The 215,710-nt window shown below is 39.3% G+C and overlaps 10 protein-coding genes and 1 pseudogene across 20 annotated transcripts; 6 read left to right on the top strand and 5 right to left on the bottom strand.

Annotated features, from left to right (window-relative positions):
* Nucleotides 1-18,436: 18,436 nt before the first annotated feature.
* On the bottom strand, nt 18,437-28,276 carry LOC102225239 (acetylcholine receptor subunit delta). The gene is given in 13 exon segments (XM_005813642.2): nt 18,437-19,021; nt 19,023-19,049; nt 19,366-19,484; nt 19,577-19,787; nt 20,729-20,843; nt 21,789-21,900; nt 22,711-22,911; nt 23,827-23,936; nt 24,003-24,158; nt 24,617-24,726; nt 24,798-24,842; nt 25,952-26,097; nt 28,133-28,276. Coding segments are annotated over 13 exon segments (1,569 nt in total). The 5' UTR covers nt 28,191-28,276; the 3' UTR covers nt 18,437-18,862.
* Nucleotides 28,277-32,578: 4,302 nt separating this feature from the next.
* Nucleotides 32,579-37,588, top strand: LOC111606235 (annotated as a pseudogene).
* Nucleotides 37,589-39,447: 1,859 nt separating this feature from the next.
* On the bottom strand, nt 39,448-57,322 carry LOC111606180 (protein CIP2A homolog). Its single transcript, XM_023326007.1, has 23 exons — nt 56,848-57,322; nt 53,556-53,650; nt 53,232-53,334; nt 52,476-52,623; nt 52,276-52,388; nt 51,606-51,700; nt 51,439-51,535; nt 49,530-49,652; nt 48,635-48,780; nt 48,492-48,567; nt 46,654-46,893; nt 46,046-46,208; nt 45,375-45,522; nt 45,120-45,219; nt 44,929-45,047; nt 44,231-44,408; nt 43,023-43,097; nt 42,811-42,921; nt 42,013-42,209; nt 40,931-41,044; nt 40,758-40,840; nt 40,215-40,354; nt 39,448-39,699 (listed from the first exon to the last, which is right to left on the bottom strand). The coding sequence occupies exons 3-23, from the start codon at nt 53,331-53,333 to the stop codon at nt 39,553-39,555; spliced, it is 2,715 nt and encodes a 904-aa protein (XP_023181775.1). The 5' UTR covers nt 53,334; nt 53,556-53,650; nt 56,848-57,322; the 3' UTR covers nt 39,448-39,552.
* Nucleotides 57,323-58,725: 1,403 nt separating this feature from the next.
* Nucleotides 58,726-69,769, bottom strand: LOC102224455 (SH2 domain-containing protein 1B-like). Of its 4 annotated transcripts, none has more exons than XM_023326699.1 (5): nt 69,696-69,769; nt 67,970-68,187; nt 62,538-62,601; nt 59,273-59,645; nt 58,726-59,188 (listed from the first exon to the last, which is right to left on the bottom strand). In XM_023326699.1, the coding sequence occupies exons 2-5, from the start codon at nt 68,110-68,112 to the stop codon at nt 59,148-59,150; spliced, it is 621 nt and encodes a 206-aa protein (XP_023182467.1). In that variant the 5' UTR covers nt 68,113-68,187; nt 69,696-69,769; the 3' UTR covers nt 58,726-59,147. The 4 variants fall into 4 exon arrangements, with proteins under 4 accessions (XP_023182467.1, XP_023182466.1, XP_023182468.1 ...); XM_023326698.1 differs by lacking the exon at nt 69,696-69,769 and adding an exon at nt 69,338-69,421; XM_023326700.1 differs by lacking the exon at nt 69,696-69,769 and having other exon boundaries at nt 59,273-59,374; nt 59,423-59,645; nt 67,970-68,733.
* Nucleotides 69,420-73,380, top strand: LOC102223430 (erythrocyte band 7 integral membrane protein-like). Its single transcript, XM_005813635.2, has 7 exons — nt 69,420-69,662; nt 69,749-69,861; nt 70,512-70,584; nt 70,778-70,860; nt 71,780-71,983; nt 72,060-72,194; nt 73,045-73,380. Exons 1-7 carry the CDS (start codon nt 69,608-69,610, stop codon nt 73,207-73,209), a joined length of 828 nt encoding a protein of 275 aa, XP_005813692.1. The 5' UTR covers nt 69,420-69,607; the 3' UTR covers nt 73,210-73,380.
* An 86-nt stretch (nt 73,381-73,466) lies between these two features.
* On the top strand, nt 73,467-85,673 carry LOC102224204 (lipase member H-like). Of its 2 annotated transcripts, XM_023326696.1 has the most exons (12): nt 73,467-73,897; nt 73,964-74,131; nt 75,572-75,778; nt 79,436-79,821; nt 80,504-80,612; nt 81,046-81,147; nt 81,718-81,807; nt 81,895-82,062; nt 82,686-82,775; nt 82,884-82,992; nt 83,440-83,613; nt 84,360-85,673. In XM_023326696.1, the coding sequence occupies exons 3-12, from the start codon at nt 75,727-75,729 to the stop codon at nt 84,442-84,444; spliced, it is 1,365 nt and encodes a 454-aa protein (XP_023182464.1). In that variant the 5' UTR covers nt 73,467-73,897; nt 73,964-74,131; nt 75,572-75,726; the 3' UTR covers nt 84,445-85,673. The 2 variants fall into 2 exon arrangements, with proteins under 2 accessions (XP_023182464.1, XP_005813695.1); XM_005813638.2 differs by lacking the exons at nt 73,467-73,897; nt 73,964-74,131 and having other exon boundaries at nt 75,474-75,778.
* An 885-nt stretch (nt 85,674-86,558) lies between these two features.
* On the top strand, nt 86,559-113,169 carry LOC102222989 (MAP7 domain-containing protein 2). Its single transcript, XM_014474368.2, is given in 19 exon segments — nt 86,559-86,614; nt 86,616-86,712; nt 86,715-86,760; nt 88,147-88,221; nt 88,383-88,436; nt 88,610-88,764; nt 93,452-93,593; nt 96,390-96,479; nt 100,536-100,625; nt 101,150-101,262; nt 102,499-102,572; nt 102,641-102,852; nt 103,909-104,047; nt 104,776-104,956; nt 105,882-105,986; nt 106,358-106,421; nt 107,594-107,738; nt 108,651-108,941; nt 112,572-113,169. Coding segments are annotated over 18 exon segments (2,112 nt in total). The 5' UTR covers nt 86,559-86,570; the 3' UTR covers nt 108,937-108,941; nt 112,572-113,169.
* A 4,947-nt stretch (nt 113,170-118,116) lies between these two features.
* bclaf3 (BCLAF1 and THRAP3 family member 3) lies at nt 118,117-132,054 on the top strand. The gene is made up of 10 exons (XM_014474367.2): nt 118,117-118,175; nt 118,617-119,204; nt 119,442-120,107; nt 123,954-124,123; nt 124,412-124,532; nt 125,192-125,270; nt 125,346-125,482; nt 125,547-125,625; nt 125,699-125,798; nt 131,836-132,054. The coding sequence occupies exons 1-10, from the start codon at nt 118,117-118,119 to the stop codon at nt 131,847-131,849; spliced, it is 2,013 nt and encodes a 670-aa protein (XP_014329853.2). The 3' UTR covers nt 131,850-132,054.
* Nucleotides 132,055-132,754: 700 nt separating this feature from the next.
* On the bottom strand, nt 132,755-138,431 carry LOC102222479 (eukaryotic translation initiation factor 1A, X-chromosomal). The gene is made up of 7 exons (XM_005813632.2): nt 138,258-138,431; nt 135,788-135,871; nt 134,410-134,513; nt 134,252-134,302; nt 133,941-134,022; nt 133,586-133,677; nt 132,755-133,426 (listed from the first exon to the last, which is right to left on the bottom strand). The coding sequence occupies exons 1-7, from the start codon at nt 138,271-138,273 to the stop codon at nt 133,421-133,423; spliced, it is 435 nt and encodes a 144-aa protein (XP_005813689.1). The 5' UTR covers nt 138,274-138,431; the 3' UTR covers nt 132,755-133,420.
* A 4,489-nt stretch (nt 138,432-142,920) lies between these two features.
* Nucleotides 142,921-186,235, bottom strand: rps6ka3 (ribosomal protein S6 kinase A3). Of its 4 annotated transcripts, XM_023326195.1 has the most exons (22): nt 185,845-186,235; nt 177,538-177,597; nt 153,796-153,912; nt 153,635-153,716; nt 152,193-152,273; nt 152,030-152,109; nt 150,974-151,080; nt 150,319-150,356; nt 150,099-150,241; nt 149,159-149,229; nt 148,712-148,800; nt 147,569-147,633; nt 147,387-147,489; nt 147,214-147,323; nt 145,769-145,894; nt 145,513-145,602; nt 144,839-144,997; nt 144,190-144,351; nt 143,962-144,038; nt 143,746-143,863; nt 143,521-143,661; nt 142,921-143,281 (listed from the first exon to the last, which is right to left on the bottom strand). In XM_023326195.1, exons 1-22 carry the CDS (start codon nt 185,905-185,907, stop codon nt 143,159-143,161), a joined length of 2,205 nt encoding a protein of 734 aa, XP_023181963.1. In that variant the 5' UTR covers nt 185,908-186,235; the 3' UTR covers nt 142,921-143,158. The 4 variants fall into 4 exon arrangements, with proteins under 4 accessions (XP_023181963.1, XP_023181964.1, XP_023181961.1 ...); XM_023326196.1 differs by lacking the exons at nt 177,538-177,597; nt 185,845-186,235 and adding an exon at nt 168,168-168,253; XM_023326193.1 differs by lacking the exons at nt 177,538-177,597; nt 185,845-186,235 and adding an exon at nt 160,174-160,615.
* Nucleotides 186,236-186,322: 87 nt separating this feature from the next.
* LOC102235714 (NACHT, LRR and PYD domains-containing protein 3-like) lies at nt 186,323-211,935 on the top strand. 4 transcript variants are annotated; one of them, XM_023326191.1, is made up of 10 exons: nt 186,323-186,607; nt 188,239-188,294; nt 189,761-189,907; nt 191,437-191,663; nt 194,701-196,474; nt 201,389-201,571; nt 203,140-203,313; nt 205,448-205,621; nt 210,360-210,509; nt 211,456-211,935. In XM_023326191.1, the coding sequence occupies exons 3-10, from the start codon at nt 189,780-189,782 to the stop codon at nt 211,460-211,462; spliced, it is 2,817 nt and encodes a 938-aa protein (XP_023181959.1). In that variant the 5' UTR covers nt 186,323-186,607; nt 188,239-188,294; nt 189,761-189,779; the 3' UTR covers nt 211,463-211,935. The 4 variants fall into 4 exon arrangements, with proteins under 4 accessions (XP_023181959.1, XP_023181957.1, XP_023181956.1 ...); XM_023326189.1 differs by lacking the exon at nt 205,448-205,621 and having other exon boundaries at nt 186,324-186,607; XM_023326188.1 differs by lacking the exons at nt 186,323-186,607; nt 205,448-205,621 and adding an exon at nt 187,849-188,042.
* Nucleotides 211,936-215,710: the final 3,775 nt, after the last annotated feature.

Here is a 215,710-nt window from a genome sequence, read left to right as displayed (position 1 = left end):
CTTGGAGACGTTGCCAGTTTCGGTTCAGTGGAACGACCAAACTAATTTGGATAATGGGGAACTGAGATGGAGAGACTTTAGGGAAGATTGAAATTTATAATCTAACCGACCTAAAACATTTTATATCTGAATTGGCTTTCCTCGTGTTGCCTTGGAAGGGCTGAATATTTCCAATCTCCTTGAAGATATGTAAACATAACGCTCCTTCCGTCCTCCTGTTATCCATGCAGCTGTGGAGCTGAGCGCTCCCAAGGACATGCCTAGATAACAACATCTTATCTGACTTCTGCTGGGAGGCTGAGCAACGTGGTTTCATGGCCCTGTGATGTCACCGCCTTCACTCAGGCCTTTGCTTTGCCCTTTGTTTTGTCTGAATGTTGCCATGTACCCTAATGTGTCCTTTCCTCTTTTTTATTTTATTTTGTTAGAAACTGTGGAATACTCACTTTTAACCCAGAACAGGAACTAGAACAAACTTGGAATCCATAAAAAAATCTTCCAGAACAGGAACTCTTAGTTTTTATTATTTCTCAGAAATAATGGCGCACTCATTACTTTTACAAATTTAGAGCAATTAGAAAGTCCAGAGAATACTAACTTACTTACACTTATTTAGCAACACAGATCAGGGATTAGAACAAACTTAGAATCCAGAAAAACTACCTTAGCAACTACGTTTTCGACTCCTGTTCTTCCAAACCAGACAGGAATTATAAGTAAGATACTTATACTTATCTACCAACCCTGAACAGGAATATGTAGTTTATCTAGTTTATATAGTTTGGATCAACATTATTAGATGACTTTTAGACTCCTGTTCTTCCAACCCAGAACAGGAATTAGCCCAGATGATACTTAGCAACCCTGAACAGGAGATTCTGGTTTACATACTTTAGGTCAACATTAGATTGTTTTTCTTTTTTTCTTCTTTCCTTTGGTTTCTTATTTTATTTGTATTTCCTTTTAATTCTTGTAAAGCACTTTGTATTGCCTTGTTGCTGAAAATCTGCTCTATAAATAAAATGACCTTTAAAGCTAAAGCTGTGGAGCGTTTAGCATTTCATTAACAAAGTTAGAGTGTTATTCCATGTTTTCTACGTCTCAGATTGTGAAACTTAACCCAGTTTCTTCTCCAGTTGCAGATTTTCTCTACAGACACACAGAGGATGTCAGGATTTAACTTCTCTCTGTTTTTAACGTTTGTTTTTGTGATTTGTTCGACGGTTCAGGTTAAAGCAGGTGAGTTTGGAGGAGGAAGCTGCTTCTGTCCTCTTTTTGAAATGTCATGATGATTTGGACCTTTGTCTGCTAAACTGGTATCTAACAGAACAGGAAATGTAGTTTTCTAAATTTGAATATGTTTTTCTTCTGCATTATAAATATATATAGCGATGCAGTTTCAGTGTGAATTAAATGTTTCTGTTGATCAAGAGGGACTGAAGGTCTGTCGTGTTTCTCTTTAACAACAGCAGCTGCATGACTGAATGAAACAAAAGAACAAAAACTGCTTTCATGGAGCAGCTGGTTTATTGTTGAATTGATCCAGTTCTCTCCCTCCTTTTGGCCTCTTCTTACTTTCATTTTAGACCATAAATGAACCATTTTGTAACCTTGTCCTTAAAACATTAAAAATCATTTTAATTATCTCAGTACTGAGATTTTTTTATGAATAGTAGAGACGATCATAGAAGATTTTTAGTTTTTAGAGCAAAGCGTAGATCCTCAGTTATGCTCACTTTCAAAAGTATAAGGGAAATAAAACAACCAGTTAACCAGTTACTGGTTCTGATGTGAAACCACAGAACCGACTCAACAGCCTTGAGAAAATGAAAACTTCATTTAAAGTCCCATCCAGGATTTGAACCAGAAACTTCTCCCTATTTTTAACGATCTGCTGCATAAATGCTGCTTGTTTTTAGTTTCAACATCACAGCTGTGTTTGAAATTTGAATATCGTTTTGCTTATGCAAATAATCTGTTCCTCCACCAGTCTGCCAGAGGCAGTTTCATTTTATGTTGCACTCAGCAGATTCTTCTCCAGTTAAAGCCACAGCAGACACTGAGAACTGGTTGAACTTCAAATGTTTGCTGTTAAAAATGATCCAGTTTATTTTAATCATCATGGCTTCCAGCTTCCGATAAACCTCCGAAAAACAATCCTCAGAAATGATTTACAACAAAACCAGATTGTCCCTACAGAACCATGGGCCAACTGGAAGCTTTGCATTGTAGAGTATCTGCTCTCAGCTCCTGGTCTGGGCTCCTTTTGCTTGAATTACTGCATTAATGCAGCAGAGCATGGAGGAGACCAGTCCAGGTAGTTTCAATATCTGCCTTCAGGTCTTCATCTTTCATCTTTTTGTCAATTTTCCAGCCAGCTGTTGGTTCCTTTAGCATTGTGAGTCGGTACTGAGTCCAACTGCAAAGTGAAATCAGCAGAAGGAAGCAGGAAGTTCTTCAGAATGTTCTGGTGGATCAATATCTGCTTTGAATGTGAACGTGATAACGGAGCAGAACCTTCAGTCGGAGAGAAAAACTGCTGCAGCTCCGGTTTTTAAATGAAGATGAGAAAGTTCCTGCTACCCTGCTGATCAGGGAACAAAAATAAAAACGAAAGAGAAGTCCGAACCTGTTTCAACTTTCACTGAAATAGAACAGCAGATGAAATTATTTACAAATCATTTAATGCAAAGTTTCACGAAAATGTGATGAAGTCAAAATAAACATTAAATGATAAAAATGATGAACCTTTTTTCATTACATTAGAAACTCTTAATTATTTGTAGAAGTTATTTTGTTTCATTTTTGCTCATCTTGTTTATTTAGCGTTAGCTTGCTGCCCAGTACAAAAACCAAACAAATAAAAAACAAACACAACACGGGTAACTTCTAAAGCTATCGGACAAAATCTAGAAACACAAATCAAGATTACAAAACTGGAAGCCACTGGAAGTCAAAGCTATTAAACACAAACAGCAGGAAGGAGCCTCCATCAGAACCAGAACCGGGCTCAGCATGTTGGACTAACTCTGATTGGGAAGGAATGTTTTCTATGGGAAACAATAACTACCAAAACCATGCTAATGTCGTTAATAAATCCATCAGATGCTTTCTCTCAAAGATAAACAACAAAACAATAAATGCTCAGCCTGGAGCAAAAAGTTTCAGTGAGTATTTCGAAGCAGCATTCTGCTGACAGCGCTGCTCAGGTCCGGTCCTGGAGAGCTTTTAGATGCATCTTCACTCCAACAGACCGGGTTCAGCTCTGAATAGGCCTGCTACCGAGCCATTCACCTGATTCAGGTGTGTTGGAGCAGCGAAGTGCCTGGAAGGTGCAGGATGGCAGAAAATGTCTGATCTGTGCAATAAAAACACTAATGAAGCGTCTGAACCAGTTTTTCTGTAAACCCCCAGAGCGAAAACACACATCAACAAAAATAACAACATATAGATCAACAGGATGTGTCTAAATATCTCTACTGTGGTTTGACATCATGCAGCACAACCATATTTAGAGACTTGCTAAATGGCAAGACTTTGTTTGTATGATCTATTTATTAAAATAAAACCTTTCTGCAAAATACTAGAATAACTGGAGCTCAGCAATCATTTTGTTTAATGCAGAAGATAAATCTCCTCTTCCTTTTAGTATGTTAATAATAATAATAACTTTATTTAGAAAGTGGCTTCAAATGAAGTGCTGAAAAATTACGAGATATAGAAACTAAAATAAAGCAATGCAGTGTAAAACCAGATAAAATACCAAGAAACGCAATAAGACGGTAGGTATGAAAAAGTACATTTGACAAATGTCATTTGTTCAGGCTTTTATTTTATAAAATCCAGCCTAATAAAAGTACAAAATTGAAAAACAGTTGATATTTCTGTGAGATAATCTGAGATATTAATTTTTTCTTTAATATTCCTGCAGAAACTGAGATCTTCTGCATTTTCATGCAGCGCTGCATTTTACCGTGCAGCTTCCAAGGCAGCTCTGATGTGTTCATCCACTGGTTTCAGACAAAAACTGAATCACTTCGTGTCCACTCATACTATAATAATATGGACCAACTTGGTCTCCAGAACCAGAACTTTAAGAACCGAACATCCCTGTTCCAGGATCAGCTGTCCAAAGGAAACGCCTCCCTGCTGCTGACTGGAGTGAAGGTCGAAGATCAGAACATATACCGCTGTTACTGCAGCACCATCAGCGGAAACAAGGAGACATTTCTTCAGCTCATTGTGGACGGTGAGAACAACTGATGTGTTTCCTGTCTCTGTGTCTGTTACTGTGGTCTGCAGCCACATTCTGACCTTTGCACTGTAAAACATTTGAGCTGCATTTAGTTGGGTCTACTATCTTCTTCTCTTTCAGTAAAAGAAATTCAGCGAGTTTTAGATTTTGAACTTAAATATGTAAGATTCATTTTTAAGTTAAACCATCTTCAAATGTTTTACGGTGCATGTTTTACTTCCTGTAACTTCTTGTTGTTTTTGTTTGTAGCTCCTTCTTTCATCACATTCCCTCATATTTGGACCTTTTCTTTAAGACAAGCTGTTATATAATAAATTCTGCATTTGCATTTATTACCTTTCCTTCTGCACGTCTGCATTTGATCCACAAAGTGTCAAAATGTGGCTCTATTTTCCAGAAATATAATGTGAATGAATGTTAACTAATTACAATGTTTCTCTTGCAGCTCCAGTCTCTGACATCAGAATCCATCAGGATGGAAACAGGATCACCTGCAGCTCAGAGGGGATCTACCCTCAACCTGAACTCACCTGGTCCACTGAGCCTCCATCCAACACGACTCTGCAGAACAGAACCACAGTCCATCAGACTGAGGAGAAGCTTTATGACATCAGCAGCTCTCTGACGGTTCCAGACGGTTCTGATCGGATCTACAGCTGCACCATCAGAACCAGGAGGAACCAGAGGAGAGCAATACTGAGACAGAAAAGTAAGTAATTCAATCAAACTGCAACAACAAAATGTAAATAATTTTAAACTAGTAAAAGTGAATAACTAAAGTAATCTAGTTGATATGTTTTCAAAAGAAAGAAAACTTCACACAAAGGATCAGCAGCGCTGAAGAAAAGTGAAAACAACAATAAAACACATTTTAATTTAGAAATGAACATTTCACACGTAGCTCCAGTTTATTCTGGTTCATAGAAAGTCAAAGCTGATTTTAGCAGGAAACTAAAAATGCTGAACCACAGAATTTGATACGCGCCTCTTATCTAATGCTGTGCTGGTGATTTTTGTTGTTTTGATATGTCCGGTCACCGTGGGACGTAAATTTACTGGGATCAGCATTCTTACTGGTTCACCTTTAGATGTTTTCCAGCTGTGTAAATTTCCTTTAATAATCCCTGTTCAAATAGTTTGTAGATGTTCTTATTACTAATCACAGAGCGACAGGAAGCAGCTGCTGCTTCTTTAAGCTCATTGCTGATGTTTTTCATCCTGGTGTTTTGACGCCTCAGCCGTCTGATCCAAACTAAGAAACAGTTAAAACCCTGAACGTTGACGAGGAAGGGATTTAAATCTACAAAAGTAGGATTGGGAGGTTTTTATTAAATAAATGTTATTAGTTTTTATCAACTATAAAACCTCCTGTGATGTAATTCCAGGTGTGATCGTCTCCAGCAGACAGACGTCTCTCTCCTGCTCCTCCTCAAACAGTTCAGTATCAAAGCTTCTCTGGAGGTTTAACCACAGTCAGGTCATCGTGAGCCGCAGCAGTCAGAGCAGAGCCACGGTCACAGAGGAGTGGAAACTTCATGTGAAGAGCGTCTCAGAGTCCGGCGGCCTCAGTCTGCAGGATTTATCTCCACAGCAGGGAGGGATTTACACCTGTGAGCTCAGCAACGAGGAAGAAACCTTGGTAACCAGCACCTTCCTGAAGGTGGAGGACCGAGGTGAAAAAGAAAAGAAATGTTTTACTTTCAAATTAAAGTCAGGAGAATGTAACGTCTCAGTTCATCTGTTTTTACCCAGGAGGAACAAAACGCCATCCAGGCGTTTCCATGGTTGTTGTAGCAGCAGCAGCAGTAATCCTTTGTGTGGTTCTGATCCGCCGCTCCAGGAACCAAAAAGGTCAAAACACTTTTCTTATTGATTCAAAGCTAAACTTTTTTAACCAGCTGTGTATTATGATTTTTATGACACAGATATTTCTCTACCTTACAGGATTACAGCTATATGAGGAGGCTACACGTTAGCATGCTAATTAGCAATGCACCTTCAGCCTCCCAACCTGCATTTTATATCAGTTATTTTAGAAAAACTCTGAAAAAAAAACACAAATAGGCAAAATTTACATGAACAGTTTGGAATCTGCTCAGCTGATTTAATAACTTTATGCTTCACTGACCTCAGCATGCAGGATGCTTGATCCTGAGGGTGAAACTCCACTGTTTAATTCAGCTAATAGTTATAGTGATTATACAGTAATAATGATTACATCATAATATTTCTGAGTAAAACTATCTGTGAGCTCCTCATCCTCCATCCTGGTTTTCATGAACTATTCAGAACATATTTCAGACAAAATGAAACTCCTGCTCCAGAAAACCTTCATCTGCTCACATTTAATCCATGAAGCTCTTAGTTTCCAACAGATTGGAAACCAGCTGGTGAACCGCTGCAGCTAATGCACAGGAGTCAAACTCCAGTCCTGCAACTTTTAGATGAGCCTCTGCTGCACCTGAATAGAATAATGAGGTCATTAAGGCTCTGGAGAACCGATCTACACCAGGAGGAGGTGATGAAGCCGTTTCATTCCAGTGGTTTGTGGCTCATCTAAAAACTGCAGGACAGCGACTGGAGGCCTGGAGTTTGAGGCCCCTGAGCTAATGGATCACTGCGTTACTTCTTCAGGCTAAATCAGTTACTGTTCAAGTTTTTGTCAATATTTATTAATATGAGACTTGTTTTATTGGCTGCCTTATCAATTTTATGAGTATTTTTTATTTTAAAATGTTTTTTTTTTAGCTGCAGATTAGCGTTAGCATGCTGCATTAAACGGATCAGTTTTAAAGAGATGATTGAACTCATTTGTTCAGTTTGGCTTTTAATTGTTTTTTTTATTCTTTTAGCTGATTTATTTATTTTATCATCTGTATTTTGTAGATCTGTAAAGCTCTGATATTTTAAACGTTACTGTATAAATAAAGTTTGCTTACTTTAAAGGAAACCAATCTATTTCAAAAACAAGCATTATGACATAATAAATACTGGTATAGATTATCTGTGTCATGCATTAATATAGTTGCAGTTTTAGTAAATCCTGCAGTACAACCAGCTTTACCTCAACATTTATATGTGATTCAATAAACAATATTATCTTGTATATTTAATTATTGTACTTTTGATCTTCTTATGTGTTTGGAATAAAGAGAAGATGATGATGATGATGATGATGATGATGATGATGATGATGATGATGATGATGATTGCTTTTGCTGGTGTGACTATGCAGAACACTGTGGTGAGTCGGTCAGAACTCCAAAGAACGCAGAGTCGTACTCCAGGTGATTCAACTCGTACTTGCGGTTTATTTAGGTAATTGTGTGGTTCCTGAAATTAAACAACAATACAGCGTCAGTGTCTGAATAAACTGACTGAAGTAGCATCACACATACTGAATAACTGCACATTTCTACATAAATACACGACACAAACAAAATCCACCGTGTATAACTCTTAAGTGTGCACGTGAACAGAGCATGCTATTAATTAAGGGTAAAACTAAAATACTCTGCTAAATAAACAATATTATTAATATGTAACATCACTTACTTGTATTTCCACGCACACACATCGAGGAGTAACAATAAACGGCAAACAGCAAGTTAAAAACAAAATGCGAACATAAACTATTCTCCCTTTCCACTCTACTCTTTTTTCTCTTTCTTCGTCTGCATGCTGCAGCTGCTCTAAGCCCCGCCCCTTAAAGGCTCAGCATGGCAGTTTGTTATTCAGCCTTTTCCACAGCCGCCCCCGTATTCACCTGTGAATAGGAATATCAAGAAAAAGGCTGAATAAAAGGAGGTGATTAATCATCATTAGGCAGGACAGGTGGGCTGACAAGCCTTGCCACGGGTCGAATGTAGGTTCGTCCCTTTACAGTCACTTCAGCAGATCTGATCCGGGTGTCTGGTCCAGGAAAAACCTGAGACTTTACCCACAGGCCAGAGAGCTCGCGGAAGCTGGTTGTCCACGATCATGACCACATCTCCTACTTGTAGATTTGCTGAGTCAGTCTGCCACTGGCGGGCTTGGAGTCCTGGCAGGTAGTACTTCAGAAAGTTCTGCCAGAAATGGTCGGCTAGAATCTGGCTGTGCCTCCATCTTCTCCGCCCAAGAATCTCCGGGCTGTCGTAGATGACTTGCGGCAGCGAAGCATCCCGCCGTCCCATGAGGAGATAGTTAGGGGTCACTGGGTCAGGATCTGCTACTTCAGATGAGATGTAACCTAAGGGTTTTCAGGTAAGCATCCCCTCGATTTCAGTCAGAACGGTGTGCAGCATCTCTTCAGTGACGATTTGGGCTCCAATGGATGATGATGATGATGATGATGATGATGATGATGATGATGATGATGATGATGATGATGATGATGATGATGATGATGAAATAATACAGTTTAACTGTATTTAATTTGTTTTTCCCACTTTTTGAATTAAACTTTATTATCTGCATATTTACTGAACCACAAAATATAACAGTGACATTATATTTAATTTTTACCTAAATAAATATTAAATAAATATTGGCCATAATAATCCAAATGGTTAAAGCTTTTTTTTGTTTTTTGTTTGTTTGTTTGTGTTTTGCTCTATCCTGTTCCAATAAAAAAATTGTAACAACTTTGGTTTGATCTTTTTCTATTTTTTCAACATTGTTCATTTTCTGCATCAGTTGCCCAGACTTTACTGTTCTCTATGTTTCTACAGAGTTTACTAGATCAGATAACTTCTGTTCTTCTGAATAGTTGACAAATAATAAGAACCTTTTATTAAACATATTGATAACCTCAGCCAGGGGCTGATGTATGAGAGGAACAACCTGGGGCCCAGGACTGAGCCCTGAGGCACTAGGGGGTCATTTAGGACATTTTCTTATTAGCAAATAATAAATTAGCATCTTAGAAAAACCCTCTGCAGGGTTTCTGTGTTTCTCTGAGCCGTTTTGTTTTGCTGAAAAGAAGGACAAGAGATCGCAATGAGAGATTTTGGATCTTTATTTTTCTGTATTTGCGTTTTTTCTGATTTCTTAGTTAAATTCTCGGTTTTTAAATCGTTTTTCACTTTTCTGAGAGTCCTTCAAGAATTACAAAGATACTGAATCTGCTGCCATAAAATGTGAGTTTCACTTTCTGAAATGAGAGACAAAAATTTTTTACTTTTTCACCATTTTATTTGTTTTGTCTGTATCTGTATTACTGATTTCTAAACAATAATAGATGGAGGCTGCTGCCCTCTAGTGGACGGATTTCACTATACAATCCATGAATCTTTTCTTTTCATATGGAAAAATATTAAAAACCTAAAACTGAATTTCTTTCTGAAGGTAATTTTAATAATTATATCGTTCATGTTGGGTGAAATAAATGGGATTTTTTTCTCACCGCTGCGTCATTTCAACATTTAAAACAAAAAGATCTAGTCGGTTCCGTTCCGTTATGACCCCCACACCCCTTTTCTCTTTACTTCCGGTTCGGTTTCTCATGAACCGAACCTGGCTAATGAAACGGGGATACAACCGAAACCAGGATGGTGGATTAATCGGAACCGGAGATGAGAATCTTCTGGACTTTTCTGCTGGTTTTCCTGAGATCCGTGGCTGCAGATGTTCAGGGTGAGTTCACATCCAGTGGATCTGTTTGGACCAGAACAGAAACAAACCACGATGAAAACATTCAAATGATCCAGAATCCAGAATATCAGCTGGTCATCCTGAAATAAAACAGAGAGATTTAGGTGAAGAACGCTGAGTCATTTGGACTCAGACTCTTATTGCTGCAGTTTTTCTTCCTTTCTTTCTTTTTGTTTGTTTGTTGTTGTTTTGTACGTGTTTGTTTGTTTTGTTGTGTTTTTGTTGCTATTTCTTGTTGCTAGGGGTAAATACAGAGAAAAGCCCCGAGTTTCGGTCCTGGATTTAATCCTTTAGTCAAACTAACAGTTTCACTGATTCACCAAACAAAGGAACCACTGATCTGATCTGCAGGGTGGGAACTAAACCACTGGAGAACAGCAGCAAGAATTTAGAAGAACGAGAGATTTTGTTACACATTTGTAGATTTTTTATAGATATAATAGAAATGTACCAAACAGGAAATAAAGATGCTGAATTAACTGATTCCATTGAACTCATCATCAGATGAGCTTCATGTTCGTTCCTATAAAGTGAGTCCTGTTGCCTAGCAACCCTGTAGACAGCAGCTCATTCAGGTGTTTGAATAAAGGAAAACAAACATCTTTTACCTTCACTGATTATTATTTAGTCTTTAGTTTAATAAACTCTGGGGGATTTTAACTTATTTTTTATGTCCATCCATCCATTTTCTGTTCACCTTTGTCCCTAATGGGGTCGGGAGGGTTGCTGGTGCCAATCTCCAGCTACGTTCCTGGCGAGAGGTGGGGTCACCCTGGACAGGTCGCCAGTCTATCGCAGGGCAACACAGAGACATACAGGACAAACAACCATTCACACACACACACACACACACACACACACACACACACACACACACACACACACACACACACACACACACACACACACACACACACACACACACACACACACACACACCTAGGGAGAATTTAGAGAGAGAAACCAATTAACCTAACAGTCATGTTTTTGGACTGTGGGAGGAAGCCGGAGTACCCGGAGAGAACCCACCATGCACAGGGAGAACATGGAAACTCCATGCAGAAAGACCCCGGGCCGGGAATCAAACCCAGGACTTTCTTGCTGCAAGGCAACAATGCTACCAACTGCACCACTGTGCAGCTCCTATTTAAATGTAAAATATTAAAATGTTCTCTTTGTGTGTCTAAAAAACTGATTTAAGATTTCCACAGCTATAGAAAACTCTCTCAGTGATTTATTTTGCATGGTGGCGCCCCCAGGCCATGCCGCCCTGGGCAGGAGGCCAACAGGACTGACACCAACATGTGTTTCTGCTTGCCAGAAGTTTCCTGCGTCTTCCTGCGGCGCTGCGTCTTACCCTGCAGCTTCCAGAGCCACGGCGATGATGTCATCCACTGGTTTCACCGCAGCGGAGCAGAACTCAGAGTTCACTCTTATTACGACAACCAGGACCAGCTGGGTCACCAGGACCAGAACTTCAGAGGCAGGACTTCTCTGTTTCAGGATCAGATCTCCAGAGGAAACGCCTCGCTGCTGCTGACAGGGGTCAAAGTTCAGGATGAAGGAATCTACAAGTGCTACACCAGCACCGTCCATCAGAACAGGGAAACCTTCGTGAGCCTTTCAGTAAACGGTACGAACAGAGAAACCAAAGTTCTTCCTTTATTCTGAGAACTTTTAAAATTATTTTTCTGTGTTTTCAGCTCCAGTTTCTACAATCAGAATCTATCAGGATGGAAACAGGATCACCTGCAGCTCAGAGGGGATCTACCCTCAACCTGAACTCACCTGGTCCACTGAGCCTCCATCCAACACGACTCTGCAGAACAGAACCACAGTCCATCAGACTGAGGAGAAGCTTTATGACATCAGCAGCTCTCTGACGGTTCCAGACAATGAGACTGATTGGATCTACAGCTGCACCATCAGAACCAGGAGGAACCAGAGGAGAGCAACGTTCAGGAAACTATGTGAGTAAAATTCACTGCAAAAACACAAAATATTACCAAGTAATTATGAAATATCTAAAAAAAACTAACATGCAAGTAACTTTTCAGCGAAATTTATAGGTTCCTGTTTTAACTCAATAATTTCTTAATGTTGCTAAAAACGTATTAGATCAACTGGAAGATTATTTTAGTTTCTCCAATGTTATCAATCAAGTTTATTGGTGTGAGCAGCCAGATGGTTCAAGGTGTTTATATCATAAAAACACAAATTACAAAGTTTTACAGTCAACAATTGAATAAACATCACATTTAGATGAGTTTTATACTCATCTAATCTGCTGGTCAATGTTTCATTTATTATTAAATATTAAGCAGCTCCAACCAGGTGGATTTTAGTCCTGATTTAAAGGAACTCCATGTTTGTTTGTTCCAGATTGTGTTGCATAGAAGCTGAATGGTAAGTGAAATAATTTGCCAATCAATCAAGTTTATTTTTGTAGCACATTTGAACAAGGAAGTTCAAAATGCTTTAAATCATTAAAACACCAAAATAAAACATCAGTCACTGATTGAGAAACGTTACATTTAGTTGAGTAAAATCTTCTTTAACTTTTCATCAAAATGTAATAATTGTTGACTTTAAACAAGCTCTGATATCCTGTTGAATTGTTAATTGTAATTTAGTTTTGTCTTATTTAAAGTTTGCTAAAATATTTACAGTAGAAACTAAAATACTTGGTAAGATTTAGTGGTTTTTATTTCTGTTTCCTCTGATTTCCAGCTTCTCTTCAGCGTAACTAAAACCGTTTATCTTTAAAGCAGAGACAGAGATTGGAGAGCTCCACTTTCCCACAATGCATCATTGATAAAAACATCAATGCGAGCCTGAAGCCTACGTTTGCTGAGCCAGTCGGGTTTTAGTTCTGCTGTGTGTGTCGGGTCTGAACTGCTGGGCTTTTCTGGCTGCAGCAGCAAAGAAAGAGCATCTAGTTTTTCCTGATTCTGCCTCTGCAAAGCGACGCCGGGGAAACGGCGGCGGGATTTTCTGGATGAGCAGAAAGCGACGGAACCACTGCTGACTTCGCTGAGCCTGCAGCCATGATGGGCTTGGCTGACTGACTGCAGAATATTTGCTGTTCTACGTTCTTTGGACTTTAGATTCATCAGGATGGCATTCTGTACAAAGAATCAATTGAAGCTGTAACAAGAGACATAAATCAATGAGAATTTCACCTGAAGAAGAAGAAGATGGTTGGATAAACATTCCTCTACCTTCTGATTCTGCAGCAGGACCTGAAATTAGATTTCCATACAGTTTCTCTCCAATCAGAGTGAATTTCAGCTGTTCTACTAAGAGGACTGAGCAGAAACATGTAAATCTGCTAGAGGTGGTTCTATAAAATATTTATTCAATGAGGCTGAACATAAATGCACGCCACACTTTTCAGATATTCCCAGTATGTTTTTCCTGTCTGACTCCAGCTGTCAGTGTTTCGGGCGGCGTTTCAACGATCCCCTGCTGGGCTCCAGTCTCTTCCCTCCAGAACTTCTCTCTCACCTGGAGGTTCAACCACAGCCAGGCCGTCGCCACCCTGGCAGCCGGCTCCGCCTTCACAGCTTCAGACGGGTGGAGGAAGCGGGTGGAGGGCGTCTCCGAGTCCGGCAGCCTCACGCTGAGCGGCTTGTCCTCCAGTCAGGACGGAGTTTACAGCTGTGAGCTCAGCGATGAAGAGCAGACGCTCATCACTGACGTCCTGCTGACGACGCGCGAAGGTCAGATCAAATTCTCTCCATAAACCATAAAATTATTCGGTTTTTGAAGATTAAAGTGGAGAAAAACATGAATCAGCTTCATTTTTCTGTTTTTGTTCGAGACGCTCTGACTCAAACTGAATCTGGAGTCCAAACCTTCTGGGACAAAATCACCAACATAATTAAAAATGATCAATCATTTTTAAATTGATCATTTTGTGATTTAATCCTGGAATATTTTCATGAAGCAAATTAGAGAATAATAATTTATTGCAGGTTTTGAAAACTGATGTTTCCTTTATCAGAAGAAAAGTTTCCAACTTTTTTCAGTCGAATGTTTTCTATTTTAGAAAATGTTTTTAAACTCAACAACAAAACTGAACTTTCTTCTAAAACTCTTTCTGTTTTTAGCCAAATGTAACAACTAGGAGCCAAAAATCTGTTGAGTAAAAAATGGCTGAATGTTTGTGGCCTGACTTCAGTGAAATTAAAGTCACAGAAAAAATACTTTGTGTTTTAACAAACATTTTTCATTTAATCCTAAAACATTAAAAATCAGCTTCATCATCATTTGCATCATTCATAGACTGCAGTCAGGGCCACATGAAATTACCCCGAGGGCCACACGTGGCCCCTGAGCCACACTTTGGACACCCCTGTCCTGAACTGTGAAGGAAGAAAACCAATTTAAACATTTTCTATCATTTTCATCTCATTTGTTGTATGAATCATTTTATTTTGACTGCAGTTTCTGACGCACTGATGTCTAAAACAGGTCAGACGTGGAAAACAGACTTTGTGTCTCACACAGATTTACCTGAACAGGTGAAGGTGAGTAAAAAAACGGTGAGGGTTTCTGCTGCTGCTGCAAACACCTCTGGGCTCTACTGCGGTGGAGGAAAGTTCTCTGGAAGGACGAATCATGCCTCTGGGTCTGGTGATCTGATGGAGGAGTCTGGGTTGGATGGGTGTCAAAGTGGAAAGTTAGGTGGAGGGAAGATCTTTTTGGCGCTGTTCTGTAGCAGCTGTTCCACATTTTGAATAAATTCACTCTGAACTCAGCTGAGACGCCATGGAAACGGCTCCTTCCTGTTCCAGACTTGGGCTACGTTCATGTAGCAGGAGGATGCGACAGAAATCCAACCTTTTCGCCGCTTCCATATGTGGAGCTAAATCTGTTAGTTTCAAACCGTCTGCAGTCTGAACCATCATATCACATTTTCTCAGACTTTTACATCGTTAGAGTGAGACATGGGTCATGAATCAGGATGTAAACAATATGTGAAAACTATAATTATGAAATAATGAAGCAGTCAGTGAACGCATCACCACCACTCTTATTTCTGACTCCACCTCCAATCAGACTTCTCTACAGAAGCTGCAGCTAATGCTCTGCTAAAGGCCGTCGCTGTTAGCTGGACTTTCCTCTTATCTGCTTCCTGCTTCTTTGTTTGATCTGTTGATGAATAAACTTTAAAAATGATCCATAAACGTCTCCTTACACAAACAGAGCGCCGCTGTGTGGCTTTGAACTGATCATCACCTGCTGTCTGAACGTGGCCATAAATCAGTTTGTTACCTGATCTGACTGCGGACCTCGCTTGGCCTTCTCATCCAACATCAGTGTCTGACCTCAAGAATGGTTAACTATTCCCATAAGTATCCTCCTAATCCCAGTTTTCCCAGAGGAGTTAGAGTGATGGGAAGAGTTTTAATGATACTGAAGGTTTGTTTTGACTGTTTGTGTTTCAGGAGGTCACAGCAGAGTCGCAGTAATCGTCTTCTGTGTGCTGACAATCATCATATTAGCTGCGCTGCTCATAGCCTCCCTGATGGTCTATAAGAAGGTGAGAAACATTCACAATTCAGCTGCTGGTTGGAGTCGCTGCTTCCTGTTCTGACCCACATGTGTCTGATCCAGAAACAACCAGAATCTGGAGAACGTCCAGAACCTGGAGAACGTCCAGAATCTGGAGAACGCCCAGAATCTGGAGAGCATCCAGAACCTGGAGAACGTCCAGAACCTGGAGAACGCCCAGAATCTGGAGAGCATCCAGAACCTGGAGAACGTCCAGAACCTGGAGAACGCCCAGAATCTGGAGAGCATCCAGAACCTGGAGAACGTCCAGAACCTGGAGAACGTCCAGAATCTGGAGAGCATCCAGAACCTGGAGAACGTCCAGAACCTGGAGAGCATCCAGAACCTCCAGACTGAGATAGAGACGCTGCGACCCGCCTGCAGGTGGGGTGAGGTCAGAGTTCAACCTTCTGGTCTGTTTTAGTCTCACAGTTTCACCAAAAATCTGCAGCTTGCAGCCAATTTGTGGAAAATTTAAAACCCTTAACGAATATTTGATCACACAGAAACGTGTCGGGATATTTCTGCTGCTCTAACCTGAAACATCTTGTTGTGTTTTACTCTGAAAGGCTCACGCCGCAGTTTAAAAGCAAAGTGTCTCCATCTGCAGACTGAACATCACGACCTCCACCAAGAAGAAGCTTCTCTGCAGAACAGCTTCGTTAAACTGAACTAAACCGCCTTAAACAAGAGAGCTGCAACTAAAAAATGAGCAACACAAGAAAACGTTTCCCTGACCCAAAGGTCACCAGGATTTTTATTAAAGCTCATAATTTTGACTAAATTACAATAAGATCCACAAAGTATTTCAGTTATGTAGAAAAGACAAGAACATCCCACTTACAGGATCATCAGTCCGGATTCTGGACCAAATACTAAACCTTCAAATTAACCCTTTCATGCATGGTGGTCACTACAGTGGACAGCTTTCTAAAAGCCATTTTCTTGTGCTTCCTGTGGATTTTTATGTTATAAATACACACAGACCACTGAAGTGGACACTAATGCATCATAAAATATACCATCAACTACTGGCCATCAGCTGCAAATGCAAGAAATTATTTTTGTTAAATACAATATGGCCGACAGACAAAAAAGCATGAGAACCGACCCGGTCCCTCCTTCTACTGTAGACGACTCTTGCAAGGAAAAAAAATATTGTGACATCAGATAACCCCTAAGGAACAATACTACTGATGTATTTTTCAAATAACAACTTTGTATTTGGACAAAATTACAATTGATCACATAAAAATAAAAAAATATAAAAAATTATTTTTACAAAAAAAATGTCCTACCTTTTTTATGCCTTAAGAAAAGAATTTAAAAAAATGGAAAAACAAATTCTGACACAAAAGATCATAATTCATGCATGAAAGGGTTAAATCTGTCAGGTAAAATGTTTGATCAGATTGGAGGACATTTCTGAACCTGCTGGTTCAGTGTGACTTTAGATTTAAAACTTCTGAGTTTTTTGGCAGAAACGTTTTTTCTTCTATCTACAGTGACCTTAGATAAAGGTCACTTTGTGTTTCTCCAGCTTTTCTAAAGGTTTTCTTAGACTTAGACTTAGACTTGTACTGTATTGATCCTTTGGGAAGACTCCCTCAGGAAATTGAATTGCACTAACTCAATGTTACCATGAAACTAAACCTTTGTGGTGTTAAACTATGATGTCACGTAGGAACATTATTAACGATAACGTTTGTATATGAACATTTGTTCAGCCTTAATCTTTTTCTAGATGTGAACAGAAATATGTTCCATGTTCTTCATGAGCTTTTGTAGTTTTACAAAATATATTTTTACTCATTTTGTTTGTTGACGTTTCCTGAGAATAACACCAGCTGCTCAAACGTTGCCAAACCAGAAGTTGTCTGTCGGTTTTAAAGGATTGTATGGCTGTTTGATACATTTCACATTTTGTATAACTTTTTAACATCAAGCTAATATGCCTGTAGATGGAAATGTTCATTAATACTCGTTAAAATGGGACAATAGAGAAGGTCTTTGGTATTTTTTCTTTCTTTTTTTTAGTTCCTTTAGAACAAGATGGCTTCTTTTTTATAATCATTAAACTTCCAAACATCTGGATAAAACAGAATATTGTTTTCATATGTGGAATTAAATACAGCCAGAAAAGTCCGGAATAATTAATCTGATATGACATGGCGTCCACGGCAGATGGCGCTGTTTCCTCCTGATTTATAGTCTTTTCTTTGTAGTAAATAAGAAGCTGAACTCATACGTGAATATATCACTACAGTTATTCTGCATTAAGATGTGGAATTAGACGCTTTAGCCCTTTAACTAACTAACTAACTAACTAACTAACTAACTAACTAACTAACTAACTAATTTAGGCCTGAAACTGTTGGACCTTCAATTCTCATGTTATGTGAAAATGTTTTCTTTTCTCAGCCTTAATATAAAAAAAACCTTAAAAACTTATAATTCTAACTTTTCAATCAGAACAATAAAAGAAAAATCCATTAAAAATGTTTCAATCTGTTTTTATTGATCTACAAAATTATATTACAGGCTCCAATTAACTTTATTATGCATTTAAAAGCAAAAATATCCAGTAGTTTTATTTTTCTGTGGAAGTATTCTGATTATTATTAATAACCAATCAAAGCAATTGAATAAAAATCAGTTTAGAAAATAAAAAACAAGAAAATAAACAATGGCTTCATGTTTTTATTTGGTTTTATTGCTCTTTACAAAATAAAGGATAAATTAGAATATTAGACACTTAAAGCAACAAACATGCAGTAATTTTATTCCCCTGTGGTTTTATTGTGAATGATTATTATTAATAACCATCTGATTCCCTGAACCGTCACATTTATGAATCTGTGTTGAAAGAAATTGAAGAACATCTGAAGTCATATTAAGTATTTTTGGTGATAATTACATTTTTGTTTGTCATTTAATTTTTCATGTCATTTTTAAAGCAAACAGAGAAAATCAGCATCACGTTTTTTGATCAGTTGCCATTTTTTGAAGACTTTTGAAGTTTTTGTTTTTTTATTGAAAACATAAAATAAAGTTCATTTATTAAAGCTGGCAAAATGAAAATTCAGAAAAAATCATACAATTTTATCAGAAGCCATTTTTTGGCAGCCAAAAAAATAATTCTCAATTTTCTAAAGTATTTTTGTAATAAATAATAAAATGACATTTATATTGTTATGTTTGGTGAATGCAGAAGTAAATGATGGCATTCATTAAAAAATAAAACTTGTCTCGCTGTGCAATACTTCTAGGTAATTTAAATCAAACTGATGTTTTGGAGACACAAAGTAAAGAAAACCAGAACCAAAATATTCACTTCAACCTCAGAAAACTCAGACGATTCAAACATGAAGTGGATAAATGAGTAGAACCGGAACCGGGCTGCCGGTTCCGGTTCTACTCCAGCAGGCGCAGGTTGTCCTCGCTGTAGTCGTGCGGGTCTCCCTGGAAGGGCAGGCGGGGGGGGTGGTTACAGATCCCCATGAGGAAGATGATGACGGTGCCGAAGGTCATCACCGGGGTGATGAGGAAGAGGCAGAGCCGGTCCACCGTTCGGGGCGATGCCGCTCCAGTTGTCCTTCTCCTGCGAACACAGAACATCTGGATCTAGACTCTACTGCTGCGGCGGGCATAGATCTATGATCCTAGATCACCTCAGCTCCTGCAGCAGCAGCAGGAGAAAGAAACATAATTAAACTGAAATTAAAAGAAATTAAACTTCTGCTGCAGCTAAACTCATTTTTAGTATTTTTCATAACTTTGAAAATTTTATTTTAATCATTTTTCCAGATAAATGCTAAAACTCTAGTTTACTCAGCTGTTTTGTAACTTCCAGTTGAATAAAGATGTTGGAGTTTTGCTGATTTGGTTTCTGTCTCCTGGTGTTCGTCTCCTCTCACCTCGTTGTAGTCGTTCTTGTCTCTCATGTGTTGGACGATGTAGTTCGCTCCGTCCACCGCCGGCTTCATCTCCCCGTACAGCTGATCCATCGCTCCGTCGCTTTCCACCGGCTTCAACACTGAACACACACAGCCTGTCAGTGCCCCTGCTGACCCACCTCCCGGTTCTGCCTGGTTCTGTTCGGTTCTGTCTGGTTCTGTCTGGTCGTACCTGAGGCCGGCGTGGGCCGTTTGGACAGTCCGTGTCTCTCTGACTGCCTCTCAAACATCAGCTCGCTGCGGGACTTGATGCTGTAATATTCCTCGGCTGCAGCGATGTATCCCACCGAGCTGGATCGCCGTGGCAACGCTCCGTCCCACGCCGGCTCGTCGTCCGCTGGCTGGGCCATGTGGAGGATCCGGGGCAACCGCTCCAGGAAAAACTGGGCAAAAAGTTGATTAATATTCATTTAATGTTAGAATCCAAATGAAGAGACTTTAAAATCCTGCAGTTAGTTTCTAATCACTGGACTTAAAGAACCAGAACCAAACATGGAGACGCATTCAGCTTCTATGCACCATAAATCTGGAACAAACTCCGGTCCAGTTTGTTCATCCTAAACTTTTAGGATGAATTAGTGTTATTATTGTAGCACAAAAATAATCATATATTTTTAAAATATGTAATGAAGCTTAAATAAATGTGCAGGTTGTCATGGTTATGCAGGTCAAACAAGCTGTACACTGCAAAAACACAAAATCATTTTTAGTGAAAATAACTCAGTCTAAAAGTAACTTTTCAGCAAGATATAGAGGTTTGTTTTAAGTCAATAATTCTTTAATAATAATGAAATCCACTAGCAGATTATTTCACTTATGCATCACAAACCTGGAAGAAACTGAAAATCAGCCGAAACACTGATCTCCTTTAAATCAAGGCTGAAAAACTGGTTGAGTTACTTTAGAACCGTAATAAATGAAACATTTATCAACATTTATTGATGATTTTGATGACGACAATCATCAAAATGTAATGTTTGTTTCTGACTCTGATGTTTTTATGACGTTTTATTTTTGTGTTTTTACCAATTAAAGCTGAAACACAAATAAACTGATAGACAACAAGACATTTTATACGTTAAATAATCAACCAGCAGAACTAGGAGTTTAGTTTTTTCATTAAATCAAATGAACTTTATTGATTTAGTTTTTGGTTTCCTGACTTCTTGTCCTCCATTTATTCTCCGACTACTTTTCTCTGGTGAACTTCTCTATTCTGTCCTTTCTTTTTCTCTTTCCTGCATTCAGCTCCAGTTTGTCCGTCAGTGTGTGTGAAATGAGAACCATCAAATCTATTAAATGTTGTGATTTTTCCGCTCTTCACCTTCTTGGTCCATTCAGACATGACGTGTGTGCTGGGCGTCCTGAAGTGCAGGTTGAGAACGACGACACAGTTCAACACGACGATGGTAACGAGAACCATGATGAACATCAAATATCTGAGGAAAAACAGCAAAACTGAGAAAAGTAAAGGCTGAAACACAGAAGAACATCAGTAAACGTATAAAAGCTGCTCCATCAAACGTTCAGCCTTACCAAGTATTTCTGTCTCGTTTCTACTGCAAATATCAGAACAGCTGAAATAAAACAAAACTGACTTACAGTTGACTTTTCAGCAACATATACAAGTTTGTTTTAAGTAAATATTTCCTTAATATTGATAAAAAAAACAAAAGTTATAGTTCCACTGCTAAATTATTTCACTTATAAGATGGAAAATGTTTTGTTATCCATCAACAAGGCAGTTCAAAGAGCTTTACTTCATTAAAAACATTTTTAAAATCCATAAAAACATCATTCAGTCACTAATTAAGAAAGAAATGTTACATATTGATGTAATGTTTGATCAAAACCATCAACACTCATTAAATATGTTGGTTAATGTTTCATTTTTTACGGTTCTAAAGTAACTCAGCCAGTTTTTCAGCCTTGATTTAAAGGAGATCAGTGTTTCGGCTGATTTTCAGTTTCTTCCAGGTTTCTGATGCAGAAGAGAAATAACCTGCTAGTGAATTTCATTATTATTAAAGACTTAATTATTATTATTGACTTGAAACAAACCTCTACATCTTGCTGAAAAGTTACTTTTAAGTTAGTTTCAGTCATTTTTTGCAGTAAAATCTAAACCAAAAATACTTGGTAAAATTTTGTGTTTTTGCAGTGAAATGCAAATTTATTTCTAGGTCCAATTTAATCTTTGTTACAACTTTTATTTAAATGATTTTAAATAAACAAAAACACTTTCAGCTCATCCTGAAAGCTTAGGAAGTCCTGGACTGAAAGTAAGTTAAAAATATGTTTTTAAAAAATTATTTAAGGACAATCAGGAACTCTAAAGTGTTTGTTCTTGTAGGTATTGAAAAATAAAATGACTTTTTTCCTACTTGACTATGAGGGGGACGGACATGGACGTCTCCGGCAGCCGCTGGGAAATCAGCAGCAGGAAGACAGACTGAGCCAGCAGGACGGAGATGGACAGCGTCATCTTCTCCCCACCTGAAGAAAAATCACAAAACTTCATCCTCACCTAAACACCAAAACACTAAACTTCAGATCTGCAGCTCTGAGTTTAACCAGATGGAACCAAAACCGTTTACAAGTTTGACAAGTCCTAACACTTTATCACGAAGGGGTTTAAATGAAGACTAGCATAATCCTGTTAACACATGAAGGAGACGTCATGAATGTTTACAGCTGTTTTCATGGACGGCATTCAGTAAATAATGACATTTTAATGCAAAGTTGTGTTGAAAGTTGCCTTAAAATCCACTAAGTGTCAACTATAATAATATTTTCATGCAAAATGAATTAAAAGTTAAATTAAAATCCATTAAAACTATCGACTTTGCTTTATATGGTAAATAATCTTATTTTAATGCAATGTTAAGTGAAAACTTCCATTTAAAAAGTATCAGTGTTGCTTTATTCAGCAAATAAAGACATTTAATTCAAAACTTACATTAAAATCCATTAATGTGTCAACTTTGTATTAAAAGTATTATTATTTACCAAATAATGCAAAGTTGATGCTTTTAATGCAGGTTTTAAAGCAACTTTGCATTAAAATGTAATTTTTTTATTGACTGAAGCTCCATGACAGTCAACACTTCCTGTTCCTGACAGGAAGTCATGTCCGTCTACGTACAGACCTTCAGAATAAAGTTTAATCTAGCTACTAACAACAGATCTTCTGCAAATCTTCCAGCTTTGCAGAAGAGTCTTTCCTCTGAGTGACCTCTGAGTGACCTCTGAGTGACCTCTGAGTGACCTTCAGAGTTTGTAAAGCAGCTGCGGTTCAGTACTGACTGTCGGCAGGCAGGTAGTAGACCAGCGAGGCCAGGAAGGAGATGAGCACACAGGGGATGATGATGTTGACGATGTAGAAGAGCGGCTTGCGTTTGATGACCAGGTAGAAGGTGATGTCCTGGTGCTTGTTGCTCTCCATGGGAATGTGCTTGTAGCTGTTTCTCTTGGCCGGCCGGTGGATGATCTCCCACTCGCCGTTTTCTGCAGGCACAAACTTTACGTCATCAGCTCCTAATTTACACATTATTCTCAATCTAATCTCCATTTTAATGAATCTAAGGATTTTAATTACATTTTGATCGTTTAAAAGCAAAAATATGACTTTGTTTGCCTTTCTCTGTGACAGAATATTTCTAATTTAACCGATATCAGGTTAAAGAAAAAGCTCTGGATGTAAATGTGAAGATATTTTGGTTTTTGTGTCAGATAAGATTTTCAAATGTTTAGCAGAGAAATTTGTGTTCTAGAATGTGAGTTTCTTCAGAGACAAACTGTTGCATCCTCAGTGCACTAAGGAGCGTTATCACAGATCCTTCCTCTGCCACTCAATATGTTCATGTTTTCATTACCAAGTTTTACCAAAGAGCCAAACCAAGTTTATCCAGAAACTTTTACTGAAAAGTCGACTTTGTAGCAACCAAATCCGCTCTTACTCTTTCTTAAACTTGGCTAAATGTAGCAGATGCTTTGAAACAAAGTCGCCCAGATCCTGTTCTTATAACAGAAAATAAATGTATTCAATAGAGACCAAAACAAACTGAAAACTAGAAACATTTATTTTAATACAACATGCAGAATTAAAGCAGTTGTACGTAATAAATTTATGCCAAAAACCTTTGAAATTTTCTACAAAAAGTGTAGAAAATTTTCTTTTGAAATTTTTTCTGGAAGATTTCTGAGATTAATCACAAAATTTCTGAGTTTTTGGTGGAAATTTTCTTTTCTTCTTTCTGCGAAAGCCTTGAAACACCGTCGTAAAAATCACTTTCAAGTTTTGGATCTACAATAAATATCGGGCCTGATTTGGGTTGGGGGGGTTTGGCCTGCGTTTACGGTTGAGTCTAAAATTTTGACGGTCAGGGCAGAAAGTTTGGGTTGAAAGGATAAAACAGTTGCCTGTGAAGCTGGCCGGGTCGATGATGATCCACTCCACGGTGTGCGTGTGAGTTTCGTTCCCGTCTTTCTTCAGCAGCATCTTGATCTCTTTGGCGTTGTAGGTCAGGGAGCTGCAGAAACACACAGAGCGTTTACCCCTCCCGACCTGCAGGAGGCGCCGTTTCATGGCCACCTACGTGAACTTGAGCGTGCAGTTCTGCCAGTCGAAGGGGAAGTAGTTGACGTTGATGGAGCAGGAGGAGCGGAAGATGGCGGGAGGCAGCCAGTAGCAGAGACCAGACGGATCCACCAGGACGTTGCTGTAGTAGGCAACCTGGAACTGGGCGTCGTTACTAAACACAGGGAACGATGACGTCACGATGACATCACTGCCATCAGATAAACTACTCATACTCCGTCCCACAACACGCACTATTAAAAATATGTACTATTTATTTATTCAACGAGTTTTGGCACTTATGAAACATACAGAACATCTTGACAATAATTAACCTTCAGGGTATAAAATGAAAAATAAAATAAAATTTTACTTGTCTAAACTCAAGTGAACTAGAAACTTGACAAAAATAATGTTCATCTATACTAATATTCTATAGTAAAACTAGTTTGTCAAACAAAATGGCCGCCCTGCTTGTGCTGACGTCACTCTGAGAGTGCGTTGGGGGAAAAAATAACAATTATTATTATTATAATTAATTATTATTAACAATTCAAATTATTAACAATCTTCAAACAACAAAACTTTGTTTAATGGGTTTATTTGACCTGATTTGTATAAATAAAGTTTTACTTGTTTTCCAGGACGATCTCCGGCAGCCACACCATGCTGGGCGGCAGGCGCAGCATCTCGATGCCGTCGAACTCGCTGGCGTTCCACGACAGCCGGTAGTCGGTCCATGTCTGCGTCAGAGAAACGCAGATCAGAGCGGAGGTTTGGTTCAATTAAAAAATAAAAAAACATTCTGACGTACGTGATCGATCCACACGTTGGTCAGCAGCGTCTCGTCTACTTCTTTCTAGAGAGGAAGAGACAAAAACTACATCATATAAGAAACACGGTAGTGGCAGCATCATGCTGCAGCTGTAGGAGGGAGAGAACAGATGCATGCCACACTTTTCAGATAGGGCTGCAACTAATGGTTCCTTTAGTAATTGATTATTTTGATGATTAATTGATTAATCGGATTAAAAAAATCAGCCTGTTTTACACATTTTTTGTTTAAACCGCTTAAACTTTTTTATCCAGTATTAAAAATGCATTAAAAGATTTAAATAAACAAATAATTCAATTTCTTTTTGCAATAACAGAATTCCTTTAGTGCCATTATGTGTCAAACTCAAGGCGCGGGGGCCAAATCTGGCCCTCAGCAGTTTTTTATGTGGCCCTCTAGACTCTCCAGTTTTTCACAAAAAATGAACAGATCTCTGCATTTTTTACACTAATTCATAACTTGGAATTTATTGCAAATTTTCTGGAAAATGGTCAAAACCTTTGGATTTAAGTGACTGCTACCTCCTGCCTGCAGGTGGCAGTGTTTCTTACTTTTACCACCTTCTGCCTCGGCCTTATTGGACATCAGACATGATCGACACGCCGAGTAACAAGAAGTTATATTTATACATCAACACAAACAATGTAAAATTCCTAGCAAATATTTTTGAATCTGTGATTTTAATTGCAAAAAAGAATCAGAAAAACAATCTTTAAATCCTGATATGTGTTTTTAAGAATGTAGCTATTTATTGATAGGTGAACAGTTTGTTAATGGTTTTATCACTTTATCTTCCTGGCCCACAAAGATATTCATGATCTTATTACGGCTGAAAATGAAAATGAGTTTGAATCTGAACCAGGTGAAGATAAATCTGCTGCTTGAGGGATTCTGGGTAAAACCTTACAGATAAAGGCATTTTAATTTAAAAGGCTAATTGTATATATATATATTGTACAGCTTTGGCTTAATTGCTGCCCTGAGGGTGTTATTTTCTCAGCCATTTATAAAGTCTGCATGCTCCAGTAAACGATGAACCAAATCTGAATCAATAACTGGTTCATCAGGATTCATCGACTTTCAGATAAATGTGATTTTTGCCTAAAGAATCCAGGAAGTGGCAGGTTTTCTACCAGAGAGATGAGGTTGGAGAGCGTCAGCGCCAGGTAAACGTCCACCACCTCCTGCTGCTTCTTCACGGGTCGCAGCTCCTTGTTGTATCCTTTCTCCACGAACAGGTGGTTGATCAGACGCTCCTCCTCGTTGCGGCACAAACACTCTGACACAGAAACAGATTCAAGGCGAAAACGTTAGCATCATAAAGCTAACTGTGCAGAAACACTTGAGGGAAACTCTTAAGACTTTATTTCTTTTTAAAAGTTATTCATGAACCTTTGACCTTAATGACCTTCACTAACAGAAAGGAGAAATATTGAAAGAGTTCTGCACTGTGATGCTGCTTGGCGACTAATGATCAACAAATCATCCTAACTAGAGGAGAACTAGCAGCTGTGCTCTGGTTACAGTAAAGATACTTCAACATGTTTTTACTCAAGTAAAAGTCAAAAGTATTTGGTAAAAAGTTTACTGGACCGAGTAACGGGTCGAATTGTTAATCATTTAATATTTAAACATTATAAAAGCTTATAAAACTTTAATAAAACCTGCAGTGTGTTTCTATCTGCTGGACTTTTGGTTAAAACATAAAGGAACCGTTTGGAGCGTCGGTCCGTCACAGCAGGAGGGAAACGGGTCCGGTTTCAGCGGCTGGAGGCCAAAGCTGAGACAGCAGGGATCAATACCAGCAGAACCGACCGGAACCACCAGACCTAACAGAACCAGCCAGGAATGAACAGAACCAACAAAACCAAACAGAACCAACTGGAACCACCGGACCCAACAGAACCAACCAGGAAAGAACAGAACCAACAAAACCAAACCAAACTGACCGGAACCAGTAGAACCATCAGAACCAACCAGGAATGAACAGAACCAACAAAATCAAATGGAACCAGCAGAACTAACAGAACCAACCGGAACCAGCAGAACCAACCAGGAATGAACAGAACCAACAAAATCGAATGGAACCAGCAGGAACTAACAGAACCAGCAGGAACCGACCGGTATCAACAGAACCAAAAATACCAACATTTCCACTGAACTTCATGTTTTGCTCCGTCTGATGATGTAATCTGTACATTTTAAATTATTAATAATCTGATCAGTACTTCAGTACTTCAGTACTTTTTACCAAATACTTTTTTCCTCCTGAGTATTTTCTTGGATGAAACTTTTTTCTTTTTACTTCAGTAAAATATATCAAAGTCGTTTTACTCTTAGTTCAGGGATTTTTTGGATATTCTTTCCTCCTCAGTTACAACAAACATCATCATTTGCTGGTATTTTAGTATTTTATTCTGTTCATTCCTGGTTGGTTCTGATGGTTCCTGCTGGTTCCGGTTGGTTCTGTTTGTTCTGCTGGTTCCGGTTTGTTCTGTTTGTTCTGCTGGTTCCGGTTGGTTCTGTTTGTTCTGCTGGTTCCGGTTTGTTCTGTTTGTTCTGCTGGTTCCGGTTGGTTCTGTTTGTTCTGCTGGTTCCGGTTGGTTCTGTTTGTTCTGCTGGTTCCGGTTGGTTCTGTTTGTTCTGCTGGTTCCGGTTGGTTCTGTTTGTTCTGCTGGTTCCGGTTGGTTCTGTTTGTTCTGCTGGTTCCGGTTGGTTCTGGTTTTGTGATCATTTGCTGGTATTTCAGTTTAGGAACATTTAGTTTTCATCAGTTTTTCTGCTGTTTACGTTTCAGTTTTATTGAAAACATCTGAAAACTAATAGATTTTTTTTTCTATGAAAAAGCAAAAATATTTTGCTTATTTTTGTGGCCAATTTTTTCTGCTAATATCCTATTAAGTTTATAAATAAAAGCTCCTTAAAATGTGAAACTTTTGTTTTCTCTTAGTTTTTTTAACAGAAGATAAATGTTTGGGTGGAAATGTGCAGAACACTGCAAAACACAAAATCTTACTAAGTATTTTTGGTTTAGTTTCTGGTGCAAATTTCTTATTACAGCTGAAATAAAACAAAACTAAATTACAAGTAACTTTTCAGCAACACATAGCTTGTTGTAAGTCAATATTTCCTTAATATTGATTTTAAAAACGTTCTAGTTCCATTGGCAGATTGTTTCTCTTATAACTCGGTAAGATTTTGTGTTTTTCCAGTGAAAAGTTTTCATTTCTTTAGAAGCAACACTGAGCCATTTTGGAACTGAAGCAGAAATAAATCTTTGATAGAAAGCAGATCGCAGCTGGAGATGAACTGACCTGAGGAGAAGAGCGTCAGCAGCAGCAGGGCGACCAGCGCAGCTCGCTGCAGCTCCATGGCGGACCGCCTGACTGGACCAGAACCCGCTCTGCCCGCCGACCTTCACGCAGGAAACTCCGTGAGTGACAAGCAGCAGCTGCAGAAACACAGAGGGCAGAAAATAGAAAAGCGACAACAGGCTGCCGGACCGGCACCGCTTCTCCTTACGGGAAGCAGAACGAGACGAGCCGGAAACACGCAGAACATTCCCAGGATTTATTTATCCTGCAGAACTTGGGTGTTGAAACAAATATGACTGCACTGTGTTTACAACACTGCTGAAATTGATTATATTTACATTTAATCTGATTTATTGCAACAAAACTGGAGTATTGATTCTCTAAAAAGGCAGCTGCTGAAAGAGCAACAGCTGCAGGATCGCTGCCGGCTAGTCTGAAGGAGCTGAATGAAACATTTACCAACATGTTTCACGTTGACGCTCCATAAAATGTCATGTTTGCCAGATTTCTCAATTTGTGTTAAACTGTGTGGTGTCTCTTGTATTTTTGTGTTTTTAGGACATAAATCACGTTGAACTGCCTTGTTGTTGAAATGTGCGACACAAATAAACTGGATCCTCTGTGAGGAAACACAGAGCTGCGTCTGCAAGGCGACTCCAGAACCAGACGGTCCGCAGGCCTTCTCAAACTGAACTGCAGTGCTAAGCTAATTATTTTCCTCTGAGTTATGCACACACACGTTTTCTCATGAGAGGATTACATTTTGTCACGATTCAAAGAAATACATGTTAAAGAATTTGGTCAGAAGTTTGGACTTTGTGTTAAACTGCAGCGTTTTACTTCCAACTCACAGCCGTTACTTCATAACACAGATCTGTTTGTACCGAGATATTTCATTTTCAACCCTCTAACGTCTGGTTTTCCATCGTTGGGGCCATAACAATGCATAAGCACATGGTGCAAGTAGGGGTTGAACGACTACATATTTTTTAAGGTCGACTACATCATGATAAGAGTCGAGTCGATGTCGACTAGTCGCGGTGACGTCATAGTGACGTAAGCGCAAAAACCCTTCACAACTACTTGGAGGCTTTATTAGCTATTTTCACGGCAAATATTTACCCCCCCCCCCCCCCCCCCCCCCCCCCCCCCCCACACACACACACACACACTCTCCCCTTCTCCTGCTTTTACTAAGTCTATTATGGAGATTCTTCGTGAGCAGCGGGGAAAAGTTTGTTGCACAAAGTCGGGTCTGACTTTTTTTTTCTAAACACCGGCTGATGCTGATGATCTCTGGATAGTTACTATAGGAGTCAAATGATCACACTGACTACATGGAGCTTTTGGAACATCACAAGCCAAACCTGTTATGAACGGATCCCGTTTGGTTACAGCTGAATTCAATGAAACCACCTGCTTCTCCTCCGCCCGATGCGCGGCAGGAAGCTCTGCTGACTCAGCAGATTGAACGATTTAAGATATTTTCTAGTCAACGTCAACATGATAAAAGTCGAGTCGATGTCGAGTTGACTAGTCGTTGTGACGTCATAGCAACGCAAGACGCAAAGCTTTGGAGTAACGTACAGGCTTTATTACCCGTTTTCACGGAAAAATACGGCATTTACACAGAACAGCAACAAGTGAAACAACAAAACATCGGGATAGTTTATGATAAATAATAAGTTGCTGGGAAACCAACATTCAAAAGGAAACGCACATCTTTTAGATGGCATGTAAAAACAATAAAAAGAGGTGGCACGGGGGCGGGGGGGTAAATAAAGTTCACTCGCTGTCAATATTCTCTTCGCTAAGAGTTGTTGGGGTTTTTTCTTGGTTGACATGTAGGAAAACAAGGGCATCAACATGAGCCGGATGAAGGCTTGCCCGCTTTCTCGTAATGGTATTCCCAGCGAGAGAGAAAATCCTCTCGCTGGGAGTGCTGGTTGCCGGAACAGCTAAATATTTTTAATATTTAAATATTTTAAATTTTTTCGTGACAAAGACACTCGCGAGCCGGATAAGTGACATCCTTAGCGGGAAGGGGGCGAGTTTTAGACGGCTCGTGTTTTGTAGTGGACTGCAGCTGCAACTCCATCTCCTTTTAAAAACACTGTAAAACCACAAATATGCATCCATCTACATATCATTTAAACTAATGTATTAACTTATTTTTCTTGTGTCTTGTGACGTATACTGTGCTGTCAGATCAGCACAGGCTGTCACCACCGGCAATCACATGACTGCGACTAGTCGACATGAAATGTAAAAACTCGCGAGACGTCCTAGAGTCGACTAGTCGACTAGTCGACTAATTGGTTCAACCCCTAGGTGCAAGTCCATGTTGCATGGACTTGCACCATGTTGCAAGTCCATGTTGGTAAACATTCTTGTCAATCTTCTCATGCTATTGATTACATTGCAGCTTTCTTTAGCATTGATGCTAATTTCTAGCATCAGAACCCTGGGTCCAAACCGACTGGCACACTTTGGCAGACCCCGGTTAAATTTCTTCAGGAATTTTCTAGTTAGTGTTTATTATCTATTTGCTGAAACTGGCTAATAAACCGTTGATTGAGTTCTGCTGATGAAGCGTCTGGACTCACGAACTGAAAGAACCGCAGTCAGACTTTATTGCGGAGCGTCTCTCCAGTTCCCCTTTCATGAGTTCCTCTTTCTCTAAGATAAAATTAATGGTTTAGTCTTCAAAGAAATGATGAGGATGAGAGGAGATGTGTGAAAAACTGAAAAATAGCAGGATATATGGTTATGTCCATATAATCTACATTTGCTAGACCTGCCACAATAAACAATAAATCAATTAATCACGTGATGAATTAAAATTAGATCAATAATTTCCATTTGCATGATTTATTGTTTTTCTCTTTCTACCAAAGTCTGGATGATAAAAGTCTTTGTGCTGTTTTGGTCTCAACTAGTTTCTTTTTTCTGAAGTTGACTCTGTTTCGTTCACAGGTTTCAGGATCCATTTTATTTGTTGTTTCTGTTGTTTTGTTTGTTTATTGAGGATATTTAAAATGTCTTCCAGTTCCAGTGGTAAATGTTGATTAGAATTTAAAGTTTATTGATCTCTGAGAACGTGTTCTTGCATTATTATGTGATTGTTTCTATTATATTCCTTGAAAATGGTCTCAAAACAGCAACATTGTGGTTTATCTCAGCTGTAACGTCTCGTACTGACACAACCATCTGCTGCATGACCTTGAAGATCTTCAAGTTTTTAATCTGCAAACTGTATTGAAGTGTTTGCTGGTCCAATTCTGCAAGCAGCAAATGTCACATGTAAAACATTTTTTAAATGTCCATCTATTATCATGTCTATTGTGACAAAAGTATAAAAAATACATTATTTGTTTTTTTTCTATACAAACTATGTCTAAGAGAAGAAACTTTCATTGATTCATTAAAATCAACCTGATAATTCATGTTTTGTTTTATTAAATCAGAATAAATTTAAAACACACCAGGAAGTCAAGCTCCGACTGAGAAAAACAAGAAGAAGACTTTCTCAGACTTGTGGTCTAGTCAAAGTCTGGCATGTATTGAGTCTACAGGCGGTTCAAAACAGGAAAACCCCAAATGTGGCTGAATAACAATAGTTCTGCAGAGCAAAGTGGGCCAGAACCCCAGCATGGTGCAGTCAGACACTCAGAGCAGGTCTGCAAACACGCAGCTGCAGTTGCTGCTGATCAACCAGCCTGGACCCAGTTAGAACCAGTGAGACGGCCCAGTTAGAACCAGGACCAATAACCAAATTATTAGACAATCTCTGTTCCACAGTCGTGTGTTTGAACTGATTTCCTCCTTAATAACAAAAAGCTTCATGTAATTTAAACACTGCATTTTATCTTCATTGTATCATATTTTTATTAAAGTCCATTTAAACAATTTGATGACCTGAAACGTTTCCATGTGCATGAAGATCATCTCCAGGTCGCCTCCTGTTAAAGACAAACATCTTCTTTAACATGTCAAATTGAAAGCATTCAAGGGCCACATTTATTTCTACAGATTTTTCTATTTTTATCTCTTTTATAATATTCTAAATAGACAATATTTTAATAAAGCAATGAAATCCAATATTTGTAGAGAAGGACAAAATGTAAGCAGTTTCTGTTGTTTAAATAGATCAAATTTTCAAGCATTTCGGGAATTTATTGCTAAACAATGTTCATTAAAGAGAAATGCTTTGTCTCCTACCGAAATGAATAAATATTTTAAGAAGATTTATTTGTGACTAAAAGCTGAGTTGTTGAATTTTGACAAACTGGACATCCCTGAAATAAATGTTCTGCAGAATTATTCCATTATCATATTGTATCCAATGTTTCTGATCTTGTCTGCAGGTTTAGTTCCGCTACACAGAAATGAAGTCACCTGTCGGCCAACATGAGAGCCAAATAAGGAAGCGGAACTCGACCTGAACGGAGCTTCCAGGTTGCAGAGGTGGGAACGTCAGTGGCTTCAGATCTGGGCATCAGAGACATGAAGAAGAAAATCACCATCATTCTGGCGCTTTCTGCGTTATTCACTCTGACGTGCTTCACCGTCTTTTTACTCCACAGCAAAGACGCTTCTTTGGTTTTTCCTTCCTTGCCACAACAGGTGGTGAAAGGAAGCAGGAGCGTTTTTGGAAAGATGATGGATCATATTCGGGTAAAGAAGATCCCAGACGTCTCCCGGAAAACAGCAGCGACCTCGGCTCAACCGGCTCCGCCTCTGGATCCGTGTCCCGACTCGCCTCTGTCTCTGGTGGGTCCGCTTCTGGTTGAGTTTGAAACTATTCGCAGTCTGCAGTGGGTCCGGAACCAGCTGGGGTCGGTGCTGCAGCAGGGAGGCCGGCACAAACCCCCGGACTGCAACCGCACGGCAGAAGGTGAGGCGGCGCCTTTAGACGGGAACGTTCATGGAAATAAATACATGCATTCATAATAAATATATATGCACGATTAAAACATGTTGAAGAAAATGTTTTACCGTTTGAAACCAAACATCTCAGTTTTCCAGGTTTTCGGGACATTTAAAAAAAAATCAGTTCATAGTTAAAGTTTCTAAATTACGTTTGGAACCAAAATTACTTCTGTTAAACTTTCCTGAATATGAAAACGTGGAAAACTGAGATGTTTGAGATAATGAAACATTATCATGTTCATTATCTCATATATATATATATATATATATATATATATATATATATATATATATATATATATATATATATTGGACAATGAAACTGAAACACCTCTCATTTTAGTGTGGGAGGTTTCATGGCTAAATTGGACCAGCCTGGTGGCCAATCTTCATTAATTGTACATTGAACCAATAAGAGCAGAGTGTGAAGGTCCAATTAGCAGGGTAAGAGCCCAGTTTTGCTCAAAATATTGCAACGCACACAACATTATGGGTGACATACCAGAGTTCAAAAGAGGACAAATTGTTGGTGCACGTCTTGCTGGTGCATCTGTGACCAAGACAGCAAGTCTTTGTGATGTATCAAGAGCCACGGTATCCAGGGTAACGTCAGCATACCACCAAGAAGGACGAACCACATCCAACAGGATTAACTGTGGACACAAGAGGAAGCTGTCTGAAAGGGATGTTCGGGTGCTAACCCGGATTGTATCCAAAAAACATAAAACCACGGCTGCCCAAATCACGGCAGAATTAAATGTGCACCTCAACTCTCCTGTTTCCACCAAAACTGTCCGTCGGGAGCTCCACAGGGTCAATATACACGGCCGGGCTGCTATTGCCAAACCTTTGGTCACTCGTGCCAATGCCAAACGTCGGTTTCAATGGTGCAAGGAGCAGAAATCTTGGGCTGTGGACAATGTGAAACATGTATTGTTCTCTGATGAGTCCACCTTTACTGTTTTCCCCACATCCGGGAGAGTTACGGTGTGGAGAAGCCCCAAAGAAGCGTACCACCCAGACTGTTGCATGCCCAGAGTGAAGCATGGGGGTGGATCAGTGATGGTTTGGGCTGCCATATCATGGCATTCCCTTGGCTCCATACTTGTGCTAGATGGGCGCGTCACTGCCAAGGACTACCGAACCATTCTGGAGGACCATGTGCATCCAATGGTTCAAACATTGTATCCTGAAGGAGGTGCCGTGTATCAGGATGACAATGCACCAATACACACAGCAAGACTGGTGAAAGATTGGTTTGATGAACATGAAAGTGAAGTTGAACATCTCCCATGGCCTGCACAGTCACCAGATCTAAATATTATTGAGCCATTTTGGGGTGTTTTGGAGGAGCGAGTCAGGAAACATTTTCCTCCACCAGCATCACGTCGTGACCTGGCCACTATCCTGCAAGAAGAATGGCTTAAAATCCCTCTGACCACTGTGCAGGACTTGTATATGTCATTCCCAAGACGAATTGACGCTGTATTGGCCGCAAAAGGAGGCCCTACACCATACTAATAAGTTATTGTGGTCTAAAACCAGGTGTTTCAGTTTCATTGTCCTATATATACATATATATAAAATTCCCTTCTCACCCACCGCGGGTGGTTCTTATCCTCTGAGCTCGGGTCCTCTACCAGAGGCCTGGGAGATTGAGGGTTCTGCGCAGTATCTTGGCTGTGCCAAGGACTGCACATTTCTGGACTGAGATGTCTGATGTTGTTCCTGGGATCTGTTGTAGCCATTGGTCCAGTTTGGGGGTGACTGCCCCGAGGGCCCCGATGACCACAGGCACCACTGTGGTCTTCACCTTCCAGGCCCTCTCCAGTTCCTCCCTGAGGCCCTGGTATTTCTCTAGTTTCTCGTGCTCCTTTTTCCTGATGTTGCAGTCACTTGGTATTGCTACATCTACCACAACGGCTTTCCTCTGTTGTTTATCCACTACGACAATGTCTGGTTGGTTCGCCATTATCATTTTGTCTGTCTGGATCTGGAAGTCCCACAGGATCTTAGCTCTGGCGTTCTCCGCCACCTTTGGGGGTGTTTCCCACTTTGATCTCGGGGTTTCCAGTCCATATTCTGCACAGATGTTTCTGTACACTATGCCTGCAACTTGGTTATGTCGTTCCATGTTCGCTTTCCCTGCCAGTATCTTGCACCCTGCTGTTATGTGCTGGACTGTCTCAGGGGCCTCCTTGTACAACCTACACCTTGGGTCTTGTCTGGTGTGGTATATCTGGGCCTCTATTGCTCTGGTGTTTAGGGCCTGTTCCTGGGCGGCCAGGATGAGGGCCTCTGTGCTGTCCTTGAGTCCAGCTTTTTCCAGCCATTGGTAGGATTTACTGATATCAGCCACTTGGGTTATTTGCTGGTGGTACATCCCATGTAGGGGCTTGTCCTCCCATGATGGTATCTCTGGCACCTCAACCTCCGTTCCATGTTGTCTGAGATATTCACTGAGCACATTGTCTGTTGAGGCTTTGTCCCTGATGTATTTATGGATCTTAGTTGTTTCGTCCTGGACTGTGGTTCTCACCCTCACTAGTCCTCATATATATATATATATATATATATATATATATATATATATATATATATATATATATATATATATATAATTTAATTTAATGAATCTGCCCTAGCATGCTTGTTGCTAGACTAATCATCAGTATATTTCAGGTTAGTTAACTTGAAGTGAGTTATTGTGGAACAACTAATTTTGTGCTTAATGTATTTTAATATTAATTAAATTATAGAAAATCACAATTTGAAGTGTACTATCACATGCTTTTTTTGGAACCACTAAAGGTATACTTTGTATACCTTTATGGCTTTTTATACCATATAAATGTGCTATATTTATATTTAAGGTTTACTAAAATATACTATTTGAAAATACTACCAAAAGTACACTTTCAGAAAAGTATTGTTTATATATATTTGTAATATATTTTTTAAATGTGCATTTAAAATATAAATTTTTACAAATTCATTCAAAGTGTATTTTTTAAAGTATTATTTTAGTAACATATTTAATTATATTGCCAGGCCTGTTCAGAACTGAATGACTGCTGGTGAGGAAATTCAGACATTTGATCCCAGTCTGTTGGAGTTAGGATGGATCTAAAAGTTGCAGGATGGTAGCTCTGTAGGACCGGACCGGACCGGACCTGAGCACCCTCCAGCCTTGTGTGCATTCGAGACATTATGGACCCTGTTACTGTGTAACAGGGTCCATAATGTCTCACTGGTTCTACCAGTTCAAACTCTCCCTGCGTCCATCTTCTAGGTGGCTGTCATCATCCCGTTCAGAAACCGGTATGAACACCTGACCCACTGGCTCTACTACCTCCATCCGGTCCTGATGCGTCAGCAGCTGGACTACGGTGTGTACGTCATCAACCAGGACGGAGACGGAGCGTTCAACCGGGCCAAGCTGATGAACATCGGATTTGTTGAAGCACTGAAGGAATACGATTACGACTGTTTTGTCTTTTCTGATGTAGACCTGGTACCAATAGATGACAGAAACCTCTACAGATGTTCTGACCATCCCAGACATTTATCTGTGGCTATCGATAAATTTAACTACAGATTATCCTCAGTAACAGCCTTCGGTGGCGTCTCCCTGCTGACAAAAGAGCAGTTCCTTAAAGTCAACGGTTTCTCCAACACTTTCTGGGGCTGGGGTGGCGAAGACGACGACCTGTACAACAGAATCATCGTAAGAGGAATGTCCATAACTCGGCCGGACGCTGGGATTGCAAAATACAAAATGATCAAACATGGAAGAGACTTGCACAATGAGGTGAATCCAGAAAACGCTGTCAAAACACAAAAAACCGCAGAGAATATCGAGACTGATGGACTAAACTCACTCAACTTTACAGTGAAGGAGATTTTGAAGGACGTCTTGTTCACTTTAATCTCTGTGGACGTTCAGGCTCCATGACAGTGACTTAAACACCGGATCTTACTTGAAATGGTGGCAGCTATGGCTTTGTTCCGATAGGTGTGTGTGTTTTCCTGAACGAGGCCTGGGTTCATTATCTTGGAAAATAACAATCAAGATGTGAAAGTGTAAGGTAGCACAAGTTAAATGTATGAACTTTGGTTACCAGAAAGCACAGATACTTTTTACCCAACTGATTTTCTCAGCCAACAACAAGTTGTTTTTCATGCTGGTTACAAACACAATAACATATTTATGCATAAATAAGATACTGATCATGTAGTGTTACATTTTTTGTGGTCAGATTCTGTCTGACTGATAAAGATGTGAGTAGCTCGAGAAGAAAGCTCCACATTTGGTATGTTACGAAACAGAAGTGGTTTTTAATGACGTGTTTTGTAGTTCGAAGCTGTTTTACTATAAAAGGCAAAGAATGTAGGTAGAACAGCAGAACAATGTGAGAATAAGGAGATAATTTAAATGCACAAATAATATGTTGATGTTCTGGCATGTTTTGCTGTTATAGTGTGTTTTTATTCCACCATCCCACAACTTGTGAAAAAATAACAACCTTTTTCAAAAAATGGCTACAGGTTCCAATTTTTTTTTTTCAGTTTCAAAATAATCAGTTTCAAATCTTTTGGGTTTCTTTTTGAGATAACTTTATGGCACAGATTTAGCTCCATATAATGTAGGAATTCCTCCACTGTTGTCATTTTTGATATTTTCCTAAATTGAGAAGATAATTTCAAGCTAAATTCCCTTTCAGTCATGCCACCTCAACAAGAGCACAGAAAACACAACTGCAGTGATTCTTGGCAACATTTTCGCTCCCAACCAGTCAGTAATAGGGGCTGGTTAAAAATCAACTCCTATTTGCTTTAGTGGCAGGGCTCTAATGTTAATGTTTCACTTTCTCCGCTGCTGGCAGACAATAACTCTAAAACAGAGCAGAAATTTCATGTCACAGTTCACAACTTCTTCTGTTCACTGATTGGCTGGTCAAAAATCAGCCAGAGGAATCCAAGTGAAAGGGAGAAATCCCAGAAAAATCCCAGAAATTTCATTCATTCTGGGGAAAAATTCTAACCAAGTTTAGAATAGAATAGAATAGAATAGAAGTACTTTATACATCCCAGCAGGGAAATTACTTCGCAGTTACAGCATAGAGACAAGACACAATAACAACGTCCGGGTGTTGATTCTGGAGTTTGGCTGCGGTAGAGCTGATGACGTCACAGGCCACCGCTGCATCAGCTGATTGGGGAATGTAAACAGCAATCAAAATGGCAGATGTAAACTCCCTCGGTAAATAACACGGCTGCATTCCCACAGCCAGAAGTTCAATGTCCGGGCTACAAATCTGTTCCTTCACGTTAACATGACCAGGATTACACCACCTCTCACTCACATAAAGTGCAACCCGCCGCCCTTCTTCTTCCGACTCTTGGAAAAGTCCCTGTCCTGCTGCACCAAGGAAAATCCAGGGACCTCCACCCTGTAGTCCGGAATAAGCGAGTGTAGCCAGGTTTCCGTGAAGCAGAAGATACTGCACTCCCAGTACTCCTTCTGGGTCCTAACCAGCGCTGTGAGTTCGTCTGTCCTATTTACCAAAGACCTCACGTTCCCCACAATAATCGCTGTTACTGCTGGCCTGCGCCGTCTCTTCTTCTACCTCCGTTTAACTCCAGACCTACAGCCCCGTCGTCTCCTTCATAGCTCCTCTGGGACCACAGGCCCGTCTCTGGGCAGCAGCAGAGGCCCACACAGCGCGAGCAAACAATGCCGCTACTCCGCTCGGCGAGGTTCTCCCCAACTAAGAGTATAAAAAGTAGCAGAAGAACACGGAGAACATCGACAGAACCACATCCAGCCATTGTGGAAAGCTTAACTGATGATCCATGGGTTCTTAAAGCACGGATCCTTAATCGGTTACAGCACATATACACAGATTAACACACACGACGGGAGCTGCATCTGCAGGCAGCCAGCTGCGCCGGCGCCATCTTCCATTTACCTCCTGGATAAAGCAATAAACTGATTAAACTGTTTTTCTTAGAAAGTTGAATTCAATGCTACAAGCTAAACCCAAACCTGACCTGCAGATATAATAAATTATTTAAAGTGTTTCATCTGCAGCTGAAAGCCTCGATGAAAAAAAATGTAATCAGTTTTAGTTAACTTTAGTTATTTTAGTTAATGATATTGAGAGTAAATTAAATACTTGTTACATTTAGTATTACAGATAAAAAATTGGTATTGGCAGAAAACTGTAATCGGTGCACATGTAGAATTAAAGTTTTATTTATACAGAAAGAAAATTTGATGCAAGGGATTTTTTCTTGACACATTAATTTGACTACATTTACATTCAAATATAAACAATAAAAACAAACACATAAAAAGTACAAGTTCAGAAAAAAAGATATTCATTCATGTGTTTTATTGAGTCTAAAAGAGTGAATTAATGTTTCGAATGGAGCTTTGAGTTCATAAGTGTAGCTCCTCTCCCGTCCTGGTGGGGGCGCTGTGGTCAGAGCGACAGGTTGACGTCGCTCTTCAGCTTCCCGCTGCTCAGGCTGTGGATCATGGCGATCATGGCCGAGTGTTTGTTCAGCTCGTCTTCCTTCTGCTTTAACTTGCTCTCCAGCTGGCTCTTCTGCAGCTCCAGAGACGACGCCTGCCAGAGGTCAAAGGTCAGAGGAAGACCGAGCATCATTGAGCTGCAGTTTAGAGTTTTCTATCAGCACCTGCTTTTCCTGCAGAAACCTCACAGCTATTGGCCACCAAGGAGCAGGAGGCCATAAACAAACAAATAATGAATAATAATAGATGGACTATTGGTAATCATTAGCATAGCTTTGGATCAATAACAATCATTTGGCCAATAATAAAATAATAAATTCCTCTAGTACTTAATAAGCTCCAGCAAATGGTCATGGATGAAAGTCTTCAGTCAGAGGACTCTTCAGTCGTTGGAACACTGACTGCTACTGGAGATTCTTCCTTCTATCCACTGATTTGTGTAGAGAAATGAACTTTCTGATGCTTTGCGATTCTGTACAGAAACTCTGGTTTACTGGAGGCGGCCATTTTAGGAAGCCATCTTTAGCAGAGTTGTGGAAATAAACCCAAAACAAAGAAGGGTGCTTGTTTTGTCCGACTGCTAACAGCTAACAGCTGCTAGCCGCTCACCTTGATGCTAACGTCCTTCCTGGCTTGCTCCGTTTTGTTCAGCTCCTTCCTGAGGACGTCCAGCGTCTCCTCCAGGTCTCTCCTCTCCTGGTCCTTCTCCCTCAGCGTCTCCTCTTTGGACTGCAGGTCTGCATGCAGACCTAAAACAAATCAGCAGAAACATTTGAAAACTAATAACTTCAGTGTAAGCCCGTCGTAATAATCAATAAATCTATAATAAATAAAAACGAGCTCAATAACATCCATCTTCATGATTTATCGTTTCTCTCTTTCTATCAAAAACTGGATGATAAAAATCTTCAATCTGCTGTTTTGGTCTCAACTCATAATTCATTTCATTTGTAGTTTCTGTTTTGTTTATTTATTTTAGAAACTTAAAATGTCTTCCGTTGTTAAATGTTCATCAGAATTTAAAGTTCATTGATCTTTGAGAACATGTTCTGGCATTTTCATGCCTTTATTATTATGACATTGTCTCAAAACAACAATATTATCGTCATGGTGACAGGTTTAGTTCAGAGGTCAGATCGCTGCCAAACTGACCTGCAACGTCGCTGTTCTTCTTCTCTACGTCCAGCCGGAGGGATTTGATCTCCGCCTCTCTCTCCTGCAGCTCTGATGTGATTCTGAAACAGACGGAAACCAAACCAAACTTCTACTTTGTTCAAATGCAGAGAATAAAAAGCAGCTGGAAGCTCCAGCTGTCGGCTTCCTACTTGTCCCTGTGCAGCTGCAGAGCTTCGTGGTTCTTCCTCAGCGTGTCGTTCTGTTTGCTCAGAGAAATGTGAGCCGCCTGCAGCTCTTTCAGCAAACGCTCCGTTTCATTAAACCTGCGCAGATAAAAGCATGTCTGATTTCCAACTGCTGGGAAAACAACATTGGTCTTTAACATGGCAAAAGCACTAAATCTTACCAAGTAGTTCAGGTCTAATTACCAGAGCAAATATCTTAGTTCACTTGAAATAAGGCAAAACTGCGGTAACTTACAAGTAACTTTTCAGCAAGATAGTTTGTTTAAAGTCAATAATTACTTTTTATATCAATATAAAAAAGGTTCTAGTTCCATTGGCAGATTATTTCACTTACAAGACATTTTTTACATGTTTAAAGTGAAATAAATTTCCAATGGAATAAGTTTTTTCTCATCAATATCAAGAAATTATTGACTGAAAACAAACTCCTATTTATTGCTGAAAAGTTAGTGATAAGCAGAGGAAAGCAGAGCATCCAAAACGTTTACGCAATTAAAAGTAAAAAGTATCCGTCCAAGAAATGACCAAATTAGAGTAAAAGAGTATTTGGTAAAAAGTCTAACAGATCAAATTATCAATCATTAATATTCAAAAATTACATCATCAGATGGATTAAAATATCAAGCCAAGTGGAAATTTTGGTATTTTAACGAATCAAAATCACAATAATTTATACCAGTGACACAAAAATAACAAAAACAGGCAACAGAACATTTTTCCAAATCAGTTTCTTTAATTAAAAATCTTATGAAACTTTAACACAAACTGCAGGTGTGTGTCTGAATCTGGGGAAGTTTTGGTTATAATATGTTTGTTTTTCATGCACTGGGTAGAAAATCCAGAAATTTTACTCGAGTAGAAATACTTTACAATAAAATTACTCAAATAAAAGCAAAAAGTACAGTGGAGTTATTCAAGTAAATGAAACTAGTTACTAGCCAAAGTTAGTTTAGTCTTAATTCCAGTGCTTTAGTAGAAACCAGGCCACAGCTGCTTGGTGAGGTTTTGTGCCTCAGGATGCATGAGGATGTCATTTTGCCTCTGACCTGTTGAGCAGAGCGTTGTAAGCTCCTTTCAGAGTCTGGTGTTCCTCAGAGTCCCTCTGCAGCCGAGCGTTGTGCTGCAGCAGCTCCTTCATGTCGGCTCTGGACCGCTCCACCTCCAGAACCTGGTTCCCCAGCTCGCCCTGCAGATCCTCCCGCCGACGCTCCGCATCCTTCAGCAGGCAGGCCAGCTTCCGCGCCTGCAGGAGGGAAACCAGCGAGAGACAAACTGCAGATCTGGAGGATTTTACCGACAACCCGTTTATAAAGTTACAGTCAAAATTTAACAGCAATAATTTAGGTTATTTAGTCTGGTGTAGGAGGAGAGTTTATATTTTCACCATGTTATTAATTCATTTATAAATGTGACAGTTTAAAACTTAATATGTATTTAGAAAGATACAGTAAATATTTAGCTCGTTAACTATATATCTGGTTTGTAGCTAAATATTTCTTGAAACTGTAACAAATTACTGGAAAGTTAAACCCCGAGTTAAATAACTCAAGTTATTGCTGTAAATCATTGATGGTGTAACAAACAGAACCAGCTGGAGTTAATATTTTCTTAACCTGATGAGTTTGATGACTCATTCAAACTGTGAAGCATTTATTTACTTTCTTACCTAAAGGTTTCCAGACTCAATATCTCAACTAGATCATCACTTATTGTATTTGTGTGAGAAGCTGAGTTAAAGTTTTACAGATTATTTTGTTATGTGGAGAATCTGAGGAGTTTCCTCTTCACTGAGAATGATTTCGTTTACCTGGATGTTCATCATGAAACAGAATGATTTCGTTTACCTCGGCCTCAGCTTGAGCTCTCTGCAGTCGATACTGAGCGATGAGACGGTCGGCCTGAGACAGAGCCAGAGCTTTGGCCTCCAGAAGGTCCTGCAGGCGGCTCTCCTTCGACTAAAACACAAACAACCAGCAGCTGGACGACGAACTGAACAGGAGATTTAAAAGCAGCTTTTCGTATTTTACCATTAATTCTGATGTTTTGTTAAACTTACAGCAAACCCAGCCAGTTTCTGCTCGTAAACGTCGATGATCTCAGACAGAGGAGAGTCCTTCGTCGGTTCCTGCAGCTACAAAAAAATAAATAAAAAACAGAACAAATAAATTATACACTGCAAAAAACACAAAATCTTACCAAGTATTTTTGGTCTAGTTTCCAGAGCAAAAATCTTAGTATGTTTGAAATAAGATAAAACTAACTTGAAAGTAACTTTTCAGCAAGAAATATCATCTTGTTTTAAGTCAGTAGTTCCTTAATATTGAAGAAGAAGTGCCAGCTCCATTGGCAGATTATCCTAAGTAATTTTCCCATATAATCCACCAATGACAAGAACTTTAGCAATTTTAGGGACATTTGATTTCAAACTACCTGTAACTGAATAGTTACTTATGTTTTTGTTTTGTCTTATTTCAACTGTACTAAGATATTTGCACTAGAAACTAAACTAAAAATACTTGTTATATTTTGTGTTTTTGCAGTGTAGAAAGCTGAAATACTTTTTCTGCTGCCATGTTTTTAACTGAGTGTCTGTTTGTCAGATAATACAGACAATAAGAGATCAGCGCTCTGACAGTAAAACAACCGAGTCTGAAGAAGCTAAATTATCTTCATTAACAAACCTGGATGATAATCAGATTAATATAAAGAAAATATTACGTTTTTAATTCATGAAGTCTTTAAGTTTGGTAGAAAATGCAAATCAGGAACAATGAAAAGTAAACAGAAACAAGTTTTTCCTTTATTTCAGGATTAAAGTGCCTTCATTCATACTCTCAAGTTTTTTTCCAAAGGTGTCAAAAAGGTAGAAAAATCCATAAAATATCGGTAAATATTGGTTATCAGCCATAAGAGGAATATTGATGTTGGATATTGGTCCAAATTTTCATCCATAATTAATTCATTTCATCCCATTTTTAAAAACAAACTGGAAAATTAATGTTTTTGACAGCTAAAGATTTGAGATGTGCCTTGCATTTGCTCTCCCCTTCACTTTGACACCCCTAAATAAAACCGATTCCCTCCAAAGCTGGAAGAGGAACCAGAAAACACCTGCAGAAACAGAAGCAACTCCACAGCCGGACAGAAGTCTGCACTACACTGTTCATAATTTTACTTGTTAAAACATGAAAATCAGGACATTTTTCTCCATTTTGTCACAAAGGTGAAAGGTCGTTGCTGTGGCAACGCCTCCAGAGTTTTTACCTCCATGCCGGTCTGCAGCTTCTCCACCAGACTGCTCACGCTCTTGTTGCCGCCGGAGGCGTCCATCGTGCTGGAGTTCATCCAGGGAGGCGGGACTTCCTGCACAGCGACGCGCTTCGCCGTCAGCTCCGCCTCCCTCTGGCGGTACGCGTTGTTAGCGGCGATGCTTTCCCCCAGGCTGGCAGGACAAACACAGACTCAGTCAGCAGCAGATCCTCCAGGACTCTGACAGGAAGCCAAACGGCAGGGAACATTTTCTGTCATTTCTAAAAAATAAGAACTGATTAAAATCCGATCTGGTAAATAAGAAATCTGAGATTTTACTGTTTATAGCCCGACTGCGTGAAGACATTATTTTCATCATGTTTCTTATTAATGCTGAAATAAGCAATAGATCAATTAATCAAATGATAAATTAAAGTGATTTTTCTCTCTTTCTACCAAAAACTAGATGATAAAACTCTCCAGTCTGGTGTTTTGGTCTCAACTAAACATTTTTTTGAAGGACAACTTTGGTTGGAGAAACTTTATAATTTATTTTATTTATTTATTGTTTCTGTTTTATTTGTGGATATTTAAAAAGTCTTCCAGTACCAGTGTCAAATGTTCATTAGCATTTAAAGATTACTGATCTTTGCAATAACTTCTGAAACAACTGATCGTCCAGTAAAGTTCATTATTGTGACTGGTCTACTCACAGCAGTGCTGGGAAGTCTGGAAGGGGCGTGGCTTCCAGCAGCAGGGCGAGTCCGGTCTGCACGCGCTCCCTGTGGTGTGAGGTCAGAGCCAGAGACACGGGGGTCACCGTCCTCTGGTCCTGCAGGGTTTAATGAGAAACGCTGAAGATTTAAACAGGAAGTGAGGAGGCCTGGCAGGAGTCGTTGTTCACCTGCAGCATCCTGTAGAAGCTCGTCTCCATGTCCTTTACCTGCTGCCTCAGGCGGCTCATCAGCTCCAGAACCTTCAGCAGAGCTTCTGCACACAACTGTCTGGAAGGAAAACCACAACGTCACGATTTCTGCTCCAGAACGGATCGATTTCAATAAAAATATTTACAGCTTTAATTCGCAAACTGATGCAGTGATTAGAAAATAAAATTATTTCATAATAAATATCGCCCTAAAGCGTTTTTATGTTGACTCACCTGAGGTCGCTACCGGAGACAGGAGGCAGGCAGGTCAGGGGACTGTTGCTATGGCAACAGGAGAGGAGAATTTCTACCTGAGAGAGGCAGAGCTGAGCGCTCACCTGAGAGGACACCAGAGACCTGGTGGCGTCCTGGCAGCAGAGGGGTGGAGCAGGTGAAGGAAACAACCCGACTCCTCTCCATTTAGCTCAAGGTTAGTTGGTTTTAGTTAGTTGTTTAATCTTGCTAGCTCAATATATAACTTTTGTTTTGAAACTGCTTGCAAACTAAACAGTTAGCTTGGAGTTGAGTATTTACTTTGCTAAATAGATATTTAGCTTGCTAACTAAATGTTTAATTTAACTTACCAACTCAATATTTAACCTGAAGCCAAATATTTAGCTTACTAATTAATGTTTATTTTGGTAAGTAATTTTTAAGTTGCAGCTAAATATTTTATAAACTAAATATTGAGCTTTCTTAGTAAATATTTAGTTTAAAACTGTGACATTCATAATGTCACAGTTATTGAATGAATAACAAGGTGAAGATGAACCCCATATTTTTTCTGTCATGACTGCTCATCTTTAGACACATTAATTTAAAAAATGCAAAATTTTAAGGCTTTAAATCCCCCAGGTAGCATCACAGCGCTAACAGACACGCATGCAGGCCTGTGGTGAGGATATTGAGCAGCAGGGTGCAGACGTGGGTGATGCGGTGGCAGTGTTTCCTGAGGTGAGCGTCTCCTTTTGCAGGATCAAGGCCCTTCAGCAGCCCCAAGGCGACTGGAAGCAACATTTCCACGAAGTTCAGCGTGGATCCAGACACGCTCTCCGCTCCCAGCGACTCCTGGATGCACAGAAACGGCCATCAGGACAGAAGAGGACGGGTCGACTCAAAGGTCCACACACACACAGACAAAGAAAATCTTTATTGTGCATCAACAACATTCAGATTTCAGGTCATTTACTGAGGAAGACACAGCAGTGGATTAAAGTAAGAGCTTCAGACAAACTGGAGGGGGTTAGTGATGCCTATGCAGAGTTTGTCCTCTAGGGGGCAGAGTACCACTTTAAAAAAGCTGCTGAACGCATTTAATTTTTATCCTGTTTGTCATTAAACTATTCTGGCCTTAGAGTACAACTTATATCCATACATCCTAGTAAATAACTAGTAGTAACTAGTTACATTTACTCAGGTACATTTACTTGAACAACTAATTTTAATCATTTTATTATGACGTATAAATTTTCTATGTTTCCTGAGTGAAATCAGATTAATAAAGTCATGATACCTCCAGCAGCTCGGTCAGCAGCTGTAGCGTCTGCAGTGAGCATTTCTCAGCGCCCTCCACAGGCGAGGTCAGCCACTGCACCAGAGCCAGCCCACACTCGGCTTTCCGGCCCCCGTTCGCCTCGCCCGTCTGTCCGTGGCCAGCGGCTCTGAGTTTGGCGCCGGCCGGCCGGAAGACGACCTTGCAGAGCTGCGAGCGCAGAGCTGCGACGCTGCACATGGACAGGAGGAGCTGCAGCACCTGCAGCGACACACAGGCTGCGTTAAAGGGGCTGCATCATGTTTTCCAGACACATGGAGCCATTTTATAGCACAATCAAGTAAATATTTTAACTTTAGTTATTATGAAAATGTTTTATGTATCAAATATGATCTAAAAGAAATCTGACTTCCTGATTAGCGCCTGAAAATTGGGCCTCTGTCTCTTTAAGAAGCTCCTGCTCTTTTGGAAGCAGTTTTCTGGAACAAACTTCTAGGAAACTGTAAAACTGCTGAAACACTGAGTTCCTTTAAATCCCACCTGGTTAGAGCTGCTTTTGATTCATAACTGGAATACTGACCAATATGCTTGATGATGGTTTTTGACTAAATGTCATATTTCCTGCTTGTTTCATAACTGATTATTAAAAGCAGTTGCTGCCTTGTTGCTGAAATGTTCTATGAAAATGAACCTGACTGCTCACAGCCACACATTCCTGCTTTTTAAAATATTTGACTTGGTTTTAAAGGAAACTAAAAAAATGGGTTTATTGGAATGATCAAAATTGAGAGAAACAATCCCCTCTGCATTCGTTGAATCTACAGATGGAGAAAGTCACAATAAAACAAGATTATACACGATAAAAACCTGAAACATTACATGCATACAGAACATAATGAGTGATGAGCCTCACATCTGGACCACAAAGTTCCTTCCTTCAATTTTCTGCTATAAATCAACCAACTGTTTCTAGGTATTAAGTTCTTGTGGGAAACATTATTCGCTGCTGCATAACGACTCACATTCAACCTGAATCCATCTGGAGAAAAACAAAGTCGTGTTTGATCAGGAAAACTTAACGTAAAGGTTTCACTAATTATTTACATAATCACTTTATGTAAATAATTATCAATGCTTAATATTTATGTGTAAAGGTGGTAAAGTATAAGCAAGTGTTTTAAGATAATATATCTGCACACATATGAATGGTTTTATTGCTTTAGACCGTTTTTAGATGCATGTATCAGTTGTTGTTTTTTACATGAAGCAATTCACCACAAACTGTTTCCTGTTCTGATGATTCATGTCTGATCAAATTAAAGCCACGAGAGCAGAAAAAGTGTCAACTGATGCAAAGGCTGAGATAAGAGGCCTGATGAACAAAGTGTCATTCACAGATCTGCCTGGTCCAGAACGCAGCTGCTGGCGTTCTGACTAAAACCAGGAGGACAGAACCATCAACCCGGTCGGTATTTTATAAACCACTGAACGGATTGAAGATCTGCTGCTGCTGGATCAACCTGCCAGACCTCTCAGGCCCAGAACCAAACACGGAGAAGCAGCATTCAGCTTCTATGACCACGAATCTGGAGCAAACTACCTGAAAACTGCAAAACAGCAGAAACTCCGAGTTCCTTTAAATCAAGGATAAGAACTTGTTTTGAAACATAATAAATGAAACACTAATCAATATTTTCATATGTAACGACGGCGCTCATCAAAATGTAACGCTTCAATAACTGACTGTGTCTTCTATGAATTTGTATTTTTGCATTTTTCTGATAGAAACTGAAATTAATTGTTGTTGAAATGTGCTATACAAATAAACTTTCTGGACTCAGAGTGTCTGTCCGTCTCACCGTGGCTGCCGAGTCGGCGTCTTTCAGGTGCAGCAGCCCCAGAACCTGAGAAACGCAGGCTGAGAAGTGCTGATACCTGGAAGCAGAGAGGCGGGTCAGACAGGGCGGCGGGGAACGTCTGGGCCTGAAGAGATCAACTCCACCTGCTCAGGTAGTCGGCTACTTTGGGGCTCTTCAGCAGGTCGACGAGGAGGTCGACGGAGTACTTCCTGGTCAGCGTGCCGCCGCCGTTCAAGATGATGTTGAACACCAGCTGGAAAGTCTGATGGATGTTCTCCGCCTCAAAAAGCTGCAGACAAAAAACATAACAAGTTCAAGGTGTGGAATAAAATAATTATTTACAGTGTGTTTACTTTTATTAGAAGTTTATTTAATATTAATCTTACAATGTTTAATTAGTTTATTATGTCTCACTCGGTCTTACAGAGTCATTGTTTGTCTTTTTAGCCTTCACAGTTTGCCTCAGTGTGTCAGAAGCTTAGCAACAGGCGATAAGTAAATAGTTGTCATACCTTGAGGAGGGACAAGACCAGACCGACGGCGGAGCGATAATTATTAGACACTGAATATTCTGTCTGAAACCCATTTTTAACTGAAAGTTGCATTTTTCTCTGTGTGTGTATTAATCTGATTAGCTCCTTGGGAATGTTGGTGGCGACACTCTGTCTGCGGGAGAAGGACGGTATACAGTTTATGTAGAGAGGCGATTCCTTTGTCTAGTTAGATCTCTGCAGATGTAAAATAAAGCTGTGTTTTGTTCTTTCTCTTTAACAAGGTTTGGACTTTGTTAATTTTTCTCGCTCCACAACAACCAGAAGCTTTTTATGATGCAGACAAGAAACAGAAACAGGAAGCTGAACTAATAAAAATAAGACAGTGGGACAATTTCCACGCATTCAGATAGAACAACATTTAACCAGAAACGACTTTCAGCTGCATCATTTATCATAAACCAAACAGTAAAGGATCCAAAAATACCTTAAAATGAGTAAAACTGGATTTTATTTACCTTAGAAAATCAGAAGGATTTCTGCTCACCTTCTCGCCAACCTTCTCGTTGAGAGTCAGGCTGGCCAGGATGGACAGCGTGAAGATCACCACCGTCAGGCTGTTGTGAGCCAGGAAGTTGATCAGAGTTCGGTACAGCTGCCTCACGTTCTCCTTTACAGTAAAAATAAGTTTTAAAAATACACATTTTACCCACATGAGGAAACCAAACGTCTAAAAACAACAGCGAGGCCAGTTCTTCTTCCAGATTTACACATAAATATAAAACTAACTGCAGCTAAATCATCAACGATCTTCTCAAAATGTGTCTTAAATTCCATGAAAAACGTTTTTTTAGCATAAATAAAACATTTAACATCTTGTTGTGAGCTTGGAGTCTGTAGGAGAGCAGAAAGTTTGAATCTGGTCTCCCATCTATATATCTTCATTAGAGGCACTGATCTACTTTTTCCACCTCCGGTACCGACACCGATATCTGAGGTTTAGTATCAGCCGATAAATTGACTTAAAATGTTTCTTTTTTAAACACAGACATATATGTACTGAATTACACATTTATTTAATGATTTAAATAAATGTTCTGTACTGCAGCAGTACAGAACATTTAGAAACACCAATAGCTTCACAAGTTCGGTCAAATATGCAAAAACAACTTTAATTTGTTCAATCAGAGCAATTAGGAATAAAACAGCCAATTTAAAATAAATAATAAAGAAACAAACTGACAAAAACAACAGGTTGATCACGTTGGTCAAACATGTAAGAATAAACTTCAACAAACTTTTCTAATGCTTCAGAAAGTGAAACCAGGAATAAAAAATATAATGTAAAATAAATAATAAAGCATGACGTCACTCAGGGCATAGAATTAGACTGAATAGATCTGCCCTGATGGATCAGAAATATTGTCACCAAATTGTTTTCAGGGCCAATGCAGAAATTAATATCGGATCAATAATCTTTATCGTCTGTTTGGGTCAAATGAGTCGATCAGTTCAGTTTTCTGTTTCCTGTTAAGTCTTATGAACTATTACATCACATCGCATTTATTTGGCATTTCACTAAAGAAATATTCTATTAATCACATTTTTATATAAAATTATTAATTAATCTGTTAATCCAAAAAATAATCCCTACATTCAATCCAGCAGAAATGCCTGAGATTTTCTCACATGTTGGTGTTACAAGGATTTTTTTTAGCTGCTTTGCAACAAACATTCACTAAAGAAATGCTGTTATTGCATTTTAGCCAATAAAATGTTTATTTCCTTATTTGCATTTTAATGTATGTGTTGGTCTGTCACAATAAGCAATAAATCGATTAATCTGTCCAGGTCAATAATTTTCATTTGCACAATGTGTTATTTTTCTCTTTCTACCAAAAACTGGATGATAAAAGTTTTCAGTCTGGTGTTTTGGTCTCAACTCAACATTTTTTAAAGGATAATTTTGTTTAATTCATTTTATTTGTTGTATCTGTTTTGTTTAATTATTTTGGATATTTAAAATGTCTTCCAGTTCCAGTGAGAAATGTTTGTCAGAATGTAAAGTTTATTAATCTTATTATGTCATTATTGCCATTATATCAGTTGAAAATGGTCTAAGAACAACAATATTATCGTTTATCACAATAACTTCTGGGGCAATTTATTGTCCAGAAAAATTTGTTATTGTGAAATTTGTGTGAATTTAAGTGGTTAAATGAAAACATATTATTTTTTTTATCATGGGAGTGTTCAAAGGCCAGAACTACTGCTGAATGACTCAAAGTTCACCAGAATCATGTTGATCAAATATTCTGTGGTCTAAAACAACACAAGAGGAACTTTCAAGAAGCAGAAATGATTGTTTTAATCTGTCGTGTGAAGCTCTAAGCCAGCTGTTCTCACAGTTTTGTAATATTTTTAATCCAGAAACATGAGCGGCGCTGAAAGCTCACCATGGACTTGATGTGGCTCTGCACTAACGGGTTGTCCCGGCACAGGTTGGCCAGCAGGCCGAGGCACGGCATGACCACGTCCTCCTCCTGCGACTGGCTGAGGGGAACCGTGATGACGAGATTAGAAGATTGTTGTTCACGTTTCATCGTCAGATTACGGCTCTTACATGTTGGTCAGGAGAAAACCGATGAGCTCGCGGATGTAGTTTGAGAACTGGAAGGTGCGAGTGTTGTACGTCAGTTTCTGCAGCACCTGGAGACACTGAAAAACAAAATTGAAACCATTAAAATCACAACATATGGAGAGAGTTAGTGCCTGAGACAGCAGAACGTCTGACTCTACGTTAAACAAACACAATAAATAAAATTAGAACTCGATGCATTTGAACTTAACAGGTTTGGAATATTCCAGCTTATTTTGGTGAACCGTTTAGGTCAGAGGTCCCCAAAGTGCGGCCCGGCCAACGCGTCCCTTTGCCTCTCAGATGGTTTCTTTACAGCTCTGCAGATCTACTGCAGTTTGACTGCAGAGCAGAGCTCAACGTGTTGACATGCTAATTTAAACAAGTTAAAATGGTAAAAGGTAAGAAATGGCCACTTTAACACGGAGCTTCTACAGAGCTGACTGTGAGACCCTCTTGATTTGCAAAACAAGAATAAACTCTGTTTACGCTAAACCTGCTTTATGATGAAATCTAAAGGTGTAAAAACCAAAATATGAGTCAAAATAAAAACAAAATCAGGTTATTTTCTCATTAATATGTTAATACTTTAAGAAGTGTTGAATTTTAAATGTTATTTTAAAAGTTTCTCCATGTTGCTGCTGTTTGTCTCTACCTGCAGCACCAGAGGATCTCCAGGGGTGTTGCCATGGTGATGGATGACAGCAGCCAGCGTGCTGGTCAGGTTGTAGCTGCTGTGGAGAACTTCCCGACTGGCGTCATCGCTCCCTGAGAGAGGAGAATAAAACGCAGCGATGCAGAAAGAGAGCAGGAATCAGACCCGAACAGACCCAACCCGGCTGTGGCAGAACTCACCCAGCTGGGCCAGCAGGGAGATGATGGCACTGGTCAGGGCCGGACTGGTGCTCGGGTTTCCTGCCAGCTCCACCAGCCCACTCACACACTCTGTGGGTAAAAACTGACCCGAGGACAGCAGGCCGTCACATTTCAGGCTGGAAAGCTCCTGAAACAAAAACAGCAGCTCAGAAATCACAACCAAAGGTTTTCATCCTCCTGCCAGGTCTCATTTCACCAACATGGTGCCAGCGATTAGAAGCAAGTTAAGATTTTTGTAGCAACACAAACAGAGTCCTGGTTTGAAACTGATCTGATCTGTGCAGGGAGCTGAAGATCAGGTCCATTTGAAAACCTGGAGCTCATCACTAAATAGAAAAGGAAACAAACAAAAAGCTACTCAGTAGTTATATAAAATAAGCTAATGCACTGACAAACATTGAAACTTTATGTTGATCCTGCATAAATTCAGCAGGACAGAATTATTAACAACTACAATAACCTTTAAACAAACAGCTGTAACTGGTTCATCTGTCACAGGTGTCCTAGGTGACACCATCAGTGGCTGGCAGCTCTGCTAATCCACCTCCTTTGCTTTTGCTGCTCCTCTTTAAATCTACTTTAACATGCTGTGACCATGAGCAGAACACTTCCAGAACTATGAAGCTATAAAACGTATTTGTTTTCTCTCTCTACCTTGACAAGAGACGTGTGTGTGAGAGTGTGTGTAGGTATCTGACTCAGAGAAAGTCCAAAACAATCCCCGTTAGCTCTCACCTCCACCTGTTTCTGCAGCTGCGCAGTGTGCTGAACGGTCCTGCTGTCTCTGTACTGCTGGATGGTCACCAGCAGAGACTTTAAACATGTCGCTATGTCCATCCTGTAGGAGGAAAAACCGCCAGTTTAAACGATTTAACAACCAAAATTCTACTACTCGTTTCAACGAGCGTCCATCTTTGATCCTTCAAGCTGCTAACAACAGTCTGTGGATTACCCTACATTTTCACAACATAAGACGAAACGAGGAGTGTAGTTAAATAATAGCTATATTTAATGTGTTTACGTGTCACAGTAAATCTTTGTGTGTTTGTTTCTGAGTACCTGGGTTGTCAGTTTTTATCTGTCTTCGGGAAACACCAGCAGCCTCCCCGGCAGTAACGTCCTCCCGCTTCTGCTTCGAACTGGGAAGGAACGAACTATGTAGGGAACAAAGGGGGAGACCGAGCTCACTCATTTTCACTTAAAAGTCTAATTTTACTTCTATTTGCTATCAAAGTCAATTATATTCAAACAATATTATATTCCACTGAAATCTGAATTATTATAATGACTAAAAACAGTTTTGTCCTTTAAACTAAAGCCGTTTTTTTTTGGCAGAGCCCCCCCTCTCTTTTCTGTCGTTCAGTAGGAAGGAAGTACGTAATACGCGGAAGTGCAGCAGCTTCTGACGTTAAAATGACTTAATAAAGTTTGAATGAAGCATAAAACAAAACAAAATTAAGCAAAAATCAAATGATTAAAAATGTAATTTATTTACAAATTAAAATGAATAAAATGACCGGAAAAAGTACAAGTAATTCAATTATATTACGGTAAGTAGTACAAAAAGTAACATTTTATTTTGTACACTCGTTGTTTTGACAGGCCTGGGAAACATCTCTCGCTTTAGTGTTAATTTTTCATATATCTCATTTTGGAGTCCACTTGTATCATACAGCAAAAGAGTGGCTCTACTTCAACAAATCTTTACATAAGTAAAAGTAAAAGTTGCCATCCAAGAAATTATTCATATAAGAATTAAAAAGTATTTGGTAAAAAGATTACATAGGTACAGAGCTGATCAAAATATCTGATCATTGAGACAATGAGATAAACTAAAATATAACACTGCGTGTAAATTCTTGTATTTTAAAGACTAAAATGAAGACATTTATTTTAGAACAGGGTAAAGTAATTCCAGTGCCAATATGTAATGTTTACTGTATATTTTTGATCTCGAAATGATCTAAAGGGCTGGAGCAGATCGAAAATGACATCAGAACAACAAATCTTTTGTACGAACAGGAGGTCTGAAGCGTCGGTGTGTCTCTGTGTCTGGTGTACTTTTGGTTGAAACATGTTTATTCTTCATTCAGAGAAGTTACTTGCATATAATCACAAATTGTACTTTATTTTTAAGCAACACTTCATAATAATATAACCCAAGTAAAAGTAAAAATCATGGTGTAGTGAAACTTCTCCTAATAGATTTGTTTTCCCAAAAAGTTACTCAATGTAACTATAAGTTACTCCCAACTTCTGTTTATTTCTCATTATCTGCCTCATATTTTGAGGAGAATCTATGTAAGGAAGAATAAAACTTTAAAATTTTAATGAAATTAAATGAGAGCAAAGGTTGGTCAGATAAATCAAATGCTTAATTCAATTTAAAACAAATAAAACAAAATATTACCAAACATGTTAATATTCTGCAATTTTAGATTTTAAATAAAATGTTGTATTAATTATCTTATTGTCACTAAGTATCTAAGTCCACATAATAGCACAGCATAATTACGTTAAAGAAGGTTATTTTTATTATTTATAGATAAAATAAAACCTATCTGAAAAAATACATTAAATGAACTTAAAAGCAAAGATGCACTCTGCTACATTTTTAAACATATTTCCATTGTAACATCTGATTAAACATAACTGGCCTAGAAAAAAATAGTAAAAATTAAATAAATTATATTATTAAAATGAGTTGATGCCGTTGTGTCAATATATACTGATAACCGCCTCATTTTTGTTTTGCTGATAAAATAAGAAAGCACATACTTCCCTTAATAATGTGAAAATAGTATGTTGTTTAATTTGACCTAAAACAGTAAATATGCCCGTTTTAAAAATGAGAAGAATGAAAATAAAATCCCCCGTCAGTCGACCTCTGCTGTTGATTCATCTGAACACATCAAACTGAAAAAACTGCGGTTTAACCACATCTACAGTTTGACAGCCTCTCTCATTTTAACTTTGACTTCCCCTCTCCCCTTGTTGTATTAGGAATAAAATATTAATTGCCTTTAAATGTGCAGCCTGAAAACAATCTAAACAGTAAAACTGAAGCCTTAGTTTTCAGACGTTTTGATTCGGCTGAGAGAAGATCTGTGAGAAACAAAAAGGGGCTTGAATGCAGCGTAGCTAAGAGTTGTGAAAACAGGCAGGATGTGTGGTTATGTTCTGGTCCACTGGTACTTCAGCCTCTTCTCATGCACTTTGCTGCATGATTGTAACCAGGTTTTTAACATGCAAAGCATAAGGAAGTGACAGATGATCCTATTGGTCAGGTTTTCTGCCTGCAAGGAGCAAAAGTCGCAAGGTGCACAGCGCCTTTAAATCAAAGAAGTGCCACATGCTTCACATGCTAGTCATGTGAAGCGAGGAGAGCCTCATTCAGCTGACCAGTGGATAGTAAAGTGAGAAATGTGGTTCACATGTTCAGCGCCACCCAGACTCAAAATGCATCTAAGACAAACAGAAACTGTTTTTTTATAACCTTCAGAAAATACAGATAGTGCAGAGTACTGAACAGTTAAATACAGGTTAAGGGTTGAAGTAAAAAGAAGTCAGAGTGGGTGTGGCAGAAGAGAACATCTTGGTTTGTCACTTCCTTTATTGCTTGGCAGGTGGTTGGTAAGGTTGTGCATCACGAACAGATCATCTAGTAACTCATTTTAATATTTAAATACTTTAAAACAACATAGAAAGTCATTTATTCGAATCATTTATATTTCTAAAAGCCGTTTAAATGCAGAAAATGTTTAATTTTGCGACTGTGAACCCAAAAGTATTTTCAAACAAAGCTTCTTACATGCAACAGCCAACTTTCCTCAGCAGCTTAAAGTTGGACTGAGGCGATCATTAATAACGAAAAGCTGCTTTGTGCCATGTTGACCTTTTTCAGTGAACTCAAGTTCAAAGTCAACATCTGAGCAGAAAAAAGAGGATTTAAGTGATTTTGAAGAGGGATTGGGTTTTCCATTCATAACCATGTTTACAGGAAAGAGGAAACATTTCAACCAATTCAATTCAAATAGATTTAATAAAGAACAGAACATTAAACAATGCTACATGTGAGAAACGGAGCAAGTAATGTGCAACCCCAGTTTAATCTAAACAGAAAACAAAAACAGGAATAAACAGAAACGGAACAATTACACTGAATTTCATAAGCATGAAAGTGTATTTTACAAATGTGGCTTTGCTGATGTCAGGGTTGAATAGAGAGATTGGTTTCCAGGTGACCAGAAAACAGAGAACAAGAAGAAGAGCTGCAGCAGCAGAGAATCACAGCGATCCGCGCAGCAACGCCGGTTCATCAGAACCAAACAACAGATTGTAGAGAAGTTACCTGGTCCGATACGGTTCCACTTCAGCTGCAACATTCAGATCTAAAGGCACAAAGTCCAGTCTGATCTAGCTTCAAACTATTTAGTTTGGAGCTGAATATTTAGTCTTTTAGATAAATATTTAGTTTGTGGGCCAAATATTTAACTTGTTAACTAAATTCTTAGCTTTAAACTATTTACTTTGGAGCTTAATATTTAGTTTTCTACCTAAATATTTAGCTGAAGACTAAACATTTAGGTTGCTAACTAAATGTGTAGCTTCAAGCCATTTAGTTTGGACCTAGTTTTTTAAATTGTAGGCTAACTATTTAGCTATCTAAATATTTAGTTAGATATAGCTCTTTAGGCAGAGATAATATGTGCTGAAATGAATCGTTCACACTGACAGTTAAAGTTCTGTTCACTACTCAAACATAATGGTTGACGGGGGCGTGCCGTGGTGGTGTAGCGGTTAGCGCGACCCGTATTTGGAGGCCCTGAGTCCTCGACGCGGGTTCGAGTCCCGGACCTGACGACATTTGCTGCATGTCTTCCCCCCTCTCCTTCCCTGTTTCCTGTCAGCCCACTGTCATATAAGGGACACTAGAGCCCAGAAAAAGACCCTGGAGGGGTAAAAAAAACATAATGGTTGACCATAAATATATTCCATATTTCTTCGGCTTCAGACGTGATTTAAAATCTTTAAACTCAGCTTGTCTGGAGCAGAGAAGAAAGTCTTGTCCCTCTGGTGTAATGAAACGAGTTCATTGGATGAACACGATGAACTGTAGCGATCTGTTTGCATGTAAAGACGTTTGTCCTCGTAACTTCCTGAGCTAATGTGGAAATCTAATGCAGTGGCAGATTATGGTTCTATTTCTGCTGCTGCGTTTCTTTCAGTTCCTCCGAACACACTCCGGGTCGGGTCGTAGTTTGCTGCTGCTGCTCAGCAGTGACTCACTGCTGTCTTTGGTTTGTTGTTATGGACTCATGATTGTAAAAATGGTCTACTTCCACATTTAAACAGACATATATGTTTTATTCTGTATCCAGTTCTCCTTTTTACAGGCTCTCTGAAATCAGGCACATTTTCCTGCATGCTAGATGTCGTCTTCCTTCAGACTGTCTGCTTTTTCAATGGATGATCTTGGTGGAATTGGCAATCCATGCACCAAAAAACAAAAACTATACAAGCGAATCGGAAATTTCTGCACAGTACCAAAGCTCTTTTTCACACTGCTAAAACACAAATTCGTATAATTATTTTTCTCAAATTTCTGCTGAAAATATCTGCACTTGAAAAAAAAAATAACAAATTATCTATAAAACCTTACATTGGTGGGGCAAAAGAGTGGTAATCCCAAAATATCTACAAAAACATTTAGAAATTATTTGTTGAATCAAGTTTTAAATGTCCTTTCACCGTCTTGGAGACGCTCAGCTAAACGTCCCTCAGCCTCAGTCTGAACTTTTTCTGATGATTTTTCTGTTTCTTTCTGCATTTCTGGGCCTCAGGTTTGCTGATACGATCTAAAATCTCTTAAAACTGACTTTACTTCCCGAGGTTTCTGTTTCTTCGTTGAGAAATGTCCTGAGCTGCACACTGCAAAAACACAAAATGTTACCAAGTATCTTTAGTTTGGTAACCAAACATGGTTTGGTTTAGTTTATGATCTTCATACACTTGAAACAAGACAAAACTAATTTGCAAGTAACTTTTGATTAAGATATAGGAGCTTATTTTAAGTCAATAAGGTTCTCGTTCCTCTGGCAGATTATCTCACTTATGAGAAAATGTTTTATTGATCACTTGACGTCCTTCTTGCCCTTCTTAGTGTTGAAAGAAGGAATCTAAATTCTTGCAGATATTCTGTTGCGTTTTACAGATTATGACCCTTTAATGACGTTCAGATAAGATTTATTTTATGAACATCAGAACAAACAGCACAAAAATGTCTGTATTACTAAAATGAAATGAATATTAAATATCAAGGTTTCGACTGCCAGGAGTAAAACAAAATGTCAAACTAAATACAACTTTTGTGATTTCAGAGCAGTACTTCTCCTCCTCTTCCTCTTTCTTCCTCTTCTGCGCTCACAGGAATGAGGTGAGAAGAAAATGCAGAAGTTCATCCTCTCATTCAGAGTCAATAGCTGGGAGGAAACTCACTCTGCATTAGCTCACCTTTTCAGTCTGTTTTACCTAAATTGTGCAAATGCAACAAATCTCCTCAGGGCTTCGCATAAAAAAATAAAACATCTCTAATGCCAAACAAAGTTCAGTCTGTGTTCTTGTTGTCCTTCGGTTTGAGGTTGGCTTGAGTTAATCTGGAATAACTTCCACATAATCTGAATTTGGATCATCTGCAGTAAAACAGAGAAGTTGAATTAAATGACAGACAGTAAAAAAAAACGCTGCAGGTAACCAAGACAAAACATTTCACATACTCTCATAATCATTTTCCTCTTCAGGTAAAGGAGCAGCTCCTCTCTGCAATGAGTGTCCGCCCGACGCGCCGCCCCATCCTCTGGCTGACGCTGCGGCCGATCCTCTGGCTGACGCTGCGGCCGATCCTCTGGCTGACGCTGCGGCCGATCCTCTGGCTGACGCTGCGGCCGGTCCTCCAGCCGATCTTCTAGCTGGCGGTGTGGCCGGAGCTTCAGGTTGTGTTTCTGGTCTCCTCGGCGGCTGGATCAACATGGGCGTTTTCTTTTTCACCGAGTGGCGCAGATGAATGGCCAGACCTTGGTTCTTCCTCTTGTAGTTACGGATTAAATCGGCCAGAGTCTTAAAATATGTCTCCTGCAAACCTCCTGCTGTCTGTGGAGCGACACAGAGATAAAGACATGAAGAAGCTGAAGGTGCAACAAATCTGCGATCCATAACTCAATGTTTTCATCAGCAAGTAGAGAGAAAAATGTAAAATAAATGTTTTAAATGCAGAATCCAACATGAAGCAACAGGTAAACTCAATAAGAAAACTGTAAACAAAAATGTTAAAGCAATAATTGGGAACAAACAATAAAAAATGAGGATTCATGTGAAAATAATATTAATATATATAATATTGTGATTATGGAAAAAAATATCAGCATATATATGGAAATAAAAACTTAATCCAAATTTAAAATCTAACTGAGAACAAAGCTATGCAAAAAGATAAAATAACATTGATGAAAAACATTAATGTTTTAAATTGCAAATGTGTCACAAAACAAAAATGAATAAAAAACTGAAAACAAAGTGATGCATTAAATAAAATAATATTAGCAAAAATGTATTAAAATGTTAAGTTTCAAATGTGCAACAAATAAAAATAAAAGAAGCTAAGCAAAAAAATAACATTGGGAAAAATAAATATATATATGAAAACATAAATATTAATTTAAAATTAAGTAAAAACCTGAATAAAATGGAAATAAATATTGTAGAAAAAAATACAAATAAATTAAATTAAATTAAAAGCAAAATAATAAAATTAGATAAATAAAAGTGGGTGATTGAAAGATAATAAATATTGAAAGTTACATAAATCCTGTTATGGAATCAGTTAACTGAGATTTGTCCAAAAAAACAAACATCCTTTTTCCATGCGTCTACCTCATTTGACCTTTAACCTTAACGTGGACCGTGTGGCCCGGGGGCAGCTTCACCACCGTCTGGTAGACGCTGGCTGTGTTTTTATTAGCTCTGACGTCATTCAGTGTGTGGAGGGGAAAAAGTGTTCAGTGTTTTCCTCTGCTGTGGGGGAGAGTTTCCTTCATGGGGGTGAAATGCTGATTTTCTTCCTGAGGCCTGAAATACTTTCACATCTTAATGAAACCCAATATCTCCAATCTGCTTTATTGATCTATTTGATGACAAATCTACCAGAAATTAAGACGCTTTTAAATAATTCTGTGCTGGAAGTTGAGATTTCAGTAAAAACTCAAAATCTTACCAAGTATTATTGGTCTGGTTTCTAGTCCAAGTATCTTACTGCACTTGAAATAAAACAAAATAAACTTACAAATAACTTTTCAGCAAAACATAAGAGCTTCTTTTAAGCCAATAATTCATTAATAATAACGAAAAGTTCTAGTTCTACTGACATACATGTTAACCTAATAACATAGTTTCTCATGTTACAAGTGAAATAAACTGTCGATGAAACTAGGACTTTTTTAATCAACATTAATTAATTACTGACTTAAAACAAGTTTCTATATCTTGCTGAAAACAATACTTGTAAGTTAGTTCTGTCTTATTTCAAATGTGCTAAGATATTTGCACTAGAAACTAGACCAAAAATACTTTTGTTTTTTCACACATTTATTAGGCCAGAATGAGTTCATGGAAAAGCTGTGGGTGAGCAGCTGCCAACCAAACGCATTAATTCTTTAACTGATAATAAACAGTGTGAGAACAGATATTAAAAAAGGTTTTTGCATTTTGCTGCTGTGGAAAATAGAGTTGTGTGCTGAAACAGTGACAAACACCACAAAACAAGGGAAGCTGGTTGAACTTGAAATTGATTTTCACCTCCAGCCATGAAAAATTGTTAAAGAAATTAAAGTTTATAAAGCTTATTTCAAACAAAGTGTCTAAATATTGTTTCTCAAATCTGATAGATCATTAATCTTGAATTGTGAGTTGCTATAACTTAATAGAGGTGAGCAGATCAACCCAAAATGAAGATAATATCAATAATATTGAACTTTATTTAGAGACAATGCACAAACATTTGCTTTGTTTCTCTATTGGTTCTGTTTATTGTGTAAATAGGTAACTAAAGTACACATAAACTTTATCTAAATTCTGTCCAAATATTTAACAAAACATTTCAAAGAGGAACAAACAAAAGCACAGAGATGTTGATGATATATCGTAGTAAAATAATACATATCAGTATCGGTTTTGGTGATACATGCCTGGTATTTACTTGGTATCGGATCAATACCAAAATATGACATATCCTACACCTCAATAACTTAATAACCTAAACCAAATAATTATTTCACAAACTGTCTCACCTAGTTGAACAAGCACACAGTTCAGTATTATTTTCACTCACACTATCAAATTTAATAACTTATTTTAAGTGAGAAGAACCTAAATTCTTTATTCAACTTGCATGAAAAAAATCTTAATTTTATAAAACATAACACTGAGTTCTGCTCAGAAACATTTGTTCTAACGGACCTTAAAGGCCATTCTCCTTAATCATTTGAATTATGCATTGAGCATCAAGCGCACCGGAGATCGCTGATTAAAGCGCAGGGCATTCTGGGTAAAAACAACCAAAACAAACGCGGTAGCTTAGCGCTAGCGGGAGAAACAGCTCGTGGTCTTTTACCAAACACAAAAGATGAAATCCTACAATCGCTAAAATCTGACGCCTCTCCATTTTTTTTACGTTTTGTAAAGAAGGAAGTTGCGCTGACTGTCTTCTTCAGAGGTTTTTGTGTCCTTTCCGTTGGTGGATCTTGGTGCAGCGCCCCCACAGGTGAAGAGGGGAACAGGTTTTTCAATGAGTTTAGTTGGCAATTGAAAATGCAACAAATGTTGCAGTTTTGTTCCCCAATCGAACCGAGTCTAAAGTAACTAAATTGATCAACTAATAATCATTACGAATAAATAAGTATGTAATGTGGAGCAGGAAGAGAGACAGAGGCAGCAGCTTATTAATCAAAGAGACGCCACATATTGAAAAAGTAAAAGTGTTTTTTTTACCAGCAGGGTGTAGTTTCCGTTGTGCGCCTGGAGGATTCTGTAGGTATAAACCACCTTCTGTTTGCTGCAAAGAGAAAACAAGACGTCTGTCAGTGAGGGATGAGTTTAGAGGAAGTATCGCAGAAAACCTTTTCCGTGTTAAACAACAATGACTCTGCTTTAAAACTGTGAAGATTAAAATCATGCACCGTGTTTGGCACAACACTATAGTCATCTCTCTCGTGTCTCTGTCTGGGCTTTTATTATATCGTTTACCATTCATCGTGATAAATCTATTTCCATTTAATCATGTTTAAAAATTCCTAAAACTGTCTGTCGGAATTGTTATTTTACTATTTTTAATCCACTGCTTGTTCAATAAAGGCGTATGACTAAATAATGATAAATTTGACAAAAATGCTATACAGAGAAACATAAAAAGTATTTTTTCATGTCAACTATCGTGATAAAACTTTGCATTTATATCCACCATCCCTAGATCCAACTTCGCTCAAGTTTCTGCACCTAAACAAGAACGACATTTTAAACATAAATATATAAAAAGGGAGACAAAATAAGCTAGCACTGAAGGTAAAATTGCAAACAGTTTATGTCCAGCATGTGTGGGGTCTGCAGAGATGTTAGCTGCCCCTTTCCTAACCTTAAAGCAGGTCCACAGAACCAGAAGTGATCTACAGCAGACACAGAGTTGATTGACTGAGCTACCTTTGACCCCCCGGCAGGATGAAGAGTAGATCCAGTCCGTCTGCATCATCTGATGCCTTTAATCATCTGGCCTCGGCGTTTGCATGATTTTTCGGTGCATTGGGTGCGTTTTAGTTTGCGTGAAAACACACTTGCAAGCACGTTTTGGAACAAGATGAATGCAAAACTCAACCGCAACTAAACCTCAGTTTTACCTCATCAAAGTGTGAAGCAAGACGACGAAGAGCTGGGGTTTCTATAAATAAAAGGAACAAGAAACCAACTGGAGCCAGCCATGCAAAGCAGCTTTACTCACAAAACTCAGCCAGTCTCACTGGTTCCACTCAGTTTCCACTCAATGAGCAACCAGCCCCTTCAAGAACCCAGAGGTGTGTTTTTAAATTATATTTATTCAGTGGGGAAAAATGCAGAAAATTCAGCTGTATGCTGAAAACTATAAGAGAAACACTGCAAAAACACAAAATCTTACTAAGTATTTTGGTCTAATTTCTAGCACAAATATCTTAGTACATTTGAAATAAGAAAAAACTGACTTAAAGTCACTTTGCATCAAGATATTGGAGCTTGTTTTAAGTCAATAATTCCTTAATATTTTTTTTTTTAAATGACTAGTTCCACTGTCAGATTATTTCACCAGTAACAAGAAACTTTTCCTGTTTTAAGTGAAATAATCTACCAGTGGAACCAGTAATATTTCATCAATATTAAGAAATGATTGACATAAAACAAGCTACATGTGGCTGACATGTGATTTGTAAGTTAATTTTGTTTTATTTCAAGTTTACTGAGATATTTGCACTAAAAGCTAGACCAAAATTACTTGAGACTTGAGGAGGCGGATCAGCAGAGTTAGCTAGCAGCTGATAGCGTCATCCAGAACATGTTGCTGTGGGATATCATCTCTGCAGGGCTGATATTGCACTGTTTGCATTTCATAACAGTCATACAGCAACGGCCTTCAGTCAGAAGCCTATTCAGAAACACTGCAACACTGACTGCTACTGGAGCATCACAGCATCACCACCGACAGCGACGTTTATTTAGAGATACTGGGATAATTCGAGTTAAGACAACATTTTATTTTTGATTTATTTTGAACTGAACTGAAAATGAAATAAACATAACGATTGTTTTTTATTGAGACTAATTAATACAGGTCAGCAGGTGATTCGGTTCCAGCTAAACGTTTTCATTGATCTAGCTTGTCTAGAGATAAATATGGCTCTCAATGGTTTTTACAAGAAATGCAGAAACATATCTAAACTTTCAGGTTTCTTATCTGCTGTTTTACTGGCGGATCATGTTATTCTTATCATTATTGGAGTCTGCTGCTGGTTTGATGGTCAGTCAGTTAACAGAGTTAAACCAACAGGGTTGGTGTAGAACCACAGCTCTGCGGTGTCCCTCAGGGCTCAGTTTTCGGCCCAATGCTTTCCTCATTTCATTTGATATTCCCGTGTAGGTTTAACATGTGCCTCAGACATGATTAGAGTTTCGAAACATCACACATAATTTATGTGAATGTCAGATTTATTTTGGGATTTTAACTTCTGTTTTTATTTAATCTGGGGGTTTGGTGACCTAAAGAATCAGGAAACTAATTTGAATTTAATTTGAATCAAAGTCTATGAGGAGCTGTTTGTAAAGTTACACAGCAGACAAATGTATAGCAATGATCTGAGTTATTTAGCCTGTTAGAAGGTTATTCATTCATTTATAAATGTCACATAAATATATTATAAATATTTAGACAGCAACATATTCAGTTTGCAAACTAAATATTTAGCTCCAAACTATTTAGTTAGCAAGTAAAAGATTCATTTCCATTCTAAATATTGAATGAGCAAATTAAATATCTAGTTTACAGATTGATTATTTAGTTAGGAAGCCAAATATTTAGCTACAAACTAAATATTCAATCAGCAAGCTAACTCTTAACTTCAGAAACTAAATAATTAGTGCCAAACTAGCTAATTAGTGAGCAAGCTAAATATTTAATTCACAAGCTAAATATGTAGTTTACAAACTAAATACTTGGTTTGTAAACTTAGTTGCAGTAAATGTTGCCACAGTGTTTAAATGTTTGAAAGACTCATCTCCTCTCCTGCACCTTTTTGCCTTTGTGGCCATAAAACTTGACTTTCTGTTGCTTTAATTTGACTAAGGCGGATTAACTAACTTTACCAGATTAACACTTTTCTTAAATTATGTTCTGTTTTGTGATTATTAATAACACAAAAATATAACTGAAAACATAATAATCATTAAATTAGTCATGGTTGTTTTTTTGCCTTTTCATAATTATGAAAATGCAAATACATGTAACTGTCAAGAATCTTCATATTTTGTCTGATTTTACCATAAAATGTGTCAGAAACACTCACAGCTCCAATGTGGTTTTTGCTATTAAACTGCCACAACCGTTTCCTGTCAACAGATCGCATCAAGATGACCTTATTAACTGCAGCTCTGAGCATCATAAGAAGCTAAAATCTAAGTGAAATAATTCAGTTTCTTTATGTGAACTCATCATCTGGAGGATCTTTGTGATTTCAGTTCAAACGTTTCAGATGGTCCAGTAATAAACTTCGGTTCATCAGTAAAACTAGTTGAATTTTTTTTTCAGGAAAAACCAGCAGGTTGCACCGAGTCATTGATCTGAAACGTTCACAAACTTCCTTCTCTAATTTTTGTTCAGGTCACTTCCTGCAGATATTATTTCTATTTTTTTTCCACTTCAACAACACATACTAACTTGCATGTACCACATTAAACATTCACAACCTGCAAGCAGCCACAATAAAACCTGAGTTACTGTGAAGTCACTCAATCATTAAAAATGCTAAATGGTAAGACATGAGACTTTCAGCTCTGCAGCAGATTGATTCTTTGGGTTTTAGAAACCAGATGCTGCTCAGAGGCAGTAAGTCTGAAAACATGTTACTGCAGGGAAATAATGTTAGTGTTCTCTATGTTGATCATGCATTTCCTTCTTCTCTACATCCACACTTTTATTTTTTTAACAGGTGAGACTGATTGCAACATTCAGCAGGAAAAGCTTTTTGCATTTCTGGAGTTTGAAGTTACTAAGTTTAGAGGACAAAAGAAGCGAATTCTCCATACTTCTCTTTTTAAGGTTTCTTTGCCACCAGTGGCCTTTATTTCACAGAATCCAGACAGAGAAATGGGAAAACCTGCCGCAAAGGTCACCAGGTTGACCTTGAGCAAAGCGTAATTTAACGTCAACGTCTCGCTCTGCACAAGCATTAAAGTGAAATTCACCCAAATAAACCTTTTTCCTGATAAACTGGGTAAATATGTTGTTTAGGGTTCTATCTTTATATTTCTGTGCAAATTTTGACATTTTTGTACAATTCGTTTAGTTTGGCTTTATTTTGCCTGAAACCGTCTCATTACTGGTTTCTTTAGTCAAACAGTTCAGAGGCAACTGAATTACAGACCCGGCAAATTATTTAACTCAAAACATAGAAAAATGTCTTTTTCTAAGTGTTTTGCAGTGTTTGCTAAACCAAAACATGCTTGATGGTCTAAAACATAAGAAGCAAAGAAATCCATAAGAGGACGATCATTTTCACAAACGGGATTATTTTCAAAGCCAAAAACAGCTCAAATATTTACATTTTTTACTGATTTATCAGCTGCAAAAACATTAATCATATCTAGTTGTTTCTAGTGTAAATATGTTAGAAGTAACTCCTCCAGGGAGGAGCAAGTAACTTTTCAGCAAAATCTAAGAGTTTGTTTTAAGTCAACAAGAAGTAATTCCATTGTCAGATTATTTCACTTATAAACGGGGAAACATGAAATAATCTGCCAGTGGAACTAGAACGTTTTCATCATTATTAAGAAATTATTGGCACAAAACAGGCTTCAATGTATTAGTTTGTCTTATTTCAAGTTTACTCAGATATCTGCTCTAGAAAGTAGATTGAAACACTCGGTGAGAGTTCGTGTTTCAGTCTGCGCTGCACATCACATTTTTTTCTGTACATTTCATACTAAAGATCAAGTCGTTAAATATTATCATTGATAATAATTCATCACAGATGCTGTTCAGGCTGGCTAACCTCTACATCAGAACTTTAGTGGAAATGAACACATTAGTTTGCATTTTAACAGAACCGGCTGCAGTACAGACACAAGCGCCCTGCAGAGGATGGTGAGGGGACGCTCCGTCCAACGTCTGCACTGTAAAAACACAAAAACTTACCAAGTATTTTTGGTCCAGTTTCCAGTGGAAACATCTCAGTACACTTAAAATAAGACAAAACAAACTTACAACTAACTTTTCAGCAAGAAGAAAGAACTTGTAAGTGAAAAATTTCTTACCATTCCTGAAAACGTTCTAGTTCCTCTGGCCGATTATTTCACTTATAAAAATACTTTTTTCCCATGTTATAAATCAAACAACCTGCCAGTGGAACAAGTACTTTTTAAAATCAATATTAAGGAATTATTAAGGAATTGAAAGATTACATATTAACCTTTCAGTTAAGGTTGATTTAGTGAAGAAAGATATTTGCACCATAAACTAAACCAAAACGCTCGGTAAAATGGTTTTTTTTTTGCAGTGTATTTCAGATCTGCTTTGTTGAATCTGAAACAAAGAGCAGATCAACAAAACACCTGATTTGTTGATGCTTTGTTGAGCATCAACAAATCAGATACTGATCAAAGCATCTGATGTGTTGCTGAGTTTTACTCACTAGACGCAGAGACACAGCGCTCCCTGGATGGTCTCGCTCTCTCGGATCAGGTACGCTCCGTCCTTGTTCTTCTTCCCCAGAACCTCCTCACACTCCTTCTTGGTTATGCCGCCGTGGTAACACTCCGGCAGAGCCGCTGCCATGGCGAACGGGGGCCGCGGGCCGGCAGGCCGACATCCACCTGCACGGCGCAGGAGCTTCTGCTTTCACAAACAGCCCTGAAAACGGTAGGAACCACGACCCGGTTAAAGCCAGAGCAGCTCCAGAACAGAGCTGGCCCGGTCAGCTCTCGCTGCGTGGAGGTGCAGAGCAGTACGCTCACTGAGAGGGCATCAGGAAACCAGCGTGTTGTTCTCGCAGTTTCACAGGAAGTTAGGTGTCACAATGAGACACTTAAATGGAAACTAAAAGATGTGCAGCAGATAACAGCGAAGCTTACCGGCAGAACTATTCAACCAATCAGAAACCGTCAGAAACAGTTAAAAACAGTCATTATGTTGAGGAAGCAAGAAAGACCAGGTTTCATAAAAAAACAGCAACTTCACACGCATTCACTCCTGCAAGAGCACAACGGTATCAAGAAACATCAAGAAATATATATTTGTCTTGATTAACTTTTATTTTCCTAGCATACACTTTTAGAACATGTGCTAAGATATGCAAAACAAACTATTTTTAAGATAATTGCAATCAGCCTAGTTAGTTTCAGTCACAAGTCAAAGGCTTCCATTTATTCACATTCAAACCTATAACAGCAAGTTAAAATTAATCTAATCACCTAATTATTGATCCAAATAACAAGATGCAGCAGACCAATAAAATGCACAGGCAATGAGTAGGGCGCCCTCTTCTGGTTGACTGGGACAACCTGATGATTAGAGGAAACCGTGTCGTTTATTTACACTCTTTCTCTCCAGCCAGTCAGATTTAGATCATGTTGACACTTTCGATTCCAATTAAACTGGAATCCACTTTGTGTGTGAAATAGTTTGGTTATAAAATACAGAATGTAAATTTACACATATTCCACAATAATAAAAAAACATGCTTTATGTATGTTTTGTCATTTTTAGAAAGTCTTGTGTTTCTACTTAAAAATAATGTGTCCTTTGTATTTCCTTAAGTAATTTGGAACAATTTGCTAAACATTTTCTAAACTTTGCAGGTTTGCTTTTAACTATTATTAATTTGTTGTATTTCCCCTTATTTTATTTTAAGATAAAATAAAATGTTTTATTAAGTTGTTGTTGTGTCATTTACTCAGAAACTTATCCCTAAATAAGAATGAAAAAAATCTAAACGTTTCCCTTGGATATATTTCGGGAGAGTAATAAAAGTATACAGCAGAATAAAGTAAATAGTAATTACCGTAACTTCTTCTTGTGACCTGAAGAGGGCGCCCACGGCTCTGAGGGCGCCTCCTCCGGTTGCTAAGCGACAGCTCGCAGTCTACGTCCCGTGCTGTGGGCGGGGCAAACATAAATCCGTAACGGTTGCGACAACTTTATTGAAAAACTACTTAATTTAAGAGTAATGTAATATGACGTTTATCATGGTTTACATTGAGGACACATTTCCAATAGTTTTTGGTGAAACTCTGTGTTGAAACAGGCGTATTTATCTGTAGTTTGACGGATAATGACCGGCGTTTGTAACAAGGTTGGAGTTGAAAGTGGTTCCGGAAATGGAACAGGTCGCTACATTTAGCCGTTAGCGGGATTTTTACCGTGATTAGCTGAAGGCGAAGCCTGGTTTAACTGCCTCTGTCGGTGTGTGCAGGCGGAGAAGTGAGGCAGGGCGGTACTTTAGGCGTCGTGGGGGCGGTGTTAACCCTCCTGTCGGTGCTCCTCATCCTCCTCACCTTCCCTTTCACAGCGTGGAGCTGCGTTCAGGTAAAGCACCTGGATAAAGATGGCGTCCCCTTCATTCAGCTGGCCCGGACCACCTTCTGTTCGCTTTAGTTATAAATATAAAACATTTAAATGGTCAAACATGAACTGGATCATTTTGTAACAGTTTGTTTAAACATAACTTATATAATTAAGCAGAAAAAGATCACTGTTTGGACAATTTAACTTTCAAATTATTTAGAAAATAAGGGGAACAGTTTTTAGACTTTGTTTGGATTTTTCACTACAATATATGATGTTAAGCTTGAACACTACACAGCCTAGACTGGATTATTTTACAATAATGACATATTCTCTTAAATCAAGAGATTAGTGTGAATTTTATTCAATTTATAAAGGGTGATAACTGGGTGTTTTTAAGGTTTTTAATCGGATTTATTTCAAAATCTTGCTGCTTAGTACAATTACTACCAACTGCACCATCATGCAGCCACCATGACTTTTGTTTTGAATAATTTTTAAGCATGAGTAGAGTACAAGTCTGATCCAATTCAGATCAGATGCCAAATTTATTACATTTTTCACTCATTCTCAGATAAACCTCCACAGGTGTCATAATTTGAGCCCATTTTGAAAGTGTTTTCATATCTTCTCTGAATCAGTGTTTTAACTGATGTGTGTCTGTGCTGCAGGTTGTTCTGGAGTTTGAGAGGGCCGTCATCTTTAGACTGGGCCGGGTCGTTAAAGGATCAGCTAAAGGACCTGGTGTCTTTTTTTATTAAACACAGACTGGAGTCGTTTTGTTTTTAATTATTATACTAATGAATGCATTTATTACTCACATGATTCTGACATTTTAAGACACTGAACAGGAAAGCAATTCTCTGAGACTGTAAAACATATTTTTATTCCATCTCCTGCTGTAATTTTGTGAATGTTGTTGGTTTTGTTCCTGCAGGTTTAATCTGGTTCATTCCCTGGTTGGACGTTGTTCAGAAGGTTGACCTTCGAACTTTCTCTGTCTACATCTGCCCACAACAGGTCTCTGCTCATTAAACAGTTACTACTGCATGCATTTATCTACAGTTACATGTAAAATGTGTTTATGTCAGACAGATTATAAATTAGGATATGGCCGTTAATTTTAATCTTGAATTTTACTTCACTTTTCCTTTTCTCAGTATTTCAGCTACATTTCTGTTTAGCACACAACAAAATGCAAACTATGTCTGCACTGAAAACCTTAGAAAAACTGCGACATGTCTTATATGGATTAAGCATCCCACATATTTGGAGGCAATTTTCAATAAAAGAACAAATAATTGGTCAGGGAGGAGCACATTTCTGCCAAAACAGTTTAATAAAATATGTGGAATTGTTGTTTAAAGGTCACACATTTGCCAATGTACAGTTTTCTATGATTAAAAACATACATTTATAATATTAAACTAGGATATTCTCTGACATTATGTGACATTTTATATGAAAAGAACATCTTCTGATCCAGACTCGATGCATTCATGTTGCGGCGTCTTCTTCACCGCCTCTGGTGTTGTTTCTGTGTAACGCTCGAGGCTTCATGTTGAGTCTGGACCTTGAAAATGTTCTGGTCCAGGAACATTTCTGATCCAGGAAATGATTCCAGATGTACCATTTCCATTCTGGAAAAGATCCAGATAGGCATCTCCATCATTTACCATCTCATTCTGAGGATTTATGCCTCTTTCTCTTGCAAATGTCTGACTTTATAATGTCAGAAAATATCTTTATAATTTAAATACTGTTTAAAATTCTGTGTTTAATGTGAAAGGTTTTTAAATTGACAAATTTTGACATCAGAGAATTTGGAAATATGTTAAATTAATCTCAATATTTTGTGTTTTTCTTGTTCTTCACTGACTGTGACAGTCTGTGGTAAAACCTGAAGGTTATTCCAGACGTTTCCTCCTCCTTCCTGCAGGTTCTGACAGCAGACAGCGTCCCGTTACTGGTGGACGTGGTGGTGTTTTACCGCGTGGTGGATCCCACCCTCTGGTTCACCCGGGTGCAGAATGGCTGTGACGCCACACACTGGCTGGTTCAGGCGACCCTCAGGGCGGCGCTGGGCGCTCACACGCTGACAGACCTGCTGACGCAGTGGCCTAGCATAGCCACGAGAATGGAGGTCAGACACAGCCAAGCTGCCAGAGTTTAGCTCTACATCAGGGTTACAGATGATTTTACTGCTTCACGTCTTGCAGGAGGTGCTGCACTCCGGCTCCAGGCCGTGGGGCGTTCAGGTGCAGCGAGTGGAGCTCAGAGATCTGAAGCTTCCCATCAGCCTGCAGCGCTCCCTGGCCTCAGAGGCCGAGGCTGAGAGGACGGCGCGGGCGACGGTACTGCTGCAGTAACACGCCCACCAGGCAGCACCTGCTCTGTTCACCGCGATATTCACTTATACGTTAAAACTGCAGCATGAAACTTGTTCAAACTGTCACCATGTCATGACAGTTTGTTTTGAAATCTGTGAAAAAATTAATCTGCAACCTCCCTGAACGACTAAAGAAATGCACCGACCAAACACAACCAATCAGAGCCAGGAGGCGGGATTTAGCGCTGTCAATCAATCTCATGTATGCACTGATTGATATGCTAACTTACTGTTACAGGAAAACTGTTTATGTGCCATCAGCATAGCAAAGGTTATGCTAACTAGCCTTAGCATTCATGACAGCCTCTGCTAGCTTCAGCTTAGCGCAGAGCAAGGAGGAGAGAGGATATGAGCAGCGCCACACAGAAACTGTGGCTTTGACCTGCTGCCTTATTAAAAGAAAAACAGATAATTTCCAGATTTTTTTATTCATTAATTGTTTTGTTGTTTGCCAGATTTTTGCCATTCATGACTTGTGGTTGTGGGCCAAACAAAATCATTTCAAAGCTCACGAATGGCCCACAGGCCACACTTTGGACACCCCTGTTTCTTGTTTATTTGTTTCAGTTCATCAAATTAGTTTTTTTCTTTCAGTTTCTGTTGTTTTTTGTTTTTCTGAGTGGAAGGAAAAGTTTTTATTCCTCATCAATGTCAGTAACTAAAGAGAACAATGAGAATTTTATACTAAATAATGAACTTGTTCACATTTTGTTTAACACAAATGTTTGATATTTCTATGTGTGGAGTTGTTGCCATGCTAAAAGTCGGACGATTTGTGATGTTTGTGTTGGTTTTGAAGTGTCTCTGTGTTTCAGATGATCGTGGCTGAAGGGGAAGTGAAGGCGTCTCGTACTTTAAGGGAGGCGGCGTCCCAACTGTCGCCTGTGGCTCTGCGCCTCAGATACTTGCAGACGTTGGCGTCTGTGGACAGCAGCGCCTCCATCGTGGTCTGGATCCTCCCCACAGGGATCCTGCAGTAAAACTCATCCAACCGAGACGCAGCAGGTTCCGCTGAGTTATCCGACCCAGAAAGAGAAGAGTTAAACAGAACCAAACAAATCTGAGCTCTCAGGACGTCCATCTGTCTGTTCAGATGTTTGTTAAATTATCACATTTTCATATTTAATAAAACCAAAAGTGTTTGCAAATTATTCCATGGATGCTCCTGTGGTCGTTTACTCTAAAAAGTTAAACGTGTTTTACTTTACCTGTGTTTTTTTCCAGTGAAAACATTTAAATTTTTTAGTTGAAACAGATTTTACAAACTTTTAAAGTTTATAAATAATCTCAGCAGTTTAAGTTTAGACTCAAACGTCCAGCAAGTTTCATTCTGGGAAACTTCACCAATAAATCCTTTAATTAAATCAGTTAGAACTGATTTAATTAAACTAATTTTAATTAAAGAGATGGTCAGAATGAGAAGAACATTCACAACAAAGGATTAGGAGAATCAGTTATCCATCTGTTCATCCGTCCGTCCGTCTGTCTCTCCATCTTGTCCTTCATTTATTTTCTCGTTCCTCTTTCTCCGTGTTCATGTAAAGAACTAAACCCAGAAAAGTTTTTCTGTTTCCAGCATCATTCTCCATCTGCTCCTCTGGGATCCTAAATCTTTTACGGTTTGACGGGATAAATCGTCTGGATCTCCTTCCAGAGTGGCGACCCCAGGTAACCTCCACCAGCAGCCATCTGGCAGCATCCTGACCACCTGACCAACCCGCCTCACCTCCACAGGTTTATCACCTGTCCGGTTGGAGCCAGTCTCATAGATCTGGATGTTTCATCCTGATGCTGCATCAGCAGAAAGCAGAGAACAAACACAACCTGAGGAAGTTCAGAGTCTGATCTATGATCTCATCAGGAAATCCACTTTGACCTGAAAGCAGCCAGGTCAGGTGACAGGTGAGGGGGCGTGGCTTAGAAAGGTAAGCTCTTTAGGTGATCTGAACACTGTGGCCTAACAGTGACCTTTAACCTGGTCACTCAGAAGCGCTGACGTCAGGATGCAGAAACGTCTCTAAAGCAGAACCAGCAACAATCAGTTCACTGCAAAAACACAAAATCTTACCAAGTAACTTTAGTTTACTTTATAATATTATCTTATTACACTTGAAATAAGACAACTAACTTACAGGTAACATTTCATCAGAACAGAAGCTAGTTTTAAGTCAGTAACTCCTTAATTGTGAAATAGTTTTGTCTTTTTTCAAGTGTACTAAAATATTTTCACTAGAAACTGGGCTAAAGTTACTTGGTGAGATTTTGTGTTTTGCAGTGTAATGTATAATAAATCTAATCTTTGATCTGGTCAAAATATTAAAATTATGTTTTGTGGTATTTTAGTCCAGTTTTCCAAGCAGATTTAGTTCCTTTCTTTTCAATCTTAGATGAATGAAGGGCTTATTATTAAACCTCCAACATAAAACGAAATATTAAATCACCTCAATAATTCATGACACCAGTAAATAGATGAAGAAATCATTTTTGGAACATATTCAATAAAAATGATCATGAAATCTGACGTTGGTTACAGAAACCTCTCCTCTGTCGCTCACTTTATTTGCGTCCAGCTCTGATTGCACGGTTGCAGGTTTTGCTCTAACATTACTGCGGCCTCGGCTCTCTGCACATGTTAATTACATGTGTTTCTGCTGGATGCACAGGGAGGGGCGGCTGGGTGCGGCGCATCACTCTGCAGCTATTAATAACCATCACAGCCTTTATGACAACCCAGATCAGGCTGTTTATCTGTATTCCTTATTAATTCGGTTTGCTCCAATAAACTTAAAATATATGTTGCAATAAAAACCTCTTAAATTTGTTTATTAATCATCTCTAACAACATTTCAAAACAAACCTGGTCTGGCAGCTGATGTTAAATTAAAAACACAACCATTATCTAAAATATTAATGATCCTGCTTCATATAAAGGTTCTCAATCCTTTGATTACATTTTAATTACTGCACATTTTAATAAAGATCTGTTTCAGTTGTTATTTGTGCCTTCAGCCCCGACAGTCAGAAATAACCTAAATTATTTTTAAAGTAATCACATCCATAAATAGGACAGCATGTGTAAGAATGTGAAACAGGTGAAGTAATCAGTTCAGGTCCTCCTGTCAGAAACTAGAATCTATGTTGAAACATTTCTTAGTTTATTGATCTTTGCATTATTATGCCATTACATTTTATTTACATAAAAATGTTCTCAAAACAACAGTATTATTGTTTATAACTTCTGGAACAATTTATCGTCCAGTAAAGTTTGTTATTAGACCTGATTATACTGACTGAATATTCCACTCCACAGTGATTAAACCCTGATTTCTCCCTCATGTGTAGAAAGTTCCCACTCGTTCTTCTTCACCTGGTTTGGATAAATCACTCGTCTTCTAGAAAGCGCTCCCTGCGTGAGGCTCCGCCCCCTTTCCTCCCTCCTGGTCAGTCCAGCCGCTCCGTCAGTCTGGGTTCAAATCGTTTCTGTAGCTGAAGGAAAGATGTCGCTCCGCAGGCTGCTGGCTCTGCTGGGACTCCTCATCCTCTGCAAAGGTAGGAAACTCCAACAGCTCTCTGACAGACTTCCTGCTCGCCGCGGCTTCCATCTTTCTGGCTGATTCAGCAGGAAAACAACAAACTGCTGAATGTCTGAATGGATAAAAGTGGAGCATGAAGAAGGAAGGCTTAGCAGCAACAGATTATTTACAGGCGTCTCCATCTGTCAGGAATCAGACGGTTTGTTTGTGTCTGGACCCCTGCCTGACCTCTGACCCCAGCCTCATTATTCAACAGGCAGCTGTAATCAGCGGCTGGCTCCATGAAGGCGCAGGTGGTGACGGGATGATGTGTTTTTTTATAGCAGCTTGATCCTATTGAGGCCACCGTCTCACTTATATGTGCTACTTGTAGAGCAGGAAATGCCCCCTGAGGCTCAGCGGTTCAGTAAATGTTTGTCTCATTTAGAGCAACAAATAATTCAGCAAACCCAGAGACGATGGTGCAGCTGTTCACCTGCTGGCTGCTGATGACTGAGGCAGCTAACGAGGGTCACACAGGACAGCAAGACGTTCGGTTTGGATCCGATTCTCCTGCTCAGATTGGGACTGACGCAACAATCAGTATAATCATGTTACAACCGGAAAGTCAACAAGCCACCGCCAGCCAAGTGCTCGGTTACCGTGGTGACGTGGTTTAGCCATACACGTCAATTACAAATATAGACAAGTCAACATTATTGTAGAACATTTTAGCAGCAAAGCAGTTCAAAGTTCTTCACAAGATACAAAAAAACAAGCAAATTAAAGTTAGTGATGAAAAGAACAATCATTGTTATTATGAATCAAAAGCAACTCTAACCAGTCTGCATTTAAAGGAAGTCAGGGTTTCAGCTGTTTTGCAGTTTTCTGGATGTTTGTTCCAGATGTGTGGCACATAGAAGCTGAATGTTCAGAACCAAGCTTCTACATGTTTGGTTCTGGTTCTTGGGATGCAGAGCAGAACCAGAACCATGAGATGTGAGAGGTCTGGAAGGTTGATGCAACAGCATCAGATCTTTAAACCATTCAGTGATTTATAAACTACCAGCAGTAGTTTAAAGTCTACTGCTTTAAACTACTGCTTTAAAGCAGAGTTATGTTTTCTATCTTCCTGGTTTTAGTGAGAACTCCAGCAGCAGCGTTCCGGATCAGCTGCAGCTGAAGGATTGATTTTTTTAGGCAGACCTGGGAAGACGCTGCGGCAGTAATCAATGCGACTAAAAGTTAACGCCTGGATGAGTTTCTCTAGATCTCACTGAGACATTAGTCCTTTAATCCTGGAAATGTTCTTCAGCTGATAGAAGGCCGACTTTGAGACCGTCTTTATGTGACTCTGAAGGTTCAGGTCAGAGTTCGGCATGATTTCTAGTTTCCAGCTGTAATAACTGAAGGTGTGCTTTGAGTCTAGATCTATAAATCTAGATCGTTCCTCTTTAGGTCCAAAGATCACAACTTCAGTTTTGTTTCTTTTCAGCCAGAGAAAGTTTTGGCTCATCCACACATTTATCTCTTCATCTGTGATTTCAGTGTTTTATGCATTCATAATGTTTCCAAACTGATTATGTATTATGTTGATTGTGTGTGATACAAAACCTTCGAAGGTGAAAAGAATCAACTTTTTACTACAACTTTAACTCTGTAAAACTAGTTTATAAGCAGCCGCCATATTGGATTTTAGGTTTGGTGTGAACACTTCAGTGTTTGATCCAGTTTATTTGATTTCAACTCAACATTGGAAGTTCGAACATCCAGTTACTAAACGAACTCATCAGTAGGCAACAATTCAAACGGATGAAAAGTTGAAATTCGCACATCGTGATCCACTTTCCAACATGTTTTATCTTTGCTGAAAACTTCAAGTCAGTCAGAAAGAAATTAACCTTTGACTCTTGATTCTGCGTGACTACTGGCAAAACAAAACAATAACAAATGTATTTTTCTGTTTCAAACACTAAAGAGTCGAGGGTTTCAGAGATTCAGTCAGAATTTCAAATAAACATCTTACTGCAGCAGCCATGTTGGATTTGAGGTTCGACTTCATGTTGTCAGGTCATAATTTCAGCTTCTTTAGCTTTATTTTTATTAGTTTATTGTTGTTTTACATTAAACTTGGAACTCAGCATTGCCGTTCCCTGGTGTGCAGACAGAGGGCAGCATCAGGATTCAAAGACATTTCTCCAACTTAACATTTTCTTTTATTTTTTAACTAAACATGAAGCAGACAGAGACTTCTCCAGTTGTTTTAACCTTTTGGATGGTTGATCAGCTGTTTCTAATGTAGCTGCTTATATATTTGACATCCTGACAGGATACTGTTATCTCCACATTATTTCTTAATATTGTATCTTTTTTTAATCTCTCTTGTTTAATTGAAAGTTAAAGCCAGCAGAAGCTGTTTAATGTTTGGCACCAGATCGATCCTCTCAGGCGTTACAGGAAGAACATTCTGGTGATCGGATCAGAAATCCTCCGAGCTGCGATCTGCTGGGACTCCCAGGTTCCCCTGATCACTAGACAGATAACTCCCTGATCCGATTAGCCTGAAAGTTATTCCTCATCTACAGGAAGGCTTTAATATTTGTTTCCTTTGCCGTTTTTATCCAAGTTAGTGTATATTTAGTTTTAATGCCATCTGAGGCATCAAAACAGAAATGTTCTGATTTACGGTAAATCTTCTAGGATGATGAAGTGAGATTAGATTAGGAGGCTCCAAACTCTTAAAATAGGCTGAATATTTATCCTGATGATTAACCTGACCCCTTACTGTAACAGTAAAGCCTTGATCCCTCCATTCACACTTAGTCTGACTGTAAATCACCATCTGATCTCTTATCTGTGCACATTTTTAACTGGATCAAAGGCTCAATAGGAAAAACAATCAATGTAGGACATTAAAGAGGATGGAAATGTTTCTACACTGAGTAAATATTTATATTATTACTCAACATACTTCTAGATGTTCGTTCATATGTTTTTAATAAGATTTATTTTAAATTCCCAAAGTTTAGATCTTTATTTATCATGTACAATCATGATTTGTTTCTTCGTTTAGATTTATCATCTTGTACAAAGAAGTCATTGGTTGTTAGTAAATTAAACTAAAATGTTGGATTTTTTATTTTTAAACTTATCTTTAAAAAAATTTAAAAACTGTGAAAGAAGATTTGAGTGGTTACAGGAAATATCTGCAGAATGTACCAATCTTTGAAATTAATTGCCAGAATAAACAATAAATCAATCAATCAAATTTTATTTGTATAACACATTTCAGCAGCAAGACATTTCAAAGTGCTTTACATCATTACAAACACAGAAACACAAAACAATATAGAATCAATAATCAAAACACGACATTAAGTCAGGTTCCATCAATAAATTTGTAATTGATATCATTTCAAATACAATCCTAAACAGGTGGGTTTTCAGTTGAGATTTAAAAGAAGTCAGTGTTTCAGCTGTTTTACAGTTTTCTGGAAGTTTGTTCCAAATTTGTGGTGCATAGATGCTGAAATCAATAAATTACTAAAATAAATACATATAAATACAAAAGAGTGAAAAATATTTTCCAAACAGAGCAACAGGTAGTGGAAATATTCTTCATCTTCTTTTTAAAGCACACTCCCTTGTTGCTCTAATTCTCATCTGACCCCTGACCTCCATGATGTCCGTCCAGGTGAGTCCGGCACCGAGGAGCCCTGCGATAACTTCACCGACCTGGACCTGTCCCACTGCTTCATGGGAACCAGCCTGTACGTCCGCCTGCTGCTCTACACGCGCTCCAACCCGGACTGCGGCCGCGAGGTCGCCCACCACCACCTGTCCTCCCAGCCGCTCCTGGATCTGCGGCGCCCCACCGCCTTGGTCATCCACGGCTACCGGCCCACCGGGGCGCCGCCCATCTGGATCAACCGCATCGTGCGCCTGCTGGCCGAGCAGGAGGACATGAACGTGATCGTGGTGGACTGGAACCGAGGAGCGGCCAACCTCAACTACTTCACCGCCGTGACCTACACCAGGGAGGCGGCGCTCAACCTGACGGGCTTCATCAGAACCATGCAGGTGAGACGGCAAAAGAATCTGCCTTGGGTCACATTCTGCTGCCGTGTTAACACAGCCCAGGTAGACGAGAGCGAGAGGTTCTGGACCGGGATGTTTTCAGCTCAGATCCTGGCAAGAAGATACAAAAAATGTTTCTGTTGTTTTAAACTCTAATTTTCTTAAACAAATTAAAAAACAGAAAAATCTTAAAACAGGGCGTGAAATTAGCTACGTTCACACAGCAGGCGAAAGCGACGCAAATCTGACATTTTCATGTCTGAATAACCTAATGCAGATATTTTCACTCCACAAAGAAATCATATCTGTGTTTCTTCCATTTGTGAAACTAAATCAGATAGTTTTCAAAATGTCTGCAGTCTGAACCGTCATGTTGCATTTTATCCGACTTTTACGTCATTTGTGTGAGAAAGCTTAATAAATCTGCACCAGGAGAAGCCAGACGTTGTAATAACAATATCTGAGAATTATAATTATGAAATTATGAAGCAGTCTGAGTCAGTGAACGCATCACCATCACTCCACTCTTCATTCTGACTCCACACTTCTCTACAGAAGCTGCAGCTAATGCTCAGCTCCACGGGTTTACTTAGTAAAATAAAAGTTTCCGCTAAAGAAAACTAATTTTATCTGATTAGCTCTCTCGCCTGTCAGCTCCTGATGTTGCTTGAACGTGTCGCTGCAGGAAGAAGGCGCCTCTCTGAGCTCCATCCATCTCATCGGCGTCAGCCTGGGCGCTCACCTGGCCGGATTTGTTGGAGCGAACCTGAAGGGAGCGATCGGCCGCATCACAGGTAAAACTGTTAGCATCCAACCAGAGAAGCTAACGGCTCAACGACGAGAGGAAAGACTTCAGGGTTATTCAATCTGTCCATGAACATGATCTGCAGCCACAAATACTCAGCATTTATATATCTACTTACTCTCTTCTGTAGTATTTACAATAATAAACAATACGTAGCACAAGTTTTCATACACTTTTCATATTTAATTGTGTTACAAATTTTAATCTATTTATTGAGATTTTATCTAACAATCCAATACAAAGTTACTTAAAATTAACTTTTTAAATAACAATCTGAAAAGTTTGGTATGTATTTTCGTTCCCCCACCTCTTTACTCGGATGCCACTAAATAAAATGTATTGTGATGACCTCCAGAGGTCTTCCTTGTCTCATTGACTGTACCTGTTCTGTAGACTAACCGACGTTAGCGTGTGTGCTGCAGGTTTGGACCCAGCGGGGCCGATGTTCACCAGCGCCAACCCAGAGGAGCGGCTGGACCCGTCAGACGCCATGTTTGTGGATGTTCTGCACACCGACATGAACTGTGAGACTCACACACTGACCTCAACGTTTAGTGGAAACTGAGCTGAGGTTTCATTTGGTCCTGACACAAAGACACCAAAGCTGTGAATCAATCCCATCATTTGGTTTCTAACTGATAAAACTTAGAGCTAAAGCACCGATTCTAATGTTTAGAACTATGGCTGCACCGATTGCAGTTTTCTGACTGATTACCGATCTTTAAAAAGCCTGACCAGCCAATTTCGATTTTGGCTAATATTGTTTTTTTTAATGAAATTTAGCTAAATTTATCAAGAAAGTCACTAAGTTAGCAACAGTGAGGTGATTATTATTAACTGTAAACATTCAGAGATGACCTGATGGCCAAACTTCTCACTGCAGAGCAGAACCGCGGCTGATTTTTAGACTTTTTCTCAAGTAGATAAGATCGGCTTAACATGTAAGAACCGGCCGATCACCGATCTCTCAAAGATAAGGAAATCAGCACCAATAAATCAGCTGGCTGATAAAATGGATCACCCTTATTTATAAACAGTTTGCATATTAACTGAATAAAAACAGTCAGAATTTGATCAGTTTTTCCTCCTGGCAGCGTTCGGGCTCCAAGGAGCTCACGGTCACATTGATTTCTACGCCAACGGTGGAATCGACCAACCAGGATGCCCCAAAACCATCTTCTCAGGTAAAACCTTTTGGCTCCGCCCCCACAAGCTCACACAGCTATCATTACCCCTCACCTGCTCGGCTCCTCCTCCTCGTCCTCCTGCAGGTAAATCGTACTTTGTGTGCGACCACCAGCGCTCCGTGTTCCTGTTCCTGTGCGCCCTGAACCGGACCTGCCGGCTCACCGGGTACCCCTGCTCCTCCTACAGCCGCTTTCTGGACGGACAGTGTCTGCAGTGTGACGCCTTCAAGCCTGCTTCCTGTCCTGTGCTGGGTACGCACACACACACACACACACACACACACACACACCCACACACACACACACACACACAGAAAAACACCTCACCTTTTGTCTAAACCAGGGGAGGCCAAAGTGTGGCTCATCATTTGTGACTCTTGGAATCATTTTTGCGGCTTCCTGACAAATGTGTATTTTTATAACTTTATTCTCGTACAAGTTTGTTTTCGTAATATGATCTCATAATTTTGCTAGTTTATTCTTGTAATTTTATTTAATTTCTTAGCATGACCCTGACGTTTTACACACAAAAGAAACTTGGTTAAACTTTGTTAATAGAGGGTTTTTTGTGGAAAGTTCTCATTTCTGTTGCTGGAAATGGATAAAAACATTTTCTAGACAAAATAAATTGAAAACAAAATTACCCCAAAGGTTAGAAAACTCTTATTATGCTTTAGCAGAAGGAGACTTTTCCTCATGCATGTTATTAAAATTAAGAAAATTTGAAAAAAAGCACATAGTTTCCAACTTAATGACAGAAAATAAATCCAAAACAATATCACTCGTATTTTTAGTGTTATTCTGTTGTATAAATTTATTTTATTACATTAAAACCTCAGGTAAAACCATAATTTGACCATGACTTGTGCCTGCAGGCTACAACGTCAGCCAGTGGAGAGACGCTCTGGTGAAGATGGGACAGACCAAAGTCTTCTTCAGCACCACGGCCGCCCTGCCCTACCAGAGTGAGTCCTGCTGAAGTTTTCACACCCCAACCTGGATCTGAAGTAAATACATCCCTGAATAATCTGATGGAAGGTGTTGTGATACTCTGTGTGTCCTGTGGGTGGCAGAGCTGAGCTACAGAGTGGATATGGTGACGTGGAACCAGTACCTGCGCTGGGGGGTCGTCTACATCCGTCTGCACAGCGGCAGGAACTTTACAGAGGCCCGGATAGACCAGTGAGTCCGACTCCTGACTGGTACAACACGAGACTGGCAAAGTCCTGATCCAGATTGCCTGGTTCTGGTCCGGTCTTCCTTTAGTCTGGACCAGCACTTCTTCAGGATTCCTGAAAGTATTTCAAAGATTTTAGCTGCTGTAACTCATATCATGCAGGTATCTTCAAATGTTCGTTGTGACCAGCGATTCTGTGGGCAGGAAAGATCTCCAGTAGCAGTCAGTCTTCCACCAAATATACAAAGACCTCTGACTGAAGACAGCTGTTAGCTAGCTCTGCTAATCCACCTCATTTCATTTTGCTGCTCTACTTTTAATCTCTGTCAGGCAAATTTTAAAAATGATACTTGGAATTAGTTAGTATTACAATGAGGGCCTGGACTTTTGATTAATTGATTATGTAGATTTCAATTATGTGATTTAGTTAAAATATTTGTGGTTTGTGGCAGTAAGCTGCAGCGGCTGGAGCAGTACACCTCCACTCGGCTGCTGGCCCAGTTCGACGAGGATCTGCAGAACGTCCAGAAGATCTCCGTTAGGATCAACACCGGGAACATCATCGGCCCTCGCTACAAGATCCGGCTGCTGAGGATTCGCTTCACTCCACTGGAGCGACCCGACAGGTCAGAGGTCACCACACTCACCATTTAAACTGATGGTTTTAAACCTTTTATGATTAATCTCAGGACTTCTGGCTCAGTTCTCTCAGTTTCCCTCTTTGTTTCAAACTGTTTTTACATCATTCTGATTTTTCAGTTTGAGTCAGTTTCAGTTAATTAACCAATCACATTTCTTAAACTACATAATCAATAAGACAACAAAGAAAGGATTACGACTTTATTTTGTATTTTTACGACTTTATTCATGTATTATCACAATTTTATTTTGGAATTATTACAACTATTTTGGCATTAATACGACTTTATTCTCATTATTACGGCTTTTTTCTGGTATTACTATGACTTTATTAGCAATAAAGTCATATAACTAATAATGTGGTATGAATAAAGTCATACCAGAATATGACTTTATTCTGGTATTAGCGCATTTTATTCTGGAATTATTATGACTTTATTCTTGTAATAAACAAATAAATTCTTGTCCAGGCCCTAATATTCTGTTATAGCATCCTGAGCTGTGGTGGAGGTTAGCTTTTTTGTTTTGTTTTGTTTTTGGAGGATCAGAAAACATTTAATTAAAGTAAACTCTAGAGCTTCTAAAAGCAGAAAACAAATTCTGCATATTGGACTGACGGTTAAATGATTCAAACTAATGAAGATCTTTGGATGATCTCTGTGTTCTGAATCACTTCCAGTCGGCGTGTTTATGAGAGAAAAACTTTGTTCTTCTGTCGTTTTGCCGCCATCAGGCCGGTCATGTGCCGCTTCGACATCATCATGGAGGAAAACATGGAGGTGGCGTTCAGACCTCTGCCCTGCGACTCTCGCCTCTGACGTTTCCATGGAAACCAACCCCACCGAAACCCGGGTTGGACTCGGCTCTGACTGTGACCTGCCGCCGCTGTCGGTCGCCCCTGGTAACCAGAACCAGGAAGTGGACGGTTGATGCTGAGGACAGATTAGAACGAGAGTCGAGATGAAACTCTGGATTATTAATCCAATCGGCTTCAGTTACTCAGTGGCTGCAGAGGTCCGTTTCATAAAGAGGCCCGTTATAGACATAGCTGCTAAACACAGAACTACATATTCATTACAGTAATGCAGCCGATTCATTGACTGCATATTACCTTTTAAAGTAGCCTTGATAATTATTTCTGAAGCCTTTTTTGGTGACTGGCTGCTGGTTTACTCAGGTATAAACACACAAACTCAATAAACTCAGAATCAGTTTAAACTGCATCTTTAGTTAGCAGCAGCTCATCACAAAGACAAAAACTATCATTTTTCATTTCATTTTAGGAAGGTAAATAATTTGCAGTTGACCAGAATCTGTTCATTTTAACTTGTTCCATCCGTACTAATGACCTGCCTGTTGGAAAATCACTAATTTCATCAGCAAACACTCTTCAGTGTGGAAGGAAAGGTGTGTATAAACAAATCAAATGAAACACAAAAGCAGCAGAAAGTTGTTTAATGTGTTCATTCATGCAGAGAGCTGATGAACATTTCACTGCTTTTCATTTCATATTTACAGATTTTGCAGGTAACAAGGATTTTTGCCAATTTGATTAAATACCAAATTGCAGTTGTAAGATGCAGAAATTTATTTTTATAGTTTAATTACTAATAAAATCTCATAACAGGAATGAAAATCTGAATATGGTGCGTCACTTAACTAGCTTCTCTTTTACAGTCTGAACTAAAAAGTACCAAGATCTCATGATCTGCTAAATGTCTTAACTCTTCCTGTCCAGATTATGAGAACATTTGATGTTGTGTTGCTTTAAATTTCTATAAACTTTAAAGTTCAGATCAGTCTCAGGTTTGTAAAAGCACATTTCTTCTGTCTGTGCCTTTTTTCCAGCAGCTATTTTTAATCTGCAGATTCTTTTAAAGATCCATCTGAAGATGCTAACATTTCTGCAGCAGTGATGTGAGGAATCCTACCAGGAAGTTATTAGTAGTAAACGAGCAGCAGATTCTCTTCTGTACCAGAAATAGAAAATATCATGCTTTTTTGTGCATTATTTTCACACTGTGTCATAAAATACAATAAAAACCAATTAATCCATGTTTGATTTGGTCTTATTGGTTGAAGAAATAAAGTTGTTCAGATGTTTGTAATGTAATAAGTTTGAGATATCCTCATTTCTTTAAAAAAAACATTTTATATGGTTTATTTTGGCTAAATAATTCGTGTTGACAAATGTGATAACCACAGATTATGTAAGTCGTCCTTGTGTTTTCTGTGGCTTTTTTAAAGTCTCTGTTGGTTATTTTTAGCGCTGCCATCGGTTGTGACTCGCTAAACGTGTGTGTGAGCAGCTAAAACAGCGCTGACCCATATTACAGCTGCCAGCTTCGGTTTGTAATAACTGTGACGTAACACCGCCGCGGGGGGGCCTGCTTGTGCCCGGCACGTGCGCGCCGACACGAGCCAATTTGACAGCCGCGTGAGGAGAACAGACGGAGGAGGAGGAAGAAAAGGATGCAGTTCAACCTAAAACCACTTTGTGCTGTACTTATGAACATATAACTTGTCATTTTTAATGTTTTATTCATAGAAGAAGGCTTATTCTACCGCCGATCAGTTCCTCTACCACCTGGTTGCTAGGAGACGCAGTGCGGCGTGAGCTGGCGCATTAATATGTAAATTAGCCAAATGGTGATGCGGCCACAGATTCGAAAATATTTAATTTTAACAAAATACAAATTTGTCCCCGTTTTTATTTAAAGGTAGAACACATTATCTTCCTTTTACTAGATAAACTTTCTCTTAATTATTGTGTCTCGATATTAATGTATATATTTTCTAATATATAAAAAGTGAAAACAGTTGTTAGCTTCATTTTGAGCAGTTAGCTTATTTTATTTGAGACAAAAACCTTAATTATGGTTAAAATATTGTCATTATTTTTCGGTTGAGCTCAGTGAAAACTGTACAGGGTTAAATAGAGGTAATGTTTGACAGCATCCCCTCCCTTTTCTGCCTCTCCTCTCCCAGCATCTGTTATTCTTCGTATTTTCTCTGAGTCACTGTGTCGCTCGAACCGAACCGGAGCTGTTCAGCAATTTTTCCTGGTTCTGTCTGGTTCCTGTGGTGAAAATACACGATGACCCAGGTGGTTCCGAGGCGTGTTGACATGACAGGTAAGGCGAAATAAGGTTGAGTAGGGTTTTTCCATCTTACACAGGGTAATTGTTCTCATAATATGATGAAATAACGCAGAACTACTTTGCAGTGCTGGGTGACAAAATACAATTCTTGATATTTCAGTTTATAAATAAGATTTAATGAGAATAATGTGTTTGTCAATGCAATAACTGTATGGATTAAATCATTTCCCGCCCTCTTTTGTGTAAAATGTTCAAAATTAGTATCTGAGAAACACATTTAAGTTGGAAAAACACTGCTGATCCTTGATCCAATGTTTTTATTCTTATTATTATATGAAGTCTTTTTGTCTGTGCTGTTGGAAGATAAATCAGGCATAACATTATGACTACTGTCAGGTGAAATTATTAGCACTGTTGGAGTGGGATGTATTAAGCAGCAAATTGACATTTTGTTATTTAATTTGAGGCAGGAAAAATGTGTAGGAATTTTAATTATTATGGCGAGACACTGGGATAGACCATCTCCAAATGAGGAACTCTGGTAGGATCTACTTTATTGTTCGCAAATGCAAATTAGATGTTACTGTAAGCCATATTCTTTAAAATTCTTTAACAAAAGTTGTTTTAGATGTTAATGGCTGCAGGCAGGAATGATTTCCTGTAGCAGTCAGTACAACAGTGGTTCTGAATAAGTCTCTGACTGAAAACACAGTGTGATGAAGAGGATACTCTGGCTTTACACAAGATTTTCCCGTTATAAATTAAATAATCTGCCTTTTTAAATATATATTTAATAATTACTTACTTAAAATGCTTATTTATCTTGATAAAAAGTGACTTCTTATTTGAACTTATTTAAATTGTACTGGGATATTTGCATTAGAAAGTTAACAAAAATGCTTGGTAAGATGTTGTGTTTTGCAGTGTAATAGGCTGGTGGTTATATTGTTATATCTGAGCAGTTTTTTCTGTAAAGCCCTTTATTCAGATTACTATAAAATAAGGTGACACCATATGACTGTAAGTATGTAAATATTTCACTGTTATGTCATTTCATCCTGCGGTATTAAAGTGGAACCAGAACCGTGGTCGGGTTGGGACTAAACTGAGATTTGCATATATTGCATATCTGATGACTGAGCTGAGAATCTGTTTTTAGATGTTTGTGAGGCTCCATCTGTCCACTGACGTCTTCTGGCTGATTTCATGTCAGTTTGAGAGACTGACTGTGAGAAAAGACAATATGGCTGGAGGTTAGACTCCTAGGGTTCTGCTCAGACAGCTCTGCTCTGACCCTTGACCCTAACCTCCACACACGGATGACAGCTGATTCATTTTATTTTGACTGGCGGCTGTGGATGCGAGCAGAAATTGGATTTATATTTAATGTTGATGATGTGTTTATTTGTAAAATCCCAGCTTTGGTTCCTCCTCCTGCAACACTGACCAGCAGCAGGCACGCATCACCTGTTCAGTCACCTTCCAGCCCTACAGGTAGACACCAGGAACTCTACTGTTTACCTAAAATAATGCATTTTATTGGAGTTATTTAGTAGATAAATATAGTTTTTAATGTTTGTGATTAAAATGAAGCTATTCTGACGTTTTAATACATTGTATGTAGTGAATATTTATCTTCTTTCTCATTTCTTAAGGCTCTCGGCTGAATTTATCTAAAGAAAGACAAGAGAGCAGACAGAGAACACAAGGTCAGTTCTCCAGCAGGTGGCGCCACTTCCAAACACTCTAAAACATTGACAGGGAAACACATCAATCACAATTTAAAGGCAGCATTTTTTAGTTGGGTTGTGTGAAAACTGTGAACATTTGGGCCGTAATGATGATGATGAGTGTGTTTGTCTTCGTGCTGGGCGGCCATCAGAGCGGTCGCTGCAGGATAAGGAGCGGCGCGCGCAGCAGCAGCTGGATCGCTGCGCCGAGGAGCGAGGCAGGAAGATGGAGCAGCAGAGGAGGAAGGAGCAGCAGCGCCGGGCGGCGGCCCAGGAGAAGAGACAGCAGCAGCAGGACGCAGAAAAGGTCAGAGGTCACCACAGCATGGAGAAGATGAAGCTTTATTTAAAACTTCAAAAGTACGCTAACAAAACAGCATGTAAACAGAACGGCAGCCATGTTTCCTGGTTATAAACTGAGAGAAGGAGCTAAAGCATCCAACCACCCATCCATCCATCCATCCATCCATCCATCCATCCATCCATCCATCCATCCATCCATCCATCCATCCGTCTTTCTGTTTGGTTTTCTCCACTAAGTATTTCCCTTAAGTCTCTGTTTTCTTCCTCTCCTGTGTTGCTGAATTACCTGACTTGATCTGTAGCTCAGTTTCTGTTTGGTGAACCAGAAAGTGAGGAAGAGGAGACTGATAATGCCGAAGCTCCAGTGACTTCCTGTCAGTTGACCAAACTGTATTCATTCGTCGGCTGAAGCATGAAAAGCTCGGCTGAGTTTCTGCATCATGATTCAGATCAGTTTTCCTGAGCAGCTCCACATCTCCAAACAGGAGATAAATAATCCAGTCTGTCCTGATAATCCAGGCAGAACTTCAGTTTTAAACACAACGAATGAAAGCTGCTGGATTTGAGATTTTTAAAGTTTCTTTCTGCTTCTTTTACCTTCCAGTTAACAACTATTTGGCTTTTCCCAAAGTCTCATTTATGACTCCCACTATGCAGCAAGAGCACTACAAACCGGGAAGCTTTTGTCTGGTTTTATGGCTCTGTGGCCTTTATTTGAGAGAGCAGAGACTTGCAGCGAATGGCCGGGTCAATAGAGACTGGACCTGGCACAGATCGCCTCCATTATGGTTAACCTGCTTTACTTTAAAGCGTGTCAGTACTCACATGACTGATCCTCCATCTTGGTTCTGAGTGACTTTAAGGACGTTTGGTGATCAAATTGAGCAGAAAATACTGAAATAGGATATTTATAAATGAAAGAGTTTATTTTAACTTAGTAGGGAGTTAATCTGGATCTGATGTGTCAAACATCTGGACACGACTGTAGCTGTGATGTTGGATCCTGTTCATTCAGAATTTAAATGTATTTAAGACGAATACTGTTGAACCTCAGCATGTCTCTGTAAGGTCACTTCAGCTTTCGAGTATCAAAGATGACAAATAATTCTGAAAATATAGTATTTTAATTTCAAAACTGAGTAATAACAATAAAAAATGGAAAAGGTTTTTCCTCGTTCTTAAATAACTAAATTAAACTGGTCACTAAACTGACAAATAAACATCACTTTTATTATTTACTGTATGAATATCAAACATAAAATCACAGATAAGTAAATATATTATTTTTGTCTATTTTTGTTAAAAACAACTAACAAAGCACATATTTGTGCTTTCTGCTCATATTTTCTTAATCCTACGACCAAAATGTTCAAAAAGCCAGTAGAGTAAAGTTTAATAATTATTTTAATGTGAATTCTCCTCTTTCCTTTAAATCAAAAGATTATCTTATTGCACAATTATATATATATTAATATAATAGATTCTTTGTTTCAGGTAGCTTTATTGTGTTGGCAAGTCCAGCGTCTTATTGTCTTTAGTTCGGCAGGTATATATGGAGGACTAATACTGCCAAAATTGACAATAAATAAAGAAATGAGAAAATAAATAAAGTAAGGTGGAAATAAATAATTACAACACATTTAATTTATTATTTTACAATATATTTGTTCATTTTCAATTTTATTTTCTCATTTACCCTTTCTGTTTTATTTTTTCTTTAATTCTTTATTATTTTTTTTCTATTTCATTTCCTTATTAATTTTTATTTTCATGTTTATCTATGCACTTATTATTTTCAATTTCATTTCCTTATTTATTTAAAATTTTAGGGGGATGGGTTGTCAGTTTTGGCAGGATTGGCCTTCCGCAGATAAAATACTTGATGAAGTTGTAGTGGAGGACCGAGCGACATTAGGCCTGGATGTTGTGTTTGTAAATGCGTCATTTGTCTGCTGTCAGCCCCATCCATTCACATCACATGTGCATAACGTAATGACGTAACGATTGGTCGGCCACCTGGGGAAATGACATCACTTTAATTTTCCATTTCCTGGACCAGACTGGTTGATGACAGCACAGCGAAAGACAGATATGAGATCAGTGTGTCAGAATAAAAGTAGAATTGAAATGTAAGGAATTATTTTATCTGTAAATGATCATTATCATTCACGTTTATAAGCAAACCACATAAATTAGTTTTGGATCTGAAGATTGGACGCCATCTTTGTTTTTAAAATCCTTCTGCCAGCTCACTGGCAGTTCTCAGCTGATATTAATCATTATTAGGTTTATAACGTGCAGACCTGTTGAAATAAACAATAAATTAATTAATATAATGACAAAATTTAAATGAGCTCAGTCATTTTTATTTGCATGATTTATTATTTTTCTCTTTCAAAAACTGGATGATAAAAATCTTCAGTCTGGTGTTTTGGGCTCATTTAGCCCTTATTTTGTTTCCAGAGATTTCATAATTCCTTTTAATTGTTGTTTTGTTGTTTATTTTAGATATTTAAAATGTCTTCCAGTTCCAGTGTTAAATGTTATTCAGAATTTAAAGTTTATTTATGCATTATTATGTCATGAAAATGGTCTCAAAACAATAATATTATTGTTCTGGGATAATTTATCATCCAGTAAAGTTTGTTTTCATGACTGATATGTAAATAAACTTCTTCGCAGTCGAGTATTTAACCTACTAGTTGTCAGAAAATGGCTCTACAGAATTAAATTAGTTAATTTTGGCTACCAGAAGCGCATTTGCCTTGTAAATATCCTGGATTAACACAGATTTGCTCCTTATTATTCAAACCGATTCTTTATTATGGCAGAAGAGGAAATGTAACAGATATTGGTCAGAATTAGATCATTCAATAAGCCCTGAATTGGCTACATTTCATCTGATCGGACGTATTTAAGGAGTAATTTTAGCTGTGATTTGAGTTTCTCCCTGTCCTGCATCAGGATGCAGCAACAGCCTCTGCTGCAGTCGGCTAATCCATCCCCAGCAGTCGCTCCGTCTTTGATCTGCTTCTGTTTCAGTTTCTGTCCACTTCTGCCTCTGGTTCTCTGGCGCTGCGCCCCCTCCGTCCTCCTGCAGTGCATGACTCTGCATGCACCTTCAGCAAACCCCCCTCAGTGCTGAGCCGGGGCATTTCCATCCCGTATAAACAGGCAGTTAACTGGAGCAGCTGGCAGAGTGACGGCGCAGCTGCTGCAGGTCTGGGGAGGAAAATATCTCAAGAAAACGTTCAGAATAAAAACAGTAACAAGGGCTGCATGTCTGCAGAATGGAAACAACGGAATATAAAAGCAAATTAGTATTTAAAATACAATAATTCAGATTTTAAAAACCAGGGAAGTCTGAGCTTTTCACATGTTGATGTTAGAATTATTTTTTAGCTACAGATGCATCTTTTGCTACAAATAATGAAGCTTTCACTAAATTAATCAATCAATCAATCAATCAAGTTTATTTGTATAGCACATTTCAGCAGCAAGGCAGTTCAAAGTGCTTTACATTTACAAAACTATAAGGAAAACAACGTACATTTTAATGAGCCATCACCAAATCATACACATCAGATCTGTTATTGAACTTTAGGGAATAAAATGTTGATTTTCTTACTTTAAAAATTAGTTTAATTATTTGATTATTTGTAATTGTTATGTATTTCTAATGTATAAAATAAGCTTTAGTGGTTAATTGAAAAATCTGCAGAATTATCCGATTAATCGATTAATAGAATAATCGATTATTTGTCAGGATAATTGATTATTGAAATGATTGTTAGTTGCATCTCAAGTTTCAGGAAGCAGATGACTGACAAATGAACATCCTCCTGTGCTACAAATAACCGAAAAATTCTCAGAATAATTATCAGATTAATTGATTAATCATCAGAATAATTGATTAATTATCAGAATAATGCCCAAAATAATTGTCAGAATTTTCAATTAATCATCTGAATAATTTATTTCTATTCAGAACAATCATCAAAATAACTGATTAATTGTGAAAGTCATCAATATAATAATCGATTACTACAACAATAATTCGTTCCAGCCGTAGAAACGCCATCCTGTTGTGGCACTAATATATTTCTGTCCATTTTATGTTTTTAAATCATATTTCAGCTGCTTCTTTATATTTTTTATTGGATTTCTGCTTTTGTATCTGATTCAATATTTTTATTTAATAACAATATGTTGAATAATGTCGTGTTTTTTGCTTTTATGCTGAAACAAATGATAATCGCATAAAAACACAACATTAAGTGTTTTCATGTGTGTGTGTGTGTGTGTGTGTGTGTGTGTGTGTGTGTGTGTGTGTGTGTGTGTGTGTGTGTGTGTGTGTGTGTGTGTGTGTGTGTCGGGGGGTTGGTGACAAGCTGCAGCTGGCCCCTCCTGCCAGGCAATGTGCTCTGTCATTAGAGAGGGAGTGGGCGATCGAGGTAAAGAGAGGGAGGAGAGAGAGGGAGTCAGAGCCGGCAGACGGACGAGCGAAGGCGCGGCGCTGCCGTATCATGACCCTCTGACTGACAGACGGGAAGACGCAGGGGGAGACGCTGCTGTTGCACGCGGTTGCCATGGCGCATCCGTCTCCGAGCGCATCGCCCGGCGTCCGTCGCCGTAGCGATGGCTCGGTGAGAGAATGTCTCTTCTTCCCTGTTTCTGAACGCAACGAGCAGGAGAGGCTGGAGGCCCTGGTGCGCCGGAGAGCCGGGGGCGCCGAGCGACGCGGCGGTGGCTGCGGCGGCGTGGAGGCCCGGGAGCAGCTGGACAACAGGCCCAAACGCTGGACCTGGGGCGGGCCGCCCGACGGAGCCGAAGGTGAGTTCAGCCTCAGCTGGGAGCTTTGTTGTGATGGTGATGATGTCATGGGAAGACTGGGAGTAATGGAAGGATGGGGGATGGAGAGGAGGAGTGGAGGTCAGGTGGAGAGGAAGAGGGGGATGGTGGGATGGAAGGGTGGAGACATGAGAGAGGAGGAAGTGATGATATGAGGAGGAGAAGTGATGTAGGAAGAAAAGGGTGTGGATTCTGCAATGCAGGAGCAGAAACCTCGCAGGGCTTCGCATCATCCGACCTGAGCAGGTAACGGCTTCACCGCTGCTGGTCGGGGCTACAGGTGTGTGTGTGTGTGTGTGTTTTATTCCCCTGCTGGGAGACAGAGTCTCACCTTGAGCACAAGGCCGCATGCAGAAACTCAAAGTGCGACATTACGGCTCGTTTCCTTCCTGATTCACAGCGTTCTGTTGTTGTTTCCTCCGTCAGCGATGAACCGCCGCTGATCTTATCCATCAGTTGTTCTCAGCTGAGGCGATCTGGTTCCGATCTGGGGACGGGGTCCGCCCAGCGGCGGCTCTGGTTCTGATCCGGGGACGGGGTCCGCCCAGTGGCGGCTCTGGTTCTGATCCGGGGACGGGGTCCGCCCAGCGGCAGCTATGGTTCTGATCCGGGGACGGGGTTCACCCAGTGGTGGCTCTGGTTCTGATCCGGGGACGGGGTTCACCCAGTGGTGGCTCTGGTTCTGATCCGGGGACGGGGTCCGCCCAGTGGCGGCTCTGGTTCCGGCCCGGCTGCCTGATCTGGGATCTGTGGCCCACTGCAGCAGAAACAGCAGCATCTCATCTTACAGCTACAGGACGGAGATGATGGGCTGCGTTCTCAGAAACTCACATTTTCTGCATCTCAAATGCTTCAAATCTGATTTATTGGATGGGATGAACTGCAAATTTAATCCGTTAAATTATTAAGATAATGGATTAATTACGGAAATGCATCCAGCTGTTTGAGCTGGACTGTTTTATTTTGATTTTTAAAGCATCAAAATTGAGAGTTGAGATGCACCAATTACCAGCCGATGTTTAGTGGTCCAGTCTGGAACAAAGCTAAGAGTTTCCACCACTTCCTGTCCGACAGCAGGGCGTAAAAATAACATTTTCATACCAAGTCTGATTTTCAATTTTAATCGCTTTTCTTTTTCTCACTTTCTTTTCTTAAACAGAAAAGAAAACATTTGTTTTTTCAGTCATCCTTCTGGGAGTTGACAAATAAATAAAAGCTGTAAAACAGCATTAATGGAGAAAAATTATTCCCCATCAATTTTCTGTTGGATTTGAAACTCCTGCCTCTGTCTGTGAACGTAAGTGTTTTCTCTTTTGTTTCTAAAAAATTAGATTCTTTTCTAAAGGTTCAGGTACTGACTGGCTGCAGAAAGCGTTAGCAGGATGGGATGTTGTTGTGAGGTTTGGCCTTTAGCCGAGTATTTTAATGTGAACGGTGACCCATCAGTTCGGTTGGTCAGGAAAAGGTTTTTATTCAGGAGGTTGGAGGGATTATTGGAGCGATTATCTTCCAGTTTGGTGTTGATCTTTGAGCCGCCTCTTCATCCTGTTTGCTCTGCAGTGGCTAAAAGCTGCAGTCGATTAGGATTTGGATGCATTACAAACAGCATGATGACCTAATAATGGCCGACAGATCAGACAGGAACAGTAGAGTCAGTGCAGACAATAAGACAGTTAAAACAAGCTCAATTATTTCCATTTTCTCTCTTTCAGTCTTTGGTCTCAACTAGAACAATTTTGAGACTTTATAATTAATTTTATTTTTGTTTTGTTTATTTATTTTGGATATTTAAAATGTCTTCCAGTTCCAGTGTTAAATCTTCATTAGGACTTGAAGTTTATTTATCTTTGAGAATGTATTTTTGCATTATTACGCCATTGTTATTATTATTATGTTACTTTAAAATGGTCTCAAGACAACAATATTATTGTTTATCGCAATAATTTCTGGAACAATTCATTGTGCAGCATAATTTGTCATCGTGACAAACCTCTGAGGTTTATCAGTGTGTCGCACTGCAGTTCGGATTGATTTCCTCTCTAATCTGTAAGAAAAACCTTATTTCAGACTTTATTGGATTCAAATTGAGTCCAGCATTACTGCGTCTAGCTGCAGTGATAAACAGCGACCTCCTTCCTCTGTTCTGCAGTGAGTTAATATTTATATTTACTGGATTTACCTCCATATTTGACCACTTACTTATTTTGATTCTGTAAATGTTACACAGTCCAAGCTGCATGAAATAATTACATTTCTGATATATATATAAAAATGATTTAAATGAAAATCTAAAAAAGTAGAAAATGACCTAAGCAAGTAAAAAACCGGGATACAAATGGCTAAAAATACGAAACAGAAATGGAAAAAATAAAGAAAGAGAAATAGATTAGTTTAGTTCACATATTTCTATATATTTTCCCATTTTTTAGCAGATTAAGTTACTTCTTTTGCTTCTTTTCTAACTGCATGAGCTAACTCCGGCATTCTGGGTGAGGAAGTGACATCAGAGCTTCTTTATACGGAACAAAGAGATGAAAAAATGGATCCAGATGAGAAAGTTTGAGCCTCTGCTTGTGCGATGTGTCGTTTTGCTGTCATTTCATGGCGGATATTTCTGTAGCCGTGTTTTGTCCGAGTTGATGCTGCTTCCTGCTCAGATGGACGGTAACTCCCGCTTTAAGCCGGAGTTTGGCCGGATTCTCGGGTGTGTGACGGTGTGTGACGGTGTGTGAATGCGTAACGCTTTGCTTTTTCCGCTCTGCTTCGCCTGCTGCCCAGGTAACCCTCAGACCCCGCCCTGCCATGCCATTGGCTCCGCTCAGCCCAATGAGCTTCCTGCCGCTTCCAGCGCCAGCCAATCCCGTAACGGTACTGACCTGATGATTGTGTGTGCCACGCCCATCCCGCCTCCTCTGCAGCCGCCTGCATGCATGCGCCGTCTTTGTGTCGTCAGACCGGCTGTGGCGTCGTCCTGAAGTGTGTTTGTGACGTTTATTGGCTGTAAATCAGCAGCAGTGATGCTGAAAATCTCTGCAGTGGCATTTCACGTCTACCTCCAATTTTTACTTACTTTCTAATCACAATAATCCAGATAATATAACCTGTTAAAATATTGCAGTAAACAGATAAACTTGCTACTTTCAATGCAGAATCTGAATCTGCAAATGTTAAGGAGTCCCTGCTGCATGAAATTATTACATATCTTACTGTGAAGGTAAAATAAAAACAGTAGAAAATTACCAAGATAAACAAAAATGTAAAAATTATTAAAAATGTAAAATATAAATGGAAAAAAAATATAGAATCAATTCCAGTGTTTCTGAAACCATCGTTTTATTATAACGGTAAAATAAGAAAATAGAAACAATGGAAAATGAATCAATTTAAAACTTGTATACAAATTATTAAAAATAATAAAGATAAATGGAAAAAATATAGAAAAATAAAAATGAGAGAAAAATAGATTGGTTAGTTTATAAATGTATATTTCTCTAATATTGTCCCTTTTTTAGCAGATTTAATAAATCATTTTCTTTCATTATATTTACTTTTGTTGTTTTGTTTATATTTTTTATTTATATTTGAAGCTGCTTTTGTTTAAAAATACAAATTAATCAGTAACACCTACATGTTGCCTTTCCACCAGTCAGTTTTTTGTCTTATTATTAGTATAAAATGTAAATCATTTTGATTTATTCTGGAGATAAAATGCAAACATCCCATCTAATTTAATCTGATCTCTTTTCCACTGTGGTTCTGATCCGTATTCGGACCGGTCAGCTGTTTTCTAAATGCCACTGATTGTGATGCTTGTTGGAAGCTAAATGGCTCCTGCTGCTATGCTGCATTTATGGGAGTCATGTGAGCAGATAATAGAAAATGACTTTAATTTATTTGTTGTCTAAGAGGAAACAAAACGTTTTCAATGTGGGTCTGAATTTATTCATGACTGGAACAAAATGTTCAGTTTTCTTTCTGTAGGGGAAAAAGTCGAATTTGAACAGATAAAAACTGCTAAGATGCTATTTTGCTCTGTAAACAAACAATTTAATGTCTATTTTGTTATTTTGCTTATTAGTTTGATGTTTTTACAGTTTAATATTTTCATTAATCATAGAAACAGACTTGACATTTTCTGCACACTAGATCACATTATTTTGCAGAATCTCATCCCTGATTGAAGAAAAATCACTTTAATTGATTTCCTGCTGGTTAATATCATTTACTGACTTTAGTTTTGACTAAAAGCAGATTAAAGAAAATTACTTTAATAGGTCATTTATCAAAGCAGTAAGAAATGTCTCGCTATGCAGTATGAATTTAAACGTCCCACCCAAACGGCTCCATTTTCCCCTCTGAGAAGTCTGTAAAGAACAAAATGGTAAAACGATAAGCAGTAAAAGCAAATTAGTAGAAAATAAAAGAACTACCGATCAGTAAAGTGAGTCTTTGTCTTCACAGTAAATAAGGAAGTGAGGAGAGTGATCAGGACTCAGCCATCCTGATCACAGGCGGTGCTCCTCTTCCTGTCCGCCCTGCTTATTTAGCCATGCATGAACATGATTCTCAGCAGGGAGTCCATCCTATAAACCACTATGGTTCACTCACACACACACACACCCCCACCCACACACACACACACACGCATCATGCCAGACATTCAGCCTGTAGCTATCTATCACCAGCGCCCAGACCAGACAGCATCTACACATATTTTAATCGTTACAGCTCCATTTTACTCATCAGCAGCTGCAAAAATACGGATTTTTCTTTTCTTCATTTGTTTTCTCATTTTGCTGCTACAGAAAATATGTGCAAATTTACAAAAACTGTTATAAAAATGCCTCTTCTCGTTCTTACTCTGGTAACCATGGTTACGATATCGTTACCACAATGTTGAATAATTAAGGATCCAAACAGGAGATTCAGAATCTAATCCTGTCAAAATTATTAATTGTTCAATTTGTGCTTAAATCAAGCTAATAAAAAAAACCTGATATAATTAACACAGAATGAAGTGTAGTTAAAATATAAGTAATTGTTTTATTTTAGTAGATGAATAAAAATAGGTTTGATAATTGAGCCACAGCTGGAACAACATCAGAAATAAAAAACATAAAAGGAAACATCAAATGACAAAGCTAGACACACAACAATATAAAGGAAATAAAAATGCTGCAAAAACATAATAAAAGAGATCAAATCAATACTAATAGTTGATTAAAATCTAAATGTGTCATAATAATGTGTTTCTAATTTATGAATTTAGAGTTACTACAAAACATTTGTCATACTTCTGCCTTTCTTTTTTAGTTTTAGGTAAATAACACTCAATCGTCGCCTGTAGAAACATTTTTCTTCTGTAGCATTTATAATGTGATCTTGAGCTAAGCTAAAATGCTGCCAATTTTTCTACATGTCCAAAAATTTCTCCTCATGTCTTTCAGAATACATCACACATATCTTTAAATATACTGCAAACATTTAGCAACAATAACCCAATAATAACATTTGGTTTCAGTGATGCTAAGCTATGCAGACTTTCTATCTGCACTGATGGAAATAGACTCACCTCAGAATGCCAAATGCTTGGAGAGGAAGTCACGTTAGGGGAGCTGGATCTGATTTCTGAGCAGTTTAACCATCTGACCACTGGGGGGCAGTAAATTCAGAAAATCCCTCCAGTTTTTCACGATTCTGCGATCCTGAAAATTCACAGAAGATAAACAGATCCCCGCTTGTTTTCATGCTAATGAATATTTGAGTTTATTCCAGAAACATTGTTTTTTTGTGCTGCTAACTCCCACCTGCAGGTGGCAGCATTTATTCTACTTGATGTCTAGGTATAGTTTGTGAAATATTGAAAAATTCCTTGTAAATGTTTTTAAATTAGAACCACAAAATCTGTGATTCTGATTTGGAAACAATCACAAGAACAATGATGAAATCCTGAAGGAAATGTTTCAAATAGTTGAACTTTCAGCCTGCAGTCAAATGATGATTAAATGTGAAAAAAAGAAGTAAAACCAGATAATAATACGATGACAAAAAGTAACTTACCCCATCCTGCCACACCATAAACTTTTAGCTCTTCGTTCTAGTAAACACATTGTACAAAACGATAACGATAGACAAACCTCAGAGACATGAAACTCAGGATTATTGCAAACACTTGGTTTAAACTGGAAGTTTTATGTAATCTTATTTTGTTTTAAATAAGAAAAGTGAGTAAAATATGTTTAAAAAATTCTCCACCTTTGAGTTCTGCATTCTTCATATCAATTTTCATTCATTTCATTTTTACATGGGAGTAATGACAAATGTAGCTGAATGAAATTACTGGTGCAGTAAATTTTTTTATTGAGCTGTCTGATAACATTAACTCTGAATATAGAGAGATTAAAAAGATTTTAAAGCTGACTAAACAGACCGAAATTACATATTTTATGTAATTTCAGTCTGTTTGTAATCAGCTGCTTACAAAGTTTAATATGAACCTTTAATTATTCATGAAGTTCCTCAAAACAGGAAGTACAGTTTACAGAGCTTGTTATTTATAATAAATTAATCCATTTTCTGATCAGACCGAGTCATTTTGATTAGATATGAGGATCCATGGTGCCTTCAGGCGCCGTAGGACACATTACCTCTCAGTTTCATGGGAGTGCAGTGACTGATTTTCTGCCATCATCCTCCATTTCATGATGAAGTGCCTCTGCTGCTTCACGCCTGCCTTGCATCCAAAGTTAATTCATGCAGCGGCTCATCGACCTGCAGGATTATCTTCTGTGTGAGCAGTTTGGTGTTTGTTCTCTGGTGTTTCCAACACATTCTGGTGTCACAAACGCAGCGGGAAATCGGCTGTGGATGTTTCTGTGGAAATAACTAACCAGTGGGGTTTTTTGTTGTTGTTTTTTTTAATAGTAGTTGACTTCTTGTCTCCACCAACGATGGATCAGCCAATCAACAAACAGCTTTCCAGCTCCTCAGCAGCTCTCAGCTCCCCAGAGAGAGGTGAGACCAAATATGGCTGAACAGGAAGCAGAACAAGCCGATCAATGGTGGATAATTTAACAATTACGATCTGGTTAAAAAAAATCACATGTAGGATTTCACTTTAGGACAGACAAAATAAGACTGTTTAATATCTAAAGCTGCAAACTATCAAGTGAACATGTAACTGTGATGTTATTATTCTGATCAGGTTTTAAAAGCAAACCTTTGAATAAATATAAACGCTTAAAAAATGTCATTTATGTAGCATTTTGTTCTTGTGCTTGATTACGATTGGATTATTTCTTGATTTCTTTTGTTTTAGATTTAAAATTGAGAAAAAACAAATAGCTAAGGACCAACTTTTTCTTAAAACCTTTCAAGAAATATTTTGTTTTATTTACATTTATGATTTAACAAATTCTTCTTTGGGTTAATATGCTGTATGTGCCATTATGGTTAAGAATGTTTTTTGTAACATGTTTTCTTTGTGCCATTGTGTCTGTTATTTATTTTTTGTACCTGTGTTGGTCTGTGACCTTCAGTGTCCTCTGTGTCCCGTCGAACAGCTTCCCCCAACAACAACAGATCCTTCAGGAGTTCCTCCAACCGCAGAAGCATCGCCGGCTTCCCTGAGGAAAAAGCCAAAACACCAACGGTCAGAAGAAAAAAATAATCCTTTCTTCTATTCTAGTAACCAGATCATCATCATTAACAAGTCAACTTATTAAAATTCAACATCATACTTGTCAGCAGCTGCTGCACTAAATGGGAGTTCAGAAATAAATTATATTATGTTAACAATTATAAGGTAATATATAAAAAGTGCCACTAGGTTTGTAACTATACCAAATTTATAAATAAGTTACTGCAATAAATGATTATTTTGTTGTTTTGAGATCATTTTAATAAATATAATAAATGCACAATAATGCAAGAACACATTCTCAAAGATCAATAAACTTTAAATACTAATTAATATTTAACACTGGAACTGGAAGACTCAACTGGAAAACAACAGGAACAACAATTCTGTTTCTGTTGTTTCATAAATAATTTTCATAAAAATTATTTCTGTAAACAAAACTGTCCTTCAAAAAATAAAATAAATTAGATGAGAATAAATCACCAAACTGAAAACTTTCATCATCCAGTTTTGGTAGAAAGAGAGAAATGATAAATCATGTAAATGTAAATTATTGAGTTTATTTCAATTTATCATGCTTTTAATTGATTTATTGATTATAGACAGAATACAAAAGCTATACTCAAGTCAGAGTAACACTTCTTCAACATATCTTTACTAAAGTAAAAATAAAAACTATCCATCCAAGAAATTACTCAAGTAAGAGTAAAAGAGTAAAAAGTGTACACAAGTACTGAATAATTGATCAAATCATTTAATATTTAAAATTTACATAATCAGATGGACCAAATATAAAGTTTAGTGAAGATTTTGGTATTTTAAGAACCAAAATGACAATAATTCATATAAGTAACAAAAAATAAAAAAATCAGGAAAAAGAAACTTATGAAACTTTAACAGAAACTGCAGGTGTGCGTCTGTGTCTGGTGAATTTTTGGTTAAAACATGTTTGTTTTTCATTTAGTGGGTAGAAAATCCAGAAATGTTACTTAAATAAGAGTAGAGAGATACTTCAAAATAAAAGTACTCAAGTAAAAGTACAAAGTAGCATAGTGAAAGTATTCCTAAAGTAAATTTTTTCAAAGAAGTTACTGAAGTAAATGTAACTAGTTATTACCCAACTCTGTCTGTTTGTATTACTGGATGTGATTGCTATTAATTTATTAGTATTTTTTGTCTCTTTAGAGTTTAGTTGATAATAAAAAAGCTGATTTATATGTCATTAATAATTACAAATGTGACCCGTAGGGGGAGACACCCAACACTCCAGTCCGTAGTTCTTCCTTCAAGGCCAACAGTAAAGGCCACGCTGCGTCGAAGCGGTACGTAGTCGCACAAACTCTCCTCCGATCCGGTTCCTGCTCCAGGTGACGGCATGCTGTCCTTACAGGGTGAGGTCCAACCGGAGCCGCGCCCAGTCGCCCTGCTCTCCTGGACAGTACCCCCCCTCCCCGCTGCGGCAGAGGGCCCCCACCCCCGGCGCCGACGACAGGGGCAACAACGAGAACAAAGGTCACGGCACTCTGGAGAGGAAATCTGCCAAATCTGAAGCTCCAGACAACAAGAAGATCAGCAAATCCAGCAGCAGAGAGCTGAACGCAGGTTATTATTATTATTATTATCATCTTCTATAAACTCTAACAATATATCAAAGCTTAGACAAACACAGACATAGCATTTACCATAAATGTCATCAAAAAAGTGAAAGATAAGCTCATGTTTACAGTGTAATGACGTCTTAAAGGGGCAGTACTGCTTAAAATCTAATTGTTTTAGCTTTCCATCAAGTTATAAAGTTTTTCCCTCATCAAAAGCAAACCTGCAGTGTTGCTTTGATTCCTCATGCATGTTTGAGAAATCTTTTAATCTCCATGGCAACCATTCAGCTGCTAAACGCCTGGGTGGACCTTGCTCCGCCTTCGAGGCGCAGCTCCTTCCCCACTCAGCTCCTTCAGACTAGCCAGCAGCAATTAGCAAACATCTTATAGAACTGCTGAGCTCATTATGAGCTTCTGCTCAGAGAAACACCACTAAAAACATTAAAGGGTTAATAGAGGAGCCATGTTGGCATGACTTCCTGAAGACTGAGCTTCAGAAACAGCAGGAGTTTTTAAAGAGACACAGACCAAAAATTCAAGACATCAAATAACAAAGAAAATTTCTCTTAAGTCATATTTAACATATGCAGCTTTTTTATAACAACTGAAGGCAATATAATTACTCAATTGTGCTATAAAATGGCACTATGTGGCTGAAAAACACATACTGGCCCTTTAATGTGTTTGAAAGGTAGCTGGGTTGATCAAATGCTCAAACAAAGTCTGTCTTTTAATGTTGTTTAGGTTAAATTTTTACTGGTTTCATTAACCCTTCTGATTGTTCATGTAAATAGGGGTTAGAGTTAGGTGTATATTTGCTATTTAATCAAAAATGTTTCTTTAAAAAGACAAAAAAATGTAAGAAGAGGAAACAGAACTGCTGCACAAGCAGACTTCAAAATAAGAGAGTGAATATAAACGTCTAATTACTTGAAGAATTCTTAACTTCAACACAGGCGTCAAACTTTATTCAACTCAAAGTTTACCCCCAAAAAAGTAAATGAGCGCTTTAGAATTTAACCAGAAAACTTCATTTATGAATTTAATAATAACTCCACAGAGTCACCAGGCACGCCCAGCGGCCGCAGCGTTGGCGGGACGACGGACGCCGAGGAGGCGTCCCGGCTGCTGGCGGAGCGACGGCGTCTGGCCCGGATCCAGAAGGAGCAGGAGGAGAGGCAGCGGCAGGAGGAGGAGAGGTGAGAGAGTCAGTCAGCCTATCTGGGATCGGCTTATACTGTCTGAGGCCAGAGGAGAGGTGAGAGAGTCAGTCAGCCTATCTGGGATCGGCTTATACTGTCTGAGGCCAGAGGAGAGGTGAGAGAGTCAGTCAGCCTATCTGGGATCGGCTTATACTGTCTGAGGCCAGAGGAGAGGTGAGAGAGTCAGTCAGCCTATCTGGGATCGGCTTATACTGTCTGAGGCCAGAGGAGGAGAGGTGAGAGAGTCAGTCAGCCTATCTGGGATCGGCTTATACTGTCTGAGGCCAGAGGAGAGGTGAGAGAGTCAGTCAGCCTATCTGGGATCGGCTTATACTGTCTGAGGCCAGAGGAGGAGAGGTGAGAGAGTCAGTCAGCCTATCTGGGATCGGCTTATACTGTCTGAGGCCAGAGGAGAGGTGAGAGAGTCAGTCAGCCTATCTGGGATCGGCTTATACTGTCTGAGGCCAGAGGAGGAGAGGTGAGAGAGTCAGTCAGCCTATCTGGGATCGGCTTATACTGTCTGAGGCCAGAGGAGAGGTGAGAGAGTCAGTCAGCCTATCTGGGATCGGCTTATACTGTCTGAGGCCACAACTGCTAGGAACAAACTATGAAAACCTGCTGGAGCTCAGATCAGGAAATTAACACGGAACAAGAGATAGAAAAATCTAAATGAATATCAGGTCAGGATCTGAGCTGTGGAACATCATCGTTCATGTTTTCTTCAGGCTGAAGGCAGAGGAGGAGCAGAGGAGGCAGCAGGAGACCAGGGAGCGCCAGGAGAGAGCGGCACGGGAGGCTGAGGAGGAGAGAGCGAGAAAGGAGGAGGAGAAGAGGAGCAGAGAGGAGGAGGAGAGACGACAGAAGGAGCAGAGATGGAAGAACATGCAGGACCAGCTGGACAGAGAGGTCAGTAGATGTATGTGGATCAGATATGAACTGAGCCTAAAAATATAAAGTAAATCAAAAACTAACCAGGATCTGATATTCCCAAACTGCAGCCGATAATCAGGTCTCCATCCAGGTCAAGGGTCAGGAAAATGGCTGCTAACATATCTGCAGATCCTGCACATGCTGGACATGAGCTGCCTTTTTCTTATTTTCTTTAAATATAAAACATGGCAGTACGTACATGTACATATTCTAACTGATTCATTCATCCTTTACTTTATTTCTGCTAAAGCAGGGGTGTCCAATCTGTGGCCCGGGGGCCACATGTGGCCCATGAAATGATTTTGTTCAGCCCTCTGGCCACAAGTCAAGAATGGTAAAAATTTGGCAAACAAAATTGACACCCTAAAAATGTGGACATTTTTTTTAAATAAGACAACAGTCTAAAACTTTTTATGTTTTTGATCTTTAATTGCACATATTTCATCAAAGTTGTTTATAGTTGAGCAGGTAAAAATAAGCAAAATTTAGCATTTTTAATTCAATGAATTTGTCCAGTAGTTTAAATTTGCCAAATTTGGCCCTCAGGGCAAAACGTTTGGACTCCACCGCTCTAAAGTTCATATATTTATACTTAGAGTCCATATATTGTGAGTGAAATTCATTCTGTCCACTATATTGGCGAATAAAGCTGATTCTGATTATATTTTGTTCTAGATGTAATTGGATATGTCTTTAGAAACAACAACAAAGGAATTGTTGTTTTTCAGCAAGTTTTCTGGCGTTTAGCGAATATAAATAATTTTCATAACCCTAACTAACCTAAAACAGGAAACATTTGGTCTGATTGAACTTCAGACAGTGAGAAAAATATGTGTTTTTATTCAGAGTATGTAAATATGAGGTTTTGGCTGCTTAAAGTGAGCGACTGCGTGTCTTTCAGCGGGAGGAGGCCTTCCTGCGGGCGCAGAGGGAGGCTGAGAGGAAGAGGCAGGAGAGGGAGCTGCTGCACATCCAGGAGGAGCAGGAGAGGCAGCAGAGGAAGAAGGTACCAAACATCTCCGCTTTGCTTCCTCCTTCAGCCACACAGGGAACAAAAGCAGCTCCATCACTGGGCCGGACCAGATCTTGTCCAAATCAAATCAGACCATTCCTCTGTCTTGAATATGTTACCTCTACCAAATAAAAACTGTCTTCTTGCTCAAATGATACGAAAACAAACCAAAACCGAATATATTTCCAGACTAAAAACATTTTTCATCTTAAATGCTAAACGTATATAGTTTCTGCTCTGACTGTGTTTCAGCAAATGACCTCTTTGGAGTCTGTATAATTGATTAATCAATGACTAAATTATTTCAATAATTGATTAATCTGATTGGTTGTTTCATCCCTAATTGTGTTGAATCTGTTTAACAGAGAATTGAAGAGATAATGAAGAGGACGAGGAAGAGCGAAGTGGATCCTCCATCTGGAGCATCGGGTAAATATTCAGTCAACCAACCGTTTCATAGCTGATATTAAATCAGTTTATTTTCATGTTTTTGGCCAATAAGATGTGGCAGATTCTGACTTTTTGGGGATCGCTCCAAAAGCTGGAAGTTTACTACAACGCAGGGCATTCTGGGTAAATACAACAAAAGCAAACATGTTAGCCTAGCACGACAAATGTCTCGCGGTTTTTAGCCAAAGACAAAGATAAATCCTCCAACCGCTAAGATCTGACGCCTCCGTTTTTGTTTACATTTCATGAAGAAAGTTGCGCTCAGTGTCTCATGGAGAGGTTTTTGTGTCGTTTCCTTTAGGGGTTTTTGGTGCAGCGCCCCCACAGGCGAAGAGAGGAACAGGTTTTCAAAGGTTTTTGTTTGTGAAAGCAAATTGCAGCAGCTGAAAATATAACAAATGTCGCAATTTTGGTGAAAAAACGTTATAAGACACTGAGAGAACAAAAAGTTAAAAGTTGAAAAAACACCTGATAACACAAAATTGGAGAGTAGTAGGAAAAAATAGCAAGTGAAAATTGGTTTGTCTTCCTTTAGCCTCCAATAGCAGCACAATGACAGAGATAGCTCAGAATAACCAGTTTAATTATCAGCTTTTTGAAGAAGCTGATAATTAAACTGGTTCTAGTTTTAATCTAGAAAGCGCCAGGGTGTCTGCCTGATGAACCTTAGAAAGTCTGGCCTGGACGCCAAAGGAAATGTAATATAAATGACTGAAACAGTGAAACTTCACCATGATGAAGGAGCAAAATGAATCCCACAATCTGCACAGTTCATTTCTGCTTCCCTTCCATCATTAGATGCATGTTCAGGATTTCCTGAGCTGCTTTTCTGTGATATTTTCCTCCTGAGAGTTTTAGTCTGCAGTGTGACTCAGCACTGTTAGATGAGCAGAGAAACATTGCCCCCTATCTGCAGGCAGAGGAACAGCAGCGTTCCTGACCTTATCTCGGCGATGCAGGAGGAAATGATGATCAGTGCAGATTTAAAGCGTCTCCTTCATGCTTCACTGCTGCAATAGTCATCATTTTTTCTCTGCTGGTTTAATTTCCTCTGACTGATTTTTATTCCTGTTCACATAAAAGCTGCTGAACTGGACCTCAGTTCAATAAGCATATTTATTCCCTGTTATTTTATTGTTTTTTTTTTACAGCGTGTGATGCTAAAGCTGAAGCTGTTGGCGCCTCAGAGGAAGATGCTCCAACCCCGGCTGAAGCCCCCGTCATCATGCTGGGCCCCCTGGAGAATAAAAGCTTTGTGGACGAGCTTTCTGATGGAGTCCAGTCCATGGACGTCAGGTAAACCCACAAACGTTCCTACTCAAACTGGAGAAAGCTGAATTAGAGCCTGCATATCAGGCCTAAAACAGACACAAAAACCATAAAGTTAGCTTCACTGTTTCAAAATGGATGAAAATGTTGTTATTGTTTTATTTGTGTTTTTGCTTTAAACATGAATTAAGATTTAAAGTGTTGTGTTTTATGAATAAAATCTGAAAACACTTACAAACAGCAAACAGATAAATAAACGGAACCTGGTTCTGATAATAAAACTAAAAGAAACAATGTGAGTTAGTTTTGTCTTATTTCAAGATATTTACACTAGAAACCAGACAAAAATACTTGGTAATATTTTGTGTTTTTTGCAGCAGGGTTATACAAACTACTGATTATCTAATTGGTTATTATTCCTGTGGCAATAACAAATAAATCAATCAACAGCATGCTAAATTAAAACAAGCTCAATAATTTCCATTTGCATGATTTATTGTGTTTCTCTTTTCTCCCTTTGACAAAACTGGGTGATAAAAACGTGTTTTGGTCTCAACTAAGACAACGTTTGTTGTTTATTTATTTAAACAACAAAAGTTTAAAAAAACCACATTTTATTTATTTAAAATGTCTTCCAGTTCCAGTGTTATATATTCATTAGAATTTAAAGTTTATTAATCTTTGAGAATGTGTTATATTATATTACTTGGAATTGGTCTCAAGACAACAATATTATCGTTAATCGCAATAAATTCTGAGACAATTTATCATCCAGTAAAATCTGTTGTTGTGAAGGCCTAAAGTTTGCTAGATGAAACCTCAGTAAAGTGAGGTGTGGTTGCTACGTCAGGATCAGCGATGGTTTTATTTACTGTGGCTGAAATGAGTCCCGGTGTTGAACTAAACGTTGTGTCTCTCTGTCGTCGTTGTCCCTGTAAGTTCTCCATCTGTCTCCATCAGCCCCGTCTCCAGGGACGAGCAGGCCAGCGCTCACGAGTTCTCCCCGGTGGCCGAGGGGCCCGACGGCTACCAGCCCGACCAGCCCATGGACCTGGACGCCCCGGGGCGGGGACGCCCTGGAGCCGACACGCCGCCGTACCCCAGGCTGCAGGCCGGCAGCGGCGTGGGAGACCTCAACAAGAACCTGCTGATCCAGGCGTACAGCGCCACCTCCGAGTCCGCGCAGCTCATCCACAGCGTCGGCCCGAGCAAACTGGACATCTAACACCGGTACTGGTTCTGGAAGTCCTCCAAAACAATTCAGGCTCAGTTTGAAGCACTTCTCAGGGAAAGTGTTTGATTTCTGTGTAAAATAGAGACGCACCGATCCACTGTTTTCACTTCGATATCGATACCTGAGGTTTCGTATCGGCCGATAGCGCCACAGAAAAACAGCTGAATTAAATTAAAACACTTGTTTTTTAAATAGACATAAATGTACTGAAATACAAATTTATTGTAAAAACACAAAATCCTATCAAGTATTTTTGGTGTAGTTTCTAGTACACTCAAAATAAAACAAAACTAACATGCAAGTAACTTTACAGCAAAATATAGGAGCTTATTTTAAGTTGATAATTCTTTATTATAATAACAAAACAATAATAATAATGTTATAAAGAAATGTATAATTCATTTGTTTATTATTATAAACAAGTTTCAGTTTTATTCCACCATCCATCCATTATCTAACACAAACAAAATCTTTTTGGACTGTGGGAGGAAGCCGGAGCGCCTCGAGAGAACCCACGCATGCACACGGAGAACATGCAAACCCCATGCAGAAACAAGGCGGGGATTCAAACCCAGGACTTTGTTGCTGCAAGGCAGCAGTGTTACCAGCGGTGCCACTGTGCAAGCCTGACTTTTTATTTTTAATTTACACCGAAGGAGAATTTAGTGACACCAATTAACCAATTAATAATTCTTGTGACAGGAAGCCGGAGCACCCGGAGAGAACCTACAATTTTAAAATTTACATTTTGTCAATGATTACATTTTATATTAAAAGATATAATACTGCACAGAAATAACCAACGAAACAAGTGATAAGTGTGGAAGTACTAGAAAAGCAAATAAGCAAAGGAGAGAAAATACAAAAGAAAATAAGTAGACAAATGATTACAAGCAAACATTTGTACCATAAATTTTGTTTTGCATTTTGGTTCTGAACGTTTGCATGATTCACCAATTCAGGGCCAACACACTCTGAGCTGTCCATGTCAGTTTTACCTGCATCAAAAGAGGTGCTAGTTTTATTTTCCGCCATCTCTTCAATTACAAGCTGATCTTTTAATGTTTCTTCCTCCTCTCCAAAACCAACTTTGTCGTTTTGGAGAGGAGGGGCAGGAGGAGCCGTCATGTTTGCGGACGACGGACTGGTCAGTGACGTCTCTTCTGACCCAGCAGTAGCTGCCATCAATGACTGGGAAGAAAAGGCTGCGTTGTCAGCAACAGATCCTGACCTAGGCACACAAAAGGAAACTTTCTCTTCCTCCGTGAAAACTTTCTGGTCCAGGTCAGATTTTACTTTGGCTCCAGTGAAAGATTGGCTCCCAAGGACTGGGGTCGCATCTTGAGCTCCGTGTTTTAATGTCTCTTTTATCAAACCAATCTCCTTGACTGGAGAGAAAACTTTCTCTTCCTCCGATTGAACGTTCCCGTCCGGGTCAGTTTTTACTTGGGGGACATTTTTCCCACTGTTGTCGACATCCTTGGTCAGATCGCCAGCACAGTTTTGAGATATCGTGTTTCTCAGATCCATCGCTGTGCAAATGTTCCAGTCCAGGTCGGTTTTTACTTTGGGAACTAAATTTCCTGTGTTCCTGAAGGCTCTGGCCACATTTCTAGCACGGTTTTTGGACCTCATTGTCCCCAAATTCAGCGCAGTGCAAACTTTCCCATCCAGGTCGGTTTTTACTTGGGGGACATTTTTCCCACTGTTGTCCAAATCCTTGGTCAGATCGCCAGCACAGTTTTGAGATATCGTGTTTCTCAGATTCATCGCTGTGCAAATGTTCCAGTCCAGGTCAGTTTTTACTTCGGGAACTAAATTTCCTGTGTTCCTGAAGGCTCTGGCCACATTTCTAGCACGGTTTTTGGATGTCTTGGTCCCCAAATCAAGCGCAGTGCTAACCTTCCCCTCCGGGTCGGTTTTTTCTTTGGGGACATCTTTTCCTCTGTTATCAGAGACCTGGCTCTTCTCCTGATCGCTGTCTTTTGATGCCATGTCTCTCGAGCTGATCTCTGTGACGTCTGGCAAATCTTTCACGCTTTTCTTGGGAAGAGTCGACTTACCCATCCTGTGGTCCGGGCTCTGCGGCTGAGAGCTGCCTTCATCCTCATCAGTCCCAGAAAAGTAATTGTCATAGAGCATCTTCATTCCTTTTATCGCCAAGTATCCCAGTCCAAACATTACAGGAACTGGCACCTTTTCCAAACTAGAATTCATCGTGAAATGCTGTGTTTCCAATCAACCAACTGCTCCAATCTAACTGCTGTTCTGAGAAACAAGCCTTCAAAGCCTCATAGATCTTCTTTGGTCTATGATGTCATCTATGACCTCATCAATGAACTCTCTGTTGTTCTGGGGCCAGGTCTTGCGTCTGGTCGTTGCTATGGAAACGATCAGTTCAGTTCTGCATGAATTAAACTATTGACCCATTGCACGTGACGTCACGGTTTCCAGAACTCCGCCCACTCCGCCTTGACGGACGTCAAAGTAACCAAGTCTCCTTTAAAGCTGGTCTAAACGCGTCTGCAGCTTCATATCCTCCATTTAGTTGATCCACCAACCTTGCTAGCTAGCAGAGAGGTTTAGCGGCTAAAGCTTCACCTCCTCCTAAATCCCCCAGAATGCTTTGCGGTTCTGGATTGTATTTTATTGATGTTATTGAATATTCTATTTCACAAATGAAGCTTATTTATAGAATATTTGAAATAAATTTAAAATACAAAAAACACGTAATGAAATTTTGATTTTAATTTAAAAAAGTCGGGGAGAGGGAAGTCTGGGCCTCCCTTCTGAAGCTGCTACCCCCGCGACCCGACCTCGGATAAGCGGAAGAAGATGGATGGATGGATGGATGGATGGATGTTATTATATACAAATGATATTATACCACATATATTATTATATATAAAGTTATATAATAATAATAATATCAATATAAGATAAGATAAATCTTTATTGTCATTGTCACAAGAACAACGAAATTTAAAAAGTGCCATCAGTCAGTGCATATGCTTAAAAACAAAAAATCACTCTCACAATTCACACACAAATCTTATTGATATTAACTGTAATAATAATAATAATATTTATTTTAAAAAGTACTATTTCAACTGGCAGATTATTTCACCTGTAAAATGGGAAAAATGTCTAAATAATCAAGTAGTTTTTCATCAATATTAAGGAATTATTGATTTTTTTAAAAGTTCCTGTATCTTGCTGAAAAGTTACTTGTAAGTTAGTTTTTTCTTATTTCAAATATACTGAAATATTTTAACTAGAAACTAAAAAAATACTTGTTAAATTTTTGTTCTTGCAATTAACCATTAATTGATTACTAAATTAGTTGATTATTTTAATTGCGATTAATCTGATTAATTGTGATTAAATGTAATTACGATTAATCCGATGGTTTCAACCCTAATCACAAGAAATCATTAATAACAGTAATAAACTGTACATAATCATGATTTGAAACTGTTTTTATCTCCACAGTGTTGGAGAAGTTTGAAAACTTTCCTTCAGTTTTTCTGTGGGAAAGTGAATCGTTGAACAACCCGGTCCAGACATTTACCTGAATTTAAATTCTGTTTTCAACTCCTGATTTTGTCTCTTGTGTCTCGTTTCAGGAGCGAAACAGGAGCAAACACAGCCACCTCCCTCTGCAACAGTAGTCATCCTTCCCACCAGAAACAAAGTTTAGCATCTGATCTTTCATCCGTGTTTCCGAACCGCTCCGGAGGCAGCGCAGGCGGGGAAGTCCAACTCACAGAAACATGCTAATAATGTGAAGTTTATGTTTCTGACTGAAAACAAACACTTCTGCCTGCTCAGCAACGTATTTATGACATGAACGTGTGAAGGTTTGGGTGTTTAAACTGTAAAAGCTCATCCATAAATCAGAGGTTCTGATGAAGCCTCAGCTTCTCCAAACGTTGTAAATAGATCCGACTGCAGGACGATCAGCAGAGAGCCGCTCCGACGTGTAGCATCTCCGAGCCGGACTAGCCGGCCGTGTCGTTCCACAAAGTGTCGGTGTTTTCTGACTGTGTTTACCTTCGAACTGCTGGCAGACGCACCCGAGTCTGCAGAGGACGACGGCGACTTTGGGCCACAGCAGGTGGAGAAAACAAAGAGTAAATTTACACCTAAAAATCTCAGAAAATCTCTAGTAAAAACAAGGAAATGTGTGAGTTTGAAATGTTAAAATTTGCTGCAAAAATCTCAGAAACTTTTTTCTCAGAAATTTCCCAGAAAAATACGGAAATTTCTGAATTTGAAAAGTTGCAAATTTGCTTGAAAAAACTTGTAAATTTCAAGGTTTCCAAAGTAAAAACATTTCAGCTGTTGAAACTCTGAAATTTCTGTTTCTGCTAAAAAATTTCTGAGATTGATTTAATTTTTTGTTTGATTTTTCTTGCAAATGTTCAACTTTTCGACCTCAGAAATATCCTGGGGGGTTTTTCCAAGAAAACTTCTGAGTTTTTTGTTTCTTATTTTTTCAAGTTCTGAAATTCCCATGGTTTTTTGTGTAGAAAATTTCTGAGATTAGTCTCAAAATTTGTGAGTTTTTGGTAGAAATTTCCTCCTCTTGTTTCTGTCTACGTTGGCCCTGATTCGCTGCTTCAGTGGAGAAACTCCCAGCCGACGGTCACATAGACATGCTAACACGTAGCCTGTAGCTTTGGTTTCGCTGCTGCTTCTCGTTCCACCTGCAGGGGAAGCGGAGGGGGAAACAGCTCCGTCTTTTGTGTTTTTTCCTGCAGGATGAAGATGTAAAGTGTAATTGTCTGGCACTGACTGTAACCACACAAGCTGCAGTTTCTGGCGCACGCAGACGGTAGTTACGTCTCACATCCGCACCTCACAGCCCGTCACCTCTGAGGCCTTAAAACCTCTGTGCATCATCTCACTGATAGTTTCTGCAATAATCCAGAAACCAATAATCTGAACCTACAACTGACTTTAATTATTTACCAGCAGCTCAGGCTTTAAAAGATGGATAATTATGATGTTTTCTTTAAAATCCATTATTTATTCCTAAGGATTTGAACAGACTGTGATGTACAGCTCTGTGTTGGGAGAAAAACAGCCTTTACTTTTGAATTTCAGTGCATTTATCAACATTTCTCTCACCTTCGGCTCGTCTTTCTCCATAAATTTGCACATCATTGAAACCAGTTGGTCCCCATGTATAAACATAATGGACTTAGCATTTATCCTAATAATTAAACTCTGTGACACTGCAGCTTGGTGGAATATATCATTGTAGATGTGGTGCATGGATACTTGCTGAAAAAGAACAATAAAAATCATCAAACAATTTCCTTCTGGCTGCATTTATGTACAACAGAACCGACATTTTTATCACATAAATCAACAAAAATCACTTCTGAAGTATTAATCATTTTCTCTGCAGCTGTAAAACTCAATCACATTCTGCAAATTTTCTAAAAAGAAGATTTATTTATTTATTTATGAATCAAAAATAATTACACTTAATCCACAACGAGATTCCTTATTAATCACCTTAAGACCAATTTTTTTATTTTTTAACCAAACAAAATGAAAGATACATTAATTCTCTCATCTACATCTGCAGGGAAAAGGCAAACTTTCTAAATAAAGATGCAAAATACACCAAATTACAATCACTGCTCTGCAAAAACAGAATTACTGAATATTTTTGGTATAAAAAGTACTCCATACAACATCGCCCACTGATCTACACTGAAAAAAAAGGAAATCTAGCTTAATCAAATTAAGATTGTTGAACTTACTTTATTTACATTTGTTTCACATGACAGTTTCATAAACTTCATATATTTACTTGAAGAAACGTAATCTGATTACTTGTAACAAACTAACTCAATTTTTTAAAATTGGGTTATCTGATTTCTTTTTTCAGTGTAAGCCTATTTTCCTGTTAGTTTACATTATAAATCCATTTATGAGACTCAGTGATGCTAAAAACAACAATATTTTATATTCAATATTCAATATTTCTTTATTTAATTAGGAAACTGATTATTTTCTCCAGGTTTTTAGTGTGTCGTAAATTCTTCATATAAAAATGAAATATGTAAATATGTTTAATGAGGACATTATGACAGAAATTATTAAATTAACACACCTTTAAAAATATGAAAACTCCCAAAAAACATATTACACGTTTTTAGATTATCCTGAAATTAGCCAGAATAGCTAAAATGCAGAATATTCACGTATATGTATTATTTACAGGTTTGGCTTCATTACTGCTCTGAATATGTTGTTGTTTTTTTCAGCAAATGGAAATTTTTATCAAGCATCCAGTTAATGATTAATCGATTACTAAATTAGTTCACAGTTATTTCAATAATCAATTAGTTTGGTGTATCATACATGTATTCTGTTAATATCCCCTGTATAGTCCTTCACACTTCTACCACCTGCATTTTGCCCAAACAGCAACTATTAGTCTAAAATTAGTCACTAATTTTCAGAATTTTATCAAATAATTTAAACACCTCTTAGAAATTAAAGGTGACCTATTATGCTTCCTTGAACCGTTTTGGATCGGTGTATGGTTTTGGATCGGTGTATGGTTTTGGATCGGTGTATGGTTTTGGATCGGTGTATGGTTTTGGATCGGTGTATGGTCTATACAAAGCATGTTCTTCACATTTCTTGAACAAAATCATTTTTATATAATGATATTTTTGTCCTGCGCTTCTTTCAGAATGATCTGTTCTAATCTTGTCACTTTAAATCTCTGATGTGGCGACAAAACACTGAATGTCCAAACTTCCTGATCACAAACTGAAACGATTATGTCTTCCTCAGAAAGGATGTCATTACTCTCCATCAAGCATAAGGAATGTCAAATAAAGTCGCAGTTATCTTCCTTGTTTGGTTGACAATTCTCTTCAATTTATCCAGTTTAATTGTTAAAAACTTTAAAATAAATGTTAGAATGAATTGAGAAGTTTTATAAATGTGATTCGTGTTTATTTTGTGAATAAAAATCATTCTTGGTGATAGTTTCTGTTGCTGACAGGGAAGTAAAAGTGGGATAATCCGGAAAGGAGCGATGATGTAAAAGCTTTTGCAGCAGGTTCTCTTTTCTTCTCTTTTCTTTTCAAATGAAATCTTACCTGTGAGATCAAACACTTAAACCGAGTAAAATGATTTCTGGAAAGAACCTTTGGGAGTTTTCTCTTATCCTCAGACATTTGTCTTTGTTAGAACGGCTAACAGTAAAATTACATTTAATATCCTTGATTTATTTATTTTTTGTAACTTGAATGTTGAATCTAATTTAATAGAAATATCTGATTACAGTTTTACAGTAGACATAATTATTGATCAATATGTATCAAAACTCTTTATTCAGTATCTGAGGTATTTTAACTTTACATTTGGTAGCAGTAGCTCTACTAAGATCAATGTTTTCTTGAATGTTTCATTCATTTCAGTCTGAGCTGATTTATTTGAGCCATTAGTTTTTTCAAGAGCTCAAATTATGCAACACAAGCCAAAAGACGACACTTTCACAATAGCGACTATAACCTAAAAACAACTCCAGTAAAACAAATGCGCAGTTTTTGTTACAAAATATTGAAAACATATTCCTACTTATTTATAAAATAAACATACCTTGTGTTTCCATCAAGGGGCTGCTAAAAATAAAACAGATTATATGAACTCCGTTACAACTGCCTGCGGTCTGTTATTGTTGTAAAGCTGCAGTAAAATAAAATAAAAAATATATAAATAAAAAATAAAAGCATTTAACACGAAACCGGAAGTTATTCATATTTAAAATTTAGTAAAGTGTTTATGTAAAAAAACGTATTTAATTTTGAAAAAAATCCTGATATAGCTTTAAACTTAGCAACAGACTCTTAGATTATTATTAATCTAAACTGGGCTAAGAGAAACATTCATGAAGTTTATTTGAACAACTAGAGAATATGTTGCAAAGAAATTCAAGAATTCAGAATATTGCAACTTATTATAAAACAATGGTTAAAAGAAATAATTCAGAGTATCTTCATGACCCCATGAAAAAGTAGGTGCATAAATTATTAGAACAATAACACAAAAATTATTATTTTTCACGGTTTTGTTTTATTTCGAAAAAGCCTCGCCGGAAGTGTCGTGCCGGTCCGGCCTAGCTCGTCTCTGCGGTTTGTTGTTGGTGGCCGTTCAGCCATTTCCATGCAATGCTAAACAGAATATTCGACCTATTTAGTGAGGTTATGCGAATTGTTATTAAACGAGGGGGTATCTTCTTAATTTATAGGCTGTTGTAACTTTATTTTCGGTTTGTTTGTCTGTGTATCACGTAGCGTTAGCCTCCGTACCTCTACGTGTCTCGCGCTTAAAGGTAAGTCAACGACAGCTGCTACCTAGCTAAGAGGCTAAGGCTAGCAAGGATAATTTAGTTTAATGTGTATATTATTCTCTGATAGCATGTTTGTTGGTATCGCAGGGTATTTTAACTGTTATTGCCAGCTGGCATTAGTTATAAATAACCTTTTTAATTATTCATATTTTTGTGAAATCGAACGAGACTGTTTAGATGTTTAGACTGTTTAGAAAGAAGCTAAAGCTAACAAAATAAAACCATAATACAAGCTAAAGTTTTTAAACAACAAGCATTGTGAAAACTTTATTTCGAAATTGGCGTGTTTCCCTTAAACAAATTTATTTTAAAAACAAACATAATCAGTGGAAACGCAGCTAATGACTGATGATATTCTTCCTTTAACAGAAACCAATTCAGCTTGTAATATTACTTAAGTACCAGGGTTTCGACCTCTCCCCTGAAGTCCCGAAAGAGGGTGAAAAGACCTGAGTCCAAACTGACGATTCTGATGGCTCAAATTAGCATCCCTTTTTCCAATTGTAAACGTGGCCATTGACCGTCAGGCCAGAAAGGAGGAGTGGAAAATCATGCAAAACTGGTTATAGCTAAAATAACCAAATATAGCTAAAATCCTTCAGGGCAGTCGACCCGTCTCTGGGCTCCAAAGGTAGAAATGTTAACATAGGACCCTTCTCTGGTACTCACAGTGTTAAATGTCATAAACACTTTCTGAAATAAACTATTTCCGTTTTTTTTTAGGATTTGAGAGTTACTTGAGCTGACTAAACATGTGTGAATGTAAAAGTCTAAAATCAGATTCCATGTTTCCCTTTCAGGTTGAAAACATGTCCAGACCGAGGTCCAGATCTCCGCATTACAGGTACTTTATCTTCCTGAATCAAGTTTCCCCACTTCTTCAAATCTAACCAAACTGGTGTGAAACATTTGTGCAGCAACATTTTTAGTTTGTGCTGCTTTTGCTTAGAAGATATTACTGAAAGTTAATATCTTTGTCCATATTACCCAGAATCTAAATTAAAATTACACAAATCTAATAAAATTGGGCTCAAATGTTTGTGCTACATTTGTACAGTAAAAATTTTCTTGTGCCGCTGTCGTTTAAGGAATTAAGGAACTTTGCGCTGGTAAATAAGTGTGCACCTAATTTTACTGCACAAACAAACCAGTTTTGTTGAATTTGCAGTAGGTGGGCTAACTTCACTCAGGTTCTTAACTCCATTTAATTCCTGTAAAACTGAAATATTTATTCCACCTTTCTTTTTTGCCACATTAGATGATGTTTGTTTGCTTCCTGTTTCAGGAGATTTCCCTGGGAGGAACCGGACTTTGATCCCCGGAAAGTAATCGCAGAACTGGACGGGAATCCTCGGGACAGGGGCCGCCACCCCAGAGAGGGTCCGGATGACTTTAGGGGCCCCTACAGGGAGGACCGGTACCGAGATGACCCGAGAAGACCTCTGTACCGAGACGAGCCTCACTTCGAGCCTCACTTCAGGCACCAGCGACACCCAGACCACGACGAGTTTGACCACTGGGGGGCGTCGCCTCACCGCGACGACATGCGTTTTGAGAACCACAGGTTTTCCCCACGGGATGAACGGTTTGACGACTTTCAGAGGTTTGATGACAGAGGGGATGGGCCTCCGCCGCTGCTGCCGGGCTTATCGCCCAATCTACGGTCGGACCAGCAGCAGAGGAAGGCGGGGCCGGGCTGGAGGAGGGAGGAGGCGGGCCGGGATCAGGGCGGGTTCAGAGACTTCAGTCCCGGTTTGAGGGCAGACCTGGAGAAAGAAGGGCGGTTCCCTCAGCAGCAGAACAGACACTACGACAGGAATCCGCATTTCAAACGACCACGGCAACAAACGGACGCCGCCGCCGATCACCCGGGGTAAATCTATGGGAGCAAAATCTGGAAAATCAAGATTGCAAAGGATTCTCACCTTTCCCTCCGTAACTGGAGATTCCTCACTGTCTCAAATCCTGTTAGCTTCACTAACGAGTAGCAGAGTTAGGAGTCATTGCATGATTTACTTTTTAACCCGTTTCTGTTAGAAGTAATGCATGAATCTTCCTGTCGCTGTGTCTCCATGTTTGAACCGTGTCACCTCCTCTTATGCCACCACAGGTTCAGGGAGGAAGAGGAGGATGAGGAGGAGGACTTTGGGGGCCGCGGTTACTCTGTGGACAGACCCAGAGGTGGGTTGAGAGGACGCAGTCGGGGCAGCTTTCCCCGCCGGGACGCGGGGCGGTTTGCCAGAGACCTTAGCATGGAGGCCGACGGGAATCGGTTCGATTATGATGCTAGCTTTGAGCGGCCGCCAAGTCTGCCGGAGCATTTCAGGAGGGAAGATGGCGCCCGCTGCCCGCATTTTCACGAAGACTCACAGGAACCTGGCTATCAGGAGCCGAGCAGGAGGAGCCCTGACTCTCACAGCTACGGTAACCATGGAAACCAGCGTTGGAGGGGGCGAGGGCGGTACAACCACGGTCCGAGAGGACGGACCGGACCCCACAGACACCAGCCGCGGTACGCGGATCCCCCACAGGCCGAGCAGAGGCATGACTACCCCCCCTTCAGGGACGACGAACCTGGCTGGAAGGACCCAGACGCCCCGTCGCCATGGAGACGCAGCCGCTCCCATAGCCTGGACCCAAACGAACGACCTGAACGGCCGCCACCACCACCGGCCAAAAGGGGATGGAACGAGCCGCAAAACGATGGCGTGGCAGTTGTAAGGGAGGAAACGCTCACCATCAAGGTGGACATGAGTCGACCCGTTAACAAGAGCAGGTAAGAGGTCAACCAGGGGTCAGGGGTGAAAGTTCACACTTACTTATTCTGATAAACAAACCCAACTTGGAGGAGGATGAGATTGAAGATGGAGCTGAGCGCAACTTTCCCAAGTTAATCCTCTGTTTGCATCTTCGACTTTAAACAAACGCAAGATGGACGACGAACAGGAAGGGATTGGTCAAAATGGAGCTGAATCTGGGGTGAGGGGTGAAAGTTCACACTTACTTTTTCTCATAACAAGCAACATGGATGGACGAACAATCCGAACATCCATAGATGGAGTCAAGATGGAGTTGAACGCAACTCACCCAAGTTATTCCTCTGAGTGGATCTTTGACTTCATCGTCCTTTTCTCTCAAAACAAGATGGATGACGAAAGAGGAAGAGATTGGTCAAGATGGAGCCGAATGCAGGTCAACCCGGGGTGAGAAGTGAAAGTTCACATTTACTTTTTTCTAAAACAAGCACAAGATGGAGGATGAAAAGGAAGGGATTGGTCAAGATGGAGCCAAATATCCGAGTTATTCCTCTGCATCTTCATTGTCCTTCTCTCTAAAAACAAAATGGAGGACAAAGAGGAAGAGAAGATGGAATTGAACACGTCTTATGTATGTTTTTCATCTGGAAGTGAGGAACGGTGAGTTCATCTGGATTAATCCCAGACGTTGTCATGGCAACCCCCTCATGGCAGAGTCCGACTGTAGCGCCACAATGTCTCGTTCTCCACCTTAAAGCCCCAGTTTGTCCCACTGGTCCCAACTGGATCCATGAGGAATAATATTGGAAAGCTTTCAAGTTTTAACAAAAATGAGAAAAATATAAAACGTCTCCTGCAATAAAACCTGCTGAAGTTCAGAGCCTCAAGAACTTGTGAATGTTTGAGGAAAGTGATCAAGTCGATGTGGACGAGACTTTGTCCTCTTTACAAGAATCATGTCCGATTCAAACTGTTCGCTCAGCTAACCTCAGACTTCCTGCTGGATTTTATTTCACACTTTGCTGTTTCACTTTGTTTTTAATCTGGATTAAATCCTACTAGAAAGATGATTCCAGTCGATTTGTTCTGCTCTGATGTTCGCCAACATGGCGGAAAGCTTCACTTCAAGGTTGATGTCAATTAATTAATCAGTCAGTCAAGTTTATTTTTATAACATATTTCAGCAACAAAGTGTTTTACATCATAAAATCATCATACAGCCAACGATCGAGAAACCAGTGACCAGGTCTGGAGGAGGAAATGTTTATTTCTCCCTTATAAGATGGAAGAACAGGAAGCAGTCGATTCCTGCAGAGCTCCAGTTCACCCATAAACCAGGATTCAACCCTCACTGACCGTAAAATGGTCTCATGATGTTCAGGTTGGAGATCCGGAACCAGGAACTTGGTTCTGTTGCAGAGAAATCTGGAGATCTTCTCCTTCTGGAAGCTGGAACTGGAAACATGTCAGCCTCTGTAGTCTTCTGCTTCGTTTTCTCTCATGTTGAACATGAGATTCCCAGCAAAGCTGCAGGAGGAACGAAGGAACCTGATTGGTTGCTGCTGAAATTCAAACCTGTTCTAACAGGAAGTTCTGGGATTCAGACTTTTAAAGGTCACATTGGCTGAAAAACCAGTGAGAAGAAACCTAAAGTTGGACGATCGCAAGAAGGAAAATGGTGGAAATCAAATGGGAACCAATCATTTAAGGCGAGAAGCTTCATTTTTAACGGTTTAACATCCAAACGGGTCAGAAGCAGATCACAGAAGTTCTGCCTGATCCATTTTTAACAAAGTTTTCTCAAAGTGACGAAGGATCTGGAATAATTAAACGCCTAAACATGGCCGATCGTTCTTCCCTCACTCTGATACACCTGGACGACGAATCATAAACGATCCAAACTGCTGGATTTTTTTTTTTATTTAAGCATCTATTGATTTTAACAAGAGCAAAAGAACATTATTATTCATACATAAATATAACCCCAGACAAAACATATAATGGATGAAAAAAGAAAAGATCAGACCAACGAACATAAAGACCAGAGATTCTTTTGACACGGCCTCTTCGTTGAGTTGCAGATCATTTTGGACTAAGGGTAAAAAACGGCCCAGATTACCAACAATTCATCAACCTGCTTCTTATTAAAACAGATGATCTTCTCAGTTGTGAAATTCCACATAATGTTTGTTTCTTCCATGAGGAGGCGATGCAATGTTTAACTTCCAAAAACATAAAATTGCTTGAGATAACAAACTATTCAAGATAGATATTTAAGATCCATGTCTTAGGACATAAAGGAACATCTTCACCAGTCATCTGACCAATCATGGTCAACGCAGCCTTCCAAGAGGACAATACCTGAGGACCCAAACGGACTTTTACTGGAAAACATTCACCTCATCCTCTGGCATTAGGAAAATAACGACGATCCAAACCCGACTGATGAAGCCGAAAATAATCTGTTCTGGTTTCTCTGGAGGAGAAAGTTGGGTTGAAATCAGGAGCTCGAGAGATTTCTACCACAGCTGATTCTGAAAAATCAGGATCTGAAGGGAAAAGATCTTCAATCAAGACAATAAAACAAAGGATGGATGATTATTGTGCATCTGATGACGAAACACCAACCTGCTAATCAAGCGTTGAGGAATCGTCCCATCATCCCTAAAGAAACACCTGTCTGTGTTTTTAATCTAATCAGTGAGAATCACGCCTGCCAGAACGAACTCAGGGAAAAATCTGGAAGTTCTCCATTATAAAACTCAACATTTCTGCAGAAACGAGTGAAATGAAGGAAGTTAAAGACGAAACTAGAGTCTTAGAGTTGAGTAATGTTGCTGATGTGTTTCAATCTAAAGTTTTCTCAGGAAGAAATGGATCCAACATGATGAAGAAACAGAAACAATCTGGACCTGAGAGACGATCCAGAATCTGGAGAAGAACCTCCTCATGGAGGAAGAGGAAGATGATGAAGAAGAAGCCTGATCCTCATCTGGGATGCTTCGTTCTGACTGGAAAGCCATTAATCTGGACCAGAACGCCCACATGAGATACTAAAAGAAGTGTGAACTTTCACCCAGACCTGAGCTCACCTGTTAGCCGTACCTGTCCTTAGATCTACGCTGATTTAGCTAGCCTGTTAACCAAGCAGCCGATCCTCACGGCCCAGTTTGACTCATGAAAGTTAAAGTTACATGTGGAAGTCATGAGAGGGAAGGTGAGTTTACTGGGTAAGGTAAAAGTCTTTCTGCTCTGTTTACAGTTTAATATTCTTCAGAATTAGCATTTAGCTGTCATTTGTGTAGAGAAAAGTAAACTTTTTGGTCTTTCAGAGACATTTTAGACGTTAAAATGTCTTTTTAGTTGAATTTTAAATGATCAGTATTAAATAAAATCAACTTTTTAAGCTTTACATCCTGCTGTAATGTTTTTCAAAAACAAACATGGAGTGTTTTAATTCCTTAATGCATGTTTGAGAACTCATTTAATCTCCATGGCAACCATTCAGCTGCAGAACCCCTGAGTGGACCTAGCTCTGCCTTCGAGATGCAACTCCTTCAGACTAGCCAGCAGCAATTAGCAAACATCTGCTGAGATCATTATAAGAGCTACATTTCAGAGCAGCGCTGCTAAAAGCGTTAAAGGGTTAATGGAGGAGGACGACTTCCTGGAGGCGGAGCTGCTAAAGAGACAGAGGCCCGCTTTAAAGGCATTACAAATTTCTTTTAAGTCATATTTGATGTATTTTTATAACTGAAGTGCCTGGAAATCTCTTAATGCTGCCCCTTTAAGGCCGACAGCAGTTTGAATCTAAATGAGTGTAGAAAGGCTCACTGTCCTGCTGACGGCTCGGTCTCGTCCGGCAGCGCGCTCTGCTACTCCTCAGACCGGCAGCTGTCTCTGGACCTGGTCAACGTGGGCCGCCAGCGCCTCGACTTCCTGCCCCTGCTGGAGCATTCAGGGACGTACCGGGAGAACGCCGCGCACACCGGGACGTTTGCACAGGAGATCATCACGCTGGTGCACTTTGTCAAAGGTTAATGTGCATTAAATACTTTATAGGACCAGATAACCTGAATATTTAGGCGAAAAGCTGTTTTTTAACGGAGAGCTGTTATGCAAATTAACATTTTGCACATTTTTGTATTTCTGTTTTCTAAAAACAGACCAAGCTCTTAAAACAAAACACCAAACTGGTTTTTGACCAGTTTTGGTTTTGCTTTCATCGAATCAAATTAAATTGAATTATGTTTTTAACATACTACTTGTATACAGTGAAGTCCATGTTGTTCTGAGTCCAATGTGTCACTTCCTGTCTCCACAGAGCACTACTTCCGGGGTGACGGGGTCACCCTCACCGAGCGCTTCTCTGCGCCTCAGAAAGGAGGCTACGCTGAAGACGAGCTGGAGGAGCTGACGCTGCACCAGAGGTTCAGCTCCAACAGGTCGGGTCACATGACCTCACACTTCCAGGGACTTTGTAACTGACAGCCATCTTGATAGGCAGTTGCTATGACAACAATAAACAACCCAGAAGATTAGAACTAGCTCCCGCCTCGTTTCTATCTAACTTACATTGTAAGTACATTACAACTACATGAGTACTTTACTCACCTCTGTGTAATACTAAGAAATATTAGTGATATTTACTGCAGTACTTACTGTGAGTTAGCAAACGTAGCTTGGCTAATGTAGCTTTTATCTGCTAGCTAAGACGAACATGTAGCCTATGGGTAGCTACATGGACTCTGCCAGTTATTCACACGAAGAGTTTGTAGGTTCTTTACAAATCCGTTTGAGCATTTATGTGTCCCAGGATTTCAGGCTGTGAAGATCCTCCATGTTGTCAACATTCTTCATGTCATCATAGAACTGAGGCATTCTCTGTTTCCTGGGTCGATCCTGATGGCAGCCATTTTGTTGATATACATTTCTCTTCCACATTGGTCATTAGCATTAGCATATTTTGTTTCTGTTGGTTTGGAAGCCGTGTGGTTCAGCTATGCTTTGCTGCATTTGCCTACCAAGATGGCGGCAGATCACTTCCAGTTCAGACTTGTACTGACTGCTGATGCGACAGCGTAACGTTTTGTTCTGGTTCCAGAGGCTTCAGTCTGAACATGGACTCCATTCTGGATGATGAGGATGACGAGCCGCTCTTCTTCAGACTGGGATCCATGCAGGTGGGGATGAAGCTGGTGAAACTGGTTAAACTGGTGATGTTACTGGTCTCTAACACACGGTTGGTCCACTGACAGGAAGTGAGCAAGCAGCCGCAGCGAGGTCCAGGTGACCTCCGGCATGACCTTGAGCGGCGGCGTCAAGAGAAGCTGGAGGCGGTGAAGGTCACCATCGAGGGCAGCAGCTTCTCTCAGCGTTCCCAGCATTCCCAGTGGTCAGTTCATACTGGAAAACTGTAACCAGGATGAAAACACGCGGCTAACGCTCGTTTGTTTCAGCGAGCCGGACCTGACGCCGCCGATGGACTCGGACGGGTTCTGGCCCGCAGAGCAGAACCGCAGGAGAGACGGCGGCATGGTGAGGCGCACAGGAAGTCAGCCGCTGCTCACAGGAAGTAGAAATCCACCAACATGGTTGTGTTGTGCTGCAGGGATCCAGGAGGGGAGCGTTTCACCGACCCAACATGGCAACGCAGCGCAGAAATAATCAGTTTGGAAACCAGAGGCAGAACCTGCACAGCAACCCGGCAGGTAACGCTCAGCTTCCTGGTCCACCTTAAAACTTTAGGTTAAGTAATTAACCCCGGTTCTCTGAAACATGAGTGAGGTATCTCACTATGGGACACGACCCCAGCGCCTGTCCCCCAGAAGCTCTATTACATTACGCCAGTCTTGACTGGCCGGTAGAAGTGACGTCAGCTCCAGGAGGAGGAGCTTCCTCCTAGTATAAATGCCTGACGACACGCAAGCGATCTTCAGTCTTTTAAGCACACCTCTTCCTCGCTCCAGGCAAGGAGGGTGATCTGGTGAGATACCTCACTCATGTTTCAGAGAACCGGGGTTAATTACTTAACCTAAAGTTCTCTTTCAACATTCGTTTCGGTATCTCACTATGGGATGTGGCTACTCCCGTATTGCCAGATAAGCTTACTCGAAGACCAAAAGATGCATCCTGCAGTTATCCAAGTGTGGATCCCACGCCCAAAACTGTGTGAGCCAGAGTTGGTGCCGTGACATCCAATCTATAGAACCTGGTGAAGGTGTGAGGAGTTGCCCAGCTGGCAGCATCACATATGTCCTCCAAAGGTATACCCTGAAACAGTGCCCAGGATGAGGCCATGCCACGAGTGGAATGAGCTCGTAGACCTGCAGGGGGTGCAAGGCCTTTACTCTGATAGGCCATAGCAATAGCTCCGACTACCCAATGGGAAAGGCGTTGCTTCGTTAGAGGTTTCCCTTTATGTGGTGAAGCCCATGACACAAACAGCTGCTCAGATTTGCGAAAACCAGCCGTTTTCTTCACATAGATCTGAAGCGCTCGCACGGGGCAGAGTGTATGCAGTCTTTCATGCTCCTGAGAGGAGAACGGTGGAGGGCAAAAAGCCATCAACTCCAAAGGGCGGCATGGCAAGGCCGGGTTAAAAACCTTTGGTATATAAGCTGGATTGGTTTTCAGTAAAACCTTATGATTCTGCTCAGTAAACCGCATGCAGGAGGGGTTTACTGAAAAAGCTTGAATGTCGCTCACACGTTTGGTAGAAACCAATGCGACTAACAAGGCTGTCTTAAACGAGAGCACTTTAAGCTCAGCCTGCTCCAAAGGTTCGAAAGGTACATGTGACAAGGCATCAAGTACCATCGGTAAATCCCATGAAGGAGTGAGGCTTTTAGACACCGGCCGGAGCCGTCGTGCACCCTTCATGAACTGGCACACCAGAGGATGTTGCCCCACTGTCTTGTCTCCAAAGCCTACATGACAAGCTGAAATAGCTGCCAAGTATACTTTGACAGTTGAAAAAGCCAAACCTTTATCCAGCAGTTCTTGTAGAAATGTCAGAATAACTGACACAGGGCTCTGTATTGCGCTAAACATGGTTTTAGCGCACCAACCCTCAAATGCACGCCATTTTCCCTCATATGCGCTACGAGTCGAGACCGCTCTTGCGCTCTGAATCGTGTCAATGACGTTCTGGGGAAGCCCACTGGCTGCCAGATTCACCCTTTCACAAGCCAAGCCCATAGAGCTAGGCGTTCCGGATGAGGATGAAATAGTTCTCCACGTGCCTGTGTTAGGAGATCCCTGCGGAGAGGGAGCTGCCACGGCTCGCCCTGCAGTGACTGGAAAATTTCTGCTACCCAGTGCTTCCCTGGCCAACGGGGAGCTACCAGGATGAGTGAATGTTTCCTCTCCCGCACCCTGGCGAGGGTAGGAACAATCAGTTCCAGTGGTGGAAAAGCGTACAGGAGAACCGGGGGCCACTCGTGTGCTAGAGCATCCAGGCCCAACGGAGCACCTTCCTCGGTCAGGGAGAAAAAACTCGGACATTGAGTGTTTTCCTCTGATGCAAAGAGGTCTACCTCCGCCTGACCATACCGCTGCCATATTTGGGTTACAACCCCGCTGTGGAGTCTCCACTCCTTGTAGCGGGGATTGCCTCTCGACAGCAGATCTGCACCCCTGTTCATCACCCCTGGCACATGAGTGGCTCTCAGTGACAGAAGGCGTGAGCTGGTCCAGACTATCAGTCTGTGTGCTAGCATGTGTAAATGATGTGAGCGCAGGCCTCCCTGCCTGTTGATGTATGCAACCACCGTTGTATTGTCTGTTCTGACCAAAACATGGTGTCCTCTGATAGAGGGCAGAAAATGTCTCAGAGCTAGTAGAACAGCTTGGAGCTCCAGACAGTTTATGTGAGCTGTCCGTGTTTGTGAGCTCCAGACACCGTTTACCATCATGCCCTCGTGTGTGGCTCCCCAACCAATTAACGAGGCATCCGTAGTAACAACTTTCCGTGTTAGGATGGTTCCCATGGCAACGCCGGTGTTCAGGAAAGCGGTGTGTTTCCACGGACTCAGAGCGCGTGCGCATGTCCCAGAAACGATCACCTTCCGGTGGGCATGGCGTATTAGGCTCAAATTGAGCGATGCTACCCACCGTTGAAACGGTCGCATGTGCAGACGGCCGAACGTGATGACCGACAGTGCTGACGCCATCAGACCAAGCAGCCTGTGACACAGTCTGAATTTCACGAGTGCGCCTCTGCGAAAAACTGCCAGACAAGCCTGGAAGGCTTTCAGTCGTTCTGCTGAGAGGCGTGCTCTGAACTCCTCTGAATTCAGGGACATCCCGATGAAGGTTATTGTTTGTACTGGGGTTAGGATACTCTTCTCCCAGTTTATTGTGAAACCCAGAGCCGCCAGATGTGATATCAGCATCGTGGCGTGTGCCATAAGTTCCACCGGAGACTGAGCTGCAATCAGCCAGTCGTCTATATACGTAGCCAGACGTATTCCCTTTTCCCTCAGAGGTGCGACTGCAGCCTCGGTGCATTTCACAAACACGCGTGGGCTCAGTGAGAGGCCAAAGGGAAGTACGAGATATTCGTACATCTTCCCCTGAAAGGCAAATCTGAGGTATTTTCTGTGAGGGGGGTATATAGGGATGTGAAAATATGCGTCTTTCAAGTCTACGGAGATGAACCAATCTCCTCGACGCACAAACCGTATCAGAGCTGCGTGTGTCAGCATCCTGAACGTATACCGTCTCAGATATGCGTTCAGAGCTCGCAGATCTAATATCGGCCGCAGACCCCCGCCTTTTTTCGGTACGAGAAAATATCTGGAGTAAAAGCCGTCCCTGCTGTGCTCCTGCGGAACCAGCCGAATGGCGTTTTTGTTCTGCAGAGATATTATTTCCCCCTGCAAAATGCGTGCGTGTTCTCCCCGGGCATATGACTGTACTATACCTTTGAAACGGGGAGGAGCTGTTCCAAACTGGAGCCTGTATCCTCTGGATACAGTCTTTATCACCCAATTTGATGCCCCGCACGCTCGCCACAGCTGGACTTTTCTCGCTAATGGGCTGGGAAGTGCTTCTGTGAAAGCATTGTTCCGTGCCGGTTGAGCAAGCTGTAGCTGCTGTCGGTCTGCTGTCTCTTTCAGAGACAAAGCTGCTGAGTACGCCAAAGGTGGGGCAAGAGCTCCCCCTGTTGGCCCCATGTGCAGCCGCACGGCCACGTTCTGTCCTAATGTCATTTTCATTATATTTCTTTGTTTTGGCTGCGCCCTCGGTTCCTGACCTGGATGCGCGCCTGGGAACAATTTTATTGAGTTTGTGGTGAAGGGAGATATTTGTGTTTTCAAACACTGGTGTGTGTTTGTGCACTGGTGTGTGCTTTCTGGCCACAGCTCTGGCTCCACTGAGCTCTGGCCATGTGTAAGCTTTCTCCTCTTCGTTCGGCTCTGAACTGCGAGCTCCAACGCTGGCTCTGCAGGCCGTTTGAATCGCCCTGAACGTGGCTTCACAAACTCGAACTGGGACAGAACGTTTTCCGGTGGCGGGGGAACAGGTGTCTGGCAATGCCTGCTCTCCCACCCCGGGGCGAGCTGCCTAGGTAGCCCGCCTCTTTTTCTTCGTGCTAGCGGTGGCCGGAGGTTTGGTTCCCGAAGTCACCGGTGGCGTGAAGGGCTTTCTACCCCAGGCACCCTTGAGCTCGATCTGCTTTCCCTGGCTTTGGTCCGCCGACTGCTGCTGAGGGTGGCGTTTAGGGATGCGGTAGCCCGGTCGGGTTGTCGCCTGAGCGAACGTTTGACGAGGTGCCGCAGAGAGAGGAGGCTGCGCTCTTCTGGGCAGACAGAGTTGCAGCGCTTCACCTTCTTTCTTTTTCTCCTCGCAGCGTTTTTGCATTGCTGCAACGGTGGGGCCGAATAAGCCCTTCGGGTCCACCGGCGTGTCGAGGAGTTGATTTTTCTCTCTTTGAGAGAGGCTGGACAGATTCAACCATCTGGCTCTTTCCTGAGTGACCATCAGAGCCATTGCTCGCCCTGAGGCCTGGACAGCGTTTCTGTGGAGACGGAGGCAGAGGTCTGTCACCACGCATAACTCGTCCCACAGATCTGCGGTTGCTGCACCCGCCATCTGCTCCTGCAGTTCTGCTTGATAAGCGAGGAGGAGAGAGGAGGCGTTCAGGGCTTTAACCGATGCTGCCACTGCCTTGTAGCTTTTTTCGTTTAAAGCTGACTGAAACGAATCGGCCTTGAACGGGAGGGTTGGTCCCGCCGCCGTCATGGTCGATTTCTGTGAGGGGTGCAGGTGAAATGCTAGCTGAGGTTCAACAGGAGGCAGGCGGAAAAAACCGCTGTCCTCCACGCCGGTCCAGTCCAGCGCCGACCCTCCCAGAACGGGGTTTTTGGCGGTGAGCGGATTACTCCAGGACCGGGTTGCTTCCTCGAGGCACTCCGGGAAAACTGGCAGCAGCTGTCTGGTGGAAGATTTGGCTTTTGGAAGCCGTTTCCCCTCATACCGAGATGTGGTGGTCTCGGCCGGGGTTTCCTGCCATTCAATGCCCAGCTTTGCAGCTGCTCTTCTGCAGACGTCGTGGAGGTCCGATGCAGTCGGGTTTGGAGGGCCGCTGTAGCGGGTTTCACCAGTTTCCGTGGGCTTTGCAGCCAAAGGGATAGAGAACGTCTCGCCGTCCTGCTCGTAGTCGTCAGACCCGAGACTGACGGATTCCACCTCGGAGTCAGATTCTGCACCCGCAAAATCACTGAAAACCGGGAGGTCGGCTCCAACTTCCTCCAGATCAAGAAGTGGTGCGACAGCATCAAGCTGGTCACCCCAACTGGCTTGAGCTAAAGGGAGCTCTCCCTCATCGGTCGAGGCAAGAACCGGTGGAGGGGGATTGGATACCCCCAGCACAGGGTCCGCCTCCGACAAACTAGCTTGGCGTGCTAGCCTGCGTCGACGAGTTTTAATAGAGAGCCGTGCACAATGTTCACACCCCGCTGGTGACGCTAACCCGTCCTGGGCATGTTGCGGCCCCAGACACGAAGCGCAGACAGAATGGGTATCTGCCCCAGCAATGAGGTTGCCACACGTGCAGGTTTTAGTCGGTAGTTTGGTCCTGTCCATTGCGGGTACGGGTCCACGCTACGTGACTATCAGCTTCGATTAAAATCAAAGCCAAAGGTCGCAGCTAGTTTGGAGACTAGCTGCAGCTGCTGCTGTTTGGTGACAGACCAGCGGTAGAAAAACTCAGAACAACCAAGCACAGCTACCGAGAAGCGTTCGGCGACCGAGTTGTTAGCTCGCTCTGCGAACAGTTAAGCTAGCCCAATAGTTACCGTGCTAGCCGTCTGAGAGTTGCTTCTGGGAGCGAGAAGAGGTGTTAGACTGAAGATCGCTTGCGTGTCGTCAGGCATTTATACTAGGAGGAAGCTCCTCCTCCTGGAGCTGACGTCACTTCTACCGGCCAGTCAAGACTGGCGTAATGTAATAGAGCTTCTGGGGGACAGGCGCTGGGGTCGTGTCCCATAGTGAGATACCGAAACGAATGTTGAAAGAGAACACGATTTATCGGCATTAACGATTCGGTATCGGGTTAGTGTTTCAGTGCAACAGAACATTTTGATTTTACAGAACATTTTAGCAAAAATACTTTCTGATGAATCTATCAGAATAATTATAACAGTAACTTTACTTTTTATGGTAAAATATTAATGAAGTGATAAATTATTGGTTTGTTTCTGATAATATTCTGGAAACATTTGAACTGGTTCTTGTTTTCAGGTCCAAACTGGTGATCAGGTTCTGAAGAGCGACTCCGTGTAAACATGGAGGTCGGCAGGAAGTCAAAGGAAGTACTTCCTGTTTCATCAGCATCTAACTGAACTGCAGACGGCTGTGTTCATGTTCTAGCTCTTCTAGTTCTATCTTCTCCTGTTTTCTGTTTAAATCTTTTCCCAGCATCTCTAGAAAGTTATTTTTAATAAAATAGATGTAAAAAATCTTGGATTCTTGTTTTTATTTATTTATTTTAATCAGGATTTATAATCTGAACAGATTATACCAGAACAAAACCAACCAGATTCATTTGTCTGTGATTATTCTGGGAGTTTGAGTCGAATCTGAAGTTTTTCCTTAAATTCAAAGTTCTGGTTCTCATTATTTAATGCTGAGATTTCCTGGTTTCTAAAACTGATCAAGTTCTCATCAAGTTACGTTATTCTTGTAAACTTTTGTTTTTATGGCTTCATTTTCTGTTTTATTGCAACTTACTGTCTTGTTTACTGCAACTCTAGAGATATTTTTAATTTTATTCATGTTTTTACAACTTCATCTTTTCTAACTTTATTCTCTTGCCGTTATTCTAGTGTCGACTTTTCTCTGCTTTATTACGACTTTCTTTGTTTCATTACATTCTCTCCGATATACTTTTGTAATTACAACTTTGTCTTTTCACTTTATTACATTTTTACTCTTTGCTTTATGACTTCAAAATTTTCTTCCCTTCAGTCTGTTGTAAAATAATTAATGTTCAGCTGGTTTGTCTGAAAATCTGACATTTTGTAATTTGAAGTTAGAATGCAATTAAAAAAAAAATTTAATTATGGGAGGGAAAAGATGCATTAACTCCCATATTATCTGCTCTGAGCTCAGTGGCGCCACCATCAGTCCGGCTCAGTAAGTGACAAACCGCCACACCTGGTGAGAGGAGTTAAGATCTTTATTGGAAACCCGGCAAAACATCATCGCACATCTGCATCCAAGCGGGACAGAGCAGAGGCTCCCAAAGCGCAGACAGGAAATAAAAATAATTTGCTATAAGCTCATATATAATCTGACTCTGAGGTGTGTGAAAGATAAGCTCTGAGTGGACTGGGAACACTGGGAACGTCTGGTTTCACCGCAGAACTAGCCGACCAGGTCGGTACAGGAAACAGAAAAAAAAGAAACGACAGACTGAGGAGTCGCCTTCATGGTTCTGCCAGCTCAGCACTTTATCAGCAAACCGACACATTCGGTTCAGTTTCTAAATCCCACATGCTGTGAAATTAATCATAAATACATTTTCTTTTTTTAATAATAACTAAAAAAAAAAGATGGCGTGTTTGGAGAAACAAAACAAAACAGTTTTGAGGAGGAAAACGGAGACGCTCCGTCGTCCCGCCGCAGCGTCTCACTTTCATCCAGAACCAAAACTACCGATGGAGTAACCATACAGAACATTAATAAACCGGGTTTGGACGTCACAGGCTCATCTTTAATATTAATAATAATAAAAAAAATGGTGATTATTTGCAGAATCGGCTCAAAACATCTCAATCGGAGCTTCTGTAGTAAAATCCTGCCTTCCTCCTTCAGTCGCAGCGTTTTAGATCTGCAACATGAAAATAATCAGAAACAGATTATTATGATAAACTCTACAGTGAACCTGTTTAACTTCAGATGATAAACAGAACAAAACCACCTTCTGTTCCCTCACTTCTTAAAATTAAATTAAACTTCCTGAGAAATGTGAGCAAAACTTTGAGCTTACATCATCGATATCTTCATCATCGTCGCCGATGTCGTCAAACTGGATCTCGTCGTCGTCTCCGGGTCCGAAGGTGTCCGTCTCGTTGATTTTAGCTGTGAGGAGGAAGAAGAAGTCAGAATATTTTACAGTCTGGCTGCAGGTCAGCATTTTATTTATTTATCTGTATTAATCTTTCGATGTTGGGACAATGATTCCCTCTGGTTCAGCGTAAAACCGTCCATCTACTCCAGAATCTTTCTAACCCAACGGACAGACAGACATTTAAAACATCTACCTTAACGATTCCAAGTAACTGAACCACTGAGAACCAGTTCTGTTCAGAACCGGTTCTACTGATGACCCACTTTAAACTCACCGTGTTCTGGAAGTTCTCCGTAAGCCTTCAAACTCCGAGCCTCGTCGGCGTTGTACTTCAGGATCACGTCTGCTTTGTTGTCCTAAAATAAAAAAATCACAACGCTGTTAGAAATGGTTCTGATCCGGTACGATTACTGGAACATGAAATCTCACATTTCTTATTCCAGATATGATTTTAATTATTTTCTAAAAGAAGTTACAAATGACAGAAATTTTTAAAAATGATTCCCCTCCCTGGACTGTAACCAGACAGAAAACCAGTCAGTGAATCCTCTGTTGGAGGAAGTCAAACTGGTCCCAGTTGCTCACCTGATAATCCCTCAGCCCCACCAGGATGATGTCAGATGTGTTTATCCAGACCTGGAGGACAGAAACAAAGAGGTCAGCCGGGGTCAGAGGAGGTCACACGACCTCTGTGACCTCTACACAATCGACCTGCCGCAGTGTCGACTCGGCGGTTCTCCTACCTTTTTCCGGAGCTTTCCTCTGATGTGGCAGAGCCGCTTGGTGCCGTCGAAGCACATGGCCTCCAGGCGGCCGTTCCCCAGCATCTTGATCACCTGAGCGTACTCTGGAAGAGACCAGCGCCAAGTCATCGGATGTTTCAAACGCCTTTAAACGACAGGAAACAGGAAACGGCTCCGTTTTGCTAACGGCGGTGGTCGGGCGCTGGGCCGGTCACCCAGCGGCCGGTTTACAGTCAACAGGAAGTTTGAAAATATCACTATATGTTTATTTAAAGACATTATTAACAATAATAAACACCAACTAGAAAGTCTTAAAAATAGAAAACATTAGAAAAAAGGTGTAAAGCCTGGTGGGCGCCAGGCTGAAAAAACACTAAATTAAACCGTTTACAGATTAAAAACCTCAGTAATTTTGTGAACCATAAGAAATTAAAAATAACTATTTTATTTATCAAGGCTTTATAATCCATTTCATTTCTGGTTTTGGCTGCGTTTGGTTTTTATTTCTTGTTTTTGGTCGTTTTGTTTATTTTGTATATTTAAAATGTCTTCCAGTTCCAACTACTATAAATTAAAACTATTGATCTTTAAGAGGGAAACTTTGCATTATTATGCCTTTATAATAGGACTGAACAATAAATCAACAACATCATGATGGACACATAATAATAAAACAGACAGAATATTCAATATATTCCTCTCACAGCGAGTTAAACTGGTGAAATCTACTAACTCACTCACTCTGGTTGCCAAGCAACGACCTGCTGGGTAGGAAGCAGTTTAAAGTTTCCCTTCATAACTGCTTAAAAATAAAAACTATGTGGAATAAAAACTGGATGAAACAGCAAAGATCAACCCAGCAGTCAGACAGTATTTCAGATATTTAAAACAAAAAAACTGATCAATAATTATTGATACAGACTAATATGTAACGATTATATTGTGATAAGGTTTTCAGCCACATTGTCATTATTATTACATCATCTGAAAATGGTCTCAAAACAAAAATATTATCTATTGTAATAATTTCTGAGAATTTATCATCGAGTAAAATGTAATAATTTAGAAAAGATTAAATGGATGAAGCAGTAAACTTGTTCAGCTGACAGATAAATGTTTTATTTTCTAGTTCTTGGTGCCCCGCCCCTTTCTGATGTCACCCTGGGCAACTGCCCATATCAAAAACTGACACTGTATCGTGTTTTCAAAAAAAGTCTTACTGTCTTCAGATTGTAAGACTTCATTGATGTGCAACGCATTCACAAACAAAAAGTTACTTTGAAAAGTAGGACAGAAACGATTAATTGTGATTAATCACGATCAATTATCAAAGATCTCTTTGGTTCCGGTTCTGGCCGTTTGGATCAGCAGAACTCACCCTGCCCGTCCTCCTTGAACACCAGCTCTCTCTTCTCAGACTCATTCTCGTTCTTTCCACGTCGCCGGTTCTTTCCTCCTTTACCTGCAGGCAGAGCGGGAAACCAGTCAAAACCTGAAACCTGAACGCAGCGCCGGCTTCCTGCTGGTCAGTAAAACTAAAAAATCCCACATTTACTCGATCTGTAAATGCACCAAAAATCGACACATTCTTTGACTCATGTTGTTTTTACTTTAATATCGATAAGATAAAGTTTTAATAGATGATCTTGTTTCTAATCTTCTCAGCAGCTGATTATTTCTGTAAAGTTTTGTTGAAATTAGTCAAAGTTTACAGAAACCAAAACACGACTGGATAGAAAAAGGTTTTATATATGGATGGGAAATAAATCCACTTATTGATTAACCAAATTTTGGGTTTTTTTCATTTCTGGAAAATCTGCATTTTTTTGGAGTGAAGTCGGGGCGGCCATCTTGTTTTACGTCTTCTATTTATTTAGACTTTGATTTCAGGTCAAGTCCATGACGGAATATAAGGAAGTTAAGTCTGTTTGTTTTCTGAGGACAAAGTGTGGCCTGGGGGCCATTTGTGGCCCCTGGATGGATTTTGTGTGGCCCGCGACTCAAATTCAACATAATACAAGTTATTAAGATTGGTGTATTTATTTTTTATAAAAATGACCTAAATCTTGTTTTTGTTGCTCAGAATTGACCAAAAATGTTTTATTATTTTCAGTCTTTAAAAATTCACACCTTTGTTTTACTGAAGCAAAACTGTAAAATTATTTTAACGTTTGGATCTAATTTACATCCGAAAAAAAAAAGACAACTTTACTCACTTAATTAAATATTACAATTTAACTTATTGTTGAGTGGATTAAACAAAGTCAGTATTTTGTTGGTTCTTTGGACCTGAGAGTCATTTTGGCCTCTTTATGCTTCACAGATTAAATGAAGCTGAACTGGGAGGAAACTGGGAGGAAACTGGGATTAATGCAAATGACACAACCTGCAGGAAACATGATGAAACCTGTTCGTTAAGCTCTGAGTTATTCATGTCTGTTTATTATGGGATCTAATAAACTTCTTCAGACAAGGAATCCAGAAGTTTCCATCTCTGACTCCATCCTGACCTTTCACCTTTAGAGCCTCCAGTTATCAGATGTTGGGTTGTAGAAACAATAAATTCACACAGGAAACCAATCCTACTTCTGACTGTGTAAAAATAAAAACAGGTGCTTTGAGTTAAATCTCTAATCTATGGAAGGCCCAGAGGGTCAAAAAGCAGCAAAAATTTCTCCTTTTATTGTCAAATGAGTGAATATTTATCTGTAGATTAACAATAAAACGGCCAAATGAAAAGTGACACCCAGGTTATGTGAGAATGATAAAAGGACGCTGCTTAAATCTAAATTCTGATTTTTACACTTAAAGAAATAAAGTCTGTAAACATATTTCAATACAGTTTATTTTTTGTTTTTCAGAATTATTCTGATTATTATAAACAGAATTTGGATAAATATTTTTAACCCTGTCAGAATGTCTATTCACCATGTAAGTACATCTTTTGTCCATTATTTTAGAAGAAAACATTTAACCAATTAAAATATACGATTTAAAGCTCTTTATAATTAAAACTCATTATACAAAACAGAACATTTCAAATGATGAACCCTGAGCATCGTCTGAGCACAGCCTGTCTTCAGTCAGAGGCTTAACCAGAGCCGCTGTAACACTGACTGCTACAGAGGATCCTTCCTTTCCACAGCATCTAGAACTCTTTGAACGTCAGAAAACATGAGTTACAACAACATTTTATTTACTTTTCAGATCAATCATTTTTTTAATGAATTTGAAAATTAACTATAATAAACATGTTTTCAGAAAGTCTAGAGAATATTGATCAAAACCAACTTTAAAGAAAAACTTTGACTCTACAGAAGTAAAATAAAGACATGTAGTCATTCCTGGTTGTTTAAACATTACAGCTAATGTTAAATGAGATTTTTGCCGTTTAAACTTATTAAAATTCACAGAAGTTGGAGCTTAAATTTGCTTCTGTAAATCTAATCAGCAGATGATGATTCTCTCGAGCTGATTAGCTCATATAAAACTCAACTGGACGGTCAAATAAAACCTTTACATTATTTTAACAATATATGTTTAACCAGATGTGTGTTATTAGGTAAATTAATGAACAGATGTCGGAAGGCCAGTCCGGGTGGAGCTTAGCTGTGTCAGCTAGCTAGCTACGAGCTAACCGTCTCTAAATGTCAAACAGCTTCAACAAACTTAAATTAACTTAATTAATGTGAATATTCAGAGTTTATTTTAAACACGAACCCCTGTGGATGTTCAATAGCGCACTCCGATACCTGCGGCTAACGGAGTTAGCCGGCCCGGGTCACGTTTTCCACACGGCGAGCTAAACTACCGCAGAGCAGCAAATGCCTCCATTTTCGGCCTCTTACCTTTATTTTTGGGCATATTCCTTTACACCTGGTTCGCTTCAACCCTCCTCGGTACAACTGGCGGCTCGGAGATGTTTACAAACGTCAGACAGGATCAGATTTAAACAGCTGAACGCAGCCAGATGCTACCTGCTTAGCGCCGAGTCTCTGTGTCTGTGTGCGCAAACGCAGAACGGCGCGTTCAAAACTGCAGCGCTTTATTGAAAACCGTGACGCAGTTTAGTTTGACAGGGTCAATACGAGAGCCAAGCCGCCATCTTGGGAATGGCAGATCAGAAAGAATCAAGGAGTTAAGCAGGGACAAAACATAGATTACCATATTTAATACCAAACTTTATTTTTAAAGAAGATGAAAAGATGAAATTTCTTTTCAAGATATTTTGATGTCAACAAAGTTTCTATCCAGCTCTTTAATTTCCACATGAAAGCTTCATCATACTAGCATCTGATTTACAAGGATAATTTTCCTCAGCATAAATTCTTAATTTGGAATAACAAATATGTTAAAGATAAATCAATATTTTATGAGAAATTGTTTTAAGACACTAATATTTATGTAACTTGTGCATGAAAAAGATGATCTTTTATACTGAATTTCTGGAAATTTTTAATCAAGAGAAAAGTTTTAATATGATTCCAACTGGTTTTGTAAATGGAACAAATATACAAGCACCATAAAAGAAAAATAAACTCAATATTGGCATTGACATGTGATTCATTATCACTCATTTTCAGTTCTATTGGATTAAAAACTTTATGAATATTAACAGGTCATTGATTTGGACTTGGACAAGTACTTGGTCAAAATAATCCACCAAATATATCCAACAAAACAATTTATAAAAAAAAAAAAACATAGAAAGGACTTGGAAGAATCAATTTCACATCTAACAACTAAACAACAACTAGAAGGCTATTAGCAGAAAGCTAAGTATCTATTAGCTTTCTGCTAATAGCCTTGCTAATAGCCGCCCGGTGGAAAAGCTAAGTGCTTTTGAACCGGGAAAAAAATGCAACTGACAGCTTCTTGAGCTAACGGCCACATACTTACAGCTAAAAGAAAAATAAAAGCTTAAACTTTGCTCGACTTCTCCTTTAAATGTCTGGATTTTCCAAACTGTAAAATAGCTGGCTACTGCAGGTAAGATGATCACTTCTCATGACTAGTACGCACAACCCCTACAGAAAACACTTAACCCATCTGTAAGTACCTATCAACATTTAACTTCATTTATAGTTATTGTTGTGACTATTTTTGCCTGTTAAACAGGAAATGGGCAGTTTAAAAACATTTATGATCAAATTGGTTTTATAAAAGTTATTTTTCAGGATTTTTAACCAGTGAAAAAGGAAAATGGAAAAGATTAAATAATTTAATAGTTCTGAAATATCCTCATGGTTTTATTTTGATCAATAAAAAGCAAAGGCATTTTATCGATTATTGTTTTTTATTGTTTTTCATAGAAAGTCCAACTCTGCAGGTAGAAAACAGAGAGCTGGCGTAGCAGCAGGGCTGAATACATCTCTGACAGAATCAGACGACAAGAGGAAGAGTGAGAGGAAGAGAAAAAGCTATTTCTCTGTTTATAATTACAGAAAAGGTCATTTTATTTATCTCTCTTTATCCCAGAGCTGTACACTGACAGAAGAATAAACAAAATTCAACATAAATCGATATTTATAAAACATAAAGAAACTCTGAAGTTTATCCCTTTAAGATGACATTCAGACGACCACAGAAAGTTTTTAATGTTTCCACGACTACAGAAATGGGATTTCTGCTGTGAAGAAATTTATTTTTGCTTTTAAAAACTCAGTTGCAGACGTCAGTGGAGGCCCGACTTCACCGGTTAAAACAAAAACATACAGAGCAAATAAAACTCACAAAGTATCTTTAGAGTCTAAATGTGAACTTAGAGTCATTACTGAAGAAAAGGGTAAAAACAATTTAAAAAGATGACATTTATGATACATTTTTATGATGTAAAGCACTTTAAAATGCCTTGTTGCTGAAATGTGCTATACAAATAAAATTTTATTTGATTTTGATTTGAAATTAAAAATAGTTTAAGTCTAAATGTTATTCATGACTTCTGTGAGGAAACATTTGTTTTAATTTTTTCAAATTTGATTTATCCAGAAAATGACTCGTTAATGATTTAGACGTTTATCTGACACGTTTGATATTTTTATTTCAGCGCCGGTGAAAACGGGCCTCCGAGGTCGTCAGGTTTACAGTTTCTGACTTTTCACTTTCATTTGTCCTCCATCGTTCTGCACCAGAAGCAAACTCACACTTGGATTCATTTCACTGATGAGAAACGGGTCAAAGATAATGAAGCTGAATAATTTGGTCAAAGAAGTTAAATAAATGCAGCGCCCCCTGGTGGCTAAGCTCAAGGAGTGTAATTCAGCTTCAGTTCAGGACAGATTTACTTTCTGGAAAGATTTGCATAAATTAGTTTTCTGTTGAATCTACAGAGCAAGCATGATGCTAATCGTTAGCATGATGCTACATGCTAGCATCATGCTAACGATTAGACCTCCAGGGTGAAGCCAACAACTGGAATGTTTTTAATGTTTTCTGCTCAATTTTAAAGGGTTTGCTGCCAGAGAATCACAATCATCATCATCGTCATCATCAGGCATAAATGCTGAACACAGATCACAGGAACGCAACACCAACAACGGAAGAGTTCGATTTCAAAACAAAACCTCCAGAACCTCTAGAGGTCCCTTTTTTAAGACTTTGAGAGGAAAACAGAAATCTGGACGTGTAAAATGTTCCCACTTTAACTCGGAGAACGTCTGATAATAGGAGCTTTTGTTCGCCTGTTTCGCTCGTGTTCCTGTGCTTTTCCTGCTCCTACAAAAATGCATCGTCTTGATTCGTAGAAACCTGAGTTGCCCAACACGTTCATATTTACAGTTCTGCTGCACCGACGGCTCGTACTGAGAGGCAGAAATCCAGCTTCAGGCGGCGCTGCGAGGAAGCAGGCGGCTCTAGACCATCTAAAGATGGCGGACAGGAAACGCTTCAAGCTGCTTTCAGATCCTGAAACGGTTCCTGAATTATTCCTGTGAAAATCTGGGAGGGGATTTAAATCAGTGGTGCTCAGATTTCCTCCTGCTCAGTCTCCCAAATGCTTATTCTAGTGCACTTTCCATCATGGAAAAACAAAAACATAACTGGTAAAAACAAGTTGCCATGGTGATTCCCGCCTTTTCTGGGGAGTAAGACAGAAAAATAACCAGGAGTTTAAGCAGCAAACAAACTGTGTGGAAACCGTAAGTTGTATTGAATAATCCTTTAACTGTGAGAAGCATAACGTTCCTCTGGCCACATATGAGAAACTTTATACGTCTGCAATGTTTTATATGGAGATATAAAGAGAGACTCTTCAATGCTAATTTTGATAGAGGGATTACAATGGGAGTGAATTCAGTTGTGTGTGTGAACGCTGAACTCTCAGGTGATTTGACTAAAAACCAAAAGTCCTACAGCAGTGAGAGACACACCGGGTCGAAGTGGACAGAAATACCAATGTTCTGATGTATAAACTTTATTTGTAGAGATGAAACTATTGGCATGAAAATAATTTAGATAGATGAAAAAAGGTCAAAATCTAAAGTGTGTGGCATCATCACAGTTAAAATAAACTTTCTGTGGTTAAAAACTCTAAAACGTTCACCAAACTTAAAATAAAACGTTGTAAAAAGTATAAAATGTATCAAAATGCTAATTGAGATGAGGAAAGCCCTACTTTCTGTGCCGTGTTTAAACTTTAAAGTGTGGCTGAACTGCGGAGCCCCAAACAGCACCAGGTGACCTCACTGCTCCGAATCACATAGGAAACACGTCAGGAAATATCTGTATTTTTTAAATAAATTTACAAAAACATTGTCTATTTTACTACCAAAGGGAATCACTGAAATGTTAATTTAATTTTTGTTTCCAAAAGCTAAATGAGAAAAACTGAGCACCACAGATTTAGTTTCTCCCTAATCTGCATAAATCTGTTTCTGACCAGATTAGACAGTAACCAAAAATGTTTATAACTTTATCTTATTCCAAAAATGAAAAAGACAAAATAGGTGAAAAATGGCTTGTTATAGCTGCTGTGGTCACTAGGGGGCAGCATAATTCCAGAAAACTCTTTGCAGATTTAAGTCGTTCAGTTTGATTCCAGAGTATTTTCCATGTTGGTTTTGAATAAATGTTGGCGGAAACGAAAGGTTTCAATGGTGAATGTTTGAAACATTTTGCTGTTTTGTTCCTGAATGATGAAAAAGTGGAAAAAGAAAAAGGTTTTCCCAACAGAATGGGTTTAAAACCTTTGTGGCTCCAGTGAGACGTTGGTTTCCCTTTTAAAAGGCGAGCAGCGACAGTCCCAGGCGGCTGCTTCCTGAGCTGATCTGGACTTCTGTCCGTCTCAGAGGCTACTTGAGGTTTAAATGCAGAATCTACAACTACACAGATAACAATGATCCTAGCTCTGTAGAACGCCTACCTTACCTTACTTTGTTCCTATGGTTTCCCGTTAGAGGTTAATAAATACTCTTGTTTTCCTGATGTAGCCTCGGAGTGGCGAGGAAGCGCTGATTGTCCGAAGCAGAGGCCGGGTCACGGGTCCACGGGGCTACGGGTCCACGGGGCGGTCCACGGGGCCACGGGCAGGGGTTTGTGTTTGTGTTGATTGGTGATGCTAAAGCTAAGAGTCAGGAGAACCCGGTAAGGTGCAGGGCGGGGCAGAGACGGGGTGTGCTTCTATTTGGCGTAAGCGGTTCTCAGGTCCATCAGTAGTCTGTCCAACCGGACCGGACCGCAGGGGGCGGCGGGGAGGTCCGGCAGCGATCAGATCGAGGTCAGAGTTGACAGGAGGAAGAGGAGGAGGACGAAGTCAAAGAGCGGTGGAGGTGATCTTCTTCATCCCCCTCCGCTGGGCCAGAGTGGAGCAGCCCACCGGCTCCAGGACCGGGGGAACGTTCCGGTTCAGGGCCGAGTAGGTGGCGGCCATGGCGCCCTGCGGGACAGGAAGTCACACAGACAGAGCAATTTACCCAACATTCTGTCAATCTGATACAGATTAAATCTCCTGATGTGATGCAGGGCAGTTTCTCTTAAACACAAAAACAAGTTTTCAGGTTTTCTGACAGAAAGGATTAGAAAGGATGAGCAAAATTATCCAGAAATGTGAAAACATTACAAAGACGGATAGTCTGGTCAATGAATGGATTGGTGAATGGATGGATGGATGGTTACCTTGACGAGGTGTGGTGCATCCTGTCTGTTCAGGGTGTATTTGGGCAGCTGGTCTCTGTGCATCACCCAGGGATGTCTGAGGACTTGAGCCGCCGTCAGTCGCCGATGAGGATCTACATGCAGCATCTTGGACACCAGATCCTACCAGACAGAACAAACCGCCTTTAACTAAACCCTGGTTAGTATTTATTTCTTTCCCCAGCCTTTGTTCCTGTGAGTTCAGACCTTTGCTTCAGCAGAGACAGAGTTCCAGTATCCTCCAGTGAGGGAGAACTTCCCACTGCCGATCCGAGCCAGAATCTCCTCTGGTGTGTCGTCTGGACCGTTAGCAAAAGGAGTAAAACTGGAGACAAACGTACAAAACATAAAATGAACCTGCATATTTATGTTCAATAAAACCGAAAGTATTAAAAGGTTTGTTGGAATAGAAGCTAAAGCTACCCTGTTAGCATTGTGTATAGCAGAACGCCCAGACTCCAGATGTCACAGGCTGCATCGTATCCCTGCTTCTTCAACACCTGCAGGAAAAAACAACTTTCAGATGTTTTTCACTCCTATTTTCTCTCTGCTGCAAGACGACATTACAAACCAATAAACTGGAAACAAACAGACATTATTTTCATGCTTAAAGGAAAATCTAATCAAACCGTAAAGCAAAGTGATTCGGACCTCAGGAGCGACGAAGTTGGCGGTGTAGCATGGCGTCATGAGCAGACCGTTCTCGGCTCTCAGCTGTTTGGCGAAACCAAAGTCACAGATTCGGATGGACTCGGCGTTGCCGCTCTCGTCAACGTACAGGATGTTGCTGGGCTTCAGGTCTCTGTGCACCACCTGCAGAACGAGGAAACACCTGGTTGGTCGCCTCGGATCGCAGGTCCAGACTGGAACTAATGATTTAGTTATCGATTAATCGGTTATTCTAACGATTAATCGATTTTAAAATGGCACATTCTGCAGATTTTTTATTTAAGCCGTTTTTATACAATATTATGACTACTTTAAAGATGGAGGACGGAATGCAGATGCACGCCACACTTTTCAGATGTTTTAAATGAAAATGTCCAGCCTGTGTGGAAGCTTAGAAATAGTTAAAATAATTTTTTATGCACTTAGCAAGAATATTAGCATTTAACAGTGTCATAATTTCTATTTGTAATTGATTTTCTTTAAGAAAAAAATAATACTTTCAGGTTATTTGAAGATTTTAAAAAATGTAAATCAATTGTGAGGCTGAAAATAATCAGTTTTCTAACAGATAATTTCCATGTTTTCAGGTTGAAGGTTTTCTGAATCTAAAGCGGACTTCGGAGGCGTTTACCCCGTTGACGTGCAGATACTCCACGGTCTTGGTGATGGTGTAGAGCACGGCGCTGGCTTCCCGCTCAGAGAAGAACTTCTGCCGCAGGATCTTATCCAGCAGCTCTCCTCCCTTCATCAGCTCCGTCACCAGGAACACCGAGCGGCCGTCGTCATACACCTACAGCAGGAAAATACAAACCGCCCACCAACTTCAGCCGCTGAATCACAGAAAAACATCGGTTTCTAAAAACATCCAGGACAGAAACGGATCTAAAACTTCGGAGGGAAATTAAATCCTGGAGAGAAGGCGGATTATTACAGCTGAGTCAGAGCGAAATCACAGCAGGAAGTCGTTGTTGTTCAGATTCGGCGTGACCCCGCGGTGACCCCGTGAGTCACAAATAAAGCCAGCAGGTGATTTAGGAGAATCAGACGGGACTTTAGATTCACAGGATAAAAATAAAAACAAAACGGATTCATTCAGGAAACGAGGCGAAAACATTAACAGCCAAAAAAACCTGATGGAGAAACGATTCAGTTTGGAAACTTTCTGAGGTCAGGGCGAAAAAACAAGATGGAGGCTACATCCAACAAAACATCCAAGCAACCATCCAACAAACAAAACATACATACATCCAACCATCCATCCATCATCCATCATCCATCCATCATCCATCCATCCATCCGACTCACATCCTTCAGGGTGATGATGTTCGGATGCTGTCCGTATCTCAGCAGGATTTCCACTTCTTCTGTTGGATCCTTCTTGGCCTTGTTGATGATCTGGAACAAAATCAGTTCTTTAATTTAAAGTTAAATTTGTAGAAATAAGACCTAGTCTCACCAAAAAACTAGAAAAAACAAGAAACACTGTTTCCCTTCTGGACCAGTTTCCACCAAAACCCTGATGAACGTCTGGCAGCAGGAGTGTTGTTATCGGTGGCGTTACCTTCACGGCGTACTCCATGCCGGTGACTTTGTTGATGCAGCGCTTGCAGATGGAGTAGGAGCCGACGCCGATGTCCTCTTTGATCTCGTAGGTGTCTGAATACTGGGACGTGCTTCTGTGAAGCTGCTGCGAGAAAACCAAACGCACAAAATCAGTCCGAGTTTCAGACGGGAGGAAGATTAGATTACATGTTACACTTTCACCAAGACAATCTGTGAAACGCTACCAAAAGTTCCCATAAATGTTTAAAATAATCTAAATAAATAAAAGTTATTAAAGAAACGATTTTCCAAATGGATTAGGAAAAACCAAAACAAAACATTTAGTTTATTTTCACCCACAGGAATTATTTACATCTTTTCACTGTCAACCGAAGTAGACGAGTACAAACACGAGCGTCATCTGCATACAGTAGCACCAGATGATGTGGAATTAAGGTTTTATCATGATACTTTGTTTTTATCACGATATTTTGTGGTGCCATTGTGATAACTAAAGTGACAATAAGAACTATTTATTACATCGTTTTTAGGTAACTATGCGTACTGTAATTGTGTGTCACAGCAATAATAGCCCCACAAACACAAATAACCTTGAAAAACATCCCTGTTAGTAATAAGTCGCATAAAGAAGCGTGATTTGTGTCACTAAGCTGCACACAAATTTATTTGAATTCATTGACGCTTTGGTTTAACAAGCAGTGGATAAAACAATAAAACCCAGCGATGAAGACACCTTAAAAATGTCATTATTGGAATTTATTGTGACAACAACAAATAAAAATTCTTATTAGATAAGAAATTTGTCACCATAAATGATAAACGATACAATAAATGCCCACCGTTAGCATACAGTATGATCAACGTCAAAGCGTGTCATTTTCATTCTGGTGACCAAACATTTTTTGTTTCTTATCACTAAACTGCATGTAGTAACTGCATTTAACCATATTTCCAATTTATTGATGCTCTTCTAGAGAAAATTGTAAACAAATAACATTTTCAGACATAATTAATCATAATTTATTTTCCACTTTCTTATCACAATAATAAGAAATTCCACATTAACAACAAACGGTACATAAATTCTCATCCCTGTTAACTGACAGCAGCTTCTGAAGAACTCAAATATTTGTTTTGCCTTCAACATCTTAAGCTTTTATCCTTTGTTCTTCCTTTGATGTTCTTTAAGCGCTTTGCCTGGTGTATGAATGCAGCTGCAGGAATAAAGGCAGCTCAGTTCTGTTCAGTCGTGTTCAGCTGAACATTTTCTACCCAGAATCATTAAATCTGCTGCATTCATCTACAAAAGCAGGAGGAAAAACATTCGGAGTGTTTCTGCCTCGACTTTCATCTTTTCTTCCAGCTTTAATCTCTGCATTCGTCCGCTGAGGTTTGACCCAGACGATCCTGATTACCTCGGAGCGGCAGAGCGTGTTTGCTCACCTGTACGATGGTATTAGGCATCGGCGTCGGCTCTTCCTCCGTTATGGCCACGAAGCTGAAGCCTCTGAAGAGCTGATGGGCGTTGGCGCTGGGCGGGACGCCCGGCGAGTCTGAGGAGACGAGCCGTTAGCGTGGGAACCACAGAGAAGAAGGGAAGGCGAGCGAGAGCGTACCTCTGGGCGTTTTCGCCGTGAACTCAGGATCAAAGTAGAAAGTGTCGTCAGGTCGACCGACGGCCGGTTTGAACGGAGGAGAAATTTCTGTGCGGAAAAGTTTCTACAGGAAGGAGAAACACAGAAACTTCAGCAAAAGAACAAAAACAAAAACAAGATCTTTTGCTTCTGCAGAAACTGACGTTCCAGTCGATCCGGCTGAAGAACGAATGCCTCTTGATTTCCTCCACGCCGTCCGGGCCGGCGCCTGAAAGCAAACAAACCTCAGTTTCCATAGCAACCCCAACTCCATCACAATGTGTGAAAAACTTTGTCGAAAAAACACAATTTCACAATTATTTCCATTGAATACAAAATGCGACTAAAATTACATATAAATAAGTTTATTCCAGCTATAAATCATTAAAATTATTGTCTGATCACTTCCTGTCGACTTCTTCTTCGTGGTTGAAGAAAGAAGTGGAAACATCCGGTTGTTGATCATGTGACCCGTGATGAAAAAAAGTGTTTCCATGGCAGTTTTATGAAATAATCCAATTTCGAAACGGCCAAAAAAACATTTCCCTCTAGCGTCAAAACTTTTTAATTTGCCGTGTTTCCATTAAGCAAATTTATTTTCTAAATATCACATTAACTACAAAGTTAACGGAAATGCAGTGACTGTTTTATTGCTGATTGTTTCTAATTATTTAGATCCAATTTGACATTAATTAAATCTAAAACTAACCAGATGAATCAAAATGGAAGAGCTGTGTGTGAAATCTAACTCTGCAGATGGTTCTGATGTTTGACCTTTTATTCGTTGCTGTTTTCAATCTGCAGCTGGTCTGGGGTCAAAGTTCATGTCCAACTGAATGACTGGAAGGTGACCCAGCTCTTTGGTGTCATCTCTGCTGCATGTATATTGATCTGTTAGCATGTTAGCGTTAGCATAAAGTAACAGTCTTCAGTTAGATGTTGGATGTTTTGAGTTATGACAACATTTAGTTTCCTTTTGGATAAATAAAGTTTTGTTGAATCAAATTTTTGGTCATTTTTCTGACCAAAAACATTTCAGTTGCTTCTCTAAGGTCGCTGCTGTTGTCTTTCCACCTTGGCGTTGTGTTAAAACGGAGCATCAATGGGCTCAGACTCATAATAATTAGCTAATCAGTGCGTCATTTAGTCGCACGCAGCTTTCCCAGTTTGTCTGTTTGATAAATAAAGAGTGTTGAAGGCAGTTTCTGCTATAAATGTGACGATAAATTCTTATTTAAACCATAAAGCTGCAGGTATGTAGCTGACATTCTGCTCCCCTCAGCATGCTGAATGCTTGAACATCTTACCCAGTCTGTTGGCTGGGTTGCGTTTGAACAGGTTCCTGAGGAGACTCTGAGCTTCCGAGCTGAGGAACTGCGGCATTCCCAGCTTGGCTCTGCAGAGGAAACAGAAGCGGGACAAACAGAGCAGCGTGAGCCACAGAACCGAACGTCCATACTGTGTATCCAGAGCGGCGCTCGATGATAATCTGCTGCGCAGGAAGCAGCGTCAGCAGTCTACAGTGCTGCCTCAGCGTTTTCCTGCAGACGACAGCGAAGGGGAGCCGGAGGAAGCAGTGGAGGTTAACGTTTCCTCTCCGAAGACGTTCTCACACATTCTCTCACATTCGCTCTTTCACTTCCACTTTTCAAGCTTTGCTGTCAGAAAGCTCCAGTTCCCGCCCTGCTCCCCGTCTCTGTGCTGAAATTAAAGCCGATGGGATCGGAGCGCAGCGGCTGGATAAAGTGTCTTACTTGAGGATCATTGTCATCGTCTCCTTCCGGTCTTTGCCTTGGAACGGCAGCGTTCCCGTCAGCATCTCAAACTGAGAAAAAGAACAATAGCAGCAGCCTGGTCAGAGATCTGATGCGTTTCACAGTGTTTATAAACTCTGATAAACTCGTTATCCTCCCACTTCTTCCACTAAAAATGGCTTCCAAGCTCCTACACTTTCTTTTAAAGTGGCTTTATTTTACTTTTCTGCTCATTTAGACTGAAAGTGAAGAAAAGCACCAAAGAATATTCGACAGGAAGTTGCGGTTTGAGTCGTTATCAGATTCTTCTGCTCCAGTTCAGGGTTTAGAGGAGAGCAAAACTAAAAAACAACAAGTCTGTGTGTTTTAACATCAGTTCATCTCTACATCCCTGTAGATAAACATCGAGTGAACATATGCGATGCAGAACAAAGACAATGAAGATTAGTGGAAGCTAATGCTAAATGCTAAACCGCTAACTTCAACTAAACTTATATCTTCCCTTGAAAGGGTACAACCCTTGATCACCAATTTTACTTTGACCTTTGACCTGCTAGTTGGGGAATTGAGCTCGTTGGAGTTTTACAGGAAGATCTGCTTCTGTCTGAAATGTTTTCCTCTTATAAATAATATTTCTGTCTGTTATGAACTTCAAATTACTTAGAAATCCATTATAACCCTTTCCAGATTGTTTAATGTGGTAAATAAAAATCGACGGTGTAGAATCTGTTGTTTTTGTTCTCTTGTGATTTCTTTTATGGAATGACTGCAAATTAATAATAGATAATCATTTAGATTGGAGTTTAAAAAGTATTAAACTGTAAAGCTAAAATCAGACAGAAGCTTTTTTCCTCATTTTTCAGCTAAATCTAAACAGATTCAGATCTAAAATGCATGTCCAACATTTTTACTCTCTTATTTCTCAGTTTCTCCGCCTCACCATCAGCACGCCGTACGACCACCAGTCGGCGCTGTGCGTGTGTCCCCGCCGGTTCACCACCTCGGGCGCCATGTACTCCACCGTCCCGCAGAAGGAGTAGGCCTTGTTCTCGTGGTCTATCGACTCTTTGCTCAGGCCGAAGTCTGAGGACGAGAGGAAACGTCAGCGGAGGATCGGCAGCAGCAGGGGAACAACATGGAGCCAGAAGAGAGGCACCGACCTGTCAGCTTGATGTGTCCGGCCTCGTCCAGCAGGATGCTGGAAACACAGAGGAGCTTTAAACCATCAGGGTTATAAAACCAGAATTACACAATAAAAAGACACAACCAGGCCTGTTATGATAACAAACTTTACTAGACCATAAATTGTCCCAGAAAATATCGCGATCAAGGATAATATTGTTCATTTGAGATCATTTTCAAATAAAGCAATGAAAGAACACATTGTCAAAGTTTAATCAACTTTAAAATTAAACGAAAATTGCTAAATTATTAAATTTAGAAAACATAAGACTATATTATCGATAATATTAAACTGCTAAAGATTTAGCAATTTAACAATTACAAAATTTCTAAATGTAATAATTTAATTATTAAATTAATAATGTTAGCAACTTAAAACATATTTTATCAATATGTAGTATTAAAATGTGATTAATTAATGAATTAATTACAGATCTTGCAGATTAAAATTACAGATTTTAATCAAAAATCAGTGTCTGTAAAAACCGAACCAACGGTTTTCTGCTTTCTGCAGAAAATTAGTTTGTAATAATTTTGTGAAGGTTTTTATTTCCCTAAGTAAGTTGAGTGCAGGTGTGTGTGTGTGTGTGTGTGTGTGTGTGTGTGTGTGTGTGTGTGTGTGTGTGTACCCACTTTTCAGGCTTCAGGTCTCTGTAAATGATGCCGAGGCCGTGAAGGTGGTCGAGGGCCAGAGCGAGCTCCGCCAGGTAGAACTTCACGTCCTCCTCGGTGAACATGACCTGCAGCAGAGAAACGGCTCAAACCTCAGAGGTCAGAGGTCAGATCCTGGAGAAACTTCATTCTCCTCTGAGGAAACATTGAAAACCCAAAAACCATCGAGCTGATGCAGCTCCTCCCCCACTCAACTCCTTCAGACTAGCCAGCAGCAATTAGCAAACATCTGGAGGATCAGCTGAGCTCTGCTGCTCAGAGCAACGCTGGTAAAAAGTTGTTAAAGGGTTAATAAAGGGGCCATGTTGGGATGACGTGGAGGCGGAGCTTCTTAAAGAGACAGAGGCCCAATTTCAAGGCTTCACAAAACGAAGTAAAATTTATTTTAGGTAATATTTGATATAAAAAGTTAACATAGTTGTGCTAGAAAATAATACAATGTGACTGGAAAACACAAAATACTGCACCTTTAATAACTTTGACAAAAAATAATAAAAAAGCAAAAAAATTTAAATTGAACCATCTCAGGGTTTAATCACTTTTCCAGTTTATTCCTACAATATTTGCAATAAATTTCCACAAAAAATTACACTAAAATTACCAGTAATTTGTTTTTAGAATCTGTGCTTTTCTATTGTTTACGTAATCTCTATCTATCCTGCAGAAAAAAAATCTAATTTCTATTATAAATTTTATTTTTAGCTATTTTAAATCCAAAAAAATAGAAATAAAACGTCAACAAATTTCTGGTAGATGTTCATCTAAAATTATAAGACATTATAAAATTATAAGCTCTTAACGACTTTTATTTGGCTGACCTGAGTGTGAAAATGGTTGCAAACCCCTGGTCTAGTCAAAGTCCAGACCTTCAGAGCGCTTAAAAGCTGAAGAGTGGATCAGATCTCATGTTTTAAACACTATCGCTACAAACTGCTGGATCATGGATGTACTTAGTTTTTCCTACAGCGTCTCCCTGCTGAGGGTGTACTTAGTTTTTAAGCCATGCTGAGCGTTTACCTCCTTGGAGAGGCGGGTGAACAGGTCTCCTCCTCTCAGGAAGTCCAGGATGAGGTAAAGCTTCCCCTCCGTCTGAAACGCTGCAGACGACACGGATGAGACCCAAACTGCTCTCTGATTGGCTGATCGGCGAGTCACGGAGCTCTCTGATTGGCCGACTCACCGTAATGCAGCTTGACGATGAAGGGGTGGTTGACCTCCACCAGGATGTCCCTCTCCATCTTGGTTCTGACCCGGTCACGAACTGGAAAACACAGAAACCTCCAGATTAAAGGTGCAGCAGCGCCGCTTGACTGAGCTCCGGAGAGGAGGAGGAGGAGGACACGGTGATGAAGATGACTCGGGATGAAGCAGACTCGTCTGCAGCAGCAGATGGTGTTTGGTTGGAGATCAGCCTCCTTTCGGGGGTTTATTTCTCCCTCCTGCTTTTTTCGTCCGTCTCATGAGAAAGTGTGAAAGTCCATTTTGGGAGATGACGTCCGACAATCCACAGAAGAAGAAACACGTTTCTGTCGTTTTCACAGAGAGAAACTAAACTAGCTTCAGTAAAACAGACTCACCGTGAGTCTGTATGTATTTATACGTCTGTAATCCATATAACAGACGTATAATCCAGATTACAGACGGTATTTACGCCCCATAAAAAACAACAACTTTAAACTCAAATACAATTTACTAGAACTGTTAACGGTCCAACATCTGGCTAGCCATTTCTCCTGCTAGCGCTAGTGGAGCATGTTTGTTTTGGTTCTATTTACCCAGAATGCCCTGCGTTGTAGTCTACTTCCTGGTTTTGGAGCGTTCTTTTGAATCAATTTTCTGAGCCGAGTTTCAAAAGTCAATTTCTTTCACTTATTTTTTTTTACCCCTCCAGGGTCTTTTGTGGCTCTAGTGTCCCTGATATGACAGCAGGCTGACAGGAAACGGGGAAGGAGAGGGGGGAAGACATGCGGCAAATATCGTCGGGTCCGGGAGTCGAACCCGCGACAGCCGCGTCGAGGACTCAAGGCCTCCAAATATGGGTCGCGCTAACCGCTACGCCACGCCCCAATTTCTTTCACTTTTGAAACTAAGAAAAAATTTCAAAATTCAGAAATGTTCATGTTTTTTCTAAAAAGCTTCTTAATATCAAAATATCTGAGTTTTTCAAGCAAATGTTGGACTTTTTAAACTCAGAAATTAAAAGTTTTTCTAGAACATTTCTGATTAATCTCAAAGTGTATGAGTTTTTTTTCTAGAAAATTTGTGACTTTTGGAGATCAGAAATATTTTGTCTTTTCTAGAAAATTTCTGAGATTAATCTCGAAATTTTATTAGGTGTTTTTTTCTATCTCTAATGATCCTCATCCACCCAATCTGGCAACGCTGCAGTTCTGTGTTCTTGTTGTCATTCTCTTACAGTGCTGCGGCGCCACCGACTGGCCCGGCGGACTTACTACACCATTTTCTGTGGACGAACATTTTTTCTTTATCGTTTACCAAAATACACCGTGGGAGTTTCTGTGATCTGGTAGCAGCAGGACAGAGATTGTCGGACTGAATCCAAACCAAAACAACAGATTTTCAGTTTTCAGGAGGAACAAAGGTGCAGCCAGGTGTGTTTACCTTTCAGCGTGGCTTTCTTCAGGACCTTCATGGCGTAGAGCTGACCTGCGTCCGGTCCTGTGACCTTCCTCACCAGAAACACCTGCAGACCGGAGGCGAGTTCATTCAGAAAGATGACGACATCCAGACTCTGCCGAAGTTTGGTACCGGAACCGACTCACCTTCCCAAACGAACCCTGACCCAGAACTTTCCGGAGCTCGAACTGGCGCGGGTCGGCCTTCTCCGACCCCTCCTTCACATGGTGGGTGATGCTGATCTCTTTGATGGGAACGTCATCCTGCAGCACAAACACCACCATCGTCATGTCGAACTTTATTTTTAGAGTTTTACTCAGCAGAAGATGCAGGAAAAGTTTAACAACAAACACGTTTCCATTCCTGGAAAATGATTAAAAATACTCTGTGTGACATATTTTCCTTTCTGTTCTTTCTTCACCTTCTCTCGTGTCATTTCCTTCCACTACGGTCATATTTAGAATAAATTAGAATAAATGCACATTTTGAAAAACAAAAGCCTTTGACCAGATGTCCACATATATGGATTAAAACATTTTATTGGTCTGATGTGATATTCTAACCTCAAATATCATGTTTTCATTTGGTGGAAGCAGGAAATTACCACAATAAGCATCTCTTCCTTCTTTTCTCCTTCATTTAAACTTTCTCTAACTCCTCCACTTTTTTCCTTCCTTTTTCCATTATTCACTCATTTCCTCCATTTTTATTAAACATTTATTTCTTCCCCTAACTCTATTTACAGTCCCTTGGAAAAATGTTAATTTTGAAGTAAATCCCCCAAAGCCTGGAAACTGAATTAGAATAAAATCATTTTATTGGCTGCTGCTCCGCCTGGCAGGAATAAATTATCTGTTATGTAAATTATTTCCTTATTTTCCAACCAAAGTCATCCTGATGTGTTAATTTTTAAACTGATCCAGTTTAATTCAGCTTAACCTACACAATAATAACGTTTATTTTCACTTAAAATGTGAATTTGTTCAACCAACAAACAAACTATCTCCATTAATTTCCTCATCCAGACCAGAACTCTTACCATTAAACTTATTTTTTACATTTTTCTCTTCTCTATTTCCAGGTTAAACTTTGAATCAAACAAAAGGAGGATTCTGTTGTTCCCAGTCCAGGTTGATGGATTCCCATTGACGCCTTCATGCGTTTCCTCGTACTGCCTGCTGAGTGCTTCACATTAAAATTAATGTGCAACGATTTTACTGTAAACACAAAACATCAGCCGGATGCACCGATTTCAAAATGTAGACCCAAACCAATATATTTACTGGTGTTATATAGCAATATTTACTGATTTATATTTTATATATCTGTATAAATGTTGGATAAGCCTGACTGCATGATAAATTAAAATTAATTTTGTTTACAGAGACATTATAATCCATTTTATTTACTGTTTAGGTTGTATGCAGATTTTTATTTATTGTTTTTGGTTGTTGTGTTTTATTTTGGATATTTAAAAAATCTTCCAGTTGCAGTGTTATGTTTTCTTTACAAAATGACAGTTTAGCGATATTTGAGAGGGAGAATTATTATTCTATTATCAATATATTACTTGAAAAAGTAAGAAAATAAACATTTCCTAAAACTCAGTAACATTATTCCTTTAGTGAACTTTTAATCATTTGTATTAAATGAAGAATCTGCAGGAAATTAATCACTTCCAGCATCAACATGTGAAAATCTCAAACCTTTTTACTAAAATGATAATAAATACGGTGCAGGGCTGAACTGGGATTATTGTTTGGATTAATTGATTAGTAACTGGATTGCAAAAGGTGATTAATAAGAGATTGTTTTTTCTTCACCTGCCAGTAAAACATATTTTCCATCTTAAATGCAAAATGATCAGATTTTTGGTAGTTTTAATTTAATACAGTTTAGAATATGTTGCTTTTTGGAAAATGTTTTTTTTTTTTGGTTTTGGTTTTTTTTGCTTTGTGGCGCCAACTTGCTCCGCGTGTCGACTGCGAGCAATTAATCGATTATTTCAATAGTCAATTGATCATGATTAATCGTTTCGGTCTTAATTAGACATAAAACATTTTGACACCATAAAAAATAACAACGCAGTTCGTGTTGCTTCTCTACTTCAATTAAACTACCCACAATCCAACACTGCGTCACTGTCACATGACCAAACAAACAAAATCGGACCAGTGCCACTTAGCCTGGTTCCGATGTGTTGAAATCTGCATGCAACACTCAAACAACAAGGTCAGAGCAGGTTGTATCCGATCAATAAAAGGTGATTTAGCAGCTGAGCCATTACTGATCGATTTCTGAACTCGTTTTTCATCGTTGGAGGATTCCCAGCAGGGTGCGGCTGAGCGCCGTCGTCCCTCCAGGGTTTCGTCCTGAGCTGCAGAAACATCCAGGAGCGATCAGATGTTTTGCTCTCCGTTTCATGTGAGTCACAGGTTTCCCGCCTGTTCGTCATCCAAACAGCAGGAAATCCCGGTTGTCATGGAGACGCCCTGAAACCTGCTGCAGTCCAGAAACACTGAACAACCTCCAACTCCTGCTAAGGATCCTGAACTCACCAACCAAACAGGTAAATAAACCGGCATCCCCTTCATCTGCATACCTGCAGCTCCCAGGTGGGCGACCTGCCAGCTGCCAGGTGCCCCAGTGGATTCTGGGTCCTGCAGTCCTGAAAACGTCTCAGCTTCTGTGGCGCCAACATGCTCCGAGTGTCGACTGCGAGGCGGCAGGACGGAGCCGGCGCTGCCTCTCTCTCTCTCTCCCTGAGACAACGCCTCCCTCTCTCTCCTCCTATCTTTATTTGAACTGTTCTCACCTCTCCCTTCCTGTTTGCACCTCTTCATCTCTTCATTAGCGGTTTTTGTTCCCCAACGGGAAGCTGTGCAGCAGAAATCTCCAGTTTCTCTGGTAAATTAGATTCAAACTCAAATCCACTGTTAAAAGTGACCAATTATGCTTCATTGAACAGGTTAGGATGCGTCTGTGGCCTATACAAATCATTTTCAATACACTTTTTGCATAAAATCATTCTTTGATAATGAAACTTTAGTCTACTTTCAGAATGACCTCTGTCACTTTAAATCCAAATAAGCTGCTGCTAGCCACGCCCCCCAACTCAACTCCATGTGAAAATGGCAGCTAACAGATGCGCAATTACACAACCATACATCTTTGAAAAGGAGAAGTAAAGCAACAACAAAACTCTTGTCTTTTCCAGCAGCCATTGTACAGTGCATACAGCGGTAAAACAAGCTGACCAAACGTGCTGGAACTCTGCTGAGTTTTAGTGAACTCTTGATCATTTGAAGCATCTGCAGCTAAAAAATACTTCTAACATGTCAAAACCTTCTGCTTGACTGAACATCAACACTTGGTAATATGAATATCAACCCTTTTGATTAACTGATTAATAATTAAATAGTAAAAGGTGCTTAGTAGGATTTTTTTAACAATCTGAACCAGGTGAAGCTAAAACTGCAGATTGAGGAGTTTTGGGTCGAACAGATTTACAGACAAAAGTTTTTTTTATCTTAAATGCAAAATGTTTATATTTTCTGTACAGTTTTGGCTTAATTATTGCTCTGAATGTGTTGCTCTTTCAGCAAATTACCTTTTTTGTCTGAAAAACTAACAATTAATCGATTGCTAAATCAGTTGACAATTATTTCAATAACCGGTTTGTAGGTTATTGACATAACTGATTAATCAGTCCTGATCTAAATTATTATTTTTTATGTTATTCTCCATTGTATTTGGGATAGGATGACACATTTCCATCCAAAATCATGACATCACAGACAAAAGCAGCTCCAGTTTCCATAAAAAGATTATGCAGCTAAACATTTAATTTGCGCTGCATGTAATTAGCTTCAGAAGCAACACGGCTCCGACTGAACCGACCGCGCACCTGAACCACACAGCAGCTGATAAAAACAGACTCTGGACGGTTTGTCTGCGCTTGGAGGGCTGACAGGTTTCTGAATGTTGACATTTCAAATCATGGCTTTGTGTTGCGTGTGTGTGTGTGTGTGTGCGTGTGTGTGCGTGTGTGTGTGTGTGTGTGTGTGTGTGTGTGTGTGTGTGTGTGTGTGTGTGTGTGTGTGTGTGTGTGTGTGTGTGTGTGTGTGTGTGTGTGTGTGTGTGTGTGTGTGTGAGTCAGATCACAGATGGAGGATCAGAGCCGAAGTGACAGGATGCTCATGTAGCACCTCCTGATTACAGGAATAAAAACTGAAAGTCCTGCACCTGTTTCTGCAGAAACTGCACGAAACAGCGGACTCAGGTACGGCTCACCTGCGTCCGCCCACACCGGGATCTAACCTGCAAATTTATGGTGCAAAATGATAAAAATTAAGCAATCAAAACCAAAAACTGGCAGCAGTTAATTTTTTCCATTTTTTCCAGCTCCTCTGCTGACTGATGGATCCTGAGTCACAGTTATGAAAAAAAAGGTAAAAAAGTTTTTTGTTGGTTAAACAAATAGAAAAGTTGCCCTTTAGTCACTGAATCATGAATAAAAACCTGGCAACATCAAATTTCTCATAAATCAGCAGGAGATCAGTGAGATAAAGCAGAACTGGACTGGAGCAAAAAATTAAAAACACAAATAACTGAAAGCCCTGATTAAACCGGCCAAGACAAGACAAAAAAATAAACTAAATAACACAAATACATAAAATTAACCAAGAAAAGATATTCAAAAATGAACCTACATATAAAAATACAAGATGAGATAAAATAAGCTAAGTTAAATTAAGCCAAAAGATTAGCCAAGCAAAGCTACTAAATTAGATAAAATGATGTAATAATATTAACCCAGATATAAAAAGGTGCAAAAGGATAAAATAAACTGCAAAATTAACTAACAGAATATAAAAATATACAACAAATTAAATACAAGACAAAGATATATTAATAAGATTTTACAGGCAAATCTTAAAACAAGATAAGCATAGATAATCTTAGGTTAACTAAAAACCTCAGATTAGCTAAACTAAGCACAAATATACTAGAATAAGACAAGGTTTGTTTAATTTAAACAAATATTGTTGGAGCTAAAATAAGAAAAACAAACCAAGTAAGACAGGATTACCAAAGTTTACTACAGTAAACTGCGATAAATTAAGCTTAAACTAAATAAAATAAGCTAAAACAGCTCAAGATAATCAAGTTAAAGTAGTTTTAATCCATAGTTCTTCATGCTTCTTGGTTCAAAAACCCTGTAAAGAAACGGCGCCTCGTGTTTTTGTGACTAACTCACAGGAACAAAGAGCCTAAACATCCTCAACACACAACTGGACCAACCCTTGAATTTACGAGCCTTTTTATGCCTGAATGATTCATATGTGAGAGAGATGTTCCTTCACAACCAAAACAAAAACATTCCTCTGAACGCCGCCCAGACCTGCACTGGAAACCAGTGAAAAACTGCAGAAGTCCAAGGAAAACTCGAATTGAAGCCTCAGAAACTTGGAGAATTCCCGATGAAGAAAAACAAAGGAGAAGAAATTCCTTTATCAGTCAGAAAATTCAACTAAACGACTAAATTTCACTGTTTGTTACCAACTGCAACCTAAAAATCCAATATGGTTTTAAATAAATAAAATATTTCCTGTTTTTATCTTTGTTCTGATGAGTCAAAGTCCATATTTCCTTTATTATGTGACTCAGGTGATAATTTCTGACAGGTTGGCTTCACATCTGTTCACTGTGAGATAATATAATTATAATTAAGAGGCCATGTGAGCAAATTCAATCAGCTGAGCAAAAATCCCCAGTGGAAACATTACGGAGCAATAATATTAAATCAACACAAACCGTGAGCCGATTTTTATCCTCTGAGCAAACAGAGATAACGACGTTTCTGCAACAAACCGGGAAATATCACCAACAACAGAAACACTAAATACTATTTAACATGTAAAGAAAACAACAAGAACTAGAGGTTACAGAAAGAGCTGCTGCGTTCTGTAGGATAAGAAGGAAATTCCTGTTTCCAGATTATTAATTATCCGTTTATTCACCGTGTTTGCAGTCAGATTATTTACCTTTTGTTACAGGTAATCACAAGTTGTAAAGGTTTATTCTGCAAACATGAAGCCAAACAACAGAAATAATCTAACAGAATATTAGTGAAGATAAATCAGTTTATGACATTAACTAAAATTAATCAGATTAAACATTTTTATCTGGGTTGTTTTCTTCTAGGAAGCTTGTTTTGAGTCAATAATTCCTTGATAAAGTTTTAAAAGTTCTGGCAGATTATTTCACTTTAATCCTGGGGAAATTGTTTTTATCTGAAAATGGAACTAGAACTTTTTCATCAATATTAATAAATTATTGACTTCAAACAAGCTCCTATACATCTTGCTGAAAAGTTACATATGAGTTAGTTTTGTCTTGTACTGAGATGTTTGCACTAAAACCATTTGGTAAGGAGTTTTTGCAGCTTAAACCATTCCACCATTTTCTGAGAAACGTATAAAAACAAACATCTGTTAGCGTTAAATCGCAGGATTACTCACAGCCTCACTCAGGGATTCTGGTCCACAACACTCTAAAGCTTTCAGTTTCTCCAGCCCGGGTTTCTCCCAGCAGCCGACGCCGCTGTCCGACCCGGAGGAGAGCAGGAGCCGGCGGAGGGACTTCAGCCGCCTGAGCGCTCTGACCAGGCCGGCGGCGGCGCTGGCGGCGCAGGCGGAGCAGCCGGTCATGGTGCGTCACGGCGGGATCCCTGTCTGAGCCGAGCGAGGTCTCCGGCTGTTGTCAGGACTGCAGCTGTAACCTTCCACCCAGAGTTTCCAGCAGATGTCCTGGAGATCCCCGCTGCCGCTGACCAATCACCAAACACCACGAAGAGCACAACTCCCACTGCAAATTCCCCATCAGCACCGCAAATACCCCAACATGGGAAGGTGGCTATCTATGATTAGAAGGAAGTTTCAATCTCTTATTTACATATAAAAAATAAACAAGCCGACTGTTTGAACTCTAAAGCTTCTTCTAATTCACAGATTAAAGAAAGAACCAAATACTGGTATGACCAGAGTTACTAAAAAGAATCAAGATAAATAAAGAGAAAAACAGCTGGTTTGTTTTTTGGGTTTTCACACCTGATTGTCACATAAAACTGATATGATTGGAGATTAAAACTCCATCATCTGCTCCACCTCCAGCTGCTGTGGTTCTCTGAGTCAAACCAACCTGTTCCCCTCCTGGCCTGTGGGGGCGCTGCACCAAGAACCACTGAAGGAAACAACACAGAAACCTCTAAGAGCAACTTCCTTCTTCACCAGATAGAAACTAAAACATTGACTAACAACAAAGAGACATTTCTCCAGCTATTGCTAGGCTAGTATGTTTGTTTTGGTTGAATTTACCCAGAATGCCCTGCGCTTCGGTCCACTTCCTGCTTCTGGAGCGCTCTCTGGTCTGCTTGGCGTTCACATATGCATTCAGACCAAACCAGAGTTCACTTCAACCGAACCCAGACCGAGGTTCGTAAGCAGACCAGAGTTCAATTAGCATTCACACTTCCCCAAACGAACCGGGCTTTGACTAGGCAAACGCACCGTTTTTACGCTCCTCACCGGTCCAAAACCACAAACTAACCCACGTCTTCTAGCTTGTGGCTGAATATTCAACTGCTCCAGTTGGCAAACTGGTAAAGTTCATTTAAACTGGTTTGGGACTATTTTCCTGTCTTTTTTAAACATCTGGTTCTTGATTTCAGGTGGAAGTGAAGAATCTGACAGTATGCCTGTCATAATTTACTGGATGATTAATTATTGTGATAAACAATAATATTGTTGTTTTAACACCATTAATATATTGATAATGGCAAAATGATGCAAGTTGGACTCAACACTGGAACATCTTTTAAATATCTAGAAAACAAAATGACCAAAAATCATAAATAAAATTCCTAAACAGAATCTATCAAATATTAATTAACATCCATCTTCAAAACTTTATATTTTTGATAATCAAGTGGACAAATTTCATATTATAATAAATATTATACAGCTGTTAATGAAAGGAACCATCTGGTTTTAAAAGCGGTAAAAGAGCTGCTATATAAAGATGTAAAATTACACAAATAAAAATGTTTCACTGCTGTCAAAACTCATTAATTATTCAGACATACTAAAATATAGATAAATAAAAATTGCAGATACTTTTGGTTTCTTGTCAAGAAAACCAGAGAATTTAAATAAAATCTGTTTTTTAGACGCACACTTAATAAAATAACATGTTAAATTTTTAATAACTTTATAAACTAAAATTAAATATTTTATTTTTCCAGCTCCGGTGAAGCAGACGAATAAATCCAAACGCTGACGCAAACCCAGGAACTCAAACATGTTTAAAACTCCCAGCTGATCCCCTACAGCAGAAACACAATGCAGCCCCCCCACCGCCGCGACCTTTGACCCCGCAGGCAGGAAATCCTCCACCTGTCAGCGCCCGTCTCTCCCAAACACAATGTACACAATGCTGCCGACGGTCCGCCTGACGTTTCTTGGATTACCTCCACCTGTTGTCGCCTCGGCTCCCTGTGAACTGGTTTCCACTGGAACCAGTGGGACTCAGACCGCGGACTGGGAGGGAAACTGCTGGTTCTCTAAAACCTGTTATGTAACCAACCAGTTAAATAACAACGTCTTCCTGTTTCTTTGTTCCCTCTGGTTGTATAATATCTGTAATAACGTCTGAAATTCATCAATTATTTTAAAAATTATGTTTTTAAAACTGTCAGGATTTATAAACATCCTTTAAATACCTGACAGAGTTTATAAATTAAGCTTAAACTAGACATTATAGGCATTTATTTACATTATATAAATAAATGTATATAAAATACATTTTAAATTTACGATAAAAAAAACTTCTCTTTCTGTAAAAACGTTTTAGTAAAATCTCCTCCAGTGGCGGTTTTAGCTTCACCCGATTCAGGAATGTTATTTTATTGCAGTTTAAGCAATAATGTTAATTTTCTTTTTATTGTCATTATTTTTTATTTGCATTTTCTAGATATATTTGCAATATTCATTACGAGGTTGAATGAAAAATTTGAACATGACATTTTATCTGATTAATCGTTAATTGAGCGATTAGACTTTAAAAAATGTAATAAATAGTTATTAACATCACTTATTAGCACAGAATATCATGATAAAACTTTATCGCCGAGCCGTATCGGAGCCACAGATATCGGTATCGGAAGTGAAAAAGGTTTATCACTAATCGGGGACGCAAATTAAAAAATAAAATAAATGAACGAAGCGTCCGGAGAAGTTTGAGCGCTGAACTTTATTCACCTGCCAGGAACAAGAGGACAGGAAGCCGACACCACATTCACATCCTTATTAACTCCGGTAATAAAAATAGACGCGGCCGCGACTCGAGCAATAATCCCAAACACACCGACGATGAAGAGGATGAGGATGATGATGTTTATCCTCCAACTCTCTGTTTACGCTGCTGAAGCTTCAACTCCAAAAGCTTTTTCCACTGTTGTTCACAGTTTGACTGTCAGCGGGTCAAAGCATCAACCAAAACGTCGATGTGTGTGTGTGTGTGTGGTGTGTGTGTGTGTGTGCGTGTGTGTGTGTGTGTGTGTGTGTGTGTTGCGCAGCTTCTCCATGGCAGCAGCGATCATGGATTCCATTCCAGACAATCTGCGCCCTCTAAGCCCGTTACGCAATCAAATTAACGGGCCGGATGGTCACCGCACTGACAGACACACAAACGCTCAGGATGTGTCAGGACGGGGGTTCAGATAACACACACACACACACACACACACACACACCCACACACACACACACACACAGAGCGGTGAGTCAAAGCAGGGGAACTCTGAGCTTAATAAAATCGTCCGCTGCTAAATGAGAGCTAAATATCTGAGCTGCTAGTTGGAAACAAAGAAGAAGAAGAGCGCCACCTACAGGAGCAGATTTCCAAATATTTCTATTGAAATACACAAAACATCTACAATAAACTTTACTCAAGATTTAAACTAGTTTTACTTTATTTTCTGGTACTACACTGCAAAAAATAACAAATTTTACAAAGTATTTTTAGTTTCCACTGCAAATAATTCAGTACGTTTAAAATAAAAACAAAACTGATTTACAAGCAACTTTTCTAGTTACAAATCATTTCATTTTAGAGAAAACAAGCCAGCAATTCTATGAAAAATGTAAAAAAGCTTCAACGAAGCTAAAATTGTTTGATTTCTGCAAAAACAGAAATGTTACCAAACAATTTTTTTGTTTTGTTTTTAGTCCAAGTATCTCAAAACACAAAACAAGATGAAACCAACTTATAAGTTACATTTCAGCAAGATATAGACGCTTCTTTTCCTTAATATATAAGATAAATTATTTGTTCCACTGGCAGATTATTTCCTTTAAAACGTGAAAAATGTCTTCATATAATTTAAATAATCTGCCAGATGAACCAGGACTCATTAAAATCAATATTAAATAAATATAAATTACTGACTTGAAATAAGCTCCTATATTTTGCTGAAAAGTTACTTATAAGTTAGTTTTGTGTTATTTTAAGTGAACTGAAATATTTGCACTAGAAACAGAAATACTTGGTGAGATTTTGTGTTTTTGCTGCGTTCATCTAATCATTCTAGATTTTTTTTTTTACGCTTTTTAAAGTTTTCCGTAAAATCTTTGGCTAAAAAAAAATCTACAAAATAAATTTCCATTATTGCTCAGCTGCAGTTCGGTCTCCAGCTAAAGATTACTTCAGTAATCAATTATTCTATTGATTATTTTCACAATTAATCGGATAAAAAATGGTCACATTCTGCAGGTTTTTCATTTAACTGTTTAAGTTTCTCTTGTAAAATATTAGAAATTCATTAAAAGATGAAAATAAAACAATTAAATTCATGTTTTAAACAAGAAAATAAACATTTATAAAAGATGAAAAATCCTTCAGACATGAAAGCTTTAAATTTTTGCATCTTAAATGTAAAATGTTTATATTTTTGTACAGTTTTAGCTTCATTGCTGCTCTGTTGATCTTTTAATCACAAATATAAACATTTTTATCTGTTTGGTGCTAAATGACTTGCAGACGGCCTGATTCTGCGATCCGCTGAGTCAGCCCTCGATCCAGCCTTTTGTCGGCACATGTGAAAAAAAAACTGCACATGTGAAAAATGACAAATTTATGTTTTTACACTGGATTTTATTTTCTCATCATTAACTACAGAAAAGGATGTGCAGGATTTCTAACCTTTTATTTCCATATTGTCTAATATTACTGTATTAGCTGAAAATTCAGGAATAATTTATTCTCCAGGAAGTAAAAGAAGAAAATATGATTCTCTGGTTCAAACTTAAACATTAAAGGAGAGAAGAGAAAATAAACGGGTTCACAGCTAATAAAGGTTTGAAAGTTAAATGTTTTCATCTTACAGCATCAAACTACCGACGCTGTTCAGATAAACTCCCACGTTTTCACTTTAACTGAAGTTTCCACCGAGTCGGAGAAAAACGACGTAAAGGAATAATTTCTGCTTCTTATGAAAGAGACGGAGGAAGACGGAAGATGTGGGAGGAAGAACGAGGAGAGAGAGAGAGGCGGATGTGAGGGCGAACGAGGGATCATTAAGAATGGATGAGGAGGAGCGATGAAGATCTTCATCAATAATTCAAGACTTTGGACAAAAAGATCCTGAATCAGAGCAGAGAGGATTCAGATCCTCCGGTTCTGATGGAACCGATCCACCGCTGGGGACAAACTACCAGAGCTGAAGAGACAAACTACCAGAGATAAAGAGAAAAACTACCAGAGCTTAAGAGACAAACTACCAGAGCTAAAGAGACAAACTACCAGAGCTAAAGAGACAAACTACCAGAGCTAAAGAGACAAACTACCAGAGCTTAAGAGACAAACTACCAGAGCTGAAGAGACAAACTACCAGAGATAAAGAGACAAACTACCAGAGATAAAGAGAAAACTACCAGAGCTTAAGAGACAAACTACCAGAGCTGAAGAGACAAACTACCAGAGCTGAAGAGACAAACTACCAGAGATAAAGAGACAAACTACCAGAGATAAAGAGAAAAACTACCAGAGCTTAAGAGAAAACTACCAGAGCTTAAGAGACAAACTACCAGAGCTGAAGAGACAAACTACCAGAGCTGAAGAGACAAACTACCAGAGCTGAAGAGACAAACTACCAGAGATAAAGAGAAAAACTACCAGAGCTTAAGAGACAAACTACCAGAGCTGAAGAGACAAACTACCAGAGCTTAAGAGACAAACTACCAGAGCTAAAGGGACAAACTACCAGACCTGAATGTTTCAATTGGCATTCTCTGAGAAAAACATTTCCTGTTTTAGTTTCACTTTTGAACCGCTAACGAGCCGCTAACGAGTCAAGCTAACGAGCCGCTAACGAACCGAAGCAACAGGAAGGCCTCCCAGATTCTCGTTAAATATTCAGGCTGCCATGATGAAAAGCCTCCTCCATTTTTTAGCCTCTCTGATCATCTGAAGGTTCATTTTTATCTTTTTATGCCCCAAAAACATCAGTGAAGCCAGGAAGAGTCATTTCCAGAGCTACTTATAGAGGAGTCGATGTTTTAGAGAATAACTTCAGAAATGTTGTAGTTTGCTGACAAATGAACATAAAACACAAAAAACATTTTTTAAAGTCGTCCCTCCAAGCAGCCAGATTTGTTTGGTAGTTTAGCAGCCAGAGGTTTTAATGGTTTTAATGTTTTTCTTTGGACTTTGGCGTTTTGCTCTCATTCTCTGCACCTGACAGCATGAAGCATCGTTTGTCTAACAGACTGGGACAAATTAAGAGTAAAATTAATGCAGATCTTGGATAACGGTCAAGTCTAAAGAAAACGTAGCCATGAAGGCAGATTACAGGAATATTTCACTTCTTGGGAATAAAATAAGTCAAAAATGAGAGATTATGCCAGATTTTGACCCAGAGTCGGGAGCTGGCGGGGGCGGGTCATGCTGCGGGACGTGGAGCAAATGATTCGATCAAACGAGGCTCAGGTGTCGGAGCAAAGCCGTCAGCCTCACGCTTCACTTCCAGCCCAGAAACCGGATTATAATCGGCCCAACGTCACGGAAATGACAGAAAAACTCCCACAGATTTAAAGAATTTAAAAACTGCTTTAGGTACCCAGACGTTCTGAGAACATTTCCTGCTACACACTTGTTTAAATAAAACATTACATCCTCAGTGTAAGAGATTCAAAAAATCACAATGCATCAATATTTGATTATTTTAGTTTCCATTGTTTTGGTCTTTTGATTTTGGCCCACATGCCAGAAAGTTAGTACACCCCCATTCTGAACATGTTTCCTCATTCAGAAATCTAAGAATCAGCTTCCTTCCCTCCTTTCTGTTTCTGATTCTGTTTGGACCCAAATCACCAAACTCTGAGCCTTTGTCCTTCAGAAACAAACAGTGACCGAATCGTACCGTAATAAATCCCTTGAAGGTCCAAATTCCCCCCAAAATAGTTCCTTTGTTTATGTTTAAACGCCCACAGGGGAAATGTGTGAGAAACACAGAGACTGAAATGTTTTCTGCAGCAGCAACACGGGTCACAGAAAAACCACATTCATGACCTTTAAAAGGCTTCAACCAACAGCAGAGCCTTTTCAGCCAGTCATTAACATCAGCAGGCTGAAAACAGAGGAAGATATTAAACATAATTACATCTTTAATGTAGCAAAATTATTAACTACAATCAAATTTTTACCACAGCAGATTACAGCCAAAAAAACTAAAAGGAAGAGGAAATTTTCTAGAAAAAAATTCAAATTTTGAGATAAATCTCAAATTATACAGATACATTTTCTACAAAAAACTTCTAAATTTCTGAGCTGGAAAAGTCAAAAATTTGCTGGAGAAAAATCCGAGATTTTGAGAAATTTTTCTAGACGAAACAAGGAAATTGTTTATTTTTGAAAAGTCGAAAATTTGCTTTTAAAGAACATACATTTTGAGATTAGTATCAGAAATTCTCTAGAACAGAAAAATTAAAATTTCAAAAATTGCTAGAAAAAAAATCTTAAATTTGAGATCAATCACATATTTTCTACAAAAAAACTTCTGAGTTAGAAACATTGCTAGAGAAATCTCATAATTTGGGATTATTCTCAGAAATTTTCTTATTTTTTCTAGAAAATTTATTAGATTAATCTCAAAATTTCCAAATTTTGGAGTTTGTTTTTCTAGCTACTTTTTAAATTTCCAAACTCAGAAATTTACAAAGTTTCTCAAATTTTTGGTGGAAATTTACTACTAATTTTTTCATATCTACAACAGGCCTGACATGCTGTAAATTTTACAGCCAACGGAGAAACAACAAAAAAAATGCAAATAAAATTCCTCCAACATCCTCGAGTTTCAGCCTGAAGGTTGCAAAGTTAAAGCAGAAGAGTTTTATCCAGCTGCCCAACCGGAACCGGATCAGACCGGAGGGAACCGGCCGACCCGGCAGGTGAACTCTACCTGGTACTGTCTGTTCCTGACGTAAAACAAAAGCGTCTTCATGGCGTCGGTCCGCTGCAGCCGCCGCACTCACACTGATTAAAGCTTCAAACGCAGACGCTTTAAATCCGTCCAGCTGTTCGCCGCGGCGATAAGAGCACGTCCTGTGATTGTTTCCCTGCTCAACATCTGGACAGGAAGGGACACATCTGGCCCCGCCCACGACGCGCAAACAGCCCAAACACAACCAAACGTCCAGCGGCAGGAAACACGAGACTGTCGGCTCGTTCTGAGAATAAAAGGATAAATTAAAGCAGACGACATTTTGAGAGGAAATCCAGGAAATGAAACATGAAAGTCTGAAAGTCAGAGAGGAAGACTACAGGAGGAAGGCCGGTCCACCGTCTGAAGGCCAAACACTTCAGGATTTATTTATTTTCACTCGTTGCTTTTAACCGACTGACAGACTTTGGCTGCTTTTCTTTATCTTTTCTATGAAAAATGTAATCAAAATACCAAAAAAAACTTTAGAACTCCTTAGGAATTAACTAAGCAGAGGACAAACAACAAAGTTAAAGAGTATAAAACCAGGACATGTAACTCATGACTACAGAAACTTGGAGAAAAACTGAATAAAATCACCTAAAACATTTTTTAAAAGATCTGCTAAAATATATATGATTAAAAATCTTTAGAATATTTATGTAACTTTAAAGACAAAAGTTCTGATTATGTAACAAAAACAATCTAAAAAAGGAAAAACAACTTCCTCTTGACCTTTGGGTAAAAAACCTTCAAGGCTTTGATTTGATTTTGCAGACAAAACCTCCAGAAGGACGCAGAGTTTTAATCAGTAATCAGTTTCATTAGCTGCATCCCAACAACAGGATGTTGGTTTTAGATCAGAATCTAATCAGAAGTTGTCTTCACTAAAAAAAATAAAAAAATAAAAAATCTGCGTTCGCTGAGTGATTTCTAAATTAAATAAAAATATCATTCCTTTTTGGATTTAGCTTTCAGAAAAAAAACAGCAAAAACTGGGAATTTTCTGTAGGAATTATTTTGCCAGGGACAATTTCTGCACAAATTGATACAATAATAATAAAAGTGTAGGCATTTTTGTGAATAATGCATCACCAGTCAGGTAAAAGTCTTACCTGCAGGACATGCTGAACATTTGCTTTACCAGATCATGTTTAAAGGTTCAAATATCTTAAAAGCAGAAATCTGTTTTTGTGAGCAAATCAAAATGTACTTTTTCAGTCACTGTTGTTACGATCTGTGCATTAAATTAACTTGATACTAAAATACTGAATGTATAAAAGTAAAAGTTTGGAATTACACGTTTGTGCGCAGCGTTTGAAGATCTGAAACCAGCCAAAAGCTAAAATTTTCTTTCATAAAGTTGATATTAATTTAATTAAACCAAATTAAATTTATGTTTTGTTATTAGGCAGCTTGGTTTCGGTTTAAACGAAGATCAGATGAGCTTTAGAGAAGACTGAGGAAAAGAGTAAATTGTGTAAATAAAAGTTTCTGGGTCGACTGCGAGGAGAAACGGCCGTCCTCTCTGGCCTGCTGCTCCCTGCGTCCTGATTGGCCCGTTCCTGGACACAGAAAGCTGCACGGCGTTCAGGAAAAGCGGCGCCGGGTTACACAGATTACATCACCGCCCCATGACCTCACAATGGCAATCCCCACAATGCCTCTTTTACGGGCTGACCCGGCCGTCACCGCACAGCAACGCACCGGCTGAACCCAAACAGGAGAAGAAGAAGAAACATCTGAGCGCCTTCCACTCGTCTCTCCTCCCCCTCTGCTGCCTCTTCCTATCAATCAATATTTCCTCTCTCTGTGTCCATCAATATCCTCCCCAGCCGGCGTGGGAGGGGCAGAGGTTTCCATTTTAGGTATTTGGGTCTGTGAGCGCACATTTCCTGCCTCTCCTCTCAAATACAAACCAGAACGACCAAAAAAACAAATAAATACAGACCAGGCTGGACGCCAGAATAGGAAAAACTCCCATCTTCACAAGCTGTTGAGCGACTGGACTGAATAGTTTTAATAATAAAAGTGACGACAAGAACTACTTACACCTTTTTTAGGTAACTCTTATCCTTATTAACACAAATATTGCTCTTGAAAAACGCTCCATTAGTCTTCCTTAGGATAAAGATCACAAACTGCAAACAGTAATTGATCTGATCATATTTTAAAATGTATTAATGCTGTCATTCAATTAAAAGTGGAGGAAATAATACAAATAACAATCCTAACTCATTAACTGGAATTTATTTGGGCACTAAATTCTCATGATAAATGATAAACGATATGATAAATGGACACCTCTAGGGCTGGACGCTGTGGCAGAAAAACGTATCAAAATATAAGTATTTCATATCAGTCGATAATTATTGATGAGTTTTTTGTTTTGAATATCTGAAATACTACCTAACAGATGTTGTGACCTTTCCTGTTTTGTTCACTTTCTCTCCATGCCGTTGTTTTTTAAATTTTTTAAGCAGCCACCAACCTTACATTAGTTCACCATGAAAGTTTGAGCAGTTAAAGCTTTTCTTCTGCCTACATTTCCCAGAATGCTGTGCAGTTTCTGGATCAGAGTTCAGTTAGCATGTCGGAAGGGAAGCTACTTCTTGAGCTTTCAATGCAAGATTAAAGTGAGATGCTGTTGTCAAGCCTCTTAAAGTCCAAGTACCTAGCTTGTCAGGCTAACAACTGTTTTCTTTCAAACACTGGCAACCAGATAGAAGAGGTACAAAATGTCTACTGTATGTTTGCTACATAGCTAGCCCAACTAATTGACCACCTCGTGTGGCTTCAGGTGTATTTTTTATTCTTTTTAGGGACCTTTGAAACTAATGCTAGCAAGAAGCTAACAGTGTGTGTAGGTAAAACAAAGTCTGGCTCTTTGGTCAAATTTTTACTGTCCCAGCTAATTGACTAACTTGTCAGGCTAACCATTTCATGTCAAAGACAAACATTAGCAACAAGCTAGGAGAGGTATAAACTGTCTACTTTATGTTTGTTACCAAGATAGCCCAGCTAATTAGCCACCTTATGTGGTTCCAAGTGTAGCTTTTTCTTAGAGAGGGTTAAAACTTGTGCTAGCAAGAAGCGAAAAGTGGTTAACATGTCAGCTGGTAAAACAAAGTTTAGTTTTTAATCTTCCAAATTACCCTTGTCAACCTTCTTACTGTCCCAGTTAAATAATTAGCTTGTCAGGCTAGGTATTTATTTTGTTCAAGTAAATTGGAGACAGAGTCAGTCTGGAACGTAAACAGCCTCCAGCTCGTTAGCTACAAGAAATTCACTAAGCACGCCTGTCTCTTCATCAATGCAACTCTTTCTACACTGATATTTACTCAAAGTAAAAACCAAGAAACTATTTTTTTCAGTTATGTATAAGTTTACTGATTAATCATGTGTGATGTTTTAGTAGTAAGAGTTCCAGTATTTGTGCTTTAAAATAAAATTATTTATATTTTGATCTGTTATCTGTTTTTGCCCGTGTATTATAGTGAAGCCATACTGTTTTTGCTCGTCTTCATCTAAATTCATTCATCCAGGTCATGTAAACACTTACTGACTTGTTTACTAAGGAATGTTCCCAACACACACCTGAGTGAGTCAAATGTGGGAGGTGTGTGTGTGTGTGTGTGTGTGTGTGTGTGTGCGTGACTGTAAAAGACGGCAGAAAAGTCAGTCCAGATGGCCGAAGGAGATTAAACACCATCTGCCAGAGAGCACTACGAACACACACAGTCGAAATGATTTATGGCTCCTGAATAATGACTTCTGTCAAGAAGAAATTTATGATTTATTTTGTCCAACATTGGGGCTAATGGTCTTGTTTGGCGGCGTAATAAATAATTTAGCCTTCCTTTTATAATCCACTATGAAAAATGAGACGATAGATATTTGAAAGAAAGGTAAAAACTTTAGATTTTAAAGACTTTTGAACAAGATAATTTTATATTAAGACTTATAGCTTCTTTAGCACCTTTAAAAACATTTGATGAAAAATATAGAGAAACTTTGTCTTCATGTACAGAGGACGCCTGCCTAAATATGAAACTGCAAATAGTGGATTTTTTTAATAAAGCATATCTGAAACATTTGAAAGATAATGGAGCTTGGGAAACTGAAAAACCTTGAGGAAATTAGCACAGTACTGGTTGACGTGTAGCATCAGCCAATCCAGAAGCTGCATTCACTTTCCTTGATGCTGATTGGCTGGAGAACAGAGATTAGCTATGTCTCAAGCTACAGCATTCACTGTTTTTAACTTTAGTCGGTAATATAGTAACTTTTCAGACGTCGCTAACAGTTTTTATCAACAAACGTGATTAGCAACAAATCTAGCGACTAAAAGCCACTTTTGTTTCTGAGGAGTTAGCAACAGTTCAATTGGTCGTCAGCGAAGATCGCTTCTGTCGCCTAGCAACCATGGCAACGCTAACACAAGCTAGTAACAATTAAACTCAAAATATCACTGGCCCTTTTTGTCATTTATTTGTTCATTTTTAATTATTAAATGCATTAATTTAATTAATAAATTAACAGGCTTACCCATTTAAATATTTAAATTGTACTGCGATAGTACTGACAGTTTACACAGCATAAATATGCATATTTGGTGTTTTTAGAGGAGATCTCAAGTATTTATAGAGTCTATTATTGTTTATATTTTAGTTTTTTCAAATATGCCCACATTTTATCAGTACAATCCATTACAATTAAGATTGTGTTTTACTTAAAACATGATTTTTACTTCACATTTTTAGTAAAATGTATTTACATAGTTTTGTTTTGAAAAGAACTTTTTGAGAATTTTCAAAGTAAATTTTCCAGTATCAAACCTTAGTGATAAAAACACAAATTGACTAAAAAAAGACAGTAAAAGGACAAGATAACTAAATTATATCAGTGTTATATTTGGAAATGTCTTCTTTAGAAACCTTATACACCTGACTGGTCCGAGAAAGTTACAAAAAAAAATCTGGCTGAGTTTTCTGGCATTTAACAAATACAAATAATTTAGATGATTCTAACCAACTTAAAATGGTCTGACTTAACCTCAAACAGTGAGACAAAAATATGCATTTTACCTTTAAATACGTGGTTCCAACTGTAAATATTTATTACCAAATTTAGGCTTTTAATCAAAAGTTAGATTCATTTTATTATGAAACTGCACAGTTTGAAAATGAAGGACTTTATAGAGAAGTCAAAAACTCTCCAAACCTTGAAAACGGCTAAATAAACTAGCACTGCTATAATAACAAATTTTGCTGGACGATAAATTGTCCCAGAAGTTATTGTGATTAACGATAATATTGTCGTTTTTCAGTAAAATAATAGTAAAAGCATAAAAATGCAAGAAGACATTCTGAAAGATAAACTTTGAATTCTAACAAATATTTAGAATTTAAAATTTTGGACATTTTAAATATCCAAAATAAATAAACGAAACAAAACTAAAATATTAAATAAAATGAATTATTAAGTCTCGGTAAACAAAACTGTCCTAGTTGAGATCAAAGAAGATTTTTTTCATCCAGTTTTTGGTAGAAAAAAAGAGAAAAGAGAAAATTGTGCAAATGGAAATTATTGAGCTCATTTTAATTTATCATTCAATTAATTGATTTATCGGTTATTGCGACATGCCTAAGCACTCCGGTTTGGTTTGACTGATTCCTAAAGTAAGACTCTTCTCCTGACTCAGAGTTGCTGCTCGTTTGAAAGCCAAGAAAGAAAATTAACCCAATTAAAGCTGCAGCGAATCAGAACCCACAACAGACAGAAAACCCGATTACAACGCCGTCGTTTGTTCTCATGTGTGGTCAGAGTCGGCCTATGAGAAAATGTGACCTTATCCTGATGAGACATGACACCATTTTAGCTGGAAACCATCTCAAACACACACACACACACACACACACACACACACACGCAGGTTGCTGAGCTGCAGCAGATGGCAGCAGATGTTCGCCGGTCCCTCAGCGGGCCGCGATGCTCCTAATGCTGTCTGGAAAACATTTCTGGCTCTCTGAGGGATTCGCTGAGTGTTTGCGAGCGCTGCTGACTCAATGCTTGGCAGTATGTCAACTAAATGTGTTCTCCCAGTCACTCCGGACCCACTCCGATGAGTCGGAGGACTCCGCTGGGATGTAGGCGTTGCTATGTGCGCTCAGGGTTTTACTGCCAGGAAGCACTGAGGTGCATCCATGTGTGACGCTGCGCTCAAATCACCGCAACAAATGAACTAAAAATCACAAAAGTGACAACATTTCAGCGTCAGAGAGTCCCGGAGTTCAGGTCCAAAGTGTTTATTAAGATCTCCTTTATGCGTCCAATTAATCATCAAAATAGTTTAGTTTGAACCCAAGACTAATAGAAATTATGTGCATTTAAATCAGAATAAATTAATGACTGATTTTAAGAGGAATCTAGTATAATTAGCATTAGCTTCCACTAAAGAGCACATTGGCGTTAGCGTTAGCTTCTCCTAAATACTGCATTAGGCTAGTACTTAGGAATAAATATCATGCTGGTCTAACGCTTCAGCATTAGCTTCTGCTAAATATCATGTTGTAGTGCTTTAGCATTAGCTTCACTGCTTTGGTGTAGCACTTTAGCGTTAGCAGAACAAATGTTTATGGCTAATCCTTTAGGGTTAGTGTAGCTAACTTTTGATACTTTTAACCTGCTCATCCCTGTTAGCATCTTAGAGAAACAAACGGATATAAAAAGCAGAATGACGACAAGATGGATCCAGGAATTCATGGCAAGCTACAGCCAATCGCTGTCTTTAGAAGACTGAATTATTAAAATTGCTTAATGCATTAAAGATAGTTAATTTTTGGACTTGCAGACAAACTTTAACAGAACAAATATGCAGATGAGCATCCAAATATTGCCTCCTGACCTCAGGCAGCTAATTATGATTAACAGAAGAATTAACTCTAAAGGACCTCAGCAGGATGAGAGAGAGCAGGCCGACACACTGAGCGTTTATAAAACTGCAGAGTAAAGAGATTCTGCATCGTGACACAGAAACAAAACCGCCTCATTACCTCCATTTAACCAACTCTGAGTAAAACCAGTGGAACAGTATAAATCAGTCATTAACAGCTCTGTGATGTATTCACCCTCACACACCCAGCGATCCGATCTGGCGCTGGAAACGCCGTCCAGCTGAAGCAACAGAACCTCGGCTCTGATCTATAAGCCATCTCTCCTCTGCATTTAAAAATCGATGCGTGGCGTCTGATCTGCCAGACCGGCCGGCTAACATCAAGCAGCATCCGCTTTTATTAAAGTGGAAAACATCCTGGATTATCCACCAACTAGGATGGCCTTTCAGTGAAACATTAGCTGCAGAACTTCATCGAGACGCAGGAAAGGTCTGAAAATTACGCTAAAACACAACAATGAGCAGCAATGACTGAAAATCCTGAAACAATTTCTGCTCCGTCAATCAACAACCGGCACATTTCAAGACGAAATTACCTGAAAAGTCAGAGAGAGACGCAGCAACTATGAACGATATCTGTAGAAATATGATTGGACATTTATCTGCAGGTTTCAGCAAGTCAAATTTTATATTTACAGACATTTTAAAAGCCAGCTTGAATCAAATTTAAGGCAGAAAAAATGTATAAAAACAGAGAATTATTGAGTTAGCAACAGAAGTGAAACAAATTATACACACAAAAATAGCTAGCTAGCTAGTTAGTTAGCGTTAGCTTTAACCATCTCAAGTCACAGAATGCAATGAAGATGTGACTAAACGTTTCCCCGACAGACGAGACTGAAAAACTGATATTTATATTTTAACAAATGTGTTTCTGCTTTCTTTTTGTAGTGAACAGAACCACATAAACGTTTCTGTCCCACTGACAAAACTGAGCTAAAACAGGAAGAGCCGACTCACACAAAAACAAACCTTTCATAAACTGGGAAATTATTAATTTATCTTTTAATAAAGCAACCAGGTGAAACTCTTAATGTTCTGATCAACAATTATTCACAAATTCACCTCCAAAAAAATGTATTTCATTAAAATCTTGAAGGTTTATTTTATAATTTTTTTAAAAATGTCACAAGATTTCTATATGACATTTTTATTTAAAGATTTGTGTTTTCATTTTTATTTATTTTGGCTAAACCAGGTGGATTTAACTCAGATGAGAAAAACCACAGATTGTAAAAGTTTTGATACGTTTTGTCTGATTGAAACCACGACTTTCAGCTCATTTTACGTAACAAACCAACACAAAGTAAATCAGAACTGAGAAGAGGAAGCAGAACGATGTTCTTACTAGTGAAAATCTTAAAAGTGTGGCGTGCTTTTGTAATCAGCCCCCCTGAATTATTACTCGGTAAAAGTCACTGTTCAATGCACATATTCAGACTTTTTTGTTTGTTTTTCTTTGTTAAACATCTCAAATTCAGTCAGAGTGGATGAGAAACATCTCCTTTCACATTTAGTTTAGGTCTACACTTTGACTAGACCATAGTGTCCAAACGTTTTGCAAATTTAAAACTACTGCTGGAACACAAAATTCATTACATTAAAAAATGCTTGATTTTTTAAAACATTTTTATGAAATCTGTAAATCATTAAAGATCCAGAACATAAAAAAACACTTCAGATTGTAGCCTTATTAAACGAAAAACTAATAATTTCCACATTTTGGGGGTCATCAACTGTTTTCTATTTTATTGACCAAATAAAGTAATTTTTTTGGTTAGGAACCAAAGATTTATTTTAAAGGGCCACAAATGGCCCCCAGGCCACACTTTGGACACCCCTGACTTAAAATAAACTAATATATCTTGATGAAAAGTTACTTGCAAGTTAGTTTTGTCTCATTTTAAATGTATTTGAAGTGCAATAGAAACCAGGCCAAAACACTTTGTAGGATTTTGTGTTTCCAGCCGTTTTATCAGTAATGTGAGCTAAATATGATGTTTGGTGCTTCATCTGTGATTCCCTGCAATAAAAGCTCGGAACCAGCAGAAAGAAAGCAGTTTAACCAAAGGAATGATTAATGCCTAATCCGAAATAACTCCTGGAACGTGACGAGGGTTGGCGGGAGGATTTATTCCCTCCCAGGATGACTCACGGTGTCAAAATGAGCCACATTGTGTTTCACTTTCATCCCAGCAATTATCCAACAGCAGGAGTGGGCGCAGAGTTTCTCAAACCGCGGATAAAATCATCACAGATCATAACTCTGCTCCGCGGGAAAGCGATCCCAACTCCAGTCAGGAAGGTGGGTCTTTAATAGAAGCTAGCAGCCGAGGCTAACGGGCTAGGCTAACGGGCTAGGCTAACGGGAACCGGGACGGGAGCTGGACTTACGGTGCAGGCCGTCATCGAGTCGTCGTCCCCCGCTGTGTCTTCGGGGTCGTGATGCGCCTCCTGCAACACAGAGAGGTCCCACCTGAGTTACCATGGCAACGGGACGATTAGCGACGCGGTGACGTGGGCTCCTCCCAGGAGGACGACACGTCATGGCGTCACGTTCCCACAAGGAAAACAGAAAACGTCACTGCAGAAGTACATGAAATATACTCTACCCTCTACCTCTGTGTTCCTCATACAAAAAGGTCCAGAAAACCTTTTCTAGGACCACAGGATCTATAATTAATATTAATTAGTTTTAATGTTACTGTAGAATACGGCATCCTTCAGAACTGCTATACTTTCAGATATTATTTTAACAAATTAAAAACATCAAAATAGGATACTTAATGCTAAATATAATGTAAATTTTATGTTAAATATCTTATTTCTATGTTTTTATTGTAGCATCATTATTTCAATGATTTTAAATTAGATTGATTTACAACAATTACAGATTAGAAGACAAACAGCTCCAGATATTAAAGTATAAAATTAAATGTTTTAATAGAAAGCGTCTTTATTTTATTTTTTTATCATTTGCTTGCTTAATAAATAATAATAATATTACTAGTATTTGGAAGCAATATTATTACTATTATTAATCCTGCCTTAGTAACAACAAATTATTAACAATAATAATCATATAATAAATAATTATATTATATATTAATAATAAATTAGAAAGATAAATTTAAAAAAACTTTGTTTTCTAAATTGTATTTGTTGTACATTTATGCCATTAAAATCAACTTAACTGACCTGAAGATGTTAAGAAATATATTTTTTAAATTTTATATTTAAAACAATTTTACATATCTGCCTCGGCTTTTTTCTATTTTTACTATAATATAAAATTTACTGATTTTATTAATTTATTCAACAGAAAATGTAATCCAAAATACCCAGTTTACTGTATTTTGTTTGTTTATCTACATTTTTTCAGCATTCTTATTTTCACCACCATCATGATGTTACGTCAGATTTGAATTAATTCCATCAGGCAGATCATCGGACGCCTGCTGGAGCAGCAGCTGGGATCCAGACACTGATAGTCCTGCCGCCACCGCCTGATTAAAACTATAATGGCAATAAAAGCTTTTATTTACTGGGATTATATTCTGCAGCAGCTGAACAGAAAAGCTGCAGGCGGAGAGAGAAACGGATCAGAACCAGAGGAGAAACGGCGCCGACGCTGCAGAAAGACGATTTATTCATCTGGAATGAAAACTTTTTAAACTTTTCTCTTTTTTTTTAATAAATCAGCATTTAAACTTTTAGTTTTCCTTTAAAACAAAAAGTAAAGAGTAAATATTTCACTAACTTAATTAGTTCAAGATATTTTCTTCAAAATATTTAGATTCTGTCCAACGTCGAGAACTTTTTCCAAAATAATGCATAATCTAAATTCACAAATTCAGCCAATTAGGTTACTTTAAAAATGTTTTTAAAGTCCAGTATGAGGAAATAAACCTAAAATCATGAGTACATTTCTGAGGAAACATACCAAAAACCACAGGAAAGTTGTGAAAATGCTGCAGAGGAAAAACAAGAAGTGCTCAAGTGAATAAACGTCTACTAGAGTTTATTTCTAACTGAAAACTGAACAGCAGGTTTTTCCCGGCTGGGTTTTCTAACTACAACAGAAAACATTCTGCAGCTCTAATCCAGCAGAAAATTAAGATTAACTCTTAATTACAAGATTAACTCAATCAAAACAGTAACTTTTATCGGATTATTGATACTTATGAAGGAGCAGCAACGTGGAACGCTGCTGGTTCATCAGACTGAAAATGTTTTAAAGTATTTAATAACTAGAGAACAAGGAGATAAACAGCAGCTGAGCGGATCATGCTAACTACATCGTTAGCATGAACGTTAGCATGAAGGATGTCAGTGAGAACTAAGGATCTGACCTTTCAGCTCAGAGCTGTTGATGTTAAAGCTGCTGATGTCATCATGATGCAACATGTTGGCGCTGCTCCATTAGCTCTGATTGGCTCCCTCCCCAGACTCTTATTGATCATTTATTGGTTGAATCTTTACTGTTTTTACAATTATGCCCTCGGCTGGATGGGTTTTTTTCTTTTTTTATTTGCTTTGGGTCAATTTTTATGATTGGTTACCGTAGTAACAATGTTTTTACAACTGGAAGCAGCTGATTAGCATCTCAATAACACCTGAACTTTGACCCCCAATCACAGAGGATTTGAAAAAGAAGCTTCATGGATGCAGAACAGAGAGATATCCCCTACTCCAACATCCCTCTGATCAAACACCCAGACAGAGATTTAAATAGGATCAACAAAAGCAAAAGAGGTGGGTTAGCAGAGCTAGCTAACAGCTCATGTTACTGTAGAATATCATCTCTGCTGCCCTAAAATCAAACTGTTAGCATGTCATGATGGTCATGAGCCTATAGCCGACTTCAAGTTATCTTGGAGCTGAGAACAACATAACACCTGAGTTAGCGGGGTTCCCGTTAGCTTAATCGGTGAGGTCGCTATTCCAACGTGACAACGCTCAAGTAGCCGTTCTTACAAACGTTATACTTTCCACCTTTAATTTGTTCAGTTTAACGTTACATGCAACATTAATTTGAGACGCACTCTAACAATTGTTGCTGTTAGAGAAGCGGCCATGTTGGATCTCCAAGTCAACGGTTGAAAAATGTTAAGATTTTCAGACAGGGGGGCGTTCCAGTTGATTTTTCCTGACTCAAAAGTAAAAAATTTCCAAGTTCTGATTACAAATGGAAGTGGCAAAAGCAAATGAGGTGGATTAGCAGAGCTAGCTAACCAATGATGATGTCATGCAGGACATGTTACTGTGGAATATCATCTGTTGCCTGGATGTTGAGCTGTTAGCATGTCATGGCATTCAAACACCAACCGTCTTCAATCAGAAGCCTCTTCAGATTTGTTGGAAGACTGACAGCTACAGCATCACCACCCAATCTTTGAAAATACTTTCATGATATGAATTAAATTTAGTTTCTTGTAGGAAGAAACAAAGTATTTTTGAATTAGATGTTATTTTATCTACAATGGAGGACATGATCAGAAGCTGATCAACGGCGCCATGATGGATTTATTTCTTCTTCTTTTGTTTAAAATTGGTGAGGCAGGTTTGGCGTCTCGTTGCATCAGAAGTCGACCGGGTCGGATCAGGTCAATGAATCGATAAAATATGCAGGAATTTCCTCAGCAGAACAAAGACGCAGCTCAAGGTGAAGCATGCTGCTCGACCTGAACCTCACCTGATGGGAACGCGGCCTTCAAGAGAAAAGGAACGCAGGCCTTAGAGGGAAAGTTTACCCAAAACACTGAGCGGAGGAATGTCAGGAATCCTCCACCTGAATCCTCTCACCAAAACTACCGGACCAAATGAAAACACACCTGATCTCAGCTCTCACTGCGGAGCCGACGTCTTTAATGAAATGATGTTTTAATTTAACTATTTTTCTAACTGTTTTACCGCATATTTGAATTTTTTTGCTATTGGATCAGAATTATTTTTATCTTATTTTTATTGCTTATTTAATTCATTTTAATATTTTTTAACCATTTTTATTGTGTTTGGATTAATTTTATTAATATTTTACTATGATTCTTTTAGATTTTTTTACATTTATTTTTATTTGTTGTATATTTCTACTGAATTTTTTCAAGTAATCTTTTTATTAAACATCTTTATGACTAACTTGTAATATTTTTATAGGTGTTACTTTTATTTTCCGTTTCTTTCATTTTTATTATTCTTAGTATTTCTTTATTTTTATTTATTTTTGTTTCTCTTGGTAGCTGCAAAGTAAAACTTTCACCAGGAAGTTTCTGAATTTTTTCTTCCATTGGTGAGTTTCTGCGGTGAATAAACTCTGATCTGCAGAACGGAGCTGCAGTCATTTTCATTTCCACATCTCAGTCACAGAATCAGGTCTGCAACACGCTCTGCGTTTCTGTCTTCTTGTGGTCTGGAAAAAGTTGATCTAAAAGTTGCTGCGCTGCGCCACAGAGAAAGGAGCAACAAGGAGGTCAAAGGTCGGTTTTTCAGCGCGTTCCTGTGCGGCGGCGCAGGTCCGGGCCTGTCAGCAGCAGCCTGAGTGACTCAGAGCTTCTGAGCCGTTTGTGAATCTTTTTTTACTATCATCAATCTCTCCAAGCCGCCCATGTGACGCCTCGTGCAGGAAACGGACACTCTCGCTCTTCCTGAGTCATGGCGACGCAGCGACTCCGCCTCCCGATGTTTATCAAGACTCGATAGGAGGAAGGAGAGGAAGAGCAAAACATTTCAACACTGACGGAGATCCTGCACTTCAAAAAACAAAACCTGACCTCAGCTTCATAATTCAAAATGAATTCATCCAAAATATCTCCAACTTCTACCAATAAAAGTTGCTCCAGTGCCATCAGAGGCCCGCGCCATGATGCAACCAAGGTCCATTTCCACAAAAACGATCCAAACATAGAAATACACCGATCTAAAAATGAACATTTCTGTTGTAGATGGACAAACATCACATGACTAATTCCCTCTTCTCCCCCAGAAACTCAAACAAGAACAAAATAAATATTGGTTATAAATATCAGCCCAGATTAATTTATTGGACCGATACCAGTATGTTAAAATTGACTATTGCTGCTCCTCAACATCAAAAAGAATTATTCCAGAACTTAAACACCTACATTTTGATTAATTGATGGCATTTTAAAGACACAATTAATTACTCGGTTTTGGGTTTTTAAAAAGAAAAATTTTAACAAACAACGGCTCCAGCTAATAGACGGTGGAGGTTCTGGAAGGTTCTATAGTCCAGGTTAATCCAGCTCCTGTTTCCCACTGTAATCCCTCCTCTGGGTGGATTTATCAGATTTCCAGATTACACTGAAATTCCTCTAGAATCCTTCGATGATCTTAAAGTTCCCAGACGAATATGTAAAAACCTTTGAGACAAACGCTTTAAATATTTTAGGAGTTTCCTGAAGCCTCTGAGTCGCTTACGGACCAAAATCTGATCAGATTAAATCCCAGCTTTACGCATGTTTCATTATGATCCATATTCCTGTTTTTAGCGGTCCAGTTCTACTTTCCCAAAGCAGCAGTAGAAGAATCCTGGGGTGGAGAGACGGTCCCAGTAAGGAAGTCCATTCAGTACCAGCTCTCCCATTCTGCAGGTAAATCACTCCGACCCACTGGGTTTCCTCTAAAACACTGAAACAGACGATTCTCTCTTCCAACCCAATGAAAACCAAATGGACGTTTTGGTAGCGATGAACCGATTGCAGTTTTCTGACCTGATGATTCTGATTTTATCCAGTTTGTTTGCCTGAAAAGTCGCCAAATTTATCGACTGATGTCAGTAAATCTGTCATCAGCTCTCTCTCTCTCACAGCGGAGGAAAGGAGACGGTGGCTGATTTTCAGATGTTTGCAGAGTTAGAGAAGATCGGTTCCAGATGTAAGTATCGGCCGATTGCTGATCCAAAAAAACTGAGGAAATCGGGCCGATTGATCAACGCGCCTGCACTTTTTAGGGCTTTTTTATAAGATAAGAGCTGTTGTCCTAACAAGTAATAATCAGTTTTTTCTGATTATTGAAGAAAAAATGAATTATTATTATTACATTATACAAAAAGAATGTAAAAATTTTTATTTGTTTAACAAGACTGGCATCAGTAATAATTAGGATTCATTCCCACCAGCTCTGTTCAGTCCGCTTTAATCCAACTCCAGTTCATTTGTTTAGAAAGTCCGGTTCGGTTGGTGAAGTGCGAATGCTAATCGAACTCTGGCCCGCCCACTAACCTCAGTTTCAGTTTGGTTAAAGTGAACTCTGGTTCAGTTCAAATACATATGTGAAACGGAGACTGCTCATGAAGCAGGAAGTAGACTACACCGCAGGGCATTCTGGGTAAATACAACCAAAACAAACCGCGAGAAGTGACTCATGATTAAACAAATTTATGTTGCTAAAATCTAACGCCACTCCATTTTTGTTCACATTTTCTGAAACAGAAAGTTGCGCTCTGCGTTTCTTACAGTGGTTCTTGGTGCAGCGCCCCCACAGGCCAGGAGGGGAACAGGTTCTCCAAAGGGTTTGGTAGGTTTCACTCAATGCAGTGACAAAAATGTAACAAATGCTGCAATTTTGGTTCCTAATCGAGCTGATGGGAGAAACGGCTGGTGTTTTTTTTTAATAAAAATAAAGGAGAAATCCTTCAACCGTTAAAATCTGACGCCACTCCATTTTTATTTACATTTAGTGAAACAGAAAGTTGCACTCGGTTTATTCTAGGAGAGAATAAACCCAATTTTCACTTTAAATGTGACGTAAAACATGAACCTCTCTGAACTCTCTGTCTTCATGAGTTGGGTTTTCCTCCCACGCCGCTGGAAAACCCCTCACATTTGAATATGCATGACAAAGTGCAGCTCGATTCAGATCAGACGGCTGGAAGCAGCTCGTTATGTAAAAATCTTCCCAGCAGACGAGAACAGGACGCTGGGGCCAATAAAACGCGGTCCTGATCAGAAACTAAATGGGTCACAGAGCGACTTTTTACACAACAACATGTGAAATCTGATCATTTATCTCAAGATTTGACAACTAAAGGCTGCAGAATATTTCAGATAATTGATCCGGACAAATAGATTCTGGTCATCTGCAAATGCTCCTTCAGTTAAAATTTATCTGAAAGTTAAAGTTGGACCGGCTGTCGGGTTCCTGCAGGAGAGTGGAGCTGCTCTGAGGTGTCCTGTTTCCTGTAGCATCCGCTCCTCTGAGTTCATACTGATCGTTTAAAGTGCTCTCTAATCTCATTTTCTCCTCCTGCGAATCATTTCACGCATTTGAATCGCATTTCTGCAGCTTCATCAGCATTCTTTCACATTTCACATGCCAGATTTGTCAAAAATGTGCAGAAAATGACAGCAAACTGTCTGTTTTAAGGGATGAAATTGATATTAAAGGAAACAGGTTAGCATTCAGGAGAGTTTTCAGGTATAATCTGATTAAATGCGACATTTTCCTGCAGGTTTTCCTTTAGATTTGCATCCCAATCGGCAGAGGAGGTTCTAATTTCAGCCACTGCTGAACTTCATGTCACATTTTTGTTTTTCTACAAGTTCAAACTCGCTTCAGCAAATATTTAACCCATCTGTTGGCTCAGGAAGCAAACCGCTGACATCGCTTACTATTTGCATCCCATGCAATAAAACAATAATAAATACAGCAAATAAAACTGTCCTCTTAGAGCGGTACTTTAACTTAAATAAATTATTATTGGTGTTCTTACACACTCTCCGTAAAAGTATTTACATTTTTTTGCTTTAGTTTTTACATTTTTATGCTTTTTTCACAAAAACTGAGCTTTTGGATAGGTTTGTCACAATAAACAATAAATGAATTAATTTCCATTTGCATGGTTTACAGTTTTTCTCTCTTTCTACCAAAAGCTGGATGCTAAAAGTTTTCAGTTTGGTGTTTTGGTCTCAACTAAACCTTTTTTTTTTAAGATAATTTTGTTTACACAGACTTCATAAGTAATTTTATTTGTGGTTTCTGTTGTTTTATTTATTTTTGATATTTAAGATGTCTTCCAGTTCCATTAGAATTTAAAGTTTATTGATATTTCAGAAAGTTTTGTTGCATTATTATGCTTTTACTGCTATATTACATGAAAATGGACTCAAAACAATATTATCGTTTATCACAGTAACTTATGGGACAGTTTATCCATCATGATTTGTTATCCTGACAGGTCTAGGTTTGGGGACATATTTCTATGATTAAACCATTTATCCTCATTTAAATCTTCTTTCTGTGCAAGTTATCTTTAATATTTCCGTTTCAGCTTTCAGGTAAGTTATTTAAAGATTTTCATCCTGCAGGCTGGAAGCTGCAAACCGAGTCATTTACTGTTCGTTTAAATGTTTTGTTTTTATTACAGAATAAGGCTGAAATGTAAAGTTTGGAGCAGGTTTTTATCGTTCCTGCTCATCTTACTGTCGCATTGCTCTGGTTTTGACATGCTGCAGCTTGTTCTGGACATGAAGCTCAGGTTTAACTCTAAGTAAACTCCAGCCTCTTTTAGAGCCATGAAAACTGTTTTTATGGTGTAAAAGTTATTCATCCTGAAGGGATTTAGCGTTTTGAAGATGTTTTTAGTGTTTCTGGAGGAGGTTCTGCACCTACTTCCAGGTAGTTGGAGGTTCTGGTTCTGGTCCAGCCCCTCGCTGCAACATGAGGACAAACGGAGCTGCTCACCTCTCCAGCCGTCCCCCCCACCGGCATCTTCTGCCAGGGATCCGCCAGCTGAGCCAGAGGCATCTTCTTCTTCTCCTGGACTCCCGCTCCTCCTCCTCTTCTTCTTCGGTTTAATTCCCGCTGCTTTCCGAAGACTCTTTAAACTCCGACCGCCCTCTCTCTCTTTCTGCTTCTTCTCTTCCTGGTAAAATGTTGCGAGCCTCTCTCCCTCACTTTCTCTCGCTCTCCGGTCCCGTTTCTGAGTCGGCGGGACGCGAACCGAGCCGAGCCGAGCGAGCAGGGGCTAATTCCGGCTGTGGTGTGGCGCAGAGACCGCCCCTTCCTCCTCCGGGGAGACAAACATGAAAGGAGGACGCCCTTTTCTCGGAAACTGCTCCACCTCTAGAATCTCTCTCTCTCTGTCTCTCTCTCACTTCCGTTCTTTCCCAATATGGCGGCCGGTGTCGGCTTACCTGTCCGTCAGGCGGCTGACGTCACCGTGCGTCACGTCGGGAGGCGGCACCTGAGAGAAGAAAACTTCAGGATGAGTCAGAGTCACTGACCACAGTGGGAAATCTACACGGAGGCTCGTTTACTCACATTTCTGAATCACAGCCTGTAGAAATACAAAACAACCACAGCAAACTGCACCTAAAGCTGGAATTACTCTGAACTTTGACCCCAAAATGCCAGAGGAGGTGAAAATGAGCAGAAAGAGAGGGAGGACTTCCCTAGAGAAAAAAAAAATACTTTAGTACTGTATTTCAAACATACTTCCATTTCTGTAAGTACATTTTAAGGATACTAAGTATTAAGTGTACCACCTATAAATATATACGAAGCTTGTACCAATTTTGACATTATAGCTTTAAACACACTCAAATATAATTATACCAAAATACACTTTTAAGAAATATATTAAATAAAAGTATACTTTAAGTGAACAAAATATGTATTTGCTCAAGTGTACCAATGAAACAATATGCTGTTAAATATATTTTGTGTATATTTTAAAATATATGCCCAAAATAGAATTTTTAAAACTTCACTTAATGCTTACTTTAAAAGTAAACTACTGAATATACTGAAATTTTAGTATGTTTTAAGTTACATCCAAGTGTACACATGCCTTTTTAGGTGCCTTGTTAATCTTTTACTATTTTTGTCAAAATGGCAAAGAATAAAAATAAAAACAATCCTTATAAGGATTATTATTACTTTTTTAAAGTGTGTTGTAATGGATCCTTCTGTGTTCTGGTAGCCTGATGTGTTTGCAGTACTGTAGTGTGTATGAAGCATGTAATGTACAAAGTGGCAAAGTAGAATAATAAAAGACATTAAGTAACTAAAAAGTTACTTCATTAATAATTATAATAAACCAAAAGTGTAATTATAGCATACTGTAATCACACTACTAATATATAAAATATGTAATGTCAATATACTGAAAATACATTCTAAATATATTTTAAATGTAATTTAATCACAAAAATAGTTAAAATATACTAATGAAGCACATTTATATTACATAAGAAGCTTACTTAACTTAAAGTATACTAAGCGTAACTTTAATTGTTCCAAAAAAGTATGTGAAAGTACATTTAGTACACTTTAAATTGTGCTTTAATACAATTTAAATACTATTAAAATACACTAATCACAAAATTAGTTGTTCCAAAATAGCACAGTTTAAGTTAACTAATCCTAAATGAACTTGAACTAAACTCATGATTAGTCTGACTTAATATATGCTCAGGTATGCTAAAATTTAACATACTTAGTATATTTATTTTTCACCAGGGAGGTTGAACAACAAAAGATTAAAATGATGAAAATGCTCCCCAGAGGCCTGTTGGTAGATTATTACCTCGATCTTGTTAAGGGATACGGTTGTTGTCCCCATAGAGGCTCATGGGAACTGTAGTTTAACTCTTCTGACTACAGAACTGTTTGAAACAGAAATACTTGTTACAGGCCCAGCCTCTCCCTAGGGGGGCGATAGAGAGCAATCAGTAGGAGCACGGAGAAGAAGAAGAGTAAGTGCGTTAACTGTTAGATGCTTTAGTTGTAGTTGTCTTGTTTTTGCCAAGAAGAGAAATAAAGTTCGACAAGTTCTTCATCTGCCTCCTCGTTGTTTGGCCGCCAGCAGAGCAGAACCTATGAGCTTGTTACCAGCAAACGAGCCGAGATAGAGACCAGCCTGTTCTGGACCTACCAAGGTAACATACTGAAGGTTTTTAAACTTTTATATTGTTTTCTTACAGTCTAAAATATCTATCTGAACCGTTAACAGTAAATATTTATTCACACGAATCAAACTTTGATTTTAGACGTTTCTGGTTAATCATGAAAACTCACAAGTCACGTGACTTCATAGAAATAGAAACTGAAAATAACTTTTTTCTTCTTCTTCAGATCAGACTCCATATTAAGATGGAGGACGGGAATAACTTGTCTTCTTGTTAACAGAGGTAAGTGTTGCAGCTCCATGTTCCTCCGTGTCTCTTTTGGGTCTCTGTCGCTTTTTCTATCGGATAAAATGGACCCACTCAGCCGCTTGCTGTGTGTGGGTCTACTCGGCTGAGAAAACGGCTCTAGTCGGCTGTTTCTCATAGGGTGGGATTCCTTAGCATTTGGTTTCCATTTTACTGAATTTAAGGGCTGATCAAGAAAGTGTTTACATGCACGCAAAATACATTTATTTGAAATTAACATTGTGAAACGTTGCTGCTTATAAATTGCTGCTATATGAGGCTTCAGATGAATTTATGTTTCACCAGAGAAATATTTCAGCACAACTTGGTTAACCTGGAAAATGATCGACTGGGATCTACCATGACAGTAGGTGATCTGTTTGTGTGCAATAATGAACTTTACAAACATAAATTAAGGAATTAATTAATCTTTTAAACTTTACGAAAAATGTATTAAAGTAGTAAAATACAAAGGAGTATTAGGATAGTACTAATAAAAAAGGAGAAAAAGTCACAATATTACAGGAATAAATTCATACGATAATATTCTGGTAATATTATATGTATAATATAGTTGGGATATTATGACTTAATTCTTGCAATTTTGAGACTTTATCATTTTGTTCTTTATAAAATTTTCTTAGTGTCCATAATACTCCATCATGTTAAACTGGTTTCTCTGGTTATTTAAATCATAAAATGTGACACATCACTCCTTCCTCAGCAGTCTGGGGTTCATCAGAAACTGATGTTTCTCTGATCTGTGGAGTCAAACCAGATTTAAACTCTCAACAGATTTTCCTCTCTTCCTCCTCTCTGACTTCTTTCTTTTCCAGTTGGACTTCTTGTTTCTCCTTGCAGCAGTGAGAAACTCTTTGTCTCTCTAAGCTGCTGGAAAACTGAACAGATCTGCTGAAAGCTGAGAGTGATCAGATCACTCCTCATGATCTCCATGGATCACCTGATCCTGAAGTCTCTCTGATTGTTGGTCCGTCTGGAAAATATTCCTTCCACATATTCCTGCCTCTCTGACTAAACCTGACTCTCAGCAGGAGGACTGGCAGCCCGTCTAAAGGAGGTCTGGACCCCAAAGGTTTCAGAACCGCTGCTTTAACTGAGCCCATCTGTTCAGGACCAACACATCACCACTTCATAGGAAATGTTCACTCCTTCATTCACTACATCTGACCTCACTCTGGATGTTTCTACAGACCTGGAACATGATTCCAGTTTAGGTTTCAGACTCAGATTTGAAATGTTCTTAATAAAGTCAGAAGTTCTCCAGAAGGTTCTTGGATCAGCCAGCAGACATCAGAAGGTCATGAAGAAGTGAAGGAGAGAACAATTCAGACCCAGATGTTACCTGCTGGATCAGGTTCCTCTGATCCTCTGAACACATGATGGGAATCAGCTTTCTGCTTACTGGATCACTGGGAATTGACTGGTACTGGTTTCTCTTTCAGACTTACTGAGGTCCAGAAGATGGAAGATTTTGACCTAAAGGAGGACAGAGCAGAACCTCCAGGATCCGTCTGTCCTTCTATGAGGAGTGACCGGTCCAGAGATAAACCTCCAGTCTTCAGTAATGAACCAGAACCATCAGACCCAGAGTAAGAAACCAGTTTCTAACTGATTAATGTGACTCTGCAGAGACCAACCAGGATTTAAACTTTGATTTCAGCTTAGAAACTGATTCATGGAAACCAAAATATCATTTTAAATTATTTTAGTTCTTTTTTCAGTTGTGATCTAAACTGTTCTTTGAGAGAAAAGAACAAACTTTGGGGGAAAAACTAAATAGTTTCCTTTGTGTCTTTATGAATCTCTAGCAGCTTCCATGTTCCACTGAGGTTTGGGGCCTCATGTGTAAAAGAGTGAGCAGTTTTCACACTAACACGGACAAATTTAGAAAAGTGTGGTGCACAAAAAAATTCGGATATATAAAGCCACGTGTACATATCTGCACACCTTTCCTTCATAAATCCCAATTTGCAGGAAATAAAGCAGCTGTTGGTTCGCCTGTCACCACCTTGTAACAAGGCAGCCTTTTGCGGCTGGATTTTACAGTGAGGATGAAAAGTTGAGTCAGAGTCAGGTGGAACAGCAATGGTTTATTCTTCTCACAGCATCAATAAAATCATTTCACAGGTGAAACTGCAGCCTTAAATAGTCCCAGCTGTGATGGACCAAACCATCTTTTGTTTTGTTACTCATTCTGCTGCAAGTTGGCTCAATTTTGACGCGCAAGACGTAACCGGTAAAATTCTGTTTAGGATTTTCAAAATAAAAGATCCGGAAGTAGTTCATTATTTCTTGCCGTGGACCGGTACCGGTCCACGGCCCGGTGGTTGGGGACCACTGGGTTAAAGGATAAAGAACTTTTAAAGATAACAGGAAATGATCCGACAGGGCGACATCATTTACAGAGACATTGGAAATATTCACAGCCTTACTGATAACCAGGTCCAGTGTGTGTCCTTGAGTGTGTGTTGCTTGTTTGACATGTTGTGTTAGACCAAAAGTCTCTAAAATATTAGCGAGCTTTTTTGCCCCTCTGTCTTGGGGGTTGTCAACATGAATGTTGAAATCACCGACAATTATTAAACAATCATAATCAATACAGATGAGAGATAGAAGTTCATTCAAGTAAGTAAAGAAATTTTCCACAAAAGTTGGAGTTTTGTATAGAGTTAGTGTCAAAGTTCGTTTGTGGCCTTTAACCTCAATTCCAAGATACTCAAAAGAGGTGAAGTGACCCAAAGAGATTTTACTACTATTTATGGTATTCTTAAATATTGAAGCCACGCCTTAGACAAATGCAAACTGGATCTGAATCCTGTTTACTGGTGTTCCACCATTAAAGAACGATCCATGTTTCTACACTGGACTCTAGATTAGAATCAGATTTTGGTCTTTGAGCCTCTGATGGAAACAGTTTTCTGCTCTGACTCAGACAGAATAAAGATTTCAGATGGACATACAACCAAAGAAAGATCAATCATAACACCAAATATAGAATGAAATATTTCAAACCAGAGATCATCAATGTTCTGAGGTTCTGTTCTGACTCATGTTCTGGTACCAGGACAGCTCCAGCCTGTTAGTGAATTATTTCAGTGATGAAGAAATGTCTTCACAGAGGGAGGAAGAGGAGCAGCGTTGGTGAGGAGGAGCAGCCGTCCTGCTGTGCTTTGTGTCAGAAGGTTCTGATGGATCCGGTCTCTACCAGCTGTGGTCACTGGTTCTGCAGACAGTGCATCAGGTTCTACTGGGACCAGTCTGGACCCTCCTCCTGCCCCCAGTGTGGAGAAAGACCCAGAACAGGAGCTGGACTGCTGACAGCCAATCAGAGCAGCTGTGCTCCAGGTGAGACTGAACATCTCCAATCAGAGCTTCCTTCTGTTGTCTGTTGAACCAATTTAATGTCTTTAGTTGGGATTTGGACGTGTAATGTTTTATAAATCTTTCTGTCAACCAAATATCTGTATCTCCAACTGGTGTAAATGGTTTTGATTTAAAGTGGCTCTGTTCTCAGCTCTTTGTGCTAATTGCAGTAAAACTGAACATCTTATTAAATCTGATGTTCATGTTGATGCATGAACTAGGCAGCCTAGTACTGAACTAGTGACATGCTAGGAGACTAATATTGTATTATGGTGTGTAAAAGTCAGTCCCAGGGATCTTTAGATAAAAATTCACCACTTTATTCAACTCTGACTAGATGAATAGTGCACAGAATCCAGTAACTCCAAAAGGAAACAACAACAGTGATTAAACAGCACTCAAAAAAGTGTATGGTCTTCTGAGTTCAACACTTGCCTTCTATCTGTTGACCCTTTACTTAGATTCTGGAGCCTACAGCACCATCTAGTGACCAAAGAGGAAATGTATCACATATTTGGCTCCTGCAGTGTATGGAGACAAGAAGGTGGAAAAAGCAACCTGCTGCACTGCTGATGTTACAGAGAGAGGGAAGGAAAGTCTGAGACAGAAACCTTTATTTACTCTGATAATATAGCACAGATTGCAGTTTATATGTTTCTATATATAAAATGTAATATAATTGCAATTAAAGTAAATATCATTTATTTGCCCTTCTGTTTAATCCAAATTAAATCATCAGTCAGTGGATCTAAAAACATGATGTAATGCTGATCACATTTAGAACCGGCCCAAGGCATAAATGAACTAAGAGAATGTCAATGCTGCCAAGTTTGATTTAATGATTTCACCATAGATAAAGTAAAACATTATAAATGGTTTAAACATTTAAATTTAAGATTTTAAGGAGCTGGTAAGTTTATTTTGTAAAAGTTCAAAGAACAATCTTCATAGTTAGATTGCTTTGTTGCTACAGCTACAATCTGAGGCTCTCAGTTTAATTTTTGAGTTTTAACTGCTCATTAATGCATCTTAGTAAACTACAATTACGTTTGACTGCTCAGCCATTTAAACTAGGCCGCCTCTCCCAGATTTGACTAAATCTATGGTGACATGCTAAATCAAATCTGCTCAAGGTCTCATAAATCATTGGACCAGACCTGCATGATGAGCAAGAACCGCTTCACAGCACATCTTTGCTACTGGATGTAGAGGGACAAACGGGAGCGTGAGATTTAAGTTATGTGGCTTTAGTAGCTCTTTTATTTTGTGTCGTTTGAGTTTTTAATAAGTGCCACAGAAACTGTTTTGGTTGGCCGAGCTTTATAGGACGAGTTGTTCTGATCTCCGCGCGGCCATGCATCAACTCTACCTGACTTTAAGTAGGCAAAGCATTTGGTATTCTTTGTGTCTCTGCAAAAAATAAACTCAAACAAAAAATAAACCAGCGTGCTTCGTTAGTCACGAGGCAAGCCTGAAAGCTCCTCCATGGGCTGAATCACCGGTCCATTAATGCACCGGTTAACCAGGATCTCAAACTTTATCGACACAGAGTCAGCATGTTGAGACATAAACACGTCGCACATCATACTTTGTTCATAAAGAAATATTCTCACTGCACGCTCAATGCGCACCTCTAAATGTTTACCTGTGAACACTTTTGAACAATGATTGCATCTCAATGAGGACATTTGCAGTTCACATTGAGCTGCGCGAGCAAAACAAACGCGGTGGATTTAAACTTGACTCCTACCTTGATGAATTCTACAAAGAAACATGGATCATCATCCTCACAGGGGGTTGATATAAATGTCTACATAGGTTAGCCTATATTGCCGATCCGCGGTGAAGTAAACTACAGAGATCAAGCCATGACAGTGTGCGTGAAGCAGCCAAGGTGATTGGTCATTCCAGCTTATTCAAAAAGAGAAAAATTATTTAAAAAAAAAAACATTTTATTTTTTTTCTAATAAAGACAAAAATACACAAGGCTTAACCTGGCGGGTGGGCATGTAAAGCATGGTGGCCCGCCAGGCCTATAATACACTGGGGAACACCCTCTAGTAATTCTAATAATCTATTGTTTACTTCTAAAGGACGAAATCATTCCCATGTCATTTTCAAACTACCACTCTGAAAACATTCAATCCAGTCTTTGAGAGAGAAATGCCAATTTAAATGTGAACACTGCCAGATACAATGAACTGTTTCTCTGACAGATTAGAGCTTTTCCTCTAGATTTTCTTCATTAAGGCTAGAAAATTCGAGTAGAAAACATTTTTCTTTCTTCTGAAGCTTCTATGTGTGGGAGAAGTTCAGATAGAAACTGTAAAATGAGGACATGGTGACATGTTGCAGAAGAGTTCATGTTGCTCAAAGCATTTAATAGATCTGTTTCTGTCAGTGTTTACTCATCTGATCTGATTTGTAAATTAAATACTTACATAGAACAGATTCTGGTCACAAAACAGAGGCAGAAATGTGATGTTTGATAATAGAACATTATTCTGCTTGTGATGATGGATCACAAGCATTTCATCCCAGCGCTGCGTGTCCCGGGGTCAAAACATCGTCAGTGACCCCTCACATCCCCACCATGGACTGTTCTCCCTGCTGTCCTCTGGAAAGAGATTCCGCAGCATTCGGTGCAGGTCCACCAGGTTCCGAAACAACTTTTTCCCACTTGCCATCAGACTGCTGAACTCTTAACTGGACTGCTCTCAAAAACTGGTCTCCACTTCATACCTTGCACATGTACAGAGCTAAATAACTTATATTTTACTGTCATTCCTGCACTTTATATTTTATATTTATATTCATATTTATATTTTATACTGTATTTTATTTTATTCTGGAGTAACCTCATAACATTGGAACCTCAAAACATTGTCCTGAGCCGTATGCAACAAAATTTCGTTCTGTATACACCCTGTGCATGCAAAATGACAATAAAGTCAGTCTAAGTCTAAATTCTGTTTCAGATGTGTTTTTTTTACTTCAGTTATTGTTTTTGTTTCAACAGATGTTGTTCTGCAGCAAGTTCTACAGGAGCATAAGATCAGTCTGCGGAGGAGATGTGAATGTGTGACTGAAGAATGCGATGTAACAGGAAGTAGAACCCTCCTCAACAGGATCTACACTGATCTCTACATCACAGAGGGACAAAGTGAAGAGGTTAATACCCAACATGAGGTGAAGCAGCTGGAGAGAGCTTCCAAGATCCAAAACCTCCATGACTCTCCAATCAGGTGCCATGACATCTTTAAAGCCTTCCCTGACCAACATGGAGCCATCAGAGTGGTTCTGACCAACGGCGTCGCTGGTGTTGGAAAAACCTTCTCAGTTCAGAAGTTCACTCTGGACTGGGCAGAGGGCTTGGAGAACCAAGATGTCAGTGTGGTGGTTCTGCTTTCGTTCAGGGAGCTGAACTTGATCAGAGATGAGCAGCACAGTCTTCTCACGCTGCTCCATGTTTTCCATCCAACCCTCCAGAAGCTCCTAGCAGAGCAACTGGCTGTCTGCAAACTTCTCTTTATCTTTGATGGCCTGGATGAAAGCAGACTTTCACTGGACTTCAACAACAGTCAGCTGGTTTCTGACGTCACACAGAAGTCATCAGTCAACGTTCTGCTGACAAACCTCATCAAGAGGAACCTGCTTCCGTCAGCTCTCATCTGGATAACTTCCAGACCTGCAACAGCCAATCAGATCCCTCCTTCATGTATTTCCAGGATAACAGAAGTACGAGGCTTCACTGACGCCCAGAAGGAGGAGTACTTCAGGAAGAGGTTCAGTGATGAAGAGATGTCCAGCAGAATCATCTCCCACATCAAGGCCTCTAGGAGCCTCCACATCATGTGTGGAATCCCCGTCTTTTGCTGGATCACTGCTACAGTTCTGGAGAACATGTTGACCTCAGAGCAGAGAGGAGAGCTACCTAAGAACATGACTGACATGTACTCACACTTCCTGCTGGTCCAGACAAAGAGGAAGAAGAACAAGTACCATGGAGGACATGAGACAAGTCCACAGGAGCTGATGGAGGCTGACAAAGAAGTTCTTCTGAAGCTGGGGAGGCTGGCATTTGAACATCTGGAGAAAGGAAACATCATGTTCTACCAAGAAGACCTGGAGCAGTGTGGTCTGGATGTCACAGAAGCTTCAGTGTACTCAGGAGTTTGTACAGAGATCTTCAAAAGAGAGAATCTGATCTTCCAGAAATCAGTCTACTGCTTTGTCCACCTGAGCATTCAGGAGTTTCTGGCTGCAGTCTATATGTTCCACTGTTTCACCACAAGGAATACAGAGGTAGTGAAGAAATTCCTGGGAAAAGAATTCAGTGAAACATCTTTGGAGGTCATCATAAAAAAAGTCCTAGAGAAATCCTTCTTCAGTAAAAATGGCCACCTGGACCTGTTTGTTTGTTTCCTTCATGGTCTCACTCTGGAGTCCAACCAGAGACTGTTAGGAGGCCTTCTGGGTCAGACAGAGGACAGTCCAAGAACCATCCAGAGAATCATCAACAATCTGAAGGAGATGAACACTGATAGAATCTCTCCTGACAGAATCATCAACATCTTCCACTGCCTGGTGGAGATGAATGACCGCTCAGTTTTTCAGGAGATCCAACAGTTCCTGAAATCAGGGAATAAACTGTCGGAGATCCAGTGTTCAGCTCTGGCCTACATGCTGCAGATGTCAGAGGTTCTGGGTGAGTTGGACCTGGAGAAGTACAACACATCAGAATCGGGACGACTGAGACTGGTTCCAGCTGTGAGGAACTGCAGAACGGCTCGGTAAGTCCAGATCACTGATGGCATAGTTACTTTGAAAAAGTAACTTTGGGCGTGCTGTGGTGGTGTAGGGGATAGCGCGACCCATGTTTTTAGGTCTTGACTCCTTGACGCGGCTGTCGCGAGTTCGATTCCCAGACCCGGCGACATTTGCCTCATGTCTTTCCTCTTCTCCTTCCCCCTTTCCTGTCAGCCTACTTTCATATAAGGGACACTAGAACCCACAAAAGACTCCCTGGAGGGGAGGGGGAAAAAAGAAAAGTAACTTTAATCGGATTTCTGATTACTCCTTGAAAACGTTACTTAGTAACTGATTACCTAATTTGGAAAGTAACTTTTTTAGTTACTTTCAGCAGCTGCTAACAATAACGCTCTGCCACCTGTGAAAATTACATTAAGCTTTGCCAATGCTTAATTGCATGTTTTTTTATAATGGTAACATCAACAATGTATCTCCACTTATAAGGTTGAACTGAAGGGGACATTGTTTAATGGTTACAACAGCACAAAACACTAGTAATCTTTGTATGTTCCTCTATTGTCTGGGAACTCTAAATAGGATTTTAGACCCCCCACCCCTCCCTGCTCCAGCCTCTAGGTTCTGTGTTACGGCCCTGCATTTGCTGTCAAAGTGCAGTGCACAGCGCTTCTCCCACTGCTCCACAACTCGGATCACCTTCACAAATTTGTGACACTTATCTTAATATTAATGATTATAATGGCGATTAGTATCACAACTTTACGTACTCGTTCATTCATGGCTGTTTTCACGTTTATTGTACTCGATGTTTTGAGTTTTCTGGAGAGTACCACAAAGCTCTACGTCATACGAGAAATTCTGGTGCTTATTATGTGTCTGCTTATTTCCAAACCCAAATGAATAACTTAAAGTTCAAAAACAAGCCCAAAAAAGTGCAACCCACGACTCATTAAATCTGCAAGCAACTTTAGAAAAAACAAGCCCAAAGTCGCTTATAATAATCAGACTTGGCGACAGAAACTCAATAGTTCCTGTTTTTCCAGCAACATAATGCGCATCTCCCTCCATTGTTTATACACTGCTCAAAAAAATAGAGGGAACACTGAAATAACACATCCTAGATCTGAATGAAAGAAATATTCTCATTGAATACTTTGTTCTGTACAAAGTTGAATGTGCTGACAACAAAATCACACAAAAATCATCAATGGAAATCAAATTTATTAACCAATGGAGGCCTGGATTTGGAGCCACACACAAAATTAAAGTGAAATAACACTACACGCTGATCCAACTTTAATGTAATATCCTTAAAACAAGTCAAAATGAGGCTCAGTATTGTGTGTGGCCTCCACGTGCCTGTATGACCTCCCTACAACGCCTGGGCATGCTCCTGATGAGGTGGCGGATGGTCTCCTCAGGGATCTCCTCCCAGACCTGGACTAAAGCATCCGCCAACTCCTGGACAGTCTGTGGTGCAACGTGACGTTGGTGGATGGAGCGAGACATGATGTCCCAGATGTGCTCAATCGGATTCAGGTCTGGGGAACGGGCTGGCCAGTCCATAGCTTCAATGCCTTCATCTTGCAGGAACTGCTGACACACTCCAGCCACATGAGGTCTAGCATTGTCCTGCATTAGGAGGAACCCAGGGCCAACCGCACCAGCATATGGTCTCACAAGGGGTCTGAGGATCTCATCTCGGTACCTAATGGCAGTCAGGCTACCTCTGGCGAGCACATGGAGGGCTGTGCGGCCCTCCAAAGAAATGCCACCCCACACCATTACTGACCCACTGCCAAACCGGTCATGCTGAAGGATGTTACAGGCAGCAGACCGCTCTCCACGGCGTCTCCAGACTCTGTCACGTCTGTCACATGTGCTCAGTGTGAACCTGCTTTCATCTGTGAAGAGCACAAGGCGCCAGTGGCGAATTTGCCAATCCTGGTGTTCTCTGGCAAATGCCAAGTGTCCTGCACGGTGTTGGGCTGTGAGCACAACCCCCATCTGTGGACGTCGGGCCCTCATACCATCCTCATGGAGTCGGTTTCTAACCGTTTGTGCAGACACATGCACATTTGTGGCCTGCTGGAGGTCATTTTGCAGGGCTCTGGCAGTGCTCCTCCTGTTCCTTCTTGCACAAAGGCGGAGGTAGCGGTCCTGCTGCTGGGTTGTTGCCCTCCTACGGCCTCCTCCACGTCTCCTGGTGTACTGGCCTGTCTCCTGGTAGCGCCTCCAGCCTCTGGACACTACGCTGACAGACACAGCAAACCTTCTTGCCACAGCTCGCATTGATGTGCCATCCTGGATGAGCTGCACTACCTGAGCCACTTGTGTGGGTTGTGGAGTCCGTCTCATGCTATCACGAGTGTGAAAGCACCACCAACATTCAAAACTGACCAAAACATCAGCCAGACAGCATAGGTACTGAGAAGTGGTCTGTGGTCCCAACTGCAGAACCACTCCTTTATTGAGTGTGTCTTGCTAATTGCCAATAATACTTAGAGATAAAAAAGTCACACCTGGTTTCTCATAGTCAGGAACTGGTTGCAAACCTGAGGCCACCAGGTGTCAGTCAGTTATGGCAGATCTGAACTTTGGTTTGATGAACTCAATATGAGAAGTTGCAGACTCATAGGAGGAACCAAAGAGTTGGGTTAAAAGCACATCTTTTGTAGTTGGGATATTTTTCCTCCAACAGGTTTTAGAGGAATCACCTCAAACCAGATGTTGGACTGGAATTTATTTCAATATAATTTGTGAATATCAGCTTCTGATTTTCAATAGCAGAGCTATAAAGGTTGAAAAAGGTTAGCATTTTGAAGAAAGTCTCATTGATATCAGTATTTCCTTTAAACAAGAGACAAAAATAAATAGCATGTTTGAAAGAGGAAAAGACTCTCAGACTCAGCAAGATGCCAGAGAGCACCAAACAAATTTCTTTATATTAGACAATTAATTTAATTTCATATAATTGTTGCGGCAGGAGCCATTTGTTTGTTAAATACTTAATGAAATATGTTGGTCTTATTTGGTGTTTGTTGTGAATGACGTACACTCACAAACGAACGAGGTAATTAGTCCAAGTTTGTCTATTGAATGTTCAGAAACTCCAGCGGCTGTAATTAGCCACAGCAAAGGTAAACAAAGGTAAAATAATCTAAACAGGTGATCAACTCAAACCACTCGTACTGTTTTACTCTCCGTCTCTGTTTGTCGTTGAAGCACACCCGTTGCTATGGCAACGGCCTGAGTTGCGCAAGCCGAGCAGAGATTACGTTAAGAACAAAACATTCAGTCCGTTACAACCAGTGATGTCAGTAACGCGTTACTAAGTAACTTACTGATGTCGGACCACTTTTTTTCAGTAACGAGTAATCTAACGCGTTGCTATTTCATATCCAGTAGTCAGACTACAGTTATTTATCAAAATCATTTTGCGTTACTGTGCGTTACTATTTTCTTTTGGAATTTAATTTAATTTCCTCTACGCGTCTTGTCGAGTGATCGCTGTTTTTATGCGACAGTATCAGCAGCGAAAGAAATGTAAACAATGGAGGGAAGAGGGAGATGCGCATTTTGTTGGTAGAAAAACAGGAACTACTTTGAGTTTCTGTCGCCTATTATTATAAGCGGCTGTGGGCTTTAATTTTTTTAAAAGTCGCTAGCAAATGTAATGAGTTGCGGGTTGCGCTTTTTGGGCTTGTTTTTGAACGTGAAGTTGCTCATTTGGACTTGGAAATAAGCAGACATAAACCCCAGAATGTGTTTGACCTCTAATTAGTTTTAGTCAGGCACTCCCTGTCCATCATTTCCCGGATGATCCGTCCCGCTGTGTCTTTGTTAATGTCAAGTTAATATATTACCTGTCAATTACGTCGAGCTATCCAGAACATTGGAAACATCGAGACTAATATGAACAGCGCAATAAACGTGAAACCAGCCACGAATGAACGGGTCCGTAAAGTTGTGCAACTAAACGCCATTATAATAATTAATGTTGAGATAAGTGTCACAAATCTGTGCAGCAGCCATCTGAATTCAGCGCTGTGCGCTGCGCTATCACACCAAACACAGGGCCGTAATGCACAACCTGGAGGCTAGGGGGTTTGGGGGGGTTTAAAATCCTTCTTAGAGTTTTCCAGACAACAGTGGGTCACACAAAAACATGCACAAATTACTAACAGGTTTTTTGTACTGTAACCATTAAAAAACCTCCCTTTCAGTTCAACCTTATAAGTGGAGACACATTGTTGATGTTACCATTATAAAATAGCTTACAATTAAGTATTGGCAAAGATCAATGTAATTTTCACAGCGTTGTTGTTAGCAGCTGCTGAAAGTAACTAAAAAAGTTACTTTTAATGTAACTTAGTTACTTTCCAAATCAAGTAGTCAGTAATCTAACTGAGTTACTTTTTCAAGGAGTAATCAGTAATCCGATAAAGTTACTTTTTCAAAGTAACTATGCCATCACTGGTTACAATGTTTGGTTTTCAGATTTGATGTTTATTTTGTGATTATTAATAAGCCTCTATGAACACAGTGGTGGTTGATGAGCTGATTTAAACTCCTGCTCTGCTAGTCAGTCGGTCTTTGAGTCGCTTTTTTTCGTTAGTGGAACCAAAATCATATTTTAAAGTCATGTGATGAAGAGCTTCTGATCCAGATTGTTGCTGCAGCAGTCAGAGCTCAGCATGAAGAAACAGGAAGGTTTGCTAACCGGCAGCCAAGATGGCCGCCGCTAAAACCTTCAGTTGTTCTGAGAACATGAAGCTGGACCAGAACCAGAACCATGATGTTAATTATGAAATGATCAAACTCAGTAAATTGATGTGAAGACCAGATGTTCATCAGATGATATCAATGTTATTAAATGTGTATATATAGATTATCTGATTTAATTAGAACTGAATTTATTTCTTCTCTAATCACAGACTTGGTGGCTGTAAACTCAGACAGGCTGAATGTGAAGTTGTGGCTTCAGCTCTGAAGTCCAACCAACATCTGACTGAACTGGAAATAAGTCAGATCTACATATTTGGAACCAGTACAGACTCTGGACTGAATCATCTGTTTGAGATCCTGGAGAGTTCAGTCAGTAAAGTAAAGAGTCTGAGGTTTGTTTTCTCTGTTTATCCTATAAAATATTTTATTGATACTTTAATATTTATTTATCTTCACATTTATTCTGTTTTCTTTAAAAACAATCTGCTCTCAAAATGTCGGATTATAATTTCTAAAATCTTTTGCTTTATTATTTTCATTTTTCAGACTTTGAGAATATTTATCTTTATTTTTCACTTTAAAATATTTTGGACTGATGAACAAAAATAAGTTAAATAAGTCAAATGATGATAATTAATGATGGAGATGTTTCAGTTTGTTCTGAGAAAGATTCAGATGATCAGATTGATTTCTTTCTCATTTCTTCTTCACATTAATAATGAAATGTTCCCCCAGAGTAAAACCAGAACCAGACAAGTTATGTTTTTAATAAAGACATGTTATTTAAGAAAGAACTGAAATAGTAACAAACAGAAACTATAATATGAATAAAAACTGACAGCAGCAGGCGGTTCCTCCAGCTCAGCTATGTCCTGGATCTGTGGTTCTGTTGGACCGGGTCAGAGAAGAACCGTCTCTTCAGTCTGACAGCTGTCAGTCAGTTGGAGCCTCGTCTCTCTGAGCTCAGAGACGCTTTATCTGGTAACAGATCAGAAACTGATCATTAGAGCTGATTCAGAGTTCCTCAATCGTGTTTCTGGTGATCAGAATTGATCATTACTGATCAGAATTGATCAGATGTGATCAGTGGTAAAGGAGGCCTGTGTCCTCATTGCAGCAAACATCTTGTCCTTGTCTCCAGCTGTCCTCTGTCTCTGCTGTCCCTCCTCTGTTGGGATGTCACCAGGTAGATGGACCACAATATCTGCTTGTTGGTGATTGGCTGAGCTGTTGTCATGGCAACATGCAGGTAGACTGAAGGCAGCATAGCAGCTTCTAGACCAGGACTCTTCAAATCCAGGCCTCCTGGTTCAGTGTCCTGCAACTTTTAGATGTTTCTGCTTCAACACCTTAATGAAATGATGAATTATCCCTCAGGACACAGTCAGGTTCTCCAGAGTCCTGCTGATGACCTCATGACCTCATGATGGGACTCAGGTGTTGAAGGTTGCAGGACACAGGCCATCGAGGCCTGGAGTTGAAGATCCCTGGTCTAGACCAAACCAGAAAAAGTTCTCCAAGTATTTACTGTCCCCATAGTTCAGTAAATACTTTTACTATAGAACAAAGAACTGAGAATGTGATCACCAGTAGAGCAGCGCCATCTGGTGGTTCAACAGTCATAGGTTTCTTCCAGATACCCGAGATAAACCAACCTTCACTTTATTTCTGATATGAAACTATTTTAAAATTTGAAGTCTATTTAATTCCCGACCAGAACCACTGAAGGCCCGACTGAAATATTCTAACAACACGTCATAATAACATGTTCTGGTTCTGCTGGTTTAGACTCTATAAACCAGTTTTACTGAATCAAATATTAAACCTCCGTTCATCATGTTTCTGGGACTTTTACATTTAGTGAAATTAATTTTCTAGATTTTTATTATTAATTTGTTCATATTTCAGTTTTAACCTGCATCTTGTTGGCTTCAGCTCATGTCTTTTATTCTTTATTCAGATTGGAGTACTGCAGGTTATCAGAGATCAGCTGTTCTTCTCTGGTCTCAGCTCTGAAGTCCAACCCCTCCCATCTGACTGAACTGGACCAGAGAGGAAACGACCTGAAAGATTCTGGAGTGAAGGAGCTCTGTGGTTTTCTACAGAATCCTGAATGCAGAATACAACGATTAATGTAAGAAACCATGTTTTATACTGGATCTGATGTTTCTGATGTGAAAGTTGTGTTGCCACTAAACTGCAGACGTCTGGCTGATTATCTACTGATCCACTCTGAGGATCTTCATGGTAAAGTCTGCTTTCTTCTTCTATGGTTTGGTCCAGTTAAAGTTTCTTTGTTTTATAAAAGCACAAGCAGTTCCTCCTCCCACCGTCACATTCAACCAATTACAGCGTTCATTTCACAGACACCAACCACACCTGCAGAGAGAAGGTCAAAGGTCAGAGCTGATGAAACTCAGATATTAGGATCATTAAATGTCTTAAAATCTACAAACAATCAGATATAAAATCTGAGAAAATGTCTTTATGTCCAAGACAGACTGAGGCTTAATTCACTAAATAATGATGTTCATCCACATCTCTGACCTTCTGATCATAATGAATGTTCATTAATGTTGTGTTTTTGATTTTGTTGAAGTGGTTTGCACCTCAGGGCCACTGTAAAAATTTGCATACATTACTTAAGAAGATCAGTGGTAATGTATTCTTATGAAAAAAGAGGGTTAAATTTTCTAGATTTCACAACTCTAAATAATACATTCAAAATAAATTGGTTAAAGTTGTATCTAAAAAATCTATCCTCCGTTTGGAATACTTTCCCTCCAGTGTAGGAGTCTTAATTTCCTCCTCCTCTGTAATTATCATGTAGAGAAAATACCAGTAAAACTTTCTGCATTTCACAAACAAACACTTCTTTCATGGGCACTTATATACAAACATAATTTTTCTCCCCATAAATTCTTCATCTGGAATAATCAATACATCCTTCACAAAAATAAATCTTTATTTTATCCTAAATGGTTGGACATTAAAATCCTCCTTGTGGGTCAGCTATTTAACCAAAATGGGTGTTTGCTCAGTTACAATGATTTCAAACTCAAGTATAACTTCGCTGCAATTTCTAAAGACTATGATATTGTGTTTGATGCTATAACTAATGAAATATGTGAACTCTTTAGAAATAATGTTGTTGATGAATATAAGGCCTTGTTAAATGTAACTGATACCACCGTTGGTACAGCATGTTTTTCTACTGCTTGTAAGAATATCACAAAGGAAAGATGCCATGTTTCAACAAGATATTATTTCTGTACTTTCATCTGTTTTCTATTGGAAGTATTTTGTCCCTGATTCACTATGGAAAAATGTGTGGACTCATCATCAGAAACTTTTCATAAACAATAAAATGAAGGATGTCTCTTTTAAACTGTTACATCGAATTTATCCTACTAATCAATACATGATGAAATATATTAAAACAATAGACCCCAACTGAATCTCTTTGGGCTGCCACCTTATCATGGTGGAGGGGTTTGAGTGCCCCAATGATCCTAGGAGCTATGCTGTCTGGGGCTTCATGCTCCTGGTAGGGTCACCCAAGGCAGACAGGTCCTAGGTGAGGGACCAGACAACTTTGGATGTGGTGTTCCCTCATCTGGACGCAGGTCACCGGGGCCCCACTCCGGAGCCAGGCCAGGAGGGGGGGGCACGATGGCGAGCGCTTGATGGCCTGGCTTTTTCCCATGGAGCCCGGCCGGGCTGATGAATTAGTTCTTGTTTCCATGGTAACAACATTGACATCAGATTGGTTGTGATGCAGCATCCTGTGTAACAATATAACAAGTAGAATCAGTTCTGTTTCCACCCATGTGTTCATGTGTTTATGAATGAGTGAAGTGTAATTATTGCAGCTGTTGATCCTTCAGATAAATCACTCAGTTCCACTCAATAGAAGGTTAAAGGTCACTGTGAAAATGAGCTGCTTCCATTAAGTCACTGCAGCATTCATTAACAGCTCTAATGTCACACTTTGGTTCTTAAAGTCCATTTTAATTCCTGACCAGTACCACTGAAGGCCCGACTGAAATATTCTAACAACACGTCATAATAACATGTTCTGGTTCTGCTGGTTTAGACTCTATAAACCAGTTTTACTGAATCAAATATTAAACCTCCGTTCATCATGTTTCTGGGACTTTTACATTTAGTGAAATTAATTTTCTAGATTTTTATTATTAATTTGTTCATATTTCAGTTTTAACCTGCATCTTGTTGGCTTCAGCTCATGTCTTTTATTCTTTATTCAGATTGGAGTACTGCAGGTTATCAGAGATCAGCTGTTCTTCTCTGGTCTCAGCTCTGAAGTCCAACCCCTCCCATCTGACTGAACTGGACTTGAGCAACAACAACCTCAAAGATTCTGGAGTGAAGGAGCTCTGTGGTTTTCTACAGAATCCTGAATGCAGAATACAACGATTAATGTAAGAAACCATGTTTTATACTGGATCTGATGTTTCTGATGTGAAAGTTGTGTTGCCACTAAACTGCAGACGTCTGGCTGATAATCTACTGATCCACTCTGAGGATCTTCATGGTAAAGTCTGCTTTCTTCTTCTATGGTTTGGTCCAGTTAAAGATTATTTGTTTTATAAAAGCACAAGCAGTTCCTCCTCCTACATCACATTCAACCATGTGATGGTAGGAGGAAATGAACGCTGAATTACAGCGTTCATTTCACAGACACCATCCACACCTGCAGAGAGAAGGTCAAAGGTCAGTTTGGAGACTAAAGGCTGATAAAACTCTGATATTAGGATTATTAAATGTCTTAATATCTACAATCAGATAAAAACATTTTGATAAAATGTCATTATGTCCAAAACAGACTGAGGCTTAATTCACTAAATAATGATGTTCATCCACATCTCTGACCTTCTGATCATAAATGATCAATAAACCATCATTGATCAAACCACAAACTTAATTAATCTGTAAAGATGAACAGATGTAGAAACATCAGGAATCAGTTTGACATGTCAAATGTATCTGGACTGAAATATTAGAGCTTAGTCAAACTGTGGCGGTCCGACCAGTAATTCACAAGGACAAAGGCATATATAAAAAAATATTTTCTATTTATTGTTCCAGAAATTCTTCACAAAAGACTTCCAACATCAAATCTAAAAATATAGCAAAATGGGCCCAAAAGAAATCAACTAAGGCATACCTAACTCAAGATAACAAACCAAAAACTGACTTCACACAATGAACACACAGGGGAATTTATACACAAAGGCTAACCTACACAAACGAAGAGGGGTGGGAGATGAGACAAAGACAAACAGTACATAAACATAAATAACTAATTCAAACCAACACATTTTGACTACAACACAACTGTATAAACAAAACAATCTAACACGAAAAATGTTTTAGCAGTTATGCTATTAGTAGAGAGAGAGGCAGATTCTTTAACATCAAGTCCCCCGCTTCCAGCAGTCTGATGGCTTGTTCCTCTTCCTGGTTTGCCTTTCAACCAGTCCTCTCACTCAGCCAGTCCTTCAAACTCAGCAAAACAAAGTGCTTAATGATTCAAATAAACACAAGGTGTTTACTAAATGTGTGCACCCATAATAGTAAACAACCTAATGCAATAAACACCACAGAAGGAGTGAAATTATAAATATATAGTGTGAAAACATTTAAATAAATACTAACACTGGGGAAAAGATGGAGGAACCTCCACACCAACAGAAACCGTTGCATTTAGTTCCCTGGCAGTAGGGAGCACAGCAGAATGGCTGAAACACAGGAAAGGATGTCAGACATTCAAGAAGCAGCTAAAAAAAACATCAGCAGCATCTGGATCCTCTCATGCTGAGAGGTACAAGAACCACTGATTCCTTTACAAAGTTGGTGTATAAAAAATAAGAAAAAAAATTTCTAAATGCTGATTCCGTTCTGTGCAAATGTTTAAAACCAGAACAAGATAGTTTGTTCTGTCAAATCTGCCATTAATTGGTGGTGGACGACCTTCTGGAGGATTTCTGACAGAAATGTGAGTTTAGAGATCGTCCTCTAATGATGAAGAACACTGTCTTTCTGAACAGAGGCTGGATTCATGCATGTTTAGAGGAACCAGAGCAGAGGACAGACTGCTGGTCAGCAGAGCCAGGAGCCAAGGCCCTGCAGTGAGGAAGATTTTTAAATAATCTAGGACAGTGGTTCTTAACCTTTTTTGAGGTACCGAACCCATCAGTTTCATATGCGCATTCACCGAACCCTTCTTTAGTGATAAATAAAATACATATATTTTTCCAAATTCAAGACATAGATATGAACTCACAGCAAGTTACAGTATTACTTTATTCTGGCCCCCAAAAATATTTTGGCCCCATAAAAGAATTTCAGTCCCCAAAATATCTTTTTTACTATTTTACTAATTTAAAAATAAATTTGGATTTTTTCAAAGAATGACAAATTTTTTAATAACTTAATTTTTTTAATTTTAAATTTAATTTGTTTTTTGTCATTTTAAATCCACAAAATACTTTTTTGGGGGCCAGAATAAAGTATTGCACAAATTGCATACCTGCAAATCAGTGTGACTTCTGCTGTTGTCTTTGGGAGACCAGTTCAGAGAGGCGTGGCTTCACCTTGGCAAGTGCATCTTCAGAGCAAAGTCTGTTCATTTTCTTCTTTTTTTGCTCGACATATTTAGTATGGATTAAAATATTAAGAAAGAAACCACGCGACGTACAACTGCGACAGCCGCTGATACTTCGTGCACTAAATTCCCCGCAGCACTGATTGACCGAGCAATGTAACATGATCCTCTGCAGCAAGTGATGGCCAAGCGGGGCGTGTCATCACGACTTTACACAAGTGTGTCTTTACCTCCGCGGCAGAGGCTCCGCCAAACCCCTGAGACCGACTCATCGAACCCCTGGAGTTTGACCAAACCCAGGTTAAGAACCACTGATATAGGAGGAGCATCAGGTGGAGAACCTGCTGGCTGTAAATGTCTGACCAGCTGCAGCAGAGGACACAGACTCCATGTTCAAAGATGGCAGAGCAGGACACAGAGACTGAGGGGTCAGAGGTCACATCTGGGCTCTGGTGGAGGAGACTTTCTCCATAAAATGCTGCAAATAGTTTCACCTGCAGCAGGGTTCAATCCAGCCTGTGTGTGTTATGTGAGGGAGCGCATTAAAAAGAAATCAAAACATTTAAATAAAATACAAGGATTGTGAATGTCTGGTCCAACCTTAAGGATCTGCACCATTCACAGTTTTAGTCATGACTCCAACAGTTCTTTAATATCTGAAACAACACTTGGAATGGGCTCTTTGCACCTCAGCTTCCGCGTTCGGGGAAAAGCGGCTCAATCCTTTCCGATCTATTGAAAAAGGCTCTTTGCACTCGGTATTTGCAGGGCTTGTCCAAGGTAACAATTAATGATGTACATCGATCCGAAGCCCCGACAAGTAAACTGGAGAAAGGTTTTAACATGTTCGCCTCGTTATACACAGATACGAAGGTGAGTTTTACTTTCTTTAAACTTTGTGGCTAACATTAGCTTTAGCTTATGCTAGACATTTTTCTTGTAAAAATGTGCTCTTTAAGTATCTAAACATTTTTCATCATTCATTAACGGACAATGTTTTTACCTTATGTTCAAGTATATTACCTGTGTTTATTGTCGTTAGTGTCAGAGACCAAGTAACGGGGATTTTACGGTTCAGGCTTTTTGCTTCTGAAGCCTGAGGAACAACAAGCCCATAGCTTAACAGTAGAGCAGCTCTGGTGTCGGAGTTCTAGTTCAGCTGACTGTTCAGGTTCAGAGTTGTTGCTTTTAGAAAAATATGGCCGTGTTCCTTAAGGTCTCCGTGTTACTTCGCTTTATTAGTTTTGCATGCTTCTTGTGAAGCAGGACGGTGTTTCCAGCAGTGTGTACAGGCGGATCAGTAGCTCGGCTGTCTGGCTCTGGTCTGCTCTCTGGTTCCCATAAACTCTTTCAGGCTGAATACAGAAGTGATTCCATGGAAATAACACAGGAGGCTCCTTTACCTTCTGCTTTAGGCTGAAGAAGTTGATCCGGAGTGAAGTGAAGGCTGTAAACTTTGCTGTGCGGCGTTAGCTTTAACTGGTAGCACCGTCTTCTTAATTCAGGACTGTTTGGAAATCCATGAAAACTTAAAAGCCCATTATATTAGGAAGACAGCAATGTTCATAGTATTGTTTTATTTGCGTCTGAAATAAGACTTTGTCTTTTCTAGCTGTCATGGTAACTCAAAGCGAAAAAAGAGAGCCGCATTTGAGGCATGCGGTTGTGACGTAATCACGCAGGTGCAAAGAGCCCATTACAGTAGTCTGTTTTCATCTGTTCTCAGTCCTGTGGCGCCCTCTGCTGGCAGGAAGACTCATGATATGATCAAATCAAAGACTGTGTTGTAGCACACAATAATTTATTTAGATACAGAATCCAGTGATGATTTTTCCAGAAAAGTCTGAAATTATTTTCCAGATGTGGTTCAGAGTAAAACCTGGAAAAGGAATAATTGTTATTGCCTCCAACTTTTTAACTGAAGCAGCATTGACCTTTGACCTGCTGGTCTTCAGTTAAATCTCAGCTTGTATGTTTGGAGGAAGAAATTTGATGTTTGTTGTGAATTAGTTCTTGTTTCCATGGTAACAACATTGATATCAGATTGGTTGTGATGCAGCATCCTGTGTAACAATATAAAAGGTAGAATCAGTTCTGTTTCCACTCATGTGTTCATGTGTTTATGAATGAGTGAAGTGTAATTATTGCAGCTGTTGATCCTCCAGATAAATCACTCAGTTCCACTTAATAAAAGGTTAAAGGTCACTTAAAAGGTGGAAATGAGCTGCTTCCCTTAAATCACTGCAGCATTTATTAACAGCTCTAATGTCACACTTTAGTTCTTAAAGTCCATTTTAATTCCCAACCAGAACCACTGAAGGCCCGACTGAAATATTCTAACAACACGTCATAATAACATGTTCTGGTTCTGCTGGTTTGGACTCTATAAACCAGTTTTACTGGATCAAATATTAAACATCAGTTCATCATGTTTCTGGGACTTTTACATTCAGTGAAATTAATTTTCTACATTTTTATTATTAATTTGTTCATATTTCAGTTTTAATCTGCATCCTGTTGGCTTCAGCTCACATCTTTTTTTCTTTATTCAGATTGGAGAAATGCAGGTTGTCAAAGATCAGCTGTTCTTCTCTGGTCTCAGCTCTGAAGTCCAACCAACATCTGACTGAACTGGACCTGAGCAGAAACAACCTCAAAGATTCTGATGTTCAGCAGCTGAAGCTTTTTGTAAAAGATGTTCAGTAAGTAAATGTTTGCAGTGATTCCAGCTGCTGTCAGCATATTGAATGGAACCAGTTCCTATCAAAGCAAAGATCCAATGTTCCCAGTAAAGCTGCAGCTTCTCAGTGGGAGGAGAATGGTTCAGGCTTCCTGATTGGACACAGAAACAGCAATCAGCCAATCAGAGGAGCAGCAGCTTGCTGTGTTCCTGTGTTTGTGTTGGTGTGAAGATGAGTGTTGTTGCTGTGTCCATGTCTCCAGGAAGTCCAGCTGGACTCCAGCGTCCAGCCGTCCAACATGTCTAGAGACAGTGGTCCTCATTCATCAAACTGTGGCAGCAGCAGATCTGATCTCAGATCTGCTTGTTCTCTCAGTTCAACAGGAAACAAGTGATCAGGTTGATGTTGGTCACAGCTCTGAGATCAGTCTGACTGCAGCCTGGAAACCACTGGCTCTGATTTCACAAACCATCATTCATTTAGTCAGCAGCTGCTCTTTCTGCTCAAGTCCACTCCTCACATCTGGACATGTGTCCTCCTGTCCTCAGTCTCATCCAGATGTGTTCAGGGACAGCCTCCATGTTGGTCAGTCAGCTGATGTTCCAGCAGCAGATGAGATGTTGATCAGCAGCAGTTTGTGTCTAAATGCAGCAGCAGCAGCAAATCCATCCTCCAGTGTTGCAGCAGCAGTGAAGCCTTCAGGAATCTCAGCAGTTTGTTTCCACTGTGGACTTGAGTGGAACCTGCAGAGGAAGCAGACTGGATGCTGAAAGTGTGTGTAGGTGTGTGAGCTTGGAGCTCAGTGTGTTCACTGCAACACGTTAAGATGAGAGCTGAAAGGAAGCTGCTCTGAACAGGACTGAAGGCCCTGCTGCTCTTTCTACTGGATGTGCTGCGTCACTGACTGCTGCTGGAGAGAAGCTGGAAACTCACTGATCTGATCTCTGCATCTTTCTTCTCTCTGCAGGATCTGATGTTCTCTGTAAAGAAGAGAATCGTCTCTGTTTCCTGCTGATCCTCAGAGATTGAAGCTGCAGCAGTTTGAGTCTAAAGAGACTCTGACTGGATCATGATGACCTTTGACCTGAATGATTTCCTTCCTGTTTATTTCCTCCTGTCTGTCATTTTGTATCTGATATTGATTTTCTCTTTGGATCGATGAAGATGAAATTGTAACTCGGCTCCATTTAGAGGCTTCATGGAGTTTTGATCTGAACTTGATTCAGTTTTTAAACTTTATCATTTTTCTCTGATTCATTTTCATCCTGGAAGCAGAAATATGAAACATATTTCAGTTCAGCCGTTTCCAGGCTGCATGTTTGCTTCATTTGAATTCAGTTTCTGATGTTTTGCAGCTCTGGTCTTTCTATCTGCTGCTGTAAACGACTCAGTGAGGAAATTATGCAACTTTTACTGATGATTTTAAATAAATATTTTAATTTCCTGGTATTTTCTGCTGAGCTTTCATTACCCAATCCATGTTTGCATAATGATAATATAAAACTTTGACCTTTTTGAATTCTGCACCTGAAATTTACCAAAAGTATATAAAAGAACAAATCTATTAACTAGTAAAAACTAGCAAACACACTCTAGGAACAAATTAAAACTGAATTAGACAAACAAGTAAATTAAATTGAAAAGTCCCAAATTATTATAATTCTGATTGAAACTTTATGTTACAGTAATGAGAGGAGGCTAATAAATATCCAGAGGACTTTTTCACAAAACCAGGATCGCGGATTAAGCTATAATTTTCCAGATATTCTGGTTTAATTAAACCTCGATTCAGTTTCACAAAAGAGGAAACGCGTACGTTACCATGGCGATTTATTCTGTGAAGCTAGCTGCTCCAGATCAACATCTGGATTAATCCTGGAGCTTCATCTGTTCAGTCAGCGTTCACACCGATGAAAAACCGATGAGTTTTGTGATTCCTCTTTTTTTGTCTTTTTTAAATTACGCTTCACTAATTATGATTCCGAGCCGTGAAGTGAGCAGGGAACCATTTTGGTTTTATGCTTTTCCATCATTCTTATGTTTCTGCGCTGACTTGTAGATAAGTGAAGAAAATGACAGGCCAAGATGACTACAATTGTACAGATTATTCTGAAACTTCAGGTCCACAGGACGAGCTGATCTCCCAGGCTGTGGTTGCAGAAAGAAAATTGACAAATTCAAGAGAGTTATGATACGAATGGTTACTAAAAGCCCAGAACAACCAAGTCCAGAAAGTAAAGGTGAACTCCAAGGTCAAGGTGGACTTCATGTGAAATGACCAAGGAGGAAAGCAAATCATAAAGTGAGGCTGAATTTACCACACAGGTTCTGGGAGAGATGAGACAAAAGGAACATCAGCTCTATGGTCACAGACACAAACATGCTAATAAGGTTTAGCTTCCATCATTTTAATTGAGCCACAATTTAAAAGCAGTTTCTGACTTTCATCAGTTTGTCAGTAAACATTTTTTTACTACTTTTGTCTGTTTCAAGTTACTTGTGTTACCATTGTAGCTTTTTGTTCATTAACAGAGGAACCAACTATATTATTCATGTATATTCATGGTCACTTACAAACTATGTACACAATTTCCCTCCATATTTCCAGTTTTATTTTCTTTTGGTTTTATTATTAATTAATAGTAATATTACCACTGTGTGGAGAGACATGATCCTGCTTTTATATTTGAACACACTCAAATATAATTATACCAAAATACACTTAAGAAATATGTTAAATAAAAGTATACTTTAAGTGAACAAAATGTGTATTTCCTCAAGTGTACCAATGAAACAATATGCTGTTAAATATATTTTGTGTATATTTTAAAATATATGCCCAAAATAGAATTTTTAAAACTTCACTTAATGCTTACTTTAAAAGTAAACTACTGAATATACTGAAATTTTAGTATGTTTTAAATTACATCCAAGTGTACACATGCCTTTTTAGGTGCCTTAATAATCTTTTACTATTTTTGTCAAAATGGCAAAGAATAAAAATAAAAACAATCCTTATAAGGATTATTATTACTTTTTTAAAGTGTGTTGTAATGGATCCTTCTGTGTTCTGGTAGCCTGATGTGTTTGCAGTACTGTAGTGTGTATGAAGCATGTAATGTACAAAGTGGCAAAGTAGAATAATAAAAGACATTAAGTAACTAAAAAGTTACTTCATTAATAATTATAATAAACCAAAAGTGTAATTATAGCATACTGTAATCACACTACTAATATATAAAATATGTAATGTCAATATACTGAAAATACATTCTAAATATATTTTAAATGTAATTTAATCACAAAAACAGTTAAAATATACTAATGAAGCACATTTATATTACATAAGAAGCTTACTTAACTTAAAGTATACTAAGTGTAACTTTAATTGTTCCAAAAAAGTATGTGAAAGTACATTTAGTACACTTTAAATTGTGCTTTAATACAATTTAAATACTATTAAAATACACTAATCACAAAATTAGTTGTTCCAAAATAGCACAGTTTAAGTTAACTAATCCTAAATGAACTTGAACTATACTCATGATTAGTCTGACTTAATATATGCTCAAGTATGCTAAAATTTAACATACTTAGTATATTTATTTTTCACCAGGGAGGTTGAAACAATAAAAGATTAAAATAATGAAAATGCTCCCCAGAGGCCTGTTGGTAGATTATTACCTCGATCTTGTTAAGGGATACGGTTGTTGTCCCCGTAGAGGCTCATGGGAACTGTAGTTTAACTCTTCTGAACGTTTTTAAACTTTTATATTGTTTTCATACAGTCTAAAAAAATCTATCTGAACTGTTAACAGTAAATATTTATTCATACGAATCAAAGTTTGATTTTAGACGTTTCTGGCTAATCATGAAAACTCACAAGTCACGTGACTTCATAGAAATAGAAACTGAAAATAACTTTTTTCTTCTTCTTCAGATTCAGACTCCATATTAAGATGGAGGACGGGAATAACTTGTCTTCTTGTTAACAGAGGTAAGTGTTGCAGCTCCATGTTCCTCCGTGTCTCTTTTGGGTCTCTGTTGCTTTTTCTATCGGATAAAATGGACCCACTCAGCTGAGAACAGCCGCTTGTCGGCTGTTTCTCATAGGGTGGGATTCCTTAGCATTTGTTTTTCATTTTACTGAATTTAAGGGCTGATCAAGAAAGTGTTTACATGCAGGCAAAATACATTTATTTGAAATGAACATTGTGAAACGTTGCTGCTTATAAATTGCTGCTATATGAGGCTTCAGATGAATTTATGTTTCACCAGAGAAATATTTCAGCACAACGTGGTTAACCTGGAAAATGATCGACTGGGATCTACCATGACAGTAGGCAGTGGCGCAAAAGGTGGCTATGCAGTGTATGCAACGCATAGGGGCGCAAAAACGATGTGGGGAATTTTTTTTCTAGTCAGCATTTTATGTACTTAACAGCTGTTTGTGTATGAAACGATCGATAACAGAGGAACAGCACTGATTAGGCGACCCCTCCTCTACAGGTAGCCTGGGCAGCGGCCCTTCGAGAGGCGCTGAGGCGCATTTTGGCACAAACAGCAAACTGAAGAGGGGGAGGGATAAAGATGTTGGAGAGACGAATAAAAGCTTTTCAAAGTGGTTGAAAGACAGAAGGTAAGTAATGTCAGTATATCAACAAGAGAGTTGTAAATATTCAGGTTAGCTTAAGTTGGCCTAAAATGACAGGTGGTTGTTGTTGTCCAATACGGGACGGGATTTATTCCGTGTTGTTATAATGTCTGATAGACACACCTATCACACACACCTCAACAATAAGTGTAATAATAATGACCAAAACAAAACACGGGAAATATTAGGCTCAGCTAAAATGTTGTTGCGGGACCTAAATAGGACCCCAAGACTGACGCTGTTGTCATGGTTACCTAGAGACGGACACTACGCAGCCGCAGTGAGTTGCTATCAACCAGCGTCTTTTTAAAATGTCCACCCGATAAAACACCGTCCTTAAAGTAAAACCTCTGGCAAAAATACAGATGGTGGTGGGAAGAAACAGGCTAAACAATCACAGTGACGTTTAATAGGGGAATTAAACTAAATGTGTCGGTGACATTCAGTGGGTTTGATATCAGACAGAATGGATCAGGAGAGGAACCGCAGACCCGTCAGAACCTAAAGAACCAGACATCAGTCTCTTCATCCCTCAGTCATTTCCTGAGACTGAAAATAATATAAATGG

The sequence above is a fragment of the Xiphophorus maculatus genome, chromosome 21, assembly GCF_002775205.1.
Source record: "Xiphophorus maculatus strain JP 163 A chromosome 21, X_maculatus-5.0-male, whole genome shotgun sequence".
Lineage (NCBI taxonomy): Eukaryota > Metazoa > Chordata > Actinopteri > Cyprinodontiformes > Poeciliidae > Xiphophorus > Xiphophorus maculatus.
Note: the sequence above shows the minus strand (reverse complement) of the source record. Positions and strands in the feature narration are given on the sequence as shown.

Coding starts and splice junctions, on each gene's coding strand:
- LOC102224204 (XM_023326696.1), top strand. CDS start 75,727: ATGTCGCTCCGCAGGCTGCTGGCTCTGCTGGGACTCCTCATCCTCTGC. Junction 82,776..82,883: donor GGCCGCCCTGCCCTACCAGA/GTGAGTCCTGCT, acceptor TGTGGGTGGCAG/AGCTGAGCTACAGAGTGGAT. Junction 83,614..84,359: donor CCACTGGAGCGACCCGACAG/GTCAGAGGTCAC, acceptor TGCCGCCATCAG/GCCGGTCATGTGCCGCTTCG.
- LOC102223430 (XM_005813635.2), top strand. CDS start 69,608: ATGACCGGCGTTTGTAACAAGGTTGGAGTTGAAAGTGGTTCCGGAAAT. Junction 69,862..70,511: donor CAGCGTGGAGCTGCGTTCAG/GTAAAGCACCTG, acceptor TCTGTGCTGCAG/GTTGTTCTGGAGTTTGAGAG. Junction 70,861..71,779: donor TCTACATCTGCCCACAACAG/GTCTCTGCTCAT, acceptor TCCTTCCTGCAG/GTTCTGACAGCAGACAGCGT.
- bclaf3 (XM_014474367.2), top strand. CDS start 118,117: ATGTTTCCCTTTCAGGTTGAAAACATGTCCAGACCGAGGTCCAGATCT. Junction 118,176..118,616: donor TCCAGATCTCCGCATTACAG/GTACTTTATCTT, acceptor TTCCTGTTTCAG/GAGATTTCCCTGGGAGGAAC. Junction 119,205..119,441: donor GCCGCCGCCGATCACCCGGG/GTAAATCTATGG, acceptor ATGCCACCACAG/GTTCAGGGAGGAAGAGGAGG.
- LOC111606180 (XM_023326007.1), bottom strand. CDS start 53,333: ATGGACATAGCGACATGTTTAAAGTCTCTGCTGGTGACCATCCAGCAG. Junction 48,781..49,529: donor ACGAGAAGGTTGGCGAGAAG/GTGAGCAGAAAT, acceptor TTTTGTCTGCAG/CTTTTTGAGGCGGAGAACAT. Junction 44,409..44,928: donor CCAGACTTCCCAGCACTGCT/GTGAGTAGACCA, acceptor TTGTCCTGCCAG/CCTGGGGGAAAGCATCGCCG.
- rps6ka3 (XM_023326193.1), bottom strand. CDS start 160,362: ATGACCGGCTGCTCCGCCTGCGCCGCCAGCGCCGCCGCCGGCCTGGTC. Junction 150,242..150,318: donor CGGACACATCAAGCTGACAG/GTCGGTGCCTCT, acceptor TCTCGTCCTCAG/ACTTCGGCCTGAGCAAAGAG. Junction 144,352..144,838: donor AGTATCTGCACGTCAACGGG/GTAAACGCCTCC, acceptor CTCGTTCTGCAG/GTGGTGCACAGAGACCTGAA.
- LOC102224455 (XM_023326699.1), bottom strand. CDS start 68,112: ATGGCAGCGGCTCTGCCGGAGTGTTACCACGGCGGCATAACCAAGAAG. Junction 59,646..62,537: donor ACGGAAACTACACCCTGCTG/GTAAAAAAAACA, acceptor GTCGCTCCACAG/ACAGCAGGAGGTTTGCAGGA. Junction 59,189..59,272: donor AGAGGAAAATGATTATGAGA/GTATGTGAAATG, acceptor GTTTTACTGCAG/ATGATCCAAATTCAGATTAT.
- LOC102222479 (XM_005813632.2), bottom strand. Junction 134,514..135,787: donor GTTCAAGGAGGACGGGCAGG/GTGAGTTCTGCT, acceptor GGTCTCTTCCAG/AGTACGCTCAGGTGATCAAG. Junction 134,303..134,409: donor GAGGAAAGCTCCGGAAAAAG/GTAGGAGAACCG, acceptor TCTGTCCTCCAG/GTCTGGATAAACACATCTGA.
- LOC102235714 (XM_023326191.1), top strand. CDS start 189,780: ATGGAAGATTTTGACCTAAAGGAGGACAGAGCAGAACCTCCAGGATCC. Junction 191,664..194,700: donor TCAGAGCAGCTGTGCTCCAG/GTGAGACTGAAC, acceptor TTGTTTCAACAG/ATGTTGTTCTGCAGCAAGTT. Junction 205,622..210,359: donor TGCAGAATACAACGATTAAT/GTAAGAAACCAT, acceptor TTCTTTATTCAG/ATTGGAGAAATGCAGGTTGT.